Source organism: Vipera ursinii (genome assembly GCF_947247035.1).
Source record: "Vipera ursinii genome assembly, chromosome: 1".
NCBI classification, from domain to species: Eukaryota; Metazoa; Chordata; class Lepidosauria; order Squamata; family Viperidae; genus Vipera; species Vipera ursinii.
The window spans coordinates 72758647-73047004 of record NC_139512.1 but is presented as its reverse complement, the minus strand read 5'-3'; the positions used below and the strand labels follow the sequence as shown (position 1 = coordinate 73047004).

The following is a 288358-nucleotide window of genomic DNA, read 5'->3' as shown; positions in this document are numbered from 1 at the left end:
ACCAAAATGGAGCTAAAGAACCTGATATTAAGGTCATCAAAAGGACAGCAGCCTTGTCGAACTGCCAAGTGTTCAGAATCAGTATGGGTCTCTTCTCATTGATTGCTCCTTGCAGGACAGCTTATTGCCATCTCTCTATTTCAAGTGCTTTCTTTTCTGAGCCCATGGAAGTATCTAGAAAAGATATGGTTTGTCTGGCAGGTACTGTACAATTTGGCTGCTAATGCCAAATTCAAAGCAATCTTTCCTGCTACAAATCCAAGCGCTTATCAACATCTATACAAAGTCTAAAAGCTCTAGGTGGTGATGTTACCTGCCGTTCTTTGTTAGAGGAACAGTATGTTGCATAAACTTCAAAAGTAAAAAAGATTCAGATAATCAGTTCCGAAACATCTGAGCAGTTGATACCCCTCTTCATAAAGGAACAATAGTATTCCACCATCTATGCAAAATTACACTTTTATGATGCCCTTTGATGTTGTTACCAGTTTTATTATGTTGTTATATAGAGATATTTATGCTGGTATCATTTAACACCATACGCAACCTCTTTTTGCCAGGATCTGCAAGCGTTTGAATAATCTGTTGGTAGGGTTGAAACAATTCTTGGGTCGAATGAGAATCAAAATTAGGAAGTTGATTTTTTTTAATTAAAACAAACCTTTCTGACTTTGCTCTCTCCTAAACTAGGAAAAACAGCATTTTTTAGATGTTTGATGTGATTTTTCATAGATGATTTGCATTTGGATTTACAAGTGCTTTATCTTAGCTTGCAAATTCTGGTTACCTGTTCTTGAAATAAATACATTATCTATGTCTTTGATCTATGCCTGCTTAGCTTTCTAGGACTGGATGATGGTTCATCTTACAAATATCTTAATAATTAATTGAAACCCTTTTTGGTTTTGGGTTGTTGTTTTTTTCCAAATAGGACTATCTTAAACAGGTGCTGGATATTGATCTTCATGCCCAGATTCATTTTGGCAGGGTTTTTATGAAACCAGGGTAAGTAATGTTTCTTATGTAGCATTAGTCTTGCATATAATCTGGACAATATTGAGAGCTTAATGCTTTGCTTAATAACCCACAGAAAGCATATTCTAATAAGAAATATTACATTGCTCCTTTTCCCCAAAAAATTATTCCACTACAGTTGCTGCTAAATAATCATGCTAATTACTAGTAAGATAATTACTAGTAAGATAATAAGATATATTAATGGTGCAGAAGAACATTTTACATTTCCTGTTAAGATAGAAGATCCTGTTGAAAACAAAAGAATGAAGTAGTAGTACCGGTCACACTAGACCTCCTTTTTAAAAAGAAGAGATGCTTTTGAATGTTAACTTGAGAAGGTTTCCTGCCTCTCAGCATTTGTAATACCTCAACAAGGCTTTCTCTTTCTTTCCCTGAGTGGTCAGCTTAGTTCATCTTCATTTAATTTTATGTCCCTCCTCTTTTTTTTCTCATTCATTTCTCTTTCCATTTGTAGAATGTTTTGCTTCTTTTTTGCTTTTTCACACCAGGAGAACGCAGTGGGAAGAGATGCATTTATTTGTTTTTCTGCAACTGAAAATTTGGAATTGTTTAATTGAGAAAATGATTGGTGTTGTATAGTGAGTTCTTTGCTGGCAGTAAGTGAGACGAGAGGTTGCAAACAGGAACATTGCTTTATTGAGGTAAACAGGAACAGAACGGAAACAGAGGCTTCTGCGCAGCTACTTATACAGTTGGCCACTAGGCGGCGGCCAATAGGTTTAAAGGAACCCATTCCCACCCCAAATCATCCAATGATCTTCTTGGAGACAGTAAGTCTGGCTAGTCAGGTCCACTTCCATGGGGAGTTTTTGTCTGAGAGTTGGAGTAACGGCTTTGCCACTACGGCCTTGTTAGGAAGGAACCCATGGTAAAAATTAAGGAGACCCAGAAATGCCTGAAGCTCTCCCTTTGACCTGGGTCTTGGTGCTAGCTGAATTGCCTTCAGCATGGACTCTACAGGGTGGATGCCCTCAGCATCAATACGGAATCCCAGGAACTCAGTGGAAGGAACCCCAATTTTACACTTGTCCCTTTTCAGTTTGAGTCCCGCTGTGCGGAACCGTTAAAGGACGGCTTTGAATCTTCTTGCAAGCACCTCAATGGACTCACCAGTGATGAGCACATCGTCGAAATGGGGCAAACCCCCGGAATGCCCTTGAGCGTATGCTCCATAACTCCCTGGAAAATTCCTGGGACTACGCTAACCCCGAATTGAAGGCATTTGACTTGTGTGTCACAATTGTTTGTGCAGCCGCTGTGGCCTCATCCACAGGTAACCGCTGATAGGCCTGTGCCAAATCTAACTTACCAAACACGGTACCCACTTGCAGTGATGCCAAAATGTGGCTAACAACTGGCACGGGTACGCATGCTGCTGTAGTGCCCAATTAATGGTGCACTTGTAATCAGCACAAATCCTGACCTCCCCATTGGCCTTAAGTGACGTGAGAATGGGCGTTTCCCACTCAACCCCATCTACGGGCTGTAGTACCCCCTGACTGACTAGCTTGTCCAGCTCTGCATCGATTTTGTGTTTTAGTGCAAATGGCACTCTACGTGGCTTGATCCTAATAGGCCTTAAGATAGGATTAAGCTTAAAGGCTATCAGAGGGCCCTTGTACTCTCCCAGGCTCGTGTCAAAAACATCTGCGAATTCCTTGCATAGTGACGCCAAGTTCACCGCTTGTGTCCGGTGGATCCTGGTTACTTGAATGCCCAGTGCATCAAACCAATCAAGCCCTATTAAGCTCGTTCTCTGGCCTTCTATCACAATCACGTCTAGGGGCCCCTTGAATTTGACGGCCAGTGTGGCCTCACCTTTGATGGCTACTCGGGAATTCTGGAAGTCAGTAAGGATGATGTCGGATGGCCTAAGCTTGGCCCATCTCTTGCTGCAGTTGCACATGAACCGGAAAGTCTCCAGGAAAATAATGGATACAGCTGAACCAGTGTCCAGTTCCATCCTGCAAGGAATGCCTTGCGGCTCGACTTGAAGCTGAAGTTTGGGCCTAAGGGGGCGGCAAGCTCCAGTGTGGCAAACGCTCCGATGACTGAAGCAGAACCCTACTCTATGCTGCCCCGGAGGCCTGGTACCTCTCCTGATCGGATCATCTGATTGGCGGTCCTTCTGGCGACCTCTACAGACTGCTGCGATGTGGCCAGTTTTCCCGCAGGCCCAACACGTGGCTGTCTGGAACCGGCTGTCCGCTCATTGGTGGCGGCTGCCACAGCCCAAATACCAAAGGAAGGGAACTGCCTTATAAGGAGGCTTCAGTTCCTTGTCGTGGTGCCGTTGAATCTTGTGCTTCGTGGTCTGAGTCGATGTCTTCTGAATGCTCAGTGTCCTTGTGGTGGACGGCTTCCTCATGAGGAGTGCTTCTAGCAGGCCACAATGCCTTCACCGCCCCGCCAGCGGCTTTGTCCACCATGACCTCTTTTAAGGCTTCTTGGAGCAAGAGAGTCTCTTTTGCAAATGTTTCTGTTGTAACTCTCTGCTCCTGAGTCCACAGACAAGTCGGTCGTGAAGCCTTTCTTCCAAGTCCAAAAATTGGCACAGGTGTGAAGCTTGTCTCAACGCCTCAATAAATTCTGTGGCCATCTCACCAGGTTGTTGAACTCGTTGTTTGAAGGCGTGCCTCCACACTATCACTGACAGCTTTGGTTGGAAATGGTCTACGAGCCGTTTCTTCAGATCCGCGTAAGTAACGGACTCCAGCTGCACCGGTGCAACTAAGTTCTCCGCAATGCCAAACGTTGCAGACCCGCAGACACAGAGAAGAGTTGCGGCCTTCAGGCCATCTTCGGTGACTTGGTTGGCACGGAGGTAGTTCTCTACTCTTGAAATGTAGGACGACCATCTCTCTGGGTGAGTGACGTCAAATTCCTCAAGCTTTCCGACTTTCGCCATGGTGGAAGTCTTCGTGGCTTGTGGCTTGCATTGCCTCGTGCTGCTTCTCTTCATAGGCCGTGGGACTGGTCCGCAGGGTGGGGTGGTCACTAGTGTGGCTTACTAGGCCGACCGAGGGAGGGAGAAATGCCTCTGCGCATTTCTGCCAGGCGCTGTGCTGGCCTCACCCCCTAGTGACTTTCAGATCTTTCAGAGAAGCAGCATCCCATCCTCGTTGCCAGTGTTGTATAGTGAGTTCTTTGCTGTCAATAAGTGAGACGAGAGGTTGCAAACAGGAACATTGCTTTATTGAGGCAAACAGGAACAGAACTGAAATAGAGGCTTCTGCGCAGCTACTTATACAGTTGGCCACTAGGCGGCGGCCAATAGGTTTAAAGGAACCCATTCCCACCCCAAATCATCCAGTAATCTTCTTGGAGACAGCAAGTCTGGCTAGTCAGTGACTGTTACACAGACACACCAATTGAGCAACTTTAAGCAGCATTCAAAAGACACGTGAAACAGTTTAGGTAAAATCCCAATACATTACAATTGGCATAGACAGGCAGGGATCAGTCAGCTTTGTAAACAGGACACTTTTACAGGGAACTCATTTTAATGAGCAATGATTCAGTTAAGGTAAATCCATACAAACATACATACACACACATAGATAGATACATACATACATACATACATACATACATACATACATACATATACATACGTATGCATATACATATACATTTAGAGGAAAAAGAATAAACTCCCATGACTGGTTTCAACTGGAGTAATACCAAAATTTTATCGTGCCTTTGATGACAAACAATAGGAAAAACTGAAAGGGCCAAAGCAAGACCAAAACCTAATGAATTTATCATGGGAGAAACAGACTTCAATCTGGAATCAGATTTATTTAACAAAACAAGAAGCAGAAAGGACTGGACTCCCCCACTCTTTCCCTGCATTAAAACATTCAGAGAGTTGATGATATGAAAGTGTCTGATGTCTGGACTACACATCCCTGGGAGGACTGATGATCTGACCTGAATATAGGGGGTTTGTGTTCTTACATTAGAGCAAATATTTGTGGCCTCAGCCCAAGAATGGAGCATTGTAGAACTACACAGTAGTGCAAAGCTGTCATTTTTCCTTTCCTTTCTTTTCAAAATATCCTTTGCATTGCACATATTTGTATTAAACATAATAACCTGTTCAGAAAAAGATAATTTCTTCTCCTCCTCTTCCAACATTACCTCCAGCTTCTCCCTCTTCCCCTATTTTTCTCACACACTCAAGCTTATCAGGTGTTATGATTTACTAATTCATATAAATTGACGTTTCAGGGGTTCCTCAAATATTTTTTATAACAACACTTTCTAGTGCTTATAAACATTCGGGGATTTTTAGTGATTACTAGAAATCACTAAATAAAACAACCTTTAATAATATAGAGGAGAAAATGAATGGATGCCACTAAAGTAGTCATTGATTGAGATGGCCGGATATAGAAATTGAATAAATAAATAAAGTAAGCAGACCCATATTTTCATTACAGTAGTGTATAATTTCAACAAGTAGCATTTCTTCATACCACATTCTCATATATTAAATATCCAAACACTAAACATACTAATCCAAAACATACAGCAATTATTCAAAGTTTATGTTAATATTTGATGTAAGAATCCATACTTATTTGACCTCTCAAAAGGTAGCAGGTATGGTGGAATTCTGTTTCCTTAAAGTGGGCAGGAAGATTCTGGTTTCACTTTTCCATTAGCCACATGATTACAGCTTAGGAAGCCAGACTGTTATCTTAATCACATACACAGGATAAGATGCTCCCCGCTGAGTTATTTCCTTTTTAAAAAATAATTTTAGTGAAGTGAAAAAAATAAGAAAAGTGAAAACTACCAAAAAAAGATAAATAAAGAAGTAGTTTCTGATCTTGTGTACAATAGTATACTTACACTCTTCTCCCTCATTAAAATTTCATCATTACAGGTAATCTGTGAATTACAACAGTTCATTTAGTGACTGTTCAAAGTTGCAACGTCACTGAAAAAAGTGATTTATGACCATTTTGCACACTTATGGCCATTGCAGCATCCCCATGGTCACATGATCAGAATTCAGACAGTTGGAACAGATGACAGCTGCAGTGTCCTGGGATCATGTGATCACCTTTTGCGACCTTCTGACAAGCAAAGTCAATGGGAAAACCAGATTCACTTAACAACCACATTACTACCTTAACAACTGCAATGATTCACTTAACAACTGTGGCAAGAAAGGTTGTAAAATGGAGCAGAATTCACTTAACAAACGACTCGCTTAACAACATAAACTTTGGGTTCAATTGTGGTCATAAATTAATGACTACCTGTATTCTCTTATTCCAATAATCAACACTTTTTAATCAGATGATCCATAAATCACCAGTTCATTTTTTTCATTTTCAGCAAAAGTTTCAAAAGAAATTTTCCAGTCTTTAATAAAAGTACTTGTCTCACCTCTGGTCAAACAGGTCAATTTTGCCATTCTGTCATCTTTACAATCCATTCCTCCATTGTGAGTGTTTCAGTATTTTTCTGTCTTTGTGCATATATCATTCTCGCTGCAGGTACCACATGCAAAGCCAATCCTCCATAGCTCTTTTCTGATTAGTTATCCATAAGTCGTAGTACTAACATCTGAGTGTTAATCTTTAGAATTCTTTGTATCATTATATATAGTGCTTTTTTTGTAAAAAAAAAAAAAAGTGCCGGAACTCACACACATCATACAACCTGCCTTGCCTACCCTACAAGGTTTACCTTTGTAGTTGAAAAAAAAAACCTTCAATTTTTAGTGTATCTAAAAGACTGGGATTTTGTTCAAGGTAAGTTACCATGCACTATGTGGCTTTAAATTACAAGAAGGCATTTTATTAATCTTTTGGGACACTTACCACTGGCATACCCTTTTAGTTTAATGAAATGTCAGGTTTCTATGTGGAATGAAATTGGCCCAATAAAACAAAATTTGGTTGCTTGCAAAAGATTGAATTATTTTTAAGAAGTTGTCAAAAAAATTATATTTGGATTTGAATATGGATATTGATTTGAAACAAATTAAAGTTGAAACTTTGTCAGTGAACAAATTACTTTTAATTTACCTTTAAGTTAAACCCAATTTAATAAATAGATCTGATTAAACCTTATACTGTAGGTCTATCTTTACATCTGACCAATACATAATTAATATATATTATTATTAATCATAAGGGACACAGTGGATCAGTGGGTTAGGACGCTGAGCTTGTCGATCAGAACGTCGGCAGTCTGGCGGGTTGAATCCTGAGTGCCACGTAACAGAGTGAGCACCTGTTACTCGTCCTAGCTTCTGCCAACCTAGCAGTTCAAAAGCATGCAAAAATGCAAGTAGAAAAATAGGGACCACTGCGGTGGGAAGGTAACAGCGTTCCGTGCACCTTTGGCGTCTAGTCACGCCGGCGACATGACCACGTAGACGTCCTCGGACAAGCGCTGGCTCTTCGGCTTTGAAACGGAGATGAGCACCGGCCCCTAGAGTTGGAAACGACTAGCACGCATGTGCGGGGGAACCTTTTCCTTTTACCTTTACCTATTATTAATAATAATACCTCCAAATCACAAGACATTGGCTTTATTCTTATTCTTCCCCTCTGCAGTATGAATATAAAGTATAAAAGACTAAAAAGAGATTTTTGTGGACATCCCAGCCTTTGAACTACCCAAGGAACCAAAACTGCAAAGTTTCGCTGTGGGGCAAGCTTCCACGCCAGCCACCTTTCTTTCCTCTCGCTTCGCCTCTTTTTAACCTCTCTCTCTCACACACACACACACACCTTCTGTAAGGGAAGGCAAAAGGCCTGCTCACCCTCTCGTGAAAGAGGGCCTCCATGTTTGTGTGTCTCCCAGCGCCACCATTGGCTTCCACACCACATGGTCCGACCCAGTCAATCAAGCCACGCTCTGGCTATGGTGCTCCAGCACCTCATGGCTCCTCCTAGAGGATGCAGACAGTGCCAGAGGGGACCCCGCTCACACTGTACCACCAGCGGGGCATTTTCAAAAACAAGCGATAGGGCAACAATAGGAAAAGAATGCAACTCTGGAAAATCCGTCGAAAAAAGGTGCTGGAACTCTGTTCCGGTGCGTTCTATGACAAACAAAGTGCTGATTATATATATTAGTATCCAATACCTTTTTGCTTTTTTACAAGTCCATCATGTATGGTAAAATGATCCTTTATATTTTCCACAGTTTTAACACGGATAAGAAGTGCCTTTATACATCTTAGTTATTTTTTCCTGATGTCATATACCAACAGTACATCATTTTGTAAAAATTCTCTCTTAAATTGTAACATAATATGAATTTCAGTTTTTTCCACCACATTCTCTCCCATTAGTCTAAACCAAAATTCTTAACCCGTGTTATCATGCACTTTATAGCTTCAGCAAAAGTTTATACATTTTAACAATCACATGTTCATCATGTCTACACAATTCATTTTCAAATTCCTTGTTTTTCAGTTCCAATTATTTTTTATCTGTAATAAATCTCTCTTAATTGTGCATATGAAAACTAAATCCCTTTGCAGTAAATTGTTTTTGTGATTTCATCCCTTGATTTATTTCCAAATTATAGAGCTGCTCTTTATTTTTTATAAAGAACAAATGAGGTAAAACACTTTGAAAGTGTTTCATCTTTGGAATGTTAATTGCATCTCACTGAACTTAATTGAATGTAATTCTTAAACACTGGAAAGTGAAGTTGGAGGATATAGCAAACAAGCAATTTGGAACATTATTATTAATATGCTCCAATCATCTGGTAAATAATTGGGTTACAAATGAAAATAATTGTCTAGATCAGGGGTAGGCAACCTTGGCTCTTTTATGACTCCCGGACTTCAACTCCCAGAATTCCTGAGCCAGCCACGCTGAGGGAAAAGGGAGAGGTTTCCAAGCTGAGCCATGCTGGCTCAGGAATTCTGGGAGTTGAAGTCCACGAGTCATAAAAGAGCCAAAGTTGCCTACCCATGGTCTAGATGGACAATTTAGTATAACAAAGATGTATTCGTGTTGAAAAAAATAAGTCATACAATAAACAAGATATTGCTAATTTGTTGGATTTTATTGGCTAAAATCTGGTTTTCTAATGGGAAAAATGATGTAATTGTAAAGTGCTATTAATTCACATTTTTAGTTCCTGTGTAGTATTTTATGAGAATCATTGCATTTTCCAAGGATGTTGAAGATAGCAAAAATGAGGCAATCAAAATATTTATTTAATGTTATTGACAAAATTGATAAATAAGGATTTAGTTCATATTTTTAACAATTGGCATCACTTCCTAGGTTACCTACAACCTTTGCAACCTTGGATATTGATGGGGTAAGAAAAATCATCTTCGCACTCCCAGGTAAGATATATTAAATTATAAATCTCTTCTTTCATGCTTATAAATACCAAACAAATTTTAAACCAAAAGTTCCAAATCTTCATATTCATTACTACAAATATGTTAGTTATGCTAAGTATCATTATATCTTCCATATGCAACAGTGACAATGCTCTTATTTTTCTGAACCAAAAGTGTATTTTTTAAGATCCACTATGCTATTAGTCATTCTTGCTCCTCAGTTCATCAAATATTCCTGAAAACACTTATTAGAAAGACTCTTGATATGAAGCACAATTTAGTTCAAAAGTAACAAATATTTTTATTCTTGAAACAATTCTCAAGTAATTTATCAAATAACTGTTTCTTGATCTTTAGGGAACCCTGTGTCAGCAGTTGTTACCTGCAATCTTTTTGTTGTCCCAGCACTGAGAAAGATGCAAGGAATTCTGGATCCTCGTCCAACTATTATAAAAGCCAGGGTAAGAGTTTTCAAATAAAAGGTGAGTTTTGAGGTGGTCTACTTAGTTGCACTAGTATCTCAGAGCTGAAGAAATAACCTTTAAATAGCCTAGAGTTCAAAGAATTCAGGTGAAGTATTGTAAGAAGAGAAAGCATTAAAAATGCATTTAAGATGAATCGTAACTATTGAGGACGGACAGTATTTGATCAGTAAGACATTGAACTTACTATTGATTACTTTTGGGTTATTTGTAATAGAATATGGGTGCTTGTATTTTGTCAGTAGGATAAAGATATGAGGAATAATTTGCTTCTAAGGAAAGAAATTCACAGTTCAGAATCTTGGTCATACAGCTAATCTCTACACCTCTGAATCATTATTAGACAACATTTGCAAACCCAACTGAGGCACAAGTGAATTTTATATAGACTTAAAGTAAGATTTCCTTCCTGCCCCTCCTAGTCTTCTCCCTTTAGGCCAAGAGGAAGATTAATGTCCCTGTGGGCCTGGAACAGCTGATAAAAAGCAAAGAACAGCTCATCCCTGAATAGTTTCTTGCCCAAGGAATGTCAGTAATGGACAGCTATTTCCTCCCCAACAATCTTTCAAAAACTCTGGGCTATCTAACTTTCCTTACAGAAACCAGCAATGTAAATAATGTTTGCAAAGCGATAATAGCATCGCAACTTGAACTTAGTTTATAAAGATTAATACAGGTCCTACAAATCCAAAATTTAGAAAAAATACTGAAATTTTTCCACTTTTTTTTTTTTGAGAAAGAAAAACTATTTACTTGTTTCTGTGCCTTATAATCTTCCTAAATTCCTTTTCTCTGTATTTTACAGTTATCGGTTTTGTGTACTATTTCAGATTGCGTAGCTTTTTTGCTATCCGAAATGTGCTTTCACAAGAGGCAAATGGACTTTCTTGTTTTTCTTTGAAGATGTTTTGCTTCTCATCCAAGAAGCTTCTTCAGCTCTGACTGGATAGTGGAGAATGGAAGGATTTATATTCCTTGCAGACAGCTGGTCATTTGCATTCTTTTAGAGAGTCATTGAGGCCACTTGGAGGTTATCTGTGTCCTCCGGATCACCGTAGTAGTGCAAATGGTTGTGGAGCCTTCTTGGAATTGCTGAAAGGACTGTGTTGTAGACTGGAGATAGATGATGTCATATCCTTCCCCCTCTGTTGAGAGAGGGCTGTTCGATTTTGACATAGATGTCCTCTTTGACCCCTCTTTCAAACCGAAATTTCTTGGCCTTTAGGGAACCCTGTGTCAGCAGTTGTTACCTGAGTCTTTTTGTTGTCCCAGCACTGAGAAAGATGCAAGGAATTCTGGATCCTTGTCCAACTATTATAAAAGCCATAGTAAGAGTTTTCAGATAAAAGATAAAAACTGCAAGGAGTATAAATCTTTCCATTTCACACCATCCAGTCAGAGCTGAAGAAGCTTCTTGGATGAGAAGCGAAATGTCTTCAAAGAAAAACAAGAAAGTCCAGTTGCCTCTTGAAAAAGCAGCTTTGGGACAACCATGACCTGGATGACTGAGAATCTCCATAGACAGCTTTTTTTATTAATTATAGCTAAATATTTAATGGCTTTTCTATGGAAATATATTTACTCCATTGTCCTTCTCTCTCAAACCTTGCTTGGTTTCACAAGTTCCATTGGCAAACAATATTGTTTTGGGAAAGGGCCAAGGAAGTATGATAGGATAAACTCATATGATACTAAGAGTGAAGTTTGGGCCAAAACCCATGTACATGTATCTGGTCTACTCTAATCAAATTAATCTTCTCTTTGTTTTATACGTTATTTGCATCTGCGAGCTAAATATGGGCCCTTGGAGAGGGGCATTTTAACTGTCTTAATGTCATTTTATTCACTTTGTGTGTTTTGTACAGTTATCATGTGATGTAAAATTGGACCCTCGTCCAGAATACCATCGGTGCATACTGACTTGGCATCACCAAGAACCACTGCCTTGGGCACAAAGTACAGGTTAGTGCTCACAACCTCTGCCTTTTGGAGTTTTTGTTGGGCTCACAAGTTTGAAATATGAAATGTAGCAAAACACAAATAATTGGTTTTGTCTCTAATTTTGAATAGCATGTAATATTTGAAACCATAAACCATCATGTAACATTTAAGGAACTCCCCTCCCCAGCCTTTAATCTTTCCTGCTTCAAATTAGGCTCATGAATCTCACCCAGTTATAAGCAAGAAGCATGAACATCTTCTGATTGTTTCAGTCTCCATTACATATCATAGCATATTCAATTATACTATATAATTGATGCAGCTTAGATCCAGGGTCTATTTGTCTTTTGAAGTCTTGACATCAATTATTTCTTATATAAAACATCCAGGTTTGGGGGAGAGGAGAACACATTTTATTTACATATATAAAACTGAAAGATTTTCTTGACTGTCAGAAATATCATTTCCTTTAAGTATTAAGTAATTAACAAAATTGGTGCTTCATGATACAAAAATTCATGAACCAGCTGTCTGGTTAGGGAATGAAATGGGTATTTTAATTTTGGATCTAGATTCTTTATTTACTTGGGGAAAATGATCGTTTTGAAAACTGAAACAAGCTTAACTTGCTGTTTACACTTTGGTGCAAATGCTTCTCAGTACAAAGAAGAAGTAAAGAAGGAAATGTGTATACACATTTTCTGCCCTCCTGGGTTATCATTGTGTGTTGCTCTTCATTTTTTTAAAAATCTTATTTAAAATAGTCCAAATGAAGAGCAACACACAGTGATAATCCAGGAGGGCAGAAGTGCAATATACACATGTGCTTCTTCACCTCTTCTTGGTATCATTACTTGGCAGCAACATAGAAGTGGCTTGCTTATGCCTTCTTCCAGAATAGTTTTCAGTCTTGGGTTTTCACCTCCAAGTACTAACCAGGCCTGACCTGTTGATTTTCCAAGCCCAGACACTTAGTCAGATTCTGCCTTTTAAATATAACTCAATTATTATTATTTTTTGTGAAAGAAGGCATTTCACAGCACCATATTTTTCTAAGATTTCCAACTTTTCGTGAAGTAAACAAATAAATTACAAGAATATGCTATGGTTCTTAAGATGGCACTGTCCCTACTACTATAACATGCATTGCTGGTCAAAATATCATATAAAGTGGTGAGCTGCTCAGAGTCACTGACAGTTGAGTGGCACACAAGTTTAATAAATTATCATCCCATATTTTCCTTGTCCAATCACAATAGGTAGGTGTTGCAAATAATTCAACAAGACCCTTAGCTTCTGAATAAAACATTTTTCTGAATCCATTCCTTGAGATCATCCAGCAGGCAGTCAAAACGTCAGCATGGCTGTTTCAAAGGGTTAAAGAGTAGATGCAGGAGAACATTTTTCCCACAAGTAAAGCACCTCATTGAATGATTTGTACAGCCTTACCATACAGTAAGAATCTCACAGAAATAGGTACAAGTGGTTGTAAAAGTGATTTTGTAGCTGCCATAACTTCCCATTTAACCCACCAAAATGGCCCCTCTGAAATAAAAATGCTAAGTTTGTAATTTATATACACTGGAAATATGCATGTATGTATATTTGTATGTATAGAATGCATTTTTAAGAACAATTATATGTGCTCATGTTTACATTGCCAGACTTACTTTAAATATTGACCTTCTCCATCCATATTTATGTTAGAGGATTCTTCAGAAGGACTAAAAGTCTCAAAACATTGCAGTAACCTTTTAAAGTTTTAATTGGGCCTTCTTTATAGAATATAATAAATTATTCTTTATATATTTACGGAATCTGTTTTGCCATCGAAAAGATTGTTGGTAGTAGTTCTCTGGAGAGCTGTTTGAGTAGTCTTGTTAGGAGCATGTGAAATTGTGATATAATTATTGTAATGGATCATTTATCATTTATATTAAGAAAATACCACTTTAAGCATCAACTCTTGAATACTTTTAAATGACTTTGTACTTAAAGGATGCGTGGTTCAGAGTGGAACACACATTTTGCAAAAATTCTCAGATTCAATCCCAGCATCACCTGGCATTAATGGAAAAGAATCCTCATAATATCCTAGAAAAAATCCATTAGCACTGACAGTATTAGGCAAGGCAGACCAATGGTCTGATTCAATGAACAAGTTTCCTATAGGTAAAGGTAAAGGTTCCCCCGCACATGCATGCTAGTCGTTTCCGACTCTAGGGGTCGGTGCTCATCTCCGTTTCAAAGCCGAAGAGCCAGCATTTGTCTGAGGACATCTCCGTGGTCATGTGGCCGGCATGACTAGACGCCAAAGGCGCACGGAACGCTGTTACCTTCCCACCGAAGTGGTCCCTATTTTTCTACTTGCATTTTTACATGCTTTCGAACTGCTAGGTTGGCAGAAGCTGGGACGAGTAACAGGCGCTCACTCTGCTACACGGCACTCAGGATTCGACCTGCCAAACTGCTGACCTTCAGATCAACAAGCTCAGCCTCCTAACCCACTGAGCCACCGCGAATATAGTTTACATAAGAATGTAGTTTCCTATATTCTTATGTAAAAGAAAAATATTTTAATCGTGCTTTTCTTCCTTGTTTTTCCAAGTATCTCTCAAAGAAAAAAGCCTAGCTGAAAAGTCCTTAATTGAAAATGATGAAGAGATGATTTTGCAATAACATTACTGTATTGCAAAAAGAGAAGAACTGCATCTTGACAAACTGGACATGTGTTGCCCAATGCAAAAGTCAGCTTATCACTAGTGCATTCTAGAAATAAACCAGATAAATATCTAAGTGTTGATTTGTGTTCCAAGAAGTTTATTGTAGAAGTATTATTTTAGAAATGTCATTCCATTTATTTTATTTTAATAACAACTTTAAATGTGGATCCCTTTTTCACCATCTATTTTTAAATTCTGTAACATAATAATTACTACAGTTAATCCTTGGAATGTATTACCACAAGATGAAGAGATAAGTATCAGCTTAGCTTTCAATAGGCATTAGACTTAATCATGAAACTTTATCCACTTTGGATTACAAAAATAAAATAATGTAAGCTTCTCCGTGGCTACCAGTAATATTTGTATGTTGCTTACAAAATAGAAAATTGCATATCCCTAAAAGGAGAGAAATGGTTATGATGTTATGCATTGTGCTTTCTTTTCCTAGGAGGCTGTGATGAGAAAGAATACTGGATCTGATCACTAATAAACTCAGTGCTACAGCAGTAGAGTTGTAGTAAATACAACTAGTAAATACCAACCACAATTGGTACTTTTTAATCCATTTGCTTTATTGCAGGAGAAGACTGCTTTGAGAAGATAGTTTGTAGTTTGGGCCTACTAACCTTTGGATTTATCATATCCATGGCCAGTATGCTGTCCTCATATGATAACCTAAAAGGAAAATCATTGCTTATGATTAAAAAGGTTACTTTTTATGAGAGAAACATTGGGATAATTCAACCCCATATTATAATGCTGTTTGGTAATGGAAATTAATATTGCATTGTAAGAATTCTGGGGAAAGGCTGGTGATTCATTTCTTGGCCTGTGACATTTACCCTGCTAATGACTCTTTTTTACTTTCTCTAGGGAATCAGATGAGCAGTCGTCTGATGAGTATGCGTAGTGCCAATGGACTGTTGATGCTACCTCCAAAGACAGAGCAGTATGTGGAACTTCATAAGGGAGAGGTGGTTGACGTCATGGTCATTGGAAGACTATGATGTTACCAGCAGGAGAAAAGTTTTGATGCATGTCCACATATCATTGACTGTATCCTGTAATATGCAACGGCACAGCTAGTTTTTCTGAATTGGATAAAAGTTGATCAGTATAAACACCTTGAACTATATTTCAAATGGATTTAAATAAATACCTTTTAAAAAAATTTCAAAAACAAATCTTAAAAGAATTTATTCTGATTATATCAAAGCAACTTTTTCATTTCTTGCAATTGCTTTGTGTGTTCAATGCTAGTTCCAATAGCAGTAGCTTTTAGTAGACAGCGGTAGGTGCCTGCAGAACTTGTGTTTTTTCTCATCTTTAAGATTCAACTACTTATGCTCTTAAAACAAGGCTGTCTGCTTATTTATACTAGTGTAGACAACACTTGGATTTTCCCTTATTAGTATGCTTCATAACTGCTTCACCGAGAGCTTCTGCTTGTTCTTTATCGTATCTCGTGTTGATGTGCACAGTGCCAAAAGCAGAGTGGCTGCACTGGGAACCCGATCAAGCCCCAAGGTTTTCCTCCTTGCTGCGCGTTCAGGGATACCTGTCATCCCAGCAGCCACCCAGCTCAGTACTATTGGGCAGTAACTGGATACCTTTTGTTTAAACAAACAACAAAAAAAATTGCTTCCTTAAGTGCTGACAGCCTTTTTAACCAATACATTTAAAATGTACAGAATTAAAATCTTTAAAAAAAAATCAAAGACTGATCTTGTACAGATATTAGTGTTACCAGCATTCATGTGGAAATTAAATAAGAAATAAAAACTAATGTTAAACAACTCTGTACCATAACATTTTCTGTAATGATACTGAAATTTAAATGAATAAAAAAAACCTGAATCATTATTTAAAAGGTAATTGTGTTAAGCCTGGTTGTTTAATAAGGGGGTTAAAAAAATCACTGTTTTTAGTCTTGGGGAAAGGACACCATGGTTCAGAAATTAAATGAGCACACATATATTGGAGCAAACAAAATGGTGATGCATAAGTTTTGCATTTAAAAGATTTTAATAAGGTTGTGTTATCTTTCTTGGATCTTAAAACTGCAGTCCTTGGAAGATACTTTAATGGTACAATTTATGATTAAATTAAAAATATACGGTTTAAATCATCTAAGAAATTGACATAAGTGGAAGAGAATGTTTAACTACTGTGTGGAATATTTCAACTTTTTAAAAATTATATGCCTCATGAACACTATTGCAGTTAAGTATAATTGATTCATAGGCATTTGCATAATGTGGCACTTCTAGGTGTTAAGTAAGAAATGAAGGAAATAAATTCAGCATGGGATAACTAACTGCAAGATTGCTTTCAGGATGCTACATAGTGAAAAAAAATATTTTGAGTTCAGTTCTTCCCCCTACATAGCATTATTGCTCTCATGACTGCTTAAAATACTTGTTTTTTAAAATTTCGTAAAGAGTTACATAAATTATAATTTGCCTTAAAATAATATTCCATGCTAATAAGCTGTAAAAGTATGGTGAAATGAGAAATGCATATTAAGGCTGGTAAAAATACTATCCAATGTAGAATGTATACCTTGAAACTGATCTGATGTTGACCATGGCACTTCATGACTGACAACAATCCTATTTGCCTTTGGGAATAAGCCAAGCAATGACCGTGAACATTTAGTACAGTAATGAAAGTTTAACACTGTTTAGCTTAATGTCAATAGAGTTAGACTGAGTTAGAGTTAGATCATTACCCTCCTTTGATAACTCCTTTCATTATCTCCCCTCTTCACTGAACATCATATCCAGATTAGAAATAAAAAAGTGTGATTTCTTAAACAAAATACTTACAAAAATGCAGATTTACAAAATTGCAATGCTTGTCATTTTTGTTTAACTTAGGTAAAACATCTTTTTATGAATGAAGATAACATCACAACTTGTTGACAATAGCAAAAAGTCATTTGTATAAACTCCTAGGAAGAAATCACTACTTAATCTCATTTTATATTTCAAAAATCTTATTTTACAAATGGCTTTAATCCAGATCTATTCTTCGGGCCATTGTCATTAATGTTAATTTGGATTTTTTTTCTGTATATTTCTATAAATTTCTGTTCCCCATCAAAAATGCCTTTCCTTTTGTATTTCATAGTTCTCACCCTTCAGTGTTCTAAGATTATTTGCCAACACTGGCATGTTCATTCACTGTTTCCTGTGCTAAAGTAAGTTTTTTGCTATTCTTCTACACATGTTCAGGTCTCTTCCTTATGCTTACTAATATCTCTTCTCTGAAACTTAGCTTATATTTCACCTTATATCTATATTCTACAGTTATATTTTCTCTGCAGTTTTTTTACCTTTCCTTCACTTCTGAATAGATAGAGCATTGTGTTCTAAGAGTACATATTCACAGCATAAACCCCCAAATGGCCTCAGAGAATGCAAACGACTAGATGACTGCAAAGAAATATACTCCTTCCATTCCACTCTCACCATTCTGTCAGAATCTATCGTTCCATCCCACCACCATCCAGTCACAATTGATGAAGCTTCTTGAATGAGAAGTGAAGTGTCTTCCTCCTCAAAGAAAAACAATTCCAGTTGCCTTTTGAAAAAAAGAGCACCTTTGAGACAGCTATCACTAATACTTTAATTATATTAAACAGCTACTTATTAACTTTGCCTTAGCTTTGATATTGCAACTGCCATCAGGAAAATCATCAGATAGATGATTATTATTATTATTATTATTATTATTATTATTATTATTATTATTATTATTATTAATTAAATTTATATGCCGCCCTTTTCCCTAAGGACTCAGGGCGGCTCACAACAATAAAAAAATTAAAAAACATAGAATACAAAGATTAAAAAAGAATTAAACAATAAATAAAGAAATAAAGGACAATTTAAGCCGATAAAAACCAAATTTAAAAACCATGATCAGGTCAATACAGGCAGTCCTTGACTTACAAACAATCAACTAACAACCGGCGTCGACTCCCCTCCGCCCTGTGCGCGCCCACAGAGAGGGCCTCCTCAGGGTGCCTCCTGTCAAGGAATGTCGACTGGTGGCCCCCAGGGGGAGGGCCTTCTCTGTGGGTGCTCCGGCGTTATGGAATCAACTGCCGGTCGAGCTCCGGATGGCATCAGACCTCCGATCCTTCCGTCGCGGGTTGAAGACCCATTTATTTGAACTAGCGGGTCTGGCCTGATGGGGGTACTTGGGTTTTTTATTGGTTTGTTTTAGTATTCTGGTTTTAACTTGGGCATTAATTTAATTATTTTTTAATGTTTGTATTGGTGTTTATATTTATGCCCTGTGAACCGCCCTGAGTCCCTTTGGGAGAAGGGCGGTATAAAAATCTCAATAAATTAAAATTAAATTAAATTAAAACTGTTCAGTTACGATGGCTGCTCCACCACTACCTGCAGTCATGTGATCATATTTTGGGCAATCATTAACTGACTCATCTTTACAGCTGTTTACAGCATCCCATGGCCATGTGACTGCAATTTGTTGTATTTTTTTGGCTGGTTTCTGGCATTTACTTGCGGTTTCCAGCAAAATAATACACATTGGGAACAACTGATTTATTTAATGACTGTGCCATTCACTTAATGACTGCTGCATTTGCTTAACAACTGCCACAAAAAGTAGAAAAAAATCATGTCCAATCATGTGATAACTTGACTTATAACCAGAACAATTCACAACTGTCATTGTGGGCTCAATTAGAATCATACATCAAAGGAGTATCTGTATAAATAATGTTCAGATACTGCCATCCTTTGTATACTTTGATAAGGTCAATTTTTACAGAGAATTTATAACATCTGTAACCTTTAATTCTAGATCAAGACAGAAAGTGTATGATCTTCCTGTTGACAGCTTTTAGCAGTCCATTATCAATTGTGATTAGGTTGGTAGTCCAATACGTAGGGGACCATTGGTCCTCCACCCATTTTCTAGATGATGTGCTAATAGATGAATAAAATATATTGTTACTGTTTTAAGTAATATAATTTAATTCTAACATGTCCTTTCATACATTTTTTGTCTTTACATTCTCTTAAGATTTCTTTTTTAGCATCCCTTGGTCTGAAATTTAGCTGTACCCTCTCTGTGTATGGATCAGTTGGTGTCAAAATCCTTTCTAGATAACTAACCAAGTCACTTATGTGTAAAAAAATAACATGTGTGAACAGAATGAATAATCAAGTCATCTGTCAGAGAAAAGTGAAAATACAATGTGGTTGATTGAGTTTGAAAGCAAAGATATTAGTCATTTATTCTTAAGAATGCCCATAATCTTGAATGGAATATTAAAAGATGTGTTATAAATGTGATCAAATTCTGCCACTGAAGTTTTTGTTTTATTTCTTGATGAGATTAAAGGTTTCACTTCTCCTTGTTATGGATCACATTCACTAATCTTCCATAGTCTTTTATAAGTACAACACCTCCAATTTTAATGTGCAGAAAGTGTCCATCAGTTCTGACTTCCCTCATCACACCAGAATATCAGTGATTTAACAAAACTTAACTATGGCTTCTTTCCTCTGAAAAATGAAGAGGATGTAAGCCCAGGCAAATATGACCAAACTTAGTCATCTTAGACAACCATTTGTCTGAAATGTATAGTTTTTCCTGCCTGAGCAGGGTGTTGGACTAGAGATCCTCCAAGGTCCCTTCCAACTCTGTTATTCTGCTACCTATGTTTTGTGGGAAATTTTGTTTCATTTGAAAGGGACGCGGTGGCTCAGTGGGTTAGGATGCTGAGCTTGTCGATCAGAAGGTCGGCAGTTTGGCGGGTCGAATCCTGAGTGCCGCGTAACAGAGTGAGCGCCTGTTACTCGTCCCAGCTTCTGCCAACCTAGCAGTTCGAAAGCATGTAAAAATGCAAGTAGAAAAATAGGGACCACTCCGGTGGGAAGGTAACACGGAGATGTCCTCGGACAAGCGCTGGCTCTTCGGCTTTGAAACGGAGATGAGCACCGGCCCCTAGAATCGGAAACGACTAGCACGCATGTGCGGGGGAACCTTTACCTTTACCTTTTTTACCTTTGTTTCATTTGGAGCCTTGAATCTTCTTCGCACAAGAAAGCCATTTATTTAATCAAGAGCTTTGAATTTCTTTTATTATAGCTCTCTCACACCTTTTACCTAAAGAAACAAAGTAGCATTTATGAGAGCCAATATATAAATCTGTACAACCTTGAATCAGAATTATTAGCACAAAGTTTCTAAGACAAGTAGACAAGAGGAAAAACTGATTTTTTTTAATAGATGTATTCTATGCAGTGCTTTGAGATCTTGAAAAAATAATGGAAGATGGAAAAAGAAGCTGAGAATGCAACCTTTTAGAACCATTGGCTTACTTTCAGAGACCCAACTTGCATATAATTGAAAACTATCAATATTTACAAGAGAGGTATTTTTCCACTTTAAAAGAAACATCAAGAGTAAAAACTAACAAATTAACTTGTCAATTCTATACTATTTGAAATGGCTGGTAGTATGTTATAGATAACATATAAGATGAAGATTGTACTGAATGTCACTGTCTACTACCGTTTTCACACCAAGAGTTGTGCTGTTATGTGGAAGCAAACAACGGCATTGGGGAAAAGCAGAGTGAGCAACTCTCTTTAAATGGAGTTACTATTATTTGCAGGACTGGATGGTGGCAGAGGTGAGATTGGAGGACAGAAGTAGCAATTTATGTAGTCCAAGCACACAATCTGTGTCCTGCAAACTGAGGTTACCTCAGCCAGGTTCCCTTCAGAAACAGTGTTTCTGTTAGTCTTTTGCTTGCCGCTCCCCCAAGAATCCACTCTAACTGAAGATACAGTTTTCTCACCAAAGTCTTTCTTGCAAGAACAAGAAACTTTCTTACAAGAACAAGAAATTTTCCATTAGCTGTGTTGTTGAAGAATTGTAAAATTATAGTTTACATCAATAAAACCATAGAGCTTTTGCAAAAACTTGCAGAGCTCTTGCAAAAACAGTCTATGATTGGAAGACACTACTAGGAATTCTGGACAATAACAAAGACCACGGGACAACTCACTATAATTACAATATACCCTGTGCTCATCTAAAAAAAATTAATTGTATCCTTATCAAAATCATATGAAAAAATAATTGTGCTAACTTTCTATTGAGAATCTATTCCACAGAAGTGGTCTGAAATTGTGAAATTAAGGATATGGTGAATGCACAGTTCCTGCCGATTGTTTTTCAAGCATGTATTTTAACATCTAGCAAGCTATTTTTATATAGCATGAGTTTAATAAGAACCAAATTGCTATGTTACTTTACAGACTTGCTTCTAAAATGGTACTTTTAATTTTTACTGAAGATTACCCAGCCAAATGATGTTGACTCTGTGCTTAGTATACAGAAATGTTTACCTTTCCAAACATATTCAGGAACTTAATTTTTGATATGATTCTTGGAGAAAACACTTGCTTATTTCACCATGAAAAGGTTAAGCAATCATTGTATGCAGTGATTCCTTTGTCTGACACAAATATGCTAATAAGGCATTATTGTCTCAGTTCCTGCTGGGACTGGATAGGTTGGTTTATTTTTCAAATCTGTTTTTCCTTGTATCCACTGTTTGCTCCTGTCCAGAGAAAAATCCAGGAACATGCAGACAACCTATACAGTTTTTTGTAAGAATTCTGTTGTATATTGAATAATTTTACTAAATTTTACACTTTCTAAATGCTCTTAATCTTAACATTGTGAACTTTTAAAATTTTGATTATGGCCCATCTTTAACAAAATAGCTTGAATAAGCTATTTTAATTCTGTAACCATATTTAGGACTTAGAACCTTGAATGACTCAGTAAGATATACACACACCATAATTTTTCATTATTGTGTTCTTCACCATTGACACTGAAAGTTTTTCAATCACTAAAACCTTGCTACTAAATAATGATATCATCATTTTGGGCCAAGATAATTGCCTGTAATCTTCAACAATGAAGATAGTCCAGAGATTAAGTATCCTCAGCTATTCTTTCTCACATCCCTATTCAGATCACTTTATTGAATTGTATCTGGTAATAATTTCTGAACTGTGCAATGGACATAGTATACTTCTAAGAATTCCACAATGCATCCAGTAATTATAGTCTGCAGGGATAATGCTTGTTATGCGTTACTAACCAAATATTTGTTGTCTCAAGGATTTCAGTGTTTATTTTCTTCATTTCTAGCATTTATCAAAAACAATTGATAAAGTTGATATTTTGGTTCATTCTGCTCAACATATTTCACTCTGAAATAAATGTGTAGGTGCTGAAACAGTCAGAATGTTTAACGAACTAGCGTTAAACATTGTGCCAAAGTAATGAATAATATCAGATAACACTAAGGTTGCTTATTTAGAGTTTCTCACCCACAAAAGGGCCATGGACAGAGAAAGCAACTGCACCAAAAAAAGCTTACATGTAGCCATTTCCTAACAACCAGTTCCGTGATTTTTATATGCCTGTCATTTCTAACTATACCTTACTGCATGATGTCAGGTAAGCTATCCTGTTTTGCATATGCTGCTATTGTGACACAACTTTTATCTTATTTCTGAATACCAATTATTGCTTGGAAAATTCTATAAGGGAGCACTTCTTGACCTTTATTGAACCATTATGAATTGTTGAGGGGAGGGTGTTGTTCAGGTTTTTTAATAGGGCGTGCAACTTGGGGGTCCTTCTAGATTCACAGCTCTCTTTAGAAGAGCATATCGGAGCTGTGACTAGGGGGGCCTTTGCCCAGGTTCGCCTGGTGCGCCAGTTGCGACCCTATCTAGACCGGGATGCCTTGCGTACAGTCACTCATGCGCTCGTGACTTCTCGTCTAGACTACTGTAATGCTTTATACATGGGGCTGCCCTTGAAGTCCACTCGGAGGCTCCAGCTGGTGCAAAATGCAGCCGCGTGAGTTGTGCTGGGGATATCCCGATACTCCCATGCTACACCTTTGCTCCGCGAGCTGCATTGGCTGCCGGTTGCCCTCCGGGTAAGATTCAAGGTGTTAGTAATGACTTACAAAGCCCTACATGGCATGGGTCTGGATTACCTATGGCAACACCTGCGGCCGGCGTCAACTTCCCTCCATCCAGTGCGCTCCCACAGAGAGGGCCTCCTCAGGGTGCCTCCGATCAAAGAATACCGATTGGTGGCCCCCAGGGGGAGGGCGTTCTCTGTGGGCGCACCAGACCTATGGAACCGCTTGCCAGTTGAGCTCCGGACGGCCCCCGACCTTCGCTCCTTCCGGCGCGACTTAAAAATATATCTATTTGAGCAGTCTGACCTGGTCTGATGGGTTAGGGTTGGGGTTTTAATATGTTTTAATACTGTTTTAAACTGGGCTAAATATTTAATCGTTTTTTTAACTTTTGTATTCCGCTTTTTTATATTTATTGCCCTGTACACCGCCCTGAGTCCTTCGGGAGAAGGGCGGTATAAAAATATAATAAATAAAATAAATAAATAAATAAATAAATAAATAAATAAATAAATAAATAAATAAATAAATAAATGTTCATCTTGAGAAATGCAATGGCCTATTTAAAAAAGAGAGAGAAAAAAATAAGATTCAGTAGCCAAGCCATCCACTGTGGGAGTCCAAAAATTTAAGATGACATTTGCAATAGTCCCTTTTTTATGCATTGCATTTGGGACACATGTTTAAAAATGACAACATTTTGATCACGTGGTTTCAGTTGCTTTCCTTACTTCTTTGAGTACATCCCTCCCTAATGGAAACTCCTTTTAAGGAGAGATATTAGAAATTGGTAACTTTTTCATTGTGGAAATGTGACAGATATACAGAGATACATGCTTGCTTATTGGCCTGTAATCTTCTAATTTTAGGCTAAAAATGTTTTAAAACTCAATAATGAAAATATATTTACCTGCTTATGGAGGAGTGGCTTCTTAGTTGCTTAAATCCAAAACAGGAATGATAAAAATGTGTTTGGCGTGTATGCTTTTTTTAACGTGAACTTACTCAATAAAAACCCCATTTTTTTCAAACCAATATATGAACTTAAAAACATTAAAAGTAAAAACTCTTTGTCTCAGCAAATATATATAAAGGGAAAAAATTCGTACACTGAAAACAATGCATAATCTAAAAGTAGCAATTTGCCCGTTTCTCTACAAACAAACCAAAGGTGTGCTTTATAAAATGCATGGCTCTGTAGAGAAATTCTCTGTGAATGATGCTTCAAGTTATTCAAAAGAGCATTTGCTGAATTCAGTTCAGTCTGGCTGCTGAGTGTCTGGCCTGATAACTTAAATATTTGCTCCCCAGAGAATGTCACCTCCAACACTGCTGAAACGACCACAATCTCTTCTTATATTGCACGTCTTAGTCCTCACGTAATAATTTACCATTCTTAGATCATTTCAGTGGCCCGCTTTATTTATCAAATTTATATTGGCTCATCTCGTGATGTGAGGCAACACTGAGCAGCTTACAATATAGTAAAACATATAGAAATAAAAACGCTCCCTCCAGTAGCCTGAAACAGTGGGTGCAGCAGCACATCCATTAGTAAATGGTTCTTCTCTAAGAGTATCATTTGTTCTTGTCTTGCGTTTAGGCATAATAAGCAGCTGCCACTTTTAAAAGCTTTAAAAACACAACCTACAAAATCAGCAAACCTGCTATGGGAGATCTTCAGAAAGTTCTTGACAGAGGAGAATATATTCCCTTGAAGTCTGCTCCTGTGTTTGAGAGTAAATTTGTTCAGGTAATTTATTTTTTGAAGTGCATTTTGTTTAATTGGTAGAAAGATTTTCAATTACAGGGACTGAAAAAGTAAGAAAGATAGACGGAAAGGTGATTCTAACACTTGGTAGGTACTCAGGCATTTATTTCCCTCAGTACCAATATAGGACAGCAGGATTAAGTAGCTTTTATTGGAGAGGTTGTTAGCGTTCCTTCCTTTCTACCTTGAACCAAGAAATAACTAAATTTTCTAAGAAACCACTTTGGATACTGAGAATTCCAATAATTCAATTCAATTCAACCAATTTGGATTAAATCTTTTTGATCTATCTTCAAGGCTAGCATTGTTTAAAGAAAGCTAGTATTGTTTAAAGAACACAGGTTTCTAGATGGTTTTTCATAGACACTTGCAATGTCATGCTGTTTTGTATAGGTTTTATGAGTAGTCAAATATTTTTGCAGCAATTCCATTCCCTATTGAAGCACCATGTCCATTCCGAATTTAAGGTTCATCACTAAACCCCAAAACATATAAGCTGTGGATCCTCCTAGGGTTCCCTCCTGTCCCCTCTTCTTTTCATTCCTAGTATAAAGCTACTCAAGTCATCCAGGCATTGCGTATATGAAATCAAAAGTGCAACATCCACAAAGGAGTTGCATGCTATGTAAACTAGTATATGAAATATCTTGTTTGCATATCCTAGTCTACAAAGCATGCATCCTTTCATTTCTCAGATCATATAACTATTGCTTGAATGTGCAAGTTGCCTTTTAACTTTTTTTAAAAAAAAATCTATAACAAAAAAGAAAGCAACACCCAGCATTACTATTCATTTCTTTACACCCCCCCAAGGATACTCTTAATGATGAATTGCTCCCCAAAATCTAGTTTAGTTTAGTTTACTCTAGTCTCCGTTAACAAATTTAATTCTATCAAAACTGAATTAAATTGAGCTTCTCAAGTTAGCAGCTGGTTAACTCAGGAAAGACATTAAAACTACTGTATTAATCCTAATAAAGGATCCAATTCATATCTTGATGCTTGGTTTTCTCAGATCCTTTGAATTCTTATGCAGGGAATTGGACTGATTGGCTTAGATGAGAAACAGATTATGCAGTGCTATGGGTTGAGGTCTCAAGAGACTACCATAGCAGGGGGGACAATTTTCAATTTCTGTGCCACAAGCTCAGGGAAGGAAGGGAAAGAGAAAGACGTTGAGCTAGCCAAGATCTGAAAATGTGCAATTCAGGTCACTAAAACTTGCTGAACAGAGTGAGCAAGCTGTCAGTGAGTGAAAGGCAATTGAAAAGCATTGCTAAACAAGCAAAAATTCCATAATCCATAATCTCAGGGTATCTGGACATGAAATGAGGTTGCCATAACTGTTACTTCCAGCAGCCTGACGAGCCTGACACAGGCTCTTTTGCAATAGGTAGCTGAGATTCCAGTAGTAGACGAAGCTGACAAGAGTTGTCCAGTGACAACTCTTAAGGAAGCTATTGACCTCAAGGAATAATTTCATAATCCAGGGTAACCCTGTACTTTTCAGCTCTTTGGTCTTGCAGAAAGTGGTGAATTTAGATGCTAAGGGATCAGTTCTGGCTAAAGGCCTGAGATAGGAGCATTGGTAGAGGTTGAAGGGGTGAGATGCAGTTCAAATCTGTGTTAGACCCCAGAATGTGAGGGGGAAAAAAGCCTCTAGTTCGGTCTCCTGGCTTTCCATTGAAGCCTCCTCCTCCTCCTCCTTCAAAGAATACAAAATGTATTCGCTTAAACTGATGTGCCAATTAGGGCCCTTCTTAAGAGAAATTAATCCTAGTTATCAGTGGCAAATCTGTACCATTTTCTAAGACTGAATTTAAATCAAAATAGCTAGTAATTATCCATGTGATACGTTATCCACTACTTAAACTCAATTTCTAAGAGGTACATGTAACTGGTTATGTATAAAACTTAGAATAAAAGTCACGTAGCTATTCTAATGCCGCAGTGCATTAGCTTTAGCATTATACTGTATATGCTCTTTGGAGTGATTATTAAAACATAGTTCTAATATGTTTTAGTATTATTTATTTTATTTTATTTATTTTATTTTACTGAGCCTTGGTGGAGCAGTGGGCTAATGCCTCCTTAAGTAACACCAGCTGCCTGCAATTAGTGCAGGTTCGCATCCCACCAGGCTCAAGGTTGACTCAGCCTTCCATCCTTCCGAGGTAGGTAAAATGAGGACCCAGATTGTTGGGGGCAATTAAGCTGACTTTGTAATAATGCTGCTTGGGGGGTGTGTGAAAGCCCTAATAAGCAGGCATATACATAGAATGAAGGCTACTGCTAAGCTTGTAAGCCGCCCTGAGTCTTCGGAGAAGGGCGGGATATAAATGGAATTAAAATAAAATAAATAAATAAATAAATAAATAAATAAATAAATAAATAAATAAATACTGTACTTTAACACCTGCTTATAGCTCTTCATCATTTCATATGCTAATTCTGTTTTGATGAGCCATTGAGGTGGATTTGTCTTGTGGTGACTATATGAATAACTGCTACATCACCTTGATAATTTTTTTGTAATAACTTATAGCTGTTCCAAGAACATATCTATTTTGAGTTCATTCATATATTTTAACCCTTATCATCTTTTATTTTCCTCTGCTCTGCTAGAATGTTTTTTTTATTCCATCATTCACTCACGTGCCAACATTATCTTAGTTTCTGTTAACTATATTTTTATTATGGTTAAGAATAAACTTTTCTTTTCTCTTTTCAGGTAAATAGGAAAGGTGGATCAATTTACCTTCATAATCGTCCCAACTATGTGACTGTGGGTATATGTGCCTCTAGCACAAAAATGTCAACGCCAAATGTAATGCTGCTTGCCAATTCATCTCCCTATTCCTCCAAAGAAGACCTTTTAGCCTATCCATCATCTACCCAGCCCTCAAATTCTAAAGAAGAACTGGTACTCACCAGGTGGGTTAACTACTAATATATATATATAGTGGGTGGGAGGTGCTTATCATGTTGCAGATGATGCAGCTGGAAGGTATGGCTAAGATAGATTTAAACAGAGGACAGAAGATTTTAAAAGACAGGCTGGAGCAGTGGGCCCCAATGAGTAGGATGGAATTTAACATGAGAAATGTAAAGTTCTGCATCAAAGTACTGTAGGAAGAACTACTGTAAAAGCACAAGTAAGAGAATGGAGGAAACCTGATTTGGCAACGGTACGTATAAAAAGATTTCTTTGCTGACCTCAAGTGAAACACGAGTCCAGCAACATAATACAGGTTTATCGAGGTATCAGAAAGACTAACCCACTACCAGGTAGATATTAAATTTTAGATACTTTTTTTTTTTTATTGGATTTATATACCGCCGTTTCCCGAAGGACTCAGGGCGGTTTACAGGGTATTTAAAACAAAGATTGATACAAAAATTAAAAACAATTTAAAAAGATTAAATCAAATCCCTAAAAAAATAAAAACCCCAATTAAAATTCTCAGCCTGGGCCGGAAAGCTCAAAGAGCCAGGTCTTCAGGTCCCAGCGAAATGAACAAAGGTGAGGGGCAGTCCTAAGCTCCGCAGGCAGCTGGTTCCAGAGGGTAGGCGCACCCACAGAGAAGGCCCTCCCCCTGGGTGTTATCCACCGGCAATCTTTTACCGGCGGCACTTTGAATACCATATTTAGATATCCATAATGAGAAAAGGGACCAATGTGTTCACTGATACAATTAAGATTAGAACTGGAGCAAGCAACTTCATGTCTATACAACCGCTACCAATTTTCCTTCTGGTAAATATTTTACGGTAGGTTTGACTAGGGCAACTGTTTTGATAATGTGCACGTCTCATGTCATGCAAGAACTCACAATGTGCAAATGTCCTGTCCCTTTTTAACAATGAAATTAAGTTTCACCTATGTATTATGCAGGAATTTCTTATGCATCTAGAATATATTAGCATTTCTTTAAGTTATAATAACTGTTATCATTATTTATCATTAATGTTGAAGTCACTAACAAGTAACATGGCACTGATGTGTCGCTCAAATGGAAACTGACACCAATGTAATGCGATGAAAGATCTGCATGGAACATTATAAAATTGGATTGCTAAAAGGTGCAAAACTAGAAATATGGCTTAAGATGTTATGTATGTTTTGCACTATTACTTTTTTCTTATTTTTACCACTCAAGAAGTTGGAAGATCTGTCTGGATTACATACACCGTTAAATGGCTTCTTTTTTTTTACACGCACTCACTTTGCCAGTCTTCCTTTATAAAATGTACTTTGCACATATCTATTTGGTTTATATGCAACCCAAATCAATAATTAAATCTATTTGAAAGAGTTACCCAATCTTGTCCTGTCCTGTTCAATGTAATGAATTGTTAAAATATTACCTTTCTGAAACTGATATGACACCTTTGTTGCAGGTTCTTGCCTTTGCAGTTTGTAGATCTCTCCATTCACTCTGCTAATAAGAGACGGCTCAAGCTTAAGCTGCTGAATGGTCGGGCCTACTACCTAGAACTCTGCGCGCCAGCCCAGAAGCAGAGCGAGATATTCTCTCAGTGGGTGCGGCTCATCAATCTGCTGAAATCTAAATCTGAAGGGCCTTCAATTAATATTCTCTATAAGGATTTTGAAACCCAGGAGGACAATAAGGCCATCAGGAATAAAACAGGAATACAAGTGAGCGTTTACTGGGTGGACCCAACATTACTTCACAAGGCAGGAATATTGTTGGAAATGAGACCCTGAGCATTCAAACACCACATGTACCAATTGTTCGGTAAAATAGATACTTTCGTAAAGTTGATTTTTAAAAAAGTAACTTCAATATCAATTCTGAGCTCCCTTTAGGGAAGTGTTAGGGAAAGTACCTTATATATAAACAGACCTTTAATTTATTTATATTTTTTTGAGGTTTCCAAAAACGGGTATGAAGAAAAAAATTGCTATGTTTTTATTGCTTTGTTCTGAAAGAGTCGTATAAGTCTTCAGAGAAGATCAGGAGATACAAGCATACAGACATTACTTAATACAATTATTGGTTAGTGGGCTAGCCTGGTCCAAATTCCTATTTAAGTAGAAGAAAAAATTTGAACCACTAAGATAAAAAGATAGACAGACAGACAGACGGACGGATGATAAATAATTCATTCCTTAAGAATCCCTGCCTAAAACAAAAAATCATGAGAAAAGAATAAAATCATCCAGAGCATAGGTCTGCAACCCGCGGCTCCAGAGCCGCATGCGGCTCTTTCAGCTGTCTCCTGCGGCTCCCGGTCCTCTGCCATGTGCAGTCCAAAAAAAAAGTGGGACTAAAAAAGTTCAACCAATCAATTCAAATATGCAGGGTAGGTGCATATCTTGCCTTGGCTCCCCTCCTCAGTCAAACCCTGTTCTGTGCATGCGTGCATGTACGCGCATGCACACATATTTTTTGCAGCTCCCAGTTTTTCCTTTTGTGAGGGAACCGGTTCCGAGTGGCTCTTTCACTGTTTCAGGTTGCTGACCCCTGACCCAGAGCAAATGACACATTTTGCTGTGTCATACAGTTTTCAAATCAATTACACTTGTAAAAGAAGCCAAGCTATCATAGATACTGAAGTAATTTGGAAACATTGATATTGTGTATCACAATTAACTGCTGTACATTTTTTTAAAAAAAACAAACACGTAACTCCTCCCAAGGTGTTTCATGTGTAACACAAAGGCATGGCAATCCCAAAGGTGCCTTTTCAAAAGGCAACTGGACTTCCTTTGTTTTTCCTTGAAGATCTTTCGCTTCTTATCCAAGAAGATTCTTCAGTTCTTCAAGGAAAAAGTCCAGTTGTCTTTTGAAAAAAAGCACCTTTGGGACAACCATGACATGGGTGACTGAGAATCTCCATAGACAAAAGGCATGGCAAATAATAGAAAAATTGTAAAATCCTGGAGAAATTTTAAGCTGTGGATGAATAAATAAAAACGTTCTATTTCTTGAATGTTTTAATTCAGCAATTCAACTAATTAATACATTTTCCAGAGTGGCAAAACTAATATTGGACCAACCGGTTGCACATTATATCCCATTAGTCAAAATGTCACCCAATTCAAAAAAAATTGTGTTGCTAGACTTGAACATTTCATGCATGATCTGCAGCCAGGGACTCTCAAAGAATGTTTCACCTCAAGGATTCTGCAGCTTATCAGTGTGTCCTTAAATACGTTAAAAATATAGACTTTTCAAGAGCTATTTGAAGGAGGTTCCATAGGAGAGGATTTTTTTTTTTCAGGCCTATGTCTTTTTTACTGTCAGTCCACAGCCAGCATAAAGCAGAATGCTTACACGATACAAGATCAGGACACTCTGATCTCAGTATCCAATTGAGCTGTCCTTAATGAAAGTATTTGAAAGGTCTAGGATTAGCTTTGTACCACTTAGTTAACTTCTGTGTGAAAGAAACCGTGTCATCTCTGAAAAGCTATGAAAAATAATAACTTCTGAATCTTAATCCACAGACCTTTTAAGTCCAAATAACTGGATTTAGTGTGCAGTTGTATACATTTAACTGAAATTATTACATGTAGTGACAAGAAAAAAAATGCAAAAAATAAGCTGCACATCTTTAAGAAGAATTCAATGTTACAATATGCTCTGTGACAGCACGTTTAAACAGAAATCATACTTACAAATATAAAATTTAATAATGGTTTAAAACCAAATAAAAATATTGCTAATGTGATTTCATATATTCTTTTCTGTTTCTCATTTTGTGCCCCTCATTCTTTCCATTCTACAGGGAAAACAATATTTGGGTCAAATATTTTGGGTTGCACTGTGAATCATCTCCATAGCAAATTCACCGAAACTGCATGGTAGTTTTATACCAGGTGTTCAGTTTTTGCTACTTAAGGTATGATGCATGTTTTCTTGTTCTTTCTTCCTCAGGGAAAAAACACAATAGAACCTCTTAAAAATCAACCAGCCAGTCAAGAGTCAACAGAACTCAGCAAGAAAGCATCTTCCAAGCGTGTCACCTATTCAGATGTTGTGGGTTCTTTTGAAGAATTTCAGAACAAGAGCCAAACCATAGTTTCTTCTGATAGCTACATGAAACAGCCCCATGCAGACTCAGTGAAACAAAACAAATTTAGTCAAGAATTAAGGGGGGCACCTACCAGAAAGAAAAAATCTAGGTAAGTGAATACAGGCTGATGTGCATACACAAACACACACACACACACACACACACACACACATGCAGGCATATGCACAATACATATATTTTCCATCTTCTGTTTCAGCATAAGAGTTTTTACAGCAGTACATGGTTTGTAATATGCAGCACTTTGCATATTCCTTGGTCCTAAGACCCCATTTATTAAGCACACCAAGGGGATGGTGAGCCGTAGGATTTCAAGTTTAGATCTAGAACAGAAAGAAGAAAATACCAAAAGATAAATCTACACCTGAGAATCTAAAATGAAAGGCGAGCTTATATTCAGATTATCAACTTTGAACAATGGCCTTTTTTGCGTTACATAGGTAACTACTTTAACAGAGCAACCATCTGACATTTACTAGTTTGTACAATTTCAATTTTTTAAAATATTCTTTTAGTTTGCATTTGGAAAAAAAATTAACAAAATGTACCCCAACAATGGAATAAAATACAGCAGCACTCTCCAAACTGATGGCCCCCAATTATTTGAAACTCACCTTCCATAAATCCTAGGTGACACGAACAATTTAGAATCTCATATTTTCTGCAGAGGAAGGAATTTGTATTTGGAGTTTGAAAGTGCAAGATATGAGTCCTTCTGCCCCATTTCTACAAATTGATTAATTCTGCAAAGCAATGATAAAAGTTTCTGTCCAAATGCAGCTTACCTGAAGTAGTAAATTCGGCAAAAGAATTTTAATACTGAGCAAATATCAATGAATACCCTTGGGTTCTTCTGCAACTGTTTAGCACACTGCAAAGAGGCCTAAATTTTTTAAAACCTCCTAAGTAAACAGCTATACGAACAGAACAAAACCTTTAAGTCAGCAACAATAGGTTCCTTATCATGGGTTTGGGAGAGATTCCAATATTGTTAAGGTGAATTAGGGAAATTTGTACGGAAACAGCACTAAAAAGGAGATGAGTCAGCCAGCTCCCCATACACTATGAACTCTACTTGTGGCGAAAGATGGGACTTGATTCCTTCAAGGCCATTACAACTTTGATTTTTGTTATCTACTTCAAATGCTCTGTTTAATAAAAGCAAGAAATATTTTTGTTGCTTTGTGTAATTCAGCTTTAACTGAAAAATCTTCTTTAAATCCTCACAATAGAATCTTACTAGTTTTGGCTGTCCTTTTTGCTTGCAGGGAAAGAGCACATTTTTCCAGAAGTGAAAAAAGACTGCAGTCTTCAGGTAGGAATAAACTTCGTATCAAAATGGATTAGGGCCAGCAGGCAAAGTCTGAAACCCTGGAATGCTCTTGGGAACAGGCAGTTTCCAGGTTAAAGAAATAGCTTTGTAACCCAGGGGAGAAATAGGAATATTCAGTTTAAAACTGCTCTCAGAATTATACAACTGCGAAAGTATCAAGATCTTGCAGCGATAAAGAACATTTTTTACCACCTCTGTTTTATACGCAGTATCAATTCCTGAATAAGATTGGCTTAGCTTTAGTTATCTATTTAGTGGTAGCTTATAGGTGGTCCTCAACTTACAACCATAACTGGGGCCAGGATTTCCATTGTAACTTGGTGCAGCCGTAAAGCGAGGCATCACATGATCAGACCCGCTTATAACCATTTTTATTATGGTCATTAAGCAACTCACATAGTCATCAAGCAATCCAGCTTCTCCAGTTGACATTGCTTGCCCGAAACAGATTGGAAAGATTGCAAATCGTGATCACGTGACTACAGAATGCTGCAATAAAATGCAAGTTGGTTTCCAAATGCCTGTATTGTGATGACATGGCACAGGGCTGGTGTGATGGTCATAAGTGCAAGGACAGGTCATAAGCCACTTTTTCTGAGGCCATCATAACTTTGAACCGTTGTTAAACAGACAGTTGTAAGTCAAGGACTATCTGTAATGCAATTGGTATGGCATCTTTCTGCATAGTCTGGAAGCTGCAGCTAGAGTGAAATGCAGCAGCAATGACCATTCTTAATCATTTATAAAGCCTTAAACCTCCTCACAGGGGGAAACACTTCTTCCTATATATCTTTGACAGGCTGCTGAAATCATTAGAAGCTTTTCTTGGTGGGCAATGTCCCGTGAATTTATGTTTGGCATCAGCAGGCAACTTTTTCTGCTTTGGCACTCATTGTATAGAACAGTCTCTCTTAGAAATAGGCGATGTGCTGGCTTTATTACAATTTAAGCACATGATGAATTTTAAATTTGCTTTGGCACTTTAGAAAGCCTCTAAAATTGTTCATGGCTACAGGTTTTATTACATTTTATTATTTCTCACTGCACTTTTTATCGTATCTAATATACTTTTAACACTGCATGTAAGCTGGAAGTGTTTTGCATGACAGACTGTATATTTTATTCTGAGCAAAATCAAACGAACACTATTAGTATTAAGACTACTAACTTTAAAATACAATAAAGAGGACATATTTAGTGACTGATTTGAACAACATTTTTAGTCAGTTGGTCCCAAGTTCCTCAACCCATGCCTTTGCTTGGAATATTGACACAGATGATATCTACCTATCCATTCTTCCTGTGGAAAGTCTCAGATCCTTTCAATTCCTCTACATTTCTATTACTTTCATCATTCCAGTCCCATAATATTCCCTTGTGGCATTGATTGATGCACTCTTCCCTCACCAGTCTTTCCTGGTTTTAATTCTTTTTCACAGCAAATTTCATCATCACAACTATAGCAACTGCACCCTAACTCATTATTTACTCACAGAGAGAAATGAAACATAGTTTATCATTCCTTTACATTTAACATAACATTCCTTTATCAGTCTTCTTATCCTGCAATCTTGAGAAGGCACAAGACCATAATTGCCACATCCCCACTCTGGTGTCCCGGGCAGCGTCAAGTAATCACTCCCTCCACTCATTCCAATCCCCAGTCTGTTTCCATCCTAAATATTAATAAATAAGTACAGATTAGGTGAAATCTGACTCAAAAACAGCAACTGTGGGAGGGACCTCCGAGTCTTAGTGGATGATCACCAAGCTGTGTGCGGCAGCAGCCAGAAAAGCTAATACAATGCTTGGTTGTATAAACAGAGGCGTAGAATCAAAATCACATGAAGTATTAGTGCCACTTTATAAATCGTAAGTAAGACCATATCTGGAAGACTGTATCCAGTTCTGGTCACCACATTACAAAAAAGATGTTGAGACTTTGGAAAAAGTGCAAAGAAGAGCAACTAAGATGATAAAAACGTATGGGGATAAAAACATATGAAGAATGGTTGCAGGAATTGGGTATGGCTAATCTAGAGAAAAGAAGGACTAGGGGTGACATGATGGCAGTATTCCGGTATTTGAGGGGCTCCCAGAAAGAAGAGGGGGTCAACTCATCTTCCAAAGCACCAGAAAGCAAGAGAAGCAACAATGGATGGAAACTAATTAAGGAAAGATGCAACCTGGAATTAAGGAGAAACTTCCAAACAGCGAGAACAATTAACCAGTGGAACAGCTTGCCTCCAGAAATTGTGGGTGCTTCATCAATGAAGACTTTTAAGAAGAGACTGCACAGCCACTTGTCTGAAATGATATAGGGTCTCCTGATTTAGCAGGGATTAGACTAGAAGACCTCCAAGGTCCCTTCCAGCTCTTTCTGACCAATTCTGCTCAGGCCTGGTATGTATCATTTTCTCTCCCAAAATTGTCCACTGAGTTTAACCCTGTGCTCCCAAGAATGGGAACTATAAACTCCTCACTATTCTCCCTTTATATCCGGAGAACAAAGCCATTTCTCCCCAATCTGAAACTTTTCATCTACTGAATCAGGCTGTGGAAACTACCTGGATCTTTGTATATTAAATTAACCTCATAATTAAGTCCTGCACCTTTTCATTGCCACCACTGTCACTGCCAATCACAGTTTTTAACTGACAACTGCAACCAGGCAACCACTTATAATTACATCGATAGTTTAAAGCCTACATCTGAGCAGAAGCAAGAACCTGATTCTGAAGCCCTTCTCATCAGACATTTTGAGTATTTCAAATTTCTGGCTGAATTTGGGCCTTTCTAGAGGCATGATAGGTCAACATTCCCAGACATGCTATACATGCATTTTCCCTGACAGTTTAGATTTGGGGTATGTTTAAACTTTCCCTAATATTTCAGCACGAGAATCGTTCTAAGCAACCAAAGCCAAAAATCAAAAACCCAATAATTACTGCAATTTTAAAGATCGCCTTCCCTTTTTTTTTTCTCTCTCCACAATTATCAATGCTGCCATTTAAAATGATCATATCTGGGACTGACTATTCAAACAGGAATACATCTACTTATATGTTCTGCTTTTTATAGTACACAACTTTGAAACAGTGTAGATCTATGGAACTGGAATTTTTCTCCCACTTGGGAGAACCGTCACATCCAGTGTCGTAAATCAAATTTGTATGATTTTCGTTGGTAAAATTTGAGTAACAAAGCTTCAGTAAAAAAGCTTCTGCACATACAGTACATTAACTCAAACTGAACCAAAGTCTCAGTACTCAGAGAATGACATCAGCAGCCCTTCTCTTCATCTAAAGTCGTATTTCGCAACCTACACAACTCTGATACGAGTGCACTAAATTCCTAGAATTCTTAGCAATGGTTATGCTGGCTGGAGAATTCTGGGTGTTGAGGTTCACACATCTTAAAGGTTGAGAAACACTGATCTAATGCGACCCATGCATACTTTCAGATACATGTATATAATATATCAGTAATTTCTGAAACATGCATCTGTGAATCGTATGAAACACCTTATATATTTAATAATAGCTAAGTAGCTTTTAAAATATTCATGGACCTCATTCTCTTTCTAATATTTCATTTATCTGCCAACTCTTGAGGACTCTGTCCGTTTGTTTGCCTGCTGTTTTCTTCAGATTTTTACTGAAAATTATTTTCTACCCTGTCAAGCTAACCCAGGGAGGACAATTTATTAGCAGAAGTAGGGTTTTTATACAGCCCATAACCATGCTTCAGGATGTGTATACAGACCTGTATACAGAAAATGGTCAGTTCTATTGATTAAATGCTAATTCATGAAAATCATAATTAATGACTGGGAAGTTGGTCATCAACCTTTATTATTCCCAAGCACATTTGCTCTGCAAAAGCAAAGAAATCAGAAAACTATCCATTCTTTAATCAGAAATTTTAACTCCATTTAATTTTCTAAGCCAGGGCTTTTCAACCTTTTCACCCATCGTACCAAGTGTCAAAAACTTGATGACCAAAAAAAAAACAAAGAAAAAAAGTGATAAAGTACATGTAGTCCTTGACGTACAACAGTTCACTTAGTGACTGTTTGAAGTTACAATGGCACTGAAAAAAGTGCCTCCCCAAGCCACAGCCAAGCAAGACACCTGCCTGCCCACCCGGCGGCACTCTTCCTCCTATCCGAGGTTTTCATTGTTGTGAACATTTCTGTTGAGGATTGGCAGCGGGGGTGTGGTGGGGTGGGTGTTTTTTCTTTATTCCCCCCATCTGCTGGGTGGTTGCAGAAGGTTTTGGTCACTTCACATGACCCTGGGACACTGTGACTGTTATAAATATGAATCAGTTTCCAAGCATTTGAATGTAAATCACAAGACCCTGGAGATGCTGCAACATTCCAACTGATTGGCGCTTCTTCTGGGTTCAGCAGAAGCGCCAGGATAAGCGCTGGGCTCCAGCTGGAGCCTGGTGCTGATCCTGGTGCTTCTACTGAGCCCTGACAGTCCCGAAGAAGCACCGATCAGCTGGAGCCTGGTGCTGATCCGCTGAGCCCTGACAGCCCTGCAGCTCCAGCCATCTCTCGCTCAGGCTTGTGCAGTGCTGCCACCGGTTCAGCTCCTTCCCCTCCCCCGCTATAACTTTTCTAGGATGGTCGCGTACCACCTGCCAGGTGCCAATGTACCACAGGTGGTACCCGTACCACTGGTTGAAAAGCCTTGTTCTAAACATTAAAAGTCTATCTTTCTCCAACATTGTTGTGCTTTTATTCTCTCCCACTCACTCTCTAACTCAACTTTTCAAACCAGTCAGGCTTATGAAAAGCCAGTCAGATGATGGAAGCTAACCTATAGTACTATAACATGACTCTCATGATGAGGCAGCCTGACATTTAGATGGGAGAAAACATGGGAGAGACAACATTTCCTGAAAAGGCCTGGGACGGGGGTGGGGGGGGATTAGTAAAGATAGAAAGCACTCTTTAAACGTTGCTGATATTTGAACTGTGTTATTGACTGAAAGCCAATCAAATGACCTTTATTAACACAATTCATCACTTAGTAAATCTTTTGATAGTACATTTACTTCTGAATATTCATGTTGTATGACTCTAACAACAGTAATTCCAATCCACATTTCTATCCCTACCGTGTTTCCTCCAAAATAAGACCGAGTCTTATATTTTCGCTCCAAAAGACGTATTAGGGCTTATTTTCCAGTTAGGGATTATGTTAGGAAAATACGGTACTAATTGCGTCCATCTGGCTGATGATCTTAACTGGGGCTTATTTTTGGGGTGGGGCTTATATTATGAGCATCCTGAAAAATCATGCTAGGGCTTATTTTTGGGAAAACACGGTATATATCTATCTCTGCAAATTTTTATGAAACCAATTCTTTAAACGTGAAGGAATGTATATATGAATATGATTCCTGATTATATACACAGTATACATTGGAAATATAGAATGCAAATGGCATAAGAAATGGAACTAACAATGTATATTGATAGAATTATATGTCAAGTGCCTAGTATCTTGCTTAATCAAGTAACAAAAAGCATCCCAGTATTCAAATTTTATTGTCAGAAACATTATATGCATTGTGTTCACAGACGTTGCATAGGGATGATGGCACTTCTTAAAACCACTTGTGAGTTTTTAAACATAGAATATTGTAAATAGGACTGCATAAAATTTATGCAATGAAAATTAAATTACACAGAATTACCGTAAAATTCTAATTGATAACTACAATGTTTCTACATCTTAGACCCCAGAAAAAATTTAGGTGATGTCAGTGATAATGGCATGTCTGAAAATGAGCTATATCTGTTGTTCAAGGTTTTAAAAAGTCTCATCTAGTATCAATCTCTGTAGCAAAAACCAGATCTGATTTCATGTGAAATAATATGAAGGAGTGCAAGACACACGTTAGAGAGAAATTTGTAATACAGGTAGTCCTCAACTTGTTTAGTGGCCGTTCAAAGTTACAATGACTCTGAAAATTTTGACTTATGACCGTTTTTCGCAGTATCCCCATGGTCAAAATTCAGATGCTTGGCCACTGGTTCATATTTATGACTATTACTGTATCCTGAGATCATGTGATTGCCTTTTGTGACCTTCTGACAAGCAAAGGCAATGGGGGAGCCAGATTCACTTAACAAGTGAGTTACTAACTTATCAACTGCAGTGATTTGCTTAATAACTGTGGCAAGAAAGGTCATAAGATGGGGCAAAACTCACTTGACAAATGTCTCACTTAAGAACAGAAATTTCGGGCTCAGTTGTGGTCATAAGTTAAGGACGACCTGTATAGAGTCCTCACATAATGGTGGCAATTGGAATTGGAATTTTCATCGCTAGGTGGTGTGGTTTTAAAGTTCAATGTCATTTGAGCTCATAATTAAATTATTAAATGAGGATCCCAGGTTGTTAAGCAAGAACCTCACACTTGGAACTTCCTGCTAGCTTCCCTCAAAGTCTGTGGGGAAGCCAACAAGAAGTCACAAGTCTCTGGCAGCTTACAAGCAAGCAAATGTGTGGGGAAGTACTATAGAGTGAGGTAAGGTGGGGTAGGGGATGCTGTGGCAGAACTCCTCAGGAGGAAAAAGTGGCAGAAGTGACTTGTAACCTTCTCTGCTAGCTTCCCCATTGACTTATGGAAAGCCGGCAAGGAAGATCACGGCAGTCATATAAGCACAGGATGCTTCATTTTTCATAAGTGCAACGCCAAGCACACAGATTGTGATCTTGTGACCTCAGGAATGCTGGGATGGCCAGAACCAATAGTAAATATTGCTTGTTCAGCATTGTCATAATTTCAAACATTCACTGAATAAGTGCTCATTAACTGAGGCCTACCTGTCGCAACTAAAATTACATCAACACTGCAGAATAGAAACAGGTTTGAAAGTTGTAACATTTCAACTGATGGCAGGATCTTTTTAATACTGTATGTATTTGAAAGCAAAGTAAGGTCAGGCCAGGTGAGTATTTTTATGGGAAACCACCAAGGCTGTAGGGTAGACTGGGAAATTGAAAAACAATCTGAAAATGCAATAATCTTCCAGATTATTGCCAAAAAAAACCCCTATCTGGTTGTGTCCTTGTAGACATGGGCTTGATTAAAGACTGTTTTAACTTAACCTTTAACAGTATGCTAAAACACTGCACATAATCCTAGAACTATATATTGATAACAGCCATTAAACATTATACAGTAATTTATTTTCCCAATTAGGATAAACTGACATTCAAAGCAAACAATGTAAATTGAGAAAAAAATAACAGCATCAAAAAGATATTTGCAGTTTTGTTTTGCTTGCTAAATTACCCAGAGTCTGCAGTAATGTTTTCCAGTTCAGTGGTACCCTAGTACTCAACTGCATTGAAACTCATCAAATTTGGTACTGAATTGCTAAGCACATTGATTTGTGCTTTAAATTGTAAGCCGCCCTGAGTCTTCGGAGAAGGGCGGGATATAAATGGGATTTTAAAAAAAAAGAAAAAAAAGAATGCATTTTGACATGAAAATTTCCTCCCAGTACTCACTGTTTGTTTGGTACTCAACGCACAAGCTAAAATGTGTCGATATCCGCTGCCTTGTGACTCACTACATTATTGGAAAAATCTGTTTGGTACTCAACATTTCTGGTACTCATCATGCTTCCCAGAACCAATTAACACTGAGTGATGAGTTAACACGGTATAAAAAATAAATAAATGTGGATATATACATATATTTGTATTTGCAGATCACTTCTATAGATAGTAAAAAAAAACTGACTCTTTCCTCATTATCTTTCTTTTCTTTCCCCAACTCTTTTCCATGCCATTGCTTTTTTTGTTTTGTTTTGCTGTCCTGGATTTCACAAAATTCTTTAGTTATTTCCAACGTAACTGTTTTCCCTTTGATTAACTTTTCTTTCCCACTTCTGCTTTAAGTCACTATGCTTTCAAACATTTACATTTTTCTTGTACCTCAGGTCCTCTACTACACTTCACCACCACCACCCCTCATTTTTGTTATATTCTTCTCAATACACGCATGCCAAGAAGTTCACTTGTTTTCAGAACACTGCTTTCCCCAGCTTTTCAACATCCATAAGGTCTACTTTTAAAATGGTATTTTACAGAACTATCATAGCTATGTTCCTGTTATACCCAATAACTGAGATACACAGCAGTAATATGTAATAGATAAAACAATTGATGTTTTAAAAACTATCCTTTCAACCTAACAATTCTTATTATCTTTGAAATGGACAACAGAGAACTGGCTTATAAGCAGGTATAGTTCTAATTATAAACATTAATTAGCAACTTTAAAAGATGGATAGTTGACTGAAGCTGGGAAAAACGAAGGTCAGTTTTGTCTAAATCCTCAAAATCCTAACTATCCAATCTGGCTACACACACACACAATTCCTTTTGACGCTTTTTTCTTTGTTTCATCTTCTTTTTCTCTTACACTTTTTAATCTGTTTCTCTGGGCTATATTTCCTCATGCTCCTCATGTTTTTTTACAGGAATCCTAAAAAATATCAGTTACTCTGAACTGCTTTATAACAAATAATATTGAAAAATGTGCTGTCAAATAAATGATATGAAAAGAAACTAAGCTGAAGGTGCAAAGTAAAAGGAGAAAACAAAGTGATCAGATGAGAAAATGGAGCGAAATTCAGAAACTGTATGAGTGTTCTCTTCCAGTATATAAAATTATTGAAATATCAGTGTGTATCAGTGTGCATTTTTTAAAAAATAATTTACCCACGAGAAAAATAGGTGTACCTGACTATTACTGTTAATTCTTTATTTCATTCTAATTTCTTTAAATTATTTATCTATAAATACAAAAAGCATTGTAAGGGATGCGGTGGCTCAGTGGGTTAGGAGGCTAAGCTTGTCGATCAGAAGGTCAGCAGTTTGGCGGGTCAAATCCTTAGTGCCGCGTAGCAGAGTGAGCTCCTGTTACTCGTCCCAGCTTCTGCCAACCTAGCAGTTCGAAAGCACATTGATGGTTATGTGGATTTCTTTCCCAAGTTTTGCTATAAAACATGTGCATACTTAATACATTTCCTATCATTTTACATAGCTTATTTGGAAATATCTTTACAAATATATTTATGGTAAAAATGGTTGAATCAAAAGTCTACTTGTAACATATAATTTATTTTTTTCTATAATTTTGTACTGAAAAAAAATGATTCCTAATTTTAAGCCCAAGAAAAATATTTTACTGACATTCATCATCACTTAACAAATTTGTAAACAGACAGGTGTACTATACAGACGTCTTCCCAGTTTAAATATATAAAATAAACTGATTGATTTATTCAATCAATACAATAAGCTATGATTTCTTTACTCATGGTTTATTGAATAAGCTATATTTGTTTCCAGAACAAAGGAAACCATAAATAAGTAAACCATTCACTTTCCACTTCTACTATGTATCCTATTTTTTTCCAAAACCTTCTCCTATATTTCTCATGGAATTTCATGAGCTCTTGCCTACTGCTGTGCTTTCTCAATTTCTCTCGGTGTCAAGTAGTTCCAGAACTGGCGTCATTTGGAAGAAAGATCACTGTAATATAGATTTTTTTAAAAGTGGCTTTACAGATAATCCTTCACTTACAGGTGAAACTCGAAAAATTAGAATATCGTGCAAAAGTTCATTTATTTCAGTAATGCAACTTAAAAGGGGAAACTAATATATGAGATAGACTCATTACATGCAAAGCAAGATAGTTCAAGCCGTGATTTGTCATAATTGTGATGATTACAGCATACAGCTCATGAAAACCCCAAATCCACAATCTCAGAAAATTAAAATATTGTAAAAAGGTGCAATATTCTAGGCTCAAAGTGTCCCACTCTAATCAGCTAATTAAGCCATAACACCTGCAAAGGGTTCCTGAGCCTTTAAATGGTCTCTCAGTCTGGTTCAGTAGGAATCACAATCATGGGGAAGACTGCTGACCTGACAGTTGTGCAGAAAACCATCATTGACACCCTCCATAAGGAGGGAAAGCCTCAAAAGGTAATTGCAAAAGAAGTTGGATGTTCCCAAAGTGCTGTATCAAAGCACATTAATAGAAAGTTATGTGGAATGGAAAAGTGTGGAAGAAAAAAGTGCACAAGCAGCAGGGATGACCGCAGCCTGGAGAGGATTGTCAGGAAAAGGCCATTCAAAAGTGTTGGGCACTTTCACAAGGAGTGGACTGAGGCTGGAGTCAGTGCATCAAGAGCCAACACACACAGACGGATCCTGGGCATGGGCTTCAAATGTCGTATTCCTCTTGTCAAGCCGCTCCTGAACAACAGCATCAGAAGCGTCTTACCTGGGCTAAAGAAAAACACTGTTGCTCAGTGGTCCAAAGTCCTCTTTTCTGATGAGAGCAACTTTTGCATCTCATTTGGAAACCAAGGACCCAGAGTCTGGAGGAAGAATGGAGAGGCACACACTGCAAGATGCTTGAAGTCCAGTGTGAAGTTTCCACAGTCTATGTTGATATGGGGAGCCATGTCATCTGCTGGTGTTGGTCCACTGTGCTTTATTAAGTCAAGGGTCAATGCAGCCGTCTACCAGGAGATTTTGGAGCACTTCATGCTTCCTTCCACAGACAAGCTTTATGGGGATGCTGACTTCATTTTCCAGCAGGACTTGGCACCTGCCCACATTGCCAAAAGCACCAAAACCTGGTTCAATGACCATGGGATTACTGTGCTTGATTGGCCAGCAAACTAGCCTGACCTGAACCCCATAGAGAATTTATGGGGCATTGCCAAGAGAAAGATGAGAGACATGAGACTGAACAATGCAGAAGAGCTGAAGGCCACTATTGAAGCATCCTGGTCTTCCATAACACCTCAGCAGTGCCACAGGCTGATAGTTTCCATGTCACGCCGCATTGAGGCAGTAATTGCTGCAAAAGGGGCCCAAACCATGTACTGAGTACATATGCATGCTTATACTTTTCAGAGGTCCGACATTGTTCTATGTACACTCCTTGTTTTATTGATTGCATGTAATATTCTGATTTTCTGAGATTGTGGATTTGGGGTTTTCATGAGCTGTACACCATAATCATCACAATTATGACAAATCACGGCTTGAACTATCTTGCTTTGCATGTAATGAATGTATCTCATATATTAGTTTCTCCTTTTAAGTTGCATTACTGAAATAAATGAACTTTTGCACGATATTCTAATTTTTCGAGTTTCACCTGTACAACAGTTTGTTTAGTGACTGTTCAAAGTTACAACAGCACTGAACAAAGTGACTTATGACCGTTTTTCACACTTACGACTGTTGCAGCATCACAATGGTCAGTGACCAAAATTCAAATGCTTGGCAACTGACTCATATATATGACAGTTGCAGTATCATGGGGTCATGTGATCACCTTCTGACAAGCAAAGTTAATAAGGAAGTAAGATTCACTTAACAACTGTGGCAACAGTTGTTAAATTTTGGGCTCAACTGCGGTGGTGAAGACTACCAATATTTGCAAGTATACAAGGACAATATCAGTGAAAACAAAGGTATAGATTTGCTTCCACTGAGAAAAACTGAAAGAGAGATACTGAGTAGTAGCAGCAGCAGATGAAATATGAATAGGAGGGCCAGTAGTTGGAAACCCAGAGGCTGGAATGAAAATATCAACTAATTTTTCATTTCCCCTACTGCCTTTCCCTTTGCTGCCAAAGTACTGTACTAAGAACTTGATCTGATGAAAGCATTTACTGGGAGAGAGGAAATGGCCTTGGCCCTCAGGTTACTGAGCAAGCATTTTCCTGATGAAGTTTAATTCAACAGTGGGCAGCTAGAAGCTGAGGGATATATGTGCTCCATTTATCCCTTCTTTGCCATCCATTTTTTTCACATCTTGTGGACTTTTTCTTACAAGTATTCTCTCCTCAAAATGGCACAGATGGCAGGCTGATCTTATCAAATCTTGAAAGTTAGACAAGGTCAAGTTTAGAATGGGAGATTTCCAGAAAGTCTACCAGCACTGTATATTAGACTGGAAATGTTAAAAGCTAGAAAAAAATAATAGACGTACCATACTATGGCCAAGAAAACTAACTCAGAATCATGCGCATCCTAACTTTTTGTGGGAAAGTTATGCTTTGTGATTCGTGATTTAATACCTAATATATTAAATAATTTCGTAAAATTCACACCATCAGAAATGAACTCCTGAACATAATGCAAAGAACATTCGTCAAAGAGGCAATAGGAAGAATCATGTATGAAACAGAAATTGTATTTGCTGTAGGCATTTTCCAGGCTGTACTTTAAAAAACGCAGATAATAATGTGCCATTATGAAAAGTTCTGCATAAGTGAATTATTACATCACAGTTTTAGGAGTTATAGACTGATAGTTCCTCTTTAGCTTACTGAAAAGAATATGCTGAAACAAAGGAGGAAATATTTATTTATTTATTTATTTAGATTTATATACTGCCCTTTCCCGAAGGACTCAGAGCGGTTTACAGGGTATTTAAAAGAAAATCAATACAAAAGTTAAAACAAATTAAAAAAGATTAAATGAAACCCTGAGAAAAAATAAAAACCCAGTTAAAATTAAAAATTAAAAAATTCTCAGCCTGGGCCAGAGAGCTCGAAGAGCCAGGTCTTCAGGTCCCGGCAGAATGAACGGAGGTCGGGGGCAGTCCTAAGCTCCGCAGGCAGCTTGTTCCAAAGGGCAGGCACGCCCACTGAGAAGGCCCTACCCCTGGGTGTTACCCGCCGGCAATCTTTAACCGGCGGCACCCTGAGAAGACCCTCCCTGTAGGAGTGCACTGGACGAAGGGAGCTTGATGCTGGCAGCAGGTGTTCCCTCAAATATCCCGGACCCAAGCCATTTAGGGCTTTATAGGTCATCACCAGCACCTGGTGACTATTGGGATTTACAGTAATTGTTCTTAAGACTTTTCCATCTACAAGAACTGCCAGAAATGCTCTCAGGAATACTGTAAAGGGATCCCATATTTTTGTTTCACTTTTTAGAAAGGAGATGTGTGTGACTTTGCAAAGCATCAGTGTTACATCAGTGTTGGACAAAGCAAAGCACTTCTTCAAAAACAAGCATAGCCCTAAGATTGTAGATACATTAGAGCAAATTTTAGCAGTAGTGCTTCCAAAATGTGCATGTGTATGGGCTTGTTTATATATTTAGTATAAGTGCATTCTCTTTTCTATTGCTTTTACCAACACACTCTCTCATTCTCTGCAATTTTATATATATATATATATATATATATATATATATATATATATATATATATATATATATATATATATATATATATATATATATATTTCAGAGAATGAGAGTGCTGGTAAAAGCAGTAGAAAAGAGAACACACGTATACCAAATACCATCCTTAAAAAAAGAAAAGAAATTCACATTTACTGTCAACGAAGCCACAAGCTTATTTGCTTCCATTAACAAGTTCAGAAGCAAACTTCTTACTGTTTCTGATTTACATATTTTATGTGGGATTTTTCCCCTGACAGCACTGAAGCAATGTGAACAATGAATGGAAACATTTTCTCCACTGCTGCATTTACAGATAACTCATATTGGGGGGGGGGGGGGCTATTTTAGTAGAAACACATGACTAGAGAGAATAAAAATAAAAATATTTTCCTTCCTAATTGTGATAGTTTTTAATTATCAAACTACAGTGACCGTATGTCAATTACTATAAAGGGCAGTTGTTTACTTCAGAAAGTTGTCCTTTAGATTTATTTTTCAAACACTCACCTTTGTCCTTTTTGTCATTTACTTTTCCTGTACAAATGATACCACTTAATGAGGATTTATTACATAAAATCTCTTTAATGCTTACTGTCAACTTGCTAGAATGAGCACTTTTTGTTACGTTTTCTTGGTTTGGCTCTTGAATTTTTCCTTCAAAGATATAAAAAAATTAAGATTTTTTTGTTTTTACCCTCACGAGCCTCTTTCAGATTTGCCCGCTTTCCAGATTCGTCCTTTTTTTCCCCCCCAAAAAAATGTGGACACCGTAGTCCAGGGGTAGGCAACCTCGGCTCTTTTATGACTCATGGACTTCAACTCCCAGAATTCCTGAGCCAGCCATGCTGGCTCAGGAATTCTGGGAGTTGAAGTCCATGAGTCATAAAAGAGCCGAGGTTGACTACCCCTGCCGTACTCTTAAACTTACATTTTCCCTTTAATCCTCCAAGGGGCTTCTTTGATAAAGACGCCGCTTGATTAAACCATTTGGACAAATTAAAAGGCTGAACGTTATAAAGACAAAAGATGTAAAAAGCCCTTCTTATGCACGTCCGCTGAAAAGCGTGAGAAGTACCTACGACCGGTCCGCAAAGACTGCCGTCACCACGGAAACACAGTTACGAGAAATGTCGCCGCCCCGGTTGGTAACGCCGAGGCAAGCTACCTTAAGACGGGCAGAAACCAAGCCAAAGCAGGACGTCGCTCAATCGGGCCAAGCCGCAGAGAGGAGACCCAGGGCGGGGCAAGTAAGTTCGTTCCCGGCCGCCGCCGCCGCCGCCTCGACGTCACGTAAAAAGCTCCGCGGCCCGGGAGTGGCGCCCCTCCCCCCATCGCGCCGCGCCTCCCCACAATCCCGTCGCGAGGCCCTTGCGAGGCGGGGCTTGAGGCTCGGAAGGCGGGCGAAGCCGATGTGCACATGCGCGCGGGGCGGGGCGGCTTTTTGGGGGGTCGGAATCCGGCACGGGAGGTGGCCGAAGTTGCGGTCCTTGTGACTCGAGTCTCGCTCGGCGGCGGCGGCGAACCCGGGGAGCTTCTCCTTCGTCGCCTCCGGTTGGGGGGAAGAGCTCCGGAGCGGAGCGGTAGCTCGGGCGCCCCCTCGCTTTCGCCTCGGCCCTGGGCTATATGGCTCGGTAGGAGCGTGAAGGTGAGGCCCCGCTTCTCCTCCTTTGGTCCTGCTGCTGCCTGACAGGTGCCTCTGCGGAGGCCGTCTCTAGGACACCCCCCCCCCGCAGGAGTACCAGACATTCGCCCAGCCCCGGGGTCGGCAACCTCGGCTCTTTTATGACTCGTGGACTTCAACTCCCAGAATTCCTGAGCCAGCATAGCTGGCTCAGGAATTCTGGGAGTTGAAGTCCACGAGTCATAAAAGAGCCGAGGTTGCCGACCCCTGGCCCAGCCGACCTACCTTCCTTTGCCGCCTTTGGGAACTCTATGGTCCCCGGGGTCTGCTTCCAGTTTGGGCGGGGGGGGGGGCGCACAGGTTGCTGCTCTTCCCCCCCACCCCCTCCCGGGTGTTGTGCGTGCGCGCGAACTTTCCTCGGTGTAGGCTGGTTGCCTCCTGCACTCTTTCCCCCCCCCTCCCAGCCCCGCCTTTTCCCTCTGCTTTTTCTTCCTGGCTTGCTGGTGTTTTTTGTGTTTTGCTCGCTCGCTCTTGCTTGCCGTCCGTTCCCGAGCAGGGATTGTTAGGGGGGCTCTTTCGTGTCCCGATCAGCCTTGGTGGAGCAGTGGGCTGATGCCTCCTTAAGTAACTCCGGCTGCCTGCAGTTAGTGCAGGTTCGCGTCCCACCAGGCTCAAGGTTGACTCAGCCTTCCGATCCTTCCGAGGTAGGTAAAATATAGGACCCAGATTGTTGGGGGCAATTAAGCTGACTTTGTAATAATGCCGCTTGGGTGTGGGTGTGTGTGAAAGCCCTAATAAGCAGGCATATACATAGAATGAAGGCTACTGCTAAGCTTGTAAGCCGCCCTGAGTCTTCGGAATAAATGGAATAAAAATAAAAATCTTTCCCTTGAATGTTTACTAGGGGTTGTCTGTAGACTTCCAAGCGTTAAGTCTCATATACATAGAATGAAGGCTACTGCTAAGCTTGTAAGCCGCCCTGAGTCTTCGGAGAAGGGCGGGATATAAATGGAATTAAAATAAAAATAAAAATCGTTCCCTTGAATGGTTACTAGGGGTTGTCTGTATACTTCCAAGCGTTAAGTCTTGCAGTTTGATGGCCATCTATGTGTGGGACTCGCGTCTTAGGCTGTTTCCTGGGTGTCTGGCACGGACGAGGAGACCAAGTTAGTTTCTGTCTTTCAGGATTCCTTGGAGGTAACGTATTTTTCTGGTGCTGCCCTTGCGCACGATCTATTTCGGTGCGTCCTGCCCTTAATCCTGCCTTATGCTTCTTTCTGTGACCTCCTGGAAGTCCTGTGTTTGGCGAGTTGATTGGCCTTGTAAAAGGCTATTAGTCCTAACCTGTTTTTGCGAAAGGAATTAAGACCGTACACCAAACAGCTCTGCATACCGCAAGGAATTTTTGTAATTTTTTTCCTGTTGTGAGTTAATGTAATCGGTAGCTCTAAGGAAAGTTGCCTTAATAAAACAATTGGGCTTAATATTTTATCAGCAACCTATTGTCTGGGTTTCAATATTTAGCTTGCCAACCCATGTTAAACTCCTTTCTCTCTACCTCGTTTTTCTAGCCATTGATAACATTTATTATCCCATGTTTTAAAATGTTCTGAATCTTCTTTTTCATTTTCAGTGTCAATCTGTCCATTTCTGCACAGTCTAAAATTTTCTTCATTATCTCTTCCTCCGCTGGTAATTCTTCATCTTTCCAATGTTGAGCAAATACAATTTTTGCTGCAGTTAACATATGTAACATTAAATGTACACATGCCTTCTCATAATTTCCTACAATTATACCTAACAAAAATAATTCTGGCTTAAAATCTATGTGTTTTTTATTTTTCATTAAGCACTTGTGACTATAAAAAATTAATAAAATATTGGGGGGAAAAAACAATTGTGAAGAAACTACAAAGAACATGTGCATTGCCCCTCTAATTGTATCCTGGGAATTCCACCAAAAGCTTCAAGTTATTTCCCATTGATTGTGTCAAGACTCAAGAAAATTGAAGCAGTTTAGCCTTTCCTTAATATATGCCTGCATTGACATAATTGGTAGATGATTTCTCATTTTGTCTTGCAAAAAAGAGCAATAGGCGTAATTCTTGCTGCTTTAAGCCAAATTTCTAAAAAGTTTCCAGTCCTTATAAAGATTTGCATTTAAAGTATTTTGTTTTCCTTGAATTAAAATCTTTTTCTTTCTATAGAACTTGATAGCATTATTTAAATGAAAATTGCCTATATTTTATTATTTAAAAAACATGTAAGGATTGGCTTATTTGTGGTAATCAAAAGGCTTAGCTTTGTTTCTGTTCACAAAGGATGCTATCTCCAACAAATGTAAATGCAAGTGAGGATAACAAGATAAAGCATTATCTTTTTAATTAAATTTACCTGGAAAAACAATGGATATTTTTTAAAATAACATATTATCTCTTGATGTTTATTTTCTTTAAACTGATTAGTCAGTTAATTATCTGGTGAAATGCTGTTGCTGAAGTGAAAGGATAAAGCAATATTAATATCCATTCTCAAAAAATATTGGGTTAAGTTTAATAGTTTAAAGCTTTTTAATTTAAATGCATTTTGTTGAAATCTGTATATTTTTAAAAGCAGATGATTTGGAAATAGCAATGCATACGATTTGTTCCATACCAGTGAGTCAAGAATGTAAACAAATAATGGACTTCAGCCATGTTCTTAATACTCAGATCAAAGTTTCTCATGAAATCTCTCCTATTCATATTCAAGTGCTGCTTCCAAGATAATAGATTTGAGATTTTTAAAAATAGTTCTTTTGCAAATAATGTTAGTAAGACATTATAATAGTATAGTTAAGGCAATCTTATATATACCTAGAAATAAATTACATTGAAATCAGTGGATATATTTCTGAGCAGACATTCTATTGGCCACAAACACATATGGCCCGCTTTGATTTCAATATGCCATATTATTGATATTTATTTATTTAATTTATATGGTTTCCCATCTTATATGCATGACTCTGGTTGGCAAACAATTAACAGAATAAAAACACTTGAAAAAAAGTAAATTAAGAAAAATATGCTTTACTCTCTCATTAAAATTAGTACTTAGTAATTTATAGATTGTACTGTGATTTGCATTGGTTTTAAAAAATGTGATTTTATTGCTGCCATATTTTAACTGGTTTGAATAATGATGTTTGGAAAGGTACCTGATTTTTTTATATTAAAATCCAATATAGCTTGTTTGCTTTTTCATTCCTGAATTGTTGTTGGACTTTCCTAAGCTAGCTGGAAACGTGGTTTGGCATACTTCTAATCATAAGTTAAATCTAGCTCACATTTGGAATCTTTTGTCTACTGGGAAATGTTTTTGGAAGAAATTAACTGCTTTATTTATTTAAAAGTTTAGAATAGAGTAGAGTAGAATAGAGCTGGAAGGGACCTTGGAGGTCTTCTAGTCCAGCCCCCTGTTCAAGTAGGAGAGCTGTACCATTTCAGACAATGACTGTCTACTCTCTTCTCAAAAATCTCCAGTGACGAAGCGCCCACGATTTCTAAATGCAAGCTGTTCCACTGGTTAATTGTCCTCACTGTCAGGAAGTTTCTCCTTAATTCCAGGTTGCTTCTCTCTTTGATCAGTTTTCAACCTTTGTTTCTTGCCCTGCCATCTGGTGCTTTGGAGAATAGTTTGATCCCCTCTTTTTTGTGGCAGCCCCTCAAATACTGGAATATGTCTATCACGTCACCTCTATTTCTTCTTTTCTTTAGACTAGCCAAACTCAAGTCCTGCAGCCATTCTTATATGTTTTAGTTTGCAGGCCTTTGATCATTTTAGTTGCTCTTCTCTGAACCTTTTCCAGGGTCTCAACATCTTTTTTGTAGTATGGTGACCAAAATTGGTTGCAGTATTCCAAATGTGGTCTTATTAGGGTTTTATAAAGCGGTACTAATACTTCACGTGATCTTGATTCTATGCCTCAGTTTATACAACCCAGGATTGTATGAGCTTATTTGGCTGTTGCTGCACACTTCCTCTTAACAGTTTGTGATTCTAAGTTGCATAAAAAAGTTTTTTTTTTAAAAAAAATGAACATTTTACAAAAGGAAGAACTTTTCCCTTTTCCTGATTTAATACGGACAGTTATTCATTTTCAGTTTAGACAAGATGAATTCTAAATTTAATGCCTTAATAAGAATATTTTGGCATTGATGACCTAAGAGCTGATCAGTTAGACTGTTTTGTTCCTGCTGGATGGTCTGATAATTCAAACTGGGACCATTGAAACTATACTGGTAGTCCTCGACTTACCACCACAATTTAGCCCAAAATGTCTGTAGCTAAGTGAGACAGTTGTTAAGTGAGTTTTGCCCCATTTTACGACTTTTCTTCCCACAGTTGTTAAGTGAATCCCTGTAGTTAAGTTAGTAGCATGGTTGTTCAGTGAATCTGGCTTCCCCATTGATTTTGTTGTATCAAAAGGTGATCACATGATCCCAGGACACTGCAACTGTCATAAATATGAGTCAGTTGCCATGCATCTGAATTTTGATCACATGACCATGGGGATGGTGCAATGGTCATAAGTGTGAAAAATGGCCTTAAGTCACTTTTTTCAGTGCCATTAAATCTTTGAATGGTCACTAAATTAACTGTTGTAAGTCAAGAACTGACCTGTATTCTATCCAATCATCTAATTTTTAAAAGATCGTCAATTAGCAATATGAAGCTGAAACTTGGATTTTTGTATTTTTTTATAATTTCCAATCTCAGTAACTGTGAAATGTTATGACAATGCATAATGCCATTTATTTAGCATATAGCTAGCCATCAAAACTGGCTGCACATAAACGAAATTCTCCTCAAAAAAGTGTTTTACTACACACAGAGAGAGAGGGAGAGAGAGAGAAAAGAGAAGAGATTAAATACTCTTTAGTTTTAACTTCCAATTAACCTTTAATGGTGTAAACCACATAACATCGCATGATGTATCGGAACTTTTTCCCCATTGCTGGCATTGTGGTGGGTGCAGTTTCGTTGTGATGCCTCTGGCCCGCAAACCATGCAAACAGTTTTCAAAATTCTTATTAAGAATAAGCCATGAATGTAAAATTGCAGAGGTCAGAATAAGTAATTCGAGTTCAGTTATAGTCACAGCATGCTTACAATATTCTGTACGAACTAGGATTTCTAAACTGGAATGTGTCTTGCAAGCAAACATGTTGTCTGCATAGCACCAACCTGAAGTTATGTGTAATGAAATTTGCTCAGGTTAAATGTCTGTTGGTTGTTTGAGTTCGGTACTCTATCCCAGTTTTTGCCAACTGCAAAATTCTAGGATTCCATGAAACATTGTGATTGGAAGAAAAACTTTTAAATTTCCCACGCTGTGCAATACTAGTACTTGTACTGATGGAGATTTTTATGAACCAGGACTCAACTGCCAGCCTGCTGTTTTGTTTTGTTTTGTTATAAACTTTGCAAAGCTAGATTGTAGGTTGGAAGTGAGTGGCATTGTGAAGTTTTCATGATTTGTTAGATTTTTATGCAAGGGTTTCCTGAGATCTGAAAAATATCTTAAATGTTCTTCCAAAATAAAAAGGTTGAGGAAAACAACTTGAACCAATGAGTTTATCAATTAACAATGGCTAAAACAAAAAAAACGTGCTTTGGATTGCAAGAGAATTGGCCATAAATAGATGCAGCTCAGTTAAGTGGAAAGAAGGGAAGTGGATGGATGCTTGGCTTATGTAATGGTATGTAGGAATAATCTTGAGACCCAGGGGAAGAGATGCTGCCTAGGGAACAGTCAGACAAGGAGCCTGCACTTGCTTAACAGTCAGGAAAAATAACTTAGGAATGACCTGCTCTACTTGATCAGGCTGTAAAAAGAGATGGTAGGACATCTGTACTTTCAGACTTCTAGATTCTGTCAATGTAGCCTTACAGTAAAGCCTTATAATAAAGTAGGTTTATCTGAGAGGGCTAACAGTTTACCATAGTCTCCAGAGAAGACTTCATGATAAGCAAATTTGTGCTCTCGCTCTCTATTCCCCTCTCTCTTAACCTTTACTTACTTTAACCTTTATTTACTTAGATAAGTAAAGCAAACCTAACATGTGTGTAAATAAATCAAAATGCACTTACAACTAGACCACTTCTGAACAATTTGAAAGAATCTTGAGATTACAGCCTATTGTGCCTAAATCTTTTTAAAATATCAATGCTAAGCATTTCATTCCTTTATTTAGGATTGCTTTATGGAAATAAATTTTAGGAGAAACCCTGGAGATAGAATTGGTTTGCAAAGGGGTCCAATTGATGAGGCTTATCAATCTCTTTAAAAACTCAGATTAGCAAAGTCTTCAATTAGCATGACTTTTTTTTCTTACATTCCTTCTGTCCTTCCAGGTTTGGCTATCTTGTCTCCTGTTCCAAGAGTCTTTTTTTTCTTCCTCTGATTGCAGTTACCGTACTCCTCACTTACCAACCATTCATTCAGCGACTGTTTAAACAGTGCTGGGAAAAAAAAGTTTATAGCCCATTTTTCTCAGCATCCCTCAGTCATGTGATCACCATTATAGTTAGTACATCTCCTGTGTCTGTGTTCTCCCTCTATTCTGCTTTCAAGATGGGAGGGGAGAAAATGAGCAAGCGATTTCTGTAAGTAATCTCTCCTTTGCAAGAGAGTAAGCTGTTTGATTTGTATACATAAAAGCAATGCAATCTCAATGGGAAAAGGGAGCAAACCTTTTCAGGCAAAGGAGAGGTTGGCTGCATAAATTGCTTGCTTCCGCCCCCAGCAGAGAGATTGGAGAAAAAGGAATTTCAAGAGAGTAAGCTGCTTGTATACCATGCCTATGGCTCCAGCCCCAGGCTGCGGCACAATCACATTGTTTTTGATGTGTATAAGACAGTAACCATGTAATTGAGAATGACAATGGGCCAGGAGGTGGTTAGAAGGAAAACAAAAGCCAGAAAGCACAGTTGCACTCATTTGATTTCCCACTTAGTGACTGGTTCGCTTACCAGCAGTTGCCAGTCCCAACTAGTGTCATTAAGTGAGGACTATCTCTGCTTGTTTGTAAGAGTTTAAGTAGTATTTATAGGAGTTGTAAAATACAATGCATAAATAAGTTGCAAAATACGTTGCCACAATATGAAATATTGCCATTTATGTGGATGATTTGAAAAGAGGATTAGATCAATCTATGCAAGAAAAAGCTATGAATTCCTGCTAATAATAATTATGCATTACCTTCTTAATATAAGAAAGTGTATCTCTAACTTGCTGCGAAAATGAACTTGATGATGCTCTTGCATTCATTACATACTTGTGATTTTTCATAGATGTTTGCATGGTTACTGTAAGAAGATAATGGTTATTGCTAATCTTAAAAAAGTGAATAACATGCAAGTGGTCCTTGATTTACAACCAATTCACTTAATGACTGTTTGAAGTTGTATCAGCACGAAAAAAGTGACTTATTATCATTTTCCACATGACTGTTGCAGCATCTCTGTGGTCATGTGATCAAAATTTGGATGCTTGGCCTCTGGCATGTATTTATGAAGGCAGCAGTGTCCTGGGATTATATGATCATCTTTTGAGATCTTTTGACAAGCTCAAACTCACTGAACAACTGTGTTACCAACTTAACCGTTGTGGGAAGAAAGGTCATAAAATGGTGCAAAATGTACTTAATAACTGTGTTGTTTAGCAATAGAAATTTTGGGCTTAATTGTAGTCATAAGTCAAGGACCACCTGTATATATTTAAATATATAAATATAAAACATTCGTTAGATTTGAAATTCCAGTTCATAGTGCTGGTATTACTATAGATCAATATAAATAGATTACTCAATTCTCAGTTGATTTTCAGTTTGGGAATAGATTAATATTCTTGTCTGTTAATGTTTTTTGACTTGTCTACTAAGATTAGCTCTGAAGTCTTTATGGAGTATTTAAAGATTCATTAATAGGTCCAAGATATATTCTGCTTGACATTATGGTGAGTTAATGTGTGACTACTTCAACTATCCAACTAGAGATAGGGCGGTATGTGAGATTTGAGGATTTTTATAATATTATCTTCTTGATACTCGCTTTGGGTGTGGTGATTGAAATTGTTTGTGGCCCTGAAGGCTTTTTCAAAATAGGGTGTAAAAGTATTCAATTTATTTTTAACTGGCATGACTGGTTCCTTGCAGAATTTAGGAGGGTCCTGCAGTAATACATCAGGCAACACCTTCAAGCTGTGCCTTCCCACACATTTAAATCAATCATATTGGAGTGCATAGAAGAGATCCAGTACCTCACTATGTTTTAGTTATTAACTGGTTATATTTTTATTCTGATTTTTTAGAAATCTGCCATGTTGACTGATGTCAGTAAGAGCAATAGGCTCTAACAGGAAATCTACATCAGTGAAGTGGGGTAAAGGCAAAAGGTAGATAGGGAAGATCATTTCTAGACTGAAAATAAACAGTATTTATATCCTGTTTTAGTTTTGCTGTTCTTGTTTTAATGATTAGTGGTAGACTTTTATTCTGTGGTTATAGCCTAAATTCTCTTCTCCTTGACTCTTGCATTTTCAAGGAAAGACCTTCAAGGAAACATGATCTTGTTGGCAAAAAAGAAAAAGCAAAATCCATTCATGCTATCTGATTAATGGTTATGACAACTCTTACATGTAATTCAATTAAAATACATATCAACTTAAAGCTTTTTTTTGACTACAGTTAGTTGCTGCCATTTTGTGACTAGATATCCTAGATTCTATTTTGTATACAATGCTACTTGATTTTCCACATGTAACTTCACCAAGTATATAAAGTATATTCCCATCTGGCTTTTTTTTTAGGTGTGTGAAGTTAAACCTATTTCAGTAAGCCTTGTAACTGATACTAGTCCACTGTTACGTCTATACGTGTTGTCTACAAGATCCTAAGACATGTTGCAACAGGAATATCCCAAAAATTGGGGACATAGAAGTGGTTTGCTAGCCCCGGGAAAAATTATAATATATTCCTTCAAAAATGGTGGGAGAAGAGAAGAAATAAGTAGGTGTAATTTGCCCTTTGTCATAAAGGGATTTTATCACTTTTTTGCTATCTTTGTATCACTGCTGTCATAGATTTCATACATACATAGAGACAATTTCAGACTTTTTTTTAGAAGTAATCTAGCATTTTGGCAGGCTGCTTGTCCTCTCCGAGTGATGGGTTCAAGACGGTATGACTTCAGTCTTCTCATTTACTTACAGTGCTTTTATCATTGCAATATCAGATTGGCTGGGGAAGTATATATTCTGGTACATTCTGATATCACTTTGTGAAAATACAGTGTAAGTAGTTCCCTGTGGCTGATCTACAAAGGGTTTGTAGCCTGATTTCAGAAAAAAATGCTTTAGATGTTGACTTTCTTTTACTACTTGAGAGCAAAGTTCTTTTTTTCTGGGGCAGAAAAAATGATACATAAGAGAAAGGTAATTGTAAAATAATTGATCTCATTGCACACTATGAAAGTTCTACTCAGTACAAAACAAGTTGAATGAAACTAAACTGATGACTCAGAAAAGCCACTCCTAATTGAAATAGGATAAGTGATCAAATGGCTGAAAGTTCCTTTCTTATGAAATTATAAAATATTCAGGAGTGTCCCAAGAAATAAATATAGTGCACTTTATTTTGCCTTGCAGATATAGAAGAACATAATTATTTCCCAAGTTTTATTGTCTGGCTGTTTTATGCCACCCAAAATCTTCATTACAGTGGGCAGCCTTCCAAGTTTCACAATTGCCAAACTCATACAGAAAGAGAAATAGTAATCTGTTAAATTTATTCCTGTTCCTGTTATTCCCTACTCTTGTTATGCTTGCCAAATGAAGTGGATCACAATTATAATACGTTCAAAGGTTGATAGGCAGTCATCTTTTGCAGATGCATCTTACCAATTCGCTGAGCCTGGAGGACAGAAGAAATTTCTGCCTGTTCTGTTACATTGTCAGAAAGAATTTGTTCGATTATTCTGAGACAGTTACCTTGTTGTACCTTAATAGCTATGATAACATTAATTGCTGTTTAGGTAGGTTGAAGACATGACTAGGGCCAAGTTTTTTTAACACATTACTTCCAAGATGGGATACTACTTCCTGGAAATCTTCTGCAATGTACTAAATTTTAAAGACGCTTTCTCATCCCACTAAATAACTTCAACCTAAAATCAGTCAGTCTATCATCTATCTATCTATCGCTAGGAAATTTTCACCGATAAAATTCTGATCTTCAAACTTATTTTTTTTTTTAAAAAATGACAAATTTGGGAGAAAGTTAGCTTTATTAGTATGCTAATAGAAGAGGTGGTTTAGTTTGTCCACATTCAGTAGAAGTCCATTGATTGTATTACAGATAATTGCAGAAAAATGTTACACTATAATCATTAAAAGAGTCTAGAGTCTTCATTCAGCTATAATTGAATAAGTATAATTTAGGTTGGAAGTGTCTTTTGCTTCTATACTGTGAAGATTTACTTATTTTCCCCTGCTGATCATAGTAAACAATTTGATTGCATCCATTCATATATACTTATTAACAGAATTGAGTCCAAAATGTCTGTTGCTAGGTGAGACATTTGTTAAGTAGGTTTTGCCCCATTTTATGAACTTTCTTGCTACAGTTGTTCAGTGAATCACTGCAGTTCTTAAGTTAGTAACACAGTTGTTAAGTGAATCTGGCTTCCCCATTGACTTTTGCTTGTCAGAAGGTTACAAAAGGTGATCACATGATCCCAGGACACTGCAGCTGTCATAGATCTGAGTCAGTTGCCAAGAGTGTGAATTTTGATCAGGTGACCATGGGGATGCCACAATGGTGGTAAATGTGAAAAATTATCTTAAATCACTTTTTCAGTGCCATTATAACTTCAGTCACTAAATGAATTGTTGTAAGTCAGGGAAGAATTGAATTGGTTTATGAAAAATTATAGTACAAAATATCTGGAGAGCACTACATTGCCTTCTCCTGATCTAGATAGTTATTTTTTCACATGCCTTTTTGAAGGGCGGTAAGGAATTCGACAATTATTTAGAACAATGTAAACTATATTTGATAATATCAAATACAATTTCATTGGATTTTTTCCTAAAGATTGAAAAAACAGAATTAGTCTGTTTATGCTTAAAATACAAATTATCCAGGATGGATAATTATTTAATGGCGTTTCTTTGCAGTGAAAATTATTTGGTAAATGTTTTGAATTTTTTATTTTGTATATATAGATAAATTCTATATTCAATTTATAATGCAAGTATCTGCTTGAAAGAAACAGCCAAATGTTTAAGATTTCACTATTTAAGATTTCAGTAATGTCTATTCAGCATTTATATAACTGATACATTATTTTGGATTGCATCTATTTTTAAGTATAACATAAAATGAATTCTCACCTGGGTCATTAAGTCTCAAATGACTGACATAAATAGAGCAAATATTTTATGTGCTGTTCTTCAGAGGTTTTGGTATCATTACTTCTACTTACTAGGGTGTTTTAGCCATTTGCCAAAGGACTTGATAACTGCTAGAAGTATGCTGTATTGTATAACATCTAGGGTTTTGGGTGTTTTTTTTTAGTTTAAAAGGTTAATCTCCTGAAATGTTAGGAGAACCTTAGTGAGAAAGGAAAGGCTTGATACAACTTCATGATATATTTTTTCCCCCTTTAGTAGCTGGGAAAGCTGTTGCTATAGAAACAAACATTCAGTTTCAAAGAGTGCCAAAGGAATGCTAATCTGGCCTAAATGAGAAGTTCCAGCTGCTACCTAAAGGTGGAAAGGCGTAAGAGAAGGGGGGAACGAATAAAATAGCATACCATTGTTTCAACATTTTTATTTATTCATTTGTATCCCACCTTTATTGTTTATAACTTAAGGCACTAAACATCTTAACACACCTTTCTTCTATTTTCTCCACAATGACAACTCTCTTTGCAATGCTGGTATTTTATATTGATAGTAAATACTGTAGTAGCAGAAAATAAATCCTTGTTAATTTAGGTATTTCCGGCCACCTAAATTAATGTAAATGCAAATCAATTTCTTAGGTTGTCCTAGATTATTTATATATCCCGCCTTCATTATTTTTACAAGTAAGTCAAAGTGGTGAACATACTCAGCACACCTTCCTCCTCCTATTTTCCTCACAACAACCTCCCCTGTGAGGTAGGTTGGGCTGAGAGAGAGTGACTGGTCCAGAGTCACCTAGCTGGCTTTCATGGTTAAGCCAGGACCTGAATTTACGCTCTCCTGCTTTCTAGCCTGGTGCCTTAAGCACCAGACTAAACAGACTCCAGATTAGTAAAATTAACAGCAAACAAATCTGACTAGGTCACAGGGATAGGCAACCTTGGCTCTTTTATGACTCGTGGACTTCAACAGTTGAAGTCCACGAGTCATAAAAGAGCCAAGGTTGCCTACCCCTGGACTAGGACCTTAGCTCTTTTTACAAATGCTGAATTTGATTCAGCTCAATTAATGCTTTTTTATCTTACATAGATAAATTTTAATCTTCCATAGATAAACTACTGTGGCGTTTCTTTTTTTTTCTTTTTTTATTGAAAAGTTTTACAGTACATTTTATCTTTTACAATCCCCCCCTCCCCCCACCCCTACCTAACCCTCCCTATCCCTCCCCCATTCCCCCTCCCCCCCCACTTCCCAGAGCTAAGTACAAGGTATAAAAACAAAGAACAATCATAAACATCCATATGCTAAAAACAATAAACTATTAACTCTATCGCCCTCTAGCTCATATAAAATGACTACAAGCAATACTAATGTTACATATAAAAAGAAAAAAAAGGAAAGGAAACTTATTCAAATGCTAAATGAAACTTTTTAGTCCCATATTTGTTCTGAATATAATCAATCCACTTTTTCCACTCCATAATATAACGTTCTTGCGAATGATCTTTCAAGTAAGCCGAGATCTTTGCCATTTCCGCCAGGTCAGAAACCTTTAGAGTCCATTCTTCTATAGTCGGCAGTTCCTCCTTTTTCCAATATTGACCTATTAATAGTCTTGCTGCTGTAATTAAATTCAACATCAACTTAATGTCCACAACAGTAGCATCTGTAATTATGCCCAGCAAAAACAATTGCGGACAAAACTTTATCCTTTGCTTAAAGATCTTCTGCATATTCCACCAAATTTTTATCCAAAAAGCCTTAACCTTTTTGCAGGTCCACCATATATGAAAATACGTTGCATCTTCACCACCACATCTCCAACATTTAGGTTGATAATTCGGATACATACTTGCAAGCTTTTTAGGATCTAAATGCCATCTATAAAACATTTTATAAAAGTTCTCTCTTAGGTTTTGGGCTTGCGTGAATTTTACATTCCTCACCCAGATCTTTTCCCAAGTATCCATTGTAATAACTTCTTGGATATTCTGGGCCCATTTTATCATACAGTCTTTAACAAGTTCTGTTTCTGAGTCAATATGTATCAATGCAAGATAAATCCGTTTAATATGTGCTGGACCCTGATTTCTAATTTGCTTTATCAAATTTTCATCAGTCATTGAGAAACCAATTTTCTGGTCTTCTTTCCACCTGGCACGTAATTGAGTATTGGAACCAAGTTTGAACAATCTTCTCATCTCGCAAGAGATTGTACGGCTTCAAACACCAGATGTTCCTTTCCAAACTTAAGATCTCCTTATACGTAGTCACATCATGTTTGAAGCCTACATTTATGTTTTCTATTGCATGTTTCGGGATTGCCCACAACGGCATCTTGCAGTCTAACTTATGTCTATACTTCTTCCAAACTCTCAACAATGCCTGTCTTAAAATATGCACTTTAAATACATTATCTACCTTATCATACAACAAATATGCATGCCAGCCAAATAACAAGTCGTGGCCCTCAAGATTTAATAATCTCCCTTGTGTCAAATTAATCCAATCACTTATTCCTGACAACGCAGCAGCTTCATAATATAATTTAAGATTAGGCATTTTAAGACCACCTCTTTCACGAGTATCCTGCATAATCTTAAGTTTAATTCGTGGCCTTTTCCCTGCCCACAAAAATTTATTGATACCCCGTTGCCATTCTTCCAAATTAGAATCTTTTTTAAGAATCGGTATCATTTGGAATAAAAATAAAAATTTAGGCAGGACATTCATTTTCACTGCTGCAATTCTTCCCAATAAAGACAATTGCAATTTTCCCCAACTCTCCAATTCTTTTTGAATTTTTCCCCATAACTTTTCATAATTATTTTTATATAACTTTGCATTTGAGGGTGACAGATACACCCCCAAATATTTAACCCTTTTAACAATCTCAAATCCAGTTAATCCTTCTAAAAGGGCCTTTTGCGGTATTGTCATATTTTTGGCCAAAATTTTTGTTTTTTGTACATTAACCTTAAATCCAGAAACCTTCCAATATTGCATTATTATCTCCATCAGGTCCACAACAGAGTTTTCTGGCTGAGTCACCGTAACAACCAGATCGTCTGCAAACGCCCTCAATCTATAATCCTGATCTCTAATTTGAATACCCTTAATTTTTTCCGAATTCTGTATTTTTATCAATAATATCTCCAATGTTAAAACAAATAATAAAGGTGATAACGGACACCCTTGTCTTGTGCCCTTCTCAATATTGCATACTTCAATCAGACTATTGTTAACTATTATTCGGGCAGTTTGTTTTTGATATAATGCCCTAATTGGTTGTAAAAATTTATCCCCAAAATTCATTTTATCTAAAACTTTCATCAAAAATTGCCAATTCAATTGATCAAAAGCTTTTTCAGCATCTAAGAAAATTAGCGCCGCAGGGATCTGGTTGTTTCTTTCCAAAAACTCCACCACATCAACTATATGCCTCACATTATTTTTCATTTGTCTACCACTAATAAACCCGGTTTGATCCCCATGAATCTTCTGTTGCAAAACCCTCATCAATCTATTAGCTAATACCTTAGCAAATATCTTGTAGTCTGTGTTTAAAAGTGATATTGGTCTGTAGTTTTTTACTTGAGTAGCATCTTGATCTTCCTTCGGAATCAAAGAAATAAAAGCAGTTCTCCAAGACAGAGGCACCTTTCCCCCCTTCTGAATTGTCTGAAACAGTTCCCTTAATGGCTTTATCAGCTCCAATTGTAGATGTTTGTAGTAGACCGCAGTCAGACCATCCGTACCTGGCGCTTTATCCAACTTCAATTCCTTAATTGCTATAAAAATTTCTTCTTCTGGTATCAATTGATTAATCTCCTCCTTTTGTTCCTGTGTAAGAACCGGGATGCTAGCATTCTTCAAATATACATCAATATCTGTTTCATTAATCTTCTCCTTAACATATAGTTTAGAATAAAAATCCACAAAGGCTTCCTTGATAAGATCCTGTTGAAACACAACCTTTCCTTTGTATTCAATTTTATCTATGTTAGAGGCCCTTTGTTTTTTTCTTAACCTGTAGGCTAGCCACCTACCTGGTTTATTGGCATTGCAAAAAGTGTTATGCCTAGCAAACCGTAAGTTAGTTGCCACCTGATCAGCCATCAACTTATCAAATTGTCCTCTTAACAAGTTAATAACCTCTTTAATCTTCACATCCGATGGATTCAAAATTAGGGCCTTTTCTTTTTCCCTAATTTCATTCTCCAGTTCTTTCCTCCTAATTTCCATATTACGTCTGTATTTATTATTCATATATATTAACACCCCTCTCATATAAGCTTTGCTAGCATCCCAAACCATGTCCATAGAAGTATCCTTGTTCATATTAATTTCAAAAAAGTCTTTCATCTGCTTTTTACATTCTTCCACATTTCTCTGATTTCTAAACAAATTCTCATTTACGCGCCAGGAGCACCTATCTCTATTGTCCTTATTGATCTCTAACCAGACTGGACTATGGTCAGATATAGTTCTTGCACAGATCTTTATCTTCTTAATCCTAGAAAAAAAATCATTAGTCAGTAATATAAAATCAATCCTAGAAAAAGATTGGTGTCTATCAGAAAAAAAAGTATAATCCTTTTCATGTAAATGCGTTTCACGCCAAATGTCTCGTAATTCCAGATCATCCTTCATTTCAAAAAAAGATTTAGGCAGTCTAGCATGACTCGGGGCATGTTTAAAAAAACCCGATTTGTCCAGCTGTACATCCAAGACACCATTCCAATCTCCCATAAAAATAAAAGATTTATAATCCAACTGGGTAATCTTTGTATGTAGTGAACTATAAAAGTCAGCTTGTTGTTGATTTGGAGCATACAATCCAACTAAAAGCATTTTTTTGCCTTCTAACAGCAAATCTATCATAACATATCTTCCTTGCTTATCTACTTCAATTAGTTCCGCTGTCAGAGTATTCTTAACATAAATAACCACTCCATTTTTCTTATTCATTGCAGAAGCAATAAATTGCGTACCCAACCTTGAATTCAACAAGTACTTTGGGTCCATAACCCTAATATGCGTTTCTTGCAAGCAAATAACGTCAGTCTTAAATTGTTTTAAATATTGAAAAACTTTCTTTCTCTTCTGTGGTGAATTTAATCCATTAACATTCCAGGTTAGGAACTTAGTCACCATTCTTGGCATCCCAAAGCTTCTGGAGCACGTCTGCCAGGACCCCTGTAACTTCCTTAGGCCGCGCCCCTCCCACAGCTTCACTGTAAGTACGCTTTGGAGGTTCCATAACTTTCTGCTGATCTTGTTCTTGCTCTTGTCTCACTCGTCTTAAAGCGGCACACGTCATCCTCTGCTCTCCAGCAGCTGCCGATGAAACTGTAATTTGATCCCCTCCAGCACCATTCTCCTCTGTCTGTGTTCCATCAGCATCTTGAGGCTTTCCCTCGCCATATCCCTTTACAGCTTCCAGAAGTGATAGAGGGGTTGCTTTTAAAACTTTGCTGTAAAAATCACGTGCCTGAGTCACTGTAACCAGACGGTATCTTTTACCTTCATGCATCACCACCATGCCCACTGGAATCTCCCATCTAAACTTGATGTCACATTTCTTAAGTTCCTGTGCTAGGAAGGCAAAATCTTTCCTTCTCCTTAAAATCTTTGGAGGAATCTCTTTTAAAACCCAAACTTCTTGCTCAGCAACCACAAACTTAGTATCATAAGCAACTTGAATAACTTCATCCCTAATTGCTCTCTTTGTAAAATAAACAACCACATCTCTAGGTAACTTCCTCTGCCTTGCAATCCAGGAGTTCACACGAAAGATTTTATCTATACTTCCCTCAATTTCAGCTGCTGATTGGCCCAGTATCACTTCCAAAGCCTCGGAGATCAGCTGCTTTAAATCTTCTTTAGGATTCTCTTTTAAGCCCCTGATTCTGATAGCAAACTCCATCTGATGGTACTGGACCAGACTCAAGTCTCCATCCACTTTATCCCTTATATTTTCATTCTCTAATACTTTTACTTCTAATATAGAGTTCTTTTGACTAAGATCCTCCACTTTTTCATCCAAGCTTTGCACACATACAACCACATTTTCAATTGTAGACAAGATGTCTGCCCTCATTGCTCTAAACTTCTCTTCCAGCTTCTCTTCCATTTTCTCCTCCAATTTCTCCTCCAGCTTTTCCATCATATCTGACATTAATTGTGTTTGCTTTTCAAAGGCATCCTGTAAATCTTTAAGAGTCAGTGCCGGAGCAGGTGTGGGAGGGAGCAAAGCTTGCAACGAAGTCTGTTGCACCGGGGAAGCCCCCGCACTCCGAAGAACTTTAGAGGCTTTCGTCGCCATCTTCCCCCACTTTCACTTATTGCGCACTTTCACTTTTAATCCATAAAATCCGTTGAGCTAGAGAGTAAAGATAAAAGTCCACTTCACCTTGACCTCCTGTACCGCTCTGCCTGCGTCTTGATACTCAAGAGTCTTTCCTTCTGGCAGGGGTGGTTGCTAACGCTTGGCTCTGCTCCAAAAATCACAGAGCAGAGACGCTGCACAGCCCGGAGCAAACCCAGGCTTCGGGGGGGCTCAGTCCTTCAGCCGCCCAAACTTAAAGCTCAGGCGGCCCCGGAGAGCTCAACCCCTACCTGGGGCCTCACCCCCTCCTCTTCTCCCGGGGAGGGGGCTTCCGAATCACCAAAACAGCTGATCGGCGCTGTTTTTCAGTGATTCAACAAAGCTGCGGAGCGGACAGCCCAGAGATGGCTGTCTTCAGCGTCGCATCACCACTGGCGTTTCTTGTTAGAGTAATTACTAAAGGCAGATTGTGCTGATTATATTGTGGTTAAATAAAATGTTCATGAGTCTATTAAATTTTGAAGAGATATCTCATATATTACAAAATATTTTCTATTTCCAAATATTTGTTACGCTTAAAAAAGGAAAAGTATACTTAAAAGATAGCTAAAGATTATCTTTTTTAAACTTTTCTACAAATTACATGTAATAATTTGTTATGTATGAAGGCTTACAGTTGCTATTGCCTATTTACTGGATATAAAAATCTTCCTCCTATAAAATTTGACATATCTGTCTGCCTAAATATTATTTACATTTATTTTAAGAGGTCCAAAATGGGAAAGGCAGATCATTTTCAAATTCTGCTGAATCTGTAGAACCAAAATATAGCACAAGCTTTCAACAAACTAATTTGACCATGTAAAGAAGACCAATAATCAGATCCAAAGAAATACCCTTTCTATTCATAGGGGGGAAAAAAATCAGTGGCAGCTTCCTGGAAGGAAGGAAATTGGTTGTCATCAGCGTCTATTTTCCTCAGCCACCACCAGAGTGACCCGTTACTGATTTGTAAACTTGATCAGTTCCTTTGAGCAACTTCTCGGAGGTATAGCGGGCTAAGCAGATATTTTTATTGTTTTAAAAAGCAGAGCTGTGTTCAAATTACAAGGAAGTAGTTTCAGGTTAAATATTAAAACCAGCTTCTTTACTGTGCAAATTGTCAGCCTATGGAGCAGGCTGCTTTATGAAGTAGTGAGTGCCTCATCAAGATCTCAAGCAGAGATCTAGCAGAGATGTAGTAGATCTTGCCCTGAGTGGGCAATTGGGCTATATATTATTTCTGTAGCCCATTCCAGATCTATGAATCTGATTCTATAAAGGTAGTTTTTGCTTAGCAACCACAATAGAGACCTGTAATTCATTTCCTAAGTGGAAAATCATGTTACTATGACAAACTAATGACCTCACTTTCCCTTTAGTCATTAAGACAAGCAACACAAGTGCTAAGCAAAAAATCTTGTGACCATAACTTATGATTTTCCTTTTGCCTTTGATCGCATGACTGCAGGACACTGCAATAGTCGTAAATGCAAGGATTGGTCACAATTTTATTTTTTTAGTACTATTGTAACTGGTTGCCGCATGAGGCTGTCAGTAAGCAAGGACTACCTATATTGACAATATCTGTACAATCTATTTTCAGAGATATTCAGTCAGAAAACACATTATGATTACTGTGGCTAAGTTTGTTCGTGACAAATTTATTTGTCATTGTTGATGCTGACTTCTGGTAATTACTGCTCTGTTTTCAAGATGCTCACAAACTGATCTCTTAAATCTGTTCTAGAGATTAAAATCTCTAGTTCCTTGGATTCTTTTGGCCCTGTCTCCCTTGAGGATAATGGTATTTGCTGTCATCCATTTGTCTTGCATTTCATTTCTTCCATCAAGATTTCTCAAGAAAATTATTGGCCAAAGTATTTCTTCAGTACTTAAGTGATAACATTAATCTAAGGATTTCCCCTACAGTTCTGAGCTAAATGCTGTGTCAATTTGTCTTCTTCTACCATCTATATGTGTCCTTTTTATTTTTAGATTTTAGTAAGTTTTTCATATAACTAGTTGGCTTCCATTTTATTCTCCGTTAGATTTTTTTTTAATTGTCCCCCTTTTTTAGGACTCACATCCCTCTTGAACGTATTGTCCTATTTTCATGTAATGAAACCACTTATTGCTTAATTTTTATTAAAGTCAACATTTTGAAATTCAACAAAAATAAGTGAAGAATTCCATCATCACATTGCAACTTTCCAGTAGTGTTCCTGGAATTTCTAAAACTTTTACTGAATCTTCCCTGTTGTGTCAGTATCCATGTCAAGAATAGTTGATCCTCTTGTGCTTTCTCCAAAGTTTAGAGAAACAAAGATACTGGGATAGTTTACTTCTTCCCACTTTGGAATGCCTGTTACTTGCTTTTGGAAAGCATCAACACTTCTTCTTGATAGGGCAAGTGACAATAGTTGTCAAGACCGTAGTGCTTTTATTCTTTAATTTTTTTTTAGCCCAGATGCTTTTTACAATATTGCCAAGTTCATTAATCAGGATTTATGAGCTGCAACAGTTATTTTGAATACATAGTACAAGTCTTCCTTTCATTTCTTTCCTTGAAGCTTCAGAGATTCTATTCTGAAGGGGCTTGAATGCTCTTTCTAATTTCCACTTATCCAAATGATTATCCAGATATTCTCATTATCACACTTGTCCATTGGGCCGTTCCTTTGATTGTTGCTTCTATTATGGGTTCCTGTTACAGCACCCCCTTTCTTTGTTTTTATCAATCTTATTTTTTCATATTAACTGAGGTACTGCTATTCATTTTTCAGATGCTCTGTCTCTTTCTTAAGATTTGCCATAAGTTTCCATTTGCTGCGTGTTTTCTGAGACAAGATTATAATATGCAAACTTTAGAGTTTAGAATGCAAAACTATGGTCTTGCATATATTGATTGGGTAATGATGATGACTGATGAGAATTACATCTAATCCTTATTCAATATTATGTGAACTGGAGATTATCAGATATAAATGCTCTTCTTACTCTTTTCTATTTCAGTGCATAGTATCAATTTAAAACTGACATGTTTCATTTGTAGGAAGACTATTACTCTTATTTTAAAAGGAAATATATTTACCAGGACTTTGCTACAATGAAGATAACAGTGTGCATTTGGGGGTTTTTTTATGGTCCTTTGTCAAGACCCCACAGTGAGAGCAAAGGAGGTTTGAGCTGAAGTTCTTGAAGCCCAAAACTATCACTAGGGACCTTAAAATGTTAATTCCTTTCCAACTCTAGGGGCCAGTGCTCACCTCTGTTTCAAAGCCGAAGAGCCAGCGCTTGTCCGAGGACATCTCCGTAGTCATGACTAGACGCCAAAGGCGCACGGAATGCTGTTACCTTCCCACCATAGCAGTCCCTATTTTTCTACTTACATTTTTACGTGCTTTCGAATTGCTGGGTTGGCAGAAGCTGGGACGAGTAACAGGCGCTCACTCTGTTACGCAGCACTTGGGATTCGACCCGCCAAACTGCCGACCTTCTGATCGACAAGCTCAGCGTCCTAACCCACTGAGCCACCGCATCCCAGTATTCCTATAAATACTGCCTATACATGAGGATCATTTGAACTGTTGATTAATGAACATATGTTGGTTAAGTTTGGCTTTTTACATACATCAGTTTTATAACTACATCTTAATACAATGAAAAAGCTGTGATGGTGTAGTGGTTAGTATTGCAGGCTATATAAGTGCTATTGCTATTGCTATACATTTTGTTACTACAAGCACACTTTATTATCTTATATATACAGTATATGGGAAGATGATTTGCTGTGAAGCAATAAATCCTCTCATGCAGCTCAGCAGTTTACAAAGAATACATACTGTGTTTCCCCGAAAGTAAGCTTCCCCCAAAGTAAGCCCTAGTTTGGGGGCAGGGTGGGGGGGGGTGAAGCTGCCCCACGAGTCCTGCACCTGCTTACCTTACTGGTAGGACCACCACAGCCAGGCTTCCCATGCCCCGACACTTGTTAAGCCGTGTGGGTCGTCATGTGAGTGCCGCTACTCACTGCAGGAGGTTGCACAGCACTTCAGGCCATTGCTGTTGCTCGTGGCAGGACGCTGCATGGTGCTTCAGGCCATTTCGCACCCCTGAACTAGATTATTTAGTGACAGTAATCTTGAGCCAATTTTATTACAAAAACATTTACTGAAATTACATTAAAATCAAGGATAATAAGTGTAATATAAATGAACTGAAATAAATGGCTGTGTCTGTTGACATAATTATATTCACTTTTAAAAAATGTCACTCATGAAATGATGCAACAAACTGTATTTTTCAGCAAGGACATATTTTAAGGGATAGTTATTACAGCATGTGATAGCTATAAGTTAACCGTCCTGCTAACCTTGATAAATTGAAACCTGAATTGAACTTGGGAACTATAAAAGTGAGAGAAAAATGGTAAATATACTGGTAAAGTATCTCCATATTGTTTTTTGAGAAAATATATAAACATATTCATATAGTCACCAGAAGTCAAATTTGTCTTCTGGAGACTTGATTTTATTTTTCACAGATTAAATAATATTACTGCCACACAAAAAACGACAAAAACTGTTATTACTAAAGCCTAATATAGCTGTTTTCATTTGATATTTTAAAGCCCTTTGTGAGAGATATTTCCTTACCAGGTTCCTCATTGCCTTCAAGAATAGCTGACCTAATGTACTTTTGTATTTTATATCATTAAATGCTTTATAAAATTTGCCAAATTTTAATTCCATAGGAGTCATGGGTTCTGGATGCATTCTTTAAAGTAGCCCATTTGAGGTACCTTAGTTTTAAATTGTTGTGCTGCAATTCATCACTTTGCCAATACAAGGAGGAAAGTTTTAGTAGTTAGTAGTAGTAGTAGTTAGTAGTGTATTAAATAATAGCTGTCTGCATTTATTGGCTATAGTAGCAAATAAAATATTTCAATATTTGTCCCTAGAAGCAGTGTGACCACATGCCAGTTCTCAAGGGACAGTCAGATAGTGGCCACCACTTTTATTCTATGAACATGTGATAATGTTCTATTAAAAACAAACAGTGGACTATATGGTCCTTCATCTAATGTAGAAAGGGAATGTTAATACGTGAACAGGGAGATGCATTTTTATCTTTTAATTAATTAAGTTTAGTTGATGACAATAAAAGATGTGCTGAAATCAAGTAGAAGTTTCAAAAAAACCCATCCTTTTAAACTAAGGAACAACTGTTAAACAAATGGGAGTAAAGGAAGTTGATTGCTATAAATAAGCAATTGTTTTATTAAGTGTTTTTATGCTGTAGTGATCCCCATGGTTTTGTTTTTCCAACCAGCATGTATTAATAAAATGGATAGTGATAAAGTGACATTTACAAAAAAGACTTTCCTATAGCATAACATAAAGCATATTCTAATGTTTGTTGTATGTATTAATATTTTATAATCAGAACTAGAAACTCCTTGTACAACGTGCAAAGAGAAAAAGATATATCTGTTTGAAAGCAGAGAAAAAATGCTCTAAAACGTTTTATTAATAAGATGAAATAAACACACTTTAAATAAGGACCAGAACATGTTTTCCTAAAGTAATAACTTTTGTACATAAGAAATGTATAAAATGAAGGCAAAAACTGTGCCACGAAACAGTTGTGAAATAAAATACCGTACACCTAATCCAAATACAGGTAACTTGAAAATGTGTCTCCATGCATTTTCTCCTAGACATTTCCAGATTTTCATGGGTTTAAAGTGAGTTTGGAGTTGAGGCTTCCCCATTGCAATTTAATTATAGCACATAGAATGTTCTTTCCAATTTTAATTTACCGGTAGTTTGCTCCCCTAAACAGAAGTAGCTTTTTACTTGAGAGTTGGGAACAAGGAAATTTGGTATACCTTGACATAGAGTTTTGCTCTAGAAAATTAAGGTACATACAATATTAAATATAAGAATTAGGTTTTCTACATTAACTTTATTCATTTTAATATAATCTACATTTAATTTTTTTTCAGATTTCTTCCTGGTGATATCTTTTCATTTTCCTCCGGTAATGCATAAGAAGAATTATTTAACATTATAATGGATTTTAAGTGGAACTACCAAGAAAAGAAGTGTTATAATAAAATTTATGTCTGACAAGCCATACAGCTTCTCACATAGAACAATGACAACTTCTCATATGAATGGACATGTAACAGAAGATTCAGACAGTGAAACAAAAATTATGGATCTTGCACCTCTTGAAGAATCTCAGAAACACAGGGAGATGGCTGTGGATTGCCCAGGTGATCTAGGCAACCGCATGATGCCATTACGGCGGAGTGCTCAACTTGAACGGATCCGACAGCAGCAAGAGGACCTAAGACGAAGACGGGAAGAAGATGGAAAAAAACAAGAACTTGATCTTAATTCTTCTATGAGACTGAAGAAGCTAGCACAAATTCCTCCCAAGACTGGAATAGACAATCCTATGTTTGACACAGGAGAAGGAGTAACTCTGGAGAGTCCGCATTGTGCTGTGAAAATCCTAGGTACGTATTTTTTTAAGTAGAACAATTTATTTTATATGCAATGGAACTTTTAGTGCTTCTAAAAGAATATTTAATTAGGCTTGACAGATTATGTCTATACAGATAGTCCTCATTTACAGACATAATTGGGGCTGAGCAACTCTGTGGATAAGCAATGTGATCATAAAGTGAAACATAATGTCTCATCTTTATCTTGTATCAGAAATGCAGGAACTAGGAAAGGGGATATTATTAATTTAATATTTAAACAAAATTAAAAGCTTTAAACCAGGGGTAGGCAACCTCGGCTCTTTTATGACTCATGGACTTCAACTCCCAGAATTCCTGAGTCAGCATATGCTGACTCAGGAATTCTGGGAGTTGAAGTCCATGAGTCATAAAGGAGCCGAGGTTGCCTACCCCTGCTTTAAACAAATACAGAGTTATGTAGTTCTAGCCCAGTACTGGGCCATGTTAATGGCAGAGATATTTCTGATCAGCAAGTCATTCTGTGTGCAAGTCAGTCCTAGAGGGCAGTATAAAAGATGTTTAGTTGCTTGAATAGTGTAATCTTTGGTTCTAGTCAGATCACTGTGCAGCCTGTTTAAACATCTCCAGACCTTCTACTACTCCTTCTCACGTCCAGGCAGCTCCTCAAGCCGTTCTATCCAATTATGAAGATGTTTTATTCGAGATTTCCATCTTTTTAACTATTCTGAGGTTTAGTAACCATCTCCTCAGAGCAGTCTAAAAAACTCCTTGCAGGAAATGTCTCTTGTAAACATAGTATGACCACACTGACTTCTGATGTCAGTTCCAGCTACAATCATTAAGTGAATCACCTGTAGTCATTAAGCATATGTCTGACTTGCAACTTCCTGCTGGCTTCCCCATTGCTTCTTAGAAGCCTTTTGTGAAGTTGTACTTGGCAGTCACACGACTGTGGGAATTTGAATGGTTGCTGAATGAGCAGCTGGCAAGCAAGGACTGTCTAATAAAAAGCTAGTTATTGAGCTAAAAACAATGTGAAAATTCAAAATAACTTGTATGATTTATATGATAAAGAATACTTCCTTAGGCATTAACTCTTAAGAAACTTAACATTATGTTTTAATAAAATTGTCTTATGTTTTGTCTCAGAAATTTATTGATTTGAAGTAGCTCACCATGAATTAGCAATTCACAAATAGAAGAATTGCTATAATAAAGAAATATATGGAAATCTGTATATCAGCAAAATAATATTTCGTCTAGAATAGAAATCAAGAAACCATGAGCTCAAGTCCCGCCTTAGCCATGAAAGTCGCCTGAATGACCTTGGGCCAGTCACACACACACACACACACACACAGACCAACTCGCCTCACAAAGTTGTTGTGGGGGAAATAGGAGGAAGAAGATGTGTTGGATGTTTCTCATCTTAAATGCATGATTCTGGTTGACAATTAACAGAATAAAAACACTTGAAAAACTAAATTAAGAAAAATATACTTAAATCTCTCATTAACATTAGTGCTTAGTAATTTATGGATCCTACTGTGATTTGCATTAGTTTTTTAAAAATGATTTATTGCTGCCATATTTTAGCTGGTTTGAAGAATGATGTTTGGAAAGGTACTTGATTGTTTTATATTAAAATCCAATATAGCTTGTTTGCTTTTCCATTACTGAATTGTTGTTGTTGGACTTTCCTAAGCTAGCTGGAAACATAGTTGGGCAAAGTTCTAATCATAAGTTAAACCTAACTGTAGCTTACATTTGGAATATTTTGTCTACCCTGGGAAATGTTTTTGGAAGAAATTAACTGCTTATTTATTGAAAAGATTTATGAGGCTTCCTCTTCACAGTTTGTGATTCTAAGTTGCATAAAAAAGTTCTTTTTTAAAAATAAACATATTGCAAAAGTAAGAAAATAACCTTTTCCTTTTCCTATTTTAATAAGGACAGTTATTCATTTTCAGTTCAGACAAGATGAATTCTAAATTTAATGCCTTAATAAGAATATTTTGGCATTGAAGACCTAACAGCTGATCAATTAGACCAGGGGTGTCAAACTTGATTTCATTGAAGGCCGCACCAGCATTGTGGTGCCCTCAATGGGGCAGGGTGGGCATGTCCTACTGGGTGGGCATGACTGCAGTGGTGACGACTGGGTGGGTGTGGCCACCTTGATGTTGCTCATGGGGGGATGCCTATGGGGGCTGGGCAGGGTTGGGGGAGATCCAGGGGATCTCTTGCGGTTGGAGAGCAGGTCGTTGCTGGTCATCTCCTTGGCCCCCTCGCAGAACTTGCCCATGGCCTGTGCATGGAGCCTGTTCCCCTCGCACACCAGATGCACCTTAGCCCTACCTCAGGCTGTTGCTGCCAGCAGCTCACACAGGTCCATTAGGCCGCCGCCGCCCAGAGTAGCAGGCCCACCCAGCACAAAGGAGGTAAAGCGGCCAGCTAGGAAGCTTGAGTAGAGATGGTAGAGCACATCCATGCTCAGCAAGCCAAAGGCCACCTGAGCCAGGAAAGCCAGATCCCCATCAGCCCCATGGCCTCACAGTCCCAGCCAGGATTGTGTGCCTCACCCCATCTCTGCTGGCCCAGGGCGTGCTCTACCATCTCTACCCCCGGGCTTCCTAGATGACTGCCTCACCTTCATGTTGGGCACACCTGATGCTCCGGGCTGCGGCCTAATGGACCTGTGCAAGCGGCTGTGGCGGGTACTGAGGTGTGTGAGGGGAATGCACTCCACCCGCGGGCCAAGGGCAAGACCCGCAAGGGAGCTGAGGAGATGACCAGTGGCAACCTGATCTTCAATCAAAAAGAAATGGGATAGAGTGGGCGTGGCTGGCAGCCCACGTCACGTACGCCCCCCCCTGACTCCGCATGCTGCCGTTGCCATCACAGTGCTGCTGCTGGAGGGCTGGCCCAGTATTCACAGAGGGCTACATAGCCCCTGCTGCCATACACCGTTGGTCCCTGCACGCTTACCACCTCCTGTGCGCACACCTTGGGGGCCACCAGGTTGGCTGGGGCCAGGGTAGCGGGGGCCAGTCCCTTGTCATCTCTGGCGCATCACCGTGGGCTAAATATCGGCCAATCACAGGCTGTATCCAGCCTTCTATTTAACATGTCTGAGTTAGGCTATTTTGTTCCTGTTGGATGGTCTGATAATTCGAACTGGGACCATTGAAACAATCTACTGGTAGTCCTTGATTTTCCACCACAATTCAGCCCAAAATGTCTAGCTAAGCAAGACAGTTGTTAAGTGGGTTTTGTCCCATTTTATGACCTTCCTTGCCACAGTTGTTAAGTGAATCACTGCAGTTGTTAAATTTTTAACATAGTAGTTCAGTGAATCTGGCTTCCTCATTGGCTTTGCTGGTCAGAGGGTCACAAAAGGTGATCACATGACCCCGGGGCACTACAACCTTCATAAATATATGTCAAGGTCCAAATTTTGCCAAGGTCCAAATTTTTTCATCACATAACTGCAGGGATGCTGCAAGGGTTGTAAGTGTAAAAAATGGTCGTAAGTCATTTTTTTCAGTGCCATTATAACTTCGAACTCACTAAACAAATGGTTGTAAGTCAAGGACTTCCTGTATGGGAAACTGTATTTCCAGGTTATTGAACTGTCAGTTTCAGAACTGTGTACACCAAAGGCTCTCCAGATTTCACTTGGATTTTTCCCAGATCTCTGTGGAAATGTTCTTTTGCTTGTGACTTGTACTTTTGACTTCTACTGCTTGTCATTCACTTCTGTCTTTCCCCAAAAGAAAATTACAATGATAAAGACTTCAGTATCCCTAGAATGGCAGGCATTCCTTCCCAGTTCATACATTGCGTGAATAAAAAAAATTATATCTCAAACTCAACAGAAGAGCCCTATCCAAAATGTTCTGAGGGAATTGCATTCTGCTGGAATAAAATGCAAACCATTTACAGTATTCCAGTTGGAAAATGATGGAAACTTTAACAAAAAGTTTTCATCATTTCCCAACTAGAATACCGTAAATGGTTTGCATTTTATGTGGCTTAAATGCCTTAAGAATAAATAGGGTAAGCTATGCAATTTGCCACCAATTTTATACATTCTTATTAATAAAATATTACTGTATTTCCCTTTCTGAAGCATTCAAGGTCGCTTGAAAAAAATATCCATCCAAATCTAAGAAAATTAGACAATTACACCATTTCAAGTGCTCTACCATCTGCACCAAAGATTATCAAAATAGGTTGGTCTTAACATAAAATGCAAATACTGGAGGGCAAGATATTCCATAATGTGGAAATTTAGAAACTTTGAAACTCCAGGCTCCCGCTTTTTACCTTAGGTAGCAAAGAAATCTAAAGTAGTTCCTCAAAGGGCTGATTCAGGTCAAAAGAGAGTATTAATGTAGGCTAGAAAACTTAACACCTTGAATCTAGAAATCTATTGGTAGTCAGAGCCGTGACTTTAGCATGAGGCATAACACTACTAAATCTACTCCCACCCAGGTCTCCTATTTTGAATTAGCTGCAGCTTCTGAATTAATATTCATTAAAAGCCCATGCAAATTCCATTAACAAGATGATGAGAGCATGAGTATCACAAATGGGAAAGACCCACAACTGGTAGGCCAGAGCTTTCATCTGGTCCTTGAGAAAAATTTAATTAGGTTTGCAGGGATCTGCAAAGACAAATGTCTGATGTAGCTGCATTGCGTGGATTTATGTTGAAATTTTCAGTATAGTAACGAACCATTCCATACCATGTAATTTATTGGAAAATACTATAAATTCAAAAGCACTCTTTTTTTATCTCAGCAGTTAAGCTCCAGAGAGCAACTGGCAAAACAGGCAAAGCACATGCCATGCTTGAGCATGAGATCCATACTATTCCATAATGAGCAAGTAAGAAAACAAGATTCTTAACAATCTCTTCTTTATGACTAATAAAATGAACATTGAAAGGTCAAAGAGAATAAAAATAGGCAAAAATATGTATATTTATAATTGGAATGACACCAGGTAATAGAAATTCATAGTTATGCCTTATCAGCATAAATAGAAAAGCAATAATCAGCAACATTTTTCTCTCTGAACATATAATGTTTATGTAGGCTTTCCCAATACTCTTGACTATAAGCAACAATAATATTTATAAAGATATTCTCTAACATCTGTACAGTTTTTCATTGCCATTCTCAATCTTTGCTGTCTTTAGTGAGATACTCAGAAGCAGAAATTTCAAAGCTACATTGTTATCTGTCTTCCTTTTGCTTCCTCCCACTGTTTCTGATGGAACGTCTGCTCCCAACCAAGCAGCAGATAAAAATGGCATGGATAACAGATAGATCTAATCTAATGAGGGTAGGATAAAGAGGGAAGAGAACTGTGAAGTACCCTTGTCTTCAGAGTCTTAATAAAATAGTACTGTGGTGGTACGACTATTGATGGGGGTAAGGAGCCAATCTCTCTGCTTTGTGAGAGAGGAGTGGGGCAATTTCCTGTTTGTCTGACTCCCCCCCCCCCAAACACAGCAGAGAGAGTTGGAGAAGAAAGGATTACAAGAGAGTAAGCAAGCACACAGTGGAAATACACTGGGCTGTTTGCATAGTATGCTTGCTGCTACCAATGCCAGGACATTGTTTTCCATGTGTATTCCCTAGAATGTGCCTGCTTACTCTTATGTAATTCCTTTCCATGCAGAATATTTGCGTTGCCATAATGCAAAAATGGATAGAAATAGCATGTAGTTTAAAACATTTTGAGAGAGCATACCACAGTTACTTTTAGATAAAGCAGATTGTCCCATGTTTGGAGGAAAAAAACCTTATCCATGTCTCCAAAAATTAGTATTTCTCCTTCATGTTCAAGAAGAGCTTGAAAATAGTTTTTCATACAGTTTGTTTAAATTTTGTCAAACTTATGCAATCAAATCCTATGTTAGGAATAGTTTCATCCCAATTTTATTTATTTATTAGATTTATATTTTGCCAAATTTCACAACTCTTTCACAATTATAAAATATAGCAATAAAAGTCCACAATAGTTTAAAATTAAAATTAAAATGAATTACAATTAGGATGTCACAACTGACTCCCAGATCCGCCAAAATATCTGTGAACTAGTTTTGGAATGTAATTATCAATAGAGACAATCTCACTGACACTGGAAAAACCATCCCAAAGGACCAAAACCATAACAGAGAAACAATCATTTAAAGTTAAATAAAGAAACATTCTCAGGAATATCCAATTTAGTTTTTAATTCCAGAACTTTTAAAATCTGCATCAGCATAGCTAAGGTAATAACAAGAATCCTTTAAAAAAAACTACTAGGTGTTCTTAACCCAAGGTAATCCCATAGCTTTCCATGCATAAGACATGTGCTTAAGATCCATTATTTTCTATATATATCTCTAGCTGTATTAAGCATGGTATTAAAACTGATCCTTAAAAAAGGCAACTTTTCCAACAGGCAAACATGACATATGCATCGAGAATCTTGAAGGATGACTTCCTAAAGAAAAAAATGTTCAGAAGGTTATTCATGGAATAAAAGGAAGAAATAAAAATAGAAAAGACTCTTAAAACATTAAAATTAATCTTAACTATTTAAGAGGAATAGTCAATGGAGTTGTGTACTGCTGAAGGTTCTTGCCATGTCATCACATATATGATAAATATCTGCCTAGATTTTTTTCATTTTTATCAAAGTGGGAGTTTGCTTTTGCTAAGACTGGATAGTTTCAAAGCTGAGAAGAATACTCACAGATACTGAACTTGGATTTTGTATAATACTCTACTATAGTATTTTTACAGTATTGTGGTATTTCATTTAAGATGAAAACCAGTATTTTTCTGGATTTCTCAGTCCTGTCTTGGTATTATTGCTTAGATTAGAACAATAAATAACAAATTGTTTTAGATGTGTGAAGCTTATGAGTATTTAGTAGGAAGATATCTGCATTATTAAGGGGAATTGACAATTCCTTGACCTGATCTTCTGTCTTAAATGTGGCAGCACTACAACAGATAGATGAAAATCACAAATAGATTTATGCATCCCACTTATACACAAGCACAGTTAATCATTTCATGGGGATTAGAGCTGGACAAGAAATAAATAGATTGCTTTTCACCATTTTGATATATCTGTATTAAAATGGGAATATTTTATACCCCTAAAAAGAATTGCTTAAGTGGAAATCATCATTATCATCATTTTAGTCATTGTCTATCCACTGCAATTTGAAGGCATCTTCCACATGTTTCCAACCAATAAGAGTCCTGAACTTTTTTTTGCCAATTGAGCCCGCAATACTTGCTGATATTGTCAATCCATCGTGTTTTAGGTCTCTCTTGTGGACGCTTTTTATCAAGTGGGATCTATTCTGTGACTGCCTTGATCCATCTGCCATTAGTTCTTCTTGCTATGAATTGGAAATAAATGGATTTAAAACTATATTTTTAATGAGAAAGATGAGCTTGAGGGGTCATGGCACTCACTTTAGAATATGACATAACTGGTTGTTGTTTTCTTACATGTTTGCATATGAAAGTAACTGAAATACTCCACACTGTAATATTCTATTGCCTTCCAAGTTTAGTTTGTGTTCCTGTGACACTATCTAATGAAAGGTTTCTAATGTTAATAGCTACTTCTCCTTAGTTTTCTTTTTCTAATACAAAAATGATGGAAGAAAATGTGGGGAAATGTAATAGGATTTCAATTGGGAGCCGTTGCATATATCTCTTTAAGAGTCTGTGAATAAGATATAACAATAATACTGCAAGATACTCATGACAGATCTTGGAAACCATAAAGATATCAAAAATGGTATGTTTATAGGACATGAATGTTCAAATTACTTTGTAACTTTTGAAAGACAAATCTACTTGGGCTGTGCAGTGTTCTGGAAATATTGTGGAAAAGACATTTTTCTGGGAACATTTGTGTGTACTTTGCAATTGCTGCCTGATCCTCAGATGTGGTACAGCTATTACAAAAGTTACAGTCAAATGTTATATGTGTGCCCCTTTCAGTCTGAAACACCATTGTGGAGCTGAATCTAAAGCATTGCACAGGTCTGAAATCTGTACCTGATTTGTGCAGTGGATTGCTTGAATTTTTTTTTCTTCAGGATTTGAATTAGTTTGGCTTTTTTTTTCTCAGCAAAAGATCAAGAAATAGAACTGTTTTGAGCACTTCGCTTATTACTTAATTTTAAAGTTAAACAATAATGCATTTTATTCAGGTTACTACTTATTATCGCTAAGCAAGTTATATTTCATATTGTAAAAATCTCTTTCTGTTAAAAAATAGTTCTCTACAAACATCCTTTCAAGAATTTCAAATAAGTCCTGGAAAATTTTCATGAATACTTTTGCTGGATTCTGCATTATTGCTTTCTTTTATGAGTATTCAGTTCATTTAAGTTGCAGTGTTATGCAGAAGATATTAATAGGTAAATCCACCATATCGGTTATAGACTGGTGTAAGACAGCTTTCCATATCCATCTACTAACTAAAAAACTCTTCTAGGTGGTTTATGTTGGTATATGGGCAAGAGGTCCAAAAGTTTACTTTCTTTAAAAAAAAAAGCAAGTTTTATTGGTTTTTCAGTTAAAATCTACATATTTAGAAAGCATCATGATGACTGGGTAATCAGAGATACAGTAACAGAGTTTTCAGTACATAATTCAGGTTACATTATCAAAACATCCTTCTCAATTTCCCTTAACATTTCATACAACCAGTTTAAACTAATAAATTCCTAGAAATAGCATGGTCAGTTGAAAACTTTATCAATTCAATTTCATTGAAATATATCTATGTCCTGTTATTAAAGTTTACCTAATTTTAATTTTAATTATATTATTCAAATTTAGCCTTTAACATCCCAAATAATATTCACAACCCAAATTTCCCTTATTTCATTACAGCAAAAACTATAGCATCTAACATGTACGCAGTGGCTGAGTAGCTATTTTTCTACCTAATAAACATCGTCTGTTTCACATCCTAATACGTCACACGTTACTGACAGGGCCATAGCCTATGTTTATCAATCTACAACTATTTATACACAATCAGATTCTGTTTTAAATTTTAGCTAGTTCTTAATTCTTAAATAGAATAATCAAATGTCTTTTAACATCAAAAGTGGGATCTATAAACCAAATTTCCATTATGTCAGTGCACAAATTATAATGTCTAAAATAAGCCTAATAGATACATAAACACATTCTAGTTCTATCTCATAAACATTTTCTATTTTAGATCCTAATAGATCACTGATTACTAAAAGGATAACCTTTAATGGTTCTCTAAGAACTCACTTTTAAAATCTAACTCTGGATTTCTTTTTTTTGCCAGTCAGGTTTCCAAACCAAGGCCTTTGAATTGCCAGACAGGTCTCCCTTCGCTCCAGTACATATTATTTTAAAAGAAGGAGGCCATCTAGCCATCAGTGGTCCACAAAAACTAAACCGTTTGTAATCATTATGTTGTTGCCCTGTTAGTTCTAGTCTCTGTATTTGCTCTAAAAACTTTATCTTCAGTTCAGTCTGGATTCCTCTTCCCTCTCGGTTCATCTGCTTTAAGTAAAGAGTCTTATCCAATTTTGTAATTAATGCTTGGCTATCCAGGCTTTCAGGAAACTGTCTTTGTTGATCTTCCACGTCCTCTATGTTAGCATCACTATCTTGTAAAGGTAAAGGTTCCCCCGCACATGGGGCCGGTGCTCATCTCCATTTCAAAGCCGAAGAGCCAGCGCTTGTCCGAGGACATCTCTGTGGTCATGTGGCCGGCATGACTAGACACCAAAGTCGCATGGAACGCTGTTACCTTCCCACTGCAGTGGTACCTATTTTTCTATTTGCATTTTTACGTGCTTTCGAACTGCTAGGTTGGCAGAAGCTGGGACGAGTAACAGGTGCTCACTCTATTACGCGGCACTCAGGATTCGACCCGCCAAACTGCCGACCATCTGATCGACAAGCTCAGCGTCCTAACCCACTGAGCCACCGCGTCCCTTATCTTGTACATAGTATACTTCTAAAGTTATAGGCCCTTTTGATGGAGTCAAAAGTTGAGTATTAAGTTTTTCCATAGTTTGTTGTTGGTCCTTAAGGTTATTTGCCATAGTTTAGAGTTGTCAGTTCTTTGGATAGTTGTTGCTTATATTCCTCTGTCTCAATAGTAATATCTTCCAATTTTTTTATATTCTGAAGTATAAATTCTTTAGTTGCAGTCTGGTTTTCAATTTGTGACTTAAGGTTGGCATGTAAATTATTAAATCTGGAGATAGACATCTCAGTGACTCTGTAGATTGTTTCAAGTATGAGGTTATAATCAAGCAAGGTTTGTGGCTGATCCTTCTCCATTTTGTAATAATTATAAATAGTCCTTGGTGAAGGCTATGTTTCAAACAAAGATCAGTAAGAGTCCACCTCCACAAGTCTAAGCCAAATTCATCTCCAGCTGTTTCAGGTTTTTATCTTAATGCCAAGGTCAGTCCAAAATGTAAACAAGCTTGTTTGCCAATAGTATTCGCTAGATGTCCCCAGAATACTTCAAATCCTTTTCAGACAATATCTTTTTATTTATTTCTTTTTTTGTCCCCTTTTTTAGACTAATAGGTAGAATAATCCATTTCTGTAAATAGAGGAACTTTGGGCCAAAAGTAGAAAGGCACTAAGTCCAATAAATCAGTATAATTTAGTAGAAGGCTGGTTTTTTTTTCTCTCCGGATGTAGACAAAGGCCGCTCTTGAGGGTGGAGGGGAAAAAAGTCCCTTCTCTCTCCTCGCAGGGGGAAGCAAATTCAAGAAGCTTTTGACAGGGAAAGTAGACAATTAGGAAAACAAGAAGGCAATTCTCACCCAGTTTTCAAGTGCTTAGTTGTGCTTTTGGCTTTGGCAGGAAACGGCTAAATGATGGGGCATGGGAGTTGCCGATGCTTTCTTCCTCGGTTCGAAGAGTAGCTGCAAGCCGACGGGAGGGCCGCCGCCCTTCTATCACCAACTTGAGAGACCTCTCCTGCTCATCACCCCTCCAGGGCGACTTTCGACCCCTTTACAGGGCCCCCCGATGAAGAAATCCAAGCGACATGAGAAGCAATTCCCTCGTGCGTCTGGGAGCACTGAAAGTCCAGAACCGGAAGCCCAAAAGATTACTTTCTGTACTATACAGTAGTGGCCAAAATTGTGGAAACCTTTTGACAAAGGTGTACATTTGAGGTTTGATGGCTAATAACACGACTTTATTTTGGAGTAGTACCATAAAATTATATATCAGTGGATAGATAATTTAATCAATAATGTAATGCAACAAAGTTTGTTCAATTACCTGCATTCTATGAAAAGGTATAGCCAAATAACCAGAAAAAGGAAGCACAACTTGCTTAGATTGATATCAGGTAGCTTTCCTTCATCTGATTGTAGCCAAGGAGCATGAGTGTTTAGAGAGCCAATCAGATGTCATCTTGTTTTGGCAATGAACCAGTCAGATCACAGTAGGATTCAGTTATTGATGTCATATATTGAAGCTGAGAGGAGGACATTTGTCAGTGTGTTATGTGATCACTATCAAGTTGGTTGGGGTTTTTTTGTTCTTTCATTTAGTGAGCTTGTAAAATGTAATAAAATTAAAGTAATGGTGCAAAAAGTTGACTGGTCGCCCAGAAAGTGATGTAAAATAGCATTAAGTAAACAAGGCTACAGTTATAAAGAAATTAGAAGAAAAATTGGTGGGAACTTAACCAAAGGTAGCATTTCTAAGTTTTTGAAGAGGTATAAGGAGACTCAGTCACTACAAAACCACACTGGTAAAGGCAGGAAAAGGTGCACAACAGCAAGTGACAATAGAAGAATTAAGAGACTGTGCCTACGTGACAGAAGAAAATCATCTGGGTGTATACAAGATGAAATGGCGCAATGCAGTGTGAAGTTGAGTGCAAGGACTGTTCGGCACAGACTGCAGGAATTTGGCCTAAAATCTAGAATTCCACGAAAGAGACACTTTTATCTCTCAAACAAAGGTTGAAAAGACTAAACTGGGCTAAAACCCATGTTACCTGGACAGAGGAACATTGGGACAGTGTTATTTGGAGTGATGAGACCAAGATCTCCCTGTTTGGTGGTGATGGCATAAAATACATAAGGAGAAGAATCGGAGAAGATTTGCATCCTGATTGCATTACATGTACCGTGAAACACCCAGTCAGTGTTATGATCTGGGATTGCATGACATCAAAAGGTATGGGCAGAATTTGTGTGATTAAAGGGAATATAAATGGCCAAAAATACATTAATGAAATACTTGAGCCCAAACTGAAGCTTTCTGCACATGATCTTTTCCAAGACAATGAAGCATTTATATTTCAACAGGATTCAGCTCCATGTCATGTTGCTGCTGTGTGCAAAAAGTGATTTCAAGATAACCATATTCCACTGCTGGCCTAGGAATAGCCCAGAGTCAGACCTTAACCCAATTGAAAATCTATGGAGCCAACTAAAGAAACTTGTTAGTGAGAAGCGACATAGCAATAAAACCCAGTTAATAGAAGCAATCATTCAATCTTGGTTTCACATTATAACAGCTGCAGAACTAAAGGACTTGGTTCACTCCATGGGAAGACGTTTTAAGGCTGTAATTCATGCTAAAGGTTAACCAACTAAGTATTAACCGACATGGTGATAATTTTTATATATCTTGTTTTTTCTATGGTGATAATTTTTGTATATCTCATTTTTTCTATGTGTTTCACTTTTCTTCTTTATAACTGCTATTCTAATAGCAAATCCTTCATAAAAGTTATTGCATTGCATTCTTGATTAAATTATCTTTCCATTGATATATAATTTTGTGGTACTACAAAAAAAAGTTGTGTTATTAACCATCAAACCTCAAATGTACACTTTTCCCAAAAGGTTTCCACAATTTTGGCCACTACTGTATTTAAAAATATACAAATAGACTTCATTTAAAGTTGGGAATGTTGTAAGTACTGTGTAAAATATTGCTCCTCAACCCCTTTTAAAAAGTTTTGCCATTAAAGGTTAACAGAGCTTCATAAAGTCTTTTGAGTGGAGCATGAATAGAATAGAATAAAGCTGGAAGGGACCTTGGAGGTCTTCTAGTCCAGCCCCCCACTTGAGCAGGAGAACCTATACCATTTCAGACAAGTGACTGTCTAGTCTCTTCTTAAAAATCTCCAGTGATGGAAGCAAGCTGTTCCACTGGTTAATTGTCCTCACTATTAGGAAGTTTCTCCTTAATTCCAGGTTGCTTCTCTTTGTTCAGTTTCCAACCATTGTTTCTTGCCTTGCCCTCTGGTGCTTTGGTGAATAATGTGACCCCCCTCTTCTTTGTGACAGCCTCAAATACTGGAATACTGCTATCATGTCGCCTCTGTTTCTTCTTTTATTTAGAGTAGCCAAACCCAAGTCCTGCAGCTGTTCTTATATGTTTTAGTCTCCAGGCCTTTGATCATTTTAGTTGCTGTTCTTTGAACTTTTTCCAAGGTTTCAACATCTTTTTTGTACTATGGTGACCAGAATTGGTTGTAGTATTCCAGGTATGGTCTTACTAGAGTTTTATAAAGTGGTACTAATACTTTGCGTGATCTTGATTCTATGCCTCTGTTAATACAACCCAGGATTGTATTAGCTTCTTTTGGCTGCTGCTGCACACTGCTGGCTCATAGTCAAGTGATCATGCACTAAGGACTCCAAGGTCCCTCTCACAGTTGCTGTTTTTGAGCCAAGTCTTATCTAATCTCTACTTAACCTTTGATTTTTCCTGCCTAAATGTAAAACTTTGCTTTTCTCCACATTAAAACTCATTTTGTTGGATAAGGCCCATTGTTCAAGTTTGTCAAGATCTTTTTGGATCCTGAGCTTGTCTTCTGTGTGTTGGCCAGTTTGGTATCATCTGCAAATTTGATGAGCCTCCCCTTCTATTCCCTCATCTAAGTCATTAATGAAGATATTGAAGAGTACTGGGCCTAAGACGGAGCCTTGTGGTACCCCCTGCTTACTTCTCTCCATATGGATGTAGTACCATTGAGGATTACTCACTGAGTATGGTTTGTCAGCCATCTACAGATCCATCTGATGGTGGTGTTGTCTATTCCACCTTTTTCTACCTTACTAAGCAGCAGGCTGTGGTCTACTTTATCAAATGCCTTACTGAAGTCTAAGTATACTATGTCCACAGTGTTTTGCTGGTCTATTAATTTAGTCACTTTATCAAAGAATGAAATGATTTGTTTTTGACAAACCCGTGCTGGCTACTGGTTATAACTTTGTTTGCTTCTAGTTGTTCGCAGATCTGTTTTTTGATTATCTTTTCCAAGATCTTCCCAGGTATTGACGTTAGACTGATTGGTCTGTAGTTTCCTGGATCTGGGGTTTTTTTTCCCTTTCTTGAAGATGGGACCTACATCAGCCCTTTTCCAATCTTCGGGTACTTCCCCGATGCTCCAGGATTTTTGAAAGATATGACACAGTGGTTCTGAGATAACATCTGCCAGCTCCTTCAGAACTCTGGGATGTAATCTGTCAGGTCCCGATGATTTATATTCGTCAAGCTTGGATCAGTGTTCTCTTACTATTTTCTTGGTTATTTTAATTTTTGTTTCCAGTTTGTCTTTTGCAGCAGGTTTTTTTGGTGTGTTGGGCTATACTTTCTTTTTGTGTGAAGATTGATGCAAAGAATGAGTTAAGCAGCTCTGCTTTCTCCCTTGTTGCCTGTTACTTCCTCTGAATAGGAGAAACATCAGTTTGAAGAAAGTGATTTATATAGGAGAAGGTTTGCCCAAATCAGTCACAGTTGTTAAAAACAAGTCACCTATATATTCCTTTAACTCAGGGGTGTCAAAATGCTGGCCCGCAGGCCAGACACATCATTTGGAAGCCATGCCCACCCCATTGCCAGCAATGGCGAAACCATCCCGATACGTTACACGATGTCACATGAGTTTGACATGTCTGCTGTCGAGCCCCGCAGGCCCGACATTCAATGGGGGCCAGCGTGCCGGGGCCGGGGGCCCTCCCCCATCCTGCAGCCTCTCCCGACCTACCCACCGGAGGCCCCGATGGCTTGGCAGTTCCCAGTGCACCGCCCCGCGCCTCCTGGGCCCAGGAGAGCCACCAGCCGCTGCATCCGTCTCCGCCGACTGCGCTGCTGTCAGTGGAGCTCCCCGCCATCGCCGCGCATGCGCAGGACAAGCCAGTGGACGGGACAACCAACGAGGAGGCTGGAGCAGCTGGCGTGACTGAACGGGCAACGGAATGGTGGCCTGAGGCCACTGGCAAGCGGTTGTCGCCTCGGGAGACCCTTCCTCGCCTCCGGATGGCTATTTTGAGTGAAGGGAGGGGCCCTGCCTCCGAACGGAAACCGGCACGGGATATTACAACCACACACATGCCTGGTGGTCGGGAGGGGTTTTTCAGCTAAGCTGGGGTGGGGCTGGGTAGGCAGGTTATACATGGGGTGGGGTCGTGGGGGACACGGGGCCGGATGAGGGGGACATTAGCCTCAAGGGGGAACTTACCTAAGAGCCAAGGGGGACGGCATGCCAGGCAGCGTCAAGCACCAACGCCGAAGGAAGGCATGGGCGGAGAGGGACGGGGCATTTGTAGGGGGCGGTGGGCGGATGTCAATCACTTGGCCGTGGTGGTTCCGTGGGTGTGGTGTTTGTCACGGTGGTGGGCTGTTACAAAAGCAGCGTTGGGGCGGGTAGCCACCAATGCTGACTTTTTTTCCTGCTTCGGGTTGCTGTGAAGACGAATAAAACGCATTCAATCCTTTGTGGGTCCTCTCTCGTTCCTGGTAAGCTGTTGTTCCGCTCGCTTTAGGACGAGCTTTGACATCTGCTTTAATTGAATGATTGAACTAAGGGATGTTGGTAATTGATGTCTTTGTTAATTATATCAAATCGAGTCTCAAAATTATATCTTATTTGTTTGCTCAAACTTCCTTCATATATCATTAGGAACTGCATTAATAAAAGGCAAAGATATATCAAACATCAGGGAAAGATTGTAAATAGATTTTCACAAATTATACATCTCTTCTTTGAAATTATGAAAGTGACTCTAAAGTAACACTAAAATTATTCTACCGTATTTCCCCAAAAATAAGAGCCAGTCTTATATTTTGTTTGCTTCCAGAAGAGACATTAGGTCTTATTTTGGGGGGATGTCTTATTTTCCCCTAATATCTGCATTACAGTGGCGGCACCAACATCCCCTTCCAGCAGGAGCCCACGTGGCCGGCCTCCACTTCTGTGGCCGCTTGTGGCTGCTCGCAGCAAAATGGCACGTGGCATGGCATGCCGGTGCCACCACAAGGTGAGGCAGTGCGGGGGGAGCTGCCCCACACATCCCCCACCCACACAGTACCACCTCAGACAGGCCTCCCATGCCCCGACATCTGCTGCCAGACACCATCAGCCCCCATCCTTTTGCCACGACTTGTGCTGGCCATGCCAAACTCCCCCAGGCTTATTTTTGGGGTAGGGCTTATACTATGCCCACCCCAAAAAATCAGGGTAGGGCTTATTTTTGGGGTGGGTCTTATTTTCAGGGAAACACGGTAGTTATGAAATAGAGTTATCCTTTGGATGTATTTGTAGACTGACTACCGTATTTTCCGGCGTATAAGACGACTGGGCATATAAGACCCCCCCAACTTTTGAGATGATTTTTTGTCTTATACGCCAGAAAATCAGCGAGCCCGGGAAGGCACGCCCTCCCCTCTCACTGTGGAGGAAGCAGGGCAGGCTGGCGTCTGGCGGGAGCCAGCAGGGCAGTCCTGCGCACGTGCACGCTCCCCGGCTCCTAAGGAGTCCTCGGGGAGCCATGGCAGGCACCTCACGCTCTTCCCTCTTGAGGCAGCATCGGCGGAGCCGTCCGGCGTCGGGCGGGAGCCGGCAGGGCAGTCCTGCGCACGCGCGCGCTCCCCGGCTGTTAAGGAGCACTGTGTGCAGGACTGCCCTGCCGGCTCCCGCCAGACGCCAGCCTGCCCTGCTTCCTCCACAGTGAGAGGAGAGGGCGTGCCTTCCCGGGCTCGCTGACTTGAAAGCCAAGCCGGAGGCAAAAGGGGCTTTTCCTTCCACCCACCCTTTGGAATAGACGCAAGAGCTCCCGGGGTCTGGCGTTTGCAAGGGGGAGGGGAAGGGGCTGAGTGGCTCTTGGGGGTGGGAAGGGAGAGTCACGTTGGAGGGGGGACTGGACTAAGGAGGCTTGAAGTTGCTTTGCAAGAACGGGGGCGCTCGATTGATTTATGTACTATTTTCCGGCGTATAAGACGACTGGGCGTATAAGACGACCCCCTCAACTTTTGAGATGATTTCCATGGGTTAAAAAGTCGTCTTATATGCCGGAAAATACGGTATTAGTCTAGTATGAAAAGTCTCTTAAATCTTTTCTTCAATAGATCTAGAATCCTTGAGCCTTGAGAACAAAGCTTCTCCAGATTTTTATCTTGCACAAATACTTTAAGAAAAGGGATTTAGCAGGGATTTAAAGATTTTCTTATCCATATCTGATAAGGTCTGGCTAATTATTAGTCCTCACACCACAATGTTTGCTTTTGATAATTGCAGAGAAATATTTAGCATAACTCCAGTTTTCTCCTTTGTTCTGTGAAGCTAAAACAAACTAATAAGTGCATAGAGATATTCTTTTTTACATAGATGAAGCTGTTTGTCTTAGAATCTTAACCATTAAATTTCAATAATAGCTGTGTCTGTGTCAAAATAGTGTTTAAAAAATGTCCAGAAATTTCAGTCTATATTATACACTATGTAATGCAAGGACTTTAAAATTAAAAAAAAGGAACATGGAGGAAAAATATCCTGGTGGCCTCTGAAGATATAAGTCCTAACATAGGTAAATTGTAAACTGAGCTATCATTTCTTACTTCATTTTATTGAGCAATTTGTAACAACTGAGATAAATTTTAATAGCAATAAAAATTGACTAGAAGAGATTAAATGTAGCTTCTTTCCTACTTAGAATCAATATTGCTATTCAGATAAACAGCAATAATTAGAAAAAAATTATCTTTATAGGCTTTAAATGTAAAAGGTGCTTCTATTTTGTAGGAGATTATATTATAATTTACTATCTGAAAGGTATTTTATTTCTTAATCTTTCTGAATCTTTCAACATTCAGCAGCATTGTTAAAGTTCAAAATAAAATTTTAACTTCCTTTGAAAGCTGTTATTGTTTAAAATATTTTTGACAGTGTAAGCATCTTATGCTTTTTATTTTGCAAAAGAAGAATGTATGATTGCTGATGTACATCAGGAATGTTGTACTTCAAATTTCACACCTTCATATTTGAAATGAATGAATCATTTCAGATGTTAGTGTATTACTTGAACTCTAATTCAGTGATAAGGAAAATGAATTTGTGTCCAGAATACATGGTTTCTATATATCCCTGGTATATTGTAGATACAGAAGTAACTTTTCATGAAGACATATTTGTCACGTGACAGTCGTCATATTCAGGTCCTGCCATTAATTGTTCTGGATGTGGAGATATCTCCTCTATTAGAAAGTTTTTTTTATCTGTTTATTTGATTATGTTGAAAATAAGGAAGTATTTTGTATGGTAGATTTATTTTCTGCTCTGCTCTTCAGACATGTGTTACGTAACATTTGTTTATGATAATCCTGCTACCTTCCTTTCTCTTCAGCTAATAGGCTTTCCTGTCATGCCGAAAAAGAAATCTCTTATTTCTCTTTTTTCTGTAGTGTTATCCTCATTGTTCTCTGCTACTCTTTGGAACATGAATTATGCACTGTATGTGTTTGTAAACACATGTCCATGAGGAAGAATGAATTAAAATGGACATTAGTACAATGAACTGGGAAGGGTTTGGTAAATAGCTAGTGGATAATCTCACAAAATACTTCCGTTATGTATAACCTGGAAATTTACACAACTCGGCAGTCAGATTGACCTCTGAAATCAGAGGGACTACATCAGGGGTGTCAAACTCAATTTCATCAGCATTGCGGTTGCCCTCAGGGGGCCGGGTGGGCGTGGCCTACTGGGTGGGCGTGGCTAGAGTGTGTATGGCCTACTGGGTGGGCGTGGCCAGCTCTACATCATTCGCATCAAGGGTGCCTATGGGGGCCTGGGCAGGAGTGGGACAGATCTGAAGGTCTCTGGCAGGAGGAGGGTCTCTGGGCCAGGGCCAAGGCAGTGGGGGCCGTTCCCTCACTGTTTCCAGGACGGCTTCGCGGGCCACATGAAACCACTTCGCGGGCCACATCTGGCCCCCGGGCCTTGTGTTTGACATGTCTGGACTACATTATATGAGGGCCCAGTGCATTGCATTGTTGCTGACTTCTTTCTGGATAAAGAATAGGATGCTGCTTATTATTTAAAGAAACCTTATAAAGTATAGAGTCCAGCTCCTTGAGACAATGCTTCTTTCTGTAACTATATGATTCCATGCCCTACAACCCAGCTCACTAAAGTTATCTGGAGAGAGTTACAGTGGCCCCAGGCTTCTCTTGAGAAAACTTTTAATCATCTTAGTTTTTTGGAATAGATTCCCTTACTCCATTGATGGGTTTAACTTCTTTGCTTCTGTGCTTTTAAAAAAAATTTAAATTTTAAGCCTGCTTTCACTACTTTTACTTAAAAAAAAAGAAATCCTTTAAATAGCTCCGGATTTATTTCTAGATTTATAATTTTATTCTAAATCAATGAGAGAACCCATGCTGGTGACCTAAGTTTAATAAATTGAAAAGTAGAGATAAATTGCCAGGCAAGATAGAAGTAATGGTGATCTGACGATGCGTTGCAGTATTTTAATCTTGACAGGATCAAGTCTTTTGACTTTAAATAACCTCACATCAAATTTTAGATTTGACTAAGCCCCTCTAAAGCTTGATAGTGAACATTTGAGGTCTAAAACTCTGCTTTTCAAAAGTAATGAAGTGAGATAAAACTCTTATTTTGATGAAAAAAATGTTCTCATCTTCTGTTATCTTTTCAGAATTTATGGTGTGCCATGAATCAGAGTTTCCTGTTTCCTCCCTTCTTCACTTTCTCTAATTAAATTCCTTGACTTTTCAGCCACTAAAAAAACATACTATAACCATACTGCTGACATCAGTGCATAATTTGCCTTCCAAGGTGTAACTAGCATGGCACAGTACAGTGATATTTAACTCTGAAAGTTCAGGTTAATTAATTAGTAGCCCCAATATGAGCAGTTCTGCAGATCTTGAGATTATGTAGAACCTCCCAAATGTGTAATACAAAATTACAGAAAAAGATAGGAACTTCCTGAAGCAGATATTTCGGTCCCTCCCACAGCCGTATTCTCAGTTTGTGGTCTGTTGGTGATTGCTATGGGAAAACGAGTATAACTTACTTAGGATTGAGGCCCAAGGAAGTGATATAAATTCAACAAGGTAGGATAAACAAAGCCTGACTTTTGGAATTCTTCCCAATAATTATAGGAGGCATTTTTTATTTTATTCTGCATAATGAATTAACATGTTGCATCTGGGGGGGTCTGTGTGTTTCTCCTTTCCTCTCAGTTTGCATCTATGCATATTTGTGGAAAGGATATGAGTTCCATATTCTCTGTTGTGTTACTCAACCAAGAGGGTAGGGTGCGGGGTTTAGATGGTCAAGAGCCTTTCAAACCACCGGCCAAATCCTTCTTCCATAGGGATTCACTGGGGATGAGGGCGTACATGTTTTTCTCTGTAACCTTTGCCAGATGCAGCTGGTTTTCAAACTCAATATTTTATTTAGCGGTCTTTGGCTTCATCAAATGTTATGGAATGATTTTGTGTTATTGTTAAACATATCCTATCAAGTAAAGATGAATTTCAAGGGAGTTTGGTTTGTAACTAATTTGTTGTAAGATTTTGTTCATCTGACCCTATATGGTTTGTTTATGGGATAATCAGTTCACCAGACTGTTGCTTTCGTTTTCATGCAGGAAATAATAACTGTAGTAGATAGTGAGATAATTCTAATTAACCAAATGTATTTCATATATTTGGTATATCTATACTTACTAGTCCACCTGTTCCCTTTGCAGAGGTTGATGAGCTGCTGGGTTCTCTTAAGCATGTCCAACACACGCTGATAGATCCACAAAGTCAGGAAGAAATTGCTCTCATTTTACAGCTTGTGCAAAATACTGACTTTCAAAATGCATTTAAGATACACAATGCTGTTACTGTGCATATGAACAAAGCAAGTCCTCCATATCCTCTTATCTCCAACGCACAAGAACTTGCACAAGAGGTATGTATGGTATACATTCTCGTTTAATAATTAAAGTACCATTAATTACTTCGTTCCAAAGTGGTCCTAGGTGTGACATTAAAAGCTCTCCATAATTAACTTAGTATTTGCTTTTCCTTGTCTAGAAGAAAATGCTTTTTAGATCCCAGAAGTAATATGTAATGAGAATTTAGGTTTGCAAATACACTATTTCATATTTTTAAATATATTTAAGAAAAGTATTCATTCTCTAAAGAAATATAAAAGTATGTAAAGCGTTTCTTTACATTAATACAGTAGTTACGATCATAGTTCTGCATGTCCAAGGGAACATGTGTTTCTTAAATAGCACTGCATTATTATAGAAACATCAAATCTTCTTTGAAACAGTATTTTTGTTCTTGGGATCTAGGCAGCATGAGAAAATGCCATATTATTCTACTTAGCACTTAACTGCTTTTTAAAAAATTAAAAGTATTTAAAAATATAAATAAATGAAGTAATATTCACAGAAATTACACACCTCTGTTCTTATATCAAATTTGTTATAATTGATTTCCAGCTACAGTTTAATGCCCTCAAATTGTATTCCATTCACTAAATTTGTTAGTATAGCAGAACCAAATTACTGAAATCTTTGTATAATGTTTAAACTTCTTTAAATAAAATATAGATCTGGGACATAAATTTCATGTAAAAAAAATGAATAACTCTTAGGATCATTTTAAAATTTCAGAGATTTACAGATAATTGGATAAACATTTGTTGTAATCTGCATTTTATTTTGCTATTTTGATGTTAACATTCAAACACTTGTAACACTTATGTATTAATTATTAAAAGCACTTTAAAGAAATTGGCATGTTTCAGTATTGTCAGATCTACAAAGATTAGGAGTATTGAATATTTTACACATTTACTTATTTAGAGATTTTATATGGCTACCCATCTTATCTACATAACTATAGGTGATTAACTAAAACCCACAAAAAATATAATAAAGTAAAAAGCTAAAGCAAAAAATACAATAAAACAAAAAGCTAAATTAAAATAGTTGTAGCAAAACCTGCTTAGCAACTGGAAATCCCTTTGCTAGTAAGTAGCACAGTTGTATGGTTTTGTTTTTGTTTTTTGTTTTTTTTTACTTACAGTCATGTGACTTAATGATGGAGTTTCTGGTCTCAATTATCATAGTTGAGGACTATATTGAAATACCTTGATTTTTTAAAAAAATTAAACATTTCTTTAAAAGAACTGAATAAGTTCTCTAACAGATTTATATTTTAAAAAACAGAACATAGGTAGAAAGATTTGACTTTACCCACAATGGAGGAATGGATAGTAAAAATGATGGAACTTGCTGAAATGGCCAAACTGACAGCTTTAGTTAGAGGTAGGACTTTGTCTAAATTTAATGATGATTGGAAACCACATTGACTTTTTGTGGAAAACAAAAAAAATTGTGATATCCAGTATTGAAGAATTAGAATAATAGATTATAAAGAAAATGTGAATACTATGCGTAAAGTAAGAGGTTATTTTATATTTACACTTATAACTACTGTAAAAGAAAATTAGAAGTCAATTCTTTATATATATTTTTTCTTTTCTTCAATTTCTGCACTTTTTTCTTTGCTCGTTTCTTTCATTTTTCCTCTTTTCATTTTAAATATTAGTTCTTGTTTTTGTATTTAACATTTTAATAACTTTTTATTTAAAAGGGGGGAAAAATCAACAGATATGAAAAAACATTTATATAACGAATAAATTTAGAGATTCAGTATGATGTTATGATAAAGGTATGCAAGTCTATTCTTAGCCATAGAAACCCCCTGAGTGATTTTGGGCAACTCATTCCCTCTCCCAGTCCAGCCTGCTTCAAAGATTGCTATTGCTAGAATAAAATGAAAGGAGATCACCATGGGACTTGAGTTCTGTAGAATTTGGGATGTAACTCCAATAATTAAATAAATAATTCAAACATAGGTAAGAATTTATACATTTTAACAATGATATGTTTGTCCTTTGTGCATAGTTCTATTTCAGATTTCCTTCTGATATCACAACTTTTCTTGATTTTATTTTAAAACTACCCTGGAAGTTTTCCAATATAACGCCATAAGTTAACCATTTATGGTTAATTACAATTTCTCTTCTATAATATGCTTTTTATGATCACAGCCATAAAGGTATTTTTGGACACAGCCTAAGCTTATATCTATCCTATACTCATAAGTAGGGCATTTCTACTAAAATTATTTTTGAAATCTAGGTTAACTTTAAACTTTTATTATACTATAAACAGCCATACCATCCACATTTCAAATAATGCCCTTCTAGTTCCAATAACCTTCTGCTTGCAATCTTTCCTGGTGTCTTCCCTGGAAAGTCAGTGCTTTCCACTGGGATTTCAGCAGAGAGGATTTTCAGTGCCAGAGCACACAGACACTTGTGCATGGTCTGTGCTGGCCCTGCCCCTCTGCCTGAGGCAGCCCACACTCCTTTCATTACCACTACCTGCTGAAATCCAAGCCCACTAAACCTCTCATGCACACCTACTTAGGAGCAACAGGAAATTGCTGGAATAAGTTTGCAAAGGAGCCTCTTCTCCCAGCAAAGAAACCATTGGGGAGAGTTGCTTTTTTCAAAAGTCTGGCTATTGCTGTAACACCCCCCACCCCCCACCCCAAACAGTCCATGTCCCTTTGCCTTGGATTGCAGTAACAGTCCAGCACAGCAGGAGAGATCCTGTGCGTTCCCTCTCACTCCCCTTTCCTCACCTCTCTTTTTCTTTTTGCCCTCTGTCCCGTTTCTCTCCCTCCTTCCTGTTCCTTCTTCCTTTTCCATTACTGCTTGCTCTTCTCGCTCACTCTCAAACTCACCTGTCCTTTCTCTTTTTCACATGCACAAGCACTCTTCTCTTTCCTGCACAGATTCCTAGCACCGCAGGCAGCACCAAACAAATTGGCAGCTCGACTTCCTGAAGGTTAAAACCGTCAAGCAGGTTTCTGGACAGGAGAATATGCTTCCTTCCTAGGAATCTGTTTGATGGATTTGCTTCCTCTCTCTTGTTTGATAGAATTATCTTACCTAACCTTTTATCTATCTTTTTTCCAAGGGTCATAAATTTAACTTCAAGTGATTGAGCTAATTTAGACTCTAATTCATCATTGATTGAAGTAAACTTGAACTCCTTTAAGATCTTTATGTTCTTTAAGGGCTCTTCTGAAGATGTTTTAGCTTCCATCCTTGCCTTTTGCGCTGTCATTTTTTCAAAGTGAAAGTGCTATAAACAGAAGAGAAAACAAACACCTTCGAGTGTCTTTCATGCCACCGTGTTTCCTACCCTGAAAATAAGTCCTGGTGCCTCTTTTGGAGGCAAAAAATAATAAGACCCGATCTTATTTGGGAAACACAGTATAATTTCAGGCACATGTCTCAGCCAAATACAGAATCTATTGAAATTGCTGTAGTGTTTTGTTTTGCAAATCCACCCAATTATCAAGCATATTAAGATAAAATGAAAGGGAGAAGGGCGGTATACAAATTAAATTGATAAAATTAATAATAAATAATAAAAAGCATTCTTATGGCAGCAATTCATGCAGCTGTTTTCAATGCAGATTCACGATAAATCAAGCTTTTAAAAATAAAATTTCCCTTCCATTATTAACGTCTATGGAGATTCTGGGTTTTTTCCTTGAAAACTTACTTCCCATTCAAGACGTGGGCCAGTGGAACAGAACTGAAGAAGCTTCTTGGATGAGAACTAAAACATTTTCAAGGAAAAACCCAAGGAAGTCCAGTTGCCTTTTGAAAAGCACTTTTGGGACTTCTGTTATTAGCTTCCTTAGATCACGCTTATTATCCAGCTTTTTGAAAGTGTTCAGTATACTTTATGATTTTCCGCAGAATGCAAAAAACACAAAGGTAGTTTTCTGTTGTAAAAGAAAATCTCTCTTGAGCTGACCAGTAATATTTCAAGTTGAGTAAGAAAGGAGGTTGGCAACTTCTAAGGCTAAAATAATTTTGTCTTTGTGATTTACTTAGAAAGAGAGATCAAATAGGCATCACACTTCCTCATTCATCTGGAGGAAGATTTTGACATCTAGTGCTAGCTGTTGAGTGACAATCAAGTTGTGACACCGTATCCACACCTTAAAGATGATTTGACCACCATAATCCTCACTGGAAGTTCTCAACACCAGTGTTGCTCTCAATCCAGTGTGCATTGTGATCAGGCACAGATATTTGAGTATGGGGGTGGATTTGGTCAGGAAACTGCTGGTAATGACCTATAAAGCCCTAAATGGCTTGGGTCCGGACTATCTAAGGGAACACCTGCTGCCGACATCATCTTCCCATTGTTCTGTGCGCCCCCACAGGGAGGGCCTTCTCAGGGTACTGCCGGTTAATGAATGCTGGCGGGTTATTCCCAGGGGAAGGGCATTCTCTGTGGGTGCGCCTGCCCTATGGAACCAACTACCCACGAAACTTAGGACTGCCCCTGACCTTCGCTCATTTCGCCGGGACCTGAAAACTTGGCTCTTTGATCTGTTTGGTCCAGACTGTGGGGTTGTTAATTTAACTGGGTTTTAGATTTACTCTTGGGGCTTGAATTTAATTTAATTGCTTTAATTGATTTTAATTTTTTGTATTTCATGGTTTTAACTGCCCTGTAACCCCCCCCTGAGTCCTACGGGAATAGGGCGGTATACAAATTCAATTAAATAAATAAATAAATAAATAAATAAATCTGACTTATTACAAACTGTCACTTCCTGAGGCAATTGCTAAAGAAGAACTACCTGTACCTGCCTCAGAAATACTTTAGGTACACTAAGTCCAAAGGCTCATATATATACAGGAGTCTTGGTGGCTCAGTGGTTAGAATGCCGTATTGCAGGCTAACTGCCCTTTCCCCGGAGTTTGATTCTGATGGGATTAAAATTGACTTAGTCTTCCATCCTTTTGAGTTTGGTAAAATGAGGACCTAGTAGGATTACCTTGATAAGCTGATTTCTCTTTGCTGCTGTTAAAGTTTGGTGGGCTATTTTTCAGAGTGAAGGGCTTTTTAAAATTATTTTAACAGTTACTGAAAACCATCTAGAATCCCAGAGTAAGGTAGAATAGAACAGAATAACAGTGTTGGAAGGGACCTTGCAGGACTAACTACACCATTATAATTAAAACAATAATATATCTATGGAGATTCTCAGTCATCCAGGTTATGGTTGCCCCAAAGGTGCTTTTTCAAAAGGCAACTGGACTTTGTTTTTCCTTGAAGATGTTTCGCTTCTCATCCATGAACTGAAGAACCTTTGTGGATGAGAAGCGAAACATCTTCAAGGAAAAACAAGTCCAGTTGCCTTTTGAAAAAGCACCTTTGGGGGTAAAACAATGATAGTATAAAATGGCCTTTGATGTCTTGCAAAAGCCTAGCAGAATGAGAACTCCATGTATCTTTGAGGCAAAGGTTTTTCATAGTGTGGGAGAAAGCATCAGAAAAGCAACCTTGGACTCTTAATCCCTTTATTTCAATTAGGATGTAGAACTTTAGCATATTCCCTGTCCTCCGGACGAACACACAGGTTGGGTTCCATCTATTTAGGATGGAATTAGACCCCTATCTAGTCATGTTTGATAGTACCCCATCATTCCCCTCCTGCAGGAATTACAGACCTACTTAGATGGTTGTTCTTCAGAGACATTTGCAATTGGAAGATCCTTGAATACTCTGAGGGAATGTTATGTTAAAAATGAATGTGGTCTCTGATTTCTTTTATCCATTTACTGTATTGAAAAATAGTTAGTTTGACATACTACACTACTTATAGAAAAGGTGTTCTTGTGTGAACTGTAAAATAATACTTTGCTTATGATATATGGTAACTGATGTCACATTTTTGGTGTTCCTAATTTCCAGGTACAAAATGTTTTGAGACCAAGCCATCAGAAAGATGGGCTGGAACTTAATTCTTTATTGAATGCTCCTCATGTTCAGGTAGGAACACTCTATTTTAAAGTGTAGAGCATTCAGTTTTTTTAAAATATACTATAAACAATATATTGATATCTACTATGTATGCAAGCTCCGTATACCTGAAATGGGGCGCTTCAGAAACTGAGCGCTCCTTTCCGTGCAGTCACACGGTGCTTCAAAAGCAGGGAATCCCTGTGTTTTGAATAGCCCCACCAGAGCACAAACACTCCTCAATCTACAATGCCAAATCCTAACCCCCACCCCAGGGCAACAAAAGAACTTTATGGGACTAAAAAAGATCAATCACGAAAAAAAAAGATCTCGCAAAGTTGGAAGGTCTGATTCAACTTTTTTTTTAACCGGTAGTCCCACAAGCTTCTTTTGTTCCCCTTCACGCGGTGGCGGAGAATGGAGATGGAAAGGAGGTTACTGAAGGGAGGCTTTGGGGAAGCAAGGAGAGACGGGGAAGGGTCTGGTCTGCCCGCCACTGCCTCATCCTGCCAGTATCAGGGTTTGGAGGCTTTTTGTCGGAAAAAAGCCATTTCTCAAGCCCGTTCCTGACGAAAACAAGCCTCCGGAGTGAGCACGCCTCGCTCTTTGGCTAGATTTTCACAGGAAAAAGCCATTTCTCAAGCCCCTTCCTAGCGAAAACGAGCCTGTGGAGCAAGCGCGCCTCGCTCTTTGGTTAGGTTTTTGCAGGAAAAAGCCATTTCTCAAGCCCCTTCCTAGCGAAAACAAGCCTGCGGAGTGAGCACGCCTCGCTTTTCTGAAAAGCAATCCTGCAAAAAGAAGCCTCCGGAGCAAGCGTGCTCCCTCTACGAGTTTTCGAGTTACAAGTGGAATGGGCAGGCTCCATTACACTCGTAATTCAAGGACTACCTATAGTGGATCATTGAAGTTCTCTCTGTGATCACATGATCGCAGTTTAGGCACTTGGCAGCTGGCCCACAATTGCTCACTTCTTGTCAGCAACTGCTGTCATGTAACAAACATGCATGCCCTTAACAAATATGCATGATACAGAACTTCAACCACCACTGCTGTTGCAGTCATTTGTGGAACTGGTGATCTCAGTTATGGTTGTAACTGACAGTACTGGTAGCATCCTTAGTTTGATTGTCCACGCATATGGAATCAGAAGAAAATGAAAGTGTCTTCTGGTTAATATTGCATCCAGCATTGAATTTTGTATCCAGTATTGAATTTTTGTGCTATTTTTACCCTATGCCACCTACTATTTGGTCATACCATAATAAACTGTAAGTATACTGTTTTGCACCAGGCACTACTGTTGGCTCATGATAAAGTTGCTGAGCAGGAAATGCAACCCGAATCAGTGGCAGATGAAAAGGTATATGAAAATGTTGGTGTGTATGGAGGAGAAACAGTTAAAATTGTTCGCATTGAGAAAGCGAGAGATATTCCATTGGTAAGTATACTAAAATGTGATCTGGAAAAGCATTGACTTATCATATTTTTTACAATGCTCAGTCTGATCATTATACTACATTGTCTCAAAAAAGGGAATACAGATGCTCTCCCTCAGGTATATAAAAATGTGCAAATCATTTTCCCCACTCTCCTGCTGGCTTTGTGGACTGATAAATAATGGGTTTTTGCTCGTATTCTCAGATTCCCCTGAAAATTCTGATCTATTTTGAGCAGACTCAAGTGCTGGTTTCTTATATGTATGCTTCTACATAAAATTGAATTGAAAATTGAGCATTATTTTCTGTATTTATAAGGCACAGCTCTCAATCTTCCTCAACATATGAATATACTAAAGATTAATACTTTATATTTCATTCCAGTAAACCGCTGTGCTTTAGATAAACTACACAGCAGGATTGTTTTCCTCTGCCACAGTACAGCAGTTCTGTAATTGCACTCATATTCATCACAGTATATTGAAATGCTTGTATAAATGACCTTGGAAATGAGCCATTAAAGGGGATAAAATAGCTACACAATTTGGGAAAATGAAAACCCCGAGAAATAAACTCAAAATAATTGCTTTGATTCTATTTGGTACAAGACTGGGTAAAAAGGAACTCTGATACCCTTTCACACTTGTGTTTATTATGCCTTAGAGCAGGGGTAGGCAACCTCGGCTCTTTTATGACTCATGGACTTCAACTCCCAGAATTCCTCAGGATTTCTGGGAGTTGAAGTCCATGAGTCATAAAAGAGCCGAGGTTGCCTACCCCTGCCTTAGAGAAATAGTTTTGCTGGAGTACGTGTGATGTCTTTCCTGACCTGCCATATCTTGAAAGGTTGACAGGGTATTTTATTTTTTATTTTTTATTTTAATTCCATTTACCGGTATATCCCGTCCTTCTCCGAAGACTCAGGGCGGCTTACAAGCTTAGCAATAGCCTTCATTCTATGTATTGCCTGCTTATTAGGGCTTTCAGGGCCCCCCAAGCGGCATTATTACAAAGTCAGCTTATTGCCCCCAACAATCTGGGTCCTCAGTCTGGGTACATGCATCTTTACCATTATGTCACAACTCTTCTTCCCAAAGGGCATCTTTGTTTTGTCACTTGATACCCATACGATAGGTTGAAGAAAGGAAAACAAAAAAAATTATATCTGGTTACTTTTTCTGGCTCTGTGAGCCACAAGATGGGACGTCTGATATTGCACGTTTATTAGTAGAGAGAATTGTTTATTTTTTGTAATGATTGGCACACGATACCATAATGTGCTAATAGAAACTAAACATTATCTAAAAACTGTATTTTTAGCTTTTCTTTCTTTTCATCCTGTTTTTAACCTACTACTCCTGAAAGACTGAAGAATATCATTGAAACACAAACACGCATGATTCACTTGCAGATTTTTCTGTCTTACTTACTCTGTGGAATAGATCAGACCAATTTTAAGATGTCTGGACGTCAGTTCCCAGAGTTCCCCAGCCAGCAAGGCTGATTGGGGAACTCTTGAGAGTAGAAGTCTAGACATCTTAAATTTACCGTGGTAGAGAAACACTAGATTAGACTGACAGATTGATCACAAGGTGCCTGAGTGGTGGTTTTTTCAGTCTGGTTCGAATCAAACTTCTTTTATTTTAGTTATCTTTCTCATCGTCTCAGATGTTCACTTTCTGTTACACAGGGTGCTACAGTGCGAAATGAAATGGATTCAGTCATCATTAGTCGAATAGTGAAAGGTGGTGCTGCAGAAAAGAGCGGGCTCTTACATGAAGGTGATGAAGTTTTGGAAATCAATGGAACTGAAATTCGTGGAAAAGATGTTAATGAGGTTTTTGACTTGCTGGTATGTTACGTCAGTTGTTTGATAGAGCCAGTTTTGGTATAATGGTTAAGGCGTCGGGTCAGAAATTGGGAGACCAGGAGTCATAGTCCTGCCTTGGGCGAGAAGCCAGTTGGGTGACCTTGGGCCAGACATTTTCTCTCAGCCCTAGGAAGGAGGTAATGGCAAACCACTTCTGAAAAACGTTGCCAAGGAAACTGCAGGGACTTGTCCAGGTGAACTGAGAATTGGATACAATTGGGGGGAAAAGGGGTGGAGCAGAGAAAACCTTCTGATGTTATATTTAGCATGCCAATTGCAAATTGTTTCAAAGAATCAGTTCTTGGAGTTCCATCAATACTCATATGTAGAAGTCAGAAGCTTTGTTTAGGCTGAACTTTAATGGCCATGCATAAGCTTCTAAGTTTCTATTAATGGAATGTTTAATCTCTAAGTTGTAACGATTTCTGATTTAAATATGTTTTACCAACCAAACTTTCCATGTATATCTTAAGACATAATGGAAATGGCTTTAACATCTGTATGTTGCACCAAGAAAGGCCGAGTATTATATTTTTAGCAAGGTACAGTACAAAACACAACACAATAATTACAAATAAATTGAATGGTTTGAACCTAATAAACAAATGTTAACCCTAAAACAGCTAGCATAACAGTACATTAAAATATACCTGGGATACAGCCTAGTGCATATGCATCCCTAATCATTTAAAACAAGCATTCTACCTTGAGTACAATGCCAGCTGAGTGATTTGGCCCAGTCACTTTCTCTCAACTCAGCTCATCTTAACAGTTTATTTATTTATTTATTAAAATTGTTATACATGCATCTCACTGGTACAGATTATAAATAAACAAACACAAATAATAAATCATATGTCACTCTTTATTTGCTAAACAGTTCTAAAAGTTCTTTGGCATAAAGAAGTTTAAACAATAACAGAGTATGCATAGTATCAGAATCCAGCAGATTAAAATATATTGGAATATTGACAAAAAGTTAATTCATAAATAAAAATCAGTGTCTCTGAAGTGTGACCTGAGTAATGATGCCATTCACATTGTTAAACTGCTTATGATGCTAGGTCTGATACACTTGGCTGATTTTTAAAAGAAGAATAATGTAGCACTTTTTATCAGAATCCATCCAAATGGTGAAATCTCAGATCAGCATATAGAAAGAAGACAATTGGGAGGAACAGTAATTTACCAAGGAACTTAAGATGATTTAAAATTATCATTCATTGATGCTTTTCTTCACAGGCAGACATGCATGGCACTCTGACATTTGTGCTGATTCCAAGTCAGCAGAACAAGCCCCCACCTACTAAGGAGACAGTGGTATGTGACTATATCAGATAATATTTCACATAACAGCGGTTCAGTTGATGCTTATAGTCTGGGGTTGTTTTTTTTTAAAAAAAATCTTCCTTTATTTATTTATATTTATTTATTTATAAAATTTATTGGCCTTCCATCTTACCGTAGAGTAACTCTGAGCGGCTTACAGTGATAAAAATGTATAATGTTAAAACAAAAATAAATTAAAACCAAACATTAAAAATCTAAGGACATGTTATTCAGAGTCACCTGCCACAATTTATTATTTAAAGGATGTATTCGGGCTATATGAGAAGAAGAAATTTAATTTAAAAAGACTCTGAGTCTTGTATATTTCTACAAGTCTCTGGAGCAGTAATTTGAAGAGCAAGTTTCTTTTCTAAGACGCAGGAAAAAATAAATAGGAGAGAATTATAAAGGCTTTCTGGATTGTCATGTCCACATCTTAGGGTTTTCCTTAGTTTCTGTTATCCCTTCCCCATGAGAAGCTTTAGGACAGACATGTCAAACATAAGGCCCGGGGGCCAGATCCGGCCTGCGAAGTGGTTTCATGTGGCCCGCGAAGCCATCCTGGAAACAGGGAGGGAACGGCCCCCACTGTCTTGGCCCTGGCCCAGAGACCCTCCTTCTGCCAGAGACCCTCAGATCTGTCCCACTCCTGCCCAGGCCCCCATAGGCACCCTTGATGCGAACGGTGTAGAGCTGGCCACGCCCACCCAGTAGGCCACACGCTCTCTAGCCACGCCCACCCAGTAGGCCATGCCCACCCTGGCCATACCCACCCGGCCCCTTGAGAGCAACCGCAATGCTGATGCGGCCCTCAATGAAATTGAGTTTGACACCCCTGCTTTAGGAGAAGTACAAGGGCTAGTAAGAGAGAAGCCTTCCTGTTTCTTAACATGAATAAATCTTCTAATCATGCATCCTGTAAGTTGTAAAAGATTAGGATAGTCAAAACACCTCCATCTGAAACTACCAAAGGGCATTCATGAGAATCACCAGTGCAGTTTCCAACCCCTTGCACAGGTCTGAAGCCAGAATGCCAGGGGTCTAGTTCATCCATATCCTCCAGAGCCCTTTGTGTGTTGGCCCAACTATGTTCTCAATAAACCCCTCCAAAAAGAATTTAAAACGGTAGAAATTGTTCCGTTTTGTTGGATTGATCCCTGATTTCTTGAGGGGTGAGGAAACCAGTGTCTCTTTAAGGACTTCTGATAGCTCCTACCTAATCACAGGTGAGATCCAACTTGGAGTCTCCTGTCATACTGCTTTAATTCATCAGGTTGGGGACAGATCCAGTTCACAAGTAGCAAAGCTAAGATTGCAGAGGACTCTGTTCATTTTGGGACATCTGTGGGCCCCAAAGCCTCCCAGATAATACTACAAGATTTTATTTCTAACATTTCTATTTTTGTATTTATCCATCTTCTAATTGGGAACACATGCAAATAATTTTATCTATGAAGTTCTCAGCCAGACAATAGCAACTTAACACATTAGCTGCCCAGCAGCCCATGCCCTTTTTATTATAGCATAGCTTGAGCATCATTCCAGCTGTCTCTTTGCCTACTTCACTTCACAGTGCTCCTCAATAAAGCAAAGAACTTCATCAGTGGTCAGGGAATGCCTAGTCAGGGCCTATCTGTTAAGTGCCCTTGTTCAGGGGTCCCCAACTCCTGGGCCATGGACCAGTACCAGGCCACGGCATGCCAGCAACCAGTCTGCACAAATAAGCAAAGCCCCATCTGCAGAATGCAGGCAGCAGAAAAAACCATGCCCCCTCCAGTCTGTGGAAAAACCTTTCTCCACGGAACCAGTCCCTGATGCCCAAAAGGTTGGGGACTACTGCTCTAGTTGTCTCTATATTCCAATATTCAATAAGGAGCCTAACAGAAGACCTTCCAGATTCCTGGGGAACTCCAGGAAATCCTTTAAATCCATCAGATGATGTGTCCATTGGGAATTTTAATCCGTTATTGAAATAAGGGTATTTAAAAAGGGGGGGGGACATCTTAATAGAAATTAATCATTAGAATTGCCTATCCATTTTTGTGTTTGTATATTTTTGTATCCTAGATACATGTGAAGGCTCACTTTGACTACGATCCTTCTGATGACCCTTATGTCCCTTGCAGAGAGTTAGGGTTGTCTTTTCAAAAAGGAGACATACTCCATGTGATCAGCCAGGAAGATCCAAATTGGTGGCAGGCTTATCGAGACGGAGATGAAGAAAATCAGCCTTTGGCAGGCCTCATTCCAGGTACTTAATGTTAAAAAAAAGCAGACAATTCACACAGATGTTCATAAAATATTCACCACCACCCCCAAAACTACATAATGGGCTCTTGAGCAAAGAAATGTTTTATTTTGTATGATGCCTTCTAATATAATATAATTATTATCCCTTTTTTGAAGAGTTGATAAAAGGCAGAAGCAATAGCACAGTTAATACCAGCAGTTTAATGATCTGGTTTAGTGATCTGGTGTTCCCCTAGGTTTTTAATCTTGAAAACTTAATGTTTGGTTATGTGCTTATTTTATTGTTACATCTTCAACAATAGAATCATATTATAAAACTAGTTTTTCTGTATATTTGAAATGTAATCAGTAATATTGGAAATTGGAAAAATATGTCTAAGTGCTATTGGTCTTAAATAAAATATGTATAACATGTGTTGAAGTTACAAAGGGAATGCTTGCTGTAGAGCAAAGGCAACTGAAAGGGCTCCTACTATATATAGCAAATAATAAATTTAGATTTATTCATGTTTATAATGTTTCCTTAAGATACAGCAAGGCAGAATGGATTTATTAATAAACTTTAGATTGGGAATTTATTATTTAAATTGCTAAAAATGTACTTTTTCACAAGAACAAGAGCATTTTAGTATTGTACCATATTAATGACTAGCAAAGTATTAGAGCCCTTCTTATTACTCCTTTAGGTGAGAGAACACTACAGTGAAAATAGATAAACCTATAATTAATAAATCGCTAGAGACAGCAATTAAGTTTGGAAGAGTTAGTGGTAAAAGGAAACTAGGCCGCCAAAGAACGCGGTGGCTGGACACCGTAAAAGCTGACAGCAGCCAAAGCACAGAACAATTCAAAGAAGTAGTGCAAGATTGGAAGATGTGGAGAGGCTCTGGCCCATCGAATCGCCAAGAGTCAGACATGACTGAATGAGTATCATCAACATCATTATCATCATCAAAACAAAAAAAGTAGACATAAAATGTAATAAAATTGCATAACATAAATTAATAAGGTAACATCTATTTATTAAATTTATATGCCTCCCGTCCTATTGTTAAATGGCTCTGGGTGGCTTACAACATCATAAAACAGTGAGATAAAATATTAAAACATTAAAAACATCGTTAAAAGTGAACAAAAACAAGATTGTGATGTTAAAGAAACTAACTTGATGTTGAATATGATAACAGCAGCACGGCTACTGGTGGGACAATATTGGAAGAAGGATAGTTTGCCCACTATAGAAGAATGGGTGTTTAAAGTTTCGAATCTTGCAGAAATGTCTAAGATTTCTGCTTATCTGAAAGATCATTCACAGGAAAGATATATTTCAGTTTGGAGGAGATGGATAAATTATATTCAGAACAAATATGGGACTAAAAAGTTCCATTTAGCTTATGAGTAGATTGTAGTGGGATATTGTTATTGGTACTTTGTTTGTAGTTATGTTAAAGGGGAGTTAAAGCACATTATGAATTTGGTTAATTGTATATTATGCATAATTTTTATTTAGAATATGATTATTGTAACTATAATCCTGTATTTAGCTCTGGGAAGTGGGGGGGGAAGTGGGTGGGTTTGGGGTGGGAGGGATTTGGGGATATATTGTAAAATTTTGTTTTTGTAAAACTTTAATAAAAAAAAGTGAACAAAAACTGAGTTTTAAAAAGGAATGAATACATAAATGGGGTGGAGATGGGAACTTCTCAATCTGCTAACTGTCTCCAATGAGGGATGCCCCCCCACCAGGACCCCAGAGTAATTAGCATAGCCAGGTCTTCAGGCCTTTTCAGAAAACTAAAAGGATGGGGACAGATCTCATAGGACACAATGTTCCAGAATAGGCTCTTCTGGACCCCACCAGCCAAAGTTGCCTGGCCAACAGGATCTATAGCCAGCCCCTTCTGCCAGAGCAAGTGGGGTGTGCTAATCCTACAATACACAAATAGTTTCATAATTAATTTGAATCTGAATCCATTTTATGTCATAGTCTTGACTTGCCCAATAGAGAAAAGAAAATTGCTCACAGGGTGAGAAATATATTCTTTGTACAATTTTATGAAAGATACAAGCTTTTTTTTCAAATATCTTCAGTGGCAGTTTTCTTTGAGCCTATTTTGAAATGCTCTCAAAATAACGTAGTTTATTATTATGAGAAAGATACTGTTATGTTCTTTCAGTGTTAATTCTTATACATACATTCTTTCATGAAGGAAAAAGTTTTCAGCAGCAAAGAGAAGCGATGAAGCAAACTATAGAAGAGGACAAAGAGCCAGAAAAATCAGGTAAGTGGAAGACTTCAAAAAAATACTTGTGTTAGCAAGTTTAGTGTTTTTCAGTTGTCTTAATAGTTGCAGCAGATAGATGGATTTACTATCTGGACAATTGATTTGTCTTAAGAGGGATGATTGGGTTTAAGTATCCCCTTTCTTTTAAGGGGATAAAACCTCAGTGTTTTTCAAATTTGGCAACTTTAAAAGGTGTGGACTTTAACTTTCAGGGCATGCTACCCTGAGAATTCCGGGAGTTGGAAGTCTATATATCAACTTTAACAAGGTCTTATCTTAGTGCAGTTCTTGTATACAATTTTTCTTAAAATTTTCTAAACAAGTGTTGTTTAGAAAAAAAAACAGCTAAAAAGACTGAGTTGAGTAACTGACTGTTTTTTGGTTGCTTTTAGGGAAGCTTTGGTGTGCAAAAAAGAACAAAAAGAAACGGAAGAAAGTTTTGTACAATGCCAATAAAAATGATGGTAAGAAAGGGTTTCAGCTGACTTGAAGATATTTTTTTCTAGATGAATGAAGTGTTAATGAGATATGGTGCAGATAATCCTCAACTTGCAACCACAGTTGGGACCAGAATTTTTGTTGCTAAGCAAGGTGGTTGTTAAGTAAATCGCACCCAATTTTAGGACCTTTTTTTGCTAAGGTGGTTAAGTGGATCACTTCAGTTATTAAGTGAATCATGCGAATGTTAAACAAATCTGGCTTCCACTATTGACTTGGCTTGTCAGAAGCCAGCTGGGAAGGTCATAAATGGGTGATCTATGACCTCAGGATGCTAAACTATTATAAAATGCATACCAGTTGTCAAGTGCCCAAATTTTGATCATGTGGCCCTGGGGATGCTGCAGTGTTTGTAAGTGCAAGGATTGTTGTACATCATTTTTTTCAGTGAATGGTTGCTAAATGAATGGTTATAAATCAAGGACTACCTATATAACTTTTCCCTTTTTTGTTTTATCAAGGTATACAGTTGTTATCATAGCTCAGTTGCTTATTTTAAAAATAAATTAATCATACAGACCCATTTAAAATATTTGAAATATTTTTTAATATCTTCTCTTGTCTCTTCTTTGGTTTTTGAACACATTCATGATTACCACCATATTGTATAGTAACTCTTATTTGAGGCTTCAGTGTCTCCATAGCAGTTCATAAGTGATGCTAATCTTCAGGGATACAGGCAGTCCTCAACTTACAGCTACAGTTGGGAGTGGAAATCCCATTACTTAGCAATGCAGTCCTTAAGTGAGTTGTGCCTGATTTTGTGATCTTTTTACCTGGTTGTTAAGCAAATACAGCTTCCTCTATTGAGGAAGCTTGCCAGAAGCTCCCTGTGGAAGTTGCAGATGGCAATCTTGTGACCTGGGATGCCACAACCATCAAAAATCACATGACTGTGGGGATGCTGTGATGGTCATAAGTCACTTTTGTTAGTAATGTCATAACTACCAATGGTCATTAAACAGATGGTTGTAAGTTGAAGACTACATATATGAGTATTTTTTTTACTCAGGATCAAAAATTTGGATAGGAAATAAATCTTCTCTTTTGACAGTGATGCTTCATGTCGTGAAGAAAGATGCCAAAAAACATGTGAACACAATTCCACATCTAATATTTTGGATCATTATTTGAGTGAATAATTTTCTTAATCTATTAAAGGCATCTCACAGGACTTTTATTATTAATTTAAATCTCAACCGTGTCAATCTATATCATACGTGTGTGTGTACAGACACACACATGTGTTTGTGTCTATATCTGAAGCCACACAATATGGTTTATTAATTACTAATAAAAAGCTTTTTGAATTATGTGCACACTGCAATTTACTATCAGCATTTGAAACTTGTGATATATAACATTTCACAATTCATGCACCCACATTTACTGCATGAATAACACAAATGTTGCATTGGGATACCTATATAGGCATACTACTTTCTTGGTCAAAATTGACTAGGAAGGCACTATGCATATTATAACACATAGGTATCTGTCTACGTATCATTTTCTCTCTTATATATAATTGTAAAAAATAGCTGAATAGCAGCAAAAGAAATAAGAGAAAACGCTTCAAATTATTATTAAAATCCAAACAGTTCTGATATTTGCGAAATAGAATTTATATTTCTCAACTAGTCAGTGTTGCAAGAATTACTGTTTTTTTAGAAAAGAATAAGCTTTTTAAATTTGTACATTTATTTTGGGCTTTCTTTTTGAAGATTATGACAACGAGGAGATTTTGACTTATGAAGAAATGTCACTTTATCACCAGCCAGCAAATAGGAAACGACCTATTGTCCTGATTGGTCCCCAGAACTGTGGTCAAAATGAACTCTGGCAAAGATTAATGAATAACGAAGCTGACCGATTTGCTTCTGCAGTTCCTCGTAAGTTGACATATTTCTTAATATGTCATTTTCTAGCTTAGTACACTTGACATATTGAGGGAAGATGCTTTAGTCTTTCTTAATTATTTGTTATATACACAATTAATAAACATGAAGTCATCATAAAGAGAAATTTGTCAATCTTATTCACAAAAACTTCACATTACCAATTAATTATTTCTCATTTTTAAGAATGTATTGTTATCCTGTTTATGTTTCAGTAATTTCAGTTGCACGTGTCATTCTCTGCATCCTGTGTTCAGCAGTGTTTTTAGTTCAGCTGCATGTTTGGAAATGTGCTATATATGACTGGATATATGCCATATGTTGCCTATTACAATTTCTGAACCGATTTAAAGAACTGAAGTCTTTTGGATATAAAACTAAAAGTTCTGAATTTAGCTCAAGGATGCTCGGCTGAAAAAAAGGTTTTTGCAGACCGCTCTTTTTTCATAAAGTCTTGAAAATTGATGCATTATAATACTATTTGTGTACCTTCTTGCTCAAGATTTATTACGTTGGCTTATTGGTCTCTTTCAGATACAACACGAAATAGGAGGGATAATGAAGTAGCTGGCAGGGATTACCATTTTGTATCACGGCAAGTATTTGAGACTGATATTACAGCAGGAAAGTTTATTGAGCATGGTGAATTTGAGAAGAATCTGTATGGTACCAGCATAGACTCTGTCCGGCAGGTGATCAATTCTGGAAAGATATGTCTCTTAAATCTTCATACACAGGTAATGACATAGGTTTTGGACTCTAAATTTTTAAATTTTATTTGTTTATATCCTATTTTTACAAATAGTTCAAGGTGGAGAACATATCCAGTACATTTTCCCCCTCTTATTTTCTTCACAACAACCCTGTGAAGTGGATTGGGATCAGAAAGAGTGACTCGCCCAAGGTCACCCAGCTGGCTTTCATGAATGGCTAAGGGGGACAAACGCATAGTCTTCTGCTTTCTAAGCTTCTGCCTTAAGCATTAGACCAAACTGGCTTTCAACTTCAGTATATTTTTGATTAAATTTCATTGTACTGTGATGATTAAGAAACATGAAATTGTTTCTGCTTTGTTAAGAAATTTAAACAGTTGTTAACTCTGCATATTTAAGGCTAATTTGTATTAAGAATCAGTTTATGTGACAGTGATGCTGAAAAAGTGTAGCTCAGTGATGGCGAACCTATGGCACATGTGCCAAAGGCAGTGGCGTAGTGTGGGTTGTCAGCACCCGGGGCAAGGCAAGTACTTTGCAACCCCCCCCTCCACAGTGGGCGGCGACCCGGCAGCTCGGATCGGAGCGCCCCCCCAGATGTTGCGCCCAGTGCGGCCGGCCCCCCCTGCACCCCCCACGCTACGCCACTGGCCAAAGGCAGCACTCAGAGCCCTCTCTGTGGGCACACGAGCCTTTGCCCCAGCCCTGCCTCCCTCCATGGCTCCCTCCTCACCAGCAGCCTCCCCCCCGGAGGAGAGTTGCCCCCGAGTGTGGCCCGTATGGAGCAGCACAACCAAGAACATGGTAGCTGGGCAGTGGGGACAAGACTCCGCCCTCGTGCCCCGTTGTGTGCAGCTGATGCTGCGGGGCACAGGCCGAGAGTGTGGCTGCCATGGCACTGCTGGGCCACCTGGGTGAACTGTGGCGGGCCGTGGAGTCGGTGGGTGGCCCTGTGGGCGGGTGGGGCAGGGCAGGCATGGCGGGGGGCGAGCAGGAGTGGGCGGGGGGCAGGGTGGGGACAGTTTTGGGGCACTCGACCTTCGTTCATTTCGCCGGGACCTAAAAACCTAGCTCTTTGAGCTATCTGGTCTGGACTGAGGGGTTTTAATGTTTTTAAATTGTGATTTTAATTTTTTGGGGCTAGACTTAATTTAATTTAATTTTAATTTTATATTGTATTGTTTTTAAATTTTGCCTTGTAAACCGCCCTGAGTCCTTCGGGAGTAGGGCGGTATATAAACCGAATGAATGAATGAATGAATGAATGAATGAATGAATGAATGAATGAATAAATGAATAAATGAATGAATGAATGAATGATTGAATGAATAGATAGATGGTTCACCATCACTGTTCTAGCTGAACACAGTTGCCTTAACCTTATCTTTGGAAACTACTTTTTGCAACTTTCCACATTCCAGTGCTTAGCTACCACAGACACTGGAAGTTGTGTATCCCTGTAATATATCTTAGTCATACCCCAATACATCTTGGTATATATGTAGCAGTATACCAGCAAGAAATCTGTGGACTTTAAAAAAAAATTTCAACAGTCAAATTTAGGAGAGGATTGATTTTTTAGAGCAGCTTTATATTTTTACCTGTTAGTCTTTAAATTATTTTATGGGCTTTGGTAAGTTTCATATTTAAAATTAAAAAACAGAGAATGATCTTGTTCCTGAAAAAGTCATGTCCAAATCTAGATTTATTGTAAAATTCAAGTACTTTCTATTGTTATACTACTAATAAAGGATTTTTTTCATTATATAGCTTTTAATCATAACTGTTGTACTTTTTATGCAATTTTCTCTAAAGTGGCAGATTTGTGGATAACATAGCCTAATATTAAGAAGATTTGTCTTCTGTTCAGTTGCTCAAATCCAGTTCCTGTTTCCAATTTGTATCATGTAATGACAAATTCATCCAACATAAACTAGGTTTATTTCTCTGGTTCTTATAAACAGTTTAGTCAGAAATGCATAATACTATTGACAGTGGATAATTGACATCTCTGATGGTTTCATTTTGTTTGGTATGCATATTAATAGTACAAATTTTATTTTTACATTAGTCGTTGAAGAGTTTACGCAATTCAGACTTAAAACCATATATTATCTTCATTGCGCCTCCTTCGCAAGAACGGCTTCGTGCATTGCTGGCCAAAGAAGGCAAAAATCCAAAGGTAATACTCATAGGTAATGTTTTCAATTGTGTTGTTTATATTTTTTGATGTCCACCATTTTTAATGTATATCATAATATGTTTTCAGCCTTGCTATATTTTCCTGGAATATCCCTATTTACTTCATTATAGCTGAGTGCCCTTGTCACCTCAGTAATATGTAAAGAGGGAAATTATATGGTTATGTTCTAACCTAATAGCACTACTAGAGTTTTAGTTCTAACTTCATTGATTTTCCTTTTCTGTTAATGATCTCTTGGTTAACATTCAACTATACTTAACAAAAGATTTCCCTTAGTTCTTAAAGTTAACCTAAATTTGTGTATTGACTTCTACTGGGTTAAGGGAGGAGAAAATAATAAAATAATAAAAGCAAGGAGAAAACAAAAATAAATTTCTTTGGATTCCCCGTCACAAACATCCACTGTTCGTTAAAACATGTTAAAAATGCTTTGGATTAAAAAATAAAAAAGAAAATTACTGTATTTTTTTATCCTAACACTTGTCTGTCTTGTACATTGTTTTCTCTTATGCAGCTGAGTTCTGCTTTTCTATAAGGCTATATATATATGTATATATGCATGTGAGAGACAGCAAGATAAATATTACTGATATAGGATATTTTTTCCACTTCAATTTCAGCCAGAAGAACTAAGAGAAATCATAGAAAAAACCAGAGAGATGGAGCAAAATAATGGCCATTACTTCGATACAGCAATTGTGAATTCTGATATTGATAAAGCATATCAAGAATTACTTCGTTTAATTAACAAACTTGATACAGAACCTCAGTGGGTTCCATCCTCTTGGTTGCGATGAACAAAACCCCACGCCAATGAAGAAAAGATTTTTGCCAATTGCATATTTTTCATCCTTACTAACTTGTTTAATTCTCAAATCCAACAATGTTGCTGTGATTGTAGAATGTCTGGCTTTCTCTACTTTTAATTAGACACAGTGTGAACAAGCCACATTTTAATTATTTAAATAGGTTTTTCTAACAGCTTCTTTTTGTCTAGAGTTTTGTTCTTCAAGCAAGTATATTTATACAGTCCATGATCATTACTAACACAGGTTACTTTACACTGGTAACTTAATGATCTAATGAAAATATTGTAGCTCTCAACAATACCTTTACAAAACATTGGATGGATGAAATAATCAGGAAGAAAAAGGAATTAATCTGCACATTTTCTTAATAGTATACAGGGGCCACTTATATGGAGTTGTCCTTAGGCTTGAATTTTTTAAAATTTAAAATTTAAATTTATTTTTTCTTAATTAAACATTCCTTTATCCAATAGCACTGCATTTTTTAAAATATGTACAATGTAAATAAACATTTTTTTGTCTTTAGATACTTTGTAAATCAGATTGATAGCTTATTAAATACGAAGATTCCACTGAAGATGAATTCTATATATGAGTCAATATTTGAGATGTGATATTTTTATGGATTTTCCCCCCTCTTGTCTACATCACTTGATTGGGAGCCGCTGGTATCCCAAAGAACTGTGGAACATTTTAGAAGGGAAGCTATATTTTTATGACAATAATTCTTATATTAATTTTTTTTACAAGGCTTTGCTTCCTTACAATGTATAATAGTTTTCATAAACAGACAAATGAAAACTAGAGTTGGGAATAGTGAATATTAGCATATATCCTTGTATTTTTATACCTAGGCACAAGACATCTCATGGCTGTTGGAATTAGTATTAAGTAATCAGGTTATAGCCCTGGAACGGTAACAATATGGATGTTAAGAACTTGTCTTATTCTCTTTTCTAGCAACATCAAATCCCTACTGAAAAGATCCATTGAGTAAATATTGGAGGCTTCTCCGGTAGTAGCTCTTTTGGAAATAGATTAGTTTTGTTACTTTATTGTTGATGGCACCCTTGAATGTGAATATTAATAAATGTTTTTCTCAAGCATAGCTTTTATTTTTATATACTGTCTTACACTGGAATTACTTCAACATGTAGTTGAATAGGTGAAGTATTAGCTATTTCTTTGTGTTATTTCATTTTTTCCTCATAATATATGAAATAGAAAAGAACTCCGCAAGAATAATACTTTTTTATTCATTGTTGAACATGCTGTATGGCACATAGAAACTGTGTTGGAAAAACTGGCTTAAGAACTGAAATTGTTCAGTATTATAAACATCCCTCAGCAAGCATCAAAATAGGAAAAATATAAATAGAAATATAAAAGAGTTCACTCCCATTCAAATTCTGTATAGTCTTATAAACTGATGGTAAAATAATCACCTAGTAATGTGCCTCATCCAGTAAAGCCTTTCAGTAGATAATAGAAATGACATGAAATGATTCCTGAGATAATTATGCATCTCTCTCCAATAGTCAACTTTGCTTAGCATGCATGAGAAAAAAATGCTGTGGTTTTTCCTCATTTGGTTTGTGATCATTTCTAACTATTGGTGATTGTTACAAGTCACTAAACAAGGACTACACTTGAGATGAAATGCATCCCAGCTTTTTTCTTTGCTTAAGGGATCAGAAATGGACTATGGCACTGTTTCTCAACCTTAGCAACTTTAAGATGTGTGGACTTCAACTCCCAGAAATCCCTAGCCTGGTTGGGGAATTCTGGGAGTTGAAGTCTACACATCTTAAAAGTTACCAAGGTTGAGAAACACTACACTGTGGAATTACATAATTTTATTTCTCATCCTCTCCTGTTTTATATATAATTTAGTTTTGTTTATTCTGGTAAACTTGCATTGAGCATTTAATGCATACGTTTGTAGACCAGGCATACAACTTTGAACACATATGTCCTGTTCTTCATAACTATTGTGACAAAATGACCATATCTCAGTATCCTTGGCTAATCTTGAAAAATTTAACAAGGATAGGAAATCATCAGAAAATCCCAAGGCTATAGATGAAACTGAGAAGTTGAAAAGGACAGGGAGATATTTCAGTTTTGTTTCTAAAAATACTTCTATGAAATCACCCCAAATCAAGCACAACTTAAAGGAAAGTGTTAGGATGATAGGATTACATTGTAAATATTAAAATCCATATTAGATTTTTTTGCAGTAGGTTTAACATTTTACATGCATATAGAATACCAACTTCTTTCACCATCATACTTGAATTCTGGTATGATCCAGGTTGCATTCTGGAGATGAATTAATGATGTTGACATGACACAGCAGTGAGCGTATTACATGTTAAGATGCACAAAGCAATGAATCCCTTAGTTGTGTTTTTGTTGCCCTTTTAATGTCTAAAAATTTAGAGTTTGCTGAACAAAAAATTACTAAATGTAATAAGATGGGTTTAAAAAAACAGAAGACATTTAGTTAAACAGATGCAACAAAGCCAAATGGTATTAAAATTGTTAAAATGGTGTTTTATAGATCAATCAGTAGTAACAAATTTAATCCTTTATTCTGCTGAAAGCATGCATTTTGAAGTTTTTCACAATGCATGATGATTAGAAAAAATTAGAGACACTGAATATGTTACTATTTAAGTGTTTTGCTGTATGCTGAACGAGTGTACTGGATTTTTTTGGGTTATTGAAACAGGAACATTTTTAATCAAGTAAACATTATTTTATTGGCATGAATGTAACCATGTCTTTCTAATAAGGACAATAGGAGGCTTGTAAGGTAACTGTGACAATGCACCAATGCTGTAAACTGTATGCTAATGTAAACCTGTATTTAATGACTTCAAGTAAATGTTAACTATTAATATATTTTTTATTTTAGTGGCTTAATATTACAAACTATTGTAATAAAGTTGAGTGTATGGAATTAGTTATAAAGACTGCAGTGCAGTCTGTTGTAATAAGTACCACCAGCATTGTTCCAAACATCCTTCTACCAGTTTGGTGCTGCCAGATGTGTTTGGGGCTACAGCTCCCAGAATTCCCGGGCAGCCAAGATGAAGAATTCTGGAATTTGCAGTCGTAGGAGATATGGGAAGCGCTTGATTGGTGAAGGCTAATTCTGAGGCTATATTGGCTATTAGGGATCTGCATGCTTTAGTGATTCCAAATTCCCTTTTGTGAACATAACATCTCTGTTTATTAAAGCATCTTGACATTTTTAGGGATTCTGGCAAGCCTAAAAAAAGATTGCCACTGCTTAAAGGAATCTGGTTATTAAAAATTAGTGAAATTGTTAAAGCAGTTTTATTCAGGCTCCCATAGAAGCTGGATAAAGATCAGATAGTTTAAGAAAGAATAGAAAGGTGCTCTACTCATACAGGCCTCAAGCACTTTTGAAGTGCAGTTACCCCTCTTGGCTTTCATTGGATTTAATATACAAAATTATTTCCACTGACATTACCCAGACTGGTTCCAGGGAATCCCCAAACACTGGAGTGCCCATGGAGTTACCAATTGTGGAAGAATGTGTTCTACCAATGGTATCTCTTCAGCTGGCAGATGGAGTTGGATATCGTCTGTTGCAGAGATGTCTTGGCACTTCCTAAAGCCACAATGTACTCTGGAGACAAAAGCCACCTGATTTTTATACTTGCTTGAAGTTCTTTTACTATTCAATTGTATAAGTCTTTACTTTTTTCTAAGATTCAATAGGAAACTATCTTGGCACAACTCAATGTCTCTGACAGTACAATTCAGATCCATCAGATTAGCAAACTTGGCCATGATAACCAATATTCTCTATGCCTTGGCCCCCTCCCCTTTGCAGAAAAAGGTAAGTTAGTAGAGATTACTAACTGCACAGCTAATTCTCAATGGTAATTTCTTGCATATAGGTTTTTCCAAGAGCACGGGTGTCAAACCCGCTGTGTCACGTGACATATGACTTTGCATTGCCAGAGCTGGGGTGGGCGTGGCCTCCATATGATGCAACCGGCCCACGGGCCGGCAGTTTGACACCCCTGCCCAAGAGTATTTAAATAAAACCACTTAATCCTTGAGTTTGAGAATATTTTCCACTTGATTTAACAACTCAGATGCAGCTTGTAACAGCCTTATGATAAGGTACGGACTAAACAAATGAAACTTGAATATTGCGTGTGTTAAATTGTGAAGCTTTCATTGTCCTTTGAGAAAGAATTAGCAAATCTTGCACCATTTATTTGCTTACCAAAAATAAAGTTCACTTCTTACTTACTTTGCATTGAGTTATGTTTTATATACCTGAGAGTCTTACGCTATTTGTAAATTTGCCTTTAGAGGGGGAGGTGAACAGCAGGAGTTCACATTTCTATTTGTCCCATGCAAATATTTATTTTCAAACAAACACTCGTTTCTTTAAACTATTAAATGTTTGTTACCCTTTTTTGTTTGGTCTTGTATTTTTCTCTACTCCTTTTCTTCTGATGTACATATATTTCACAGACAGGTTACTAGTGCGTATCCAAGAATAAAGCATAGGCAGAACAACCATAAAGATGGGATTTTCCACTAGTCTGATATCAGCACACATATAAGTAAAGGTAAAGGTACCCCCGCACATGCATGCTAGTCGTTTCCAACTCTAGGGGCCGGTGCTCATCTCCGTTTCAAAGCCGAAGGACGTCTCCGTGGTCATGTGGCTGGCATGACTATACGCCAAAGGCGCATGGAACGCTGTTAGCTTCCCACCGTAGTGGTCCCTATTTTTCTACTTGCATTTTTACGTACTTTCGAACTGCTAGGTTGGCAGAAGCTGGGACGAGTAACAGGCGCTCACTGTTACGCGGCACTCGGGATTCAACCCGTCAAACTGCCGACCTTCTGATCGACAAGCTCAGCGTCCTAACCCACTGAGCCACCGCGTCCCGTACACATACAAGTACTCCTCCCTAATTGGGACTTCATCTAAATAGGAAATCATATGACAGTGCTTTCCACTGGAAAGAGGCAAAACTACTCAGTTTCATACCTTCAGCTTTTAACTCCTAATCACTCCCCCTCCTCCCTTTGGAATGCTCCAATACCTGCTTGCTTCTTGCACACATCAAAAGCAAATGTAATTATGCTGCAGCCTGCCACAGGCATCTAGCTGACACTATCTTGAAATTTCTTTCTCTCCAGTCTCTCCTCTGAAAGGGGAGAAGTTCAAGGAAAGAGAGATGGCCTACCAAAATCACTTTTTTTCCCTTTCCATCTCCCATGCATAACAGATTGGAGAGGAAGAGATTTCAAGAGAGCACTGTAAGCTGATCGTGTAACACACAGCTGCCAGCTCCCAGCTCCCAGGCCACCAGTGCAATTGCATTGCTTTCAATGCCTATAAGAGCAAACAAATTACTTTTTTGCAATCCCTTTCTCTACAACTAATCTATTCTGCACTGTACTGGCTGCACCGGTGATCACAGTCTTTCAATCAAGCAGGGTGATACTGTTTGAGCTACAAGTCAAGAGCTACCTGACATCGAAGAAGACAACTAGCATCCCATGCAGGAAAACAAGGCTGAAACGGCCATTGGTTTCTGGCTGGTGAACAAGGGGTGGCAATGGCAAACCACCCAAGGGACTTTTAGGACCCCACACTTGAGAATCACTCAAAAGAAAGTTTGACCAATAAGAATAACCTTGTTAGCCATATTTCTTTATTGATTTTACAGTACAATCAACTGAAATATAATTTAAAATGAATATTTCTTATTTAGGAAAACATAATTCCAAGTTATGAATTTCTGAAACGCTCACTAGTTTCTACTGTGACCGTGAACAAAGATTCTTATTACAAGAATTTGGCAGTAAGCAGGGAAACCATACTTCTAGACCAAAGGAATGAAGACAGACAGGAAATGGAAATGATCCTGCTTCGTGCAAATATTAAACAGCAATTTTCCACAACAAAAACATTCCGTGAATAGGTCTGGAGTGGAGCATTCAGGCTAATAATCAAAGAAAGAACTTCATAAATAAGGTCCACATAGCAGCACAGCTTTTAGAATAAAGTCACAACTTTACGTCACAGCTATTCAAAGAGAAGATCCTCGTCTTTTTCTTCTGCAAGCAAATTTGCAGGTTCTTGCTCTCCAGCAGATTTCCGTAATTCTTGCAACTTTTCATTCTTCTCTTTAATTATCTTTTTCTTTTCTTGGATCTTCTTTAATCTGGGAGGCATGCGAGATTTATTTTAGTGATTGTTGTTCATCCTTTTAGAACGGAAATGTAAGAAATGTACAGTATTGCCCAATTCCCCTCCCTCCCCATTTATAGAAAAGATGGGGAAAATAAGTTTCAAAAAGAAGAGATGAGTGAACTGGAATGTGGATTCCGCCTGCAATACATTGAAGTGGGAGGAAAGGAGGCTGTTCCGCAGGAATCTAATCTCAGGTTGTTGTTACCGCTTGGATCACGTGTAAATTATTACCCACCTTAGAAACAATGAAGGTATCCCTTAGTTAATCTGGCATAGTTTGCTCCAAGCAAAGCTTTGATTCACATAGTCTGTGTTACCTATGCAAAATTAACTGAGTAGGAATGATCAATTATTTCTCAAAGGCGGCCAGTTTTCAATGATTAACTAACTCGAAAGAGTTTTCAAGGAGGCATGGCACTGAGAAATGCCATAAGCAGTTTGCTCTGCAGTAATACTTTTGCACTGTAATAACCAACTACTTAAAAACCACATCCCTATATGCCATCGAAAGTGTGCATTCAAATCACTTGGAAAGGCTGTGCTCACATTAATAGCACCCCAATTATAGACCTTACCACGAATCCCTTACATATGTCAAAAAAACAGAGTTAAAATGTAGTCTCCTGTACTAAGTTTAGCTGAAGCAACTTCAGCTCTCAAGGACTCCCAGAACATGACCACAAAGCCTTAATTTGTAACTAAACCACCTCACAGAAAATCCTTCAGCTTTCTAGCAAGTGTTAAGGTGGCCACTGTAGTGTAGTGTCAGGTACTGGATGAGGACCGAGGAGACCCGGGTTCAAATCCACCTCAACCATCACAGCTCAGCTGGCAACTTTGATCATATTACTTTCACTCCAAACTACTGCATAAGGTTATTGTTTCCAAAAATTGGAGGGTAAAGATGATAAACTCTGGCTTCTACAGGATTTTTAATGCAGGCGTCTTTCAACTCCTGAACTTTGCATCAGAAAGCCAAAAATATGGAATGGAATGGAATGGAATGGAATGGAATGGAATGGAATGGAATGGAATGGAATGGAATGGAATAGAATAGAATAGAATAGAATAGAATAGAATAGAATAGAATAGAATAGAATAGAATAGAATAGAATAGAATAGAATAGAATAGAATAGAATAGAATAGAATAGAATAGAATTGCAGCCCATCCCTTGCCAAGAGTCCTTCGCATAGGAAATGCATTGAAAAAGATTGAAAATATTCAGTGTCTAACTTGCTGGCTCACCTGTAAAACTCCTCTCGTTCTCGCTCATCCAACTCGGTTATGATGTAAGACAGTGTGCGTTCAATTCTAGGAATAATCACTGTATAAAAGGTAGTTGTTACTATCACACACAATTTTAAAAGAGCTTGTGCGATGTGGGATCTGAAAACTTATACAGGTAGTCCTCAACTTACAATCAGTCCCTTAACAGTTCAAAGTTATGACAGATTTCAAAAAAGCTACTAATGACCTGTCCTTGAAATTACAACTGTATGGAATTTCCCTTCGCATGTTCTTTTACCAACTTATGTTTTTATACTCGCTTTATCAGCATTACAATCATTTACCATTTAGGTGGATACTTTGCGGGGGGGGGATTCAGCCCTTGAGGTCTCTTGGATCCCTTAGCACTCTCCAACTTTAAAGTTTTGAATAGCCTAGGACTATGCCTTTGTTTCTTGGGAGTTCAGTCAAGGATGTATCTGAGGATATCTGGAAGCCCTTAAGGGATGCCATCCAAGTTATATCAACTTGTTATGTACTGTGTCAGGCGATTGTGAATCTTCTCCATTTCTGATTTAATTTGTTTAGATTGATTTTGTTTTAAAGGGAGTTCATGTCTTCCCCACGGTAGCACCCAGCAACCACTTTCGTTCCTGTACCACCCCTGAACTGGTGAGAGATGCTGTGATTATCCAGGCAGTTCAAACCTAAAATTATAATTAGAAACATAACAAAATAGTCATTTCATTCTCCTGCAGTAAGCCATAAATTACTGACCAGTGTGATACAGGGCAAAGAAAAATGTTGTTGTGAAACCATCTGCAGGATAATAAAATAACTTTCAAGTTTCACTAATCAAATGCAATAAGCATTTGAGTATTCTACTTTTTAGTTATCAAGTATCGTATAGTGATCATGTGTAGGCCAAAACTTCATTTAAACTGGGTATCAAAGCCTTTTTGGGGGGCACAAGTATAACAGTTGACTTTAATCTCATGGGGAACAAATTCCATCTTTCTAAAACAAAGAACAAAGAACAATTTATATGTAATTGAAATATGAAATACATTTTAACAAACCTATTCTATACTTATTAAATAATCTCTAGTCATATAAAACTATAATTATTAAAATAATGTTTGTAGGGGCTTTAGTGGACGTATTTAAAGTTTTCAAGAATTATTTGCGGTGCAGATCTAAATTGGACACACTTGCATAAATTTTGGGGACCAGAGACTTGGTATAGACTTAGTAGCTATTAGTACAGTATAAGCTAAAAAAAATGATAATTATAACAAAGATGTTTTTACTTAGTTGATAATAACTATACTAGCCCAATATGAGATAGCAGATATTAATGGGAAAAGAGAGGAAACATTTGATATTGTAACATGAGATTTATAATAAAGACTTATGTATGCTATTGAACTATTGATCAACCCAGTCATCACATCGCTTTTTAAATATTCAATTCTAAAATGAGAAAATCAATAAAATATTATTTTGAGGGCGTTTGCGGATGACCTGGTTATTACAGTAACTCAGCCGGATTATTCAGTTGTAGAATTGATGGAGATAATAATGTCATATGGGAAAGTTTCTGGATTTAAGATAAACATACAAAAAACTAAAATATTGTCTAAGAATATGTCTGTATCACAAAAGGCTGTTTTAGAAGAGCTAACGGGATTTGAAATAGTTAAAAAGATTAAATATTTGGGGATATATCTGTCAGCCTCAAATGTGAAGTTATATAAAAATAATTATGAAATGTTATGGGGAAAAATACAAAAAGAATTAGATAGTTGGAAAAAATTACAATTATCTTTATTGGGAAGAATTGCAGCAGTGAAAATGAATGTTTTGCCAAAAATTTTATTTTTATTTCAAATGATACCTATACTTAAAAAGGATTTAAATTTGGAGGAATGGCAAAAAGGAGTTAATAAATTTGTCTGGGCAGGGAAAAAGCCACGAGTTAAATTTAAGATAATGCAAGATACGCATGAAAGAGGCGGTCTTAAAATGCCTAATTTTAAATTATATTATGAGGCTGCTGCTTTGTCATCGATAAGTGATTGGTTTAATTTAACACAAGGGAGATTATTAAATCTTGAGGGTCATGATTTGTTATTTGGTTGGCATGCATATTTATTGTATGATAAGAAGGTGGATAATGTGTTTAAGATTCATATTTTAAGGTATGCTCTGTTGCGAGTTTGGAAAAAGTATAGACATAAGTTAAATTATAAGATACCAATTTGGGCAATACCTAAACATGCAATAGAAAATATAAATGTGGGATTTAAACATGATGAGACTACATATAACAAAATCTTAAGTTTAGAAAGGAATGTATGGCAAATAAAGCCATATAATATCTTACAAGAAGAAAAGATTGTACAAACTTGGTTTCAGTATGGGCAATTACAGGCAAGATGGAAAGAGGACCAGAAAGCTGGCTTTTCGATGACTGATGAAAATTTGGTAAAAAAAATTAGAGATCAAGGTCAAGCACATATTAAAAGGATATATAATGCATTGATAGAAATTGACTCAGAAACGGAACTTGTTAAAGATTGCATGATAAAGTGGGCCCAGAATTTTCAAGAAGTTATAACAATGGACACTTGGGAAAAGATCTGGGTTAGAAATGTGAAATTTACACAGGCCCAAAACTTAAGAGAGAATTTTTATAAAATGTTTTATAGGTGGCATTTAGACCTTAAAAAATTAGCAAGTATGTATCCGAACTGCCAGCCCAAATGTTGGAGGTGTGGCTGTCAGGATGCAATGTATTTTCATACATAGTGGACTTGTAAAAAGGTTAAAGCTTTTTGGATTAAAATTTGGTGGAATATGCAAAAGATATTTAAGAAAAGGATAAAGTTTTCGCTGCAGTTGTTTTTATTGGGTATTATTACAGACACTACTGTTATAGATACAAAGTTGATGTTGAATTTAATTATGGCAGCGAGACTTTTAGTAGCACAACATTGGAAGAAGGAAGAACTGCCGACTATAGAAGAGTGGACTTTGAAAGTTTCTAATTTGGCGGAAATGGCAAAGATTTCAGCATATTTGAAAGACCAATCGCAACAGAGATACATTGTGGAATGGAGAAGATGGATTGAATATATTCAGAATAAATATGGGACTAAAAAGTTTCATTTAGCATTTGAATAAGTAGTGGATTTTTATGACATATATTTAGTTAGTAGTTTTTATTAATATTTTGACTATGGAGAGTTAAAGTGTGACAGAATTTAATGTTTTATTGTTGGCATATTTTAGATTATGCTTGTTTGTATTATTATACCCTGTATTCAGCTCTGGGAAGTCGGGGAGGGGGGAGGGGAGGGGAGGGGGGTTGGGGAGAGGGGAGGGGGAGGAGGGGGGTTTTTGTACTCAAAAATGTATTGTAAAACTTTTCAATAAAAAAAATAAAATAAAATATTATTTTAAAAAGTAGTAGTAGTGAATAGAAAATAATTGAACTGCATCCCAATGTGACATCTTACTTGAAAAAAGAGGCAGAAAGATTAGATCAGGGGCGTTATTGGAAGAAAAAGTGGGGGGGAAAAACACCCTAATTTGAAACATGTCCTGAAGGGAGATGATTTCTTTGGATTATAATCCTCTTCTAATGGGAAGCTTGGAAAATCTTCAAACATTAAAACTCATACTATGATACACATCAGGGAACAATGCTCATCATGTGATTCAGGGGTGAGTATACCAATTGTGCAACAAGCATAGTTTTCCGCATTATTACATTTTACTTACCATGTTCAATAGCATTCACACGCCTGTTTGTTATCTTGATTGCTTCATCCAGAGTAACAAATGAAGTCTATAGAAGCAAATGAGATGGAGTATAAAATAAGGTATTATCATGATTAAAGGTGATAGATTGGCTTTCAGAAATTTAGCTCCAGGCAAACCAAAGGTATGTTCCTTAAAAAAAAACCCTCTGGAAAACTATTTGGCGGTCTATTTGTTTCAGTTCAGAGGCACGTTCCTTTAAATTAAGGGGTTGGTATCAAGTGACAAAACACAGTCTCTCCTTTCCCAAGTTCTTAACAATGATATGGGGCGGAGCCAAGATGGTGGAGAGGCAGCAAAGGCTGTAAAGAGCTCCTCCAAAAGTAAAAGTTTTATTTTATTTTACTTTATTTTTATTTTAACTTTTTAACCTCTTTTAATATTGTATTTTAACCTACCTCTTTTAAACTTTTTAAACCCATTTTTAACCCATTTCAACCTTTTAAACCATAGTTTTAAACTTATTTTTAAACCTGTTTTAACAAACCTGAATGGGGAAAAGGAGGAAGAGACAGCACTCTGCAGCAGAAAGTATATCCAAGCCTTTGAAGCAGCAGAAAATGGAGGATTATATTGCATACAGACAGTCTGCTCCAGTAAGTAACTCATTCGCAGGCACCTTATCAGATAAATTTAAATTTAACTTAACAATGATATCTAAATGATGGAGAAGTGTGTGCTTAGAATGTTTGCCCAATCCAATCTTCCAATCCCCACGACCCTTCAGCCAGAATGACCAGGGAGTCAAATTATTTATTTATTTATATTTATTTTATTAGATTTATATACCGCCCTTTCCCCGAAGGACTCAGGGCGGTTTACAGGGTATTTAAAATCAGCAATACAAAATACAAAAGTTAAAAAACAATTTTAAAAGATTAAAATATCCCTTAAAATAAAAACCCCAGTTAAAAATTCTCAGCCTGGGCCGGAGAGCTCAAAGAGCCAGGTCTTCAGGTCCCGGCGAAATGTGCGAAGGTCGGGGGCAGTCCTAAGCTCCACAGGCAGCTGGTTCCAGAGGGCAGGCGCACCCACAGAGAAGGCCCTCCCCCTGGGTGTTATCCGCCGGCAGTCTTTTACCGGCGGCACCCTGAGGAGACCCTCCCTGTGTGAGCGCACTGGACGAAGGGAACTTGATACTGGCAGCAGGTGTTCCCTCAAATATCCCGGACCCAAGCCATTTAGGGCTTTATAGGTCATCACCAGCACCTTGAATCTCACCCGGAGGGCAACCAGAAGCCAATGCAGCTCGCGGAGTAGAGGTGTTACATGGGAGTATCAGGAAGCCCCCATCACAACTCACGCGGCCGCATTCTGCACCAGTTGAAGCCTCCGAGTGGTCCTCAAGGGCAGCCCCATGTAGAGAGTGTTGCAGTAGTCTATAAATTATGAGAAATGTAGTTTAAAACATCCAGATGGAAACTAGTTTGCCAACTCATCTCTAGTTCATAGCATTATCAAGGCTTGGAGAAGAGATTGTGCAATGTGTGTCTCTACTCAAATATGCATACAGAATAGCCTACATGCTCCTAACAGAACTCAGGAAGAGTCTATGCATCCCCAAACAGATAAAGTCATGGGCTCGTTTCAAAGACAGGGCAATATAGCTAGAAGCGAGATATTTTTTATCTGTGCAATGGTCAGATATGTAGTGTTTTGAAAATCAAGCCTAAATTTCTCATTAAATTAAATTACAGGGTCCGTAAGATTTTCTGGGACACTACTCATCCTCTTCACAACCTGTTTTCCTTGTTGCCTTCTTGGGAGGAGACTTCGTGGTATCTGTAGCAGAACACCCAGATTCAACCATAGTTTCATTCCATACAGCATTAACCTTGTAAACTCTCAAGCTTCCTCCTTCCGTTATATATTCAAGATGGATAGTATTTAATATTTTACTTTTATGTATATGTAGGGGTGTGGGTCTAAACACATGTTGTATATAGTATGTTTTAGGAGTCATTTATGTGTTTCACTTTGAGAGAGGGCAACTAAATTTCATTTTTGGTGTGTGTCGTTGTGCCCACAGTAAAAAATAGCTGGAATTTTGTACATGGGTTCTTTTGTCATTTAGCTTGGAAAGAACTACTGTTAGATATGCTTGAAAATACTAAACAAGACCCTAATGAAAATAGTTGGCAACACTATAATCCCTTGAGTGATCATCCACCAAGTGAAGATTTCAAATGTCTCTTTGATAGCATTCCATCCCCCACTTACCTGAAGAGAAGCTAGTTCTACAAGGAGTTCTACTGCTTTGGCATAGTTCCTTTTTAGCTTGGCCAGCTGTTCACCACCTCTGGCTAAACCAGTCAACTCATAACCTAAATAATACATTTAGTTGATTAGCCATTTATTGAAGTTTCAATAAACTTTTCAGCCAAAAGAAGACATTAGAGAAAGAGATTAATTATATAACTGTTATTTAGTACGCTATGTCATAAGAATCAGAACACACCAAATTAAACAAAAATACAAACTTACTATCCCCTCCTTCTTGGTAATGTTCAAAAACTGGCAGTGTCACACCTGTAAAAAAACCATACAACAGGTTGTAAAAATTACATATTTCCCAACATCCATTCCAGTCATCCAGTTCTCTCTCATGAGTCCAAACTAAATTCTAAAGGAGATACAATTGCTTGGCCCAGTGATGGCCTGCGGTAAGCATTTAGGCACTGTTTTTCAACCTCAGCAAGTTTATCATAGCACCCAGCATTCCAAGCAGCACTCTTCATTGTGCTTAAAATAATTGGGCATCTTGATCTAGGACACTGTTTCTTAATCTCATCACTTTGAAGACATGTGGACTTCAGCTCCTGACTGGAGAATTCTGGGACTTGAAGTCCACAAATCTTCAAGGCACTAAGCTTGAGAAATGGTCTTCTGTATGACTCACCTGCTACATTGTCTTTTCTAGCTCTGATCTTGACTTGAGCTTTATTCACATTCTGAATCACAGTAGTACTGCAGAAAGAAAAGAACTTTTAATTTGCATAGCTACACAACAATTTCCTAAAGGTGCCTGAAAATTATTTCCTAAAAGGTTTTCACCATATTATATCAGGTTTAATTAACAAAACCACCAACATGTAGAACTTTAAAAATGGAGAACTTAACGCTAGCACCTGACACAAATTCACGTCTTATTACTTGGTGATTATTCTCACTGATGAGGCTGATTCACATAAAATCTAGAAAAGATCAACAGTTGCAAGTGTAGCTTTTTCAGCTATTAAAACTAAATTGATGGTGAAAACTACAGAAATGTTTAAGGATTAGGTGGCATTTTTCATAACAAAACCAAAGGTGCTTTTTTCACAAGGCCACTAGATTTTCCTGTTTTTCTTTGAACACATTTCGCTTCTCATCCAAGGAGCTTCTTCAGCTCTGACTGGATGGTGGGGAATGGCAGAATTTATACTCCTTGCAGACAGCTGGTCATTTGCATTCTCTTAGAGAGTCATTGAAGCCCTTCCAGTCTACAACACAGTCCTTTCAACAGTTCCAACAAGGCTCCAGACCCATATGCACTACCTGATGACACATATAAGCCTCCAGGGGCTTCAATGACTTGCTAAAAGAATGCAAATGACCAGCTGTCTGCAAGGAGTATAAATCCTGCCATTCCCCCACCATCCAGTCAGAGCTGAAGAAGCTTCTCGAATGAGAAGTGAAATGTCTTCAAAGAAAAACAAGGAAGTCCACTTGTCTCATGAAAAAAGCACCTTTTGGACAACCATGACCTGGATGACTGTGAACATAGACATTTTTCATAACAAAAATGAGTGAATGATCTAACCTGTAAAATCAACATAATTCTACTTCTAAAGTAGATTTCTATAATTTTCTTTTCATTGTAATATAGCTGAACTTAATTTTCAAGATGGCAAACCATAATTATTGTCAGTTCATCATAGGTGCACAATATATAAGTTTTAAAGCACGGATGAACAACATAAAGCTCTCAACCACGAGAAGTAGGGTCCCAGAGCCATGGAAGTTCTACTGATTTTTCTACTGCTGAGCAGGAAATAGAACACTTATTTCCAATCACCATTAATAGCCAGGAATCAAATAACTGACCCTTGCCATCAATTATTTTCTGTTATTAACAGGCAATCTGCAGTAGTACGGTGGAAGCTGGGAATAAGGTGAGAAAAGATTGTGTGTGTGTGTGTGTGTGTGTGTGTGTATCTTCTTACAAATGTGCCTATTTCTGTCCGCTACAGAATGTTCATCTCCCTCATAATTGCATTTACAAATGCCAAACTGTTTCACTGACTCATTTTTCAAGAAATGGCTGGCATTTCACATGGACTTCCTTCACCCAAGTTTATGAGCTTCACCTAAAATCTCCAGCTGTGAACTTTGCTTCAGCAAGGGAAAAAGCAGCTTCTCTCATCACTTCACCCATCAACATCTTAGTCTGCAAATACAACAGAAAAAGAGAGCTTGTGAACTAAAAAGTATAGACAATGATAAAAGTAAGAACAAAAATTGTTTATGCTATGATCATATTTGAAGGGTTGTTTTAACAATATTAAGTTTAAGAATAAAGCAAAACAAAACTCCTTACCTCAATAATTTTCTTTAAAATCTGCCGGAATCGTAAAGTCAATGCATCCGATTTTTTTTTCAAGAGGTTGCGTCCCGTCTGGGCTCCTTTTAAACGTGCTTTCATAATAGTTTGAGCCCTACAAAAATCAGAAAATGTGAAACTTTTTATTGTCACTTCAGATGGGTGTTTCTGAAAATAAACCACAATCTTCTTTAGCACATAGAATTTGAGGCTGTATTTAGAACTACAGATTTGAGGGCAGTATCCTTTGCTTGAAACAAATGTGCTATTAAGTATTCTGGGTAAGCAAGTATGGATTTGCAGTCTTAATCTACAATCCCCAAACGATTTACAAGGGCATAAACTCCAAATTAGCAATGATGGAAAATTCTTTTCTAAGGAGACTTTAAAAAATTTAGAAGTGCTGACAGGAGAATTTTCAGAATAGAACCTTTCCATTATGTGAATTAATTTCTCAGTACAGATGTGTTTGGCATTATTTCTTTACCATCATTCAGAGTAAGACAAATATAAACTCAATCATTTATGATTCAAGAAACTAAGAATGGCAATATAATACAGAGTGGAATTTGTTCTTGGAAATTAGTATATAATAAGTCACATGCAGTGTCTCTGTCTCCACACTTCCCCAATTGCCCAGAGGTCAGATATTACTGGTTTTCCACATGCTTCAAATTCAATGAATTCAAACTGTCACTAGTTTACCAATTGTCGGCACTTAAATCTACTGATGTGTTTGAATGAAGGAAAAATAATTAGTACCCTAACAGTAAACTAGCACTGGGTAAGCATAAGTACTGTCCAAGGAGATTTAATGTAGTTCTTTTAAGAATGTTAACATATGTCACACACACGGCCCAAATTAAAAGCAAGTTCAAGAACAGAAGTACGGTATAACTTTTTAAAAGAAGACAAAATAAAGATTTCATATTCTTGTGCAAGCTAGTTTTTGCCAGTGCCTACTTAGCAGACTAATTCACTTACTAGCTAGAACAAGATTTTGTGTGTGCATTTCAACATCATTCTGTTTGCTGTCAACAATGTTACCCGCTAGTCTCTTCTATAAATGTACTGTGTGGCTGATCTATATAAGATGTATGCCAGAGGTCTTCAAACTTGGCCCTTTTATGACTTGTGGACTTCAACTCCCAGAATTCCTCAGCCAGGCACACTGGCTGAGGAATTCTGGGAGTTGAAGTCCACAAGTCATAAAAGGGCCAAGTTTGAAGACCCCTGATGTATGCCAATAGGAATATTTACTTATAGATATGACTCAGAACTGATCATACAGTATATATTCACTGTCTTCACAAGAAATAAAAAGCAAAATATGTTTTATAATTCATATCTCTCTCAATTATGGAGCTGGGCAGGGGAGAAGGAAATAATAGTAACATTTTCTACTGGACATTATTTTTTTAAAGGGAAAAACTAACATATATGCAATATTTCTTTCTCTAAATATTGATAAAATATTATTACTGAAAACTTAAAAGTTTACTAAACAATACTTAACACAGCTTATATTACTTAAAAATCTTGAAAGACCAAAGTTACATTAAGAAATAGATATGATTCTACTACAGGCACACTAACAAGATTATAATCAATAGAAAAATATTTAAATATAACCTAAATATCTGACTCCAGGTCATCTAATTTGGTGGAATACTGAGTATATAAACACCCTTGAGAAGCAGTTAAGAACGGAAGTAACTCTGATCAGAGTTAGCAATTCCAACATGATTATTAAAAGACACTTATTGTTTAGGAAAGTTTGAAGTTGGTATCCAACCACTGTATTTAAAGTTAATCATAATTGAACCCATTAAAATCAATAGGATTATACATACCAACATATACAAAAGATCATATTGCAAGGCCTCAGTGTTCACCTACTGTAATTTGGGCACATGCATCAATAGGTATAGTGGAATTGATTTCTAAAACACGATAAGAGTTGGACTACATGGAACCAAATCTTTTTTGTATGCATTAGAAATAGAAGAAATGCAATCTGTAAACATAATTTGTGAAGTTGATTTTTAAATATACTGGGTTAATCATCGCCTTGAAATGATGATGAAAAGGCAGACATAACTATGTAGCATCAGGGTTTTTTAAAAGAAACTTTAGAGTTACTATCATCTTGTCTACTATTATGAACAGATTTTAGAGTACTGCTATTGAAATTTTCTCCCGCATCCTAACCTTTTTCTGGCAAGGCCATTCTTTCTTCCTATACGCCACACATTAGAAAAGAAGTAATGCCGAATTCAGTCCCTTCAACAATGCCCTTGCCATGAAACGTTCACATTCAATGACAATCCTGTTCCATACAAAGTCAACTGCATGACTATGTGACAAAGCATTTATTCTTATGGCAGCACAGTGCATGTATTTCACTTCATTTTCTTTAGCCTCTTTATTCTGCTTGCTCCCAAGGGGGGGAAAAAGAGACGTGTTGGGGAGAACTATGAAAAATAAATAATATTCCTCCAGGGACTCTCCAAAGCTAACCGAGGCTGAAAGATCTGCCCACGGCTACCCAATAGCCATGCTGCAGTTCCGATGCAGGAAACAATGCATGTTGCATGCCTTATTCTTCACCCCCAAACCCACTTTATTTAGCTCAGCCTTAAATAGTCCAAACGGATCGCCAGCCGGCTGCTTTTTGTAACCAAAGCACAGCGAACCCAGCCATCTCCTCCTGCAAATTCCCCTTCCCCAACTGGCAGGCAGAAAACAGAGCCACAGCCCCACCAGGAGAAAGCGGGTCCAAGAAGGAATTCATGAACCCGGGCTTGGCTGAGCTCCGAAATTAAAAACAAAAGCAAGCTGTGCACTGCGACACCCCCCCCCCCGGCTCATCAATCCTCCCCCAGGGCGGGCGAGTGGGCAGAAGAGGAGGTTCAACTCACATCCGCGAAGGGAAGATTTCGATCCTGTCCTTGCCCGACATCTTGCCAAGATCGACCGAGCGAGCGAGCCCACCGAATCGACTTCCTCCCTTGGAAAAACCAACCCGGTCACGTGACTCCCTCCGGTTACCAAGGGCACCAAGCCCTCCATTTATGATTTTTTTTTTTCCCTGTTAGGCCCCGCCCCTTTCCTCGCGTCCCTGGCGCGGCGGTGCCCGTCAGAAACGTAGAGCTAGAAAGGGAAGAAAGATAAGGCGATGGGTCGGTGACGCGTGGTTGGAATTCAGCGGGGGAGAAAAAAGCGGGAAACAAAAAGACTTTGGTTCTGAGGCACGTCAGGCTTCGGAAAGGCTACTGCGGGATGCGTGGAGGAAGATTAGAGCCGCTCCTTCTTATCCGCTTTATTTTGTCTGGTGAAAAAAAAACCCGAGTGGCTCTGAGAATTTTTTTTATTTTTTATTTATTTTAATTCCATTTATATCCCGCCCTTCTCCGAAGACTCAGGGCGGCTTACAAACTTAGCAGTAGCCTTCATTCTATGTATATGCCTGCTTATTAGGGCTTTCACACACACACCCAAGCGGCATTATTACAAAGTCGGCTTAATTGCCCCCAACAAAAGGACCCCCTTTTTCCCCATCGCGCAGCAGACTTGAAAGGAATTGTGGATCTGGAATTGGGGGCGGTGGGAGGGGGGAGCTACCGCCGTCTGGCTTTTGAAGTGTTTGAATTAAAATGGCTCAGCGTGGATTAATACCAAAATACCGGCAAGCTTCTTTTTTTTTAAAAAAAAAAGCGGAAACTCCTTATTATAGTCTCATTGGTTTGTGCTTAAATTGTAAGCCGCCCTGAGTCTTCGGAAGAAGGGCGGGATAGAAATGGGATTAAAATAAAAAAATAAAATAAAATAAAAATAAAGGTCTATCTATATAAAGCTGGTCAATTTCGGAGACAGCGATTAGTTGATTTTGGCCGATCTTGAGAAAAAGTGATCAGCATGGGCAGGGCTAGGCAACCTTGGCTCTTTGATGACTCGTGGACTTCAACTCCCAGAATTCCTGAGCCAGCATAGCTGGCTCAGGAATTCTGGGAGTTGAAGTCCACGAGTCATCAAAGAGCCAAGGTTGCCTACCCCTGAGCATGGGGATACCCAGCATCATGGGCTACATCGGAAGTCGAAATGCCGTCCCGGAATATCCCATAATCCTACCCCCTCCCACTTCTGCTTCCTATCTCTGCGGCCCCCTGCTTGAGCGGGACGGCGTCCCAAAGTGCTTCCTGTGGCTTCCCAAAGAGGAAGAGGCGGGAGGGCGGCTGCGCGGTGTGAGGCTTGGTGGCCGAGGGGTGGAGAGGCACGCTGAAGCGAGAGCCGGGTCCGAGGCCTTGCGAGCGGGGCTTGGAGAGCGGACAGGTAAGGGCCGGGAGGGGAGGGGAGGGGAGGGGAGGGCGGCGGTCCCGCGACTTTCGTGCCTCGGGACGGGGCTCGCTTCTTTGTGGGTTCCCCCCCCCAGCCGGGCTGCGGACGGAAAGGGTCGCCGCGTGGAAAAGCCCCCGCTTGGGCTTTTCACGTGAGAGGCCTGGCGACCTTAAGAGCGCCTCTGACTCCCGTCGGAAAGATGTCACAAAAGGCCTCCCGCCACGCCGCCTTTCCACGCGCCCTGCTGGGTCACAAACGCGCGTTTGCAGCCCGGCGGAGGCGGCGGGCGGGCCTGCGCGGTGGTTGCGGGCAAAGCCTCTTTCAGCGCCGGAGATGTAACCGCAGCAGGTGCCGATGGCGGCCCCGGGTGCAGAGAGGGAGAAGGATGCCTCTAAGCGCCGGTCCTCAAACTGGCAAGCCTGGTGCGTTTGGGCCCCTCCGTCTGAGGCAGGGAAACAACGTCCCGGAATCTTTTTCTTTCTTTCTTTCTTTCTTTCTTTCTTTCTTTCTTTCTTTCTTTCTTTCTTTCTCTCCCCCTCCCTCCCTCTCTCTCTCTCTCTCTCTCCCTCTCTCCCTCTCTCCCTCTCTCTCTCTCTGGCTCAAGCGCTTAAGGGTTTTTGTTTTTTTTCCGCCTCCCAAAGATGGTTAGGAGACTGGAGGCTGAAAATGTATAAAGAACGGTTGCTGGAATTGGGCAGTGGGTTAGGACGCTGAGCTTGTCGATCGGAAGGCCGGCAGTTTGGCGGGTCGAATCCCGAGTGCCGCGTAGCAGAGTGAGCGCCTGTTACTCGTCCCAGCTTCTGCCAACCTAGCAGTTCGAAAGCACGTAAAAATGCAAGTAGAAAAATAGGGACCACGACGGTGGGAAGGTAACAGCGTTCCATGCGCCTTTGGCGTCTAGTCATGCCGGCCACATGACCACGGAGACGTCCTCGGACAAGCGCTGGCTCTTCGGCTTTGAAACGGAGATGAGCACCGGCACCTAGCACGCATGTGCGGGGGAACCTTTACCTTTAAGTTAATGAAAAGGACTACTGCTGATAGCATCTTCTAATATTTGAGGGACTGCCACAACCTCCTCTCCACAGCCCCTGAAGGCAGGACACAGGACAACTGCGGATGGAAACTTAACTAGCTAACCAACCTAGAACTAAAGAGAAATTGCCTGACGGCGACAACAATTAATCAGTGGATCAGCTTATTTCCAGAAGTTGTGAATGCTCCAACACTGAAGGTTTTTAAGAAGAGATTGGAAAAACCCTTTGTCTGAAATGGTATAGGGTCTCTTGCCTGAGTGGGGGGGGGGGGTTGGACTAGATAGGAGATCTCTGAAGGTTTCCAACTCTTATTATTCTGTTATTTTTCTCTCCCATTTGGGATAAAAGTGGCTAAATGGTTTGGCAGAACATAATCACCTTTCCTTGAGCAGCCTGATCAGATAAGAGATTTTTATTTGAAAAACTAGGGACGCTGCTACTGCTGTCGATCTACTGACAGTTGTCCATAAAAGTGTTTGTTTCCAAATCACATCTGCTTTTGCTGACTTCAGTTACTCTTGTTGTCAGATACAGAATACACACAAGTCTTCTTTTCCATTGATTGCACTTACCACCAGCTATAACCACCCTGATTGAGAGCTTCTGTTGTAGCCTTTAACTCAAATACTTTGGCCACCTAATGAGAAGGAAGGACTCACTGGAGAAGAGCCTAATGCTGGAAAAGATTGAGGGCAAGAGAAGAAGGGGGCGACAGAGAATGAGGTGGCTGGATGGAGTCACTGAAGCAGTAGGCATGAGCTTAAATGGACTCCAGAAGATGGTAGAGGACAGGAAGGCCTGGAGAAACGTTGTCCATAGGGTCGCGATGGGTCGGACACGACTTCGCAGCTAACAACAACAACATTGTAGCCTTTGGCTTAACAGAGTTTATGTAGACAGCTAACAACTAGGATGCAAACTCAGCTTTCTGGTTTTGGAATTGAAAAGGGACTTCCAGAACTTTCTGGAGTTGTGAAGACAGTTACAGACTTTAAGTGAGATGTTTCAAGTTTAAAATTTTTGCTTTTATATCTCTCAATTGGAATCAGTGCTGGGACAGCTTGCACGTTTATCTGCCACCTAGATTTCTGCATGTTAAAGCAGATCTAGACATAAGGCTTGGAGTGTGATTTGTATAAGGCTCCTTAGTGAGCTTATGGGTGAGTTAAGAGTGTGTATCAAATATAATTTAAAATATATTTTTTGAAAAAAAAAATTTACATCTTGAATTTCCTAGCTAAAAATTATTCTTTAATGAATAATGAATTTAGTGACAAAGAAGGCTTTCCTGACCATTGTTTACAACTGCTAGCCAGTCATTGTGAAGTTCTAGGTATTTTTATTTACCTTTTCAGTTATGCTTTCCTATTACTAATTGTTTTGATTATAAAATATATTTGTACTTATGTCTTTCTGACTTATTATTGCAGGATGCCTGGATTAAGCTGTAGATTTTACCAGCATAAATTTCCTGAAGTAGAAGATGTTGTCATGGTCAATGTCAGGTCCATTGCAGAAATGGGAGCCTACGTTAGCCTTTTGGAATATAACAACATTGAGGGCATGATCTTACTCAGTGAGCTGTCCAGGAGACGAATCCGTTCTATAAACAAACTCATCCGAATTGGCAGAAATGAATGTGTTGTTGTCATAAGAGTTGATAAGGAGAAAGGTGAGTTGCATAACAATACAGCTTTTTTTTCAATCCATAGGAATATATTTATGGTTTTCAAAAATATTCAATGAGGAAGTGTAGAACAGCCTACTGCAGGGGTGTCAAACTGCTGGCCTGCGGGCCAGATGCGTCACTTGGAAGCCGCACCCGCCCCATCTCCTGCAAGGGGGAAAAAGTCATGATACGTTGCGACATGTCACGCAACACGGTGAGTTTGACACCCCTGGCCTACTAGAAGGGATAGTATACAGTAATTTGGAAGAACAGTTCTTTCCTGTTGCACTGTTAGTTGACTTAATATTTTGAAAAATATTCCTTGTTATTTTAGGTTATATTGACCTGTCAAAAAGAAGAGTGTCTCCAGAGGAGGCAATTAAATGTGAAGACAAGTTCACCAAATCAAAAACTGTAAGTTCTTGTAAGAAATTTTACTTCATTTTTTGCTATTTGTTCTTCATTTGTGGATTAACTTGGAAAATGGGCTTTTTAATTTATCCACTCCACTGCAAAGAGAAGCAAAAGTTGTACACCCATTTAGTAAATAAATTTATCTAGAATATATTTAACACAGTTATCTTGGCTTTAAAAGAACTGTTTAGCTTCTGACCTCTTTGGATATATCAGGTATATCCAAAGATTCTAAAATGGCAGGACCCAAGGCCATGAAAGTTTTGTGTGGATCCAGAAATTTGAGTGTGGATATATTGATGAAATATTTGACATATTAAGAAAAAACATCTCCTGTGTACAGGTATATTGCATGGGATTTTCAACCTTAATTGTTATATTGTTTCCTTGGATTAGGATACATTGTGTTAAATATAGTAATGTTACATTCTCATGCAACTTTTTCCCTGCTTCTGCCCAGGTTTATAGTATCCTTCGCCATGTTGCTGAAGTTTTAGAATATACAAAAGATGAACAGCTGGAGAGCTTGTTTCAGAGAACTGCTTGGGTATTTGATGACAAGTACAAAAAGCCTGGATATGGCGCATATGATGCTTTCAAACTTGCTGTCTCGTAAGTAAAGATGCCTTTCTAATATTTCACTATGGTTTAGAAATTAAAGGACAAATTTGTGCATTCCTTGCTTTTATGCAGATTCCTGTACCTTTATCACTGTTACTCAGTGAATACACTTTTCTGCATTTTGAAAACCTAGCAGCACGCAAGCCTGCTTCTATCTATAAACTCGTATCTTTTTGCAAATCTAATTTTCAGGAAGAGGAAATGTGTTTAAATGTTTGCATAGTTTATTGTTTTGATAATTTCTCTTTTGTATATAATTTAGGAAATTCTGGTAAGGTTTTCTTTGATTATTCTTTTTATATAGTGATCCCGCAATCCTTGATGGTCTGGATTTGACAGAAGATGAAAAGCGTGTGCTAATTGACAATATCAATAGACGTTTGACACCACAGGCAGTCAAAATTCGAGCAGGTGAGTCCCCAAAACTGCCTGTTAATCTTATTTATTAGGGGATAAGTTCATTATTACAGTCTTATGAAAATGTCCATTAGTGAGTATATTATGAAAGCATGTTGAATGCTGCTTTTTTGCTTTATGATAGATCTAAAGCTATCATTATCTGAACATCTAAAGCTATCATTATCTTGGGCTCATTGAGGACTTCAACAATAAGCATGACTAGGAAATGTTTGAATGGGAGGTGAATTAGGGAGGTGAATTTCACAATGTAGCCTTTTTTGTTTTGTTGAATATGTTATCCAAACATTTAATTCTCTGAAGGAAAAGAGCCAGAAATTCTCAAATAACTTTCTGGGACAGTAGTGTTTTTGGATAGACAGGAATTTGAAAGTTTCTGAAAATGTAAGGAATCAGATTCATTGGCAGGGAAATTTAAAAAAAAGATCATTAGGTGTTATGAAAGAGGAAGCACTTGGAAAAGGAAAAGAGCATACAGGACAGTGAAATAAACCAAGCAGGGTCTAATAACAGGACGAGGATGGAAATTTGTAAAATGACTTGAGCCAGCTGTCTAAATCTTTAGCCCGGGCTCATACAGATCTTAATGGTGGAGAAACAACTAGAGAAGATTATCCTGTTTTACACAGTATTGTCACTAAGAACTTTCTGAATAATTAGTTTACCACTCATTTGAATCAGAGCTGAATTCAAAGTATACAGACATTAGGTAATAGATTCATATTACTTGAAGCTTACTAATTGACTGTGTCAGAATCCATTTATATCATATTCATAAATGGAATGTTTCAAACATTATTCCATGGATTCTGCCATCTCCCGAAGAGAAGAGAATAGATGTGTATTGAACCGGTATTAGGCATTTCAAAGGAAAGGAGAAGCCTTTTGAACTGGGGAAACAAAAGGGGGGGCTAGCATCTGGCTTTTGTCATGGAAGAGAGCAATAAACATAAAGGGTCCTAAGTTCCTTTTTCCCACGAGATGGATGATACATGGGGGACTGACCAAATGGGGCTAAGGGGGGGTTAAACCGGGAACTCTTTATAAGGGTTTACTTCGTGGGATAATATTAAGTCCTGTCTCATTTCCTACAACCAAGCATGTCATAGTAAAGATTCTTTTTGGAATAGATTTGACTCCAAGAATTTTGTCTTCCTAAGACTTGGTTTGGGGCGGGTCCTGACAGACTGTAACGTTTAAAGCTATAACAATTCTGTGCTTCTTTTATCATTACTAATCAGAAATATTCCACTGTGATTAGAAAAACGTGGAACATTTCTGCCAAGTGAAAAGATCCAAATTATAATTTGCAGTGATTAAAATACATAACAAGCTAAATGCATTTGTTGCAAGATTTCCAACAGTTGTTTATGAGTTTTCTCCACCCCCCCAAAAAAAACTTGCTTTAAGCAGCTCAAATTATTTCTAACATGACAACTAATTTCTTTAAAAGTAAAAAAAAATTACTCATGAGGGATAAGGGGAAAAACAGGATTTTATTCAAATGCCAAACCACCATTTATGTTACCAGTCAGTGAAGATTTGACAGCCATTGGTTGAATTCCTTTCATTTTGTAGAAGCATGAAGTAGTGGTGAAGAAGGACTTTCTTCATAACAGGAAAGATGTGTTAAGATGCAGATGTGTCAAGTAGGAAAAATTGCATTGTAAGGGGGAAGATGCAAGGAAGTAAACCAAATTCAAGAAAATTGAATTGCTCAATGTGTCCTCTGCTTCAAATGATCCAACCTAACCACGTTGTAGATTAAGGGCAAATGTAGCACATTTTTTTAAAAATTCCATTTATATCCTGCCCTTCTCCGAAGACTCAGGGCGGCTTACAAGCTTAGCAGTAGCCTTCATTTTATGTATATGCCTGCTTATTAGGGCTTTCACACACACCCCAAGCGGCATTATTACAAAGTCAGCTTAATTGCCCCCAACAATCTGGGTCCTCATTTTACCTACCTCGGAAGGATGGAAGGCTGAGTCAACCTTGAGCCTGGTGGGATGCGAATCTGCAATAATTGCAGGCAGCTGGTGTTACTTAAGGAGGCTTTAGCCCACTGCTCCACCAAGGCTCTTTCCTTGGGATCATCTCTTAGCCTGTGGCCTCTTGGTAGTTAGGAATATTTTTGTTTTCCATTAGCATTCATCTTTAAAATCCAATGTTATTGAACTATGTATATTTGGTTGCAAATGATTTTAATTTTTCTAAACATTTTTAACATACCAACATTTTGGCTTTTTTAGATATTGAAGTAGCCTGTTATGGTTACGAGGGTATAGATGCAGTAAAGGAAGCTCTGCGAGCTGGCTTAAGCTGTTCTACAGAGAGTATGCCAATCAAAGTAAGTGGGCGTTCTTTGACATGATTGTTCTGGAAAATCTTGAATATAAAAAAAAACTCTTTAACATCCTCCTGTGGTTTAATTCTCATACCAGTTAGTCTGTTAATATATAGGGATGGGGTTGGGAGGGAAGGTAAGATTTGAATTGACCTAAGAAAACTAATTACAATCTTAAAGTGGCTCAGTTGGATTAATTATTTTACCATTGTTATAAAACTTTGTATTTTTAAAGTGTAGAAAAGGGGCAGAAAATTAAACAGATTTATAGACAGTTAATGGTAGTTACAATGCCACAAATACCGAATTGGCTGAAACCTCAGGTAAAAATGTGCAGTTTGGTTGATTCCAGTATTTCGTTGCTCTTCATCTCCACGAATAAGGTCAACAGTGCCATGAGTACTTATCTGGGGGTTACAAATTAGTGAAATACAGAACCTGCAAATAATGAACTTTGTATATCATGAAATACTTGTCATTTAAAAGTTTGTTATCTTGCAGTATTTTCCCAAAATACTAGAAATGGACTCCTTCAGGAAAAGAGCGTTATGAAATAGGTCCAGGGGTTCTTTTGGTGTTAGTTCAACATTTAAATAAACTTTTTATCAGCAGCTTTGAGGAGCAGGTTAAGACTTGTGAAAGCAAGTCTAATACTACCTCATTCTTTTTTAGATAAATCTTATAGCTCCTCCTCGATATGTGATGACCACAACAACACTTGAAAGGACTGAAGGTCTTTCTGTTCTCAGCCAAGCCATGACTGTCATTAAAGAAAAAATTGAAGAGAAGAGAGGTGTCTTTAATGTGCAAATGGAAGTAAGTATTGTGTGTTGACCTAGGCTGGGATCCGGGGCACCTACAGAGAGGCAGTGAAAAAGAGGCATGTTGCAACTGCCATCTTGACTTTTTGACCCCTCCCGTCGCTTGCAGACACCTTTGCCTGTGATTCTCAGCGCTAATATCTGCAACTGTAATTATTGCCACATTTTGGGGTGGGGTGGGGGGCTGTTCAGTGGTTCTTGCAGTCTCCGGCCAGGAGCAAGGACTTTATTTTTCTTGTTCTGTTTGGAAAATTAGGTTAGCAAATGCTTCAAAAAAATTCTTCAAAGCAACGTGTTCCTTTTTCGCTGGTGTAGAACTGTCTCAGAAAACTAAGAAAATGTCTTCCTCTCTTTCTCATATACTTTCTGCTTGCTCAGTTCCATTTTTATTGGCTCTGTTTGATCAGTGTTGATAAGTCAGAAATTTGGAAAGATACAAGAAAGCCTTAAAGCTCTAGTCACAGTACTTTCTTAAATGAAGGAAAAAGGGAAACAAATTAATCTGGTTGGTACTGCTATGGCCTTGGTTTTTTTTAAATATTGCCATTAACCAAGTTTTCAAGTGGAGGGAACAGAAGGGGAATAGGCAAGGAAAAGGGAAGAAATACACAAAATAATATTTAGGGATATATATAACCAGAGGAAATATACTGATTAAAGGTAAGTCTCTGTCTAAGTTACTCCATATTTTCAAATTTTAATTATTCCAGAACATCAGAATACTCTTCTCTTAGTGGACCAGAATAGATATGGAATGGGTTTATAGGGAGGAGTAGAAATAGCTGGCAACACTGGCAGCTTATCCATCTTGTACCCCACCAAGTGTGTACAGTGAAATCAGGTTCAAAATTGCTTTCCTTCAGGTATTCTGATTTTACACAAGTGAGATGTTTTCAATCTTAAAACACTGAATAATTATCAAGTGTGGGGTTCTGAACGTCCCAACCATTGGGTCTGCAGGAGATGGGTTTTTTTACCTTTGTTCCAGTAGACTTAACATCTTTTAACGCTTTTTTGTGGAAGCAAAAAATAATATTTTAATCGAAATCATATTAGAATAAGTTAAATGTGTAGGTAAGTCTGTTCAGGTAACAGAAAAGTTTGTTTTGGATTAAGAAAACAAGTTTGAAAAATTTCTACTGAATTGTTTCTTGTTGATTGCAGCTAGGGTAATAAAACCCAACATTGTTCCATTTTTTTTGGCAAAAGACTATCCTGAAAGATCCCAGAGTGATTTTATAGGATTAGTAGGGCAAGGCTAGTATGTTTTGTCCCAGCTTTTTCTTAGTGGCAACTAGCATAGCATGTTTCACTGTTCTGCCTAGCCTCCCAATTTTCTAAACACCTTCCACTTCTCTGTTTCTTCAGTTCATGTCCCAGCATTGCATATACAGGTAGTCCGTTACTTACAACAATTCATTTAGTGACCGAAGTTACAACGGCACTGAAAAAAGTGACTTATGACCATTTTTCACACTTAACTGTTGCAACATCCCTGTGGTTGCGTGATCAAAATTCGGGCACTTTGCAACTGGTTCATATTTATGATGTTTGCAGTGTCCTGATGTCATGTGATCGCCTTTTGCAACCTTCAGACAAGCAGAGTCAGTGGGAAAGCCAGATTCACTTAACCATGTTACTAGCTTAACAACTGCAGTGATCCACTTAACAACTGTGGCAAGAAAATGGGGCAAAATTCATTTAACAAATGTCTTGCTTAGCATCAGAAATGTTGCGCTCAATTGTGATAAGTACCTGTACTACCAGCATGGCATATTCTATCAACCTTAAATACTCCTTGATCTTCTCTGTGCCTTCCACCCCTCAGCTCCCACTATCCTTCACTGGCTGGATCAGCCATGGTTCAGGAGCCTGAATTTGAAATCAAAAAGCCCATTTTAATCCAGATATGAACTAAAACATCAAATTATATGTTTGGGTTCAGTCATAGGCTACCTAAAACCAGCTGCTTCATGCACAGAACATGTCACGTGTGCTCATTCCTGTTTGTATTTTACCAAAATTTATCCTGAGTTTTCTGTTCATTAGAAATGTTTATTTCTAAATCGCTCAATAAAGCAAAATCCTATATCCTAGTGCCCCCCCCCCCCCGGTCTTCGCACAGTTCCTTTAATGTGGTAGGAGAAAATTATTAAATAATTTATTAAATAATCACTTGTGCCTTGTGGTTTTATATTCTTAATGACTACTTTTATAGTTTTAATAATCATTTTTATATGTTCTAATTAATTGTACACCTAGAGTAACTTCTTGGCCATATAAATTTAATAAATAAAACTGATGTTAAAGTAATGAAATACAACTTAGCTTCAGTCAGATAATTTTTTGTTTTGTTTTTGTTCTTCAGTTAATTTGGGAAATGCACTTTTTGGCATCAAACAAGTTTATATTGTTTCAGTGGTGTGTTTCTGGAAACTATATATATTTATTAAATAAGCAAAAATAACACATGGTTGGCTCCATTTAGGGAGACACTGAATTACTATAGCATGTCTACCACAAATCCAACTTGGATTGCAGTGGGCTGAACTATTTGCATTTGTTATGAAAAATTCATGAAGAGCGATTGAGTGCTAGCTTTTATACCATTTTGAGGTTTTGACTCTCCAGTAATGAAAATTCCTGAATTCAGCTCAGTGCAATCTTTTTGATACCCATTCCTCCCTTGTCCCTCAAGTTTTCTAGTAATTGTAGCATTTAAGACCGGTTTCCTTAATTCAACAATGTACTGCAGATTCTATACTAAATAACTTTCAGTGTCATATTTTCAGATAATGTGTTTATAATGTTCATTTTACCTATTTTAGAAAAGAAAATCTCAATGTTCCAGTAGATGTAGTATTATATTTCTGTGGGCTTAGAATTTACAGCTCTTTTTTTCCCAAGGAGTACACAGTCTTAATTAATGGAGATGGAAAGAGTCCAATGAAATCTACATTGATTTAAAAAGAAATATACCAAACCATAAATAGGCAGCAGCTGTTATCACTAGTGGTAGCCCCTTCCAGGGGCTATCATTGCAGTTGCAAATGAGTTTGACTGCAAATAGCAGATTGATAGTTGCTGTCTTTTTCATATTTGAACAGGTCAACTGCATGTTTAATTAAAAGTGCATCTGCTTAAACAGATGCTGAATTACACTGAAAGATAACCCTATATTGGTCACTTTGTCTTTACAGCCCAAGGTAGTAACTGACACTGATGAGACTGAACTTGCAAGGCAGTTGGAAAGATTGGAGCGTGAGAATGCTGAAGTGGATGGAGATGATGATGCTGAGGAGATGGAAGCAAAAACTGAAGATTAAATTAATTGGAATGACAAAATAGATGGAAATTACGCCTTCATATGCCTAAAAACACCTAGAGTTGACCGAGATGTCATTGTTAAAAAATGCCACAGGAACAGACTTGAAATACTTTCAGGTTTTTAATGAGACCAAATTTTGAATAGACAAGAAACCATCCGCTACAGTGGGTTGCTTGATTTTTCTCAATGGGAAGGTACTTCTCACTGAAGAGTAAAACCTTTTCCCCTAAATAATCCAAGCCTACTTTGATGACTCTTCTTAAAATTTTCACATCTTATACATTCAGATTGGCAACTGGTTCACTATGTTGTATCAGTGAGTTTCTGAGGATTAAACCAATATTCTTCCACAGACTGCACTGAAGCTTTCAATAAATGTATTGGATATTTACTTGGATTTCATTTCATTTTCATTTTAAGAAATTTGTAGTGCAAGGAGCTAAAGAGGAAAGAGTGGCTTTTTAGCTCTTGAAGGTGGCAATTCACATGTCTTTAACCAATAAATCCTAATCTCTATATAGTTCATAATCAGTTTTCATTATACAAGTAACTTTAGTGCTACTTCATGTGCAATGTCTTGTAATTTTTAAGTCAGCAAGACTAGATACTCCTTTTTTAATACTCCCATTGATGAATTAATGCACTAGTCTTCCTCTTCTTATTTTGCTGGCTTTTATTTAACATTTTGAGTATGCGATGCCTTAGAACAAAATATTTTTCCCCTACTCTGCAAAGTAAACCATAACCTATCTAATTTGTAGAACAAAGAAATACTGCATTCAGTTGCCTAAATACGTTAGTTAGGAGCATGATACATCTTGTGTTTATTTTTTGCTGGTTTGCCATATCAAACTCTTTCTAAATACTATGGTGACTTATATGCACTAAAACTTTTATTTAATGTCATTAATTTTTTCTTAACTATTGTGCTATCTAAGAAATTTCTGTTTTTATCTACCGTATATCAAAATCAAAAACTGGTAAGACTTCTAAATTATTTTTTTCTAATATTAACATCAACAATGTTTTAATGGTAGCTTATAATAGTATACTTTTTTCCTACCACTGGGTGTCATGCAATCACAACAAACTGACTTAATATTGCTTTAAAAGTATTCAAAATGTTGTCCTGCATTCTTATTTAGTAAATCCATGCTTACTAAAGTCCTCCATATGGCCTGCTAGCTCCTTATTAGGATTCTGCACTCTTTGAGGAAAAACCAGTTCTCTCTCAAGATAAAAGTTGACGTCAACAGATGGTTCGTTACAGCCAGTTCCGTTCCACTATGGGGGAATCTGTAGGTCTAAAGATAGATAATTTGAGAACTGATTAGACGTTACAGGAATACTCTGATCTGACATCACTGTCTGAGTTTAGTTTAATATGCATACAGGTTCCTACATGTTTTCTTCCAATAGGGATATGTTTAGTATTTGAAGAGTTCCTTGTAGCAGTAAAAACCCACATTTCAGCATTAAGTAGTATGTAGACTGGGTAACCTTCCTTGTATCTGTAGAGTGAGAAGAGAGTCATTTTCTGCAATGTCTAGGAATTTAATTATTTTTGTGTAAAGTATAGGTTAACTGATAATACCTGAATGCAAACCAGTATGGACATGTATATTTAAGAACTAATTACAATGTTTGCCCCGTGTATATTTTTTTAGAGTAGCAATTTTCATACAATGGGTTGTTCATAAACTTTTCAAGTGCTATAGGGAAATAAAGTATAAATGGGATTATCTAGATCAGGGTGTCAAACGGCCAGCCCGCGGGCTGGATGCGTCACACAAGCCGCGCTCACCCCAGCTCTGGCAAGGGGGAAAAATTTGTGACACATCACATGAGGCGGCGAGTTATTGGTATTGTCAGCATTAGAAATGTCAGGACAAACACAAAAATGACTCAACTGTAATAGAAAACTATAAATTGAACAGTAATAAAAGAACTGAGATGCAGGGAAAGATAATAGGGTAAATGATAAAAAAGAGGGTGAGATACAGATTCTGAAAAATACGATTTAAAAGGGCAAGGTGTAAAATAAGTACCGCATGAAACTGGAGGCAGATCTCTGATATTTATATCCCGTCTTTATTATTTTTACAAATAAGGCAGTGAATATATCTTAACACATTTTCTTTCTGACATTTTCCACACAACAACCCCGTGAAATGAGAAGAGTGGCTGGTCCAAAGTCATCCAACCGCCCTCCATGGCTTGAACTTTCAGTCTCCCACTAGAGTCCAAACTGGCTCTCTGGTACATCTGGCTAGATATACTCAGTGCTTTTTTTGTAAAAGAAAAAGGTGCCGGAACTCACACATGTGAGTTTTAGTTTTAATTTTTGTACTGTTATTTATATATGCCATGTGAACCGCCCTGAGTCCCTTAGGGAGAAGGGCGGTATAGAAATCTCAATAAAATAAAATAAAAATAAATGTCATACAACCCGCCTTGCCTACCCTACAAGGTTCCATCCAAAAAAGGTGCCGGAACTCCGTTCTGAGCATTCTATGAGAAAAAAAGCTCTGGATATACTCTAACCACCCATGAACTGTTAAGTAGTTAATAGACTTGAGTCTCTGGATCCAAGAGCCTCCAAGAATACAGGAGCTAGGCCACCTCTGGCCTAAAAAATAAAGATTTACATATTAAATGCATAACAATATTTACATAGGGCTCATATGTAAAACAGAAAGCAAGTGTATGAGAGTGTATTGTAAAACTCAGTCATACAGTCTCCCACCCACTCCATAATAATACTATGTCTGCAAACAGATTTGCTGGCACACTGATTTAGTGACTAACGCTGCATTGTCTATGACTCACACTATTAGCAAATACAGTAAACAGGAGCTATGCAAGAATTAACAATTGTTTCTTCCTGCTTTCTTATCTCCAGGATCCTTTTATTTATTTATTTTGAAATCTTGCTTTGACCATAAAAGTGTTTCTCTAGAAAACAAGTACAACTTACCTGTAGTTCTGTAAGATGCTATTGGGTATAGAGTCACTCGACACAGTCTCAAGGTAGGATACAATTTCCATAAGAAGCATCAATTTCCAACCAAACAGGAGTGTAAAATGCTTCCTCGCTGTTCTTAAAGTCTTCCATAGAAAAGGGTTACATATATTTTGGAGCAATTTTTAGGACTTAAGGGAATGACAAAGGGAAACTGCCTACACCTCTGTTAGAGATACTGCATGCATATGGAGATCTTCACCGAAAGGTCAATAGGATCCATCCAATTTATACATCTGCATGGTAGGTTTGGCTTGTGCATGGATCTACTTAATAATACCCAGATAAATTTATATATTAATGTAGCCTTAATTGTTCTGGAAAGTTACAACACATTCCTATGCATTCTTAACTAGAAGTAGGCTCAAGTACAAATGGTTTTTATTCCCATGCAAAAGTAAGTTGAGCAAACTGTGCAAGTAGTGTACAACTTAGGATGGCAGTTGGAACTGGAATTTCTATCACTTAGCAATGGTAGTTCCCTGCTATCCTGATTGCCTTCGTTAAGAAAATCTCATGGCTGACCTGGTAAAGCAACTTCTTACTACCATTGACTTGGCTAGGGGAAGCTGGCAAGTCCCAGGTGGCTTGCGCGCAGGCAGGCAATAAGTGGATGCTGCTAGATGGGAAAGAGTATGCGGGAGTGTGCAAAGAAGGTGCAGCACCTCATAACCACGTGACTGGGTCAAAGTGGATGCGTGAGAATGCACGAAGGTAAAAGGAAGGTGTGGCAAGGCTTGGGGAGGGTGCAGGGGAGCAGCCAAGTGGCCAGCTTGGTGTGAGAGCAGGGGCTGAGGGACAATGTAAGGTTGGCAAAAGCTTAACCCTAGCTATCCCATTGAATTTCTGGGGAAGCCACAGGGAGGTCCCAAATGGAGATCACGTGGTTATGAGGTGCTGCATTTATTCATAAATGCCAGCCAATTACCAAGCACCCAGATTGTAATCACATGACTGCAGGGCTGCTGGGACAGTCAAAAGCCTGAGAACTGGGCATAACTACCACTTGTTCAGGGCCATTCTAACTTTGAATAGTTCTTGAATGAACAGTCGTAAGTCAAGGACTACCTGTATCCAGTCATATTGTTCAGATGCACTTTCCTTTCACAGTTCCTGGATGTCTTGGAAGCATCTGATTGTCTATTGCCAGAAGGAGAACATTTGATGCATTACGTATTTAATTTTTGCTATCTTTATCCTTCTTGGTTTTTTATTATTTACCCATTATCAGACACAGAAGGGAACATTCAACCTCCTAAAAGTCTTCCACTCCTGAAATAAATAGCAAACCGAAATTTTGGTGATATCCAATTACTATTTGTAACAAGGCTATGTCAGGTTTGCCTTAAAGAACTTTCTTGTATATATTTCAATTTTAAATCTGGATTAAAATGTCTGGCTATAATATAGATAAGACTGCTTTGCTTTTATTTATTGTTATTTTGGTGTCTGAACTTTTCGCAACTGTCTAGACAAGACCTCACAGTTCTCTTGGCAAGTTTTCAGAAGTGGGTTGCCATTACCTCCTTCCTAGGGGTGAAAGAGTGACTGGCCTTAGGTTACCCAGCTGGCTTTGTGCCTAAGGTGAGAGTGGAACTCATGGACACTCAGTATGTAGCCTAGTAACCACTACACCAAACTGCAGTACACCATATTCTCCACTTTTGCAATCATTCCCTGTGACACAACTATCTTAATCTTTGATATATTAATTTTAAGAACCATATATATCATTATATTACACAATTTAGGTTTCACTGCAAATAATCTGGATTCTCTGCCAATAACATGGCATCATGTGCACATAAAAGTATAAATATATTTCCAACCAAGACATCTCTATAGTACCAAGTACCTCATTTGCCACATTTGTTCATGCATCTTATATACCGTACATTTTTTTAAAAAAAACCACAGCCTCTTTCACTTCATTATGTGAAAGCATCTTTTTCATACTTCCCATTAGTCAAATTCACATATTTCTGTAATATGTAACACCATTCTTGCTAGTTTTTTCCAAGCAGCTTCCATATCCTCTTTCCATATGTCTTTATTTTCTATCCATTATAATGGGAGATTGATCTGTCTTCTAATATTTCTTCATACATTACTACGTGCTTTCCCATTCTGCCCTTGTTCTACTTCCACTGTAGTTTTACTTCAATTTCTTCGGTTCTATTTTCCCCCAAGCTCCACTGTTTACACTTGCAAAAAAATAGTTTTTTTTATTTAAAACTTTTCATTAATTTTCTGTGTTTCACTGATTTCCTCAACAATTCCTAATAATCAAATAATGCTTTCAGATTTATATTCACTATTCTGTCATGTGTACATATGGAGAGACATGCTTAAACCAAGGTCCCTTCCAAGGTCCCTGTGATTTCATGATTCAAAATATTTGGAATAAATAGGTATTTTATTTCTAACAGATACTTATTGTTCTCTTTCATTCTTGTGTTTCCAAATCACCCAATACATTTTTCTGTATTGTCTCATCTCATTTCCACTCATACAGTCAAAACACCTAGCACAATATTTTTCCCCTGAATTGCATTTGTTCAAATGTTGCATTGTTTTTTTCCAAAACATTTTTGATTCTTTCATTATTACCCTTCACTGCAACTATCACCAACCTAGAATTTTCTGCATTTCTATAGCTCCACAGCAACTGAGATGACATTAATTTTTCTCCTTTCTGACATTCATTCTAGTCATTTCACTCATAATTAAATCTATGCCTTCACTTTCCTGTACATATTCATCATCGTTATCCACAACATTAGGACACCTTTGCTCAGCTTTATAAAATCCTTTTTTTCCTTAATGTCACACACACACAACATATTTTTCTTTCTTTCATGTCATTGCTAATTCTTGTTCTTTATCATTCACTCCTTTTATATTCCAGATTGCAATCCTCTGTGCCATGTTCATCACCAGACAGATCCATAGAAATTGATTTCCACTGCTCAGGTTGGTTTTGATCAAGGCTTTTACATAATATTTTTAGCAAGATAGAGAAGGTATGGATTTAATTCCAACCAAACCATTTGTATTATTCCCTGTTAAAGACAGTACTATCAGTTTTGGCATATATTTTGGCCACATTTTTCTATAACAGCTCAACCAAAGCCTAGTTTTATCCTAAGCATGTTGTTCAAGCTATTCCTTACAAGCCAGGACTGTTAAGCGAGAAACTGTTTTCTAAAGCAATATACTGCTGCCCACATCCCACCGACTCAGAAGTGCATGCAATATATTAACAATCAGGACATTTTCCTCTGTATCAAACCTTGGAAACTCCCAGTGAGCAAAATGTTGTAGCCTCCGGTAGGTTCTTGGCTTCCACATACTACAGGGACCTCTTCCTGTGATGTGTAATCAAATGGATGATTCATATCACCTGAGGCACTCAGTCAGTTTGAGCCTTTACAATTGTAAATAGGAACGACCTTGCTCACCATAGGAACAGGTGCTCTCTCATTGCCAGCTCAGTGTTTGCTTTCTCTACCTTGAGTAGGGAGGGGACCAGACGTCACTCTGAAGTGGGGGTGAAGAAAGTTAGCCTGCCTCTTAAAACCTCACATTCAGAGGAACCGGTTTGCAGTTGTTTGCAAGATTCTCAACTGGTACATTCTTCTCTTGTCCAGCATGGAGGAAGGGAGAGGGATCCTAAAAGAGGGCTTTCTAGTTAAAAAGGTAAGACTCCTTTCCACTGATCTCTAACTGGGATACTTAACTATAACAACTTGTTTAAATAATATTTATTATTTTTTTAAATGATTAAAAAATAGTAATATTCAAATGACCAGAAAGAAAGTTATAAATCTTAGAAATAACAAAACGCTCCCTGGAAAATCTTTCATGGTCACTAGGCAAGGATGAAGGAACTGAACTGGGATAACTTGCTTTGCAAAATTTATCTCTATTCCTTCTAGCTAACAGTTCTAATTTCTTCTCTAGCCTGGCCTCCGTTTTCAAACTCTTGGCTCTGGATGAATGATCTTTGGGCTTGCTGCTTTTGAATTATTGTAGATCCATTGTAAGTGATGTTCAGTTGATTTTTGCATTTTTAGAAATGTAACTCTCTCTTTTTGGAATATGCTGGATTTTTGTTTTAATCATCAATGGGCATGAAGTAGCAAGTATTTTGATGAGCTGTTTGAAGCTCAGTACATATTTCAGTAGGTGTGGTAGGAGGACAGCTGTGTTGATTTTTGGTAGCAAAAATTCATAAAGAGTGTGGTAACATGTTTTCCAACTAACACATTTTATAAAAGCCAAACTTTTGTCAGCTAACTTCATCAAATGAAAAGTGCGACTAAACTGATATAGGATTTAAATTAAAATGTTGGAATGAATTGGAGAGGGTTGGTTATGCAAATGAAGGTTACATGAGAGAAGGATCACAAGCACCTAGTCAATTAACAACTGTAATGTATTCAAACTGCATTGTGTTTGTTGAGATCTTTTGAGTTAACCTGAAACCTTTTAACTCCTCCCTTAAAGTCTCATTTTATTTTGTTTTATTTTTCCAAAATGGTCACTTTCAGACCTGCAATATAATCTCCCAAGAGGTTCTTTCAATAGTGACTTTTTATGACATTTTGTCATAATTGATTTCTGGCATGAAAACAGTTTTTGACTCTAACTTTAGATTCCTACAGTTTGAGCTATGCAGATGGTGCCTAATGCTACCAAATAAATAGGTAAAATGAGGACCCAGATTGTTGGGGGCAATTAAGCTGACTTTGTAATAATGCCGCTTGGGGGGTGTATGAAAGCCCTAATAAGCAGGCATATACATAGAATGAAGGCTACTGCTAAGCTTGTAAGCCGCCCTGAGTCTTCGGAGAAGGGCGGGATATAAATGGAATTTAAAAAATAAATAAATAAATAAGAGGCACTGTAGAGTTATAGCATTTTTTTGTCGATAGCAACTTTTTGAGAAAAGAAAAAAGAAAATAAGAAAAAGTTACATCTGAAGGATGATCTGAACCTCAACACCTTCCACCTCAAAATAAAATTCTGTCAACTACAAAGAATGATTATAAACAGGAGCCTTCTCTGAAATCACACATGGTGATATATTGTAAGAATTCAACGATTTCTCAGAGCTTTATGGAAAGTCCAAACAACATTGTGATCCATTCATAAACAGGCTGGCTTTTCCCACTGCTGCATGGTTTTCAGCCACAAATCATCCAGTGAGAATTAAGAGGGCTTCTGTTCCTACTAATCAAACAGACCTCAGACAGTCGTGCTGTCTTTCCTTTAAATAGATATACCTTGTAAAAGAAAAAGGAAACGTATGACAATTGTGCATGCAGTCTTACAGATGAGGAAGAGTAGTGATATAATGCAGCACATGTACCGGGACAAAAGTGCATTTTTTTAACAGGTATATACAGGAAAATGCATGCCTGAAGTACGGTGGGAGGAGCTGTTCTTGATGATGGGAGATGAGGGTCTGAAGGTGCCACTCCTTTCTTACCTTGTTTATTTTCCATTTCTGCTTCCAAAGCAATTCCTTTCTCTCCCATCTTCGGCACCTTTCACAGGTCCCTATAAGTTCTGCAAGGAATAGAGAAAGGGAAACACCTAGTCTTATTGCCGTCCAGATGTGTTAGGAGAAATAAGAATGTAATACATTTTTTTACAAGGAGAGAATTGGGGATTTTTGTTCGGCTGCAGTTTGAAAAACAATGAGGAAATGCGGGCTAATACCACAAACGATATCATCATCAGGACTGCTGGTAAAATTCCATGAAGCGGGCACGGCATGTGCACTATCGACTTTTTATCTGAAAGTATTCTTGAACAGATTAAACACATCTCCACCTAATTTTCAGTGAATGCGGGCTGGTTGCTTTTTTTTTTCCTTTCAGAGTGCAATATCTCTATTATTCAAAATCTTTTAGTTTGTATTATAATATACATCACCTGATATATCAGTGAAAGATGCAAGATTGGAAAAAATGGGAGACCGTAAGTTGTAGTTTCGCTGTCGGCAGGAAGACAGCTGGTTGTCTCAGCTTTAGGAAGAAGGAAATGGCAAACCATTCCTCAAAAAAATGCAGTTGCCAAGAAAACTGCAGGGACTTGTGCAGATAGTAACCTGGAATCAAGACTCAACTTGAAGGCATATTTTTAAAAAAACAACAAAAAACAGCGGTATAGATTGTAAATGTCAGCAGGACAATATTGGTTATATTTATGCTACGGTTTTAATGAACTTTGTAATTTTATGAATCTGTGTTCTGCTCTAAAATACAGCTCTTATACTGCACCCATGAATTATTTTAATAGAAGCATAAGGGGAAAATTTAAATAAGTGTAACAGCCCCTGGGGCTAGGATTTTGTTCAAAGTTCTATCAGTGCAATAAGTTTTGAGTTGGAATGAATAAATGTGTTCCTTTGTATATCTTAGCATAGCAGGTAGAGCTGATTTTGAGCAGCTTCAAAAACCACTGCTTTTCTTTTGTTGTTACTTGCAGGGTCACGTTGTCAACAATTGGAAAACAAGGTGGTTTGTTCTTCTCCAGGACAGGCTGCTCTATTATAAAGTTGTGGGAGGAAAGCAGGAGTCTTCTCCCAAGGGAAAGATTTTTCTGGATGGATGTACGATTACTTGCCCATGTTTGGAATACGAGAACAGGCAGGTAAGTCCCATGTTGGATTCTTTGCTTAGTTTTCTTCAGTGCTTTTTTTGTAAAAGAAAAAGGTGCCGGAACTCACACATGTCATACAACCCACCTTGCCTACCCTACAGGGTTCCATCCAAAAAAGGTGCCGGAACTCCGTTCTGAGCGTTCTATGAGAAAAAAAGCCCTGGTTTTCTTACTGCTGTGTTGACTTTAAAATGAGAGAAAGCAATTAGGGAAGAGAACAATCTAGGTTCTGGGAGTGAGTTGGCATAATATTCTGAGAAACCTAATTTATTTTCAAATAGGACTCCCCCCCCCAAAAAAAAAAAATCATAGGGAGATTCTTCATAACTCCATGCTGACTTTTATAGCTCTAAGAAGAAGTCCATATTATGCCAGATAAAAAAGTGAACGGGCAAGTCAGGAAAAAAAAACTTTCTAAAGGTTGGAACAGTTCAACTGAGAAACCAGTTACTCACAGCAGCAATGAACTAAAGCAAAGGCCAGACATCTTTTTCTCTGTGAAGCTTTAACTGGGATTTCCCCAGCAAGAACTTCCAATTCTATTATTTTATCATTCTAACCTAGTGAACCCAAACTGTGTAACCAGCCACTCTTTAGTCATTAGACACAATGTGCTTTAATTTAGGTTCTCACACTAACTCAGGTGATTGGATTTGATGCCCTAATCTAAGTAATCTAATCTAACCAGTTTGACCTAATCTAACAGTCCTCCCCCAAGCCACAAGAAAATCAGGCTGTTGTCTATTACTTTAGGCTTGTTGTATTGCTTCCTTGCAATTCCTGCATGTCACAGATCCGCTGGGTAATTTAGGATTACATTTTGTGATTAGTAAAATGGGAGATATAGGTAGGTAACCTGATACGTTTTCAATAGTGGTTGTTTTCAAGGCTGCAAATCAGGAGCAGGGAAGGAACTACTGAAATATTTTTCTCATTCAGATTCAACTGAAAGCTATACCGAAATTTGAATGTTAACCTAATAATGTTTCTCAAATCTAATGAACTTTTCATTGCATTGATCTCTGAATGCATGGAATCCCATCTATTTTTTATGATCTCTCTCTCTCGCTCATTTGGCTAATTTATTTAATGGGGGAGTTGTGCATTAGCAATGAAATTCAGTTGGAGTAAAATAGATGTACGGTATAAGGCACTTTCCTTTTGGAACTATTCCTGTAAACGCTGCTTCTTATGCCATTCTTTTGCAGTTAGTTATTAAGCTAAGGACAAAAACCAACACCGACTATTTCCTTGACTGTTGCTCTCGAGAAGAGCGTGACATTTGGGCTTTGGATATCACTGGCGCTATTCATGCTGGCAATCCAGTACAAGTTCAGCAACTTCATCTCATGAGAAACTCCTTCAAACTTCCTACGAACATCAGTCTGAAGTACGTGGTAAATAAATTCTCAGTCTGCTTTTGCATATGTTGCTGGTTTGGACTGAAAACAACAAGCACTGCTTTCTGTATGTTAGGAATAAAAAGCCAGTGGTTCTTGACACCAAGTCAAATATCTCCACAGCCACAGCTTTCCAAGCCAGTAGCAAGGGATGCTTAATATTGCAGCTCATCCACATCTGGAAGGCTATAGGTTTCCCAACTTCTCTGTACATGCACTCAAAATTTTGTGATGCATTTCCTCAGCATTACTTATCCATGAATCCAACCTAGTCTTCCATACTGTATCACGACATTTTGGAATGTATTTTTTTTATATTTTTATATTTTTATTACATTTATATCCCGCCCTTCTCCGAAGACTCAGGGCGGCTTACAAGCTTAGCAGTAGAATGTGATGTAATTTTATTTATTTATTTTTATTTTAATTCCATTTATATCCCGCCCTTCTCCGAAGACTCAGGGCGGCTTACAAGCTTAGCAGTAGCCTTCATTCTATGTATATGCCTGCTTATCTTTCACACACACCCCAAGCGGCATTATTACAAAGTCAGCTTATTGCCCCCAACAATCTGGGTCCTCATTTTACCTACCTCGGAAGGATGGAAGGCTGAGTCAACCTTGAGCCTGGTGGGATGCGAACCTGCACTAATTGCAGGCAGCTGGTGTTACTTAAGGAGGCATTAGCCCACTGCTCCACCAAGGCTCTAGTAGTAGATTTAGTAGTTCCCAGTGTTACCTCAGATGAACAGTTTGGAATACATAATTTGACCACTAGTCATATTTCTTCACAACATTTATCTGCGTCATTTTATCATTTCTGAAATTCTGAAATTTAAGATGTCATATTTGTACCATTATTCATTTAATTTCAAATTTAATTTTTATCACCCCTGTGTTATTATGAAAGAGAGCATATCTATCTGCATGAGCGGGCACCTGACTATACACCTTAATTAATAAAGCAATGTGAATTTCATAAACTCAGCAAACTGACAATACCTGAAACCATCAAAACACTGTTTATAAATTGTTTTACAGTTTTCTCAAACCTCCTCTTAATGTCAACAAGGCATCTTCTCCAATGTTCTTTCTCATCAGCTTCAATGGCCACTGGAAGTAGAGGATGGCCATCACTTGAGAGAAATGTATGAATTCCACTTGCATTTAAGCAGAACTGGATTCCAAATATTTTCTGAATATTTGTGGACTGAAAACATGTTATTAGCTGAAAACAATGGAATCTGGGTAAATTCACAAAACTGGTTCTTCCGTTTGCTTATCACTGACCCTCTCTTGATTTTTTTTTCCCCTTCAGTCATATTGTGGACAAAATGTATGACAGCAGCAGCGGAATCAAGATAACACCCAACACAGGACAAGGCAGCTTGTATAAAGAAAGCTTTACAGGTACACATGTTGCCAACTTTGTTCTTCAATATGCTCCTGTTTAGAAACATTTTATACCAGAAAACATTTCAGAACCTGTTTTAATTATCAGGTGTGTGAAAAATAGTAAAGAATGCATTTTTAATTTCTTTTGTTCTATTGCTTGCAAAAAAAACAGGTGGCACATTTCGGAATTTGCATGGAAATATCCTTTAGATTAGAAGATGAAGCTACCAGAGCAAATATGTTAGTGATTAGAGTGCTAAATTAAATCAGACAGATTCAGATTCATCTCCCTAATCAGTTATGAAACTCATTAGGAACTTCTGGAGAAAAAATGGAGAACTGAAGACAGCTCCACTAAGTTAATAACTATGGCAGAAAGAAGAGTCCGCAAACAGACCAGCTCTTCATAATTATTCTCTCTGGACACAAAGAAGACTTGAGATAGCACATTCATACATCGTACAGTTGTTTCTCAAGAGGAGATTGCAAGACTGTGGTGGGATTAGAATTCTCAGAGATGAGAGAACAGTCATCTTGCCCAAACCAAAATCTGCCTTTTCAGAACGATACTGAGTTAACATGTACATTCTTTGCTAATCACTTTCAGAGATTGATTGTTAAATTTTTGGCTATTAGAAATTTTTAGATTGATAAGTCTGAAAAAAGGCGATTTTCCTTCAGTCCTTAGCAAAAGAAATTTTGCATAAAGTTTAAGGATTTTTTGTAAAACAACTCTTTTTTAATAAACAGAAAAAGGGTGAAGTTTTCTAAAACAGGGGTGTCAAACTCAATTTCTTTGGGGGCCACATCAGCATTGCAGTTGCCCTCAGGGGGCCAGGTGGGTATGGGTGGGCGTGGCCTACTGGGTGGGCGTGGCCAGCTCTACATCGTTCACATCAAGGGTGCCTATGGGGGCCTGGGCAGGAGTGGGACAGATCTGAGGGTCTCTGGCAGAAGGAGGGTCTCTGGGCCAGGGCCAAGGCAGTGGGGGCCGTTCCCTCACTGTTTCCAGGATGGCTTCGCGGGCCACATGAAACCACTTCGCGGGCCGGATCCGGCCCCTGGGCCTTGTGTTTGACATGTCTGTTCTAAAATGTTGCTTTTTGAAAATTACAAATGGACTAAGGGTCCATATCAATTTGAAATAAATTTTGGAAATAATTATAAGAATCCTTCCTGTGGGAAACATGTTTTTGTTTTTAATTTTTTTTTAGTGATCAGACTTTAAAAATTGGACAATAGAGGGAACTAGAAAAAGCTAAAAATTATAATTAAAGGAGAAAACTTTAACTTAAATTTAATGTACATGTTAAATTTAACTTATTAAAACAGAATGGAGCATCATATTTTAACCTTGGATATACTGAAGGATATTTTTGAACAATGGGCCAAGAAGTTAATCTTAAAGAGTCTCTGCCTGATACTTCTGTTGTTTCTTTTACTAGATATTTTTTGGGAAATGAATGCTGGCAGCAAGCATATATCTCTCTTACCTAGTTTGCTTCAGTTTAAGTATTTCAGGAACATTTTGTTAAATTTATCCAGAAAGATTTTATTACATAAATAAATTTTCAAAAGGAATCAACTTTTTAAAATTTATCAGAAGGACACAGTATTGTTGTTTCCGCCTTCTACCTGTCCTAGAGATCAGATGACTATGGATAATTCTTGCTTGTCTGACTAACTCCATTTCTTCCTTTTAGGGTCTATACTAGTAGACTGGTTGATTTCCAATAGCTTTGCAGCTTCCCGGCTTGAAGCAGTCACGCTGGCTTCTGTGCTGATGGATGAAAATTTCATTAAACCTGTGGGAGTTCGCAGCACTGAAGCCATGAGGAATGGAGATTTGACTGAGCAATTTTTAGATGACTCTACTGCCTTGTATGCATTTGTAAGTGACGCAAACTCTGAAAGTTGAATCTCCTTTTTACAGATGAGGTTCAAAAGTTAGCTGTGTGAATTTACTTTGTTCAGACAAATAGAAAAAAAATAGGCAAGCAAATGATCAAATGATCTTGATAAAAGACTTGTACTTTCTAAAGCTTTCAATGCTTTTATCTAAGATATATCATAATCAGTTGGACTTTGCATAGGTGTGAACAAGCCTACATAGTAAGACTTGGGATGTAATTATATCCCTGGAGAACACTGCTCAGAAGGATGAAACCTCTCCTTGGATTGTGCATTTTTGTTACTGTGATTGCTTGTCAGGATGGGCTTCAGGAATAACAACCCACCAACTAAAACACTGCAAAATTGCTCCTGGTGGGCACCATCTTATATTAGTAAGCTATCTTTTTATCTTTAGATAAAGATAACAACAGCAGCCAAGAATCTGCAATGGCCAGCTCTGGGTTTACCGTGCCATTTTAATTTCCCAGGATGTGCTATGAAAAATAATTAAAATGGCTGAGGAGGAGGAGAATAGTTTGGAGATCAAAGCTTGTAAAAGTGAATGAAAAATCAATCATGTTAAAGGATGAAATCAGTGTTTATAAAACTTGTATCAACTCTTTAGTAACGTAGTCATGTTGCTTTTGTTTTTACCACAGGCTGAAAGCTATAAGAAAAAAGTTAATACTAAAGAACATCTCAATATTAACATACTTGAACTGAGTGGCACAATTTTAAAGCAAGGCTTTTTGATAAAACAGGTAACCATAACTTCATATTTTCAAGCTAATCACAGGATGGGAATGAAGCAATTTTTTATTGATGTCTTCTAAAGCTCTTTTTGAAATGGCATTTTAATAGGGAACCCTCACAATTTAATTAATGTACAGTTATCAAATTAACTAACGCATGAACAAGACTTAGATGGTAACTAATTGAAACTCCGCCCGCTAAGTTTCCGTTAAAAAGAAGTGTTAGAAATGGAGAATACAGAGAAGCAATCTTCTACTCATTATGTGCGACTTAATAAACACGTAGTTTTCCTTTCAGTCCGATACAGAAAATGACACCCAAGCATCATTGTCTAGTTTTTGGCATGGCAAATTGTTTTTTCTACACAGCACAGTTTACACCAGAAGGCAGGCCGTAGGATCACACATAACATCTGAAAGCTTAAGGAGTGGCCCTTACAAGCCACTAAAATGTATTTATAAATTGTAATTTGTAATCTGACAGGCAGGGGAAATTATTCAAATACATGGCTGGAGAACAATCTTATTTAATTATATTTAATTTTTTTGTTAAATATAATTTAACAAAATAATATAGGAGCCTTGGTGGAGCAGAGGGCTAATGCCTCCTTAAGTAAGACCAGCTGCCTGCAATTAGTGCAGGTTCGCATCCCACCAGGCTCAAGGTTGACTCAGCCTTCCATCCTTCCGAGGTAGGTAAAATGAGGACCCAGATTGTTGGGGGCAATTAAGCTGACTTTGTAATAATGCCGCTTGGGGTGTGTGGAAAGCCCTAACAAGCAGACATATACATAGAATGAAGGCTACTGCTAAGCTTGTAAGCCGCCCTGAGTCTTCGGAGAAGGGCGGGATATAAATGTAATAAAAATAAATTTTAAAAAATTAAATAAAATCTAGTCTTATTGTGAATTCAGTCATCGGTTTGGAGAATGCAAAAGCCCTTGAAATATTTTAGGCACCCCTGATCTACACTCGTTCAAGCAATTCTAAGGATTATGGTGTTTCCTCACACATTTCAATATATCAAATATTTTTAACCGTTTCATTTATGGCAGCTTCTTGGTAATAGTGAAATCAGTAGATCAGCTGTGCTCTACTACCCCTAACTGACCTTCGCTACCTTCTTGTGGTCTCACAAGGTAACTGCTACGCCCAACCTCCAGAAGAAGGCCTTGAGTGCCTGCAGCTGCCTCACAGAGCCAGGCCAGGGACAGGAGGGCAAAGATCATGGAGTGCAGGGGGTCAAAAGGACCAGGGAGATAGGTGGATGGGGCTTGCTGAAGCATATCCTGCAATCTCAGATGCAAGGGGAGGTGGCTACCAAGTGCCTGAATTTTTATCCTCTGACTACAGAGGCACTCCAACAGCCCTAACTCTGGAGTCCAGGTATAAATATCATTTAAATGGTTCCTGAATGAATGGTTGCTAAGTGAGAACTACCTGTATTATCTCTCAGCTTGTCTTCCCACCTGTGGCTGCTTCTGCCATGATAAAAGGGAGCAAACAGATAATGCAATATTCTTTTTCTAGTATTGACAATTATGAGAGATCTGTGTTTTGGAGAAAGAAAATTAAATTTGTTTCCCAACTTTCAGGGGCACAAGAGGAAGAACTGGAAAGTCAGGCGCTTTGTCCTGAGGTCTGATCCTGCTTTCTTACACTATTATGATCCCACAAAGGTGAGACAATGGCATTTTGATGTTCAAAACTCCTTGCATGTGTGCCTTTGGGGAATGTTTTCCCCCACCCCAACTGCCTTAAGACTGTTGCTGATGGGTAGGAAGAATGAATTCTGCATGGATTTCAGTAAGGCTGGGGGCAGATCGCTTGAGATCTCTTCCCACAGGATCCTAAATGGCCCACATGCTTATAGTAGATCTTGACTAGTTTGCACTGTGCTGCAGTTCATATCCATATTAGTTCTAATTCAATGTGCCAATTAAATACAGAATTTAAAAAGTAGCTTAATATAACACATTTGCATTAGGAACAGATATACCTTGTGGCTATTGTTTTCTGTCTTTGAAAAAAAGTACACATTTAGGTTTGGGGATGGGACAAGTTATGTTTTGGAATTTCAGCAAGATACATACTGCTGAAGGTTTTTTTCCCCCTATGCAAACATGGTACATACAGGAGTCCTCTCTCTCTCTTTTTTTTTTACTCTAGTTAGAGAATGAAAATCAATTCAGGAGAAAAATAGGTTTGATAAAAAATGATTTTAATCTTATTCAGCTTAGAGTTCTATATCTTTATTCAGCCATTTTATTAGGAAGAAGCGTTAGGAAGATTTTGCTGATTGGGAGCCACCCAGAGTTCGATATAAGATGAACAGTTATATAAATGTTTTAAAATAAATAAACTGTGTTTATCAGAGCCATCAGAGGACTCTGGTTAGATCTCAGGCCATTTCTGGAAGTCTGCAATTCTACGCTGCTTGTATTTGGGATCTGGGCTAACTCAACTATGTATGTTTGAAGCCAGAGTAAAACATGATGTCTCACTTAATGATCACTTTGCTTAGCAACAGGGTTGCTTGTCCCAGTTCTGGTCATTAAGTAACGTCTACCTGTAGTCATGTTGAAGTATTCTCAAGTTAAGGACCACGAAGAGACAGCTGGCTGACAGTTGATAACCTTTATTTCGTGAGGAACCGGACAGCTGGCAGTGTGTCGGTGTAGCTCTTTTATACCCCAGCTGGCGGGCCTTTGTCCAATCCGCATAGCGTATTTTTCCCGCTGCGGATGCTTGGCCCAATCAGCATTGGCCGGTTTGACAGCTCGGAGCTGTCAACGGGTTGCCGCGCCTGCATGGTAGCTGGTGGCCACCTTGACAGCTGAGAGCTGTCAAGCAGCCGCGCGTGCGTATTTGCTCTCGGCAGCTAAAGCTGCCGTGTGTGCTCTGTCAGTGATTTTACCTCATACTTTTTACATATAACGTATTATAACATAGTTTAACATCTCAACACATAACACCCCTTACCCCTCCCCAGAGCTGGTGGGTTTTAACCCTTTATTTGTTTGCTTGTTTGCTGTGGGACCACTTGTAGTCCTTAAGGTAAACTGGGGGTCTCCTTGTTCGGCCGGAACGACGTAGGAGTGTCTCTGTATTCTGCTCCCCTTCCCCCTGACTTGGAGGAGAAGGTAGTTGTATAGGTTCGGCCCCGGGGAGCGTCTGGGTTGAGTCTGGATACATAGGCATTGGTGGGGTAATGCAGTGGGGAGTGTAATTCGCGGAAGTAGGGTTTGGCTGCCCAAGTGTCCCGCCATTTTCAACTGATGGGTTTTGCGCACTTCGTTTCCTTAGTTGGTCGATATGCCTCCGTATATGGTAGTCCTTGCCGGTGTCAATAATATAAGATAAGGGTCCCATTTGTTTGATTACAACCCCTTGAATCCATTTGTTCCCTCCCCCATAGTTCCTTGCCCAAACGCTTTGTCTGTTGGCTAAGGTCCTTTGAGGGATGGGTTGTTCTGGTTCCGCTGCCACTCTATCCGGGTGCATTCTGTCCAGTCTGGTTACGAGACGTTGCCCCCAATGAAGTTCCGCTGGCGAGTTCCCTGTGGCCATGCAGGGGGTGGAGTGTTGGGCTAATAAGAATTGGGCTAGACGGCAGTGGCAGTCACTCCTGATGATTTTGCGAAGTGCGTCCTTTGTAGATTTCACCATAACCTCAGCCAAGCCATTAGACGATGGATGGAACAGAGCCGAAGTGATGTGCCTAATAGAGTTCTCCTTGGTGAAAATCTGGAATTCACGAGAAGTAAATTGGGGCCCATTGTCTGAGACCAGGGCGTCAGGCAGGCCATGCGTGGCAAAAAGCCCCCTAAGTACCTGTACCATGGCAGCAGTAGTGGTGCTGCTAACGGGGACGACCTCTAGCCACCTGGAATAGCTATCCACCACAATCAGGAATACCTGTCCCTGGATGGGTCCCGTGAAATCTAAGTGTACCCGGGACCAAGGATTCTGGGTCGCCTCCCATTTATGGACTGGGGCCTGTGGTTGTGCCGGCCTCGCAAACTGGCAGAGGTAGCATCCAGCCACGTGTGATTCGATGTCTTTGTCAATGCCCGGCCACCATACATAGCTCCTGGCCAATGCTTTCATTTTAACCATCCCCGGGTTGTGTGTGCAAGGTTTTGGGTCTGTGTTTGTCTGGGACAACAACTCTGTTGCCCCAGAGTACACACCCTAGATGGGATGACAGTTCCTGTCTCCTAGTGAAGTATGCCTGGAACTCTGTTCCAGGGCATTTGGCCTGCCAACCTGTGGTAACCCAGGTTAGTACTCGACTAAGGGTTTTATCCGTAGCTGAAGCTGTTGTGATGTCTTTTGCGGATAACGGGCATTCTGGTAACTCTAGGATCGCTAGGATGTTTCCAGCTGGGGCGGGGTTGAGGTCATTACAAGGCAGGGGCAGTCTGCTCAATCCGTCAGCATGTCCCATTTCCTTCCCAGGCTTGTGGACCAATTTGAATGTATAAGCAGATAAAAACGTTGACCACCTCAAGATCCTTGGAGACAAGATTTGAGGCGTCTGCTTATCCCAAGTGAATATTCCCAAAAGGGGTTTGTGGTCTGTGAAGATTGTAAACTGCCGGCCATATAGGTAATTGTGAAATTTTTTCACGCTGGCGACGATTGCCAAAGCCTCCTTGTCAATCTGAGCGTAATTACGCTCAGCTTTGGAAAGCGTTCTGGAGTAAAACGCAATAGGTTTTTGTACTCCGTTCTCCAGTAAGTGACTTAGAACTGCCCCAATCCCATACGGGGATGCATCGCACACAATGCATAGAGGCAGTTCTTCTCTGAAGAGAGTGATAATGGAGTTACTGGAGAGGAGGTTTTTGAGGTACTGGAAACTGGTGTCGTGCCGAGGAGACCAGGTCCAGGGGGTGCCCTTGTCTAGCAATCTATGTAGGGGTTCCGCGATAGTTGCCTTATGGGGTAGGAAGGTATGATAAAAGTTTAGAAGTCCCAAAAAGGCTTGTAATTCCTGTTTGTTTTTTGGAGTAGGGGCGTATTTGATGGCACTTATTTTGGAATCGGTGGGGTGTATTCCTTTGGCATAAATCCTGTATCCCAGGAACTCGGTGGAGGTTACCCCAATAGAGCATTTCTCCCTTTTTAGTTTGAGACCTGCTGTTCTGAATCTGCTCAGAACAGCCTGCAATCTCTCTGCTAAATTTTCTTCTGACTCGCCTGCTATTAGTATATCATCAAAGTAGGGCAAAACCCCGGGGATTCCTCTTAGGTTTTTTTCCATTATTTCCTGGAAGATGCCAGGGGCTGCTGAAATGCCAAATTGTAGGCGATTCACTTTAAAAGCCCCGTGGTGGGTTACGATGGTCTGCGCATCCGCTGTTTCCCTGGTGACAGGGAGCTGTAAGTACGCTTGCGCCAAGTCCAGCTTAGCAAAGATGGCGCCGGACCGTATTGCCGAGAGGACGTCTTTTACTGCGGGGACCGGGTAAGCGTGCGGATTTAATGCTCGGTTCAGGGTGGCCTTATAGTCGGCACAAATCCTTATTTCCCCATTTGGTTTTATGGGGGTGACTATAGGGGTTTCCCAATTTCACCCCTCCACTAGTTCAAGTACTCCCAGTTTTACCAGGCGGTCCAGTTCATTCTCTATTTTGTTTTTGAGAGCGAACGGAACTCTTCTTGCCTTAATTCTAACTGGTAAAACTTCTGGCCTTAATTTTAAAGAAACTGGAGGCCCTGTATACTTCCCTAGAGAGCCGTCGAATACGTCTGCAAATTGCTTGCAGACAGCTTCGAGGCTCGAGGCCTGGGTGGAGTTGACTCCCGCTATTGATATTCCCAAGGCCTCAAACCAGTCGAGGCCTATTAGACTAGCTCGATTTTCCTGGGCAACTAGTAGGGTTAGGATCCCTCAAAATCGCTTGAATTCCACCAGAATCTTGGCCTTTCCCCTTAATTTGATTGGGGCTTTTTGGAAGTCTGCTAGCTGGATTTGGGTGGGTTGTAAGGGAATTTGCTGCTTACTGCGGCAACATATTCCCTGGAAGGTTTTGAATGAAATGATGGAGACCGAAGAGCCCGAGTCAACCTCCATTTCACAAGGGACTCCCTGCAGCCGTACTCCAATTCTGACTTTGGGTTTCAGTAAGTGGTGGATCGCTGGCGGCCCCCTACCCCTGCTTACAGCTTGTACTAAGGACCAAGGGGGCTTTTTGCTAGTGCCCGTCAAGGGTCTCATACCTGGGGATGACGCCTCTAGTTCATGCAGGTTCTCTCGATTCCGGCTTTGGCACGCGGCACGGATGTGCCCGGTCTTACCACCGGTCTTAACGTATTATAACATAGTTTAATATCTCAACACATAACACATGTATTTTACATAATGTGCAACTCTCTGAAGCTTGTGGACAGACCATTGTGCGGGAAGTCTTACCTTACCCCAATTCCTAATTCCTAGCCATCAGCTGGCCCTAACAGGTATTTTAAAGAGAGAATGTAACCTCACCCCAACTCTCAGTCCACTCTCAGATTTTGCATATGATAAAATAGCTACACAACACATCAAGATTGGAGCCAGATGGGGAGAGGAACCTAAGGGATTTTTAACATTGCCTTGTGCATAGGTGGTAAGAATTTCTCTTTCTCCAGAACCAGAGTGATAGTTCAGGGCATGGCTGTGATTCTTTGCTACTTGTTCTCAGTGTTGTAAGTCAGCAGAAGAGAAGTGAAGTCCAGACTGTCTTTAGACTGCTTTTTAAAGGATTGAAAAAAGAGAATTGTTGGCAGCATAGGAATGCCTTTAGGCAGTGTAAAGTGTTCGTGAAAGTGCCATTTAATCCCCAGGTTGTCAAAACCCTTCAATCAACTGTGGAGATTATACCTAAGGCCTAACGTGTGATGCAAGCCTAAAGCTGCTGCCATTCTCAACGTGTGGAAAGTAAAATCTGAGACAAAACATTCTGCTTTTCAGTTTCAGTTTCTGAAACTTGTCTGTCGGACAAAATCGCTCGGATTCGGACCGGTTTGGACTCCGACTGGGCAGTATCGGACGATCAGGACACGAGTGATCTTGTCGATGTCATCTGGGAGGAGTTCGATCCTGTGACTCCGGAGGAAGTGGACAGGATCATGGGGAGGCTGAGCTCCACCACATGTTTATTGGACCCGTGCCCTTCCTGGCTGGTTTATGCAGCCCGGGAGGGGACACGAAGCTGGTTCCAGGCGGTTATAGCTGCTTCTTTGAGTGAGGGCAGTTTTCCCGCCGCCTTGAAGGAGGCGGTGGTGAGACCTCTCCTCAAGAAGCCTACCTTGGATCCGGCTGTTTTGAATAACTTTCGTCCGGTCTCCAACCTTCGCTTCCTTGCGAAGGTTGTTGAGAGTGTGGTGGTGCATCAGCTCCCTCTGGTCCTGGATGAAGCGGATTATCTAGACCCGTACCAATCGGGCTTCAGGCCTGGGTACAGCACGGAGACGGCATTGGTCGCGCTGGTGAATGATCTCTGGAGGGCTCGGGACAGAGGATACTCCTCTGTTCTAGTCCAATTAGACCTCTCAGCGGCTTTCGATACCATCGACCATGGTATCTTGCTGCGGCGTCTCAGGGGATTGGGAGTGGGAGGCACGGTTCTTCAGTGGTTCTCCTCCTATCTCCTGGGACGTTCGCAGTCGGTGTTGACGGGGGGGCAGAGGTCGACCGCGAGGCCTCTTGCTTGTGGAGTCCCTCAGGGGTCGGTCCTCTCGCCCCTTCTGTTCAACATCTACATGAAACCGCTGGGTGAGATCATTCGTGGTTTTGGAGTTGGGTATCATCAGTATGCTGATGATACCCAACTTTTCATTTCGACCCCAAACCACCCCAGTGATGCCCTCGACGTGATGTCCCGGTGCCTGGAGGCGGTCCGGGTCTGGATGGGGAGGAACAGGCTTCGTCTCAACCCCGACAAGACGGAGTGGCTGTGCGTACCGGCATCCCGGGATATTCAGGATATCCCACCCCTCATTATGGGGGGTGAGTCATTACCTCCTGTAGATAGGGCTCGCAACTTGGGAGTCCTCCTAGATTCACAGCTCTCTTTAGAAGATCATATTGTAGCTGTAACTAGGGGGGCGTTCGCCCAGGTTCGCCTGGTGCGCCAGTTGCGGCCCTATCTAGACCGGGATGCCTTGCGCACGGTCACTCATGCGCTCGTGACCTCTCGTCTTGATTACTGCAACGCTCTCTACATGGGGCTACCCTTGAAGACCACTCGGAGGCTCCAGCTGGCACAGAATGCAGCCGCGAGAGTTGTGTCGGGGGTCTCCCGATACTCCCGTGTTACACCTTTGCTCCGCGAGCTGCATTGGTTGCCAGTTGTCTTCCGGGTGAGGTTCAAGGTGTTGGTAATGACCTACAAAGCCCTTCATGGCATGGGTCCAGAATACCTTGGGGAGCACCTGCAGCCGGCGTCAACTTCCCTCCGCCCAGTACGCTCCCACAGAGAGGGCCTCCTCAGGGTGCCGCCGGTCAAAGAATGCCGACTGGTGGCCCCCAGGGGGAGAGCGTTCTCTGTGGGTGCACCGAACTTATGGAACCATCTTCCGGTAGAGCTCCGGATGGCGCCCGACCTCCGCTCCTTCCGGCGCGACCTTAAAACCCATCTCTTTAAGGAAGCGGGCCTGGCCTGATGGGATGGGGTGGGTTTGTTATTATGACTTTAATTTTAAATTTGTACTATGGGCATTGTTTAATCATGTTTTAATAATTTTAACTTTTGTATCTGTCTTTTACGTATTGCCCTGTTAACCGCCCTGAGTCTCTTGAGAGAAGGGCGGTATATAAATTAAATAAATAAATAAATAAATAAATAAATAAGTTGACAAGGGCAACCACTTTAAGAGGGCATGAATCACATGCGGGCAGAGCCTAGATGGCAGTGTCCACATGCTAACATTACCATGGTTTAGCATGTCATGCAAACATAGCTACTTTAACACTGCCTCTTTAAATAGCTACTAGTACAGTCAACAGTTGGGAAAGGATTGTAGAGCATCTCTTTAAACGAAGGCAGACTCGAGCAAAACTTCCCTTGCTTTGTGTCAAATTTGTTGGACGGAATGTAATATTATATTTTCTTTACTCACATTGGTCCACTTTTTTTTCTCCTGTAGGAAGATAACAAACCAGTGGGGGGATTTTCTCTCCGTGGTTGTCTTGTTTCAGCACTGGAAGACAATGGAGTCCCAACAGGCAAGTTATTACCTTGCAAGATCCATTCTTAATGCTCTTTGGATAGGTTTCTCTCTTTTTTTGTTGTTCATTGAGAAAAATTAGAGTGGTCCTTCATTTTTTGCAGGGGCATTAGAAGCAGCCCCATTCCCCTTCTGCTGCCATTGTCTCATTTCCCAACCATGAGTTACACAATCTTATCCCACTATTTTCTGTACTGCAGAATACAGGACAAGCACAAAACGCAAGAGAGCAAATGGAATCAAGATTTTACCAACAACTCTTTTAACACCCAGCAAGGAATGCTTCTGCCAAGGAATGCTTGTGATAAAGAGCTCCTAGAGCCCATCTAATGCATCAGATTTTCTACTAGGGCCAGTTCTTAAATGAGGGAGAAGAAAGGGGGGGCTGTATAAAATATGCAGGATCCACACCCCGACTTCCTCCACTTTTAGCCATATTATTATACATGGAAAAGCCACAGCCTTCTCAAAGCAGTAGCAAAAGTTGTCTAAAAGGTAAAAGGCCAGCCCCCCCCCACTTTTCTTTAACTTAAAAATCAGTAGGATAGCTTAGGGGAGGGCAAACACAGCAGAAATGACACTGATTTCTCTTCAGAAATGAAACACTTAAGCAACCTTATTCCCAGGTGGAATGTAGTAGATTCCCAAAAGAAGTACTGCTTAGTTGCTCAAATGGACCTTAAGATTTTCAGAAGTGGTTTGCCATTGCCTCCTTCCTGGGACGGAGAGTGACTGGGCCAAGGTTACCCAGCTGGCTTTATGCCTCAGGCAGGACTAGAATTTACTGTCTCCCAGTTTCTAGCCTGATGCCGTAACTACTCCACCAAACTGGCTCTCTTTACACTTAGTCTCAACTTACAACCACAGTTAAGTCCAGGTTTCTACTGCTAAGCAAGACAGTTGTTAGATTTAGATTTTATTAGATTTATATACCACCCTTTCCCGAAGGACTCAGTGCAGTTTACAGGGCATTTTACAATCACATCAATGTAAAATACAAAGTTAAAAGAGAATTAAAAGTTTAAGTTATCCCTGAAAATAAAACCCCAGTTAAAATTCTCAGCCTGGGTCAGAGAGCTCAAAGAGCCAAGTCTTCAGGTCCCGGCGGAAAGGGCGTAGGTCAGGGGCAGTCCTGAGCTCCACGGGCAGCTGGTTCCAGAGGGCAGGCACACCCACAGAAAAGGCCCTCTCCCTGGGTGTTATCCGCCGGCAATCTTTTACCGGCGGCACCCTGAGAAGACCCTCCCTGTGGGAGCGCACTGGACGAAGGGAGCTTGATGCTGGCAGCAGGTGTTCCCTCAGATATCCCGGACCCAAGCCATTTAGGACTTTATAGGTCATCACCAGCACTTTGAATCTCACCCGAATTTTGTCCCATTGTATGACCCTTCTTGCCACAGTTGTTAAGTGAATCACTGCATATGTTAACTTAGTAACACGGGTGTTAAGTGACTGGCTTCCCCGTTGACTTTGCTTGTCAGGAGGTTGCAAAAGGTGATCACATGATCCTGAGACACTGCAACCGTCATAAATATGAGTCAGTTGTCAAGTGTCTGGATTTTAATCACATGACCATGGGGATGCTGCAATGCTTGTAAGCGTGAAAAATAGTTATAAGTCAGTTTTTTTGTGCTGTTGTAACTTCGAATAGTCACTAAACAAATGGTTCTTAAGTTGAAGACCACTGTATGTTCTATTAAATAACTGCTCTTTTTTTCTCTTGCAGGAGTGAAAGGAAATGTGCAGGGCAACCTCTTCAAAATTATTACAAAGAATGACATTCACTACTACATACAGGCTAGTTCCAAGGCAGAAAGAGCTAACTGGATTGAGGCCATCAAGCCACTAACATAGGAGATGTGCCAAAGTGCATTTATGGGACAGTATAACACTGTATCTAGGACATAAAAAGGGGCTGCTTTTTGAGATTGCTGGCTGAGTTGTTTTAGCCTGGCATGATGTTAGCACCTGACAGTGTCTATTGTATTTAGGCGTTTTCTATGAAACAAGGAAGCCTATTCTGACATATCCACTTCATCAGAAGTTCCGTAAATTTTGACAATATGATAACATGTTGATTGCCTGGCACCATTCTGCAGTTTGGCATCTGCTATCTCATACTTCCATCTGAAACAGAACTAAATTGGCTACTGAGGAGAAACTAACAAAACCAACATCCTGGAAACAAATCTGGCCCTTTCAAAATGATTTAATGCAAGTTCCTTAATCTACTGTATGTTTTTATATGTCTCTATACTTGCAGATCCTATTTAACTAGTGGGAAGCTTCAGGGATCACAGCATTATTCAGCAAGGTGCTGGAGACCAAGAATGTTGCTGTGATATAAGAAAGCTTAGTATTTACATATTAAGAAAGGGAGAAAGTTACCATATTAATATTACCATATTACCATTTCTAACTTAGAGTGCCCTGAATTTCCTGAGACAACAAAATTGCTTTTTCCCTCCTGTTCATATCCAGTCCCAGCATGATTTTGAATCAATTATGTTGTCAGTCTAACCTGCCCTACGGGATTCCTGTAATGATAAAAATAGAGATGAACTGAACAGCTATCGGGGACTACATTGAGTTCTTTGGAAAAGGGACATTTCTATGAAATATACGGGGATGAGAAGTCTCACGTGCTGAACACACAGTGTAGCCCACGCTGCTGCTGTTCTCATAGGGTGGAAGAAGAAAAATGTCTTAAGACATAATGCGTATTTATAATCTGAGCATAAGGCATGCAAATGCTTAGAACTGGTGTTAGAAAGATCAGTTATGTTTTTACCATCAGCATTGTGATGGTGAACTCCAGATGCTGCCATTGTTCATTTCCCCACCCCCGATTCCAACTCCATTCATTGTATATTATCCTGCATGAGTGTAAACACTGAATAGTGATTTAGAGGTTCGTATTTTTATTTAAAAAATAAACCAATTTTTTACTCTCGTATTCCTTAGCTTCCTAAAATTTCTTTTTAAAAAGTAACAATTTGGGAACTCTGAGATCACACTAATTGAAGGCATCTTGAGCAGTGCTAGGTTAAAAAGTTGGGCAAGTATACCATATGCCTCAAAGCTCGGTCAAATGTTCCAGAATAAAGAATTCTCAAGCTTCTAAGAAAGGATGCTTTCATTTGACAAGTCTGGATAAAATTATTTTGGCAGATTGATAGTAACCATCAATAGGATAAAAATACTTGATTCGTGTAGCACAAGCTAGATTCAGCACTGAATCTACTCTTCAAATCAAACGTTTTTTGCTAAGAGAATTCCTGACCTTAATTGGAGAGAAAAGTGGGATGAAGTTCAGTGCAAGAGAAACATATTGCTTTGAGTTAAATAAAATAGAGATAATTACACACAAATTATTTTATTTTAATTTTTTTCAAAATGGCATACAAATTTACCTGGGAACAAGCTCCAATGAACATAGTGTAGCTTACTTCACAATTTTTTTTAAAAAAATATGCTGAAAACATCTTTTGCATATAACTAGTTGTCTTCCTTTTAGAAATTAATATAAAATCTCTGTGCACTTGCCGCTCTCTCATCCAAAAGTTTGCAATCAACAGTAACAGAATAGACCTGCAAGACTCCCAGAATTGTGAGCTAAAGTAAAAAATAATATTTAAAATTTGTAGGCGGGGGGGGGGAGAGAATCTTAAGAAAACATAACAGACAAACATTTCAAGAGGCATACATAAAGGCAAACAAAGGAAAGAAATGAAGAAAAAGCACTTTTGCCATAAAGCAGTAATGATATGGAATTATTTATTACAGAGATGGAGAATTTATGACCCTCCAGACATTGGGTTAAAACTCCTAGTACCTTTTGTAGCTAGTCATTTTGCCTAGGACTGCTGAATGTTGTAGCTCAACATTGGGAGGGACATTTTTGATTTATTATTTTCTTCAAGCCACCTTGGTAAGCTTGAGGTCCCCTGAGATTTGCAAAACAGTCATCTTTTGCATAGGCTGCACACGGTGACTGAAATTACACAACTGACGTCCATCAAGCAGGATTCGGATTTGCTGATGTTCACATAAAAGTTCCATCTGAAAATGAACAAAAGGCTCAAGAAATTGCTGGAATGTTGGCATGCAAACACCTCGCGGATAGTTAAATGAGATTTCAAGCAAGAACACTAAGATGTCAATATTCACTGATCTCCCAGGATGTAAGATTTAGGTCATATATACAAATGCACCATCACCAAGTACTCTTAAAGATTGCCAGTTACCCTAAACCAGGGCTTTTCAACCTTTTCACCCATTGTACCACTTTTAGGATATGGCGACATCCGAGTACCACCAGTCGCCTAGCAAGGTGTCAAAAACTTGATGACCAAAAAAAAGGGGGGGAGGGAAACGATGAAGTGCAGGTAGTCTTTGACTTACAACAATTCACTTAGTGACTGTTTGAAGTTACAATGGCACTGAAAAAAGCACCCTCCAAGCCACAGCTGAGCAAGACACCTGCCTGCCCGCCTGGCAGTGCTCTTCCTCCTGTCCGAGGTTTTCATTGTTGTGAGCATTTCTGTTGAGGATTGGCAGCGGGGGTGGGGTGGGGAGCTGTTTGGTTTTTATTCCCCCCGTCTGCTGGGTGGTTGCAGCAGGTTTTGGTCACTTCACATGATCCTGGGACACTGTGACAGTCATAAATATGAATCAGTTGCCCAGCATCTGAATGTAAATCACAAGACCCTGGGGATGCTGCAACATTCCAGCTGATCGGCATTTCTTCTGGGCTCAGCAGAAGCACCAGGATCAGCACCGAGCTCCAGCTGGAGCCTGGCGCTGATCCTGGCGCTTCCGCTGAGTTCTGACAGCCCTGCAGCTCCAGCCGTCTCTCGCTCAGGCTTGTGCGGTGCTGCCACCAGTTCAGCTCATTCCCCTCCCCCACTACCACTTTTCTAGGATGATCACATACCACCTGCCAGGTGTCAATGTACCACAGGTAGTACCTGTACCACTGGTTGAAAAGCCCTGCCCTAAACAACAGGCTGGGAACTATTGGTCTAGTTTCCATTCTTCTAGCTCCTGTAGAAAATTAAAGCAGAAGGCTATGTTTTGTATGAAAGTGGTCACAAATGTAGTCCCTCCAGGTTAAAGCATGGTGGGCAACTTTTGTTTATTTGTTTATAAAATGTATTTGCTGCCCATCTTGTATCCAATGCCTCTGGGCAACTTACAACATAACTTCCTTGCAGCTTGGGAGCACCCTTATTTGGTCAATATTTTTGTCCTGATTTATAGATTTTAGAATTCTTGCACAGTGAAATGTCAAAGGATTCGAAGAATGGAGAACGTTGCTGCTGAAGATTTGGAGGATTGTCAGTTAATGGGAATTAGGTAACTTTTTTTTTCCTTTTTACAACCTTTAATCCTGTTATTCAAGGTGGAATTGGGGTGACTGAATGGAGTTCACAGCAGATTTTTTGTGCCCGATAAGAGATACACCTGCTGCTACCTAGTACTGAACTCTCAGTCTTCCAAGTGGGAGGTGAGCATCTTCATCTCTAAGCCACCTCACTGGTCAGGAATTAGGCAACATAGTTTGCCAGCCATAAGCTCATTAGAATGTGCAATACTTCAAATCTGAAGGTAAAAAGAATCTTCGGAATACATGGGGGCTCAATGACAGGAAAAGATACAGCTGCTTTAAAGAGTTGAAGTTTGATTCTACGGTCACCTATTTGCCTTTGAATCTTTGAATCCAAAGCTATACATAGTCCTAAGGTGTGTGTGTGTGTGTGTGTGTGTGTGTGTGTGTGTGTGTGTGAGAGAGAGAGAGAGAGAGAGAGAGAGAGAGAGAGAGAGAGAGAGTGACAGACAGACAGACAGACATTACCTTAAATGAGTCCTCTGCTGTAAATGGGAAGTAGGGAATCGTGTTTTCCTCCTTGCCCCATTTCCCAGCAATTTGCGAATTCCGCACAATGGATTTCTCACTAAAGCTGACTACAAGTAATAATCCAATATCCCTGGTTGTGTGATCATCCTTGGGGTCACAAAGCAAAGCCACTGAAAAACTACAAGAAAATAATATGCATTAAAGAACTACAGATTTTAACAATGCAAGATGACAGCATATGATTAATAATAATAATAATAATAATAATAATAATAATAATATAATATAATAATAATAATAATAATAAAATAATAAAATAATAATAATAATAATAATAAAATAATAATAATAATAATAATAATAATAATAATAATAATAATAATAATAATAATAATAATAATTTGGAAGGGACCTTGGAGGTCATCTAGTCCAACCCCCTGCTCAGGCAGGGAACCTTATACCATTTCAGGCAAATGGCTGTCCAGTCTCTTCTTAAAAACCTCCAGTGTTGGAGCATTCACAGCTTCTGGAGGCAGGTTGTTCCACTGTTTAATTGTTCTAACTGTCAGGAAGTTTCTCCTTAGTTCTAGGTTGCTTCTCTCTTTGACTAGTTTCTTTCTTTCTTTCACTTTCTCCTTCCTAATATTCTATGCAACACATTATCACCAGGCTCTAAGGGATGTGCAAAACATTAAAAACAATCTGTACAATAAAACACCATAATTGCCCTAGAATAAAATAACACCTCAAATATTTATTTTATTTATTTTATTTTATTATATTTGTATACCGCCCTTCTCCCAAAGGACTCAGGGCGGTGAACAGGGCAATACATGTTAAAAAACAAGAATACAAAAGTTAAAAAAGATTAAACAAGATGCCCAAAAACTATAACAATAAGTTAAGTTAAAATACATAAAAAACAATAAAACCCAAACCCATCACCCATCAGGCCAGGCCGGCTTGTTCGAACAGGTAAGTCTTTAGATCGCGCCGGAAGGAGCGAAGGTCGGGCGCCATCCGGAGCTCAAACGGAAGATGGTTCCATAAATCCGGCGCACGCACAGAGAACGCCCTCCCCCTGGGGGCCACCAGTCGACATTCTTTGACCGGTGGCACCCTGAGGAGGCCCTCTCTGTGGGAGCGCACTGGGCAGAGGGAAGTTGATGCCGGCCGCAGGTGCTCCCTGAGGTATTCCAGACCCATGCCATGAAGGGCTTTGTAGGTCATTACCAGCCCCTTGAATCTCACCCGGAAGACAACTGGGAGCCAATGCAGCTTGCGGAGCAGGGGTATAACATGGGAGTATCGGGAGACTCCTAACACAACTCTCGCGGCTGCATTCTGTACCAGTTGGAGCCTCCAAGTGGTCCTCAAGGGCAGCCCCATGTAGAGAGCGTTGCAGTAGTCCAAACGAGAGGTCACGAGCGCGTGAGTGACCGTACGCAAGGCATCCCGGTCTAGATAGGGCCGCAACTGGCGCACCAGGCGAACCTGGGCGAAGGCCCCCCTAGTCACATTTACTATATGGTCTTCTAAAGAAAGCTGTGAATCTAGGAGGACTCCCAAGTTGCAAGCCCTATCTACGGGGGATAATATTCCATAGAAAGAGATGGAATATTCTGAATATCCCGAGATGCCGGTACGCACAGCCACTCAGTCTTGTCAGGGTTGAGTCGAAGTCTGTTCCTCCCCATCCAGACCCGAACCGCCTCCAGGCAACGGGACATCACGTCGAGGGCATCACTGGGCTGGCTTGGGGTCGAAATGAAAAGCTGGGTATCATCCGCATACTGATGATAAAGGTAAAGGTTCCCCTGCACATGTGCGCTAGTTGTTTCCGACTCTAGGGGCTGGTGCTCATCTCCGTTTCAAAGCCGAAGAGCCAGCGCTTGTCCGAGGACGTCTCCATGGTCATGTGGCCGGCATGACTAGACGCCAAAGGCGCACGGAACACTGTTACCTTCCCACTGTAGTGGTCCCTATTTTTCTACTTGCATTTTTACGTGCTTTCGAACTGCTAGGTTGGCAGAAGCTGGGACGAGTAACAGGCGCTCACTCTGTTACGCGGCACTCGGGATTTGACCCGCCAAATTGCCGATCTTCTGATCGACAAGCTCAGCGTCCTAACCCACTGAGCCACCGCGTCCCTATACTGATGATACCCAACTCCAAAACCACGAATGATCTCACCCAGCGGCTTCATATAGATGTTGAACAGGAGAGGCGAGAGGACCAACCCCTGAGGAACTCCACAAGCGAGAGGCCTCGAGGTCGACCTCTGTCCCTCTGCCAACACCGACTACGAACGTCCCAGGAGATAGGAGGAGAACCACTGAAGAACCGTGCCTCCTACTCCCAATCCCCTGAGACACCGCAGCAGGATACCATGGTCAATGGTATCGAAAGCCACTGAGAGGTCTAATAGGACTAGGACAGAGGAATATCCCCTGTCCCGAGCCCTCCAGAGATCATTCACCAGAGCGACCAATGCCGTCTCCGTTCTGTACCCGGGCCTGAAGCCCGATTGGTACGGGTCTAGATAATCCGCTTCATCCAGAACCAGAGGGAGCTGATGCGCCACCACGCTCTCAACAACCTTCGCAAGAAAGCGAAGGTTGGAGACGGGACGAAAGTTATTTAACACAGCTGGGTCCAAGGCAGGCTTCTTGAGGAGAGGTCTCACCACCGCCTCCTTCAAGATGGCGGGGAAACTACCCTCACTCAAAGATGCAGATATAACCGCCTGGAACCAGCCTCGTGTCCCCTCCAGGGCCGCATAAACCAGCCAGGAAGGGCACGGGTCCAATAAACACGTGGTGGAGCTCAGCCTTCCCATAATCCTGTCCACTTCCTCTGGAGTCACAGGATCAAACTCCTCCCAGATAACATTGACAAGACCACCCGTGTCCTGATCGTCAGACTCTGCCCAGTCGGAGTCCAAACCGGTCCGAATCTGAGCGATTTTGTCCGACAGATGTTGACTAAACTCCTCGGCACGTCCCTGCAAGGGTTCCTCCCTCACCTCCTGATTAAGGAGGGAGCGGATCACCCTAAACAGGGCGGCCGGGCGATTATCTGCGGACACGATAAGGGTAGCAAAGTGACTAGACCTCGCCACTCTTATCGCCGCGAGATAAGACCTAATATAGGTTCTTAGTCGCAATCGGTCGGATTCAGATCGGCTGGACCTCCAACAGCTCTCTAGGCCCTGTCTCCGACGCTTCATCTCCCAGAGCTCCGCAGAAAACCATGGAGCCCGCTGGGATCTGCACTGGGTCAGGGGCCGGAAGAAATTCCACCCCAAATGTTTTCCAACCATGTGCAGATAGTCATTTATTTCCACAATAAGTACAAATATAATATACTCAACCAGCAATAAAAAATATATTTCTTCTAACTCAGCTTGTTAGTATAATACTAAAAAGTGAATGAAACTCATAGCCAAAAAATGATTAAAGTTAGACAACAAAAAATTGTATGAATGGTTCCAGATCAAGATTTCCGAGGAACACTAAGCAAAATTGTTCTGTTATTTTTACTTAGCTTTTGGGTGAATATGAAAAGAAAATAGATGGATAAAAATAGTTGGAAAAAATCAGGAAATTAGAAATGGAAAATGAAGGGAAAACAGAGGGCTCATTACATATTTATTTGCAACATTGTTTGGATTATCCATATAATTCTATAAATCAGACAGATTACAATTTTCACAATGAAAACTGAATGGTATAAAAGTCATGGGATGGTGATGTCATTTTGTATAATGTGATATAAATCTGACTTTTGATGTAATAAAAGCAGAAAATAATTCATCTGCTATACCCACTAGAAATATATCATTTGAAAAACATGTATTTGTGGGCTAACAGATTTTGGCTGCAAAAATTCAGACAAACACTTAAAGGACAGCAAAACTTTCTCAAATAGTTTAAATCAGTGGTTCTCAAGCTTTTCTTCACCATGGACCCCTTTAAATACCTTTTGTGATTAAGACCTAACTCAAGATTTAAATCATAACATTTCTTCAAACCTTCACAGACTCCTTTGACAACGATGCACCCCCCTCCCCCACCCCGCTTTAAATCTGTCTGGTAAGGAGCTGGATTCTTGCAGACCAGATCTAGTAATACTAGGGGTGTTATGTTAATCTGTTGAGAAAAAAACAACAGAATCCACAGCATCCTAAGACTTAGGTAGTATTAATAAAATGCATTATTATAATGTATTTTAATATAATTACTATATATAAAACTAGTTTTCTAGTTTGTGTAGCAATTAAGGCATTGGACAAGAAATGTCTTTTTATTCCACATTTCTTTTTATGTTCTCAGAGAGAAGGAAAGAGTCTTTTTTATCAGAGACTCCAACAATCATTCTGCCTCTCTTTCAAATCATGTGCTTTGACCCTAATGGGCCATTTAACTGCAGCTCAAATACCAGGTTATGTACCTACCTTTTCGGACTAGGATATATCATGCCCATGATAGTGATTTTCATAGTTGGCCTCAGTCCACCCTTAATTTCACCGGCATATTTCTCTACCTGAATGTGGTTAAAAAAACGTTCTAAACATGTGGTTAAATATGACCTCTATAACATTAAAAAAGTTACTAAGATTCTGAGCATTTTGATAATAGCTCTAATAGTCCACAAAAATGTTAAGCTCTCTTTTGCTAGACTTATTCAAGTCAAGGCTAAAAGACCATCCCACAAGGAAGGCTTGAATTTGGATTCCTGTGTGGGGCAGTACATAATAGTACATAATGACATGGAAAACCAGGCAACAATTACAATCATGTTCATTATTAACCTACAAACCTATCTATGCAATGATTATTCTCCTAACTGTAAACGCTTTCAAACTCTGCCTGTTTTTCTGAAAATCCACAGCAATAAAGAGGAAAATGGAAGGGCAGCTCAGTTCTATGAAATGGATTTCACTGAAGTCTACTTTAAGTAAACTCAACACCCTGTTTTTCCTCACACAGTAGAACCCTTATATTTTTAGGATGCTTTGCTGGAATATAGCAGAACTTAGGTGATGTAATGGCAGGCCACAGCCAAGGAGCAATTTCTGTGATACTGCATTTTATATACAGGATTTCATTGCATACTAATTACGGTATATTCCCCAGGTTTGATAAATCAAGATTACAATCTATTCTCTACCTTCTGTTCAACATGTTTATCACTGTATTGCAGATCTTGTTCAGCAATGGAAAAACACTGATGACAATATGGAGAGATATTTTCTAAGTATTTCGCATGAATAAGTGCCAGGCATATATGTCTACTGTGTATACACTCCTTCCCTATACAAATACAAATTATTCATACACAAATACTGTATATAAAATTAATCTGTATTAATCACCACATATATAAGAAATTCTCATTTAGTTCAGTACTTTGCAAAATCTATAGTTCTAAATGTTTATCATAAACGTGCATACTTTGTGATTCGCCCTGGCTATACTGAAGCCCAAATGATCTCACAAGTGAACACTACTTCAGGCTACGCAAATTTTCCTATTTCTTAATTTTGTCAGCCCTTTTGATAAAATAATTATATCAAGGAGTAATTTTAACCAATTTCAATTTTAAAAGACAAGATAATTAATGCAAGGAATCAATAGCAGTTTTTCTCTGGTTAGTTTAAAGTTGATGAAAAAAAAACCGCTTTTGTTTACCCTTCTCTTTAAACAAATTTACTCAGAAGTAGGTCTTGTTCTGTTTTGTTTACTTACATTTGTGCACCTGTCATTTTCTGTCATTTTTTTTACTTGCTATGTTCCTTAGAAATAATCCAAAAACTTTTCTTCCTGTTTTTGCACATCCACATAAGAAACAAATAAGAAAGAATAAAGAGGGGATGTCATGGGGAACATAATCTATAGCAAACACCAGCTAGACACCACCCTTGCATATAGCTGAGTCACAATAGTCAGTATCTTCATAACACAACCAGAATAGTAAGAAGCAAGCTCAGTTGCCTTGCCTTCTCCCCCAAGGATCAACAAAAGGTAGTTTTTTGCATGGTGCTAACCATATATAGTGCCATCCAAGGAAAAAAAAATCTCTGAGAAGATGATGTTGTCTGTAAGTCAATACTTGGACAATATTGTACCACATAATGAAATATTTTGATGGTCTCTATTCAGAGACATTCATGTTTCAAACAAAGGGACTCCAAAGGGACAAACAGGAAAATTAAAGATATGCTGAACCAGCTACAATTCCAATGTCTTTATGAACCTGATTTTCAGACTGCAATCCCATGGATTTCAAAAAGGTGAACAACCTTAAGTAATGACACTGAAATGTAATGGTATAGAAATAATGGAGATTATATTCATGGAACGTACAATTGAAAATGTTAATGTTTTGGAAATTAAACTATTACAAAATTCTGGAGCAAACTGAACGGTCTTAAGAGAGGTTCTGCACACCAGTGGCGTAGCGTGGGTTGTCAGCACCCGGGGCAAGGCAACCGGAAGCGGAAATAGAGGGGCGGGCGGGCGGTGACGTCACGGCACTGCTGAAAAGACGCGCCCCGCAGCGGCGTAGACTTTCCAAGAAGAGTCGCGCGCATGCGGGATGCTTCCGGGTCCCTCTCGAGGGCGGCTGGGCGGGGCTCCGACCTGCAAGAGCCGCTGCATTCAAGCTCGCACGTGAGCCCCGCTAAATAAAGCCACGCATGCGCACGAAGCTAGGCCGGCCGGCCAGCGGGTCCGTCTTCGCTCGGCCAAACCTGCCAGGGCGCCTGCGGGGCGCTTGCGGTTGGCCTGAGCCTGGGCGGAGAGTTGGCTGCTTCTATTTATTTTATTCAGTTTATGTGGCCGCCCATCTCACCTGCCGGACTCATTTCGCTTTGCAAGAAAGAGCAGCTCAAGAGCGGAGCCAAGCCAACTCTGTGCAGCCCTTGGGGCTCCCTGAGCAGCTCAGTGCGAGCGCGCCCCCCCAGATGTTGCGCCCAGTGCGGCCGGCCCCCCCTGCACCCCCCACGCTACGCCACTGCTGCACACATTGTTTGGCCCATTGGCAGCAGAGGCCACTTCCTGTATTGGGAAGGAATGCCATCCTCTTCCTAGACCCAGCCTATTGGAAATGGACTCTGAACCTGGGTTTTCAGCTTTGGTCTGGCCCAAACTGTGTTAAGTCCTTCCAGCCCTTTGTGCCGTTCTGGTAGCAGCCCCAGACCAGCTGCAGTACCTGCCAATTCCCCTTCCCTGTGCATCCATTTTGCTCTGGACAATGTTAGTTGCTGGCCAGCAGTTGCTGGTTTTTCTATCATCTTGTGCTGATTTCTCATTCTTCAACCCTAGAAGCTCCATTCAATCCTTAATCTCTTAGTGGGCACTGCTTCCATTTTTGCCCAGATTGGGAGAAGCAAACATCCCTTACTTTCCCAGCCCCGTGCCCACACTACTGCAAATGCCCCCCTTCTTTTCCTTTCCTTTAGTTTTTTTTCCCCCAAAACATCTTTAAATTGCAAAGTAGGAACATTCCGTGAAACAAGAAAAAAGTCAAGGAAACTGTAGGTCCGCTAAAGAGGGAAGAGGGCAAGGAAATAACAGGCAACAGGGAGAAAGCAGAACTGCTCAACTCATTATTTGCATAAGTCTTCACACAAAAAGAAACTATAGCCCAACATACAAAAAAACCACTGCAAAAGACAAACTAGAAACAAAAATTAAAATAAGTAAGAAAATGGTAAGAGGACACCTATCTGACCTTGACGAATATAAATCGCTGGGACCTGACATTACATCCCAGAGTTCTGAAGGAGCTGGCAAATGTTATCTCAGAACCATTGCACCATATCTTTCATAAATCCTGGAGCACCAGGGAAGTACCTAAGGATTGGAAAAGGGCTGATGTGGTTCCTATCTTCAAGAAAGGGGGAAAAATGGACCCAGGAAACTACAGACCAATCAGTTTAACATCAATACCTGGGAAGATCCTAGAAAAAATAATCAAAAAACAGATCTGTGAACACCTAGAAGCAAATGTATAACTAGTAGAGCATGGGTTTGTTAAAAACAAATCATGCCAAACCAATCTTATTTCATTCTTCGATAAAGTGACTAAACTAGTAGATCAGCGAAATGCTCTGGACGTAGTATACTTAGATTTCAGTAAGGCATTTGATAAAGTAGACCACAATCTACTCCTTGGTAAGCTAGAAAAAGGTGGGATAAACAACATCACCACCAGATGGATCTGTAGTGGCTGGCAAACTGAACTCAACAAGTAGTCCTCAATGGCACGACATCCACATGGAGAGAAGTAAGCAGCGGAGTACCACAAGGTTCCGTCTTAGGCCCAGTATTCTTCAATATCTTCCTAAATGACTTAGATGAGGGAATTGAAGGGGAATTCATCAAATTTGCAGATGACACCAAACTGACAGGAGTAGCCAACACCCCAGAAGACAAGCTCAGGATCCAAAAAGATCTTGACAAACTTGAACAATGGGCCCTATCCAACAAAATGAGTTTCAATGTGGAGAAAAGCAAAGTCTTACATTTAGGCATGAAAAACCAAAGGTACAAATACAGATTGGGCAAGACCCGGCTTAAAAACAGCAACTGTGAGAGGGACCTTGGAGTCTTAGTGGACGGTCACTTGACTATGAGTCAGCAGTGTGCAGCAGCAACCAAAAAAGCTAATACAATCCTGGGTTGTATAAACAGAGGCATAGAATCAAGATCACCTGAAGTATTAGTACCGCTTTATAAAACTCTAGTAAGACCACACCTGGAGTACTGCAGCCAATTTTGGTCACCATAATCACAAAAAAGATGTTGAGAGTTTGGAAAAAATTCTGAGAAGAGCAACTAAGGTGATCAAAGGCTTGGAGACTAAAACATACGAAGAAAGGCTGCGGGACTTGGGTTTGGATAGTCTAAAGAAAAGAAGAAATAGGGGAGACATGATAGCAGTTTTCCAGTATTTGAGGGGCTGCCACAAAAAAGAGCCGGTCACATCATTCACCAAAGCACTAAAGAGGACGAGAAACAATGGTTGGAAACTGATCAAAGAGAGAAGCAACCTGGAATTAAGGAGAAACTTCCTGACAGTAAAGACAATTAACTAGTGGAATAGCTTGCTTCTAGAAATTGTAGGCATTCCATCACTGGAGATTTTAAAGAAGAGTAGACAGTCACTTGTCTGAGATGGTACAGGTTCTCCTGCTTGAGCAGGGGGTTGGACTAGAAGACCTCCAAGATCCCTTCCAGCTCTATTCTATTCTAAAGTAAACTGAATATCAGAGTCTCAATGCTGTGGTAAGAGGAAAAGGGAGAAAAGAGTTTTAGAGGATATAATGTGGGAAGACAGCTGGCATGAACATGAACAATAATTTCTATTCGGCCTGACAATGATCTGAAGCAGTTGGGCATGCACATACATGCGTTGGCAGCTATGACCTGCTTCAAAGCAGTTCCAGCAGTCTTCCAAAAAGAGCTGCGGCATTAGCCCTTTGTGCTAACCAACTTTATGAAATACTATAACTCTCCTTTCAAGTGCTTTACAGCTTACTCAGCAAGACTTGACAGCAACCATGATTCTGTGTGAAACCTTTCTCTGATCAAATGGTCCATCCCTGCTTTTAAAGAATGCTGACACCAGGGTATCTGTAGTGTAAGTTTATAAAAAAAATTATTTTCTAACTTATGAGTGTATATACACATGCGCAGAGAGAGAGGGGAACCTAGACATGTGAGGAAAGTGGGTGGGTAGTAGGCCAAAGTAGGCAACCATTGACAGGATAATCGCTTATGAAAACTGTACCATTACAAAACAATTTATTGAGAACCCATATACTCCTTATAAGGAGAAAAGGGTAGTAGAATTATACATTCTGTATACATTCCACTGGTTTAAAATAAAAACAATATTTTGAACTGTGTTGTGTTGAGCTTTTTGACTAGGAAAGGAGGGACCTGCCATGTTGCCTTTAAAAATGTCTGTTAAGATTCTCGCTCAGAACAATTCCTAATTCTTTTTCATTGAAGGATCTCCCATTACAGGTTCCACTCCCCAATTCACCTTGGGGGAAAGTGCTAAACAGAAGTGGGCTGGAGGAGTAAGTTGGATTGGAGACCATCAGGAAATCTCGGGGATGTAAACCAGACTAGGAAATAAATAAATAAATAAACCACCTCGGAACAAGAGAGTAGCGAAACAATTTTGTATACAAAACTGTATACAAAATTCTATTGACTCGTGCGTGACCACACGAACATTCGCGCTGGATCGAAAGACAGTGGGGATCACTGCCTTTGCCTCCACCTCTCAGGACTCAAGAGAAAGCCTTTCTCTGTTTTCCTGCCCTTTTTCCGTAAAAAGAGTCTGAAAGGAAGAAGAAACGTCTGCTGCACACGCGGTGTTAGAGATCCCTGATGCAGAAATCCGGCCACGACCGCATCGGCCGGGATTCGCGCGTCACAACTCGGGGTAGCCCTCAAGCCGAAGAACCTTTGCGCAGCCGCACTCGCACCCTCCGTGGGACATGACAGAACAGGTACGAACAGGCACCGACGAAGGACTAAGCCTGGGGTAGGCAACCTCGGCTCTTTTATGACTCATGGACTTCAACTCCCAGAATTCCTGAGTCTGACTCAGGGAGTTGAAGTCCATGAGTCATAAAAGAGCCGAGGTTGCCTACCCCTGGACTAAGCCATTGTGCCTGGCCGAGGAATTCTGGGAGTTGAAGTCCTCAAGTCACAAAAGGGCCAAGTTGGAAGACCCCTGGAAAAGCGTGAGCTCCTACTTCGCCTGCCCGTTTGAATGACGGCGCCTGCCCAGACTTGTTGCCCCACGAAGCAATGGCGTATTTCCCTTCCAGTCCGCCCGTGACGTCACTGGCCTGTTAGATCACCTGATAAGTTGTTCAACATGGCTGCGGCCATCACGCTGGATGGCATCGGGAAGGAGGAGTTGCGCAGAAAATAGTAAAACTATTTTTTTCCCCAGGTGAGTCAGTCTGGAGGCGAGAACAGTTACCTCGTTTACAGGGCAGAGATTTGAGGGAACAAGGGAAACCTGAGAAGTCAAACACCGAGACCGAAGCGGGGACTTTCATATCTGGGAAAGTTTTGCAGAGGCTGCTGTCATCGAAGGAGACGGCGCGTCTATCAGCAAAACCAGACGGGCAGACCTTCCCCTGTTATTGCCTGCGTTTGCTGATGCAGACGGTGGCTTGCTTATGAGGGCGCGGCTTCGAAAAGTTTTCGAGGCGGTCAGCCTCCAGTGAGGCATTGCTTAATGTCCAGACTACTGTATAGTATTCCTCATTTGCCTAGGTATAGGATCACCCGATCTGATTGATCTGTGGGAGTCTGGACGACCACTAGATGGTGGCCAAGAGCTAGAGGAAAACAATTCCTTTGTGAGAGCTCAACAGTCTGCTAGAGTTTAGAGGACTTATTTCAGAGTACCTGTTGAAGAAGTGGAAATCATATGAATTGGATACTTTCAGACCTCAGGAAGCATAGATGCTTGGAAATTTTGATTTAGTGGAAACTTCTAGTTGCTATTTCTCATAGTTGCAAAAATAATATTGTAAACGTTGTTTGTACACCGTTTCCCAGCAGAATTAACGAAGTAGTTCTGCTGATTGAGAGGAGTAGTATGTAAAAAAGAATGGTTTTGCAATGTGTTAATGATTTGTGGTGCAGATTTTGGCAGAGTCACCTATGGTTTGGAAAGCTGGTAAATAAGTGGGAAATCAGTCAATAAAGAAACTTTTCTCCATCTTCCTGTAGCTGAGCTAGAAGAGAGAGAGAGAGAGTGGTGAATTTGGAATTTTAAATCAGAAAACAGTTATGTGGTTTTCTAGCTAGTTAAACTTTTGAGAAAGATTAAAGTTCTTTTTTTCCTTTTTCCAAAATCTTTTCATTTTAGGACATAAGAAACAGCTTTATATATATGTGTGTGTATAAATGAAATATATTTCAAAGTAGGAGCTGATGGATCGAGGTTTTGCCATTTGAAGCAGGAAAATGTATCCATTTGGTAAGGAGGAAGCAGCATCCCTTGAACGACTCTTCTGGTTCTTCTCTGAATGTGTGCAAAGGGGAGACTGGGAACTTGCACGGGCCTGTGTCCCTCAGTTACAGCAGTTGCAGGATGATGGTTCTGAAAAGGTTGAAAAAATCCTTCATGCCCTAATAATCTGCCCTTCCCATTTAAGGTAAGTTATATTCAATCACAAATGGATGAAAGTAGAGATTTCGTCATTTATAACGTTAAACAATGCAATCCTGTACATGCATATGGGCAAGTAATTCTTAATTGTTTTCAGTATAATTGCCTACCTTGCAGGTAGATTTATAATGTACTACAGCCTGAAATTATTTTTCATGTTCCATGTGGGCCAGCTAAAATTTATTTTGAGTTTAATGTACACATTGTGGTTAAAGGCAGAATGAACAATCTTTCTGATGCTTAAAGTAATGTGAAATATTTTTCAAGAATCAAACTACAGAGTTTTAAATCTGCTTGTGTTAACATACTGATATTCACAAAATTTGAATACTACTGCGTGTTAGCAGTTAAATGGTTTATTACATTTTTAGAGTATATAAAATTGGTGATCTATTGGAACACGTAGGGAAATCATTTTCCTGTTGGTTACTCTGGGAAAAATATTTTCCGTTATTCTTGAAATTAAATTGGATTATTTGCTACAGATTATGTAAAAGTGTAGTTATGGCAGATGGAAGAAGTCCACGTGACTGGTGTCATAGAAAGTCACAGGAATTGTTGTGATTCAGGGTCAGCCTGTGGGTTCGGCAGTTGGGTCGGACGACTCAGAGGAGGAGGACAGTGGCGTAGCGTGGGGGGTGCAGGGGGGGCCGGCCGCACCGGGCACAACATCTGGGGGGGCGCGCTCGCACTGAGCTGCTCAGGGAGCCCCAAGGGCTGCACAGAGTTGGCTTGGCTCCGCTCTCGAGCTGCTCTTTCTTGCAAAGCGAAATGAGTCCGGCAGGTGAGATGGGCGGCCACATAAACTGAATAAAATAAATAGAAGCGGCCAACTCTCCGCCCAGGCTCAGGCCAACCGCAAGCGCCCCGCAGGCGCCCTGGCAGGTTTGGCCGAGCGAAGACGGACCCGCTGGCCGGCCGGCCTAGCTTCGTGCGCATGCGTGGCTTTATTTAGCGGGGCTCACATGCGAGCTTGAATGCAGCGGCTCTTGCAGGTCGGAGCCCCGCCCAGCCGCCCTCGAGAGGGACCCGGAAGCATCCCGCATGTGCGCAACTCTTCTTGGAAAGTCTACGCCGCTGCGGGGCGCGTCTTTTCAGCAGTGCCGTGACGTCACCGCCCGCCCGCCCCTCTATTTCCGCTTCCGGTTGCCTTGCCCCGGGTGTTGACAACCCACGCTACGCCACTGGAGGAGGAGGAGGGGGGTGTTGAAGAGCTTGCTGAGGGGGTTGGACAGCTTGATGAGAGCCCTCAGCCAGGCCCCTCTCACTTGGTCACGACGCAGACCCAGCTGTGTGAGCCTGACAGCGTGGATGAAGATGACCCACAGCTGGCCCTGTTCAAGGACGCCCGACGCAGGAGGCAGTCAATCAGGAGTAAACAGAGGAAGGCAATGGGGCTCCTCGGAAGGAGGCAGAGAGAAGCCACACCCTGAACTGTATAAAAGGGGGAATGCGTGGGAGGGCTGGTTTGCTGAAGGCAACCGCTTGAAAAGCTCTTGTTTCTTGGTTTGTGTCTTGTTCTATTTGTTTTGTATCAATAAATTTGGCAGGCGTAATTCCAGCCTCTTGCCTTCTTGTAAAAGGGGTTGTCCCTGCTTTTTCTGCAGGGCCGGTAGCAGGCTGGTACAGAACAGGAATGGGGTTACAGTATGTACATATTTAGCTTGAGGTGACATTTTGAGAATTATAGTTTTCTGTTTAAAACATGATTAAGAGTATTTTTTTAAAAAAGTGAACATGTAGTATGTAAATGTATTTTTGATTACATATTATGTTTGTAGGAATGAATCAAAGCACAGTCCTCAAAAACTTGCTTGGTTTTGGCTCCTTGTATTGCAGGAATGGCTATCACACAAACAGGTAAAGAAAAACATTTTAGTCTTATGTAGAAAAATACTATGTCTAGTGCAGAGAGAAATTTTGCAGTATTAATGAAATATAGGAATCATCACTGGAGTAATTACAAGAAGTTTTAAGACTTTCAGTTACTCTAAGTAAAATAAGTCAACTAAACTAGTGCTGGTTAGGAAGAGGTTTGGGAAATAATTCTGAACAATGCAAAGGAAAATGGATTGAGATTAAATAGGCATATTGCATTCTTACTTAAATTGCTTCAATAGAATTTTTTTTTCTTTTTTAAAAAAAGGTCAAAATAGTTCAGGTATTAAACCCAGAAAACTAAAAAAATGGGTTGAAAAAAATTCAGCTGTAGTTTAGTGTTGTGGTTAAGGCATCAGGTTAGTAACTGGGAAACCATGAGCCCTCTAATAATGCAATTATTATATCTCACTATACTCCTGTAATGTAATTTTCATAATAGGATATGCCCCTGAATTCTTGCTAAGGTAGTCATATTTTTAAATTCTCCTGTGCATTGAAAATCAATCTAACCTGTAATTCCTGACTGTAAAGCTGCCATTACAGATTCACTTCTTGGCTTAATGAGAAATTTAGCAGTTGTAGTAAGTTAATTAAATAATCTGGGAGTAGCAAAAATAATTTCCCCTAACAACTGTATATGCATAGCTAAAATAAGTGGAATCCTTGAATCTGAGCCAAACGTGGGTTCATACATACCAGTAAATAGCTGAGGGAGCAATAGCAAATAAAACTGCAGTCCATTTGTTTGGGGAAATATCACAGTAAATGGGTATTGATAGGTGTTGTTAAGCACCTGAAAGTATATATCACAAAGTATGTAGCAATTCTTATTTGTACTTGCTATTTTTTTCTTACATTTTCTTATCTGTTCTTTAATAATTCTAGAAAGCTGTCCCAGTAGCTCTCCAAAGAGAAACTGAATTCTTGCTTCTCCTAGAAGAACTGGAAAAGGATGTCCCATTTGTTGTTCTAAAGGTGTGGTTCCTTATTAAGGATAACAGGTTGCTTCCAGTGCAGACATGTCTAAACACAGTATTTATTGCATATAGGTTGGATGTGAAGTCAGAATGCTAATATAAGAAAATGAACCTTGCTGGATAGACAAGAGTGCTAATTCATTCATTGTGATACTTGTAAATGACCAACCAAGGAAGCTTTCTACTGTAGAATATGAGGATATCAGGATCCTCCCATACATTTCTTTGAGGATCCATTGTTGAGAAACACAATGCCTCCGATGCAGGAAGAAATTATTGCCACCACGCGTATCACCAGCAACTGATAATTCCCTAGATTTATCTCAATGTTTTGAACTGTTAGATAACATTATATCATGTGGTAGTGACTCCTAGACCTTGATTGCACAGTGTCAGTAAGTAGTTTCTTTGATCTGTTATGAATCTACCACATTCCAGTTCAATCACAGTTATAGTTAGTATTTTGAGAGAGGAAAGGAAATGTCTTTCTTTCCATATTATTGCTGTTGCATGTAACATTACACGTCCAACGATAACCTATTAAACATCTTTATATATGTCATATGCATTCCAAATATAAGACTTTTCCATAGGGAAGTTGTTTTAGCCTTTTGAGCACTTTGATTGCCTTTTCCATATATTTACTTTTAGTAGTTTTTCTTTCAAAGTGCAGTGATTGCAGTTTCCAAATGCTGCTGCACAATGGAATTGTATAAAGACATCATTATATCGGCAGTTCTATTTTTTTGTTCCTTTTCTAATAATCTTCAACATAACATTTGTCTTTTTCAACAGCAGTTCTATGCCAAAGTTTTAATTTGAAAGATCAGTCAACACCAGCTCACACCTCCACTGTTATATACGCAAAATCAGAAGTTTTGTTCAGTTTCAGCAAGTGCTGAATATAATATTAGTCTTGTGTGCATGAAGGCTACATGAGATAGGCCGTGAAATAACTGCTTTTACAATCAGGATTTAGTGGCCTGATTATTGACTGGTTACTTAGATCATTAAGAGAGGCCTTTTTGAATAGCCTCTCGCAGTCAGAAGATTACATCCTTGGATTTTTTTCTGTGTCCTTTCCAGATTATAGAATACTCTCTCCAGGGAAATGTTTTGACAACCACTGTTCTTATACTCAGGAAAATAGCAAACCCTACCTTTTTTATTAAGTATTTAACTGAATTATTTTAGTATGACTAATTTGTAATTGTACCTCTGATTTTAATGGTTTTTTATTTTTTTATGAATCATTTGTATTTTTAATTAATGCAAGCCAGCTTAAACTTTTTGTAGACAGAAAAATGAGATTAAAATTAATAAATAATAGGAATAAATAGGTGCTGAGGTGACAGCTTCTAGAATGTGTGAATCAGGAACGGATATTCCCTAAATGTGGAATTTGGCTCCTTTCACCTTTGGTTTCACTGAGTTTTCATAGCAGATAATGCAAAAAACAAATGATACATCCTTCTCAATGCAACACTTACATGTCCTCATTGTAAGTATGTTTTCCCTTTCAAGTTACATGCTTCAGCTCAGCACCCGGTGTTACCAAGTTGGGATGTCATATAGCTACTTAATTACTTGTTAAGATTTACATCCTACCTTTCCTTGTGATTCAGTTTGGTTTCCTCATAACAACACTATAAGGTAAATTGATCTGTGGGAATGTGACAAGCCTGAACTAGATGAGCGGCTATGGCTGAGGGAAAAAGCCAGTTTTGTGTAGTGATTAAGGCATCAGACTACAAACCACCAAACTGAATTCTAGTCCTACTTTAGGCACTAAGCCAGCTAGCTTACCTTGGACCAGACCCTCTCTCTTAGCCCTAGGAAGAAGGCAATAGCAAGCCACTCCCTAGAACATATGTTAAGAAAACTTGTCCAGGCAGTCACCATAAATCAACACTCACCTGAAGGCACATTATTAACATCATCATGGATGAGGGTAGACCTGAGACTGCTGAGCTTGCGGAAAGTTGAAGACTAGGAAGTCTTAAGAATAAGGCAGTCTTCATTATGTGGATCTTCTTAATCATCCCTCCCCCACTGCGATCCTTCTTATACTGCAAAACTATTAGGATTGTAGAAAATGGGAACTAATACTTCAGTCTGGTCCAGCGATGACAGTGACGCCACTTCCTTCTGGGTGCTTGTTTGATACCCAATTATTTATCCCTACATCTAATAGTTACATGGCAAGGGCTTTTTCTTGTTTCTACTGAGCAAATGCATTTGACCATTAACGTTTATTTGATATATTTTTCATATCTAATATATTTATGGAAGAGAATGTTCTTAGCTAGCTATTTTTCCCCCCTTTAGGAACTTTATGAAGCATTTGAAGACAACCATTTGTTGCATAGGAAACAAAGAGATGGATCAGTACAGAAATTTGGTGCGGAGGTGATGTCTGCTCTTCAAAAAATGCTGTTGCAGGCTCCCCGGAAATTGCAAGCCATATTGGAACTTCTTCAGCGTGATCCTGTGGAATGTAGTTCTTCAGTAATACAAAGTGGCTTGCCACAGAGTGTTTTTGTTGGCTTTCTTTGGGATTCACTCAGATGTTTGAAACGTCTTCAGCTAAATCCAGAATTACTGGAGAGAGAGGGGAATAAAGTTGCAGATGAAATCTATAACGCCCTGAGTATGTTGAATTTGAAGGTGGACAATCAGACGAGAGAGCTGAGGCTCCTCTGCAGAGAACTTCTGGATGCCTGTTGGGTTGAGAAGAGCCCTCTTAGAGAGGAGAGACTACTCAGCTGCATGTTACGAAAAGACAGCCATGCCTTGCTTAGTCTCTTTGGCAGTGTATTTATTGAGAAGATGAAAGAGAAACTGTTGAGTCAAAAGTCACCAGGCAAAGGTTGGTTTGGTTGTATGGTCTGAGTTCTAACTGCACATTGTGGCCAAGGGGCATCATCCAGCCCTCGCCAGGATTCTGTGTGGTCCCCACTCCTCTAGATCATCTGAAGTGATGCTGAAAGACTGAAGATTCTGCAGCAGTTATTGGAACATTAGAGGCCACCATTCACTGAGCAGGTGGAGGGCTGCATGACAGGAAGGGTTTGATGATGTCACAGGGAAATCTGGAGCTTTTCACCTATTTTTGGGAGGGGGAGGGGTGGAATTAAAGATAGAATAGACAGGAAGTCATTTCATTTTTCTATGCTATTCCCCTCCCGCCCAAAAAACCCCCACTCAAAATCGTGTCTCTTAAGTTTGGGGGCAAAATAGCTGAATTTGTATAACACAACTTTGAACTGGTTTGAGATTGTTTTAGATTAGAAATTGATGCACTCTACTCCAAGAATTTATTCACATCCATTCTTATTTTAGTAAGAACCCCCCCCTCCCAAAAAATTTGCAATAATAAAAATTGGCCGTTTTGTTCCTGAATTTCAAGAGTGTGCTGAGGGGAATTTTATGAAATCTGTGGGTGTCTATACCTGACAGAATAATTTGAAGGGGACTAAACTCTGGTCATTAGGCTGACTAAGAAGGGCATATCATTTAGATCAGCTGAATAAACCAGTTGCTGATCTAACGAAGCATAATGCATAAGGATGGTTTCAGCCATTTATTCATAGTTAAAACTTACATGTGGAATAAGCCACAGATCTTTAATATCTTTGTCACTAGCATAGTTGATTAACAATACAGAACTGAACGTAGTATGAAAAGAACAGCTGCTCTTCTTATCCCTGCCTCTTGTGTAGTATCTTATGTCATTGTAAGCACCAGGGCTTTAAAAAAAAATTCCTTTCACTGCTAGTATAAGTCTCTGTATCTTGGCTATATGTGAAACTAATTATTATACTTCTGAATATTTCAGGTACACCTGAACATCCGGATGCTGAACGGGCAGTGATGGCATTGTTCTTGGATCATGAGCAGGCTTATTCTTGGAAAGCTGCTTATTTCTACTATCTCAGCAGCCACAAGCACTTTTTGGAACAAATTCTGGTAAATTCATAATGAAATGTAAGAAATGTCAAATATGTTAATTGTGTAAATAGTACTATTTTAGAACTAAACCTGGCTCAAGATATTTTCCTGCCAGAAACAAAAAAGCAAGATGGTGCACTTAATTCTACTTTTAGGAACCAGTGGAACTCATCCTTTTTTAAGACTAGAAATGAGTCAGCGTCCTCCCATGTTCGCTGTTTGGCATGGTCCAGACTGGAAAAAGAACAGTCTGGAGTTCTCTGCCATAAATTATTCCAGAACGGATAAATCTTGCACAGCCCTAAGGTGGCTACTCATGGACTCTGCTCCATACAAGTAGATACATGGGTTTTTTCCATAATCTCCTGTACTCCTGTAGTCGTTTCAAAACTGCTCTAGAGTATGCTTTCTGTGGATTATATTCATTCAGAATGTTACAGTGTTTTCCACGAGACTCATCTTTAGATCTTCCATTATTATCCATCAATGGAAAAATAACATGAAGTTCTCTCCAACCTCCATTTTTTATGTTCTCATGCACATTCTTGCAGGTAACACCAATGTATACATTATGAATAAAAGAGCTCAATTGTATATCAGAATGTATGAATTTAATTTTTATCAGCAGGAATTTTCTGGCATATTAGACCTATACTTTCACCTTACAGCCACACTTCCAGCAGAATAAAGAAATCATTTCTCCCCCCCCCCCCATAGATTACGGCATTAACTTTACTGAAAAGGGAAGACTTCTCAAGCCTCAGCAGATTACTGAAACAGGAATTCAGCTACCTCAGCCGCCTCCTGATATTGCTTGGTTGGACTCAGTGTGGCAGCTTAGAATCGGCAAAGATGCTGCTGCAGACCCTACACAAATCTCAGGCAAGTCAGACATTCCTGCCCATGGGAGGGAAGCACCCTTTGATCTTTTGACCCTAGTTTGTTTCTCAAAAGAGAAGTCGAGAGAGCGGGCTCATTTACTTGTTTTTGAAGCAAGGGCTAAAGATGATGCTTTCCCCCCCCATCCCCCCTTTGTTTTTAACAGGGTTTCTACAATGACTCTGTATTAAAAGACTTCTGTGATGGGTTGTGTGCCCAGGTGGAGGTTCTTGAGTGGTGCATACAGCAGAACAGGTAACAAAGCATGAGAACATTTGGCTTAATTTTTTTGGTGAAAGGTCTCTCTCCCCCTCCCAGTTAAACCTATTTGTGTTGAAGTATATAATGTGCGTGCTTGGCCTCTGGCTGTAGCTGTGAATGGAAAGGGTTGGTAGCTGTCTCTGGGTATGGTTGCAACCTTTACAATTCTCATCTATATTTTTTACTAGTGTGTGTGTGTGTGTGCGTTTGTGTGTGTGTGCGTTTGTGTGTGTGTGTGTGTGTATAAAAGGTAAAGGTTCCCCCGCACATGTGTGCTAGTCGTTTCCAACTCTAGAGGCCGGTGCTTATCTCCGTTTCAAAGCCGAAGAGCCAGTGCTTGTCCAAGGCCGTCTCCGTGGTCATGTGGCCGACATGTCTACACGCCAAAGGCGCACGGAACGCTGTTACCTTCCCACCATAGTGGTCCCTATTTTTCTACTTGCATTTTTACGTGCTTTCGAACTGCTAGGTTGGCAGAAGCTGGGACGAGCAACAGGCGCTCACTCTGCCACACGGCACTCGGGATTCGACCCGCCAAACTGCCGACCATCTGATCGACAAGCTCAGCATCCTAACCCACTGAGCCACCGCGTCCCTTGTGTGTGTGTGTGTGCGCGCATGTGTGTGTGCACGTGTGTGTGTGTGTGTGTGTGTGTGTGTGTGTGTAAAGTATAAAATCTTCGAACACTGGGATGGATAAAAACAGCCGTTTATTGTTAAAAAAACCCATAAAGAACAATAAAAGCAACCGTTTAAAACATATCTACCTAATCTAAGCTTTCACTGGTCCTCTGCCAGCGTCATCAGAGAAAGCATCTGTCTGTCTTTGTCACTAAATTTATTTGCATTCTACTTGTTGCTTAAATTGTTGTTTGATACTAAGGGCTAAAAAAAATACTATGCAGACTAACTTAAATCAACTCTGGGAATGTTGTGTATCTTTATCTAGAAAAAAACCCAGAGGTGAAACCAGCATTTGCTGATATGCAAATTATGTTTACTTTCTTTTTCAGTAATTGCATCCCGGAGAAGGTTCTTCTGCAGCACCTTCACAGTTTGGAGTGCCATTCTTCCCTCTACCTTCTGTACCAACTTACAGACCTCTTGGCCTTGAGTGAGGAAGCAGTAATTGAACTTTTCCAGAAAACTCCAGCTAAGTACAGAGAAGTTCAAGGTAACATATATAATTGTAAATTGTAATGCAGTTGGCCTAAATTTCTTCTTTATTGCCTAAATCTTTAGTCCTGCTTCCCTTGTTTTAATGTTGTATTGCTCATCTTGACCTTGCTATGGCTCTTTTGAGACCTTCTTGAATTTGGAAACTGCCAGGAAACACACTAGCTTTGGCTGGTGAGGGATGGTGGAAGATGAAACGTGGACTTTCCCACTTTGAGATCAATACCATTTCTCCTGTTTCATGGAAGAAAACCAAAGGAATCTCTGGTCTTGGAGATGAAGGACCAATGGCTGTAGGATTTTGTCTTAAAACGATTAACTTATTAGTGATCAGCTGTTGAGTCTTAAAAATCATGCATGCCGACATTAACTAATGGCTAATTTTTATGTGTTCTCTTTTAGATTCAGCAGTGATGCCAGATGTTCGCCTTTTGAGTCAACAACACAATCTTACTCTTTACCAGGCATTTTGTGCCATGAAGTATGCCACCTATGCATTGTGTGTCAAAGCACACAGAGGTTCAAATTGCAGAGACTGTGCAAACTACTTTGTCACTGAGCTCCCCAATGAACCTCTGGAGCGGAATGAATTTCCCAGTCAACCTCTCTATCCAGGTCTTGTAGAACCTGTAACTAAATTTTGTGCTGCTTTTTATTCACTCTGCCGTTAGTGCTTTTTGAAGTGAACTTTTTTGTTTTGAATGGCTTTGTTCAGAATTTGATTCAGTGAGAACTCAGGCGCAGTCATTGCAAATGTTATCTACGGTATTGTTCTAGTGTCGCAGCACATTTTGATGATAATATTGGATAGCAATAGCACATAGACTTATATAGCACTTCATAGTGCTTTACAGCCCTCTCCGAGCGGTTTATAGTGTCAGCATATTGCCTCTAACAAGCTGGGTCCTCATTTTACCGACCTTGGAAGGATGGAAGGCTGAGTCAACCTTGAGCTGCTCAGAATCGAACTCCTGGCAGTGAAGAGTGAGCCTGCAATATTTCATTCTAACCAGTGTGCCGCCACCACAGCTCCCTTGTACACGGATATTGCTTTCCTTTATTCAACTGACGTATTGGTGGGGTGTGCAAAGTTTTAGGGAACGGCTCTAGCTTATAGAATTAGAGGATAACCACATTCTGCATCATGGGCTCTCCTGCCTTGTGGCGTTCTCTATCTGGGTGATACTATTTAGCCCAACTTTCCCCAACCTGATGCACACTAAGTGTGTTCAAATGGCAAATTGTAGATTCCCAATCTTTAATCGATTATAAATCTCTATTTTAAAAAAATATGGGCATTTCTATAAAAAGGTCCAACATTAAGTACTTAAAGTTTAGAAGAGACCTCTGCTTTGCAGAAAATAAAGTTTATAAGTACAGTAGAAGAATCAGACACTTAGGGCTGAGATTCCCCTGAATTTTAGAATATTCTCCATTATATGGAGCTCAGTTTCTCCCTCTACCGCTATGGCCCAGCTCTCAGCCTTGGGATGACTATCTCCGCTTCCAGGATCCCCAGGCTGTAGAATTTCTCTTATACAAGATGGAAGTGAAGAAATGGGTGTAATGTTTGTTAATCACAGAGAAGTACATTATGGGAAAGTCAACCAAATTTATTTTTTTTAACGACATTTCAGCTATTCTCAAACAGTTATTGATTGGAGAAAAATTCTGAATCTGTTCACGTAATTGTTTTGCCTTCACAGAAACAGATTATGCGAGTCTCTTTCCTCACTATCTCTCCAAGTGTCAGAATTATTTAAGAAGCATACCTGCTCCTCTAATGTTGGAACTCCTGGAAAATATATTCTCTTTGCTCTTCGTTTCTTCGAATGATCTCTATGGTGATTGTCTACAAGAAGATAATGCAGAAGATGCTGGCTTCAGGAAAAAAAGCCATTTGGGCAAGAGAGCAGAGCGTTGTACTAGCCAAGATTCATCCACCTCACCAAGTCCTCAGCACTCTGTCAGTCCTGAAATGAGAGCCCATGTGCCCACTTGCTCTGCACACCAGGAGTACAAAAGCAGCCAAACGTTGCTCAATTTGGAATCAAAAAACAGAAATTGTGATTCCTTTGGGCTGAGCTATTTGGATTTGAAACACTTCACTAGTAATATCTCTGGATTTCTGGTAGATGAGGAAGCATTGGAAATATTCCTCCAAATGCTCATGGAGCATTTGAAAGAAATTGAGGATTCTTTTGTGTGGGATTCAAGACACATCCCTACGTTGGAACTGGCTCTGCTAGATAGCTTGAATTTATCTGTAAATAGGGAGAGCTTTAACATCCGTGTGCAGCAGTTCTCCAAGTACCTTTCTGAAGCTCGGTGGCGGCACAGAATAGTGCTCAGCAACAAAAACAAAGGTAAGAATTATTAAGAGATTTCACTCTTTAAACTATCAAAAAAAGGACAGGTGCTTCTATTGGTGACAGCTTAAAAAGAAGTAATTTGATATCCTACTGTGGAAAAGGTCAAGAAATAGATGTATGTACAGGTGAACCTACAAAATATAATTGCTTTGGAAAAGGAACAGGGAGAAGATACAACAGTGTGACGTATTTCTATTTTATTACAAAAGGTTATCTCTCCTATCTGGGCCTCTAAACATAGTGTATGATGTACCCCAAGTATTGGGGCTGATGTGTTACAATAGTTCATTTTGTCTTCCCCAAGCACCCCTGAGAGAAATACATTTGAATGTGACAAAGTTTTAGAAGTTCTCTGAAAAGAAGACAGCAGTAGATCAGGATGCATTCCTTGGTGCATTCCTGGTTATGATGAGCTTTGATTCTTCCGGCTAAGATGAATCACACGATGCAGCCATATTTCTGCCTTAAACAAAGAAGCTGTAAGGAAAGTTACCCAAATAGAGATAGAGCAGAAGTCTCAGTATTTGCAACTCTTTTGATCTAAAGGACTTGTTCTGGAGCTTGTGACTGAAGGTATTATTTTATATTCCTCTTGTTTTAGTAATCATTTCTCAATTTCAAGCATCCTTCCTTTTCCTTTTCTTAGCTTATATGCCATGCATTCCCACTGGTTTCTTTCACAATATCCTTTCAGAAATATATGGCACTGTTTAAGGTAATTTTATTAAGAATTCTAATTGCATCAATAACAACTAATACAAGCAAAAAAGAAAAGAACAGAACAGAAAGAAAAAAGAAGGTACGGAAAACAAAGAAAAAAAGAAAAAAGAAATTGAAGAGAAATTGAAGAAATTGAAGAACAAGAAAAAATAAGAATATAGTAAAGAAAAAGAAAAATATATAACACGATTTTCCACGTTCATCCCAAGTATGAACAATTTTAGTAACTTATCACATGTTCCTAAAATATTTATTATTTATTTAACAGCATATCTATCTTAGCCTTGATCAAATAAATCAATTTTACATCCCTTCCTTCTATTTCTAGAAAACTAGATCTTTAGTCCCTTCAAATAATGTCATAAAACCTGGGTTCTTTTCGTTGTTTTTTTCTTTGTCCCTTCTCAGAAAATGCTTTAAAACTTGTAACAAGCCTCTTGTAATCCCAGCATAGGAAAATTATCCAGGTCACTCTCTTGGTTCTATGTAGATCCCTTTTAATTATTAAGATATTAGCCTGCTTTTTTATGACCAATGTAACATCTTTTTCCATGCCATTCTTATAGCCCATCACTTTTAAATCTGTTTTCAATTTAGTCTCAATCTTGTCAGGTACAACTTGTTCCTCTTCCATAGCATTTTTTAGATAGAATCTGTCTATAGAAACAGACGACTCTAAACCAGCCAGACACCCCTATGTTGTCCTCTTAGAAAGCAACTGCCAGGAGCACTTGTGGGCAAACTCAAGTCCTTTCTTTGTCCAGAAAGAATTTATTGAAGAACCAGTTTAATTGCCAGCTGTCTTTGGCTCTGCTTTTCATGGAGCCATCTTCAATTTGCTATTTCTTCCCTGAAAGTCCCCAGAAACATATGGAATTCTGAAAAACAAATCTAATTTGCCCTCAAAAATGAAATGGGGAGTTTGCCTAGTGTAGTTTAACTTTGAACAACTTCATTCCCTAACCTTAACCTTGGTGTAAAAGGATATTATAGACATTAAACTTATGATAGCATGTTCATACCTTTTTTTGTTTTACTTTCATCTAACATATTTGTGATAAAGTGACAATTATACCACAACTTAATGGTGTTTTTGCAGGTAGTCATCGTGGTCCAACTAGAATAAACTATAATTTAACCAAAGCATCCTTCTTGAAAAAGGATACTCAGTCTCAAAGACAAAAGCCAGGTAAAGTGGTAGAAATAGCTAAGAGTCTTATATTACTTGTCACAGATGTATTGCTGCTTCTGCTAATCAGAACCTCACGGTTCTATGAGATTCTGATCACTTATCTATTCTATATCTCTGTAGTGAATGAAGATGGCCTTGGAGGACAGAGGGAAGACCCGCTACCAATGCCATGATCAGATAAATGACACTTGTGCCCAGGCCAAGAAAATGGTTTCTGAAAACACCTCAGATAGTCCTCCTCTCCAATTCTCATGAAGATAAAAGAGGGAGCCAACTAGACACACCCTGGAGACCTAAAGCTTTTGTTAGAGCTACTTTTATTAGAACAATCATAATAAAAGGATGTTGCAAGCCTCAGTGTGCTACCTTGCCTCCCCTTTTTAACTTCATAGGAATGGAGGGAGGGGACCTGTCCTTCTATCTTTCAAGACCCTATTCTTTATTCACTACAATATCATGTGACCCATGCCGGCTCATAATTGCAATCTTAAATTGGGGGTATCTAAGAAAAATTATACTGTATTCAGTATTAACTATAGACTTAGGTGCAAAGGCAAATAAAATTAAAAAAAAGAAGCGGATGCTTCCGAATAGACTCCATGGATCTAAAATCTTGGGATCTCCTATCTCTCTAGCTCAACAAAAGATTCTGATTAATCTAAACATCCAGAATAACTGGGTTGGAAACACTGTTCAGCAGTGCTTAAGAAGGAGCTTGCTTTGTCCAGGACAATCAAGTTGGGTTTACTGCAGCTGAATTTTAAAGTGAATTTTCTTCTTAGAAATAAGAAAATTGCCACTTAGTTCTGCAGTGGTTAAAGAACAGGGTGGGAACTAGTCATGATCCTATGTGTATATTAGACGTGGTCATAAGAAATTACATCTTATAGAGAGTATCAGGGAGAACAAAGTCCTCCAAATATAAGCTAAGCTGTTGCTGTAAAACATTTTCTTTCAGGGCAGACTATTTTAAATGTTCTTTCTGCTGTGTTGTATCCTGTATTTGCATAATCTGGAGACCAGTACTAGATATTTTTAGCAGGGACACGGTGGCTCAGTGGATTAGGACGCTGAGCTTGTCGATCAGAAGGTCGGCAGTTTGGCGGGTTGAATCCCGAGTGCCGCGTAACAGAGTGAGCGCCTGTTACTCGTCCCAGCTTCTGCCAACCTAGCAGTTTGAAAGCATGTAAAAATGCAAGTAGAAAAATAGGGACCACTACGGTGGGAAGGTAACAGCGTTCCGTGCGCCTTTGGCGTCTAGTCATGCCAGCCACATGACCACGGAGACGTCCTCGGACAAGCGCTGGCTCTTCGGCTTTGAAACGGAGATGAGCGGGGGAACCTTTACCTTTACTTACTAGATATTTTGGGCAGTGGCTGTGCTGTCTTGAAGTTAATATATGAGCCCAGTAAGTAAAATAATTTAATAAATTGTACTCTGTGTATGAATTCGCTAAGCCAGCCCAAGGTAATAATGTAAGAGTTTCTCTAGACTGGATAACCTTTAGTTTTAGCACTGATATCTCAGTTAGTCTGTGGATGCTGTAATGAAAGTAAAGTGATATGTTTCACTCGACTTTTTCTTTTTCCTGCTTCAGAACACAAAAGAACCTCAAACCCATCCCTGGAGAGCTCCAGCAGTGAATTAAGTATCACCAGCACATCAGGTATGGAAGAGCTTTCTTGGTCATGGAACCCCCATCTGGCTTCTGTCTCAGGGATGCTTACCTAAGACAGCTTGTAAAATCTTTAAATGTGTTTTTACGAAATACTTCATGTTTACTCAGTAAAGCAACCCATTCATTTGCAAAATTTGTGCAGTTGCTTTGAAAGGTGCAGTTGCTGGGAAGAAAGCAAAACCGAGCGGATTGTGTGTGCCGATCCATGTGGAAATAGCCCAGGGTGGCTTGCAGCGCAGGTGTACAAGCCCTGCAAACAAGCTGGCATTAAACTGTTCAAAGAGATGCTTTACACATGCTCTTTTCTTTCAGAGGCTTTGCCTTTTCTCTTGCATAAAGCTAGTCCTCGACTTACGACCACAGCTTCTATTTATTTATTTATTTATTTATTTATTTAATTTATATACCGCCCTTCTCTCAAGAGACTCAGGGCGGTTAACAGGGCAATACGTAAAAGACAAGTACAAAAGTTAAAATTGTTAAAACATGATTAAACAATGCCCATAGTACAAATAGTACAAATTTAAAATTAAAGTCATAATAACAAACCCACCCCATCCCATCAGGCCAGGCCCGCTTCCTTAAAGAGATGGGTTTTAAGGTCGCGCCGGAAGGAGCGGAGGTCGGGCGCCATCCGGAGCTCTACCGGAAGATGGTTCCATAAGTCCGGTGCACCCACAGAGAACGCTCTCCCCCTGGGGGCCACCAGTCGGCATTCTTTGACCGGCGGCACCCTGAGGAGGCCCTCTCTGTGGGAGCGTACTGGGCGGAGGGAAGTTGACGCCGGCTGCAGGTGCTCCCCAAGGTATTCTGGACCCATGCCATGGAGGGCTTTGTAGGTCATTACCAACACCTTGAACCTCACCCGGAAGACAACTGGCAACCAATGCAGCTCGCGGAGCAAAGGTGTAACACGGGAGTATCGGGAGACCCCCGACACAACTCTCGCGGCTGCATTCTGTGCCAGCTGGAGCCTCCGAGTGGTCTTCAAGGGTAGCCCCATGTAGAGAGCGTTGCAGTAATCAAGACGAGAGGTCACGAGCGCATGAGTGACCGTGCGCAAGGCATCCCGGTCTAGATAGGGCCGCAACTGGCGCACCAGGCGAACCTGGGCGAACGCCCCCCTAGTTACAGCTACAATATGGTCTTCTAAAGAGAGCTGTGAATCTAGGAGGACTCCCAAGTTGCTTCTACTGCAAAGCATTTCTGTTGCAAGGTGGGACATTTGTTAATTGAGTTTTGCCCCATCTTATGACTTTCTTGCCACAGTTGTTAAGTGAATCACTGCAGTTGTTCAGTTAGTAGCATGGTTGCTAAGTGAATCTGACTTCCCCATTGACTTTGCTTGTCGGAAGGTTGCAAAAGGTGATCCCATGACTCCGGGACCCCGCAACCGTCATAAATATGAGTCAGTTGCGCCAAAGCATCTGAATTTTGATCAAGCGACCGTGGGGATGCTGCAACGATTGTAAGTGTGAAAAATGGTCATAGGTCACTTTTTTCAGTGACATTGTAACTTCGACCGGTCACTAAACAAACGGTTGTAAGTTGAGGAGTACCTGTATTTCCAATGGCAGTTTTGGTTTCTAAATTATGGCTGAGGTTTTTTTCTTCTGTAAATGCTTGTGAACATGCCACTTCAGTTTTCAATCTGTTTTAATATTGTGGCTTTCAAAGATGCAATTAACAGATTGATTGATTGATTGATTGATTCATTCATTCATTCATTCATTCATTGATAGTATACTACGGAAACAGCAATTGTAAAGAGTGACAATTATACTTTAAAACTCATCAAAACAAACAACATTACTTTTTCCTGTTACATTTTGCAACCGTCTGATGGTGACAGGGTTTGTTCTAAAACTATTCCTTCTTGTATTGGTATTTTTCTTGGGCAAGGAAAATGTGTAGGGCATTTTTTGTTTATTTGTTTTTAGAAGGCAGTGCTGGTGCATCCTCTGACTGTAGTGATGCAGAATATTGGATAAAGCCTTCAGAGAATTCCCTCATCCCGGCCATGCTATCCCCACCGGAATCTCTTCTTGTTGCATGCATCTTGAGAGGAAATTACATCGAAGCTCATCAGGTAATGGCATAGATCAGCTCAATAGACAAACCAGTTGGATTCCTGAATATTACTATAAATTTCTACTCTCTCCCCAGAGCCTTTAGAAATTCATACCCCATTATTCTGATCTACTCCTTGTGCATTATGTACTCCAAGGAGTCTCTGGAGGATGTACTGCTAGTTGAGAAAAGTGAGATGTATTTTTGTCAGAGTTTGTATTCGATGGCAGAAGGGCAGAAGAATGACCTAAGGTTTTCATTATATGGAACATTTCAAAACCTAATCCAAAATTAATCTGGATTAACATTTTAGTTACCTCTGGATTAGCATTGTTCCTCAGCGAAAATAGTAGAGATCTGTCCATTCAGATAGGCAATAATATGCTTGGGTTTTTTAAAAAAAGTTATAATACGTAAAATTAAAGGAAATTGGGAAAGATTGAATTACCCAGCGGAAATTTCTTTATTTGGCGTATCAGACCGCCTTATAAATCTTCTTTGACTGTATCCTTACAGAGAAATTATTAGAAACATTTATTGGAATAAAGCTGACCTTATCTTTTTGTGTGTCAAGAATTAAATATATTTTAAAATCTTACTTAACAAGCATGCGTTGCCTCTTAACTCTGTAATATCAGGTTGCTATTATGTTTGATTTGGAAACTTCTGCTTCCTACGGTGAACTAATTTTCATGGAGCGTTACCAAGAAGTGATTGGGGAGCTAGCAAAAGTGGAACACAAGATTGAACATCAATCATCGGAGGGATCTGGAAACCTAAAACAGACCGGCAGTGGCCGTTCAACTCTGCAGGCTATTGGAAATGCAGCAGCTGCTGGTAAAATTTGATTACTCACTTTAACAAATGAGGCCCTGGGAAATGAGACTTCACATACATATGTATGGTACATACCGTATGTAACTTCAACAGAAATATATTTCAATTTGCTCTATATTATATGTGAATGAGATGGAAGGATAAAGTGAGTATAGATAGCTAGTGGGCTGAATGTTGCCTAATGACGTAGAAGTTATACAGATAAATTGTTGAATCTCTTTCTCTCCCTGCAATTGATTATGGAGGACAGATCTGGGATATTTATTACAGTAAAAAAGGGTTTCACTTCCCTCTACAGCGGTACTTTGGTACTCTTCATTAATTGATTCCAGGAGATGCAATGAGTACCAAAAATGATGAGTATCAGACAAATTTTCCCCATAAGAAATAATGTAGTGAGTCACATGGCAGCCAACATTGACAAGTTCTAGCTTGGCATTTAAAAAGATAAAGGTTCCCCCACACATGCGTGCTAGTCGTTTCCAACTCTAGGGGCCGGTGCTCATCTCCGTTTCAAAGCCGAAGAGCCAGCGCTTGTCCGAGGACGTCTCCGTGGTCATGTAGCCAGCATGACTAGACGCTAAAGGCGCACGGAACGCTGTTACCTTCCCACTGTAGTGGTCCCTATTTTTCTACTTGCATTTTTACGTGCTTTCGAACTGCTAGGTTGGCAGAAGCTGGGACGAGTAACAGGCGCTCACTCTGTTATGCGGCACTCGGGATTCGACCCACCAAACTGCCGACCTTCTGATCGACAAGCTCAGCGTCCTAAGACACTGAGCCACGGCGTCCCTTTTAGCTTGGCATTTAGTACCAAACAAATGATTAGTACCAGAGTAAAATTTTCACATCAAAGTACCAAATTCAATGAATTTCAAAGCAGTTGAGTACTAATATGTTAGAAGTTATTAGTTCAAGCATGTTTTCTCTATCACTGGCTTCTGTTCCTCATTTTCCCCCACTCACCTACTGTGTACATATTGTATATATGCACACAAAGAATAGTAATAGTAATAGACAAACCAAAGCACTCATCCAAATTCAGACAACGCACTGTAGAGCAGGCATGTCAAACTCGTGACGTCATGTAACATATCGCAAAATTTCCCCATTGCTGGCAATGGGGTGGACACAGTTTCGGCGTGACGCATCCGGCCCATGGGCCGACAGTTTGACATGCCTGGTGTAGATTGTTACTATTGGAATTTCCTGGTTTTCATCCCCCATCCTCACCTGCTATAAGATCAAAGGAATGCCTGAATCAGTTTGAAATAGGAGAAGTACAGTAAGGACTTGGGAACTGAAGAAATTCGGTGGTACTGTCTTATGTATGCAATCATGTATTTCTACGCTGATAAGATCTTTTTAGGTCCAAGTCTTTATAACTGCAAGACCTATTTCCATCTTGCTAATAGAAGCAGAAAAATGAAAAGCAATGGTTGTGCTCCGCTCAGTTTCAAGTAAAAACCACAATAAACATTAAAAAGTTGCGCACTTCTGAAATTAGGCAAAGTGGAAGAAAAACCTAAAGAAGGCTTGAGGACTGAAAAACCTGTAATAAGTCCCAGATACGTTTTTCCTTTTTGGTTTCCCAAGGGATGGTGTTTTACTCCATTTCGGATGTCACGGATAAGCTGCTTGCCCCTTCAGAAAGCCTTGCACCTGTGCTCCAAGAGAACCTCTGGACCAGCAGCATCCAACTGGAAAGTACTGACCCTTTGAATAATATTCTGGAAGATCTTTGTCCTTCTGCTATGGCCATATTCGATTTGGCAACTACTCAGTGCAATTTATGGAAAACCTGCAAGCAGCTCTTAGAAACAGCAGAGAGAAAATTGCAGAATAGCCTTGAAACCAGAGGTAAATTTCCCTGTTCTGTTTAGTATTTTAAAAATGCAAAGAAGTTAAGTAAGGAAAATAGCGGTAAGGTGTGTATATAATTCTACTAATATATCTTCTTCCTGGATTGTCACCTTACATCTAATAAAAGGCAGAAGACTTGATTCCGTTCACCAGAATCCTGATGGCCTGAAAGGGTTCCCAGCAGTTCTCCAGCAAATAAGTAAAATTATCAACATACCACAAGGGCAGCCCAAATCAGGTAATTTTTTGCTTTGGGTCATTACTTCGTTCACCCGTGAACTATCCTCCATTCTTATAGTTGTGTTCTGGTACCGCTTCCTAAGGAGCTCATTGGAGCTTCTTAAAATGGCCACCTTTTCATGAAAGAAGATTTTTTTCCCCCTTTTGGTTCCTGTTTTTCACTGCTCTTTCTGAGGATCTGTGTTTATTGTATTCATTGAGTAATTCCTTTGAGTTTAGTTTCATGTCATTTAATCTCCTCCTCCTAATTGTTAGCGTTTTTACTTTTTAAGACATTTTTCTTTTTTTTACTGCTCTTACAGTTTGTAAGATTTGTATTAAGATTTGTATTTTTGCTAGGTATTTTGAAATGCTGGGAAAAGTGAGATGTAAACACAGGTATCCGTAGCTAGCCATAGCAATGGGAAAATGATGTGTTCTCTACTGTCACAGCACAACCCCTGCCCTTCCACTCTTGTGTTCTGGTGCCACATACAAGCACTTAAGTTGTGGAGATGGTGTTGTATTGTTTTCCCTGCTACCCCAAACTCCTGTAAAATTCTGTCCACCACCAAATAAAAGGCAAAAAGAAGATTAAATGTTTTCAGTCAAACTGGTTTTTAGAGTGCATGTATATTAAAATATCCCTATTATGTATACACTATGTTGCAGGCCTCCCATTTTTTAAAAATCAATTACTTGAAGTCTTATCTTGTGTCCTCACTTCTAGATCACCATTAAGAATCCCTCAACAGTGACTGGTTTACAAACTATATTATAAACATAGATGTCTTTGGTATCAACAAAGCCACTCCTTGCTTGCCTATAGAAAAAACTATAAGCTCAGCAATTAAAAAGACTTGGCACCAAGATTGGTTTACTTGATTATCTGTTGGTTCTGGTAACTGAGTTACCAGAAGGGTACTTGTGGAAGATAATTTTTGGCAGTCCATTTTGGAAAGCTTGTTTTCAAACTTGGCAACTTTAAGATATGTGGATTCTGCTTCCCAAATTCCTCAACCATACATCTTAACATTGCCAAGTGTGGAACAAACCGGTTTAAAGCATTGCCCATTTTCTGTATCTCTTTGCATATGCTGCTTCTGCCCCCCTCCTCCTCCTCCCTCTTCTTCCTTCTTCTTCCCTCCTTCCCCTCCTTCACTTCTTCCTCTTCCTCTTCCCCCTTCCCCCTTCCCCCCCTCCTCCTCAAGTCAGTGCTGAATTGGTGTATGAAACACACCAAGAGCTGATAGTAGGACCGTTTGAAAGAATTCATTATTTTGCCCCATTTAATTTCTCTCATGTGTTTTTTGCATGTGTGTTTAGTGTTACAAGTGAGACTGAAATGTTTATCTTAATGAATTTTCCCACTGTTTTCTAACAGAAATTTCTGATGAGAAAATAAGTTGTCATTTCCACTGCAGCATTGTGGATTTGCTGCAGACCTGTTACCCAGATCTCACTGCAGACTGTATTACTAATCAGCTTGTTTTGTCACAGCATTTGGATGAAATCCTGCAAAATCTGGCACATGTAGAAGATTTCCCAGGTAACATATGTGGGTGAACTACTTTTTTTCCTGCTAATGAATTTTTAACTATTTATCTGGTACGAAATGTGTTTAGATTTTTATGCCTCACCTGCACAAAGCTCAGGGCAGCTTTCAAAAATAGGATTGCAGTTAAAATAGGATTTAACATTTCAAACAATAAAAGAACTTTTAAATCCTTGAAATATAAAAATACAGATTATATAATAGCCCTTTTTTAATTCTTTCAGTTTAATATTACTGTAAACGTGGGAGGTTTCTCTTATTGATGGAAAGAGTTGGATTTCCTAGATCTGTAACATCTAATCCTTTTTGTTTTTACAGACTCCAAAGGCAGCGTGCTTGCTTCTTTGGTAGAACAAGCTTTTCTGAAACCAGCAGAATTAGAGGCACATCCAGTTTGTGGTCAGATTAAACATCTCCTAAAAATCTTGGACCAATATGCTGTGACCATGCAGGAGGGCTATAGGCAGACTGCCTATGTACAAACATTTTTTGATTATATTAACAAGCTGGCCGCCATTATCTTTCAAAGCCTCACGCCAGAAATAGGTGAGAGATTGCACCCTATTGAAGCAAGGTATGTAGGTTTAGTTCAAGAGGATCCACTTTTAATAATGAAAGAAAGCAGAACAATAAAGAGCAGAAAAATAACAGATTCATAGGAACTTTAAATGATGGCATTCCCCTTTGTCTATATTTCAGTTCACACTGAACTATTCAGCTATTTTAAGCATATTTTATTAAGACAATAAGTAAAAATCTATAAACTAATTTGCAGATTCGTAACAGAAATTGGAATACTGCAAAAATATAACAAGCTGTCAACATTACCGCATGTCAAGAGATGTGGAAGATGGGTTTGGGGGCATACAGGGAAATGAAGTCCGACCAATACATTATTTTTAAATAACTTTCTTTGCTTCTAGATCAGTCTGCAGAGATACAAGTTGGAAATCCATTCATTTTGCTCCAACAAAGTCCATCTCATTTGCTATCCCAGCTTCTATTTGAGAAACAGATTGCCCCTGATAGGTAAGGGTCTTTCAAATAGGTGCTCAATGGCTGAACGTGCTTCTTCGGAAATATTACAGATAGTTTTTTTTCAGCAACTGCTTCGGAAAGTGTCCATTTGCAAATGGCAGCAATAATAAAGCCATAGTCAATGATGGTAAAAAAAAATCATTTCCCCAACCAATATGCACAATTATGTTCAGATCTGTGCACCTGGCTACACTGCACGCTGGAGTGGAATTAATTCTGGCATAGTATGAGAGAACTTTATCTAAATGAGACAGCAGCAATCAGCAATCTTTGCAGCATCTCTCTTTTTCTTTTTCTTTGTCTTTCTTTCTCTTTCACATGTTGCTTAGTGATCGTGTTATCAGAATCAATTGCAATTAAGTACTGTGTTGTGTTGAATTTAGATCACTAAGCTTTTGTTACAAAAGACTCCACAATCCACCTAAATACAATTGCTATTAAATGATTCAGCATGTTTTTGTTGTAGTAATAGCAGTGTCAGGTATCTCAGTAGAGTAGTTTATATACATTGTTTTCGACTGACGTAAAACACAAGTAATCCTTGACTTAGGATCGTTGATTTAGTGGCCATTTGAAGTTATGACAGTGCCAAAAAAAGTGATTTATGATTGGGCCTTGCACTTACAACCATTGCAGCATTCCTGCATCCACATGATCAAAATTCAGGTGCCTGGCAACTGACTGGTATCTATAACAGTTGCAGCACCCCGTGGTCACATGATCTCTGTTTATGATCTTCCCAGGGGGTATCTGACAAGCAAAGGGAATGAAAAAGCTGGGCTCACATAATAGCCACATAATTCACTGAACAACTGTTAAAGTGGCGAGAGTGTTGTAGAATTGGGTGCAATTATTTAATGACTGACGTTCCGATCCCAATTTGTGGTCCTAAGTCGAGGACTACCTGTAATTTTGTTTCAACTGTTCTAAATATTAATGTGGTTTTCCTGTATGGGATCTGAACAAGTAATTTATACATGTCCTAGTTAATATATAATCCTCAAATGTACTGAGACTAAAGCTACTATGTTATTTGGAGGTAATGTTAGATGCTATGATAAAAGATAAAATATTTTTCAAAGTCTATTTTTGTATACTAGGGAAATTAGGGATTACAGCAGAGAATATCAAATGAGCTTCATAATTAACATATGTTATTTACAGCACAAAGTCTTCTGAAATAATCTTTCTGACATGGTGAAAACAACCATTATAAAGAGATGCATTTTTGCATGATCCACTCTCTGATCTTCCATATAGAAGTACTTATTATTAACATGGGAAATGTTAAAATCAGGTTATTCCGCACACATATTATGTTTTATAATTTCTATATAAATCAGCACTGAGTCTGTTCTAAGCTATCGGATGTATGGCAATTAATTAATTGTATGTGAAATTTTTCAATATGTAATGTTTTCCCCACCTAAAACAAGATTGAGCCTTGGTGGAGCAGTGGGCTAATGCCTCCTTAAGTAACACCAGCTGCCTGCAATTAGTGCAGGTTCGCATCCCACCAGGCTCAAGGTTGACTCAGCCTTCCATCCTTCCGAGGTAGGTAAAATGAGGACCCAGATTGTTGGGGGCAATTAAGCTGACTTTGTAATAATGCCGCTGGGGTGTGTGTGAAAGCCCTAATAAGCAGGCATATACATAGAATGAAGGCTACTGCTAAGCTTGTAAGCCGCCCTGAGTCTTCAGAGTAGGGCGGGATATAATTGGAATTAAAAAATAAAAAAAAAAATAAAAAATGATAAATTTGTACTTTTTTCTTAAAACCCGTTTAATTGTGGAGTATCTCTTTGGAGCTTAGTGTGTTGGGTTTTTTTTAAAGAAATCCTGTTTTTTTAAAAATTGAAAAACATATTTTTAAGTAAAATAAAGAAATGTATGACAAAATTGAGAGAGATCCTGATGTTCCAGTTAAATTATGATTAATCACAGACAGCTCAGCTACCATCCCCATGTTTTTTCAATCATTAGGTGTTTAGATGCTCAATGGGTACATTTATTTAGGGATGTTTGGTACGTATTTGGTGACATATACTCATCCATAACAATTTTTCCTTTTGTGTGATGTGGGAGATGGTGCATAATGTACGGCCAAATTTATTTTTATGTGTTCTCAAACCTGCAGGTTGTCTTTGCTGCTAGCTAAAGAAGAACTGAACTTAAATGTGCAACAAGTAATCATCAAGTGTTGCTGTAAGGCATTGCCTCTGTGCACCAACATGCAAAGCAACCAGACTAGATCCCTTTTGACAAACATCAGTAGCTTAGCGCATTTGTACGCATATCATTGTCTGCCAGATATCGAGGTTCCAGTGCATAATCCAGCTATGGAGTCTGAGAACGCTTCCAATAATCCCATCTCTTCACTGTCTGATCTTAATCAGCATTCACTCACCGCGTCCACCCTCAATTTTCTAAAATCTCAGTCAAAACTCTTAGCTACCATGGCTTGTCTTACTGCCTTAAAAGTGCAAAAGCCACCCAAACAGAGCTTATGGATTGAGTTCCGAGGAAAAAGGGAAGCACCTTTGTCTATGGACCAGATTTCCAAAGAATGTGAAATATTGTTAAAGGAGTTCCCCTTTCTAGAAAGTTTTCTTCTTGCTATGTTCGAGCCTCTACAGGAGCCTCAGGATAAAGGAATCGGATTGGCTAGTGAACTTTGCGGCAAGTCTTACATCTCATTGCTTTTCCTGGGATTGCACTCCTCCCTAGCTGTTGAAGTGTTAATGGAGACCTTTGAACAAGCTCTCACAGCAAGGGATTGGCCCAGGGCCCTCAAAATCTTGGATTTCTACAGCCAGGATATGCAGGAGCTAGTCACCGTACGGGACGCTGTATTGAGCTGTGCCACCGCTGATGGTAAAAAAAAAATCTATACTCTTTCTTTAGACAAATGGTGTTTTGGATATGAAGTTGCAGATGAGTGATTTAAGCTTATAGCTTTTGAGAGAAAATGCTTTAAGCCACAGTATCCAGCAATGGGCTCATGCTGGGTCTTCTAGCAGTCCACAAAAGGTGGTCTGGTTGAGGTGGAGAGGGGAGGATAAAAGGAGAAATGAAAATAAATCACTTCAGTTATGCAGGATCCAATCTGGGATGGTCACCGGGACCAGAGGCTTTGTCTTCCAAGCTTTTGGACTTGTGATGGAGCCCATCCTCAGAGAACTTCTCTCAAGCAGAGTGTGTTGCATCCTGCAACATTATTCTGGGACACATATATTCGCCTTCATTCCGTTATTTCTCTTTTATTATGAGAGAGGGGCATACCTCTGTTAATGAAGGAAAAAGCTAGAATTGATCATATATTTTGCATTGGGGACCCATGTGAAATCTCTGGCTTTTTCAGATAGAATTAGGAAAGAAACCTTTAGGAATAGAGATGTTCCTGCATCCAAAACTAAACACATGAGCAAGTGGTTTGTGTAAGAAAGTTTTCTGTGTTCCTAATAATTGTTACTGCTTTCCTGGTTCTAGGTTATTCATTACAAGGTTTATCCCTCATTGCTAAAATGCCCTGAGTCTGCTTTTCTGTCTTTGAAAAATGCTTCCTTTTCAGATGAGGATGGGTGGCACTACCTGTTTCCAGTGAGAGATGCCGTGCTGAGGAGCAGATTGGCCCTTCAGTTGTTAGATAGATGGCCTCTGGAGGCTTGTCTGGAAATATTAGCTTATTGTGCCTGTGATCCCGAAGTAATTGAAGATCTCAAATTTGATCTGCAGGGCAAGATCAAGGAGCTTCAAGTTTATCAAAAGGTATAGAGGCATCGCATTTGGGATAGAGTACTTCTCTGAGTTCCTGTGTCCTTTTCTCTTGCTGAATGTGGAAATAACTTTGTGTGTGTGTGTGTGTGTGTGTGTGTGTGTGTGTGTGTGCATCAAAGCTCCTTCGATTTTGAGAAGCATGCCTGACTGCCTCGTCTGCTGCTCATCATGCACTTGTTCCATTTTTGAGATGAATGTGGAAAATAATAATAATTAATAATAATAATAATAATAATAATAATAATAATAATAAGTAGTAGTAGTAGTAGTAGTAGTAGTAGAAGTAGTAGTAGTAGTTGGAAGGGACCTTGGAGGTCATCTAGTCCAGCCCCCTGCTCAGGCAGGAAACCCTATACCATTTCAGACAAATGGCTGTCCAGTCTCTTCTTAAAAACTTTCAGTGTTGGAGCATTTACCACATCTGGTGGCAGGTTGTTCCACAGGTTAATTGTTCTAACTGTCAGGAAGTTTCTCCTTAGTTCTAGGTTGCTTCTCCTTAGTTCTAGGTTGCTTCTCTCCTTGACTAGTTTCCATCCGTTGCTTCTTGTCCTGCCTTCAGGCGCTTTGGAGAATAGCTTGACTCCCTCTTCCTTGTGGCAGCCCCAGAGATATTGGAACATTGTTATTGTGTCACCCCTTGCTCTTCTCTTCGTTAAACTAAAGGTAAAAGGTAAAGGTTCCCCGCACATACGTGCTAGTTGTTTTTGACTCTAGGGGCTGGTGCTCATCTCTGTTTCAAAGCCGAAGAGCCAGCGCTTGTCCAAGGACGTCTCCGTGGTCATGTGGCCGGCATAACTGGACGCCAAAGGTGCACAGAACTCTGTTACCTTCCCACCGTAGTGGTCCCTATTTTTCTACTTGCATTTTTACGTGCTTTTGAACTGCTAGGTTGGCAGAAGCTGGGACAAGTAACAGGTGCTCACTCTGTTATGCGGCACTCGGGATTCGACCCGCCAAACTGCCGATCTTCCAGCAACCGTTCCCTATACTTGAGGCATCTGTTCTTTGGTGCGTAAACTTTATTGGGCGTAAACTTTCTAGAGCCCGTGGAGAAGAGGTTGTTCGGTAACTATCTCAAGTAAAATTGCCAAGAAGCTGAAGAGAGTTAATACGATTTCATAAAAAAAGGACAATGGTTATTAAACACTTCACTAGAAAAGGAAAAAGGCAGAATAAACATACACATATTAGTTCTTCAAGGAGATTCCTTAGACCGGTATACAAAATAAACACGGTTACCTTGAGTGAACTGGGTTTGACCAAGCAGAGACTGTGGTGGCTGGGTATCCGCTCCACTAGCATTTACTTCAGAATAATTCTTCAATATTATTTAGTTACTGCTACTCTATCTACAGTCTGCTTGCTTCCTATTAAAGGGAAAACCTGGCAAGCGCTCTCCACAAGGTCTGTGTTGGAGTATTTATGCCTGTTCTCTAAGAGCTCAAGGTGGTGGTGTAACTCCTCCAATTTTCCCCACAGTAGCAATCCTGTGAGGTTGGCTGGGTTGAGTAAGAGGGATTGACTGTAATAAGTCAGTGATTGGAAGCCACTGTTTCAACACTTAGATGTATTATTGGCCAGAATGCATATTTCTAATTTTGTGCTTCTAATGTGTCCTTCAAGAAGTTATTTTCTTGAACAACGAAATACCCTAAGATGCAATTTCCTTGTTTTTCTCATATTAGCCTTGAAGGTAGTAGAAATTATTTGGTTATTACTTGGTAAGATCTCTGGGTTGGAGGGGGGTGGGTTTCAGTGAGGGGGACAGGGGACAGTTCCACTCTTCCCTCTTCGTTTTCTTGTCTCCTTTTTTCTTGCAGTCAGATTTAGTTGATATACATATTTATGGATGGAGAATGTAATATACACCAATGGTACTACTAAAAAAAATCCTAGTGATAACTATTTCTGCTTATGAGAAGTTGCTCATTTCTAATTTAGACTTATTCCCGGAGCAGCTGTTCAGCTGTCGTTTTGAAAGAAATAAAAATTTGAGCCTAGGTGCCTATTTGTGGAAAGGCAATAGCTCCCCACTAGGAGAGACTATGTAGATAAAATGAACGAAAGATGCCTGGATTACAGCAGCAACATATACAACTTTATTAAGCGGTAGGAACAACATATTCACACAGGGGAAGTCCCATTCGGATCAGCCATGACAGACAGTGGCAGGAGAGGCACTTGAATCATAAGATGTCTGTAACTCTGGGTTCTTTCTTTCTTTCTTTCTTTATTTGTTTGTTTGTTTTTATAAACCGCCCTTCTCCCGAGGGACTCGGGGCGGTGTACAGAATAAGGTAGGTATACAGAATGAACAATAGTGAAAATAAAACAATAGTAAAAAACAAACTGGGACCCCAATTAGAGCTATCAGGCCAGGCCGGACTGCTGGAACAGGTAAGTTTTTAAGTCGCGCCGGAAGGTGCGGAGGTCGGGGGCCATCCGGATTTCGGTTGGTAAGCTGTTCCAGAGGGCTGGCGCACCCACTGAGAATGCCCTCCCCCTGGGGGCCACCAGCCGACATTCCTTGAGCGGTGGCACCCTGAGGAGGCCCTCTCTGTGGGAGCGCACAGGACGGTGGGGTGCTGACATTGGCAGAAGGTGCTCCCGTAGGTAGTCCGGACCCATGCCATGTAGGGCTTTGTATGTCATTGTTAGCACCTTGAACTTCACACGGAAGGCAACTGGAAGCCAGTGCAGCGCACAGAGGAGAGGTGTGATATGGGAGTATCGGGAGGCTCCCAAGAGTGTCCTTGCCGCTGCACTTTGCACCAGTTGAAGCTTCCGAGTGGATCTCAAGGGCAGCCCCATGTAGCACTCTTTAGCACTCAAGTTCATAGTACTCGGCTCCCCGCCCCCCCCTCACCCCCCCCCCAGATCTGGAGCCAGGGTGCAGTGCCAAGGCAATTGATCATGAGGCTGAGATCTGTGAATTCGTATGAGTATGAATGAAATGGGGGGGTGTTCTCTGCTTCCCAAACTGCATGCGCTAAGCCTACTGATGGGAACAGGAAGCTGGTTATCTGATTAGGGAGAGTGAAGGGTTAACTGCATTGAAAGAATGGAAAGGTTATTTGCATTGAAAAGGAGAGACCAGAGGCTCCTTATCTCTTGAACCTGACAGCTCTGGAGGTAACAGAACTTTGGAAGAAGCTGTAAGAAGAGACTAACTTAACTAATAAAGAAATCCACGTACTCGCCAGCCTTGCAGAATAATTTTTATGGCAGTGCTTGTTCAGTTTTATTTGATTTGAATTATCAGATTCTGAGACTACAGACTGTCCACACCTGGCATGACTGGCAAGATCTGAAGAGGACCTGTACAGAAGATCCCCAGGCCATTGTGGCAATGATTTTAGAAGCAAAGGTAGGACATTTGCAGCCGTGTTAAGTACTTTTCTCTTAGAGGCTTGTTCTCGTGTATTCTCTGTCCGGCAATAATTCCATTTATTTTAGCATCCTTTTCTTTACTGTGGTCAACTGTTTCTAAAAAAGGCAAAGGGCAGAGCTTTCTCTTTAGCCCATATAACAATTCTGTTGCAGAAAAGAACTAAGGAAGTCGTTTAGTGTAGCGATTAAACGCACTAGGCTAAAAAGTGGGAGATCATAAATTCTAGCCCTACCTTGGGCACAAAGCCAGCTGGACGATTTTAGGCCAGTCATTCCTCTCTCAGCCTTGAGAAGAAAATAGCGGCAAGCCATTTTCAAGAAAACTTGGCAAGCAAACTGAAGGGATTGATCTAGGGAGTTGCCAGGAGTAGAGAGTCTGACCTTTACCATGACTTTAACAATTAGAGGAATAAAAGGTAAAGGTTTGCTCGCACATGCGTGCTAGTCGTTTCCAACTCTAGGGGCTCATCTCCGTTTCAAAGCCGAAGAGCCAGCGCTTGTCTGAGGACGTCTCTGTGGTCATGTGGCCGGCATGACTAGACGCCAAAGGCGCACGGAACGCTGTTACCTTCCCACCGTAGTGGTCCCTATTTTTCTACTTGCATTTTTACGTGCTTTCGAACTGCTAGGTTGGCAGAAGCTGGGACGAGTAACAGGCGCTCACTCTGTTACGCGGCACTCGGGATTCGACCCGCCAAACTGCCGATCTTCTGATTGACAAGCTCAGCGTCCTAACCCACTGAGCATTCATCATTCTAAATCCAGTTGGGTTGGTCTGCATGCTGTCTAGGAACAGGAGGTCCCATCAGGTACAAGTGAAGGATAGGGGAAGGCCATCTGCAGAATAAATGGATAGCCTTGCCAAATACTTTTGGTTTTGCACTTTTCAAATTACAGTAGTAATAATAATGTTGGAAGGGACCTTGGAGGTCATCTAGTCCAACCCCCTGCTCAGGGAGGAAACCCTATACCATTTCAGACAAATGGCTGGCCAGTCTCTTCTTTAAAAATTCCAGTGTTGGAGCATTCACCACTTCTGGAGGCAGGTTGTTCCACTGATTAATTGTTCTAACTGTCAGGAAGTTTCTCCTTAGTTCTAGGTTGCTTCTCTCCTTGACTAGTTTCCATCCATTGCCTCTTGTCCTACTTTCAGGTGCTATGGAGAATAGCTTGACTCCCTCTTCTTTGTGGCAGTCCCTGAGATATTGGAACACTGCTATCATGTCACCCCTCACCCTTCTCTTCATTAAACTACACATACCCAATTCCAGCAGCCGTTCCCTATATGTTTTAGCCTCCAGTCTCCCAGTCTTTTAAGTGCTCTTTATTTTTATTGCAGGATTATGAACTATGTGAAGAATGGGGCCGCTTATATTCTATCCCAAGGGATCATTTGATCAGCCTTCACCAGGAGCACCTCCTTCATTTGTTGGAAATGGGAGATATGGAAAAAGCTCTCCAGGTAACTGGTCTCTCAGGTATTCCAGGATTCTTCCTTTTGTGCCAAAAAGGGGCATCCGCTTCTAAGATGGGGTGCTGCTTTGTTTCTTTCTTCAAAGGCCAAAATGTTGACTTTGGATATGGAGCAGGATGAGTTTGCTGCTATGCTGCCCTAAGACGTTGAGCAATTTGTAAATATTTCATTAGGAAGGCAAAATATTGAGCTAATTTTCAGAGCGATGAATCTCGGAGATAAAGGTTTATGACAGTGATTATGAACTGGTAATGCTACAAGCAGAGAGAAATGCAAGCGTTTGGGGCAATGAAATATGCTTGATGACCAGTCACAACAGTTATTGGCAATAACTATCCTTAGTTTTACTATGCTTATTTTGGCATGTGTCCTTAGAGAGAATTGTGGTCTCAATTAGGTAGCAATAGATGCAGATATGTTTTAATCCATAACCTATTTGTGTGTTTGTGTGTGTGTGTGTGTATGTGTGTGTATGAGTCAATTTTGCTAGATTTTCTTTGTATATACATTGTTATTTTTACAAAGAAACAATTTGAATGTGTATTAACTATTTTGATTTTGCAGCATAACTCTAACGAACTAGTCATAGTATGCATGCAGGAGGGTGAAAGAATTTGCTTCAAGTAGTTGTGAGATGGTGGAGGAAACTGATTAAGGCAGAAGTTATTGCCCAAACTGTGTAAGACTTTTAAAAGTGATTGTCTTAGAAATGGATAAGGTAGATCTGTCTAGGCAGCACAATATATTGTCTTGATATGGTCCATTAAAATCTATTTCACATGTATATGTGTGTATATTTTTGTAGCTCTTGCAAAGGATAGATGATCCAGACATTCAGTTTGTCATAAGTGAACGGTGTCTTGATACATATCCTAGCTTAGCAGCTTCTCATTTTCTTGCGGATTATCTCACAACATACTTCAACCAGCACCTGACAGTTATGCGCCAGAATGAAATTCAAGCTCTTTACGTGGGATCCAAGGTAAGTAGCAGAGAACAATTTCAAGAGCTTGCTGTACAACTGTTGTTCTCTGCTCTTGAGTTGCAAGTTCTTTGCACGGGTTCACCTGGTGCGCCAGTTGCGCCCCTTTTTGGACCAAGATGCCCTATGCATGGTCACCCATGCCCTTGTCACTTCTCGCCTGGATTACTGTAACGCTCTCTACATGGGGCTGCCCTTGAAGTACACCCGGAGGCTTCAGCTGGTGCAAAATGCAGCCGCGCGGGTACTTATGGGAGTTCCTCGATACTCCCATGTTACTCCACTCCTGTGCGAGCTTCATTGGCTTCTGGTTGTCCTCCGGGTGCGATTCAAGGTGCTAGTAATTACCTTTAAAGCCCTACATGGCTTAGGCCTGGGGTATTTGCGAGACCACCTGCTGCCATTGTCATCCTCCCATCGCCCGGTTCGCTCCCACAGAGTCAGCCTCCTCAGGGTTCTTTCGGCCAGGCAATGCCGGCTGGCGACCCCCAGGGGGAGAGCCTTCTCTGTGGGTGTACCGACCCTCTGGAACAAACTGTCCCCGGAGCTGCAGATGGCCCCCGACCTTCGATCCTTCTACCGTGACCTGAAAACATGGATGTTTCAACAATCGGGCCTGGACTGACTATGGTTTTAAATTTGGTTTTATGGGGTTAAATTACTATGTATTGAACATACCTACTGTTTAATTCTTTTTTAAAATTTTGTATTTTCATGTTCTTTTTTTAGTTTTTATTGTTGTGAGCCACCCTGAGTCCTTAGGGAGAAGGGCGGCATATAAATATAATAAATCAAATCAAATCAAGACACTGTATTACTTTCTCTCCTTTTTCAAGGTATTGCTGACTCTTCCTGAGCCTTCCCGATCTAACTATTCCCACCTCTCCTGCAAGCCCCTGCTCATGCTGGAACAGCTGTTGATGAACATGAAAGTGGACTGGGCAGCTGTGGCTGTGCAGATGTTGCACCAGCTGTTGGTTGGTCAGAAGATAGGCTTCAGCACAGAAGACATCGACGCATTGCTCTCCTACTATGCTGGAAAAGCTCTTGACTTTCCATTTTCTCTAAAAGAGAAGAGATCAGGTGATCACGTTTTGAAAATCTTCCATCATCAGTGATGGTGGAAAAACCAAGTCTTTATGGCACCGCTGGAAACCCACAGATAGCTTTTCATTCTATTTTCAGAACTGTTAACGTATAGAGAGCAAACAGAGAGAACCACATTTGTGTTTTTTTCCATACTCATGGTTCATTTTTCCCCCCAAGTTTTCTGTTTCATTAGTATTGCTGTTCTCTGCCTTCCATTGCAGAAAGTTAAATAAGTCAGACTTTTCTCTTCACCCAGATTATTTTTCCCACTTTAATCCTAAAGATAAAAATCCTCATAATTTATTTATTTATTTATTTATTTATTTGGATTTGTATACCGCCCTTTCCCGAAGGACTCAGGGCGGTTTACAGGGAATTAAAACAAGAAATACAAAAATTAAAAACAATTAAAAAGATTATAACAATCCCTGAAAGAGTAGAAACCCCAATTAAAATTAAAATTAAAATTCTCAGCCTGGGCCAGAGAGCTCGAAGAGCCAGGTCTTCAGGTCCCAGCGGAATGAACGGAGGTCGGGGGCAGTCCTGAGCTCCATGGGCAGCTGGTTCGGCAGGTGCACCCACTGAGAAGGCCCTCCCCCTGGGCATTACCCGCTGGCAATCTTTTACCGGAGGCACCCTGAGAAGACCCTGTGGGAGCACACTGGACGAAGGAAACTTAATTTAATTTAATTTAATAATATTTCTATACCGCCCTTCTCCAGAAGGACTCAGGGCGGTGAACAGGGCAAGAATAAAAATACAGGATTACAAAAGTTAAAAAATAATTAATACATGCCCATATACTAAAAACAATTAATACATCTTAAAACCCCAATAAAATAACAATAACAACCCCCCCAGTCCCCCATCAGGCCAGACCAGCTTGTTCAAAAAAGTATGTTTTTAGCTCGCGGTGAAAGGAGCAAAGATCGGGCGCCGTCCGGAGCTCAACCGGTAGCTGATTCCATAGCTCCGGGGCGCCCACAGAGAAGGATCTCCCCCTGGGGGCCACCAATTGACATTCTCTGACCTGTGGCACCCTGAGGAGGCCCTCTCTGTGGGAATGCACAGGGCGGAGGGAAGTTGATGCCGGCAGCAGGTGTTCCCTAAGGTACTCTGGACCCCTGCCATGTAGGGCTTTGAACACCATTACTAGTACCTTGATTTGACTAGTATGGGAAAACAATTGGTTTACGTGCTCCTTAACTGTCATAGAGCCACTTTACTCAATCTTAAAACCTTGCAGAACGGGCTTCATCACACAAAGCTCTCAACGATAGTTGAGTAGGCATGTGAACTACTCTGAAAATTGAGAAAATTATAATAGGTGCTGGGACCTGATATAGAAACTAATACTTATTCTATCTCGTATTCTTTGAAACAGCTACCTTTATTGCAGCAGAATTGACAACTGTTATTGCTTCTTAAATAGCACAGCCTGCATTTATAAAACCAAAAGACATAAATTAAAACTAAAGAATGTTTAGGAAACAATGCATTAAAAAGTATATAGAAATCCCTACACATCAATCTTATTATTATTACTTCTTGGAGGCAGATCTAAACCATAGATTTGATTAATTTATTTGTGTGTGTATGCATATGTATGCGTGTGTGTGTGTGTGTGTGTATCATGTATGTGTGCATGTATGTGTATGGTTATGTATTTTCTTCTATCAGAATTTGGTTTTTTAGTGTGTGCCCATGTGTTCACAGAAAAAAGTGACAAGGTTATTTTATCTTATTTATGTGCAATCTGTACAAAATCTTTAGTCACTTCTGTCACATGAGCTTTTGAACAAGTTTGAGCAATTGTTTGTTGAATCAGTTTATCTAATCTTTACAGATGAATATAAATTGCTTAACAGCATTTTCTTTTTTGTCTTAGATTCTCTTACTCTGATTCAAGAGAGCTTGTGTCGGGGATCTGAATCTGATACCTTAACTAAGTCAGAGTCAACAGAGCATTTTCCAGCTAGTTCTCCTGGTGAGAGAAAGATTTAACACCCAAACTCTTTTCTTTCTCTTTTTCTCTTTGCTTTTAGGACTGTAGAGGAAAAAATATAGCTTTTTATACAATCTGGTGCTGTAATCCCAAGGCCTTAAGGAGAAAAAGTTTGCTTCTATTGTCACACTTCCTGTGTTTTTTAAAAAACATTTTAAAGATTGATTTGGAGGAAAACCTACTCTTCCATTCAAATAAATATCAGTGCCTTCCTGATGGAGCATATATTGTCTGCAAGACAATCTTATATGATTGGAGAGCTGAGTCTTCTTTCTGTTGGCACAGAATTTTTAAGGACAATGTCTTCTGTAATAGAACATCCAATGCATTATCTGGTCCTTATGATAGCAGCAATTCAACTTTACATTGGCTTTCGTTTGCCTCTTCTGTATCTTTTAGATACAGCGCATGCTTCCAGCCCGAGAGAGAAAAATCTCCAGCAAGCTGCCTCTGCGCAGGACTTTGTGCCACCAGAGAAGCCCCCACCAAAACAGCAGTGGATCCCAGATGACACTGAAGTCACATGCATGGTTTGCAAAACAGAACGCTTTACAATGGTAATTGAATTTCAGAACTGGGTGCGAGTGTATAACAAAAGCTCTCGAATAAATATTTATCTAATGTCTTTGGAGAACTTTATATAGCATTTTTCAGTCAGAATGATCACTGCTTACAAAAGATCCCAAGATTAGATTTCTTACATGGATTAAACTGTAACCACAGGACTACTGTTGCTCATTCAAATGTCTTCTTTTATGTCTCAGTTTAATAGAAGGCATCACTGCAGACGTTGTGGGCGACTGGTGTGCAGTTCCTGTTCTACCAAGAGAATGGTTGTGGAAGCTTGTAAGGAAAACCCAGCTCGTGTGTGTGATCAGTGCTACAGTTATTTCAACAAGGATTATTCAACAACTTCATCCAATAACTCAGAAATGTGTGTAAAGAATTTTTTCACATCTTTCTGTTCTTTGAAATAATAGTTCTCAGTGTGAGAACCTGTTTTATAGCAGATTCCCTAATTCCTGATGACTCTAGTGTCAAGGGATTCTGCAGACTTTAGTTTATAAGGCACTGGGTTTTGGGGAAAAAACTGTTGTTTTTATTGTTGTTTATAAAAATTAGCTTTTTTGTTATTTTTTAAATGGTTACATTTTGTGCAGGAACATACCTCTTCACATTTTTCCTTTGTTTTTGGTTTGATTTGTGAATATTGGTTCTGATAATTCATGAATAAAATGGGCATTGTTTAAGAGCTTGGCAAAGAAGAAGAATGAACATCTTAGAGGCTTTTTTATGCGTCCACTGATAGAATGTTAGAATCATGAAAAGAGATCTCTTCTTCCCAGAATATATTTATTTATGTACAAATCCTGTCTTGCCTTTTCTGAGACAATCTGAATGGACACAAAACTACAAATTAACAAGATTAATTCATAAAACAGTAAAAATATTACAGTACTCTCCCCTTCTGACATAAAATAAAAAGTGACAGTACAAATATTCTCTTAAACATCTATACAGTCATTCTTCAGCTTGAGGCAAATTGAATTATAGTGTGAAGTTGGTTAGTTGATTACTGTTAACAAACCTGCAGACATTTCCCCTTCTACTTAAGTAGAAACTATTAATAGGACAATGCAAACAATTAAAAGAGGTACATGTATTTGCTTTCTCTAGTGCAGGGGTGTGAAACTTGCAACGTCACTTGACATCGCGACATATGGTGACTTTTTTTGCCATTGCAATGGGATGGGTGCAGTTTCGCTATGATGCATCCGGCCTACTGGCCGGCAGTTTGACACCCCTGCTCTAGTGGTTGTGCATTCAGCTAGAGCAGGGGTCCCCAACCCCCGGTCTGTGGACAGGCACTGGGGTGCAACATGCCAGAAACTGGGCTGCGCAAATAAAGCCTTATCAGTGGCATGGAGGCAGCATATGAAACCATGCCCCCTCCGGTCTGTGGAAAAACCTCTCTCCATGGAACTGGTCCCTGGTGTCACTGAACTAGAGGATAATCTTCAAACAATTCCTATGATGGTCCCAGGAGAGCTGCTGTGTTCATGGCCTTTATATAGTCTTAATTGCCAGGAGTTTTCTTTAGTGAAGGAATCAGTATGTAAGAAAAACATGTGGTTTAATTTCATTAGCTACTAACTCCGGGATTCAAATTTTATAAATGTTCCAAACTTATTAGAATGGATGTGAAGCATCTTTCTTTTCTTTTTAATAGTTCCAATGAAGAGGATCAAAATCAAGAAGGTGAGAACACATAAGGAGATGTTCATAATTCTACATCTCTCTCTGGTACCTGCCCATAAGTAACAAAAAAAAGATGCAAAAAGAACCTTGTTGCATTTTAACAACTCCATTGTAATAGAATTGTAAACCTACTCTATGTTGCTGCAGGACTAATAAAATGGATGAAAATATTACTTAAACTACTTGCCTCCTAAAAATATTTCAAGGTCAGAAAGCTGAGATATGATTCTTTACACTTGGTTAAAGATCCCTCCCTTAGTCTAAAAATACTTTTTACACAGAGACCACTAACCAAATAAATGCTATAATAACAATGCTGCTAGTAACAAAATAGTGCAAGAAAATGTCATCAGAATAAACTCAAGAGAAATAGCAACAGGTTGCATTTTTGTCACTAGATCAGTAAAGTCAGTAATGAAGTAAAAAAAATGCTAAGAATTTAGCCATCATGTCCCTTTTAGTGTTTTATTCCTGGAATAACATGAAAAATACAACGCTCATGTCAAACTCAGATTTTTTTAAAGGCAGAGTTTGTCGGGGGATCGGAGTTTTTGAAATACGCAATAAAAAATATGCCCATTGCAATAGGTGAAAAAAATATAAAAGTTTAATGTTGAAGTAAAGAAATACCGTATGCCAAGTTACTTTCCTATCAAGGTGTATTCTTCCCCCAGATTGCCGAGCTGCTTGTGGAATGTGGTTTCTTAACCTGAGCTCGTCTTAAAGTGTGTTTTTTCTTCCTGTTCATAGCAGTCATATCTTCTGATATTGAATGCCCAGATTACTCTGCAGTGGTACAAATACCAAAGCCAGCAGAATTTGAATGGCAGCTTTCTTTGATGGAAGAAGACAATAAAATGGTGCGCAGTGAATTCTTTTATGAACAGGTAAGTAAGTTCTCCTAAATTGCTTTTCCTGTGGTCTCCTGTGAAAGGTAGAAAAGAACAAGGGACATTACTGAGATTTTAGGAAATTACAGAAACGATAATTTTCAAGGAGTGGACAATGGATTTGCCAGATCTCTAGATTATTGCATTGCAGAATAGTTGAATATTGTTGATTATTGGTTTATTATGTTTTATTTTTTTGTAAAGTGTCTTAAGATCCATCTGGACTGAGGTGGGAGTAAACTAGATATGTGGATGGATTATTGACAATAGACAAAGATACCCATCTCTCTGAATCTAGAGTAAAAAATGATTACTTCCTTGCCTTTTAAAGTAGAGAATATTCTGTTACTATGTTGGGCTTTGTCTCATGACTTGTTCCACCTAACCTTGTGGTGGCAAACCTATGGCACGCGTGCCACAGGTGGCATGCAGAGCCCCGTCTGTGGGCACCCGTGCCTTCGCCCCAGTCCTAGGCCTTCAGCTGGGTTTTATAAACCGTTTTCGCTTTAGGCCTCTGCCGCCGTGTGCAAAAAAAAAGGTTCAATCAATCAATCAATTTCAACTTCTTGCGGTGGAAAAAAGCTCTCGCAAAGTTGGAATTGATTGATTGAACTTTTTAGTCCCATCCAGTCTGCCATTACCACCGCAGCCACACCCACTCAATGGGCCACGCCCACTCAATGGGCCAGACCCAGCCAATTGGCCACACCCACCCAATGGGCCATGTCCATCCGGCACCCGATACATAAATGGGTTTTGGGTTGCAGTTTGGGCATTCGGTCTCTAAAAGGTTCGCCATCACTGAGTCCTAATCTCTATGGAGCTCTTTTGGCTTCATCCACAAGCAGAGAGAGTCACACTTTTTTCTTTATTTCTTTCTCTGCTCTAATATTCAGGCTCCTAGTGCATCCTTGTGTATTGCCATCTTCAAACTGCATTCTGACAGCATTGCCTGTGGTCAGCAGTTGATAGACTATTGCTGCAAATTGTCTCGAAGCCTGGCAAACCCTGAAGTGGATGCTGGTCTCCTCATAGATATCATGAAACAGTTGCTTTTCAGTGCCAAAATGATGTTTGTAAAAGCTGGGAGAAGCCAGGAGTTAGCTCTTTGTGACAGGTAAGATTTCAGTAGGCCTCCTGAAAAATCTTTTCATTGCAATGATTTGTTCCTAATTAACCTTTTTGTCAATTTTTTTGCAAGAGAAATCACAAGTAGTCCCACAAATAATGCCCTTGTATGTTTTATGCTGTTTTGTTAAATATAATAAAGTGTTGTGTGCAGAGTTTATGACTTATATATTTTAAAAACGTCCAAACCTGCTTTGCCATGTGACAGAATATATTTGTGCAAACTTTTGAACAAAGACCAAAACAATACACTGACTTGCTCACTTTCAGCCAATTTAGTTGCTATTATCTGTCCCGGGGTTTTGATTTTAGCACATATTTATGTTGAAGAGCTATAGAGCTGAACCATCTATGCATCTAATAAAATGGATCCTGTTATATTTAGTCTTAAGAAGAAATCTGAATATTTAGTTTTCTGGACTGAAAACAAACAAAGATAGCTGCCTCTTTAGAAAAATATTCCCTCAAAATTAGCCAATATGAAAAAAAATGTTGCACCTGGGATTTCTTCTCACAAGAATAAAATCAGGATGTGAGGCCCTAATTGTGTGCTACTCTGGATAAACTGTTTTCAGGAAATAGCCTGAGAAAGAAAAAAAATTGCCTCTTTTGAGTTACAAGTTTCTTTTTGAAATTAAAGTACAATTGAAACTTTCAAAAACTAAACTGAGTGAAATGAATCAAATGCCTTTCATTTGTTTCCCTTTTTTCTTCCACACCAGTTACCTCAGCAAGGTGGATGTGTTGAACATTTTAGTAGCTGCTGCTTATCGTCATGTTCCATCTCTGGATCAGATATTAGAGCCTGCAGCAGTTAGTAGGCTAAGAAATCAACTTTTGCAAGCAGAATACTATCAACTGTCTGTAGAGGTAACACTGTTGGAACGCTGTAATTGTGAAGCATAGACCATGGATTCCTTAACACACTTCTATCCTTAGTGGGAAGGCATCTCTATGGAAAAGAATTTTAACTTCATTCTCTTTCCTATCAAGGATTTTGAATTAAGTTTTCAGCCTTGGAAATAGGTTTTGATTTTGATTCTAGATTAAGAAAAACTAATTATTACCACAAAGTAATAAATAGATTAATACAACTAACTGATCAAATATTATTTGGAATAATTGGGCCTGTAAGTCCTTTAAGACATTTATTGTCCCATTATAAATTGTAAAGTGTATTAGATATCACTTTCCTGCTAAGAGTGAACTATGTATCTTAAACTGTAAAATTATCCAAAATCTCCTCAATATTTGAAAAGACTTTGTAAGATTGAATTTCTGATACCATGCTATTCCTTACTATTCAGGTATAATTTATTAATCAGCTTCCTTTATAATCATTTATACTCACTTAATTGAGTAGCTGAAAACTTTACAATCCCAGTAGTAGTTAACTTTCTAGGCTAGCCTTTCCCAATCTGGGTCCTCTTAATTCTGACTGGAAAAGGCTGTGGTATGATTTCCACTGTTAATAATGCAGACAGTCATGATTAATTGTGTTTCTCATCTTTCTAGTGGTTCATCTAATTTGTATTTTCTTTTACTAATTGGCAGAAATTTTAGGAGCTTGTTGCAGAACGCTGTCCTGCCTCTACCTTATCATGCCAAAATTTGAACTTGGGATTTTACTATGCGCTCAGCCTCTAAGCTACAGTCCTTTTCCTATAAATTGTGACTTAGCCCTAATGCTCTTGAAAAAGTTACTTTTTTTAATAAGGGTATTCTGCCATCAGCGTTTCAATGAAACAAATGCTTCTTGGGTGAGAAGTAAACCTTATATTCTGAACAGAAATTCTCAGTGTGGTGTTTTTTTCTTTTTACAGAAAATTGTATATTTCTAACCTTTATTAGGCAAAAAGTACCTCTAATGCTGATCAATAGGTTTTTGTTCTATCCATAAAAGTATAAACTTCTGATATATATGGACAGTGCTTATGAAATGCTATTATAGTTGTCTTGGTCTAGATTTTTTTTAAAAAAACTTAACCATAGTAAGAATAAAATATATATATTTTATCTTCTTTTTGGTAACCTGGTTTTTAGGTTTCTACCAAGACTGGTCTGGACCCAGGTGGAGCATGGCATGCATGGGGCATGGCTTGCCTTAAAGCTGGAAATCTGACTGCTGCCAAAGAAAAGTTCAGTCGATGCTTAAAATCACCTCTTGACTTGAATCAGCTCAGTCTGGGTTCCCGTCTGGTCCAGGAAGTACTTCAGTATTTAGAAACCACAGTGAAACCCATTCTTTCAGTGGTGAGGTTGTACTCCTGTTAAGGGGATAGGGGCAGCATTGAATATCCAGCCTTCATTAGGTTGTTAAGATAAAAGGCAAGACAACAACTGTTTCTGCGTGTTTCTATGAGCTATGTGAGGAAGACTGTTATAAAAATTTAATAATTGTCTTGGGATGTTTGCTTTAATCAGCTGTATAGCAGATTAATCAGTTGTTAATTACAGTAAAAATGTCCAGTTAAATATAAAAACAAGGCATGGCTCATTACTAAAACCTGCCAGTTTGTCAAAATATGACAGATTTCCTGCCTAAGAGAAAATAACTAGAAATCTCCCATTCAGGGAGATTTGGGAATGAGGAAGTTACTTCCTACCACTTTTTCTCATGAAGTTTCTGCTCTGCTTCACAAAGTTTCAGATCTCTGGGTTTGGGGGGGGGGGGTGGTTCATAGCAGTTGTAGGGAACCTGGCCCATTTCCTCAAGGAGAAAAATGCTTTGAGTTTTCTGTCAATAAATATTCTGAGTTCAACCTGTGACCTCTGATTCTCTCGGTTAATAGCAAGATGATGACTATTTTGCCACTCTGAGAGAACTGGAAGCAACGCTGAGGACACGAAGCCTCTCTCTAGAGATGACGCCAGAGGGGAAGATGCAACACAACAGCTATTATCAAGAATGTCTTTTTTATTTGCACAATTATGGCACCAATCTAGCAATCATTAGTTTTTATATGAGGCATGATTGTATGCGGGAAGCTCTGCTGCATTTGTTAAACAAGGTAGGAAAACTGCATTCTACTTGAATCTGGTTAAAGACTTAGAAAATAAATCCATGTCTGTAAGTTGACCAGAACATGTTTCATAATCTCATTGGTTATAAACTTGTTTTTGTTAAACCTTGCAATTTTCTTAGAGAATGACCCGTGGGAATGGGAGAGGGGGGAACAAGTCCATCAAGTGTTTATTTATTCATTTATTGAACTTATACTCAAATCAAATTACCTCTTGAAAATTACAGTTATCCTTAAACAATTTAAGCATACTCTGTTAAAACACCAGTCTAAATGACAACAAAACTGAAAATAAATAAAAATAACAAAAAAATGTGTTTTAATCAAACTTTTTGTTTGCCCAAATTTTCATTGGTATAAAAGTTCTTTGGGTGATACCACTTTTCCTTGAACTAAAACCCGTGTGTTTAGATATTTCAGGAATCACACGCACATATAAATTTAAATTCTTGGACGATCTCAGAAAAGCTCGTCTAAAAGAGTATTTTGAATTAAGAAGCTAGTTGGTAAGAGCTGTCCTTTCCCTTAGTGCTGTTTTTATTACCTGTTGTTATTTCTCTAATCCAGCTGTTAAAGTGTGTTGGAGAATAGAATGAAAAATAATATTAGAAGGATGAAACTTATTTATTTAGTTTGTTGCTGTTGAATCTTGGAAATCTTCCCCAATGAGTTATATGTTTTTATGACATCCTCAAGGCTTAGGCAAAAGAAGCTAAACCCTTCTTCAAGTGCACAATGAGATAACCTTTGAATGCAGCTGAAGCAGATACCTAAGTCACCAAACTATTAAGCAGGAGATGTTCCACAAGAATCTGACTTGCAAGTTGATATAGCCAAGCTCGATAAAAGTATTTTTAGCTTTCCTGTGGTTCCTATTTGATTGATTGGTTGGTTGGTCTACTCTATCTAAAAAAGCTGACAATAAATATAGAACAGAGAATCTTGTTATCTTGTTGTCATTATCTAGGAAGAAACCCTGCAATTGGGTTTCTACCTTAGAGAGAACCCATTACTTCATAAAAATGTCTCTCCTTCTAAAGGGCGGCTCTAGCTATAAGCAGATACATAATAGATAACAAAACAAATAGAAGTGCTAAGAGACATATCGCCTGAGAAGTTTTATTTCTCACCGTTAGAACTGCAGACTCTTCAGAAACTTCACAGAAACCAGAAGAAGGTTTTGTTTAGCTTGCTTCTTTTAGGCTTCTCCTACTTAATGCTCAGCAGGTATCCTGGGATTACACTTACTCATTGATTGAAATCTAAGATTATGTTGAATTGGGAGTGTTTCAGCAGTGGCTGTGCTCACGTTCACATAAAAAACATTTTGATAGTGAGAAAAATGGAGTTCTGTTTATGAACAGTATGTAACTAACAACATTCTGACCCATGTAAGCTTTTCTTCTCAGAGTAATGGCATAGATGATTTAATGGTTTGGTGTTTTTTTTTACTGTTTAAGGAAAGTCCACCAGATGTATTCATTGAAGGCATCTTTATCCCAAGTTATAAAAGTGGAAAACTTCACATGTTGGAGAACTTGCTGGAAACCATAGATCCAGGACTAGAGAGCTGGGGTGTCTATCTCATTGCAGCCTGCAAACACTTGCAGAAAAAGAATTATTACCATATCTTGTATGAAGTGCAGCAGTTTATGAAGGTAAGAATTGAAATTTCTTCCTATAACAAACTTTGCAAAAATTACTGAAAATTTTATTTTAAAAAATTAAGCACTTAGCCAGTTAGTTATAGTAATTAGGTGCTGGCCTAGCAACCAGGAGACCGGAAGTTCTAGAGTAGGTCACCTGTATGTATGAAAGCCAATTAGGTGACTTTAAGACAGTCTACCTCAGCCTAATCCACATCACAGGACTGTTGTTTTGTACAAAATGGAGATTTTATATTACTTTTTTTAGAATGTATACTTTTGTTTATTTGGAAGGATTTTTCAAAGCTATTCCCAGTAAAAAAAAAATACTGTGGATGATGGGGTTACCTCAGGTTGGGGAAAAACTGCTGCAGATGAACAATTTAAAGGCTAAGTTGTCTCATGGCCTCAGAAATATTTAATGTGTGGAGAAGATATTTATGAATGGTGGACTTATGCCGTAAGTTCATATATGCATATTCCTGTATATCTGAGGATTCTCTGAATTTAAAAAGACAAAAGTCAAATGAGGCTTCCTTTTGAGCATCTTCTAGAATTTTTCCTCTTTAAATAGATTTTTTTGGAATGGACAAAAAGATAAACAATGTCATGAATGAGTTACAAAGAGTTCTGTGTATCACTTTCCTCCTTCTCAGTATTTACAGTGGAGATGGGATTGCATGAAGTATCTACATAGTATCTACATAGTATCTATGAAGTATGTACAGTTTTCTGAGCAGATATTCTACTGTATAGTAAAATCTGTTAAGCAGTGGCTCCCTAAACTTAAAACCAGTCCAGAACCTGTTTTTTAATATATAGCCCAAATGTCATCTCACTGACCGGATAATATAATTTGAAAGCTTCATTTGTGTTCTGAAGCCTATCTGTTTTCCAGGATCAAGTTCGTGCTGCTATGACGTGCATTAGATTTTTCACAGACAAGGCAAAGTCTTATACTGAGTTGAAAGAAAGGCAAAAATGGCTCTTAAAGGTCAAAGACCATCTTAAAGTTTACCTTCAAGAAGTTTCTAGGAGTTCAGGAAGAAAAAAATTTGCATGCTCTTTTCGCAAGAAAATGTCTGCTCCTGATGTATCAAGGTATTAACAAAACAATGTTGGACAACATTTTTATCAGTCAACCATTTGTTATTAAACTATTTAGTAATAATGCAGTAAGATATAATTCAGGACTTTTCTGTGAGAGCACACAGACATACCTGAAAGGCTAACTTTAATGAGGGTTTCTAATTCATGTTTTGAATTTCATCTAAAATTTCTCCTTTGGATTTATTCATTAGAATATCCACTGAAACATATTTTCCCTAAATTAGGCACATCAGTACAGTTGAGCTTCAGATGGAAGTAACAAAATTCCTCCATCGTTGTGAAAAGTCAGGATCTTTATCTATAGGTGATTTACCTGTGCCTACCCTGTTTGGAAACAATCAAATGAAGATTGAGGTTGCTTGCAAGGTATGGAGTAACACTTAAATTTATTAGTGTGGTTTTACATATTGAAATGGAATACTGAACACAGATTGGCGAATTCTACACCAAAAACATATAGTAGATTGTTTATACAAGTTAACCCAAAAAAGTCACATACCATTTTCATTATGAATCTTGATTTGAAAGAATTAACAACGACTCAGAGAAGCCGTATTTCATTGGAATTTTAACCTAGCAGTTCTAAGGCTGAAATCCAGAAAAAAATAGAACACGTTGTTATCACTGGGGCTTTGAATGTCATTCAATTTTTCATTTTCTTTTTTTTTCTGCTGCTGCAATTTTTTTTCAGGTCATGTTGGAAGGCAAAAACATTGAAGAGGGATTTGGGATTGCATTTAGAATACTGCAGGTATCTTGAATGAAGAAGCTTTATATCTAACATTGACTCTTTACACATGACATTGAAATAAGTTGAAGCAAACCACTGCATTATTTCAGATTATTTTTATCTAATTCTAGATATTTATTTGAATTTTTAATAATACTTTTATTAAAGATTACAGTTGAAAAGATAAAAACTAATACAAAATAAAAATATGAGTTACAAAGAAAAATTAAAAAGTGCAGAAAATAAAATGAAAAAAAAAATAAAAAATGGAAAAGAAAAAGAAATATATAAAGAAGTAGCTTCCCTCTTTGTCACAAGTATAATCTGTCCTATCACATTCTCTTAAAATACAACACAAGCTCTCTTCTCCTCATATCCCATCTCTTAACTCTTAAAACCTCATCATTCATTCCTGATCAACAAAAGTCCATTAGGGGTTATCAGGGATAATAACCACATAGCTATTTTAATCTTAATCAAATAAACCAATTTTATATTTCTTCTCTTTACTTTTAACTTGGTTTTTAATCCCTTCCAATAAGTCCTCAAGCTTGATTTCTTTTCCTTTATCCTTCTCAGAAAACACTTCAAAACTTTAACAAGTGTCTTTTGTAAATAAAGTATAGAAAAGTTAACCAAATCATTCTTTCAGTTTTTATTTGTTTTAATGATTGACACATCAACTAATTTATTTATACATACAGTATATCATCTTTCTCAAATAATACTTATTTTGTCCACCTTCTTAGGACTTCCAGCTGGATGTTGCTGCTATATACAATAAAGTGGCTAGGCAGCTGGTGAAGCAGCAGAGCTACAGTGAGATCAGGCAGCTCATTAAATGTATCAAGGAATCTGGAGCTGCAGATAAAAATGATGGGGACAATGTCATCCTCAGTTGCTTGGATGAGTTTGATTCTATCCCTGCGGAGGTAACTTAGCTATATATATATATATATACATATTTATTTTCTCAGCTATATAAATATATACACATATTTGTTTTCTCAGCCACCAGCCTGAGGATGACGGATGGGATTCCGTTGAAACGTTGCTCCCACACCTTCAACTCTACGCGGGAAAAAACCCGAATGACCAAAGATCCATATACACATATACATATACATATACATATATCTTTATTAGGTTTTAACATCATTCATTAAAATACAAACGAACGTAAAAAGGGAGACACTTTTATATTTCTTGTAGTGTTAGGGAAGAGACACGGTTATATTTTTTCTTTCTCCTAAATTGAATATTTAGAAAGCCAACCATAAGTCCCACTTTGCTAGTGATTCTTTCATAGCCAATGAATGAGTTATGTCATCTTTCTAGTCTTAAATTTATAATTTGCTAATGGGATACCCAAGTACCTCATCTAGTGCTTAAATGAGGATAATTAGGATGTCTTCATTTTGGAAAGGGGTTAGGTATATGTTTATGCCACAACTGTGGGCATCCCTGAAGTCTCATAATTAAGTCATATAATTCAATAAAAGCTAATGAAATAGCTGCTTACTGTATCTTTTTTCAGTGGGTAGGACTTCATTTATAATTGCTTCCTTGATTCTCTAATTGAAAGCATTCTATAGGGGCAAGTATAGGCAACCATAACAGTGTAAACAATGTTTAACAGTTCATCTCATGATCTTTCTACCATTTTTATTTTTCTTGCTCGGATATAGGAGTTGGATAATTTGATCCAGGATATGGACAGTGATGAAAACAAAGTGAGTAAAATAAAGAATTTTTTTCCCCTGGATATCGTAATTTTTGGAAATATTTATGTATATATGGGGGATGGGTTGGGATTTTACTGTTGTTTTTAATATATTTATTTATTGTTTTAGCTTGGGCATTGTGTTTAATTCTTTTTTAACTTTTGTATCTTTGTATTTTTATATGTTTGCCCTGTTCACCGCGCTGAGTCCTTCGGGAGAAGGGCGGTATATAAATAAAATTATTATTATTATTATTATTATTATTATTATTATTATTATTATTATTATTATTATTATTATTATTATTATTATTATTAAATTTCAAGCCTCATTATTTTTCTTTCTGTTTCAGATTCAGGCATACTTGAAATGCCATAAACTACGTTCTGCCTACCTTATCTCAGTAAAACAAGAAAACATAAGAGCTGTGCAGTTGGTTCAACACATACGGCAAATGGCAGAGGATGGTGGGGATCATGTAGTGCAGGCCATCTGCACCCAGTGGCTTTCAGTACATCACACTAAGCCAAGAAGCTGGCTTACCCAAAATTCCAGGAAATGATTCCCAGAATTTGTTGAGGTGTTTGTTTCTAGAGAGGGAAAATGTCACATTGTGCTAGAGTCAGTTATGGCTGCAAACTGGAAAGAAGCTGCTTGAATGCCTTTATTCAAAAGGGGGGGGGGAAATAACCAACTTCCTTAAAGTGCCAGTCATGATGCAGTGACAACTAACTACCTCTACTTCAGGGGGGTTATTCTTTACATGCTTCATATTTTCAGTGCTGCTTCAGCTGTGTTTTTACTTTATGATCATTGAGATATCTCTCCGTTAGACACTATTTTATTAATGCAAATCCCACATCAACAAAGAGTTTAATAACAGCTTGTGATTCCCGACACTGCAAAGCTACAGCCTAATCAATAAAGAAACAAGTAGCATTTTGAGATGGGTACGGTGTTCTATTGCATAAGAGTTAACAGGCCTGTAAGCCTACACCTGTTACTGTCTGAGGCAAGAAAACAACCAGTTAACACAGAAAATGGAGGAACAAATGGATGAACTTGAATAGTAGTTCCCACTTGGAACCTGTACCCGTATTTGCCACCTTCCCCAAAACAGTTTTGAAGTTCTCACTGTCCTTTCAGTGACATAATATAGAAAACAGCGAGACCACAGCATGATCTGTATAAGAGGATATGACTGTAATTGATGACATTTTTAAGTTGAAAAATTCAAACTGTTATCAAAATTGTATTGGTTGTAAGATATTATTCAGGATGGTTTTATCTTTGAGGGTTTTTTTTTTAAAAAAGTAGATGAACATCATCCGTTCCCACTAATTTCAGCAAACGGTCTAAGCTACCCTTTCCAGGGAAACAACAGCCATATTTCACACCTTCAAGTGTAGTAATCCTTAATTCATTGGATTTGGCAGCCAGAAATAACTTTGAGGTTATGTAACTGGGGAGGGCTATATTTAGCTTCTATCTTTTGGATCTTGGGGATTATCCTATTAGGAATCTAAGAGTTATAATATCTGCTTTTGCTGTCTATTGAGCTCAACTGCCATGAGTCCCAGGAGATAGTCTGACTGGGCTTTCTGTGACTTTGATTACTTCTTCCAGAAGTAAGAAAAAAACAGGATTCATTATTCCCTCTGTGTTAAGCTATACTGCCTATTGAGCTGGGTATGAAACATGCCTTGTACTTTCATCTCCAAGCTCTTCTCACCGATACCTTCCAAAGGGAAGAAAGGAACGACTTGTGTGGGAGAGGAAACTGAGGTGATTGTTGGGTCCACTCTTTGCACTGCATTTTATGCACTTTATATTGTTAGTTACTTGGATTCTTTAGGATTTTTTAAAGGATCCCTTTCTCACCAGCAAAACCTGTCCTGTGAACTATCCTGTACTAAACTGCGATGGAGAAATTATAAACTTCCAATGAACAAAAAAGTGTTAAACTCTCATTGAGAAAATAAAGAATTTGGGCAAGTTAGTGTTTTGATCTGTAATATCATTTTTTATTAAATATGTAGCCACAAACAAATTTCAACAAATGAAAGAAACCAAGTCACCAAAACCACGCTGTAAACATCTTAAAATTTAAAAAAAAAAAAGATAATTGATGTAATTTTGTAGCCTGGCATGTTTTGTAGTATGCTGAATCACAAATGAAGCAGCAACCTTTTAACCCAGAATGCTGTACAAAACTACACCAAACAAATCATAATTCACACTGCCATGCAAAAACCAGGAAAACTTCAGTTTTTTTGTAGGGGGAATCAGGAGATCTTTAGCATGGTATTATCGTGGTTAGTTCCATACAGTAAACAATTGCTTGAGCTTTTATCTTAACGGAGAAGTAGAGATGGAACACTTTTATTAAAAATGGACATGTCCTATCAACTATTATAATTACATGAAAGCAACACGTTTCCATAGTCTTGTATACAAAATATGGGATTCAGGTGTAGCTGGCCTTTCCAGGTCAATTCCACTGGATATTAAGGAGTTCACAACTTACACTCCAAAGCTTCTTTGCTGCTTCATCATTACGTGCTTGAGATGCCACATTTGCTGGTTTACAATCACTGTTATGTAAAGGAAGAAAGCATGTTAGCAATGCTCTTTTGCATTAATAATTCTAAACATTAATTATAATTAATTGTATTCACTTTAATATAATTTTAATTATATATAATAATTATATAATTAGAGGGATGCGGTGGCTCAGTAGGTTAGGACGCTGAGCTTGTCGATCAGAAGGTCGGCAGTTTGGCAGGTCGAATCCCGAGTGCCGCGTAACAGAGTGAGCGCCTGTTACTCGTCCCAGCTTCTGCCCACCTAGCAGTTCGAAAGCACGTAAAAAGGCAAGTAGAAAAATAGGGACTACGGTGGGAAGGTAACAGCGTTCCGTGCACCTTTGGCGTCTAGTCATGCCGGCCACATGACCACGGAGACGTCCTCAGACAAGCGCTGGCTCTTCGGCTTTGAAACAGAGATGAGCACCGGCCCCTAGAGTTGGAAACGACTACCACGCATGTGCGGGGGGAACCTTTACCTTTACCTTTACCTTAATTATATAATTAATATGTTCAGACTTGGCAAACAAAGAACAAACTAAATCTCACTGACTATAAAAGAGGCGTGCCAAACAAAACATGCCTGAACAATGGACTCCTCAATTACTAATACAAGTTACTAGCATTCTTTCCTTTTTCTAACAAAGGATTTACACTGTATATATTAGCAGCATGCAAATATAAATTACGACTTACGAGCACAATCGAGCTGAAAATTTCCATTGTTAAGCAAGACAGTTGTCAAGTGAGTTTTGCTCCATTTTACAACCTTTCTTACCAAAGAAAGTTGTTAAGTGAATCACTGCCATTGTTTAGTATCATGATTGTGAAGTGAATCTGGCTTCTCCGTTGGCTTTGCTTGTCAAGGTCTCAAAAAATGATCACGTGGCAACAGGACATTACTTACAAGCCAGTTGCCAAGCTTCTGAATTTTGATCACATGACCATAGGGAAGTTGCAATGGTTGTAAGTGTGAAAAACAGTCTTAAGTCACTTTTTTTGGTGCCGTTGTAACTTCAGTCACTAAACAAATGGTTATAAGTCGAGGACTACCTCTATTGAATTTTAAAAGGGAAATTCAGCAAGACTGACAGCCAATTTGGTGTAGTGATTTAAAGTACCAGGTTGGGGCCTGGGAGGCCATGAATTCTAGTTCTGCTTTAGGCCCAAAGCCAGTTGGATGACTTTGGATCAGTCATTCTCTTTCAGTCCTAAGAAGAAGGCAATGGCAAACGACTTCTGAAAATCTTGCCAAGAAAAATGCAGGGCCTTGTCCAGGTATTTGCCGGGAGTTGAGACTGCGCCCCCCTCCCCTGCACACACACATCAAATCAGCAAAGCTTCTGCATCTGTCACTGCCTCTCCACATAGCCCTCTCTTACAGTTCCCCTCATCTTCACTGCTTTCCCTCTTAGCCACTCTGACTGCCTTGACTTTCTCCTACTCTTCTACTCACCCAGGACAACCATATTTCCTTCTGTATCCACAGCAACCTTGTTTGTTCATATTATAAAGTTAAATGCATGTTTCAAGCATGGACCAGCTGCAAAATGACTGTTCTGTGGACACCCAGAACGCATGCCCAGAATCTTTTGCACTTTCCTTGTACAAAGCCGTCATTGATAAGTTTTAATGCATCAAGACGCAATTTATTTATTTATTTAATTTAATTTGTATACCGCCCTTCTCCCGAAGGACTCAGGGCGGTGAACAGGGCAATAAATACTAAAATACAGAAATACAAAAATTAAGAAGAGATTAAACCATAATGCCCAATAAAACAGATCCCAAAACCCATCAGACCAGGCCAGCTTGTTCAAACAAATAGGTCTTGAGATCACGTCGGAAGGAGCGAAGGTCGGGGGCCATCCGGAGCTCAACCGGTAAACGGTTCCACAGATCCGGCGCACCCACAGAGAACGCCCTCCCCCTGGGGGCCACCAGTCAGCACTCTCTGACCGGTGGCACCCTGAGGAGGCCCTCTCTGTGGGAGCGCACTGGGCGGAGGGAAGTTGATGCCGGCAGCAGGTGCTCCCTAAGGTACTCCGGAACCATGCCATGTAGGGCTTTAAAGGTCATTACCAGCACCTTGAATCTCACCCGGAAGACAACTGGAAGCCAATGCAGCTCACGGAGCAGAGGTGTAACATGGGAGTATCGGGAGACCCCCAACACGACTCTCGTGGCTGCATTCTGCACCAGTTGGAGCCTCCGAGTGGTCCTCAAGGGCAGCCCCATGTAGAGAGCGTTGCAGTAGTCTAACCGAGAGGTCACAAGCGCATGAGTGACTGTACGCAAGGCATCCCGGTCTAGATAGGGCCGCAACTGGCTCACCAGGCGAACCTGGGCAAAGGCCCCCCTAGTCACAGTTACTATATGATCTTCTAAAGAAAGCTGTGAGTCTAGGAGGACTCCCAAGTTGCGGGCCCTATCTACGGGGGGTAATAACTCACCCCCCATAGTAAGAGATGGGATAATCTGAGTTTCCCGAGATGCCGGCACGTACAGCCACTCAGTCTTGTCAGGGTTGAGCCGAAGCCTGTTCCTCCCCATCCAGACCCGAACCGCCTCCAGGCAACGGAACATCACATTGAGGGCATCACTGGGATGGTTTGGGGTCAAAATAAAAAGCTGGGTATCATCAGCATACTGATGATACCCAACTCCAAAACCACAAATGATCTCACCCAGAGGCTTCATGTACATGTTGAACAGGAGAGGCGAGAGGACCGACCCCTGAGGAACTCCGCAAACGAGAGGCCTCGAGGTTGACCTCTGTCCCCCTGCCAACACCGACTGCAAACGTCCCAGGAGGTAGGAGGAGAACCACTGAAGAACCGTGCCTGCCACTTCCAATCCCCTGAGACGGCGCAGCAAGTTACCATGGTCGATGGTATCAAAAGCCGCTGAGAGGTCTAATAGGACTAGGACAGAGGAATATCCCCTGTCCCGAGCCCTCCAGAGATCATTCACCAGAGCGACCAATGCCGTCTCCATGCTGTACCCGGGCCTGAAACCCGATTGGTATGGGTCTAGATAATCAGCTTCATCCAGGACCAAAGGGAGCTGATGCAGGGCCTCCTTTTACACAACTATCCTGGCATATTTTAGAAGCTACTTAATATACTACGATTCGTCATTCATTCTGAACACGTATGCCTATAGCTTAAAGATACATATGCTCGACTAGAATGGCCACTATGTGTGTATCACGTAACTATGGATCTTTATCCTTACCACTAGCTAAGGGAGCCATTAGGGCTGATGTCACCGTGAATGCAGTGGGACTGGATTCAGATTTCTAATCTTATTATTAAAAAGTTTTACAATACATTTTATTTTTAACAAAACACAACCCCTCCCAACCCTCTCCCCACTCCCCAACCCTCCCCACCCCCTCCCTTCCCTTCCCCTCCCCGACTTCCCAGAGCTAAATACAGGGTGTAAAAATACAAACAATCATAATCAACCTTATGCAAACAACAATAAACTATTAAATCTATCACACTTTAACTCTTATAAAATAACTACAAGCAGTATAAATATCACATCAGTTCTTATTCAAATGCTAAATGAAACTTTTTAGTCCCATATTTAAAATATAATCAATCCATTTTGTCCATCCATTATATCTCTGTTGCGAATAGCCTTTCAGGTACGCTGAGATCTTACAATCTTTTTTTCTCTTAAAATATTATACAGCTGCAAATGCCATACATTCCTTTCCAAACTTAAAATTTCCTTATATGTAATCATATCATATTTAACCCCAACACTTATATTTTCTATTGCGTGTTTCGATATTGCCCATATAGGTATCTTACAATTTAACTTATATCTATACTTTTCCCAAACTCGCAACAGAGCATGTCTTAAAATATATACCTTAAACACATTATCCACCTTCATACAATAAATATGCATACCAGCCAAATAACAAATCATGACCTTCAAAATTTAATAATCTCATTTGTGTTAAATTAATCCAATCACTTATCACTGACAAGGCAGCAGCTTCATAATATAGTTTAAAATTAGGCATTTTAAGACCACCTCTCTCACACATATCCTGCATAATATTAACTTTAACTCGTGGCCTTTCCCCTACCCAAACAAATTTATTAATACCCTTTTGCCATTCCTCCAAATTTGAATCCTTTTTAAGAATAGATATCATTTGACATAAAAATAAAAATTTCAGCAAGACATTCATTTTCACTACTGCAATTCTACCCACTAAAGATAATTGTAGTTTTTTCCAACTATCCAATTCTTTTTGAACTTTTCCCCATAACTTTTCATAATTATTTTCATATAACTTTACATTTGAAAGTAACAAATATATCCCCAAATATTTATCCCTTTTAACAATTTCAAATCATCCAGAAACTTTCCCATATTGCGTTGTTATCTCCTTCAGTTCTACAACTGAGTCTTCAGGCTTGTCTCATTCGTCTCAAAGCAGCACGCGTCATCCTCTGGTCTCTGGCCTCCTCTGATGATACTGAAATTTGATCCACTCCTGTAACTTTCTCATCTATCTGCGTTGTTCCTCCAGCACCTTGTAAATAATCAATGCATCGTTGAAACTCTCCCTCACCATTCTTCTTTGTAGCTTCCAAAAGTGGTATGGGGGCTGCTTTTAAAACATTACTATAAAAATCACGTGCCTGCAACACTGTAGTAAGACGATGTCTCATACCTCCATACATCACCACCATACCCACTGGAATCTCCCATCTGAACTTAATATCACGTCGTCTTAATTCTTGTGCCAAAAAGGGAAATTCCTTCCTTCTCCTTAGGATTCTTGGAGGGATCTCTTTTAAAATCAAGACTTCTTGCTCAGCAATTGCAAATTTAATACTGTAGGAGGCTTGAATAACCTCATTTCTAATTGCTCTCTTTGTAAAGTAAACCACCACATCTCTAGGTAGTTTCCTTTGTCTTGCAATCCACGAATTAACACGGAAAATTTTATTTATATCTTCCATAATTGCATCTGCTGGTCGCCCCAGCACCCCTTCCAAAACCTCAGAAACTATTTTCTTCAAATTTTCTTTAAAATCCTCTTTTAAGCCTCTAATTCTCACAGCAAACTCCATCTCATGATACTGTACCAAGGTCAATCACTATCAATTTTCTCCACCACATTTTCAGTCTGTCATTTTTGCATCTAATCTAATATTATTTTGGCTGAGATCTTCCACTCTCTAGTCCATATAGCCATGCCTTGAAATGCAGATAAGATGTCTGCCCTTATTTCTGTTAACTTCTCATCCAGAAACTCTGTGAACCTTTCATTCATAAGCTCAGCTAATTGTTGCGATTGCTTTTCCATGGCCTCTTGTAACACATTCTGCAAGTCTTTAACTGTAAAAGTTGATACAGGTACAGATGCGGGTGCAGGGGAAGGGGGCAATAAAGCTTGTAACGAAAACTGCTGCACCGGAAAAGCCCCCGCACTTCTAAGAGCTTTAGAGGATTTGGCAGCCATTTTCACCCACTATTGCCTGCTACGCACTTTCACTTTCAAACTCCGCAAAATCCATTGAGTTAAAGATCATAAATTCACTTTCACCTAAATCTCCTGTATCGCTCTGCCTGCATCTAGGTTCTCAAAGGTTCTCTCTTGCTGGCAGGGATGGTTGCTGACGCCCTGCTCTGCTCCAAAAAGCCCAGAGCAGAGGCGCCCCGCAGTCCGGAGCATACCCAGGCTTCAGGGGGGCTCAATTCTTCAGCCGCCAAAACTTTTAGCTCTGGCAGCCCTGGAGAGCTCTACCCCTACCTGGGCGCTCACCCCCTCCTCTTCTCCCGAGGAGGGGGCTTCCGAGCCGCCAAAACAGCTGATCAGCGCTGTTTTCGGCGGCTCTACGGAGCCGGCGGGGCTGACAGCCAGAATGGCTGCCTGCGGCAACGCCTTACCACCTGGAAGTCCAGATTTCTAATCTTTTAAAGCAGTAGTTTTCAATCTTTTTCATCTCACAGCACACAACTCATAGACAGGACTTTGAGCCTGTAAAACTGGAAGTCCCTGGCAACACAAGTTGTTGCGAGTCAGGAGGAGAAAGGGAGGCAATCTGCCCCCTGGCAATGTCACAAGAGGTGGAATTCTGTGTTGTGCATCTGTGTAGGACTTTTCCTGTCATGTAGTTTGGCTCACATACAGCACCTACATGGACCACTGGTTGAAGACTGCTGCTTTAAAGAGACAACTGGTGATATCGCCTGGTGCTGTTAGGCAAGAATCAGCAGGTGAGATTCATTCTTTTTGAATGACTTCTCCACTTATTAGAGATACAAGAATTCTTAACCCACCAGTAACTCATTACTAGGGACTTGCTAAGCCCCATACCAAATGTTTGCATTGAGCCCAGGGGGAGCCTCACTGAAGTTTCAAAATGATACCAATAGCAATCATAACTCCTGTTTGTATCCTGGTTTATTTTGAGCTGGTTATCCAAAGCTTCTTTCCCCATACGAAGGCCTATATGGTGACTAGGGGGGTTAGAGCAAAACCAGAACAATGTTTTTCCTTAGATTTGCAGTAAAACCTTTGTTCTCTCTCACCACCTCCCAATGCCAGTCATCCCACATCAACTCACCTGAAATACATTCCACTGACTGTCTCCAGTTCCTCTGTCACCGCACAATATATGCTGGTCTGGGCTCCTTGCCAAGGTGTTTTCAAGAAGACAGCAAATATGTTCCACAAAACTTTTAGTGTAAAGGAATGACGAACAAGTTCAGACAAAACTGCACCTGGATGCACAGCATTCACAGTGACACCAGTACCTGCAAGGAGACAAACCAGGCATGTACTCAAAAATATTTATTATTTATTTATTAATTTAATTTGTATACCGCCCTTCTCCCGGAGGACTCAGGGCGGTGAACAGGGCAATACATAATAAAAACAAGATACAAAAATTAAAAATTATTAAAAGTAATTAAACAACGATGCCCATAATAAATTAGTACAGATTAAAAGTTAAGTTAATTTATAAAACCCAACCCCATCCCATCAGGTCAGGCCGGCTTGTTCAAAAAGGTGGGATTTAAGATCGCGCCGGAAGGAGCGGAGATCAGGCGCCATCCAGAGCTCGACCAGAAGATGGTTCCATAAATCCGGTGCGCCCACAGAGAACGCCCTCCCCCTGGGGGCCACCAGTCGGCATTCTTTGACCGGTGGCACCCTGAGGAGGCCCTCTCTGTGGGAGCATACTGGGCGGAGGGAAGTTGACGCCGGCCGCAGGTGCTCTCCAAGGTATTCCGGACCCATGCCATGTAGGGCTTTGTAGGTCATTACTAACACCTTGAACCTCACCCGGAAGACAACTGGAAGCCAATGCAGCTCGCGGAGCAAAGGTGTGACATGGGAGTGTCGGGAAACTCCCAGCACAACTCTCGCGGCTGCATTCTGCACCAGTTGGAGCCTCCGGGTGGTCTTCAAGGGTAGCCCCATGTAGAGAGCCTTGCAGTAGTCAAGACGAGAGGACACGAGCGCATGAGTGACCGTACGCAAGGCATCCCGGTCTAGATAGGGCCGCAACTGGCGCACCTGGGCGAAGGCCCCCCTAGTCACAGCTACTATATGGTCTTCTAGGGAAAGCTGTGAGTCTAGGAGGACTCCCAAGTTGCGAGCCCTATCTACAGGAGGTAATAACTCATCCCCCATAGAGAGGGGTGGGATATCCTGAATGTCCCGAGATGCCGGTACGCACAGCCACTCAGTCTTGTCAGGGTTGAGTCGAAGCCTATTCCTCCCCATCCAGACCCGGACCGCCTCCAGGCAACGGGACATCACGTCAAGGGCATCACTGGGGTGGTTTGGGGTCGAAATGAAAAGCTGGGTATCATCAGCATACTGATGATACCCAACTCCAAAGCCACGAATGATCTCACCCAGCGGTTTCATGTAGATGTTGAACAGGAGAGGCGAGAGGACCGACCCCTGAGGAACTCCACAAACGAGGCCTCGTGGTCGACCTCTGCCCCCCTGCCAACACCGACTGCGAGCGTCCCAGGAGATAAGAGGAGAACCACTGAAGGACCGTGCCTCCCACTCCCAATCCCCTGAGACGCTGCAGCAGGATACCATGGTCGATGGTATCGAAAGCCGCTGAGAGGTCTAATAGGACTAGGACAGAGGAATATCCCCTGTATCGAGCCCTCCAGAGATCATTCACCAGCGCGACCAATGCCGTCTCCATGCTGTACCCGGGCCTGAAGCCCGATTGGTACGGGTCTAGATAATCCGCTTCAGCCAGGACCAGAGGGAGCTGATGCGCCACCACACTCTCAACAACCTTCGCAAGAAAGCGAAGGTTGGAGACCGGACGAAAGTTATTTAACACAGCTGGGTCCAAGGCAGGCTTCTTGAGGAGAGGTCTCACCACCGCCTCTTTCAAGGCAGCGGGGAAACTACCCTCACTCAAAGAGGCAGATATAACCGCCTGGAACCAGCCTCGTGTCCCCTCCCGGGCTGCATAAACCAGCCAGGAAGGGCACGGGTCCAATAAACATGTGGTGGAGCTCAGCCTCCCCATAATCCTGTCCACTTCCTCCGGAGTTACAGGATCGAACTCCTCCCAGGTAACATTGACAAGACCACCCGTGTCCTGATCATCCGACTCTGCCCAGTCGGAGTCCAGACCGGTCCGAATCCGAGCGATTTTGTCCGACAGATGTTGACTAAACTCCTCGGCACGCCCCTGCAAGGGTTCCTCACTCACCTCCTGATTAAGGAGGGAGCGGGTCACCCTAAACAGGGCAGCCGGGCGATTATCTGCGGATGCGATGAGGGCAGCGAAGTAGTTAGACCTCGCCACCCTCATCGCTGCGAGATAAGACCTAATATGGGTTCTTAGTCGCAATCGGTCGGATTCAGATCGACTGTTAATATACTGTTAATGGGATCAGCCTACACAAAAGCAAAGGATTTGGTTTGAATTACAAAAAGGAAAATACGATTCCAGTGTAAACTTAGAGTTTCAATAGAAGAGAATATATGAAGCTCAAGGTTAAACTGTGGAGTCCTTGGTGCCATACTTTTAGTTGCGTATGTGGGATTACTATAGTTTCTAGATGCTATATTATTGTTTCTGCTCTGAGTTCTGAGAGTGATGCCATGGATCCCCTTTGATTTGTGCATATATTTGTCCTTAAAATTAACAGTATATTTGTGTATATAGTATACAGTATATTTAGTGTATTTGGCTAGAACAGCTAGCCATGGGTTGTGTAGAAGGGCTGTCATGGGTTTTTTCACTAGCTCTGGATGTATGGACATAAAGAGTGGTGCAACATAAAATGAAACCATGATTTCTATTTTTAGGTGTTTGGTTTTCTGGAGGCACAGTAGTGGGATGAGATATCAACGCTTTTTCCTCTCTAGATAATGCCAGGCAAACAATGAAGCAGAAAATAATGCCATAATTAAAGGAACTGCCAAGGGAAAAAAATCACATTCCTACCCAAATTGGCAGGGCAAACTACTATATATGAACACTGATGGTGTTATCTTGCTTGCAAGCATATAACCAAGCTCAGAAAACACCAAGGACTCCACAAATTAGAGTTTATGTCACATCTGTCCATATGAAGTACATGCACACTAAAACCAAAAATAAATAAATCGTATTTGTAGTCCATTCAATGGCAGTTGGACTAAAGGTGACCAATGGCTTCCTTTGTGTGCAAACAATCCTTATACCTATGGTAGAAGCTTAAGTATCTCTCTCTCTCTCTGTAATTAGTTTATTTTAAATTACTTAGGAAAAAGTCCTAAAACGTTCAGTACAGGTAGTCCTTAACTTACGACCACAATGGAGACCAAAATTTCTGTGGCTAAGCAAGACAGTTATTAAGTGAGTTGTGCCCCATCTTGTGATCTTTTTGCCAATTGTTAAGCGTATCACTGCAGTTGTTAAGTGAATTGTGCCGTTGCTAAGTGAATTTGGCTTCCTTTATTTACTTTGCTTTCTGGAAGCCAACTGGGGAGGTTATAAAAGGTGATCACATGAGCCGGGACACTGCAGCTGCCATAAATACATGCCAGTTGTCAAATGGCTGAAATTTGAACATGTGACCATGGGGATGCTACAAAGTATGAAAACAGTCATAGGTCACTTTTTTAGGTGTTGTTATAACTTCAGTCACTAAACGAATGATTGTAAGTTGAGGACTACTTGTATGTGTGCATAGGGCAGAAATACCAGGGCTTTTGCAGGTTGTTCCAGCACCTGCTCTCTTTGCTTCTCGAGATCACATTTCTGCTCAGCTCAATCCTGGCCAATTTTTGCCATTCTATTTTACATATTGGGTAGCAAGAACTGGAGTTTAAAGAAAAGGTCTTACTTCAAAAATATTAGGACTTCTCCCATACCAGTACCCCAATTTTCCCAGTAGTTTTTGCATCTAAATAACCTTGTCAACTAAAGACACTGCAAACTTCCAGCTCACCTTGCAGATGTTTAGCCAATTCCCGTGAGAAAAGAATATTGGCCAGCTTGCTTTGACAGTATGCCAGGCCCCGGATGTAGAACTTTTCACCCTGGAGATTATTGAAACAAATGCTCCCCATATGATGAGCCAATGAAGACACATTTATAATACGAGCTGGTGCACTTTGTTTCAGACGCTTTATTAGCAGGAATGTTAGAAGAAAATGTCCTAATAGGAAAGATTATGAACAGTAATTTGAATTTTGTGGTTAGATCTACACGCACTGGTTTTCATTAAACATATGTGTTACAAGGATTTACCTATACCTCTCCCAACATATCACACTAAGTAATTGTCCTTAAGGGATTTATCCAATTTTTTATTTAAAAAAATATATTCATTCCCTTTCATATATTCTGAATATTTGTATATCTGTCACTCAGATAGGAAAGCATCTCCACTTCTCCCATGCTTCGCATTTGGTATGAAGGCTTTATGGTGAATGTGTCAGGACCGGCCCCAAACCACATCTTAGGAAGACAAAACTCTTGGAGTCAAATCTAGTCCCAAAAGAATCTTTACTATGACATGCTTGGTTGTAGGAATACAAGACAGGACTTAATATTGTCCCATGAACTAAACCCTTATAAAGAGTTCCCGGTTTAACCCCCCCCCTTAACCCCATTTGGTCAGTCCCCCATCATTTACCTCGTATCATCCCTCTCATGGGAAAAGGAACTTAGGACCTTTTATGTTTATTGCTCTCTTCCCTGACACAAGCCAGATGCTAGCCCCCCCTTTTGTTTCCCCAGTTCAAAAGGCTTCTCTTTTCCTTTGAAATGCCTAATACCGGTTCAATACACATCCATTCTCTCCTCTTCGGGAGATGGCAGAATCCATGGAATAATGTTTGAAACATACATTTATGAATATGATATAAATGTTCTGGTATACCAAATGTTCCATATGTCATGTGTTCCACTTTTGACATACAGAACAATCCTTCAGATATCTGGAGGGCTATTCAGGTGATTTTTGAGGCAACCATTGTTGTTCTTCCCAGTGACCCATGTCTTTTACCTTTCTACTCTCTCGAGTCCAATTTTTGCTCAGAGCTTTTCTGATGAAGGAATCATGAGCACTGATTTTAGCCAAAACAAGAGATACCATCTAGCATTTTTGTGACTTCTTGAATGACTTTATACTATGCTCTTGAAATATTTTTTACACGATAATATGTTTCATGCAAATGGTTTTTACTCTTTGGAAGATTCATGGTTTCCCCAAATCTTCTCCATTTCAAGTGTCCTGGTAGACTAGTGGAAACCCCCCACCTCCCAAATTTAGAAATGAATTTGTAAGCTTGGCCAGACTGGTACATCATTTTTTTAACACTTCCCTGTCATTTATTTAATTCAATTTATATGGCTGCTCATCTCACCACAGTGACTCTGAGCAGAATAATAGTTCAAAACATGAAAAATGGATAACTAGAAGCCAAGGTAAACAAAACCCAATCAAATCATGATTAACATAACCATCTCATGGACTGATGAGGAAAGCCAGTCTGTGAGTTTTATATAAGGCAGGACTCAGCCCCAATCAACAGAGCCTTCATACAACTGAACTGAGATTTAGGTTGATTACTTTTTCAGACTAGCAAACTACATATTGAATAGTTCTGTTTATGAAATAAATGAATCAGAAAAGCCGGCAATATTTTTTCGCTTAATTTCTCTTTATATATCAATCAGATGCATATGAAACTCCAACAACATTCAACATAAAAGAATTCAGAAAATCTGAAAGAAGTTATTTTCTTTCCCAGAACTGTTTAAAATATGTAGATAGCTTTCAGCAATTTTGTGCTCTAAACTTTGGTTGAATTAAAATATGTAAGCAGGATCAGGATTCGATAAAACATAGATGGTAAACTACCCGATAATACCAGGAATATAGGCTATACTGGGACATTTTTAAAAAGAATTCAGGAGAAGGTAATAGCAAATCATTTGCATATTGTTGCCAAGAAAATTATGTGAATATTTCCATGAAGTCACCAGATATCAAGAGCAACATGGCTTTCCAAATCGGGTGAGACAGTACCCATTGGATTTTTAGGAAGTAAGATTGTCTGGTGCAATTGTGTTCTCAAAGTTTCCATTTCCCCTCCCGCCCACACAATTACAAGCCTAATAACTTTCTGATTACTGAAATCAACTAAGGACTATGCACGTTCAAATAGCTCCTTAAAACTTGATGAAGAAACTGATGCATTAAAAATTCACAGTGAGATCAAGGAAAACAGTAATCCCTGTGAGAATAATTATGATAATATTGTTTTACCTCACCCTTCCCATGTTAGCATGAATTTAAACAAATGAACAGCAATAACTCTTATCTCAATCATGGCTCATAGAGCCTTAAGGAAAACCTGTGTGCTCCTCTACATAACAATTACAATCTTCTGAAAGGCCTCTGCAGAATTCAACCACTTCATAAAGATTTTAAAAAAATTGTAATGTAAGCTCGGTCTTTTACCATATGCAGGTACAACATTACAATTTATATATAAAAGAGGCAGACATAGCATTGCAACATTGCAACACTCATTTTCTTTTTTATTCTCCCTGCATGCTCCCAAATGCAAAAGCACACAAATCTTTCCAATCTTTACATGGGGTCCAAACTCTTAACCTTATAGCACTAAGACAGAAGGGGGGGGTGAGTCTTAAATAAAACTGTCTAAGAGAAAAACTGATCAAGTAGATAAAGTTTAGCAATCTTACCAAGATGGTTGACTCCAAAATGCATCTCAAAACCATCAGCAGTCTTTGAATAGGGGCACATCATAACACCTGCATTGTTGATGAGTATGTGGAGTTCTTTCTCCTCTGCAAGAAAAAAGCCACATAGGTCAAATGAATAAAGAAGTCCAAGATAAAAAATACTGGAACTGGAGTAATAGAAACATAGTCACAGTTCAATTTCTTTCAGATTTTTCCCATAAACGTTTTGACAAGATAAAATTTGGTCCTATCGGACTCACACAAAATCACTCCAGAAAACAGGACAGGAAACAGTAGATCCCCTTCTATTTCATTCAGTAGTGCGCTTCCTTTAGGATTGCTTTGGCAATCCTATTAGTTGAAGTATTGCTATGCAGGTAGAAATCTAATTTTAAAATCAATAACCATTTTAATGGTGTTTAAAAGACAAAAACTGTTTTAACTTTTCGATATTTAGAATTATTTTTATTGCACTGGAAACCACCCAGAGCTGCTCTGGATAGCGAGATGGGCTGCAGATATACATTTCATAAATAAAGAATAAATAAAAAGCGTGCCCTAATTTCATCATGTGTACTGGATTTTTAGACAAATAATCAGGTATCATTTTGCCCCAAGTAACCCACCCACCCCACCTCGAGAAAACAATGTGCCTGAGACATACCTTTCAAGAAATTACTGGCAAATTCTCTGATAGATTTGGTGTCTGCCAAGTCTAATTTTTTTGCTATAACCCCTTGGTTTCCTGTCTTGATCCGGATTTCATGGGCTGCCTTTTCTGCTTTTGCCATATCTCTGCAAGCAAGGATGACTTTGGCACCTGCAACCATTAAAATACTAAAAGTAGCACAAAAAATTACATGTATAGAGGATTACTATTCAAATGATCATTTTGGCCAATTTTCCAGAAACAAAATTAATGCAAACAATAAAGATAGCAATAGACATAACCCTTGAAAAATATGACTTTGTGAAAAAAAGAGACTGATGGTGAAATAACAACAACAAAAATCTTGGGTCTTTCTTTCCCTGACTGGATTAAACCAAGACATATCTCAAAACATAATAAATTGTGGAAAGACATAGATATTAGTTAGGTGGAAAATTTTACCAAAAATCTTGGTTAGGATCTGCCAAAAAAGCCAATGCAGTCCCGGACTGCATCAACAGAGGGATAACATCAAAATCACAAGTCATGATAAAGAATAGAATAGGAATAGGAATAGGAATAGGAATAGGAATAGGAATAGGAATAGGAATAGAATTAGAGTTAGAGTTAGAATACTTCTTTATGAGTCAAGTGTGATTGGACACACAAGGAATTTGTCTTTGGTGCCATTTTATGTTGCCCCTGTGAGACCACATTTGGAACACTGTGTGCAATTCTGGTCACCATAATACAAAAGTAAAAAAAATGTTGAGACCCTAGAAAGTGTGTAAAGAACAGCAACAAAGATGATAAAGGATCTGGAGGTTAAATTATATAATGAACGGTTGAGGGAGTTAAGTATATCTAACCTATCAAAGAGAAGGATTAGGGGACATGAAAACTTCCTGAACTTGAAGGGCTATCACAGAGAAGAGGAGATTGATTGATTCTCCAAAGCATTACAGAGCAAGACAAGTAGTAATGGGTGGAAGCTGGTTAAAGAAAGATCTGACATAGAAGTAAGGAAAAAGTTGCTGATGGTGAGAACAATTAGTCAACGGAATAGCTTGATTCCCGGAATTGTTTGTGTTCCATCACTGAAGATTTTCAAAACTAGACTGGACAACCATTTGACCAAAATGATATATGGTCTACTGTCTTGAGCAGGGGGTTGAACTAGAAGACCTCCAAGGTCCCTTCCAGCCCTATGTTGTAATACCGCTAAATTAATCACTCAAGATGAACAGACTCAAAATGGCACAAATTATAATCTCAGAGAAATGCTTGCCCAACTAGCAAAACACAATCAATAGACTTACATGAAGTGGGAAAAATAAGATTCAAGAATTTGCAAGACTCAAAAGAAAGGGGAGATCTGCATTTCCTAACCTTAAATTATAGTGATTTTCATAGCACTCACTATGAAAATCACAGTGCAGCAAATTACTAATTTTACAAGATTCTGGCTTAGTCAGTGGATTTCATGGATATTGTATACATGGTACAAAGAAATAAGAAAATAATCTGAAGAGTGCAAAGCTTATTAAAAATATGGAATCTTCCAAAAAATGATAAATCCAGCATTCTCCATTAGTGTCACTTCCAAATACCTCTTACTTCAAGGAGAGCTACAGTAAAATGAATTCAACCCCATATGCCAATCCATATTCAGAAATCAAAGTAAAGACACAGCAAGAATGACTCAATGAAGTTAGGAACTAATCATGGTTGATATATTTACAAATTACTACAGGAACAAAAGTTAGAGGTAGTCCTCAGCTTACATTCATTCGTAAAGCAACATTTCAAATTTTTTTTAATTCTTTTTTTTTAAATTCCATTTATATCCCGCCCTTCTCCGAAGACTCAGGGCAGCTTACAAGCTTAGCAGTAGCCTTCATTCTATGTATATGCCTGCTTATTAGGGCTTTCATACAAGTTATGGCATGTTGCAAAGAATGGACTTAAAACCAATCCCTGAAGTCCCTACAGGTCAATGGGGAAGCTGGCAGGGAAGATCACAATTCATTCACTTCTGCCTGCTGCATCCTACTCGCCTGCACGCAGCCTCCCCTCTCCTCCCTCTCCTCCCTCAAGTCACACGCAGCCTATGCTAGGCTTCCCAAAACCTTCCCTGACTTTCCCCCAACTCTTGTATAACCTGTATTCATCCTCCTGAAATTTCCCCCGGCCTCCCTTAACTCATGCGTGGCCTGTGCTCAGCCTCCCAAGCTCTTCCTAAATTCACACGCATCCTGTACTCAGTCTTCCAAAATCTGGTCAGGTCTCCCTTGTGCCAGGCCTTCCAGGGCCTCCCCCCACATTCTTACCACTTCTTACTTAACAACCCATGTATCTTGAGATTATGACAGCAACTGGAATTCTGAGATGGTTGGCTCTAAGCAATGTAGTTGTAACATTGCTTAGCAATGGCAGTCCCAATCCCAATTACCGTTGCAACTCAAGCACTTCCTGTAATCTCAAGAAAAAAGGAAGGAACCTGAGAAAGAAGAGTTTGAAAAGATTAGGATGCTTTTATACTGTATAAAGGGTTTCTGAATATAACACATAGGTGGGACAAATTAAAAACTGAATGATAAAGTTGATGCAAACTTTCAAGACGCAAGTAGAATAATGGGAAAGATATTGGGGAAAACCCAATAAATTTACGATTACCAAGATACATAAATCATGTAACAAATACTGGAAATGCCACAACTAAAGAAACATCTTATGGCACACGATGGTTATCAATAAATCTCAAAAGTATTGGAACAAATTGTGAAGCTTTAAACATAAACTCTGAACTTAAACTACAAGATACTAGTGGAAAAACAAAAGAAATTACTTAAATGGCTTATAGCAATAACTTTAACAGGCAAAGTATAATGTATAGTGGTTAGCAGTTGGGAAAATAAATAGAAAATATGGAAGGAACAGGTTACCCAGGATTTTTTAAATAATATTTTTATGTTTTATTAGTAATTGTCTTTTACTTTTAAAGAGAGAGAGAGAGAATGAATGAGAATAGAATAGAATAGAATAGAATAGAATAGAATAGAATAGAATAGAATAGAATAGAATAGAATAGAATAGAATAATATTTGACATGTGGCTTAATATCAGAACTGCTGGCCAGAAATGGTCTGCAGTCTAGCAGTTTGAGCCTGGCTCCATGAGACAGAGTGAGCTCCCACCATTTGCTCCCCGGCTCCTGCCCACACCCAGCAGTTCGAAGGTATGTAGCATTGCAAGTAGATAAATGGGTACCACTTTGGTAGGAAAAACCTAGTTGTGTATGCAATGCAGAGAGCAGAAGCTGGCACTGGACCTGGCGCCAAACAGAATGAACTACCAATCTAGGCTGTTGGGACTACATTGTGTCTAGCATGTGTAGATTTCCCTGACATTGTATGCCATATGCTACATACATACATACATACATACATACATACATACATAGTACAAGCAGCCACCTGGTATCACATGAGAAAATGCTGAGATCTCTTAATAAGACAAAGATTTCTTCTTATGTACAGATAGCACAATTCCAGATAAGTACAATCCACATCCCCATAATAAGTTCACTATCTGAATATAGAGCTTTTGATGCATTCTTTGGGAAGCAGGGTATAGCTATGACACAAAAAGAAGAAAAGCAAAAACCACAACTACTCTCATTTACCCCATCTCCATGGCTGGAGGTCAGCACTTATCCAGCTAGCTCAAGTTACAGTACCAATTGCAAATGGTAAAAACTAGGTCAGAATTACAGGTGATCCTTGGTTAATAACCACTCCTTCAACAATCACTGAAATTTGCAGTGCTGTTGAAGGAACTCCAGCTGTCGCAGCATCCCATGATCACGTGGTCACCATTTGTGACCTTCACTGGCTTCCTACAAACAAAGTCAACAGGGAAACCAGCAGGAGGTCACAAATGGCAACCACAACCCATCCTTGTTTAATGACAATGTGGAATTCAAGGCCAGTGGAAATGCCTGAACTGCTGCCACTAAGCAAGAGTCATATAACATCATGTTTTAGAACTGCATTGTTGAGAGACAGAAAATTTGAGTCTCAGTTGCTGTTGTTAACCAAGAATGACCTATACTGAATTGCTGCAGTTCACTCAATGTCAAAATCAGCAGCAGGACATTAATGGAAAGAAGTCAATTTCATAAAATGAAATGCTATAGTGGAGACCTTACTTGTGTTCATACAATATGTTTACTCAGGTGAGCTACAAATCTTAGCTGTTGTTTTGTGCCTCAGTATATTGTGCAAGCTCAGTTCATGGCATAATGTACTAAGTGAACAAAACAGTGGCCTAATTCTATAATCAGCTAAAGTCTATTCTTGTATGCTAACAAGAGGTATTGTGACCCAAACTGGAACTGGGCAACTTTTGAGAAAGTCAACTGCCAAAGACAGGAATTCAGCCTTATATTGTGCAAGCATGAAGGTTGACTTTTGTTGGATGAGAATTTGCAGTTTACACAGGATTACTGTCAATTTTTACTTTATATTACAATGTATTTAAAAAGAGGGGACAATTTTTCTCAAAATCTGAATCTCCTAGAACTGTATTACATTCTACTGATGAATTTTGATTCTGCTGGAAAGACGAAGTTCCCTGTCCATTCCTTTTATTACAATTCCTACCATTCTGGGGGCTACAAGGGATAAGCCCTGTACACCGCCCTGAGTCCTTCGGGAGAAGGGCGGTATAAAAATATAATAAATAAAATAAAATAAATAAAAGCACATATGAATAACTTGCCTCTTCTTGCGAGGTCTTGTGCCGTTTCCTTCCCTATACCAGTGTTGGCTCCTGTGATCACTACAATTTTTCCATTCAGTTGTGCTGTAGACTTGCACACCCTTCCTCCAAAATACTTCCTATAAAATATAAATTAATGGAGTGGCTGAGGTTTTAAAATTCAGTCCCTCGTTGCAGTATTCACAATGCAAAGTTACGAAATCCAAGTTAGCTTCTCACGCGTTTATAACACACAAACACACACACTCACGCGGGGGGGGGGGGAAATATTCTGGACATACAATTCTTTGCAACAGGGAAAAACCCCAATTCACCAGAAATCGAGAGAGCACTAATACAGGACATCATTATACAGGACAGAATTATACAGATAACTGATTTAAAGATTTTTTTTTAAATGCCAGTAGTTTTTTTTTCTTTTGGAAGTTGCACTGGCGAGAGTTTTCCAGGGCCACAAGAGTTAGTCAAATGAATTTCACTACAAACCTGACATACGGCACTAGCATCAATACCGAAAGAGGGACCAAGAAGAAGAGCGACAGCACGGACCCCAGGAATCCCAGCATCATCCGCCCGGTTGTCTGGTCCGTTCGCTTTGCTTTTTGCGGGAGAATTGCTCAGTCAAAAAGGAAGGCGCAACCCCCTCAACGGAATGGCTCCGAAGGGGCGGCGACCCAGCCTGAATTTCCGGTGGAGCGGCATCAGACGCTGCAGGCTGAGGGCGGTGGAAAGGATGCTCCTTTTTCCCGCCTTCGAGTACAGAACGTTTTCGTTAGAGAAATCTCCTTATCCGAATGTGAAATGTACCGCCCACATTTCGGTTTCGGCAGGAGCAGGCTGCCCTAGCTCTGGCGTGACCTTAGATTTACAGGGGTCTTCAAACTTGGCCCCTTTATGACTTGTGGACTTTAACTCCCAGAATTCCTCGGCCAGGCACGCTAGCTGAGGAATTATGGGAGTTGAAGTCCACTAGTCATAAAAGGGACAAGTTTGAAGACCCCTGCCTTAGAACAGCGTTTCCCAGCCTTAGGAACTTGAAGATGCGTGGACTTCAACTCCCAGAATTCCCCAGCCAGCTATGCTGGCTGGGGAATTCTGGGAGTTGAAGTCCACGCATCTTCAAGTTCCTAAGGTTGGGAAACGCTGCCTTAGAAGATCTAAGTTTGGAGCTGAAGAGCCTGTATGGTCCACGAGCCGATCAGAAATATAAAATTTAAGGTGCAACGCAAAAGATCAGAGTTTTCGGCTTTCCAGGATACATAGCCTCTTCTTTTCTATTGTGAGGGCGGGGGGGGGAATATAGTTATAGTTATAGTTTAGTTTATTTGATTTATATACCGCCCTTCTCCTTGGTGGGACTCAGGGCGGTTCACAGGGCATACATAAGAAACACTATACAAAAATTAAAAAGAATTAAATCCATGCCCAATTAAAAACAGAAGTACAGATTAAAAACAATTAAAAGCCCTCACAATAGAAAATATAAGTGCTATCCGCTACGAGCAGCGTGAATGAAATACAGCATCTTTATGTGTCTTCCAAGTCACAAAAGGGGACGCGGTGGCTCAGTGGGTTAGGACGCTGAGCTTGTCGATCAGAAGGTCAGCAGTTTGGCGGATCAAATCCCGAGTGAGCGCCTGTTACCAACCTAGCAGTTCAAAAGCACGTAAAAATGCAAGTAGAAAAATAGGGACCACTACGGTGGGAAGGTAACAGCGTTCCGTGCACCTTTGGCGTCTAGTCATGCCGGCCACATGACCACGGAGACGTCCTCGGACAAGCGCTGGCTCTTCGGCTTTGAAACGGAGATGAGCACCGGCCCCTAGAGTCGGAAACGACTAGCACGCATGTGCGGGGGAACCTTTACCTTTAAGTCACGAAAGGGATTGTATGCACAATAGTTTCTAGCCCAGCTGTGTGTTTTGTTTTCCGTGACACTACACGATGGGATAAGAGAACTATATATTTTTTTGCAGAAGAATCCGGAGTATCCATGGGGAGAGGGGGCAAGACATATCAAAAATTCAAGATGGCTGCTGTGACCAAATAATCAAAGCCCCACCCCTTTTTCATGTGAATTCCTGGAGTAATACATGCTGTCCATGGATTAGGGATCTTAGCTTGCATAGGACACAATGAGCACAATTCTAATAAAATAGGGCTTTGGTTGTGCTTGTGTCATACAGGTCAAAACTGACCACTATTGTGCTTGTATCATACAGGTCAAAACTGATCACTACAGTATTGCCCTTATTATTTCAAGGAATGCAACACGGTATATGCATGACTAGTCTACAGCATATTTAATTTACTAAAAAGGATTATGCAAAAGTGTCAACTGTCCTACATCATGAAGTCAACATCTATGGATCTCATCTGGTGACTGGAAAATGGAAAATATGAAGAAGGATGTTTAGTGGAATAGTAAAGTGAAAGAGGATCAGGTGTGAAAAAATGCATATCAGAGTATGATTGTTTCCCAGAATGAGAATAAATAATGTAAAATGTGTATAGAGAGAAAAAAGTAGTTGCAGGGGATGTAATCAACAAGGACAAGGAACAGATAACCTTAAAAGAAAGAAAGTACATAACAATTTTAGTGGAAACAAAATATGGAAATTATGCGAAGAGTATGATCACATACAACATCTTTCTCCTTTTCTGGATTTACCATACAGGTCATCCTTGATATATGATCTTTCATTTAATGACCATTTAAAGTTGGTCATTAAAAATGTGACTTAACTCCTGGTCCTCTCGACTGTTGCAGTGATCAAATTTCAAGTATTTGGCAAGTGGTATATATTTATGACATTTGCAGTGTCCCAGGGTAAGGCGATCACCATTTATGACCTTCCCAGGAGGCTTCCAACAAACAGTTTAGTGCAGGGAGCCAAATTCACTTAGTGACCATGGCAAAAAAGTTGGTAAAATCTGGCACAACTCAATGACCACAACACTTAGTGACTGAAGTTCTGGTTCCAATTGTAGCAGAACTGGGGGTGGGGGAGATTGGGACCAGCTGAGAGGCTTTGCTGGAGCCCTGCTGAACCGGCAGGGAAGTGAGGAGCTCCGGTAGCCGCTGTTGTTCTGGTGGTGGGGCATGGCCTTTGGGAGGGATCAAAAAGAAACAGAAAGTCGACTCGGGGAAAAGGAAAAAACAGGGAGGTGGCAATTTTTGGACATCAGGTGGAGCAAGCGGGATGAAGAGAGAGAGAGTAGCTTTCTGGAGTTTTTTTGGTTAGAATAAGCCAGGCAAAGAGAGAGAGAGAGAATGAAAGAAAGTGGGCGTTTTGTGTCTTTTTCTTCATTGTGGGCAAGCTGGATGGAGAGAGGGAGAGAAAGTTGGGGGGAGTGGAGTCTTTTATTGTTTTTTTTTCTTCGTTGCAGGCCAGCCGGACGAAGAGAGGGAGAGAAGGTAGGTCGGGGAAGTTTTTTCTTCATTTCCTTTGTTGGGGTAAGCTGGCAGAGGAACAGCGAGGGAAGAGTTTGACTGGGTTGAATGTACTTTAGTGGGGAAAAGTTGGAGGGGGGGAAATAGAGAAGTTTCTGTAGAACCAGCTGGAATAGGCAAAGGAGACAGAGAAGGGGAGGTTTACGTGGAGTGAGGGCAGAGAAAGACGAGGGTGTGAGTCGTCCCTAAAAATTTTCCTCACTCTTCCAAGGCAGCGAGCCCTGTTTCCTTCCTGCTGGCTGACCTCTCCTTCTCTTTCCCTGTTGTCTTTTTTTTTCCCCTTTCCTGCCCAAATCACCTCCTTTTATAGCCTTTTCTCTCCTCCCTCCCCCCCCACTTTTCAGCTCCTGCTGCTTCTGGAAGCGCCAATCAGCTGGAGCCAGTGCTTTTTTTGTAAAAGAAAAAGGTGCTGGAACTCGCACATGTCATACAACCCGTTTTGCCTACCCTACAAGGTTCCATCCAAAAAAGGTGCCGGAACTCCGTTCTGAGCGTTCTATGAGAAAAAAAGCCCTGGCTGGAGCCAATCAGCTGGAGCCCTGCCAGCTCCTAGGGCTTCTGCCGACCACAGACAGTCCTGCAGCTGCAGCTGCCTCTCCCTCAGGCTTGGCTCACTTCGGCTCATTCCCCTCCCCTGCTACACTTGGCTAGCAGCCAAGTACCACCTGCCCCGTGGCAAAGTACCACAGATGATACGCGTACCGCTGGTTGAAAAGCCCTGCTCTAGAACAGCATCCCCACTGCCAGGTACAGATGTTACCTTCCCTTCTGGGGTTCTGAAAAACCCTTTAAAACCTGGCTTTGCTTGGGCTGGGGCCATAAGTGCTGCTTGTTTTTTTATGGTTGTTTTTAGTCTGGTTTGTCTTGTTTCATGTTATGTTTTTCACTGATTTAATTATTACCGGTAATTGTATTTTGTAAGCCACCCAGGGTTCATTGCAGTTGGTGGTTGCATTAAATCTAATGAATGATGATAATTACATAATGTTATGTTGAATAACATAAATGAAATAAGCACTTTAAAGAATAGGACATTAGGGGCAGTACCCACAGCCAAAGCCTGAAAATCCAGAAAGAGAAGGTTCATAAATCTCTGCTTACACCAGGGGTGTCAAACTCAATTTCATTGAGGGCTGCATCAGCATTGCAGTTGCCCTCAGGGGGGCGGGTGGGCGTGGCCTACTGGCTGGGCGTGGCTAGAGTGTGTATGGCCTACTGGGTGGGCATGGCCAGCTCGACATCGTTCGCATCAGGGGTGCCAATGGGGGCCTGGGCAGGAGTGGGACAGATCTGAGGGTCTCTGGCAAAAGGAGATGGGACCGGGGCAAGTGCCAAGGCAGTGGGGGCCGTTTCCTCACTGTTTCCAGGATGGCTTTGCGGGCCACATAAAATCACTTCGCGGGCTGGATCCGGCCCCCGGGCCTTAGAAGATCACATGGTGGCTGTGACTAGGGGGGCTTTCGCCCAGGTTCGCCTGGTGTGCCAGTTGCGGCCCTATCTAAGCCGGGATGATTTATGCACGGTCACTCACGCGCTCGTGACCTCTCATCTAGACTACTGCAACGCTCTCTACATGGGGCTTCCCTTGAGGACCACCTGGAGGCTCCAACTGGTATAGAATGCAGCCGCGAGAGTTGTGTTGGAAGTCTCCCGATACTCCCATGTCACACCTCTGCTCCGTGAGCTGCATTGGTTACCAGTTGTCTTCCGGGTGAGATTCAAGGTGCTAGTAATGGTGTTTAAAGCCCTACATGGCAGGGGTCCGGAGTACCTTAGGGAACACCTGCTGCCGGTGTCTACTTCCCTCCGCCCTGTGCGTTCCCACAGAGAGGGCCTCCTCAGGGTGCCACCGGTCAGAGAATGTCGACTGGTGGCCCCCAGGGGGAGATCCTTCTCTGTGGGCGCCCCGGAGCTATGGAACCAGTTACCGGTTGAGCTCCAGACGGCGCCCGATCTTCGCTCCTTTCGCCGCGATCTGAAAACATACTTGTTCGAGCAAGCCGGCCTGGCCTGAGGGGGGATTGGTGGGGTTTTTTACTATTTTTATTGGTGTTTTTTAGTATGTATTAACTGTACTTTTAATTGGGCATGTATTTAATTACCTTTTATCTTTTGTAAATCTCTGTGTTTTATTCTTGCCCTGTACACCGCCCTGAGTCTTTCGGGAGAAGGGCGGTATAGAAATATTAATAAATTAAATTAAATTAAATTAAATGTCTGTCTTACACATTACCAAAGATAAGGGAGGAAAGTAGCTGACTCTGTACAGATGGAATCAGTTCAGTGATAAGTAAACTTTTATTCTTTTGCTTCATTATAGTAAAAAAAAATCACTTCTTAGTTTTATAATGAGGGAAACATATTACATGCTAAGGATATTATAGTACAAACAGATCTTGTACAAAAGTGTTAGATTTGTGAGTTTGCATTAACTAATGAATGGTTTTTTCGTATATTTTTTCTTGTTTTAAGAAATTCAAAAGTTATGCAGAAACAATGCTCAACTATCTCTCTTGGTCAAAAGATCAGTGAGGTGCTCTCTTTGCTTGTGCACATAAATAAACAGTACTTTTTTACCTTTATCTTTCCATCTCATGGGCTATTTGGATGAAGGCACACTTGGTCCAATGAATCACCAGCTTTTCTGGCTAACAGAAATCATTCAGAAACTAAATAATGGCTAGTTAATTCAAACTGAACTCTTCTTACCCAACAAAATTGCCTGCTAAATGAAGGGTCCTAAAAAAAACCCGGACCATGTATCACTTCTTAACCCAATCTTATCATGTACTCCAATCAGGATTGAATAAATTATTTGTACAGTATTGTTTTAATAGGTGCAGCTTTGGTCCTTACGATATTTAGTATAGTGAGTTTCTGTTTTATATGTAAAATGGCCAGAATCAAAATTGGGACAAATGAGCACAATAAGGATTCAAAGTACTTTCAGTTAAATGAGCATAGATTTATTATTGCATCGTTCCAGCTGACCTCTCTGACCCATGACTAATCTTGAAAATTCAAAGAAGGTAGGAGGAGGGTAGCAGCTGAATAGGAGAACAGATGCCAACCACTTCTCATATTGATGTCAGAAGGGACCTAACTCTAAGGCAGGGGTCTTCAAACTCGGCCCTTTTATGACGTGGACTTCAACTCCCAGAATTCCTCAGCCAGGCATGCTGGCTGAGGAATTCTGGGAGTTGAAGTCCACAAGTCATAAAAGGGCCAAGTTTGAAGACCCCTGCTCTAAGGAGACAAACTTATTGCCCGAATCTCCCCTCATCAACTGGAGGCCAAATTCTTTGTGGGAGAAAGAAACGCACCACATTGTCGCCCCGACCACTACCACCAACTCTCAGAGAAGTGACTGTTTCTCCGCCGGAACGAGGGCGGCGCTGTTGCGATTGACGGCACTATTCCCAGGCATTGTTTTAGTCACCCTGGCGGGGCGGTCCGCAAGGAAAGAAGGGGAGGATGTGGCCTAAGCTCCGCCCGTTGTCCCGGAAGTATCGGTGGAGGATGATTTCTAGGCGGTAGTCCTCCCGGTGAAGCGTCGGATGGAAAAAAAGCTTCTCGCTCCCGGCTTTCGTGAGATGGCGGACCGCGGCGTCGGCTCCTCGGAGCATCTAGAGCGGCTGCACGAGATTTTTCGCGGCCTTCATGGGGAGTTGCAAAGCGCCCCGGAGAGGCTGCGCGGGAGCCTGGCGGTTGGTACGTGGGAAGACAGCACTCTAGTCCTGCGACGGGGCGGGAGCGTGTTCCCGGGTCTGGCTTCGGCCTCTCCGTGCGATGCCGCGGACAAATAGACAATGTAGAGCAGAGGTCTTCAAACTTGGCCCTTTTATGACTTCTGGACTTCAACTCCCAGAATTCCTCAGCCAGCATGCCTGGCTGAGGAATTCTGGGAGTTGAAGTCCACAAGTCATAAAAGGGCCAACTTTGAAGACCCCTGATGTAGAGTTATACAAGATATATAGGTAGTCCTCGATTTACAGCAGCTCATTTAGTGACTGTTCCAAGTTACAGCGGCACTGGGAAAAGTGACTTACCACCATTTTTCATACTTAACGACCTTTGCATCGTCCGCATGGTCACGTGATTTACATTCGGAAGCTTGGCAACTGGTTCATATTTATGACAGTTGCAGTGTCCTGGGGTCATGTGATCATCTTTTGTGACCTTCTGAAAAGCAAAGTCAATGGGGAAGCCAGAATCAGTGAACAGTTGTATTACTAATTTAGCAACTACAGTGATTCAACTTAACAAATTTGGCAAGAAAAATCATAAAATGGGGCAAAACTCACTTAACTTTTCTCACTTAGCAACATAAATTCTGGGTTCCATTGTCATAAGTCAAGGACCACCTGTACTTTTGTCAGCTCACATAATGTAAGATTTGAAGTCTACCCTTGTGCAACGCATAAATCTACAAGCTGAGTATCCTAGAGACATGTTCATGCAGTCGCAGCTTAAAAATGCCTCTAGTGAAGGAAATTTCTACACCTCCTCAGTTAGTCTGTTCCATCATTTACCATTTCTTATTTGCCCCAGTGCCCCAATATTCAGTATCCCAATGAATTTTAATGCCTTTTCATTTAAACCCATTGTTTCTTGTTCTGTCTCCTGAAATGATATTCACCAAATCTGCCTTAACATTTACATGACAACCCTGCAGATACTTGAAAACAGCTAGTACATCGTCCTAGACTCTTCTCCAGGCCAATACCTCCAACTATTTTTCCTTTCAGGTTCCTTGTCATCTTGGTCTCTGTCCTCTTGATAATTTCAAATTTCAGTATACTTTCCAAAATGGAGTGCAGTGCAACCAATGCACAGCAGAGAGGAATGCTAATTTCTCTTGACCTTTCCCAATACCTTGATTAATGCAGCCTAGAATAACATTTGCTTTTATTTTTTGGCAGTTATTACATACTATCGTATTATTGTGTTTATTTGTCCAATTTTGACTCTGGTCAGCTTACTTATAAAAAAGAAACTCAGTATACTAAATGTCAAAAGGACAAAAGCTGCATGAATTAAAACAATACTTTACAAATAATTTATTCAGTCCTGATTGGAGTACATGATAAGATTGGGTTAAGAAGTGATATATGGTTGGGGTTTTTTTAGGACCCTTCATTTAGCAGGCAATGTTGTTGGGCAAGTGTAAAGTGTTGAAAGTAAAGCTGACAATACAAGGACATGAATGGTGTGAATGAATTAAATCTGTGGTTTGCAGAGTTATATGAACCAATTAGGTTAATATAACAGGTATTACCTGGCATGTACCCTCCAGAACAGATTCAGGATATGTGTGAAGGAAAAAAATCATTGCTTTGGGCCTATATTGTTCCCTCAGCAGAGCAATATAGCCATTAAATATAGTCCATTATGTAATAAGGCACAAAAATAGCCATTTTGTGTGGGCTCTATTTTGAACAAGCTGGCCTGGTGTGATGGGATGGGGTTGGGTTTTTTATAATTAGTTTTAATTTTTAATATGTATCAATTACTACGGGCATAGTTGTTTAATCACTTTTTAATTTTTGTATCCTGTTTTTTATTATGTATTGCCCTGTTCACCGCCCTGAGTCCTTCGGGAGAAGGGCGGTATACAAATTAAATTATTATTATTATTATTATTCATAGAAGTAGAGATGAAAATTCTGGAAACACATGAATGTATTTGAATAAAAATGACAGGAAAAATGAATCAATGATTTAAAATGAGTGGCCCTTTTTATACACACACACACACACACACAAATATACATATATATGTATGTACATATGTATATATGATTGGTAGAAGGTTTTTCTTTTATCATTTTGTTGTGCCTGCTTGAGAGCTTATATCAAGAGACATTGGCCTAGAGATCAAGATAAAAAAAAATCTTAGTTCATAAGGGCATTTAGTCAGGGATCCAGTAAAAAGTTAGCAACTCTTGTTGCTGTACATATGACCGTCTACCTCTAATTACTGAAAATAGCAGGATAGTTGCCACCTTTTTGAGAAGGAAATCTCTTCAAATACTAATATAAAACCTCAAGCAGGCACAACAGTTATAAAGAATATATTTAGTATATGAATTATTTTTGTACTGCTAATATTTTGTCCTTTGGTGAAAGTTTATGTTTTTTAAAAAATTATCTTGTAGAAGAGAAAAAAAAGTTAATGCGAGAGTTTGATGAAAAACTAAAAGAGGCAAATGAAACGGTAAGAATATGAACTATTCTTTAAGAAGCTTTAGAATCCTAGTGTATATGAAACTAATCCAGACTGCTTTAAACATTGTGGACCTTAATAAAGTGCTTAGTATTGATTGAAGTCAGTGTTTCTCAGAGTTGGCAACTTTAAGGTGAATGGACTTCAGCTCCCAGAATTCCCCAAATAGCATGGGGACTTCAACTTGGGTTGCTAAGACTGAGAAACACTTGATTGAAGTAATTTATTTCAAAAGCACTGCCTTTTTTTTTCTTTTTCCCTTTTAATGATTTGTCCAGACAAGCCAAAGCCAGTATTTGCAATACCCATTTGAACAAATTACCGTAATCTGCTTTCTATTAAAAGAAAGTTTTAAACTCATAGTAGATATTTTTTTCTGAATTAGGTTTAAAGGTAATGATTTATCTTTAACAAGCTACAAAGATAATTACAGATGATTGTATTTGTGTTGTGTTTGTTCACAATGAAGATTGATAAGCAGCAAGGTGAAATATCATTCTTTTGAGTCTGGTCTTTGTTTTTGTTATCAGAGTGGTAACAAAACTGTGTTTAGCTATGCCGACTTCAAAGTAGTTGTTTTTTTCCATAAAATAATATTGCTTTCACATAGCAAAAAGTGGATAGGGAAATGACTGAAATCTAGCCTTTTGCCTGATGTATTTGGTGGTTTCCTATACACTGTAGCTTTTTACTTTTGAAACATATAAGTTCCATATGTTTTATAAACGACTTTATCTTTATAAACTTTTATGGAACATATTTTCTTCATTGTTTTGTATAAGTAGCATGAACATACTTAAAGTTTTCTCCAATTTTGGCTCTTATTGTCATTGTATGAAATGTATTTAAATTGGAAGAATGCTTTTTCTAAATAAACTCAGTTTTGGTCAGACAAAGAATAACATTTCTAAAACAAAAACACGGGATACATATTTTAGAAATGAAGTGAATTGCTATATAGATTGTATTTTATATTTTAGTCATAGGGTAATGAAATATGATTCATAAGAAATTTGAGTGGGTTATTTATTTGGGTCTCTGTGGTGTTTCTGATAAATTAATCATTTTCAGACTTGATTTACATATTTCAAATACAAATGTAACAAGGATTTTGATACATGTTTACTTTTAACTCTTCTAGTTAAGGGAAATGGAACAAGAATTAAAATATGCCCCAGTGTCCTTCCGCAATCAAATGATGATTAAAATTCGAACTTACAAAGGAGATCTTAGCACATTTCATAGGAAAATGAAAAGTATGGATTTGGGAGTAGCTCCAAGTGCACGTGAGAATTCAAAGTTTGGCATCTTCTCTACAGAAAATGAGCAGAGAGTGAGTATTAAGTGTACAATTATTTTAAAGGTTGTTCTGATGTCAACATGCTTTAGGTTCTTATTCAAGAAGATATGCAGAGGCTGAACTCGTGGTGAAGACGTAATAAGACTTGTAGAAAAGAGACAAATTGACTTGTGAAACAATTAGAAAATACAAAAGTACTAAAAGAGTTAATACAAAAGTTTATGTGCCCTTACTGGCTTGATGGATTGGAAGCAAGCTTAGCTTCTTCTTGAAAAAATGAGGGAATGTAAAGAAAGAAGAATGGATGGGGTGAGAGCTTAGTTGAATAGTAAATGCAGTAGTAAAGATCCTTCCTTCCTTTGCTGATCTCCAAATTCTGCAAATAGTAAAGGTCTTTTTAAGCATTCATTGGAGAATTTAGCAAATTAAGAGAAAACAGAAACAAGTTCTCATTTCCAAATTTGAGAAATCTTTGATAATACAGGTAGTCCTCAACTTATAACCATTTGTTTAGTGACCGTTTGAAGTTACCATGGCACTGAAAAAGTGGCTTATATTTATTTTTCACACTTATGACTTAGCAGCATCCTTATGATTACATGATGGTTGCATAATTCGGACTCTTGGCAACTGGCATGTATTTAAAATAGCTGCTTAATACATAAAAGGCACCAGAATATAAATAAGATTAACATTGGAATGCTTATTAAGATATTTCTCTGTTCAGTGCTGCTAGTGATCATCTAGATCAGGGGCAGGCAATCTTGGCTCTTTTATGACTTGTGGACTTCAACTCCCAGAATTCCTGAGTCAGCATGGCTGGTTCAGGAATTCTGGGTATTGAAGTCCACAACTCATAAAAGATCCAAGGTTGCCTACCCCTGATCTAGATGCATCTTTCATATGCTGATTATCAGTAAGGCAATCTGGGATGTATTTTAATTTCCATTGATTGATTTGTGTCCTGCTTTTATTTTGTACAACTCAAGATGTCTTGTAATAAATGATGCTCCTTCCTCTTATTTTCTTATTTCCCCCATAATAACAAACCTGTAAGATGCACTGAGTGGAGAGAAAGTGACTGACCCAAAGCCACTGGATTCTTTGCCTATGGGAGGACCAGCATTTTCCCTGTTTCTGATCCAGTAATTATTACACCAAGCAGCCTTGGTTTTTTAAAAACTTTAATTTAGGTATTTTTAAAAAAATTGCAGCATCCACTAAAATGACTTCATAAATGTTTTCTTTTTCCCTTTCAAGGGAAGTGAGTAGTAAGCACAGCGCATTAGGTTTTGTCATGTCTAATGAACTAGCCACACATCTTGAAGATTACTACGTCAAATATGTAGTATATTGACAAAAAAAATCATTTTTAATCCGCTCTGTGCTATTTAAATTTTACTGAAAGCAGTTTATATAATTCTTCACTATTCAAATTGCTAGGTTTGATGTCATTTAAACTGTATAGTGTCTAGGTCCACCACACTATTAATATCTGACTGAATCAGTTTAGTTCTTTCTTCCTAAGATGGGTTCCCAACCTCTGGTCCGTGGACCGGCACCGGTCCATGGCATGTCAGAAACTGGGCTGAACAAACAAGCGAAGCCCCATCCGCAGGATGCAGGCAGTACACAAAACCACACCCCCTCCAGTCCACGGAAAAACCTTTCTCCACAGAACTGGTCCCTGGTGCCCAAGAGGTTGGGGGCCACTGACCTAACAAAATAGCTGAATGAATAACGTTGAAAGGAGGGGGGACTGATTGTAAATACTACAAGAAAATGTTGATGGCATTTGCTTGAATCAGTTGTGTGTGTGGGGGGGGAAGGATAAGCTGTATGTATATTTCTGCTATACTATAAGGGACATTTTTTGATTGCAAAATCAAATTAAAAACCTTGGTGTCATCAGAGATAGTTTGGACAAGAAGATGGGATCATCTCAGTGTCTTCACCAACCTTTTCTTAAAAGAATAGGCTGTTTCTCTCATCATTAGGAAACTTCTCTTACTCTCCTTTTACATTGCTAGCATGACTTAAATCTCCACTCTCAGAGAAGAACATACTAAAAGGTAAAAATATCCCTTCTGCCTTTTTAAATAGGGTCTTAATTGTCTCTTAGACTCAGATACAGTCTCAGAGGGTGTTACTGCTTCAGGGAACAGAAAGCTTGAATCGAGCCACTCAGAGCTTGGACCGGACACACCAAATTGCTGCAGAAACTGATCAAATTGGTAGTGACATCATTGAAGAACTAGGTGGGCAGCGTGAGCAGCTGGAACGCACCAAAGGCAGAGTAAGTTTTCAAAATGCCACTGGAATAGAACAGTCTGTTTTTTTCTCTTATCAACAGATAAGTCTTACGAACACAATATATATTTCCACTCTCCCAGCACTGCTCTCTCCCCATATCACTTCTCCGTGGGGCTTTGCTCTTTCATAGCGCAGAGGGGAAACTGCAATAAAAGAGCAATCTTTAGCTTACACAACTATTTAATGTAACAATATAGTTTTAAAAAAAACCACTTTTTCTTGTTCTGGCAGAAAAACAGGTCTACTTTTTCTAAACTTCTGGAATCAAATACTGTTTTATTGAGATTGGCTTTGATCTTCCTTAGATATATTCTTTAATTTATTTTAAAGATAGCACTTATCTTTTAATATACTGCTGAAATCTCAGGAACTAGATAAATGGATTAACACATAGTCCATGTCCAATAATGAAACTTTCGCTCTCTGCTCTGATGCAGAAGATGGAATCTTAACCAGCCCCAAAATGCTGCTTCTTGTTTACCTGATATCTTTGCGATTCACTATCAATATTTTTCCCTTCAGGAAAAGACCAAGAATTTACCTTGGCTAGTGTGTTATTTGGCCTTGTTATCAGAAACATAATTCAGTCTATTAGTATAAAAGAAAAAAAAATACAGAAGTACATAAGTTGGGGTGCATCATGTTTCTTTTAATTATTACAGAATGTTATGGACAGGAGTTGAGCTGACTGGATGTGTTCCAATCGTCACCTTAAAACGGAGGCCAAATATCCTTCTCTTAAGTTTAGCTTGATCTCCTCATTTGAACATTGTGTGTAACAGATGATGCTTTCCAGCTGTCAAAAGTAGCACCCTAATCCCTTGCCAAGCAGGTGGGAATTCATGGGTTTTTTTTTTCTTTACAGTTAGTAAACACAAATGAAAATTTAAGCAGAAGTCGGAAGATCCTACGTTCCATGTCGAGAAGGTTGGTGATATAATGCTTTAAAATGTTTTGTATGTTTGGGATTTTGCAAAGCTTATTCCGTCAGTATAGGCTTGGCCTATCTCCGATGTCCATAGGGAGGAATGGCTTTTATTTTCATATAGATGTGGGAAAGATGGCAATGTTCAGGGATAAAGTTCAGCAATTTGTAGACCCATTTAGTTAGGAGTTAGGAAGTAAATTAGAGTCCATACTTAATTTGTATGACTGGTGCACTTTTAGGCATTTGTGCATAAATGCAAAGTCCAACAGTGAGGGAACATTAGTTGGTTGCTGAACAAATGCAAACCAGGCTTTGCTGAGGCTACTACATCTAGGTTGCAAATCACTGGACAATGAGTAGAAAACAACAAAAATGTATCTCTTTTTATCTATGGGTCACCTGGATTTTTTCAGTTTAGATCTGGTAATTTAGCTTTTGCTAAAGCGAGAGAAGGGACATTTTTTTTGCTAGTTCCTCCTTTTGTATGCAGTGCTATGGCCTGCCCCATATTATACAGGAAGTGATTGCCAGAGCTAAAGGAATATGATAAGATAATCCTAACATGAACGCAAATAGTTCTCTAGCTATAGTATTCTTTAAGTGGATACTGTAGGTTGATTTTCCTCCCCCCTCAAAACAAGAATATAAAAAGAAAATAGGATATGTCCCTAAAATTAAGATGCCTTTCACCTCTCAGAATGGAAGAATCAACAGAAAATAAGCTATATAAGTACAGGAAGTCCTTAGCTTATATTCATTTAGTGACTGTTCAAAGTTACAATGGTACGGAAAAAAGTGACTTATGACTGTTTTTCATACTTGGGACCATTGCAGCACCATGTTCACATGATCAAAATTCAGTGACCTGGCAACTGACACATATTTATGATGGTTGCAGTGTCCTGTGGTGATGATAACTTTATTGTCACTTTGAATGTACACCAATCGGCATACATCAAAATGAAATTTCGTTGCATACAGCTCTCAAAGGGTCACCACCTCCAATATATACTCCTTGTAGAATCGTGGCCCACTCAAATTTCACATTGTCCATTTTAGTCTCTAGGGAGTGAACGATGGCAAACAGGACAGATGGAAATGGGGCTTCATGTGGATTAGCCCTCAAGTTAGCTTGTATTCTGACAACCTCTCCTTCTTTCCTTTTTCTGATCCTGACTCTTCCACCTTTTCCTTTAAGAGGCCTTGCTTCTTTTCACCCCTGGAGCATGCTGCTGCCGCTGCCACCAACTCCTCCAAAACCTCTCTCTCTTCCTCTGGGCCTGCCGACAGCGTCATCCAGTTCCTTCGCTCCATAAGCTCCAGATCCTTTCCTCCTCTGCCTCCTCTGGAAACAGCCCTGATTTGCAATACAATCCATCACTAGGCCAGCAGTCAGATCTTGCTGCTGGTAGAACAAATTCAAACAGTGCCAACGACTTTTAACGGTCTCACCAACAGTTCCAAAACAACTAGAAACTCGCCATGCCAGCAAAGATTGTTGGTCGTATGTCGTATGTTACCTTAGTTCCACCATGTTGCTCAAACACATTAAAATCTTCCTGATCATGTGGCCTATACTAGCCCTTAATATCCCTCCCAAAACTATTCGCCTTCAAGAGCCAATGCAGCCGCAGCCATTCCAGGCGCCACCATGGTCATGTGATCACTTTTTGTAACCTGACAAGCAGTCAATGGGGGAAACCAGATTCACTTAACAACTTGTGTTAATAACTGGAGTGATTCACTTAACAACTGTGGCAAGAAAAGTCATAAAATGGGGCAAAACTCACTTAAGTGTCTCTTTTAGCAACAGAAATTTTGGGCTCAATTGTGGCTGTAAGTCGAGGATTACCTGTACTATATAAAATGCTGTGTAACGTTTAATTTCTACATCTTGTCAGGTGACTAACTGGACACATAAGGCTGGATTGTTCTTTAAAGCTGTCCAATAGGCATGATTGCAAATACTGGCCACTCTCTGAGACTAAGGCCCCATCAAAAGAAGTCTGAGCAGTCAGATCCCAAAGGACCCTTATTGTGGTTCCCTCATGTCCATATACATGTCCATAGCAGCAGTTTTTAGCATGCTAGCAGGAAAAAAAAACAGGGCTTCTATTCAGTAAGGTTTATTATTTATTGAAAGAACTTGCTATATAAAAGGAACTACTAAAAATAATATTCAAGCCATTAATCATCATCAGATTTGCAGCTCTTTGTGCTCTCCCATTTACCAAAAACTGGAATTATTACAGCTATATCTCTTCATTTAGGAGTGAAGTATATTTGTTTTGCCTCTATTCTTTTATGCCTTCTCATACCCTACAGTGAGGCTCTATAACTTCTAGCAAGAGTATTTTAATGTTTTATAAGGTATCTCAAGAATCATGTTTTAAATGAAATTAAATAGTTGGTACTCTCCTTCTACAGCATTTTTTCCACGGTGGCTGAATCCCTATGCCTATTTACCTAGGATTTCCCTTAAATCAGAAATACATAAAGGGACTTGCTTTTGAGTAAACATGCAAAGGGTTTGCTTTACTAAAAAATGAAATTGGATGGTTTCTACGATCACCATAATTCCATAAATGGTAATGACTTGCAGTTTTTTTAAAAAAACCAACATAGTTCATGTCTCTTCCTTTCTAGGCTTATGACAAATAAATTGTTACTCTCTGTCATCATCATCCTGGAGGTAATTATCCTGGGAGGTCTTGTCTACTATAAGTTCTTCACCTAAGCCTCGAAGAGATGCAGTTTTTCTGGTTTGCTGTCTTCAATCCACTATATGGACATTCCTGGGCAAAAGCTGTGACATAAATTGAAAAGATGGATTGTATTTACTACATTTAAAATACAGTGCTTGTCTTGACATGTCCTTCTGAGAAGGCTGCAGTGCTACTGGGAGGAGATGAACTACATCTGCAATATAACACAACGGTCATTTATACTGAAGATATTGATTTGTGGCACAGTTTGACTTCCCAACTGAAAAAAGAAACCCTCCAAAGCTGAGTGAAGACTTCAGAATGTAGTACACATGTTGATTTTTGTTCCGTCCACTTGTTTAGTAGATCAGCAGTACTATACATAATGCCCTTTGTGTGGCATCTGCTGCCACTTGGGAGGCCTAAAGCCGGACTTGCTCTTCATTTTCTGATTCATCAGGAGAACTAGGTGTTGGTAGGTTCTCAAAAACAATGTGTGCTCCTTCTCTCGTCTGCCCAAAGCTTGTAGCAATCACGTCTACTGCCAAACTGGCTGTTGCATTCGCTTCTTCCTGTGAGGTGCCAAGGAATGGATTTACTTCTACAAGGTCCATAGCTGAAAGCAGGCCTGAGAAAGTGAAAGCAGTGAGTTATTTTGGAGGAAAAGACAGAATTTTGCAATATTTGTTTTAAGACAATCAGCCAAATAACAGATCTGTCTCATTACATGTTGCATCATACTTCAATCCTACTTTCATCCAAAGCAACAATAATTTCCAATAGTTTTGTTTTCTTTTTCTGTGCTTTCGTGTTGCCAAGAGCATGTGAATGGTTAAATATTTAAAGTATGATATGCCTTTAAAACTCCGATAATTCTAATTAAACAGTCAAGAAGAGGGTTGGAGAAGCTCTAATATAAATACACAAAAAACAAAAGGGAGTAATGATAACACCTGGAGAATGAACTGGGAACATTAACTTCTCTAAACTAGGTTATGTTTCCATATAGCTTATGCTAAAATTTGGCAGCATAGCTTGTGGTTTTGTTTTGTTTTAGGAAAACTCAATTAGGTGCCATCTGAAAGCGCAAAAAACACTGCTATTGTCTTCAGGATGCCTCAGGAATCGTTGGAAGAGAGATAATAAAAGAATCCAAGCTTCTATTAGACTTATTTTGTTAACATTTTAATTTAAATATTTCTGAATATTTTTGTAGTACAGATACCTGCAAGCACATAATTAAATTTTTTGTGACTCTTGTTATCTTAACCCATTTTTTTAAAAAAAGAAGCTTAAGTGGTTTTTACCTGTGTTGTGTATTTCCTCAGCAATGTACATGCCTTCACGATATGTTAATCCACCCAAGACAGGGGTCCCTGTTGCTGCAGCCAGAGATGGATCAAAGGCATCAATGTCGAAGCTTAGATGGATTGGTCTTGGCCCTCTGGCAAAAGATAATACTGTTGTTTACTAAATACAGTTCATCTGTAGTAGGTCACTTATCCTAGTAATCAGTAGGAATTGGTTAATGGTTGCTAATGACCAGGTTTCTGGATTACTTCATTGCCTAACAATATTCTTGTTACCTTCCCAAAAGATGGTCAAACGTTTTTTCCATCACTTTCTGGATTCCAAGATCATCAATATGTCTCATTGAAAAATACTGAATGCCATAATTCTTCAGAATATAACTGTTTTGAGAAAACAGGTTGAAAGTTAAATGACCTTACGGTCTGAAATATAGCAGCAATCTTGCCACAAACTGGGAGGAAGGGAATAATTTAAATAATAAATTGATTTAAATTAATTTAAGCAATTTAAACTAGCTGTCATGTACTTACTGTTCGGCAGGATCAATGTCTCTCAGACCAATATATATAATATCCGATTGTGAAAGACAGGGCTTCAGCCAGGAAAATCCAGGAAGCACTGGCACCTTCAAAATAACAGGAAAACACCAACCTGAAAAGACTGGTCCAGGAAATACTATTTTCACCTTGCCAGCTCAATATGATTTTAGCATAGACTCCCTCCCCCGCCCCCCAATATCCTGTTATAGAAATCTTATTTTAGATGACATTGCTGCAGACATGTAACAGTTTTTCTTCCACAGGAATAAATTTTAATAGATTAAAGATACTTTATTTCCCCCCCCCCCTAGTCCAAGCCAAAAAAGATATCAGCATTCCCAATAAAAGGAGGTGATTAGGTCTCGTTCAGTTCCTTACATACAATTTCCTGGGATCCAAAACACGGTTTTTTTTTGAAAACGTGCTAATATTGAAATACATACAGGTACTCCTCGACTTAACGACCACAACTGAGCCCCAAATTTCTGTTGCTAAGCGAGACAGTTAATTGAATATTGCCCCATTTTATGGACGTTTCTTGACACAGTTAAGTGAATCACTGCAGTTGTTAAGTTAGTAACACAGTTGTTAAGTGAACCTGGCTTCCCAATTGAAGTTTGCTCGTCAGAAGATCACAAAAGGTGATCACATGACCATGGGAAACGGCAACCGTCTGAATCAGTTGCCAAGCATCTGAATTTTGTTCATGTGACCCTGGGGATGCTGCAACGGTTATAGTGTGAAAAATGGTCATAAGTCGCTTTTTTCAATGCCATAGTAACTTCAAACGGTCACTAAATGAACTATTATGAACTGCTGGGATGGCCGGAGGGCTCAAACAGGGAGGTGAAAAAAAGGAATGTAGATGTAGAAAGCAGAGTTGCACTTCTGCAATGCAAAGTGTGCCTCTTTTGTACACATGTCGTTGTACTCATGTACAGAACAACTGGAAATTTTATTGCCTTGATGGAAACATCAGATCCTGCTGTGCCCGTTTATAATTGTGTATTCAGATTACTGAGCATGTGCTGTTCAAAATCAGTTCATTGCCAAGCTGACTAGGGTTAATGAGAGTTAAAAAAAAAAGATGAACCCAGGTTACTTTTATCCCCGCCCTCGGGGCAATTAAGATTTAGCTGATTGTAACACTTTCCAAGAGTTAGATGCAATAAGAGTATTTAGCTACAGTGTTAATTTTACCTTGCTCAATTTGGGTAAGAATGATAAACCATTTTGAGCTGCTGCTGAAAGCAAGAAATAAATCCAGCTAACAAAGTCTCCCTATATCTCCCCCCCCACACAGGGCTTTTTTTCTCATAGAACGCTCAGAACGGAGTTCCGGCACCTTTTTTGGATGGAACCTTGTAGGGTAGGCAAGGCGGGTTGTATGACGTGTGAGTTCCGGCACCTTTTTCTTTTACAAAAAAAGCACTGCCCCCGCCATATCTTGAGTTGATACTTTTCAAGTGGGTATGATCAAACAAATGATTTTTCAATTACAGGGGGGAGGGGGGACTTGCAAGGTAGAGACCTATTGTATAGAAAACACATCCATGCACGATCATTCCTTTGGAAGGAAAAACTGCAGGAATACCAGCAGGTGCAGCCATCAACTTTCAGCTACAATTCATCAAGTAACAGACTATTCATAACAGGTAGAAAAAAAATACAGCGATCCTCATTTAGCAACTACAATTGGGTCTGTTAAGCAAAGAGGTCACTAAGTAAAATGTGACTGTGCTTATAATCTTACTTCAGCTTACCTTCGCTTTACATCAGGGGTGTCAAAGTGGCAACGTCACATGACGCGACGTATCGCGACTTTTTTCCCATTGCCGGCAATGGGGTGGGCACGGTTTCGGCGTGACACATCTGACCCGCAGGCCGGCAGTTTGACACCCCTGCTTTGCGTGTACAATCCTGCGAAGGTCATAAATGTGAGAAATGGTTGCAGGGTTGCTTTGCCATCATGATTGTAACTGCAAATGGTTGCTATATGGGGCGGTCACTAAATGAGGATTATGTAAACTCGTGTGTTCTATTCTCCTGAAAAGATTGTATGGTAGAATTGCCATATAAAAGGTAAAGGTAAAGGTTCCCCTGCACATGTGTGCTAGTCGTTTCCAACTCTAGGGGCCGGTGCTCATCTCTGTTTCAAAGCCGAAGAGCCAGCGCTTGTCCGAGGACGTCTCCGTGGTCATGTGGCCAGCATGACTAGACACCAAAGGTGCACAGAACGCTGTTACCTTCCCACTGTAGTGGTCCCTATTTTTCTACTTGCATTTTTACGTGCTTTTGAACTGCTAGGTTGGCAGAAGCTGGGACGAGTAACAGGCGCTCACTCTGTTACGTGGTACTCGGGATTTGACCCGCCAAACTGCCGACCTTCTGATCGACAAGCTCAGTGTCCTAACCCACTGAGCCACCGCGTCCCTAGAATTGCCATATAGTAAATCAATAACCACTCAATCTCAAATCATGTTGACTAACTCAATAGAGAAGTACTTGCATTTTTATGAATTATGCACCCAAATACTATATCCTAAAGAACATCACTCTTCAGTGTTCAGGATATATGCCCCTATGAACTAGTAATATGTCATCTCACTGATATCTAAAGTTTACTTCAAATAAAAATAAAAATACCGATAGCTCAACAAGTGCTATTCCTTGTTGACATCACCATGCAATCCCAACTTACCTTATCCTGAAGTTCTCTTAAAAGAAATGAAACCGGCTGCCCATGGAGATTTCTTGATTGGCTTGTGAGTGGAGTGTTAATATCAGCATGGGCATCAACCCAGATCACACAAAGATGTGGGTACTGCCTTGCGTGTCCACTGACAGAACCAAGTGCTAAACTGTAAGGGAAAACAGTTCAAATTTACATCAGCCTTGTCTGTAGAATTAGGATATCTGATAAATGTGGGCTAGCAGAATCATTTTGGAAGCCAAACGTATGACAACTGTACTTAAGTTCATATCATAAATGCATATTGTGCATATGATCCTGCCCACAATGTCTTGAGGGGTTAAAAGGATAACTATCAAACCAGTATGTAACTTTACGCTCCCACATTTTCTACAACAATCTAATCAGCAGATTATTCTAGACCAGGGGTGTCAAACTCAATTTCATTGAGGGCCGCATCAGCATTGTGGTTGCCCTCAGGGGGCCGGGTGGGTATGGCCAGGGTGGGCGTGGCCTACTGGGTGGGCGTGGCCAGAGTGTGTATGGCCCACTGGCTGGGCGTGGCTAGCTCTACATCATTCGCATCAAGGATGCCTATGGGGGCCTGGGCAGGAGTGGGACAGATCTGAGGGTCTCTGGCAGAAGGAGGGTCTCTGGGCCAGGGCCAAGGCAGTGGGGGCCGTTCCCTCACTGTTTCCAGGATGGCTTTGAGGGCCACATGAAACCACTTCGCGGGCTGGATCCGGCCCCCGGGCCTTGTGTTTGACATGTTCTAGACTCACTGAGAATATGGTAATGGAAGCAGATAAGTGTTCCTGTCTAATTACAAAATGTTTTTTTTAAATTCAGGATTGACTATTTTTGTTTAGTACACTAGTGCATTGCCTACTGTATCTACCACTGCTGTAGATTCTACAGTATAACTTTAAATGGATACATCATTATCTAGTCCCCCAAATCATTCTCAGATCTAATGTTGCCAGGCCCATCATTTGTGAAAACTGCTATAACCAAAATATTTTTAGGACTCAACACCTTTTTACACTGTTCATCTTACTCTCTTTCAAGCAAGCATTTCATGTGTCTAAAGGTAAAAAAACATTTACTTTGATGGTCTTTATATAAAAGTCATATGGTAGTTTCACTTTTCCTAACTCACCTATGATCACCTCCAATGGTTATGCAGCTATGCCCAGCTGTCACAGCTCCATTCACAGCATCAGCCAGAAGTTGGCTAGCTAATCCTACAGAGCGTGGGTACTTGACAAGGTTATTGTACAGTTCATCATTGGGCACTGGGGTGAAACTTAAGTCTCCAAAATCATATACTTGACAACCTAGGAAGCAGCAGAATGGGAGAAGAAAGCAGAATTGTATAGATTAGCTTTGTCTAGTGACAGAATATGATGGAATTTAGAATTGTTATTGTTTCCCTATGAATAATTCCTAAAGAGTCCTGGTAAGTGAATCTTATGGAACAAAAGTAGAAACATTTGTTTGAAATTATGAAAATGAGGGCACTCTCACAAAATGGTTGCTGTGATAGGTATTGCCAATCATGGAACTTTGTCAGAATTGTCAGAAGATAGGTAGGTGCATTACCTATTGTCTTAATATGTTTACTAATATTTTAATTTAATTTAATTAATTTAATTTGTATACCGCCCTTCTCCTGAGATTGGGAGATTGTTGTTGTTAGCTGCGAAGTTGTGTCCAACCCATCACGACCCTATGGACAACGTTCCTCCAGGCCTTCCTGTCCTCTACCATCTTCTGGAGTCCATTTAAGCTCACGCCTACTGCTTCAGTGACTCCATCCAGCCACCTCATTCTCTGTTGTCCCTTCTTCTATTGCCCTCAATCTTTCCCAGCATTAGGCTCTTTTCCAGTGAGTCCTTCCTTCTCATTAGGTGGCCAAAGTATTTGAGTTTTAGCTTCAGGATCTGGCCTTCTAAAGAGCAGTCAGGGTTGATCTCTAGGACTGACCGGTTTGATCGCCTTGCAGTCCAAGGGACTCACAGGAGTCTTCTCCAACACCATAGTTCAAAGGCCTCAATTCTTTGGCGCTCAGCCTTTTTTATGGTCCAACTTTCACTGCCATACATTGCAACTGGGAAGACCATAGCCTTGACTATACACACTTTTGTTGACAGGGTGATATCTCTGCTTTTTAGTGTGCTGTCTAGATTTGCCATGGCTTTCCTCCCCAAGAGCAAGCGTCTTTTAATTTCTTGGCTACAGTCCCCATCTGCAGTGATCTTGGAGCCCAGGAAAATAAAATCTGTCACTACCTCCATTTCTTCCCCATCTATTTGCCAGGAATTGAGAGGGCCGGATGCCATGATCTTGGTTTTTTTAACTGGGAGATTAGGAAGGTTTAATTTGATGGGATTTCAAGAAGACTGAATAACACAGTGTGTCTTTTTGGAATTATTTAAGTCTGTTTCAAATTTTTCAATCACTTATTGAAAAATTAGTCACTTTTGCTTGGTGATCTTGTCTATGCATTGAAAATGATTAGGTTCTCATAAGTCATCCTCCACAATGATATCCTTTCCATGATTTCCTACTCCCACCTCAATAACCCAGGGAATTCATGAGAGGGTGGACTGCAGATTTTGAGTGTGATATACTATGATCACTCAAAACATACGTTTCTCCTTTCCTTAAACAGGATGTTGGCTGGGGAACATTAGAACAATGGACACCCAACTATCAGGTTAAGCAATAACGTTAATGTTTCAGACGGTGGACTCATGATGAATCATATGGACGACTGGGTGGGGAAGTTAGGCAAGCTCAGAGAGAGCACACTCAGATCCCTTCCCGAAAAAGTAGGGCTCCCATCCCGCCCTTCCCACTTACCCATGCGGGAAAGCTTTCCAACCAGCCCCGCATTCCGGACCGCTGCAGGACCGTGATCCACTCCTTTTCTTTTCTACAAGACAAAACAGGATCCGCACAGTGATTCCAAGCGACACCCTTGGGAAATGATACCCAATGAGCCCGCGGGGACAAAGCGACCGCTTGGAAATTTCCACTTTCCAGGAGAATCCTCTGCCGCCGCCGCCGCCGCCGCCCACCTTCTCCGCCAACCAGCCAAATTCTCTAGAAGGCTCCACCCCACCCTTTTCTTCCTGGCTTCCGACACCCACCTCCGCACGGTCCCCCTCCTCATCGCTGCAGGCCTCGCAAGACCACCGCATGCAGCAGCCTTGTTCCTGCTTTAGGGCGAATCATCGCGAATCGACCGGGTCGGGCACGAAATGATAATGATCATTACTCTTTGGAGCATCTCCTTTGCCGGCTAGCAAGCGGCATGAAGTTCCCTTCTTTTTGTTAGGGCTCGCTGGGGAAGGCGGAGGTCCGCAGCCCCCATGGAAAAGGGCCAAAGGACGCCTCCCTCTACCGTTCCTTGCCGTCTCCCCCTCGCACCCCCGGACGGACAAATCGGGGGTCCGGACTATCCCCCTGCCCGCCACGCCACCTACCTACCTACCTACCTACCTACCTGGCCCAGGGAGAAGGGGGCCCCAATGATAGCCACCGAATGGGAGAGCTTCCGAGAGACCCGCAGAGAGGAGCCCGCTTGCTGGAGGAGCCGAGCGAAACTGCTATGAAGGGCCATGGTGGAGAAAGATCTCAGAGGAAGAGGAAGAGCTGCGTGCGAGAACCCGCTTTGTTCCCACGCCGGCGTGGGCACCAGCTGCGAGCGAAGCTTTATAATCGGCAGATTGGTCGAGCCTCTGCGCCTTTGGCCCCGCCCCTTGGCCGACGGCCCATTTGCGCGCCAATCGGCGTAGAGATGGCCTGGGACGTGCCTCCGAGCCCCTCGGGAGACGCCGGACTCCGCCAACATACGTGACCGAAGCGGCTTGGCGACCTCCTGGCTTCTGCATTCCTCCTTGACCCCCTCTGGCTTTTGCAGGTCGTTCCGGCATTAATTTTGCTCCCTCCCTCCCCCCCCTAAAAAAAAAAGACATTTCTACCTGGTTTTGCCTGTGTGTGTGTGTGTGTGTAATTGTTTTAAAGGTGAGAAATAGCTAAGTTCCCGGTTTCTCGGTAGAAATTTTTTTCCCGGCGATTCAGATTTTCACTCCTCTTCCTAAAAACCAAGTTAGATATATCCAGTGGTTTTTTTGTAAAAGAAAAAGGTGCCGGAACTCACACATGTCATACAACCCGCCTTGCCTACCCTACAAGGTTCCATCCAAAAAAGGTGCCGGAACTCCGTTCTGAGCGTTCAATGAGAAAAAAAAAAGCCCTGGATATATCTGATTATTTTTTTTTTTAAAAAAGGAAAGTTGGGCTCCCAGTTCAATGCAGTACACGCGTGCTGGGCTAGGTGTGGGGGGGGAGGGGACAATTCCCCTTGAACTCAGAGCAATTTATTTTAGCGGCTCTCTAGGGAAGACTTAAGGATACCAGGCTGGTTGGTTGCAATTATTCAAGGCAATTTATACGGGATTCTCCCGCTCAGACAAATGAGTGTCTGTACAGATGAGAAATATGCAAACACAGTTTCATCATTTCCGGTTCTTCTTTCCATCTATGAGGTAAAAGCTTGCAGTGTTGGGAAAGGCTGTCCCGCTGACTGAGGTTATTTCAGCTTCTCCAGGAAATAATAAAAGCTCATCTTAAGGGTGACCCCTCTTTCTCAGGTCTTGGCCTTGCCCGACATGTTGGCTGACTTTGTGCAAAAACCTCCTCAAGTATTCCTTCACATGAGTTCCCTTTGTCACATTTGTAGTCCAAGACCAGGAGTGGATTGTTTGGACATACACCATTTTCATAGTCAGCTGTCAGCTGGTTACACCTCACATGTATATCCTTTGTTTATATCCTTTGGAAATAACTGAGAGCAGACCAGAGTCGACTTACCTGTTTTAATGTTTTGCAATCTAAAAGTATTGCCAACTTTCCAGAAAGATGCTTCACGGTTATTTATCTAAGAAAAGTAAGGATGAAGTTACTATAGATCAGATTATGCTGGTGCTTGTTAATAGCTCCATTTTGATAAGCATAGGCTGAATAAAATCTGGTCTTGTTCTCTAACACAGGGGTCTTCACACTTGGCCCTTTTATGACTTGTGGACTTCAACTCCCAGAATTCCTCAGTCAGGCATAAAAGGGCCAAGTTTGAAGTCCCCTGCTCTAACATGCTAAAATTCATGATTCTTTGAGTTTGTGTCACTGTAAGTTGGGGGTGGGGGCACGAAGGGAGGCTCAGCCAATCTCAATGTATACATGATTGTACTTTGACAATAAAGGTTCATTCATAAGGGATGCAGCCTGGAACTGCCAGCTTCCAGCATACCAATAATTCTCAAAGAGTTGTTAGCAGAATGAACACCGTGCTATAAAATTCTATTTAAAGATAAATCCCATTGTGCTCATTGGATCTTACTCACAACCAGGAACGTGTGTATAAGACAACGGTCTTACTTTCTTCCTTCCACACTGTTTAACGTGGGATTAGTCCTCCCAAGGTTCCTTACTTAAAAGAGGTAGTGTGGCTATTGTATTGTGAATCTGAAATGCAAATAATTATCTATATAAGATATAATTAGGCCCTGAGTTCAGAATGCTGAATTTAGACAAAATATATGAGTTTGTTGAAGTCTTGTTTTGTAGATCCTTATAGGTTAAATCAACCTCTTTCAATGAGAACATTACTAAAATGAAGACTTTCAGAATTTCCAGCTAGCCCAAAGCCATGTTGAATCAAAGTTGGCATGGGAAAAATTGGATTAGGCTGTTACCGCAGGAAGCTATCTTGTCTGAGCTACAACAGAACAAGTTCTGAGGAGTTTCCACAACAGATTCTGAGGAGATTCTACACTTCATGGAAAGTTACTGTCCAGATCATGGAAAAACACAGGACTGTTTTGCAATCATATTTTCTAATGCATAGTTCAAAATGATTTAGTTCCCACATCAGTTAAAAAGAGATTATTTTTTAAATTGTACTGTTTTATTGTTTTCACCTGCTTTTTGCACCTGCTTCAGAGATTATGAATGTATTTATGATTTGCTATGTTATTATTTGGTGCCATTCTGCTTTTGATAAATAAAACAGGTATAAAATAAATATGTGACACATTTATTAAAATACACTACAGCTGTACAATTATGAATATAAAGTTTTAAGGAACCTGTCATGTGAATAAAATATCAGTTATTGTAAGTAAATCCCTTTTTTAAAAAAAGTATACTGTGAGATGAAACTATACATATAAAATTTTATCAAAATTCTTTTTCCAGGAATGATATGATGCTGGGTCCCTCACTTCTTTTAAATAAATAATACTATTCTTGGGATCACGAGGAGTTTTTTCATTTTTGTAATTTTTCCTCATTGTTTTCCCCAAATAAAATGTGCGTGAATAATTTTTACAAGGTTCTTTTTTTGTGAGTCGCAATACATAAGACACGGGACTAATCCAGATTTAAAAGAAAATTCATCCAAGCCGGATCATCCCGATTTCCCGGGACTGAGAGCCAAGAGCAGCACATCGCTGCCCGAGGAAGACCAGGAGGATCTGGTGCATCGCAGATCTTGGGGAGAGAGGGGCTGTCGCTTCCTACGCTTCTGTCCCGGTTATGTAAAGGGAGGGAGCCGGCGGCCGAAGCAGTCAAGGGAAGCCCCCTTCGCGGCCGGCTCGCCAACCTTTCCAGCACAATAGACAGCTCCTAGCCGGGAGAGGCGGAGCCTTCCTACCATCGAGCGACAGTCGGCTAGAGAGGGCGTAGAAAAAGAACCGCTCTGCCCATCTGCGAACCGCCTTCGCCTCGCTCACCGGCTCGGACATGGCGGAAGAGCGGGAATATCTATCGATCTCGGGGGCTCGCATCAAACTGCGGCCCCTCCACCACAGCGCCTCCTGTCGGGAGCTCCAGGTGCGCTGCCCGCGGCTGCAGCTGGGCTCGCTGACTGCCGTCACGTGCTGCGTGTGGCTCGTGGCTTATGGGCTCTTCGTCGTCAGCCAGGTACCGGTCCGGTCGCCGCTCGTCTTCGAAGCGGGTCCTGAAGCCCGAAATTCGCTCAGGCTCGGGGAGTGAGGGGCAGTTAATGTCCCGCCATGACGAGGGAACCCCCCACCCCACCCCAAAGAATTCAGCGGGCGGGCAGCATTACGCCCCAACCCTCCATCCCGGCCCCTTTCAGATTGCTCGAACCTGCTGGGCTCTTAGTGTCTTGTACAGTTTCTCTTTAAAAACCTGTGGCCTTCAACTCCCAGAATTCCGCAGCCTGCATTGAGCCACACATCTTAAAAGTTGTCAAGCTAGGCCAGGGGTCTTCAAACTTGGCCATTTTATGACTTGTGGACTTCAACTCCCAGAATTCCTCAGCCAGCATGCCTGGCTGAGGAATTCTGGGAGTTGAAGTCCACAAGTCATAAAAGGGCTAAGTTTGAAGACCCCTGAACTAGGCAAAAGACTGACTATTGAATTAAGTAGGTGTTATGGTTGAGCTGGTGTGCTGCATTTAACCCCAGGGCACTGCCGCCTTCTGCGGGTGGCTCTCCTAACCTTTTGTCAAGCATCAGGTTCCCTTCGTCCAGTGCGCTCGCAGAGGGAGGGTCTTCTCAGGGTGCCGGCGGTAAAAGATTGCCGGCGGATAACACCCAGGGAGAGGGCCTTTTCTGTGGGTGCGCCTGCCCTCTGGAACCAGCTGCCCGTGGAGCTCAGGACTGCCCCTGACCTACGCTCATTCCGCCGGGACCTGAAGACTTGGCTCTTTGAGCTCTCTGACCCAGGCTGAGAATTTTAACTGGGGTTTTATTTTCAGGGATAATTTAATCTTTTAATTCTCTTTTAACTTTGTATTTTATATTGATGTGATTTTAATATGCCCTGTAAACCGCCCTGAGTCCTTCGGGAAAGGGCGGTATATAAATCTAATAAAATCTAAAATCTAAATCTAAAGATATTAATGCACGGCATTGTCTTCAACCCATTCTAGTCCACCCTGGTAGTACCCACCACCCAGTTTCCCTCCAGTTTAGCAATGGGACATGAGGCCATTGCTGGCATGTCCTTCCCCCACCCCCATCCGCCTTGGTCCCTGGCCCCTGATTTTTCAAGGCCATTTGTCTTTTGGCAGCAAGAAAGTTGGGGCTTTCTCCCTCTACATGCTCTTCAGAATCACTAGAATACGTCTTTCACCATCCACAATCAACATTCCTATCTTGGTTGCACATGATATAGGGAGAAGTCTGGTGGCTCTGGAAGACTCTCAGTTGAGCGAAGGTTGAACTAAAGTCCCGCAAAGTGAGAAAAGAGCATAACTCTTTTCTACATTTATCTCCTTGTATTTCAAAACATTTCTTCTAATGCCCCATCACCTTATGCCCATCTCACTACATCAACAATCTCTTTATGTGCAAATGTACAATCTCGTTATGAGCGGAATCGCTTCATCTGCAAGGAGATAAATGGTTCATGATTCATCTTTTTCCCAAGAGGATCTTTAAACATTAATTCAAATAACTTACGATGTATCTACAGTTACTTAACTAGACCTGCAGTTCAGTCTAAAATCCATCATGTCTTGTAAAATTAATATGGTTCTTTTTCTAAATGAAGATGCAGATGATTTTGTATATATTAGGAACCTACCAGGAAAAACAACTATTGTAAATAAAAACAATTCATAGATGTTTGTGGCCTTTTATCTCTGTTGTATGTATTTATCACTGTCATGTCTTCAACTCTACTCATTTTAAAAATAAAGATCATCTTATTTTGCCAGAAATGTATATTTTTACAGTTTGATGTTCCATTTTTACCTCTAGCATGAGAACAAGTAGTATCTCTTTTATGAAACACAAATATACAACAGATGTACAACTGTGCATTGGCAACTATTTATTGTGTCTGCATAATTTCATTTTGTACTCTTTAATGTAGTGCATGAGCTGTTCATGTAGATTTTAATGGTAATGAGCAGCTCTCCCTTTGAAAGTGTTTTATAGTATTACAGTATAGT

General features: G+C 39.4%; 11 protein-coding genes across 30 annotated transcripts in view; 7 read left to right on the top strand and 4 right to left on the bottom strand.

Annotated features, from left to right (window-relative positions):
* Positions 1 to 16379, top strand: part of GPHN (gephyrin) — a 245136-nt gene extending 228757 nt beyond the window's left edge. For all 9 annotated transcript variants that reach the window (XM_083349020.1, XM_083349019.1, XM_083349018.1 and 6 more), the window contains 5 exons: positions 932 to 1005; positions 9315 to 9379; positions 9737 to 9840; positions 11727 to 11823; positions 15402 to 16379. In XM_083349020.1, coding sequence (XP_083205146.1) covers positions 932 to 1005; positions 9315 to 9379; positions 9737 to 9840; positions 11727 to 11823; positions 15402 to 15535 — 474 coding nt within the window. In that variant the 3' untranslated portion in view covers positions 15536 to 16379. The remainder of the gene's footprint in view (positions 1 to 931; positions 1006 to 9314; positions 9380 to 9736; positions 9841 to 11726; positions 11824 to 15401) is intronic.
* A 32028-nt stretch (positions 16380 to 48407) lies between these two features.
* Positions 48408 to 117175, top strand: PALS1 (protein associated with LIN7 1, MAGUK p55 family member). Of its 2 annotated transcripts, none has more exons than XM_083349024.1 (14): positions 48408 to 48609; positions 72415 to 72933; positions 93983 to 94191; positions 100097 to 100174; positions 101436 to 101582; positions 103271 to 103432; positions 104693 to 104770; positions 106847 to 107030; positions 109240 to 109311; positions 109707 to 109778; positions 111537 to 111704; positions 112245 to 112447; positions 114495 to 114605; positions 115247 to 117175. In XM_083349024.1, the coding sequence occupies exons 2-14, from the start codon at positions 72531 to 72533 to the stop codon at positions 115421 to 115423; spliced, it is 2064 nt and encodes a 687-aa protein (XP_083205150.1). In that variant the 5' UTR covers positions 48408 to 48609; positions 72415 to 72530; the 3' UTR covers positions 115424 to 117175. The 2 variants fall into 2 exon arrangements, with proteins under 2 accessions (XP_083205150.1, XP_083205151.1); XM_083349025.1 differs by having other exon boundaries at positions 114495 to 114618.
* A 3963-nt stretch (positions 117176 to 121138) lies between these two features.
* ATP6V1D (ATPase H+ transporting V1 subunit D) lies at positions 121139 to 134481 on the bottom strand. Of its 2 annotated transcripts, none has more exons than XM_083349046.1 (9): positions 134255 to 134481; positions 131331 to 131448; positions 131101 to 131180; positions 129651 to 129718; positions 129236 to 129280; positions 128972 to 129075; positions 126713 to 126779; positions 122945 to 123044; positions 121139 to 121668 (listed from the first exon to the last, which is right to left on the bottom strand). In XM_083349046.1, the coding sequence occupies exons 1-9, from the start codon at positions 134293 to 134295 to the stop codon at positions 121530 to 121532; spliced, it is 762 nt and encodes a 253-aa protein (XP_083205172.1). In that variant the 5' UTR covers positions 134296 to 134481; the 3' UTR covers positions 121139 to 121529. The 2 variants fall into 2 exon arrangements, with proteins under 2 accessions (XP_083205172.1, XP_083205173.1); XM_083349047.1 differs by having other exon boundaries at positions 122945 to 123023; positions 134255 to 134480.
* Positions 134482 to 135535: 1054 nt separating this feature from the next.
* On the top strand, positions 135536 to 146750 carry EIF2S1 (eukaryotic translation initiation factor 2 subunit alpha). Of its 2 annotated transcripts, none has more exons than XM_083349043.1 (8): positions 135536 to 135665; positions 138139 to 138380; positions 138712 to 138791; positions 139252 to 139403; positions 139717 to 139823; positions 142082 to 142179; positions 142849 to 142992; positions 146198 to 146750. In XM_083349043.1, the coding sequence occupies exons 2-8, from the start codon at positions 138140 to 138142 to the stop codon at positions 146321 to 146323; spliced, it is 948 nt and encodes a 315-aa protein (XP_083205169.1). In that variant the 5' UTR covers positions 135536 to 135665; position 138139; the 3' UTR covers positions 146324 to 146750. The 2 variants fall into 2 exon arrangements, with proteins under 2 accessions (XP_083205169.1, XP_083205168.1); XM_083349042.1 differs by lacking the exon at positions 135536 to 135665 and adding an exon at positions 136011 to 136093 and having other exon boundaries at positions 146198 to 146437.
* A 5144-nt stretch (positions 146751 to 151894) lies between these two features.
* Positions 151895 to 172600, top strand: PLEK2 (pleckstrin 2). The gene is made up of 10 exons (XM_083349041.1): positions 151895 to 152320; positions 152843 to 153046; positions 155846 to 156010; positions 157228 to 157409; positions 158737 to 158828; positions 160517 to 160704; positions 161366 to 161467; positions 163054 to 163137; positions 170594 to 170672; positions 172401 to 172600. The coding sequence occupies exons 2-10, from the start codon at positions 152999 to 153001 to the stop codon at positions 172526 to 172528; spliced, it is 1068 nt and encodes a 355-aa protein (XP_083205167.1). The 5' UTR covers positions 151895 to 152320; positions 152843 to 152998; the 3' UTR covers positions 172529 to 172600.
* A 1440-nt stretch (positions 172601 to 174040) lies between these two features.
* LOC310632102 (galectin-related protein A-like) lies at positions 174041 to 186718 on the bottom strand. 2 transcript variants are annotated; one of them, XM_083349050.1, is made up of 5 exons: positions 186704 to 186718; positions 182285 to 182359; positions 180991 to 181079; positions 176532 to 176712; positions 174041 to 174736 (listed from the first exon to the last, which is right to left on the bottom strand). In XM_083349050.1, exons 2-5 carry the CDS (start codon positions 182309 to 182311, stop codon positions 174593 to 174595), a joined length of 441 nt encoding a protein of 146 aa, XP_083205176.1. In that variant the 5' UTR covers positions 182312 to 182359; positions 186704 to 186718; the 3' UTR covers positions 174041 to 174592. The 2 variants fall into 2 exon arrangements, with proteins under 2 accessions (XP_083205176.1, XP_083205175.1); XM_083349049.1 differs by lacking the exon at positions 186704 to 186718 and having other exon boundaries at positions 182285 to 182420.
* A 728-nt stretch (positions 186719 to 187446) lies between these two features.
* Positions 187447 to 238646, top strand: ZFYVE26 (zinc finger FYVE-type containing 26). Of its 4 annotated transcripts, none has more exons than XM_083348840.1 (42): positions 187447 to 187517; positions 188448 to 188736; positions 190532 to 190610; positions 191517 to 191606; positions 193937 to 194477; positions 195447 to 195577; positions 196277 to 196441; positions 196605 to 196693; positions 197713 to 197873; positions 198278 to 198490; positions 199582 to 200241; positions 202067 to 202156; positions 203758 to 203826; positions 205779 to 205927; positions 206547 to 206745; positions 208342 to 208605; positions 208736 to 208846; positions 210212 to 210376; positions 210701 to 210928; positions 211306 to 211411; positions 213558 to 214294; positions 214992 to 215188; positions 218460 to 218564; positions 219927 to 220049; positions 220990 to 221043; positions 221880 to 222126; positions 224021 to 224119; positions 224537 to 224694; positions 224902 to 225071; positions 226368 to 226396; positions 227147 to 227283; positions 228183 to 228403; positions 229137 to 229284; positions 230458 to 230667; positions 231207 to 231425; positions 232898 to 233095; positions 233982 to 234184; positions 234418 to 234559; positions 234885 to 234944; positions 235673 to 235855; positions 236612 to 236656; positions 237000 to 238646. In XM_083348840.1, the coding sequence occupies exons 2-42, from the start codon at positions 188546 to 188548 to the stop codon at positions 237207 to 237209; spliced, it is 7596 nt and encodes a 2531-aa protein (XP_083204966.1). In that variant the 5' UTR covers positions 187447 to 187517; positions 188448 to 188545; the 3' UTR covers positions 237210 to 238646. The 4 variants fall into 4 exon arrangements, with proteins under 4 accessions (XP_083204966.1, XP_083204963.1, XP_083204965.1 ...); XM_083348837.1 differs by having other exon boundaries at positions 220867 to 221043; XM_083348839.1 differs by lacking the exon at positions 202067 to 202156 and having other exon boundaries at positions 220867 to 221043.
* A 125-nt stretch (positions 238647 to 238771) lies between these two features.
* On the bottom strand, positions 238772 to 258464 carry LOC310632003 (retinol dehydrogenase 12-like; the record flags this gene model as incomplete). Its single annotated transcript, XM_083348841.1, has 7 exons — positions 238772 to 239241; positions 245838 to 246027; positions 249697 to 249906; positions 252468 to 252572; positions 253132 to 253287; positions 257899 to 258017; positions 258385 to 258464. 7 exons carry the CDS (start codon positions 258462 to 258464, stop codon positions 239139 to 239141), a joined length of 963 nt encoding a protein of 320 aa, XP_083204967.1. The 3' UTR covers positions 238772 to 239138.
* A 6395-nt stretch (positions 258465 to 264859) lies between these two features.
* Positions 264860 to 276083, top strand: VTI1B (vesicle transport through interaction with t-SNAREs 1B). Of its 3 annotated transcripts, none has more exons than XR_014490807.1 (6): positions 264860 to 265063; positions 267511 to 267569; positions 268720 to 268911; positions 271001 to 271174; positions 271854 to 271962; positions 272057 to 272077. XR_014490807.1 is itself a non-coding variant. In XM_083349238.1 (6 exons), the coding sequence occupies exons 1-6, from the start codon at positions 264910 to 264912 to the stop codon at positions 274854 to 274856; spliced, it is 732 nt and encodes a 243-aa protein (XP_083205364.1). In that variant the 5' UTR covers positions 264860 to 264909; the 3' UTR covers positions 274857 to 276083. The 3 variants fall into 3 exon arrangements, 2 of the variants coding, with proteins under 2 accessions (XP_083205364.1, XP_083205365.1); XM_083349238.1 differs by lacking the exon at positions 271854 to 271962 and adding an exon at positions 274766 to 276083 and having other exon boundaries at positions 272057 to 272118; XM_083349239.1 differs by lacking the exon at positions 271854 to 271962 and adding an exon at positions 274766 to 276083 and having other exon boundaries at positions 264860 to 265067; positions 267514 to 267569; positions 272057 to 272118.
* Positions 275219 to 283286, bottom strand: ARG2 (arginase 2). Its single transcript, XM_083349237.1, has 8 exons — positions 282878 to 283286; positions 282232 to 282304; positions 280526 to 280703; positions 279376 to 279535; positions 276666 to 276760; positions 276411 to 276515; positions 276132 to 276268; positions 275219 to 275452 (listed from the first exon to the last, which is right to left on the bottom strand). Exons 1-8 carry the CDS (start codon positions 283223 to 283225, stop codon positions 275247 to 275249), a joined length of 1302 nt encoding a protein of 433 aa, XP_083205363.1. The 5' UTR covers positions 283226 to 283286; the 3' UTR covers positions 275219 to 275246.
* Positions 283287 to 286148: 2862 nt separating this feature from the next.
* The window catches only part of PIGH (phosphatidylinositol glycan anchor biosynthesis class H), a 19393-nt gene continuing 17183 nt past the window's right edge, over positions 286149 to 288358 (top strand). For 2 of the 3 annotated variants that reach the window (XR_014491297.1, XM_083353262.1), the window contains exon 1: positions 286149 to 286356. Coding sequence is in view for 2 of the 3 variants with exons in the window: in XM_083353262.1 (XP_083209388.1) it covers positions 286177 to 286356 (180 nt within the window). In the remaining variant the exon portion in view is untranslated. The remainder of the gene's footprint in view (positions 286357 to 288358) is intronic. The other variant, XM_083353263.1, reaches the window with a different exon arrangement.

Coding starts and splice junctions, on each gene's coding strand:
- PALS1 (XM_083349024.1), top strand. CDS start 72,531: ATGTCTGACAAGCCATACAGCTTCTCACATAGAACAATGACAACTTCT. Junction 94,192..100,096: donor CACAAGAACTTGCACAAGAG/GTATGTATGGTA, acceptor CCTAATTTCCAG/GTACAAAATGTTTTGAGACC. Junction 111,705..112,244: donor ATTTGCTTCTGCAGTTCCTC/GTAAGTTGACAT, acceptor GGTCTCTTTCAG/ATACAACACGAAATAGGAGG.
- ATP6V1D (XM_083349046.1), bottom strand. CDS start 134,295: ATGTCGGGCAAGGACAGGATCGAAATCTTCCCTTCGCGGAT. Junction 131,449..134,254: donor GAAATCTTCCCTTCGCGGAT/GTGAGTTGAACC, acceptor TGATTTTTGTAG/GGCTCAAACTATTATGAAAG. Junction 129,281..129,650: donor TAGAAAAGACAATGTAGCAG/GTGAGTCATACA, acceptor GTTTTTTTACAG/GTGTGACACTGCCAGTTTTT.
- EIF2S1 (XM_083349042.1), top strand. CDS start 136,026: ATGGCGGCCCCGGGTGCAGAGAGGGAGAAGGATGCCTCTAAGCGCCGG. Junction 136,094..138,138: donor TCCTCAAACTGGCAAGCCTG/GTGCGTTTGGGC, acceptor TTATTATTGCAG/GATGCCTGGATTAAGCTGTA. Junction 139,824..142,081: donor GGCAGTCAAAATTCGAGCAG/GTGAGTCCCCAA, acceptor TGGCTTTTTTAG/ATATTGAAGTAGCCTGTTAT.
- PLEK2 (XM_083349041.1), top strand. CDS start 152,999: ATGGAGGAAGGGAGAGGGATCCTAAAAGAGGGCTTTCTAGTTAAAAAG. Junction 153,047..155,845: donor AGGGCTTTCTAGTTAAAAAG/GTAAGACTCCTT, acceptor TGTTACTTGCAG/GGTCACGTTGTCAACAATTG. Junction 161,468..163,053: donor AAGGCTTTTTGATAAAACAG/GTAACCATAACT, acceptor CCCAACTTTCAG/GGGCACAAGAGGAAGAACTG.
- LOC310632102 (XM_083349050.1), bottom strand. CDS start 182,311: ATGACAGAAAATGACAGGTGCACAAAT. Junction 181,080..182,284: donor AAAATGACAGGTGCACAAAT/GTAAGTAAACAA, acceptor AACCACATTCAG/GTAGAGAAATATGCCGGTGA. Junction 174,737..176,531: donor CAGCAGAGGACTCATTTAAG/GTAATGTCTGTC, acceptor GTTCATTTTCAG/ATGGAACTTTTATGTGAACA.
- ZFYVE26 (XM_083348837.1), top strand. CDS start 188,546: ATGTATCCATTTGGTAAGGAGGAAGCAGCATCCCTTGAACGACTCTTC. Junction 208,606..208,735: donor GAATAGCCTTGAAACCAGAG/GTAAATTTCCCT, acceptor ATCTAATAAAAG/GCAGAAGACTTGATTCCGTT. Junction 235,856..236,611: donor TTGATTCTATCCCTGCGGAG/GTAACTTAGCTA, acceptor GCTCGGATATAG/GAGTTGGATAATTTGATCCA.
- VTI1B (XM_083349238.1), top strand. CDS start 264,910: ATGGAAAAAAAGCTTCTCGCTCCCGGCTTTCGTGAGATGGCGGACCGC. Junction 265,064..267,510: donor GCGCGGGAGCCTGGCGGTTG/GTACGTGGGAAG, acceptor ATTATCTTGTAG/AAGAGAAAAAAAAGTTAATG. Junction 267,570..268,719: donor TAAAAGAGGCAAATGAAACG/GTAAGAATATGA, acceptor TAACTCTTCTAG/TTAAGGGAAATGGAACAAGA.
- ARG2 (XM_083349237.1), bottom strand. CDS start 283,225: ATGTTGGCGGAGTCCGGCGTCTCCCGAGGGGCTCGGAGGCACGTCCCA. Junction 279,536..280,525: donor ACCATTGGAGGTGATCATAG/GTGAGTTAGGAA, acceptor TTTCCCTTACAG/TTTAGCACTTGGTTCTGTCA. Junction 276,269..276,410: donor TTTGACCATCTTTTGGGAAG/GTAACAAGAATA, acceptor ATCTTTTGCCAG/AGGGCCAAGACCAATCCATC.